Source organism: Aythya marila (genome assembly GCF_965140915.1).
Source record: "Aythya marila genome assembly, chromosome: 27".
In the NCBI taxonomy this organism is placed as follows: Eukaryota; Metazoa; Chordata; class Aves; order Anseriformes; family Anatidae; genus Aythya; species Aythya marila.
Genome location: NC_139068.1, coordinates 1,084,501 through 1,323,299, shown reverse-complemented (window position 1 = coordinate 1,323,299; position 238,799 = coordinate 1,084,501). Strand labels below are relative to the sequence as shown.

The window sequence follows — 238,799 nt, the reverse complement described above, 5'->3', positions numbered from 1 at the left end:
GGCATTGTCCTGCTTGGACAAGCAGCTCCTCTGCGACCGATCCCACCGCCTGGTCCCTCGTGTCTTGGTGTGCGACTGCCATGACATCACGGCAATCCTGATCCCACAGGGTCAGAGCTGCCTTTCCATGCCAGGCAGAGAGGCCAAAAGCACAATGGCTGGCACCTTCCTGGCCAGGAAGGGTCCTTATTTTGCCTCTGGGGTTCAAGAGGCAGCTCACTGCATCCTAGAGTGCCCTGGAAGGCCTCTAGGGCATCCTAGAGGAAATTGGAGGTCACTGGGAGGCTTTCCGGGGGAGCTAGAGGGCACTTGGTGGCCCTGATAGACCTGAGGGGGACCTAGAGGGCAGCGGAGGACCACAGGAGGCCTCCAGTGTGCTTGGGAGTGCACTAGAGAGCCCTGCAAGGCCTTCAGAAGCCACTATATTCCAGAAAGAGTCTTATTTTGCCTCTAGGGTGCAAGAGATTTCTCATATGGCACCCTGAACTGCTCTAGGCCTGCTGCTGACCCACTAAGGGACAACAGCAGGCTCATAGGACACTGTAGAATGCCCTGGAAGGCATCCTAGAGGAAAAAGGGGGTCACTGTGAGGCTGGATGCCCTATGAGCCCCCTCTTGCACCCTAGAGGCATAATAAGCACTCTTATGGGAATCTAGAGGCCCCCAGAAGCCTCGCAGGACTCTCTAGGGCACTTCTGGGCACATTGGAGGCCTCCTGTGGTCCTCCCCTGCACTCTAGATGCTGTGTAGTACTCAGTGCCCTCTAGCTCCCAAGTAAAACTTCTCAGTGACCTCCAGTTTCCTCTAGGTTGCCCTAGAGGTCTCCTAGGCCACTGTAGGATGCCCTAGGAGCAACTTCTTGAATCCAAGAGGCAAAATAAAGACTCTGCCTAAGATCTAGAAGCCTCTAGGGTGTCCTACAAGCCCACTGTTGAACCCTCGAGGCAAAGTAAGTACACATCCAGGTATCTAGTGGTCTAACACCAATTATGACACATACGTTGCCAGTTTCTCCCATCAAAAAGTGCTCCCAACAGAAGCTTTTGGGTACACCTGAACTCTGAGATCCTTTATGCAACCCCACACACAACAGGTCTCTGCACCTTCTCTCTTTCCACACAACCCTAACAGGAACGCTGAGCCCAACCCTAATTAGGACCCTAAAAAACATGCATGGCACCACTTTCTCCCATCAAAAAGTTCTCCCAACAGAAGCCTTTGAGTAGACTTGTGCTCCCTTTGGGAGCCTTTATGCAACCCTTCAGTGCCTCGAGGTGCGTGTGCATGTTAGAGCAAATGCATGGTCCTTGATTCAACATGCTCGGGAAGGCAGTGTGCTGTCTTCCCCTTCTGTTTTGCGTGCCTTTGCCATACCGTTTTTGTTACTGCACAAAGACATGCTCATTGTATTGCTTCAAGGCTTTGAGACCCTTGTATAGCTGAGGGACCTCCCAGATTAATCGCTGTGGCCAGTGCCATGGCACATCACTGCAGTATTGTTACATCACTGGTTTGGACTGAGAGCTCCCAACCTGGTTCTGTATCACATTATCGAATACCTATTTCTGCTGCATAACCTACCAGCAGGCTTGTGCTGCATTTTTTTTAAAGCTGTGTTACACTAAATGGGGAATCTCCCCTAACCACAGCTATGCTGGGGTTCAGAGCTGGGCGTCATAATTGTCCCTTCTGGCATCTAATCTGTGCATGCAGGAATGCGTAGGAAACTTTAGAGGGACGTTGCTTTTTCTTGTGAAATATTTCTAGTATTACTGATAACTGAGCATTGCATACAGATGTAGACTCTTTCAAAAACACCGCGTCAGTTTTGATTTCACACCATTTGCTCAGCACGTCACAGACTCACACCCCCTTGATGGCCGAGCTGCTTCCATGCAGTTCAGTGTTGCCTTTTTTTTTTTTTTTTAATTCACAAATACAACGTCTGGATGCCTGGATGGTGCCTGCGCGAAGCCTGCTGGTTCCCGTTCCATCCTGTTTGGGTTTCATCTGCCTTGTACAGGCCATAAACATTAGAGGGAGCTGCAGACTGCTGCATGTCCCCATGCGCAGCTGGAAGGTTGGACACTTCATGGTTGCATGGAGCCTCATCCAGGGCAGGTGGCACCAGCTGGTCCCCTGCCCACCATGCTGGCCATGCCGCAGCTAATTAGAGCTTATGTGTTTGGCACGTGATTAAATGAATGAAAAATGATTCATTTTGTGGTGGTAGCCTGAGGCTCAAATCCAGGCCAATGGAAAGAAAGCTATGACAGAAATAAGAAGGGATCATGTGGACAGCACAAAAGTGTGCTCAGGATGCTGTCACCTGGGCAGGGGTGCAGGAAGGCACCACGGGATGGGGCGAGGTGTTCGCTACTCACCAAAGCAGCAGCAATCAGCAGCGTTATTAGACAAAGAAATACAGTCAAAAATAGTGCCATCTGGGAGAATTTAACTTCCCAGAAATAAAGCTGAGAATGAACGCTCCTAAAAATGGCAAGGCACCGTTATTTCTGGATCTGATAGCCAACAGATTTCTTCACAAATCAGGCACTCAGCAAAAGGCGGTACTATTTTAGACTGGGTTTTTAGGAAGTAATTGTAATGCAACAAAAAGGCTAACCATGGTAATGATTCTTGGTGGAGGAATCAGTGAAACTCAGCTGATGCTGGAGGAAGGCTGGCCAAATATAGACCTGGAAATAGGGTCTGTCGCACAGGGGCCAGCTACGAGCAGCTGAAAGCCCATGGTAGTAGAATTGGTGGGGCTGGAGCATTCGGCGGTCAGGGATAGAGAACACCCATTGCGCCTGTACATTGTAGAGGCAAAAAACCACTTATATTTGCAATAAGCATTCCAAGCAAAAGACTGGCATAGCCAGAGAGGGCTGGCCAAACAGCTCGGTCAGACTGTGACAGGCTTTCAGGAGCACTGGAGAGGAGACCACGCGGCAAGACAAACCGCAGCGTGGGTGTTAGCAAGAGCAGCACTAAAATGAGACTTGCTAAACCCCATGCTTGAGCAATGAGTGCTTGTTTAAGCCTCTGGCCAGGTGAGCAGATGCGTCACCAGACTGGTGGTGTGCTCTGGCCATGGCAGCAGTGGCTCTCCCACATTCAGGGAGCTTAGGCTGCTCTGCACTGTCCTGCTGCCACTGAGGGCTACATGATCCATCCAGTGCACTGGGTGCTGTCGGGGAGAACTTGCATGCCCACGGCACAGCTACAAACCAGCCACTAAAATGGTACATTCTACCACAAAAAAAAAAAAAAAAAAAAAAAAAAAAAAAAAAAAACACCTCTAATTGGTTTGTTTTGTTTGCCTGTACAGGTGCGGTAATCCACTGCAAAACACACAGGAGTTCTTTCCTTCCCTGCCCTGTACTGTAAACCATTTTAAAAGCAGAAAAAGGAAAATTATTTTTTTTTTAAAGAAGTGCAAACCCTTCATTCCTCCCTCTCTGCACACTCTGGGTGGTTCTGGGGCTGGTGACCACCAAGGAGCCCATGTTCCTTACAAAAGGCTTTGTCCAAGCAGGACAAGGCGTGGGTTGTCCACCGACACCAGCACAGCCACGCTTCGTCCCCCAAAAAACACTGACACCACTTGCAGTGTGGTGAACTGACAAAACACCAACACCACTTCCAGTGACACGAGCTACTGCACCCCACAAGGCCACAGGCCCTGCCATGTCACCTGGCTGCCACCAGGACAGCCAACACTATCGCCTTTCCCCCTGCGGGATGTTTGTCACCGCAAAGCATCGCGGCCACGTTAACAGCTCCCTCCTCTCAGCATGAGGAACTATTTTGGGCCAATGCTGCAGCACCCAAGCAGCGCAGGTTATTTCAGCTCAGGGCACAGCTATTTTCAGCACTGCCCTTCCCCGCATGTGCTTTGCCCCAGTGTCCAACCACAGGGTGCTTTTTGGGGGCGGTGGAGAGGAAGGGGGACATCGTGGGGGGAACAGTTTGCCAAGGTTAATGCCCAAAGCAGAAACCTTTGCCCCCATCCACCTGGATCCACCCAGCCTCTTAGGGGACAGACCATGAAAAAAGGGAGTGTTTCTGGAGTAGAAAGCTGACAGTCTGAGGCCAGGAGAGACAACACAAGAGAGGAAGGAGAGTGATGGGGCTGGGAGAAGCATGAACAAGGTGGGAAGAGGAGGGCATAGGGCTGGATGCTGCAGAAACACCCAGGGTCACAGTGCAATGGCTCCAGAAAAACAACTCACAACTCAGCGGGATGGATGGGGCAGCCCCTGCTCATCCCCATCCAGGGGCCTTCAGCTCTGGTGCCACCCAAGCACCCCTGGGAGAGGACACACAGCCCAGCCGTGCTGGACAGATCCCCATAGCGCAGGAAGCAGATGAACCATTCATTTGTCAAGCAGCAAGCATGGATTCCTCCACAGAGACAGCAGCATCACTGAGGTTGTCCCCACAAGCCCCAGGGAGGACACCACCAGAGGGTGACACCAACCTGGTTTCCCCCTCCCACCACCCCACAGAGGAAAGGCAGGCCAGTCTGGGAACACAGCGATCACAAAACAGAGCTGGGAGAAGTGACCCAGCTCTCCGGTAGGTCTCAATGCATTTTTATTAAATTCTTACAAAACAGAATACAAAATTCTGGCATCAACAATTGTTATAAAGGAAAACTTCAATTCAGCTGTATCAGTTCACCTGGTACATACAGTAAAGTGCTTGTTTTTTGTTTTTTTATCCTTTTTAATTTTTTTTTGTTTGTTTTCATTTTTATTTTCCAGCCAGCCCCCGAGCAGAGGCTGCCCGTGTACAAACCAACAGTGCGTTAACGTGACTCTTGTCGAACCAGCTTTGGCAGTCTTCATCAATTGTAAAGCGGAGAAAGTTTCTCCTATTCCGATAAAAAAAAAAGTTAGCTTCACAGTAAAAGTTTCTAACCAGTCCTAAGTCAAGTTAGTTGGCTGAAGGGGAGGGGGCGAAGGGAGGAGGAGGGAGAGCCAAAACGCTTAAAGTTTCCAGCTTTAAAAAAAAAAGTTGGTTTCCATGACAGATGCTCTATGGGGGAGGCTTTGCACAAGCAGGGGGGGACCAAAGGGCTTTGGGGAACCAGGCAAGGAGCACAGCACAGGGAAGCATCTGCCTGGCACAAGCATCATGCCCAGCACACATGGGTGCCCCGCTGCTGCCACCAAGCACCCACAGAGCTGGAGGTGCTCCAGAGGCATCCCCCCAGGCCTAGAGGCATCAAACATCCTTACAGACCCAGAGACCCTGCCACATGCTGCAACCACGCCACCAAACCGAACCCCGAGCCAAAACGCGCCGGCAAGCCTTCAGAAGAGTGCATGTATGTAAAAATACAGGTCTTGCACGTGGGAAGAAGGGGAAATGCTGTTTGCTAACAAAAGCACGGGGGGACAAAAATTTCAGAGCCATCCCCCACCATCCCCATCCCACGATTTTTTTTTTTTTTAAAAAGACTGCAGCGTGCAGCATTAACAATAGCTTTCACAATACCAGCTCAAGGCATCGCGTACTGTACATCATTCAAGTATTTCTTAATATAAGACAACAAGGAATTATCTACAACTGATAAAACAAAATAAGCTATAAAAAGTAATGTACAATCAAGATGGATTTTTTTTTTCCTTTAAAGGAGGCCTCTCCGGAAGGGTTCCCACCTGAACAGTGGGACCGGGCAGCCGGGGGAGAGGGCGGATCAGGGGGCACGGTGGTTTTGGAGAAGGGGGCGGGCTGCTGCCCCTGGCCCACTGATGCTGCTCAGCAGAAGGGCCAGGGTGGGTGAGAAAAGCCGATCCCTGCCCCAAATGCCACCGCCACCTCGATCGTCTCCCAAGATAACTCACACACACCTCCCTGAAACAAAAAACAACACGTATTGCATAGTATTGCTGTCAGCAGTCTTAAAACAAAAAGGATAAGTTCCCCCTCACCCCCAGAGACAGCAACTGTCTTCAGCTAAAGACCCGGGAAAATCTCTTCCCTGGCTCAAAGCGAGCTCCCACAACCTTCACTGTGCACATGATGGGTCGAGGTTGCTTTTTTACAATATAAAGCTCCAAGCATTGAGTTAGAGGTGGGAGACTGCAAACAAACGGGGCATCCTCCCTTCCTGTGCTCACAGGGGAAGGGATGGGGGGGGGGGGGCCACAGGGATGGCCACTGGCTGCAGGACCTGGCTCTGACCCCACACGTGGGCTTTTCGATCCAGCATCTCCCAGACCTTCCCCTGCCTGCACCCCTGCCTTCCCACAGCAGGGTCCGAGAGAGGCCCAGACGCGCGCCGTGACCACCACTGCATGCAGCCAGTTCTCTCCAGTTGCCCTGGGGACCCCACACCATTGTCACCCTGACCCCAAACCCTCTGGCCCCACAACCCCGCGGCGACCCTTCAGTGCTGCTACCACCCCCAGGGCACCCCCTTCTGCCACCGCAGCCTCAGGGCCAGCCCGAAGCCAGGCTGGGTTATGCTGCCCTGCAGCAGGTCTCTACATAAGGGGGGTTCCTGTTCACATCCATGGAGCACCCTGTTATTCCCAAAGGGTTGTTTTCCTTTGGTTTTCCAGCTGCTCTGAAACCAGGGGTGCACAAACCCCCCCAGTGCAGGAGTACCACATCGGGGCCACTCTGAGCATCTCCCCATGCTCTGACCTTACCCCCAAGGAGCCGCTTGCCGGAGCGAGGGTGGAAAGGAAGACATTTCTCCGTGCCCTGTAGAGAAGCACAGCTAGCAGTTTAAAACCAACAATAACAATTAAAAATTAAAAATTAAAAGGATAAAGTGAGTGAATAGCTTATTCTGGAAGCTGGCTGCCAGGGGGAGAGGGAGTAGGTTTGCAAGCTGGGGTTTCAGGCAGCAGGACGGGATGGGATGCTGCTCCCACACCACCACCATCCCCTCTGGCCACCACAGTTCCCTGCACCATGCCAGCGTGTCCCCGAAAGCGCAACTGGGACAGGATGGGGCCCCCCTGCGTGCCCCCTCCCCAACATCAGGGGTAACCTGCAGCTCCAGAGGGAGCTGAGGTTAAAGTGCTGCTACTGTTGTTGGAAACGCGACCGAGGGGCTTTTGTTCACAGTATGAAATGAGCTGAAATAGTCAAAGCAGCTGCGGATAAAAAGAGTCCTTTGGTGTTGGGGCGGGGGGGGAGGGGGTGGGAAATGTCAGGGGAGAAACCAAGAGTCAAGAAACAAAAGTCCGTGTGTCTGTCAGATGTCCTTGAGTGTGCCCTGGGTGAAGCAACCTCACGCTTGATTTAATACCTTTAAAAAAAAAAAAAAAAAGATCTTAAACAAACCCTCCCAGCCCCAGCCCTACAAGATCAGCAAAACCTTGGAAACCAGCCAACAGGACGAGTCCTGATCTTGTCACCAGCTAGAAACAGTGTTGGTTTTTGGGGAGGGGGGCTAGAGAGGGGTGGGGAGAGAAGAAGAGGAGAGGCTGGGAAGGGCATGGATGCGGGGGAACGGCACAGGACTCAAGCCTGGTCGGCCACCAGGACCAGCGGGGCCACCAGGTGCTGCCCTGCGGCCACTGCCTTGACCAGGCTGCTCTTCTGCCGCCGCTTGGCCAGCTTGGACTCGGAGGGAGGCGAGAGCTGCATGGCCCATGAGGTAGCTTTGATGATGATGGGTCGCGCCTCCTCTTCCTCCTCTTCGTCCTCGTCACGCTGTGTCAGCTGGCGGTTGACAGCGATGGCCTCAGCAGCAAAGGAGGTGAGCTCTTTGGCACTGCTGTTCCTAAGGGGGAGAGCGGGGGTTTAGGGCTGCAGGTGGATGGGCTGAACCCATGTTTTGGGGTCTTTCACCCCATATGCACATGGCACTGGGCTGGACAGTGGCTGAAACCCAAATCACACATTGCAACCACTGCCCAGGGCACAAGAGCTGTGGCAGAACCCCTCAAAAAGCAGCATGAGCCTACAATTCTATGGGCATTGGTTTTAAATTAAAAGTTGATTTAAATCCAATATTAGGAAGAAATTCTTCCCCCTGAGGGTGGTGAGGCCCTGGCTGAGGCTGCCCCGAGGAGCTGTGGGTGCCCCATTCCTGGCAGTGCCCAAGGCCAGGCCGAATGGGGCTGGGGGCAGCCTGGGCTGTTGGGATCATGCCTGTGGCAGGTGTGGGACAGGGTGGGCTTCTAGGTCCCTCCCAACCCCAATCATAGTTCTGTGATTCCAGGCCCCCCCAGCACACACACACCCCCACTCACCTCTGCAGGATGATGGGGGTCGGCAGGGTGTTATCCGGGGCACACTGCAATGAGATGGAGCCGCTCAGAGCCGGGCATCCTGCAGGCCCCCCCCAGCTTTTGGGGGTGCTGCACTGAGGTGTATGTGTGTGTGTGGGGGGGAACAGGCAGCACTCACCCCCTGCACCCAAGGGTGCTCCAGGACCTGGGCCGCACTGAGCCGCTTCTTCGCATCCCTCACCAGCAGCTTGGAAATGAGGTCTTTGGCTCCAAAGGAGATGTGCGCCCAGTCCTTGTCGGGAAACTCGTACTTGCCTTCCTGGATGCTCTCAAACAGCATGTTCTGGGGGAAGGGGGCAGAAATAAAGGCAAAAAACATCCAGACAAGCTGGGGGGAGGGGGGGCTGTGGAGTGGGTTTGTGGGAGTTTGGGCGCACCTGGCAGGTGTGGCAGGCCTCGCCGCGGTCCCAGCCGCAGTCAGAACCACAGTGGCCCACAAAGGGGGGGTACCCACTGAGCATGATGTACAGGATGACGCCCAGGCTCCACAGGTCGCAGCGCTTGTCGTAGATGGAGGCCTCCTCGTTAAAGGCTTCCACCACCTCCGGGGCCATGTACTCAGCTGAGCCACACTGCGGGGATAAACATGGGGTCCCCAAATCAGGTCCCCAAATCCCCTGCGTGGGGGATGCTGCGGAACTGCCCCTCCCTCATGGGGCAGGTTGTCACCAAAGGGTCACCCCAAAAAACAAGCCCCAAGGGACACAGCCCCCTCCCAGCACCCCAGTCTCTGAGAACAATCCCGCTCCTCCTCCTCCGCCGCAGCAGGAGTTAACAGCTGATGCCAGCAGGGACGCCTCCGAGGCCCCGCGTCCCTTTTTGCTGTCCCCTCCCCGGGACTCTGGGGCTTTCCAGCGCACGTGACCGCGCCGGCCTTGTGACGAGGGCAGAGAAAAGCTGCAGGCAGCAGATAATCGCCCCGGCCGCGCCAGCAGCTGATGCCGCAGCAGAAAAACACGCGCCACCCTCCCTCCGGCACGCTGCCGCTGCGCAGCCTTAACCCTGCCGGGCCCGGGGCAGCCACACCCGCAGCGTCCCCCCCGGGGCTGAGAACGGGCAACTCGTGACACCCAGGAAATTCTGGTGCTGCCCTGGGAAGAGGGATAAGGCAGGAGTGAGAGGGGCTGGGGGAGGTGAGGGGAGCATTTGGGTGCTTTATGCCCCCCCCTCCCACCACACACACACAAACACACTGCTGCTGCATTGCATCAGCTGGGCTCTGCCGTCCCCTGCCCCGTGCCAATAAAACACCGGTGCCAAAAAAACACCGGTGACGCCCTGCATGGGGCCTCGCTGCTGTGATAAGGGCAGCAGGGCTTCCCTCACCCCAGGGCGGGCACCAGCTTTGGGGGGGGGGGGGGGGGTGTCCTCATAACACACTGCTGCCCCCCTCCAGCTTTTTAGGGTGCCCCCATTGCACCCAAGCAGCCTCCCGCAGCAGGGAGCCCCCAGTATAAGACCTAGACGAGGCGGGGGGAGGATATCACAGCAGCCTCCCCCCAGCCTCCACCCCTCCCCGCCAGCCTCCGCGGCCGCCTCCGCCAGGGCTGGCTGTTGCTAAGGCTCGCGGCAGCCCGGGCTGCGTGCCAGCCCCCCCGCGCCGTGCAGGGCCCCCCCCTTGTGAACGCATTACGCAAGCCCGGCCTCGCCTGCCAGCATCAGCCCAGCGAGAAGCGGGGAGGGGGGTGGGGGGGGGTTGAGGCCGCGGTTACCCCCCAAGATCGTGCTCCCCACATTCGGCGCGGTGTCTGGGTAATGCTGCTCCCCGCAACCCCAACAGAAAGCAAAAGGGGTGGTGAGCACAACAGCTGCTGAGAGCAGCCCCGACCCCATAATGTGGGGGCAAGGGGGGGGGGGGTGTAGAGGGCATGGCAGGGGGGCTTGGGGCACCCAGGGGTGCAGGCTCATGGCCTTACCGGGGTGAGCAGCTCAGGGGTGGAGATGGGGGAGCAGTCACCGTTCAGCTTGATGCCGCTCCCCAAGTCGAAGTCGCAGATCTTCACTGGGGACACCTGGGGGGGGCAGGCAGCTGGTGACCCCTGGGGATGGGGATGAGACACCCCCCCCGGCCACAACCCACAGCTGGCTGCTCCCTGCTCACCTGGTCTGGGCTCTCACACAGAATATTTTCGGGTTTTAAATCCCTGTGTGCTATTCCTAGGGGGAGAGGAGACAAAATGGAGTCAACGAGGGGCCAAAATCACCCCAATCCCACTGTGGGGAGGGGCTCAGGTGCAACCACAGAGAGCCCCCCCCCCCTTGTCCCTCCCCACCCCAAATCACCGCCTGTGTCATGGGGAAGGGCAGAAATTGCTGCTGGCCTCGAGTCAGCCTGACTGGAGGAACAGGTTCGGCACCACCAAACACCTCGTGATGGAGCTGGGCCTGACCCCGTGCTGTGACGGGGCGTCTCCAGGGCAGGGGGACATAGGGAGGTGCCCAAGTTCCCCCAACCCCACAAGGGTGAGGGCTGCAGGCCTGAGCTGACCTTTGTTGTGCAGAAAGTGAAGGGCGCTGGCGATATCCTGCACCACCACGCTGGCCTCCAGCTCATTGAAGTGGCGCCTCCGATGGATGTGGGTCAGGATGGAGCCTGCGGTGGGCGAGAGCAGAGTGGGGGCTCGGGGGTTGGCTCCATGTCACCTTTCCTGTGCCCCTCGGGGAGCCCCCAGCGCTGTGCTCACCTCCTCTCATTTTCTCAAACACCAAGTAAAACCTCTCCTCCTCCTCAAAGAACTCAATCAGCTCCAGGACGTTCCTGCAGGGACAGCAGGATCAGCCCACAGTGCCACCCCCGAAACAGTTGGGGTCCCCCCTGCCGCCACAAGCCCACCAACCCACTGCCAGCATCAGTCCCCCCAGGGGAGCTACGCAGGACAGGCGCCAGCGGGGAACTGCATTGCAAGTGATTGAATCCAAACAGCCGAGGACCCCCCAGCCACATTCTGGGGATTTGGGATTGGGGGGGGCTGATTTTGGGCACCACATTCAGCCCTAATTGCTCGCAGACCTCTCCCGGCCGCACGCCCCTCGGCACGGGTCCAACCTGGCCCCCCGTTGCCATGGTGAAACATTTTTCGTGGCCCTGAGATGCTCGGGGCGAGGCCAAAGGGAGGGAGGGGAGGCCAGCAGAGGCCAAGGGGAGGCCAGCAGAGGCCCGAGGCTGGCCCCGCAGTACCTGTGTCCCTGGCACTGGTAGAGCATCTCCACCTCCCGGAAGACCCTGCTGCGGATGTGGCCCAGGCGCTTCTCGATGATCTGAAATGCGGAGAGGGGGTGGGGGGGGCTCAGCGAGGGACCCCACGGACAGGGCAGAGGGCTCAGGGGGATCCCCAGGATGGGGGATGGGGGGGTGTGGGGCCGGGCTAACGGAGGCTGGGGGTGCCCGAAGGGGTTAAGGCAGCAGAACAGGCCGTTCCCGCAACGCTGCCAAGTCGCTCCCTCCCACGGGGCCGCAGCCAAGGGCCCTGCACCGCCGCCAGCCCTGGTGCGGGCAGACGAGGGCTCACATCCCTGCCACCGGCCAGGCAGAGATCCCGACACCACACACCCTCCACACTGCCTCAGTTTCCCCAGTGCATAATTACATGGGGCAGCCAAGTTCCTGCTGCATTTTGACTCTAACCCTCAAAAACTGACAGCACTTTTTGGCCACGGGGGTTTGCAGCCCCCTTGGCTTGGGGCTGCAAACTGCAGCAGCTGCTGCTCCCCCAAAACACGCTCCCCCTGAGGTCACAGCCTCTGGACCCCCCCCCCACAGGGCCTCCACCTCAGCCCCCATGGCCACAGTCCCGTGGGGAGGACACGCATGGGCCTGGAGCTCACCAGCCTTGGAGCACCATGCCCCTCCTCACTGCACATCGCAGGCCATGTTGGAAGCATTAATTTAACCCCCCCACCCACGCTGCGAGACATGGCCGCCCTAATTTAGCAGGGAGAGGAGTGCAGCGAAGGGATGGGACCATGGTCACAGGGCTGGGTGGTGGCAGGAGCTGGAACAGCAGGGGACACAGGGTGGGAAGGGAAACTGAGGCATGGGCAGAGCCAGGTACGCAGCCACGCGTTACCTTCACTGCATACTCCTTGTTGGTGATGAGGTTGACACAGGACTGGACTCTGGCATGGGCCCCTTCCCCGAGCACCTCCTCCTGTAGCTGGTACACATCTGGCAGGGGAGAGGTTGCCTCAGCTTCCAGCAGGGAGGATGGAGTCCTCAGACCTCGTGGGACATTGCTGCTGTCCCTTCTCCCGGGCCTGTCACCGGCCCTGAGAACAGCAGGAGGGACCCGATCCTGCCCAAGCACACCGCTCACCTTCGAACCTGCCAGAAAAGCTGTCGGTGGCTCTGCAGCGCTTCTTCTTCTTGTTCCTTTTCTTGGCATCAGGGATGTCAATGGGTTGACTTGAAGGCATGTCTGCACCAGAGCAAAGCCACCCGCGTCAGTCCCGCGGGGACAGCCCTGTCACCCGGCCCTCCCCAAAGCCTTCAGGGTGAGGCGAGGGGACAACATCCTGGGACGCAGCCATGCACTGCTCACCGGGACGGGACGGGCACTCGAAGTTGAAGACAGACTCCAGGTGGTTGGACTGGTCGAACTCCAGGTCGAAGGGGTTTTGTCCCTGCGGGCAATAGGAACATGAGCGAGGTCCCGGTACAGATGTGGCCTCCAACACACTCCTGGCTTCAGCACCCGCGCCACTCACCCATTCCCACAGGACCCCAGCACACGGTGCTGCTGCCCAAGGGAGAAGAAGGAGGGAAGCAGGGTCTGACCATGGCTCCCAATGGAGATGGTGCTAGGGCCACGTGCACCACACCATCCCCAAATCCGGGGCAGCCAGCATCATACCCACAGGCACCTGTAACCCACGGCACAGGACCAGACCACAGCTGACCCCCCAGCCCAAATCCTGGTGCAGGGCAGGGGAGAGGCTGCCTCCATGACCCCAAACCTACCACAGCACCCAGCCAAGATATCAGGACCCTGGTTCCCCACTGGGGCAGTGACAGCAGGGTGGCACCCAGCTGGCGAGGCGAAAAGGCAGCGGCCTCGGCGGGGTTATGAAACCTGCTCAGGCAGAGGGGGGCAGACAGCGCCTGGCTCCCAAACCCGCCCTGGTGCCAGCCCCGCGGGGAACACGACCACACTGCCAGAAAGGGCCAGCAGCAGCCTGCTGGCTCCTGCAGTGTCCTCCATGGGGGGGCCATGTGTACCCCCACACTGAAAATCCAAATCTGCAAAACGGAGCATCGCCCTGGGCAGCCAATCCCCCCTCGATGCTGTGTACCACAGCCTCAGCATCAGGGCCTCTGTGTGCACCCCCCTAGCCTTGCCAAGCGGCACCGTGGGCAGGATGAGGCCACCCGTGCCGGCTGCCGCAGCCTCGGCACACAAAGGTCTGGGGGATGGGGAGCGACCGCCGCGCACCAGCTCCATCGCACGGCCGAGGTGTCCCCCCCGCGGCCCCGGCCCCGGGGCCGGGTGGGGGTGGTGGTGAGTGAAAACCCAGCCAAAAGCCTTAAAAGCAGGATTAGGTGTCAGCTAAAATAACCCGGGCAGGTTGCAGATGATCTCCCAGCATCCCTCGAAGCGCTCACAGCCAAACTAAACAAAGGTCCCATGCAGCCCCAGCCCCGCGCCGAGACAAGAGGCAGCATTGAGAGCAGCAGGGTGGCCACAGGATCCATCCCCTCCTGCACACCCCAACCTTGACAGCGGCCAGGACGGACGCAGGGTTACTACCGGGATGGATGCGGGGGTAGGACAGTGCCTGGCCGCAGCGGTGCAAGCAGGGACGTGCGCTCCGTGCTGCCAGGATCTGGCCCTCGTGCAAGACTCTTGCACGACAGGTCCTGCCGCAGGGCCTGGTGGGTGCCACACTCCCACCTGTGTGCCCGGGGTGTCGCGGCCCCATGCCGCAGCTTGACACCCCCACTGGGCTCTGGGGCACAGAGGGGAGCGGGGACGCCTGCCCCACGCCCACCCCAGGAGCTGAGCTGCGCCCCGGCACCACAGCAGGGCAGGATCCGTCCCTCTGCGGCTTTGGGGCAGCAGTGGGACCGGGGCTTCTTCCTTCCTCCAGGTGCTTTTGGGGGCAGTGTGGGGGCGGCTCGGCCCCCCGGCAGGTGTCGGGGTGTCCCGCAGCGCACTGCAGCGAGCAGGATCCGGCCCTGCCCACCCCGGCCCCAGCATCTCGGCCCGGCCCCCCCCCGCCTTACCTTGAAGGAGCGGTGGAACCCCTGGATTTCCGACTTCTTCTGCACCATCTTGCTGCGGGGGGGGGCGGCGGGGGGCGGCGTTGCTGGTACAAAACGAGGGGACGAATAAAAACGGGGGGGGGGGGCGGGAAGGGGGAGGACGGGCAGAGCTGGAGAGGAGCCTGGGGGGTGGCTGAGACCTGCGGAGAAAGAAGGCCAAGGGGGGGGGGGGGCGGAGGGGGAGGAGAAAGGGGTCAGAAGGGTCTCACCCCCCCCGCGTCCCCCCCAGCCCCGCAGCTCCCCCCCCCGCTCACCGGCGCGGCCCCGCAGAGCCGCCGCTGCTGATGGTAGCGCAGCCCGCACCGCCGCCCGCTCCGCTCCGCTCCGCCGCCGGGGGGGGGACGCGGCGCCGCCGCCCCCGGCGCTTTTATAGCCCCGGCCCCGGCCCGCCCCCGGCCCCGCCCCCCCGGCCCGGCCCGCCCCCCCCCCGCCCGGACCCCCCCGTGCTGCACCCGCGGAGCAAAACAGCCCCCCCCCGGGCACCCCCTGCTGCACCAGGGACACCCCGCCGGCACCCCCCCTCCTGGGCACAGGGACTGAGCCCCCCCCGGGCACCCTGCGCTGCTCCCCAGGGACAGGGAACACCCCCCAGCTGCAGGAACCCCCCCCCCAGGTGCAAGGACACCCCCACAGGGGCAGGAACCCCCCCTCCTGCAGCCCAGGACGGGGGCACTGCCACGGGGGACCCCAGGGATATGGGTGCCTCCTCCCCCACAGGGCCCCCCCCTCATGCCACGAGTGGGGCCGTGCTCGGCACCAGGCCTGCATGGGGGGGGAACAGGCACAGGGTCACGGCCCCCCCCAGTCCCCACAGGCCACCGAGGCCCTCAATGGACGGGGGGCTCGCTAGTGGGGACCTCCCAACTCCACACTTGGTGGCACTACGGGAGGCCGGGGCTGCATGTGTGTCCCCGTGTATGTGTGCCCCCCCGTGTATGTGCCCCCCCCGCTTGCATGTGTGGCCCCCCCCCGCTGCGTGACGCCAGCCAGAGCTGAGAACAGACGCGCTCGTTGCGCCGAGCAGCAGCACAGGGCCCAATGGCTGCGGCACCGCGGTGCATGACTTCACCGGCCGCGCCGCGCATTGGCTGCACGCCCGCCACCGCCGCCATTGCGCACCCAAGGGGCCCCCCCCGGCCCTGCGCTGCTGCCCCCCCCAGCCCCGCAGCCCCCTGCCGTCATGCTCGCTCCCCACCCCGTTTCCTTCCTCCTCCTTCCCCTTGTCCCATTGGGGATGTTTTGCTGCAGCCCCAGTGCCACCGGTGCCGGCCTGGCTTGGGGCCACCATGGTGGGGTCACGGGGCCCCCCCCACCCTGCCGTGGGCCCAGACCCTGCAAATCAGCAAAATTCCCTGGTTTTGGCAGGCCTGGGCTGCCCTTCCCGTGTCCCACCCTCCAGCAAAGCAGATGGGGTGAAGCAGACACCCTGGATCTCAGACCACTGACCTGCTAACATGGGGTCCCCAATTAACCCAAGCTGGTGCGGGACACAAGCAGGACTCGGGGGGATATAGGGGATTTGTGGGGTTTTGCCCTCTGAGGCTTGCAGAAGGGACAGGGGATGGAGCCACCAGGTGTGCTGGCTGCTGGCACCCGTCGGGCAGCTCCGGTGCAGGCAGAGGAGCCACATGCCTCTCAAATTGCTCACGCTGCCATGTAGGTCACCCGGCTGGTAATGACAGGGTGGCAGCGCTGGCACCCACAGCCCTAGCAGGGCCACCCGCGGGTGCCTGGTGCGGTGAGGACACCCAGGAGCTTGCCCAGCCCATGGGAACCCATTGTCATGGGGGGCTGGAGCAGTGTGTGTGTGCTACGTGTGCTGCGTGTGCACGGCATGTATGCTGTGCCCTGTGTGCGCACTGTGTGCTGCATGTGCACTGTGTGTACTTGCTGCGTGTTCACTGCATGCTCTTTGCATGCTCACTGCATGCTCTGTGCATGTTTTGGTGCATGCTCTGTGTGCTTGTCACGTGGCCGTTGTGTGACCTCTGCTTGCTGCATGCTTGGTGCACACTGTGCTTATCACACACTCACTGCACGCTCACTGCATGCACCCTCCATGCTTGCCACACGCACTGCATGCTCATGGTTCACTCCCTGCATGTTCCTGGGCTCACTGCACAGTCACTGCATGCCTGCTGCATGCTTGCTGCACACTCTCTGTGTGCTGTCTCCCAGATTCTACCTGACCCAACAAAGGCCCCAACTTACTACCCCCTCTGAGGCCTAGAGCGATTTGGGGCTTTGGCTTGGGGGCATCCCTGCACCCCTGCTCCCATGGCTGCAGTGCTCACGGGGGTCCAGCAGGAGTGGTGGGGGCAACGCCAGTGCCCTTTCAAACTGGAGCTGGGGTGGAAAGAAGCAGCAGAGTTCAAGGGGCTGCTTCCTCCAGCTGTGGGCGAGATTTGCAGCCAGGCATGACGAGAGCATTGGGGCTGGGCTGCAGGGGCAGGGAGCAAGCAGCACCCATGGGCACGGGGGGCCAGAGGGGAGCAAGCAGGACCAGGGGTGCTGCTGTGTGCCCGTGCTTCCTGTGCTCCCTGCTGCAGCTTTGGTGCTGTCACCCAAGGGAGATGCATGTGTGCTGCAGGCTGGCGTGTGCAAAAGCACAGGCATGTGTGTGCAAGGGCAATGCAGGAGGTGGGCAGAGCATCGCCCTGCCTGGGTGCTTGCACACACACACACACGTGTGCAGCTGGCACATATGTGCACACACACAGGTGTGGTCTCTCCAGGTGCATCCCTGTGAGCTGCATGGCCACCCAAGGGCTCACATGCACACCAACACACGTACATGCACACTCACACACGTGTAAATGCTGCAGTGGAGAAAACCCAAATTTTGATGCATTGGAGGCCTCGGACAGGGCTTGGTGCTGCTGGGGACTGGGTGCACGCAGGCAGCAGAGCCGTGTTCTGCAATCGGCCAAGGGAAAACAGGAAAGTGAGCGGGGCCGTGCCGGAAACCGGCTATTGTTGGGAGCGAGGAGCGAAGGGAGCGTGAGTCACGGGGGAGGGATGCCGCGGCCACCCCAGCCCACTGGGCCCCATCGGCTCCACTGGGGCTGCACCTGGTCCCAGCGTGGGCAGAAGCACCAGGAACCCTGCTCCTTGTGGGGCTTCCTCCTCCCCGCGTCCCATTGCTCCGTGTTGGAAGACAAATCCATTTTCCCTGCGTTCTTGCCCTGGCGCAAGGAGGTTAGTCCAGATTTCCTCCCCTGAAAGCAGGAGGATTTTGAGCCTTGGCTGCGTTTCAAAATGAAAAATCTTGTAAAAAAAAAAAAAAAAAAGGAATTTCCTGCCGGGCAGAAATCTGGAGGTTTGACTCTGCTGTTGCTGGTTCTGCTGTGGGGCAGGCAGGGAGGGGATGGGGACACACGCATGTATCCAGCACACGCGCACAGGTACAGCCACAGCCAAGACATTTCCTGGCTGCTTCAGCTACCTGGGGACAAACCCCGCATTGGGCTTCCCGACTCCTGCTTTGCACCCACGTTTTGGGGCTGCCTCCCATGCAGGGACCCCACAGCCAGGGGCTCCCCAGCTATGGCAGAGGTTCTCCTTCCTGAAGACCCCTCACAGGCCTGGCTCCAGGCTGGCACTTGGACTTGGGGAGGGGGATGAGGAACGGAGGCCATGCCTCAGTTTTTCCAGCTGGAAGAGGTGCCACGGGGTTGAGGAGAAGCCGTAACCCACAGCCAGGCAGCACCACAGAATCACAGAATCACAGAATCACAGAATTTCTAGGTTGGAAGAGACCCCGAGGGAAGGCACAAATACCCACCAGAGAGGTTTCACCCCAAAAAGGTCTTCAAGCAGGGATGCCAGCCTGTAGGGAGCGTTCCCATCCGGCAGCGTCCCCAGCTCCATCACATTGAACTGGTCAAAACTCATGGGACACAGAGGTGCTGACTGCTGGGCTGGGTCTGGCACAAGCATCCTGTGGAAGATGGACGATCCCAGCTGGGCTGTGGTCGATCCCCAACCCCTGCGGGGACTGAAGAGGCTGGGCGCAGGTGAGGCGGTGCAGTGCAGGAGGCACCGGAGGGAACGATGCTAGGGGGGCAGGGGCATTGCGCCTTGCAGGGCTCTGGGCAGCCTCGGGGTTTTCTTACCTCTCAAAATCTTCTAAAGTCACTGGGAAAGGGAGAAACCTGCAGGAGCAGCTCTGCATGAGCCCCTGGCCCAGGAGCCTGTCACCCCTCCAGGGAGACCCAGAACTCAAAACCACAAGTGGAGGCGGGGGGGAGGGGACAACACCGTGCCTCAGCTTCCCCAACCCCGAAGGTGCAAAGGGGGATAAGCAGCGGGCAGAGGCAGCAGCTCTGGGGATGGGAAAGGAGTCCCTTGGCTCCTCTGCAGGGGTGCCCCCCAGCACCATCCTTGGTATGCAGCAACCTCTGTGATCTGCTTGGGGTGGGGGTCAGCAACGTGCTTGCCTTGCAGCTCTGCCCTGGCAATGCTCCCAGTGCAGCTAAAGCACCATGGAGCAGCAGCAAATATCCCACATTTCAACCAGGGCCTGGCCGGTGCCGTGCCTCCCCCTGGGCTTCACTGCGTCGCCAGCAGCTGCTCCCAGAGAGGGGCCGAAGCGTTTCGGAGCCTGGCAGAACACTCTGCAGCACCTTCCCTTTGTGGAGCTGCTGCTTGGGGAGGCAGCGGTGGCCAGGAATGTTTCCCTGTCCTCATCCAGTGGGGACATGGCCTCCAGCACCCACCTGGGGTTTGTCTGGACCCCATGGGTGTCCCCTGAGCACGGGTTCAGATGCATTTGAGAGAACCCCAGACCCTGCTCCCCAGGAGCTGGTTTCTGAGGGCTTGTGCAATCCCTGTCTCTTATCACCAGCTTTGGAAACCAGGGGCCAATTTGGTTAAAACTGGAGAGGAGCTAGAAAGGAGGCCCTATTGCACTCCTAAGCTGCTGTGAGGACTGGAGGAGCTCTGGCTCAGGAAGGAGAGGGCGCAGCAGGGGCGCAGGGCAGCAGCCTTGTCCTGCAGCTCCCAGGACATGCCATGATCGTTTCTTCCAGACCAGTAGGTGATCCCATGCCGAGCCAGAGTTGTGAACAATTTCCCTTCAAACACATGGCTACTGCAGACCCCTCCGCACTGTGGCCGGGCTGTGCTTGGCAAAGCAGCCCAGGGCCAGGCAGCCGTGCCTGCTGCAGCTCAGGGGCTGCTGCTGTCCGTGTTTATGGGAAGGGTCAGCCCCACTCAACCCACAAAGCCCATCCCTGCCACAGGGGAGAGCTGCAAATCTGCTCTTCTCTGGGCCCTCAAAGCATTCCCAACTCCTCTGCCTGCACCTCACCAGCACCAGGGAGACAAGTGATAAAATTACTGAGCCACCAAGGTCAAATTACTGAGCTCAGCCCTGGGCACACGCAGCCCCCATGCCTGCAGGCTCAACCCGTTTGCACTGGGGCAGCTCCCGCGCACGAAGGGGTAAACACGAGGCCCCCGCAAGGCGAGATGAAAGCAGGGGAAAAGGCGGAGGCAGCAGCTGAGAAAGGGCTGTGCAGGCTGCGGCAGCTCTGCTGACTTGTCTGGGCAACATCCTGCGCCGCTGCACGCCGACGAGGACGGGCACGGCTGCAGTGGCATCGATGGCCCCAGCCACCAGCGCTGGGGGCTCCCAGTGGGTTTGTGCCACTTGGCTGCGGGACGAGGCCTCGCTTGAGTGCAGGCACTGGGGGGCTCAGCCCCACGCTGGGTCTGGCCATGGCCCCGCTGCCCCCTCTAGTGGCACCCAGCCTGGAGGGGACGAGCACAGCACCCACACTGCTGGAAGCGAGAGCCCCCAGCCTGAACACAGAGCCCTGAGGTACGGTGACACTGCACAGACACAGCAGGACCCCGCAGCCTCCTGGGGTAGCTGTGGCACCCACACACTTGGCCCCACAAACGAGCAGGGCTCAGAGCAGCTGAGATGCAACAGGAGGAATCAAACCTTGCAGCAGAACCAGGAACTGGCACCTGGCATCTTTTAGTAGCTCTGCACTGCACTTCCCGTGGAGTCCCAACACCCCGTGTTTGTTTTGCTGATAGAAAGCCTCTGACGAACATGCAATCATGAGACATTTAGCAATCAGAGCGTGCTATGTAAATACAGCATAATTTATTGGTTTCATGTCAGAGAACTATAGTGGTATTTGTACGCGTGTCCTAACGATAGCACAAGAAACAAGAGTCATGTATATACAGAGATTCCAGGACACAAAAAAAACTTTCTAATGAAGAAGTGGTTAGTGGTAGTTTGGTCACTGTTCACAGAAACCTTTTCTCTCCCTGTAAACCCTGCTCCCCGCTCTCCCCTTGATCCTAGGTAGCCCAATCTACCTACCTCGGGGGACTGCCAGGCTCTGGCCAGGCAGCAGAGCTCTTGTGCAAGCAGGAGGCAAAGCCCCTGGCTCTGGCTGCCCATCAGACACTTTGGTTAAGAGGAGACATGTGGCAGAGCAAGGAAGCGCTGCTGAGGAAGAGAGAAGGTTTAGTACCCTAACGGAAAGCAGAAAGTGGTCCACATAGAGCCTGTAAGCAAGGCTGGAGAGCAAGCAGCCTGGTTCCTCAGTAGGGTCTGTGTACCGCGAGGAGAAAGGGAAGTGCAGGTGTTTGAGAAGCCAACTTCCCCATGCTGGTCCCAGCGCCTTCCCTCTGCTCATTCCCACCAGGCACGGGTCCACTTGTCCCAGTGCTGCCAGTGCCGATCCTGTCCCCACGGGGCGGTGCAGCAGGAGCAGCTCAGCTCAGAGCTAGTGCAAGAGGCAAGAGCAGATTCACAACAGGAGCGCTCCAGCACAGCACAGCTGCAGGATAGATCAGCAGCAGCAGCTCTGGTCTGGCCACGAAAGAAACCCAAGTCTGACTTCTTTCACAGAGAAAGAAAGGCAGGGCAGGCCTTGGGGACAGGATGCCAAGTGCAGGGTGAGCACAAAAGCAGCTCTGTCCAAAAACTGACCGCACAGCCAACGGAAGAAGTGCTGGAACCAGACAGCTCCTTGTGGTGCCCCAGTGAATCTTTGTGCACCAGCACTTCTTCCCCAATGCCCACATGTAACCTCCCTTCACATTTAGGAGGTGGAGGTCCAGAGGAACGTACCGCTTCCATCCCAGCGCCAGCTCCACGGCATGGCTCTACCTGGCGCACCTGGCTCGGCTCCTGGTGCCACTGCAGTGAGGGGGCAGAGGAGAGGCAGCACAGGCTGGCTTCTCCCTCCTCAGAGGACGAACATTCCCACCAAGTGGCCAAAAATACTTTTTTTTTTTTTTATAGAAATAACTATAAAAAAAACTAGTTTATCTAGAGCATCTTTAAAAAAATATTCCTGCAATATCACAGTTTTACATTGAAACTCATTAAAAATATATAGATTTCTTTAAGAAAACGTCTCTGTTCTCCCCTTGAATCATGTCTCCAATGCAGGAGTGGGACTCTGCGTCCTCAGAAGAGATGCCGAGGTGAGAGCAGGATGGTCTGATCTCAGTGGCACATCCGGGAGGTCATTTCCTTCTGTCAAAGGGACATGACAAGGAACCGTGAACTAAGATCCAAACTGCCAGGTGAAGGTGTGGATGAAAAAATCTCACCTTTGTTCAGCTGGAAGTACCCTTCTCAGGCACGCGGTGACACTGTCACTGAGCGCTCCAGGAGGGGCAGGGCTGTGCTCCCCCACCACTCCCAATCCCGGGGCAGGAGGGACACCTTCCACTGCCCCACAGCTCTTCAAATTCTACAGCCGTAAGCAGCTGAGCCAAATGTCACAGCTACCTCTTAGGTTTACCATGTCACACCCTCCATCCTGTAGGCTCCTTGTGGTGGTGGTGCCCTTGTTCTTCAGGATGGGCAGTAAGCACAGAGAGGGGACTTCTGCTCTTCCCTCCCCATCCTGGATGGTGAATGGGGCTGAGCTCAAACACCACGCGCAGACAAGGCAAACTGGCTGCCCAAAACACAAGGAGGTTGCTGGAGAACAAGTCATCTTCCCCCAGCTGATGCCCAAACAACCCTGCTTAGCTGCACATCCCAGCTCCCATCTTCCTGACTGCCAAACTGCGAGGCCAACCCACAGCCTCGATTCCAGCAGTGGGATTTGAGAGGGCAACCATGACACCTCCACCCCCAGCCCACTCCTTCTGCACTCACTCAGACTCACCAGTGGTTCCAGCTCCTTGGTGTCTATTAGGTTGAACTCTTTCACAAAGTAGTAAAAGTGCTTGTAGCAGGTGTTCACGTGGGCTTCCGACCCCATCTGGGTGATCCTGTCAAAGTGGTGGATGTAGACATGGACAAAGACTCGGAAGAGCCTGGAGAGAATCTTCTTCACCACCGGGAGGAAGTTCTTGGGGAAGGGAGTACCTGGGAGGGGAGACAAAGCCATGAGAAGCTTCACAGAAGTAGGAATGGGTTCCTCAGGAATAAAATAAGTTCTTCTTGATAGAACAGGTACATTTTGAGACAAAAGGGAGAGAGTTCTGTCCAAAGTAATTTCCAGTTCCCCTCTCCTTTTTCCTTTCCATTTTGGGTCAGATTTTTCAAAGCATCAATTTGTGACAGTCCTGCACACCATCAATTGCTGTGAGCAGCTGAGAGCTAAAAGCAGGGGATCACCATCAGATTCCCACCACCTGCTTCAGTCCAAGAGTTTTCTTCTACTCCTACTTGGCATGTTTACATAAACAGTGCAAAATATTACTAACTACTGAGCTCTTCTCCAGAAGCAATTTCCCCAAAGAAAGCGTCAGAGATATCCCCCTGCAGTTATCTCACAGTTTGATAGGTCTTTAGCTCTTCGGTTAAAAATTAAAGACATTTGGGTCCCCTGTAAAGGCACCAGTGGATAAGCCTGGTCTGAGTTCACTGGGATTTGTTTAGCCAGGGCCTGCAGCAAAGCAGCCTCGCCAAGTGGCCAACTCACAGTATTAAAGTTCACACAGGTCCTTTCTGGAGGAACAAGGATTAGTGAAACCCTTTCAACACCCTGCAGGAACTGGTATCAGGTAAAAGCAAAGCTGAGGACAACAACTCCACAACCCTCCTGCTGCAGGAAACTTGTCTTGCCTCCCTGAACAAAAACACCCTATTTATAGTCCCCAGAGTTTTACAAAAACAGTCCTAAATAAAGGCAACGCACCCTCCTGGGTGCCAGGAGGAACGGATGGGGAGGATTTCAGTGCTTTGGCTGCCTGAAGGACCAGCTCTTCACAGCCCTGCTTGCACACGGTTTAAGCAGTGCTTTGGCAGGGGTAGAAGAGCCCCATGGATGCAGATGCATCCCAAACAGGCCAATCGCATCCTGCCAGAGTCCCGATGGCATAAATGTGGTGGCAGGAAGGAGGGAGCTGAGAAACACCTCCTCCAGCCCTGCCTCTGCAGATGCTCTGCCTGCCCCACGGGGGGAACAAGGCTGCGCTGTGACAGGGGCCGCATGCAGGGGCAGGAAGGCAGCCCCTGGAACCCCGCTTGCATCGGGGCTCCAGCATCACCCCAGGTCCCCGAGGGCCATGTGGAGGAGCCCGGCAATTGCCCAGGGCTGCTCTGGGAAGGCAAGGAGCTGACCCTGCCGTGAAACACCCCAGGACTAGCACTGGAGCAGCGACGTCCTCCCTGCCACCGTACACGTCTCTGCTGCATCTGGTCTTTGGCCTTCCAGAAAGTGGGAGCTCTCAATGTCATCAATCATATTTACCTAATGCTTTGGATACTGAACTCACCACAAAAACAAACAAACAAACAAACAGCTTTTTTGTCCCAAAGTGAGTACATGAAACTGTATTTGGGATTGCAGATTTAGTTGTCTTTGGTCAAATTCTCCTTTCCATCACCCTGGCAATAGATAAAAACAATGCCCCTCCCTCCATGCACGTGTCAGTATCCCACCCAGCTGCAACAAACAACTGACTGCATGCCAGTAAGCACCGAGCTAGAAAGGGCAGAGTCAGCTAATGCCAGCCTGCAACAACAAAGAGGCTAATTAGGGAAACATGGCCACCATCACCAGGCCAACACAGAGCACGTGCACTGAACCCACAGCAATCAGCTCAAAAAGAGCTGTCCTTCAGGAGACCACGTCCAGCAGGAACTGCTGACGGTCATGCCAGAGACTGGCTTTTTAAGAGCAGCCTCTTATTTTTGTTCCCTTCGTTTGGCTTGGCTTTGCTTTCCTCGAGGTATCCACAACTTCAAATGAGATCTCTACAGCTCTGGGTATTTTAGCACTCAAGAAGAGGCCTGAAGTTTCTCAGGTGCTTGGAAGAGCTTATACACTGCCGGCCTCCAAGCAGCCCAAAAAGCAATAGCTGTACCACAATGGTGACCTGGGCAGCAGTGACCACAAACAGCATCTCCTGGACCAGGACCTGAGGGCTCAAAGGAGAAGGCTCTGCACTGGCCTCCCTCCCCACAGCTGCAAACAGAACCCAACTCACCAACGTTAGTGGGAAAGATGTCCTCGTTGTTGATCTGTACCTCAATCCAGTCCATCAGGAGGTTCATGTACTGGGGAGCAGACAGGGCCGTGGGCTTGCGGTACTTGTGCTCGTCCTGCCATCTGTACTCGTACTTGGGCCCCCCAGACATGACAGGGCAGGACTGCTCTGTGCAATAGTCACTGATGGTGCCGTAGATCAGGTTGATGCGGTTGAAGAAGTCCACCACGTGCACGGCCACCCAGTCGTTCTGCTCCTCTCCTGGCGGCAGCTGGACGGCCACCTTCAAGTCCAGGCCAGCGTTGAGCGAGGCTTGGGCTTTCTTGTGCAGCTCGAACCGCTGAGTCCCCGGCTCAAACTTGCGCTTGGGCCGGAAGGTTTTGTCTTTATTGAACACTTGCTTTAAAGCATGGGACATCTTTCTTCTCTTCTATTTTTTTCCAGGCCTGTAGCGATGACAGCTGCAGACACAGAGCTGCTGGGCCACTTCCTGGGGCAGGGCAGCGAGGACTCTGATCTTCACAGAAACCTCCTTCTGCTCATCTGGTCCTGATCTGCAATGCAGCACAGAAGGACAGCAATTAGGAGCAGCTCTCTCAACAGGAAACCTGGTCTAAATCCCATAGGAAGAGATCTGGGATACCATATGGGCCCTCGCCCCCGATCTGAGCAGAGCAGGGGCAGCCAGCGCCAGCTTTTCTTTTCTTTTCTCTCCTCCCCTCCCAGGAGAGTCCGGAGCAGAGGAACAGTCCGGCCATTGGGGGCGAGCTGGGCTGGGTCAGGAGCCCCCGTGAGCCTCTCTGTGTGCTCAGCATGGGGATAGGGAAGCCAGGAAGGTCCCCAGGAAAAGGGTGAGATGAGAACAAGACAGCAGAGAGGGACAGGGCCAGCGCAGGAGATCACATCAGCACAGCAAGACCCAAGTCCCACCAAAAGGAGAAGAAACTCCAGTGCCAGCTATTCAGGTGGAAAGTAGCAAAGGTTTAAGAAGGTTTAACGTTGAGTTAGGCATCACTTGAATCAGATCCTTCACCTGTGCTTTTCTCCCCCCTCTGCACGCAAACCTACTCCAAAGGTAACTTTATGACATCCTACAACAGAGCCCAGCTCTGCTGCCAGACGTATTCTAACAAAATACCAGTCTGACCAGGAGCTGCATGCGCTGTCGTAGCACTAAGGACAAGATGAAAACAGGCTGAGAGAAATGAGAAGTTGATGCAACTCAGTATCCTGAAATAGCACCAGCTTCAAAAACAGCCACAGCCTCTTCTGCAGGTGCAGAGAGCACAACTGTGCTCCTCCTTTCAGCTGAGCTCACTCCATGTTGAAGCCTGGTTGAAAGCTCCAGGACTGGGAAAGCTTGTCTTCCTCTTCCAGTCTATGAAAACGAATCGGCTCTGAGAGGCTGAGACACAAGTTAAGATCTTGAAAGGATGCTGACAAGAAACACAGCTCTGTTTATCTGTAGCTAATTATACCTCCTTTGTTCCCACATCCATTCCTTCACATAATTTGTGTCAAGCGGCTCTTTGATGGAAACTCAAGGCAGAAAATTGTACCAAAAATATTGTTTTGCATGTGTTGGACAGAGAAATAAATAAAGCAACAGAAACTCAAGCTGATGGACTATAGAATGCGGCAAATAACAGTTTCCATAATTTTCTAAGAAAACAAGCAAACAAATCCCTTCCACCAAGCAGAAAATCGCCTTAGCTGTAGCGTTGTTTGAATAGGTAAATAACGCCCCCAAACTCTGGCAAGAAAAAATTCAAATTCGAGTCAAGACTACCTTTCTGCAATCCAGCCCACCTTTAACAGACACTGCATCATGCTTATCAGCATTTCTTCTCTGGAGAGAGATTAAAGGACTTCAACCAAAGCCTTGTTCTCTTAGTTAATGACAGTAAGGAAAAAAACCCAAACCACCCCAGCTTGCCCCGTAAGAACACGCTTGCCTTTCCCTAGCCCTTCTTCTCCTGCAGGAAGGGGCTGAGCCAACTTTTCTGTACAGAGACCAAGCTCTGGCTGCGACACAGGCCGTGACCACAGCCACGACACGCACTGAGACAAACGGAAAATATTTTCCTGTGGTTCAGCAAGATTCACCCTGCGTCGAGTGAGCGTGACGGCGCCCACGCTGACGCCACAGGCTCCTTGCAAGAAGTGCTGCCGGAATGGCTGCTGCTGTGACCCTACCCAGCTACCACACCAGAGTCAAAAAAAACAAAAAAGAAGAAAACCTCCAGAAAATGCGACCTCGAGAAGCCTCTGATTGCACCGCAGACTCAGTGAGAGGAAGTAGCAAAGGGGATGAAGAGAGATGTCTGAGCAAGGAGCTCTGGTTACCCAGAGCTGTGTCACAGCCTGGCCACATCCTGCAGCTCGGTGCGGAAGCGCCGGGGCTGCAACCACCCCACCATGCCCCAAAGGCGCCGATCAGCCCGCACCAGCAATGTGGACAGCAGGTGCTGAGTTTGCAGCTACTTCCAGCAGGAAATCGGTTCCAGAGAAGCACTTGCACGCGATGATATCCTTACACTGGAGGTGGAGAAAGAAATATCCTTTAAACAAGCAGGCAGTAAAGATGGAGGAGCACTGCCTTTCATGCAGCTCTCTGGAGGACTGGCACCATCCTCAGTGTGGTACTACAACTCTGTTCCTACTTGTTTAGGAACTGTCTTAAGAATTCCAGTGGTTCCCCTGGCATCCGTGCTGGGCCCTGCAGCCACAGCCTGACCCGGGCTTGGAAAACCCATCCCTGTCTGGTGAAAGGGAGGGTGGGTTAAAACTGAATAGCAAAGCTGCAGAGTTAAAACAGCAACAACAACAAAAAACCCTGCACATGTCATGAAGCAAACAGACCATTTTAGACCATTTTCCAGAAGAAATGATCATTTGCACAGGGTGAAGAGAATTTTAATACGGCTTATTTGGTATCAAGGCAGCGTCTGCCCTACAAATACATGTAACTTCCTCTTCCTAAGAGACATCATTCTTGAGAGCTGTGGAGCTCAACACAGCAGCAATCATCTTGCAGACGATTCAGCATCTGTCTGAAGGCATTAGCAAAACTAGTAGCTAAGACTTCAAGCGATTCAGCATATTTAATTATGGTTTTTGAGTGCAAATGAACTAAACGAAGCATTTGGCACTAGAAAAAAAGGAAGAAAAGACAGACCAAAAGCATCACTGACATTGCTTGAAGATGATATCACATGTACAACACCTTCTTCCACAGGCAGGAGTCATTGCTCTGGCAGCATTAGAACACTGTCTTTATGAAGAGGAGAAAGGAAACAGTACAAACAATTAGCACATGGGACATGCAAAGCACCTGAGTGGGATTTGCAAGCTTCAAAGACGAGGAAAAAAATCCCAACACACAAACAAGCCTGCAGTACATTTTGTTTCCTCCTCTCTTCCAGCCAGCCAAGATTACGGCGGACGTCACCGGTGCAAGCGGACCTTGGCCATCCCTCCCACGAGATCAGAGCTGCTGCAAAGCCCTGTGCCGTGGCAGACTGGCGGAAGCAAAACCACCCCAGCTTCCCCGGAGGAGCGGCGCTGCCGCTGCTTGCGGGGACGGGGCTGGGCTCCCCTGGCTGCTGCAGCCGCACAGCGTGGGGTCGGAGGCCTGGCCCTCTCCTCCCTTCCCAACCCTTACCCTGCTCCTACAGCTCCAGCCCTAACGCCCATTTCTGCCGATGGTGACCCGGGGCAGCGCCCTTCGTTCCCTCTGCCATCCCTCCTCCCTGCGGCTAGCAGCGGATCGCGCAGTGCTGCCTCACTGTAAAGGCTCGGGGCAGAGGGAGCCCAGGCGTCACTTACCCGGCTCTCCTCGCTTTCACACACAGCTCAGAGCAGGCACAAAAAAAGGGAAAGAGAAGCCTGCACCGCAGCCCCTGGAGGCGGCCTCCCTCTCACGCTGGCCTCCCAGCCGTGGTGCTGCCCCCGCTGTGGCCCCGCGGGACGCTCCGCACGCGGCCCCCCACCCACAAGCAGGGTCCCACGGCGGCTCCATCGCCTCCGAGCGCGCCTCGTGCTCCCCTCCACCACTAACAGCCTGCAGAGGCGCGTCGGGAAGCTCCTACCTTCGTTTTTACCCTCCTGAAATCGCTCTGCTCGTCTCTGCGACTCCTGCGAGCGCTTGCAGGCTCCGAGGCAGAGCTTCCTCCTTTTTGAAAGAGAGAAAAGTTTTGTTTCACGCTGCTGGCGGGGAGGGGCGAGGCTCGTGGCCACTTCCCTCCCAGTGACCCCAGCTCCAGGCAGCTCACATCTTGCTGCTGAGCCCTTGAGTAAATCCCAGCGAGCAACATATTTCTCAAAATAATTAATTCCTCTAATTTCCTTTTACAGAAGCCATGCTGCTGTACCGCAAGATGACACCAAGCAGTATCGATGCTAAACACTTACACAAAATCCTGCCAAAAGTCCCTTCGGGGGCAGCTTATGTAACTGCAGCCCTTCAGTGGCGCCCCTGTACCCATTGCACCCCTCTCTGCAGCCCCCCAGAAGCATGAGGTAAGCAGGGAGCAGCGGCCCCCCACCCTCGCAGCTCACGCAGAGCTTCCAATGCAGGACACCAACTCCCGTGCCAGTTTGACAAAACAGCCACGGCACATCAGACACGTCGAACACTTCCAGGCAAGACTGAAGTTACGGGGCGTGCCAGAGCAGCGAAGCTAGCAAGGTGGCCTCAGGGACCTTAAACAAAAAAGTAAAGACGCACACGCACATGGTTTTCATAACTTCCCCCCCACGCTTTCACAAATACCTTCCCACAGCCATTCTGCTCAGTTTCTCAGTAAAAGATGATCCTGGGTTTCTATGATCAAAGGAGAGGTTTTCATACAGAGAGCAAGGATCGGACCAATTATGGCCAGCAGGGCTGGACGGGCACTAATGATGGCAAGTTTCTGTGCCTCTAAAGCAAGTCTGGCAACAAGCAAGACAGCTTACCTTCACCGGATGAGGCTTTCAGCTGCTCTTTCGAACAGTTTTACAACACACGGACCAAAAGGTATGCCCCTGTGCTTACCTTGGTCACGGGTGGGAGGGCGAAGCACGCCGAGGACTATCTGGGGCAGAACACGAGGGTTTAGGCTCACGGCAGGCACGTCCGACCATTCATAACTCCTGCGAGACGGCGCTTCCACGTAGGCCGGCTTCCTGTCTGGCACGGCAGCCTTGTGGCTGGCCGAGGCAGCTGCCAATGTTTTTCCCAACGCTAATCACCCCCCTCCACACGCTCCGTAACACTGCCCCTGACGGCGCGGAGCTGCGTGCTCCCCAGCCGAGGAGACTCGTGCTGTTATTTGGAAAAGCCAAAATGGAAACCGTGCTCCGGAGAGCTGAGCAGAGCCAGGCCAGAGCAGCGCTTCTCCTCTGCGAGGAAACTAAAGGCTGCTGCATGAGGAGAGCCAAGAAGCTGCCCTGCATGTTTCCTTTTTCTTCCCATTTTTTCTCTGCTCGCTGCTGGCAACAGAGGCCAGGAGCTGCTTGGAAGGAGAGGGAGCACAGGGCAGAGCTGGCGCAGCCACATCGATAACCCCAGCCTGGGTTGTGCACAAGCAACAAGTTCCCTCTGCTGCTCAGCAGGAAAATATCCAAATTTTCCTTCTGGAAACTGGTTTAATAGCGGCCTTTACAACACATGGGACAGGGCCACCTAGAAACGCACATTTCAGATGTTAGATTCCCAAGGCTTAGAGAAACAAAGAGCCCTCTATGCTTCACAACAAAGTCTGTTTTAAGAAAGTCCTGCTGGTCACCAGCCACCCCTATACCCTGCAGCTTAAAGCTGCTGCACAATTTGGGAACTCCGAGTAAAAATCATAGAAACGCCATCTCCCAGGTACTTCCCGGAACCAGGCTTGCTCGGGGGCAGGACGGTCTCCTTGCACAACTTAAAGCCATGCAAACGTGGAGCCGAGCAGCATTTGCAAGTAGGTAAGAAAAGGAAACAGTATAAAAAGGACAAGAAATGTTATGGTGGCTTTCATTGGTATCTTCCTTTTCCCCTTAAAGGCTATGCATTCGGTCAATTTTAACCTCCGGTCAGTTGATAAATTAAAGGGGAAATCCCTGCTCAGCCCCACACGGGTTGGAAGACCCAAGCGAAGCAAGCACTCGTGGGGCCGAGCAGCCGGAGGCACGTACCTTCAGCCGCCACACGCAGGATGCAGGAGCAGGAGGCCAGCATCAGCTGCTCAGCTCGGTGTTTGGGATGCTCCAGCCCACAAAGACACAACGGTGACAACAGGAGGTACGGCGTGGGCTTTGTGTGATGGGCTCACATCACAGGGAAATGCTCACGGAAGGAGCAGGGCCTGGAGGATGGCTTCTGGCAGGGCAGAGGGAAGGCTGCATCGCCCCGAACTTTGCCTGGGAGACGTCAGAGGCTCCAGCACCGCCTGTCCCCACCCGGCCAGCAGCCGCAGGTGGTTACAGAGCCACATGAGAAAGTCAGCTTCTAAGGTCACCCCTTCTACTTTCCCTTCCCCAACAGGGTCAGAGAGCAGATTCTGCAATTTAAAATCTTCACTTAAAAGCCTAGAAATGACCACAGCGCAACAGGAACGTCTCTTAGAGCCTGCATAATTACCGATTTGGGGCCGATTTTCCTGCCTCTTACGTGCCATCTGTATCTATTGCAATGTCAGAGGCATGGCTGTGTTGGAAGGCTTCCATGGATTGCACTTACACAGCTTCGGACAGATCACGGCTGCGTGTGGAGGCAGAGCTCATCTGCTGCTGGCTCCGCAGATGTTGCCTTGAGCCGACAAGCTGGGTCACGACTCCAGGAGACAGGTTAACTGCACAGACAAATATTTCTAGGATAAACCATACTCCGTGGGTGGCTGACGGCACACTCAGAACAGCTTTTTTCAAGGTCTGCAGGGCTGTATTTTGAAGGTGGCTCGTTCAGGAACACCTTTTGCTGTCCTTCAGCCCAGTTCTGCCCCTCAGCAGGGGACTCATAAGGGGCAGTGTGGTATTTATTGAGTCCAAGCCATGAACTACACATTTCTTCCTGCTTTCACGGGTTCTACATGGTCATCCCCACTGAGCAGGGGCATTTTTGAACCAGCAGTGGTTTCCTCTAACTTTAGGATCTGCCCAAGCGGCAGGGGTGGCTGATTTGGAGCATGAATCTTGCCTTCGGGAGGTGTCACCCACGGAAGGGGCCGGGGCATGAGCTGGCCACACGGCCAGCCTTCCCCGCGGCCAGGCCAGTCCCACGGACAAGCGCCGCTTCTCCCCACGTTAGCATGATGCTTTTAAAAGAAAGCCGTATTGTTTCCTGCTGAAAGCGGGTGCCCACGAGGCCTGCTCCTCTCCTCCACGAGGAGATATGGCAGCGGCCCAGCACACTAACGTGTCTCCAGGCAGCAAAGGCAAGGAACGAGCCCACTGATGTGGAGTTAGAGATCACCTCAAGACAAACCACATCATAAGACCTCCTGCATACAGTGAGGAGGAAAAAAAAGAAAAAAAAAAGGCCCAGACAGCAACCCCAACGTAAGCCTGCAGTTAAGATCAAGAACAATTACAGTGGCTTTCAGCTTAGTAACGGGTCTTACTCAGCTTCTGCTACCAACTGGAGCACGTATTGAATGGCTCCAGCTCATTTTCTGTTCCCCAGAAGCCAGAGCAGAGGCACACAGCCAGAGCCATCATTCACCCAAATCCAGCCCCTACCTGGGCTGGGAGCTGGGGGTCTCCTGCAGACACTGCATGGGTGCTGGTGGCAGGGAGCAGAGGGCAGGCTCCTGACCAGCCTTACGCTGCCCTGCAAGGAGGTCTGCGCTGCCACGGGGTGGGAAGGCAGCCATGCAGTCCCCAAGAGGATGGGGGCAAACACCAAGCACAGTCACTGCAGGAGAGTTGAGCCCAGCAGCACTCAAACTCCAGCTGTGTGGGGCCAGCAGCACAAGGGGACACCCATCAGCATCACCATCTTCACCTCTTCTTGGAGAGACTAAGTAACGACAAAGCGTCTACTGACTCCATCTAGACTTCTACGAGAAGTCAAAGCCACCACAGCTGGATGGATGTGCAGACTTACAAAGGTTTTCTTATGGCCTTCATCATCCTCATTCCCCCCCAGGGGGGTTATTGGACTCCCTCCCCTCTGCTCCCCGTGCACTTGGTGTTCTCAGAGCAGCAATTCACCCAGGAGCCCTCCATCATTTCATCACGAGCTGAGCAGCACTATCAGCACAGCATAGCTCCAGAGGGAGCAAGAAGCAGACCAAGAGTCGCAGATAACGCTGCCTCCGAAGGGCATCTGGAGAATGGCAAACGAACGTGCAGCCTAAGGTGCATTCTTCATTGGAAGCATTAGCTGGATATTACGCATTTCTAAAGATAATCTCCTAAACCTCCAGCAAAGCTGGTTATGGATCCACTTAGAGCTGCATTTATGGCTCAAGTATCACAAAATACCTTCCTGCCTTACAAGAAATTAAAACTCAGAAGTTGAATCTTCTCCCAGATCTGAACTCTTGTGGCCAGGACGGGTTAGGTTTTGCAATCTCTTCTCTGACCCCACATGCTTTCACTGCTGACAAGGGAAACATTCTTCCTTTGTGTACTGCGGCCATAGAGATCTCTGGCCCACGTACAGAGAAGCATTAGTTACAAAACACCGTTACGTCAACCCCCAGTCCAACCTCCACAAACAGAGCTAATCGCGCCACTTTGGTCTGGGTGGCACTTCACATCTCATCAATGGAAGGGCCGTGTTACAGCCAAACGTGGCCACGAAAGCATCTGGCAAGCAGCTCCGTGACAGAGGACAGCTAAGCCACAAAGAAGGACTTTGCTCGAGATGATGAGCATGCTTCAAGCTCGCTGAGCCCCAGCTGAAGGGACAGGAGAGCTCATTGTCCTTTTTGCCTGTGCCACAGTCAACTGTGCAACCTCAACAGGTCCCAAGAGAACCCCAGATCCTAAAAGTGAGCCAGGCACAGGGAAACTGCTCCCTGCTCAGCATCTGGGCCCAGATCCCCCGTGCAAACCAGGAGCATTAGTTTCTGCTTCCCCATCACCAACCTGGCGTGAACTCCCAGCGCTCCTCTCCTCTCTTTCTGGGAATTTAAAGAGGTTCTGAGCCTGCTCGCCCTCCTGACCAAGTCAGCTTTGCAGGGACGCGACTAAGACAGAAACTGAATCTAAGACACGGAATACAGGATCTAAGAAATGACAAGAGATAAATGCAGAGGTGAACGTGAGGCCAAAGCTCTGTAAAAGAAGCAAAGTGCAAGGACAAAGTGCTGAGGACGGCGATAAACAGGTGGCTGGGGAAACCTTGCATCTCCCAGCAAAAAAAAAAACAAACAACTGCCCTGCAACTTAGCAGAGCAATTCCAGACTGGAAAGGGTTTTAAACAAAGGGATGGAAATGAAGGATGTGTGGCCGCTCTTCGAGTCAGAAGAGACCCGACAGGAGGTTTCCCAACCACCTGCGACAGGCACTGGACAACTTCACAGCCCCCCTGCCCCCAGGGCTTCCTGTCCTGCCCTTCTCATCCCTCCTGGCGCACACACCAGATTTCTTTTAAACTGTAGACGGGGGAGATTGCGGTCGGAAATTCGGAGGAAGTTTTTCCCTCAAGAGGGCGGCACTGGAGCGGGATGCCCGGGGGGGCTGCGGCTGTCCCAGCCCTGGAGGCGGCTCCGGGCGGCCCTGCCCAGAGCAGGGGGGGTGGAACCGGCTGAGCCCCGAGCTCCTTTTCAGCCCAGGGCGCTCTAGGGATCCGTGACGGGATCCTGCGGTTCTCTGAGGCCAAGGGAGCCCAGGCGGGGCCCGGCTCCTGCGGCCCGCCCGCAGCAGGGGCGGCGGGGCCGGAGGGGGGAGGGCCGGGGGCGGCGGGGCGGCCCCTCACCAGCAGCCCCCCGAGGCCCAGGGCCGGCCGGGAGGCCACGAGGCCGCCTTCCACGCGAGAAAACAAATGAAAGAAACTCGACCCAGCTCAGATCGCCAGCGGAGGCGAAGGCCCCCCCCCCGCTTTCCCCGTCCCCCCCCCCCCAGCCCCACCCCCCCCGCACCTGTCCGGCCGCGCTCAGCCCCCCGTGGCCGCCGCTCCCCGCGCTCCTCCGCGCGCCTCGGCCCCGCTCCCGGCGGCTGCCGGGACTCCTCGCTCTTAAAGGGGCCGCCCCCCGGCGCGGCGGGGAGGGGCCGGCCAGGAGGCCGCGTCCGTTTCGTTTTCTTTCTTTTTCTTTTTTCTTTCTCTTTTCTTCTCGTTTTATGGGACGGGAACCCTCAGGCCCCCAGAGGGAGAAGCAGGGGCAAACTACTGCTGCTGTTAATGATCCCTCCAGCTTTTATTATCCTTTTTTTTTTTTTTTTTTTTTTTTTCCCTTTTTATCCTATTACCTTTTTTTTTTTTTTTTCTTTTTTTTCTTTTTTTTTTCTTTTTTAATCTACCTGTTCAAACCTGTGAGCAGAGGAACCGTTCCCTCTGTCACACCTGGAAGCTGGAAAGCGGCAGCAGCCCAGCTGCGGTTCCCAGAGGAAATTCCCAAACCCCCATCGCCCCCAAATCCCCACCCGGGCCCTGCAGCCCCAGCCCAGTCCCGCAGGGGCCGGGGTCTGACTGGGGCCAGCCCAGACTCCCCAAACCCTTAAACCCCCTCCTGCAGCCCGGGTTTGGCCCTACAAGGTTTTAGGAGCAGCCTCTCAGGGCTGTGAGGTGCTCACCTCACAGAGGGCACCTGCCCCCGACCCGCCTCAGCACCGGTGTTTGTTCGGTACCAGGACAGGGCTGTAGGGTGCTGGGAGGAAGGGTCACTCCCTGGGGAGCCTGAGGTGCCCACCCTTTGCCTCAGCTGGAGATTAATCGGCAGCCAAAGCTGAAGCAAAGCCCCCATTACCTGAGAGAAGGGCTCTGGGACCGTAACACCACTGAAGTTCACAAGGGAGCACCAAGTGCCTGGGGCTCAGCCCAATCCCTCAACACGCTGCAGAATTTAAGCAACACTATTCAGATCTTTTTCTTTATTTACTTTTCCCTCTCCCCAAAATAGGGTTAAGCCATGGCAGGTGGGAATTCCTGCTCTGGCTACGAACACGTCCAAGCCAATACTTCTTTAATGATGCTTAAACGAGCCTTGGGTGCAGCCCCTGCCCTTCCTCCTGCTCCTGGTCACAGGCTGCCACAGCTTCCTATCGCATGAAATATCCGCACTCCAGGGATTTCCTCTTGCCCCTGTGTGTACCTTGAAAGTTAACTCAAGGAACTCGAGCATCCTGTGAGGAAAACAGGTTGTTGTGGTTCCCTGCACTGTTCAGAGCCGTTTCTTCCACTTGCCTTCCCTTCGAGTAGGTGTGACAGGAGCCTCGATGCCCTGGCAGCAGAAGGGATTCTCTCTTCACCTGGGCATTCATCCCCTCTGGCCTCGCAGCCCTGCTTGGCCAGCACAGAGCCTCAGAGCATCACCTCAGCTGAGCTTTGCCAGTGCTTATCAGGGACAGCTCTGAGGTAATTCATACTTCTTTGTAATTAGCAAAAGCCGGTTATTCTTAGAAACCTTAATGGATTAAATTAGAGATGATATTGATGGAATGAGATGTTGACACAGCAAGCTAATGACATCCTGCTGCTAAACCACCTCTGAGGTGAAGCTGAGTCATGTGCAGAAAGCAGGGCGAAGCAAGCAGCACTCGCTGGCACCTGGCTCAGCCCCAGCCCTGTTTCAGCCCAGGGCTAGATCCGGACCATGAGAAAGCTCCGAGTCCCAGGTGGCTGCAGGCATGTGGTGTCACCCTCACAGGATTTCTCATATTTCTTCCAGCCTTCAGTCCCCTCCAGGGGACTGCAGTCCATGCTAGGCATCCTGCTGAGCACCTCGGTGAAATTACTTATTAAATTATTCATTAAAAAACAAGGAGTCTGGCTGCAGAGCACAGCGCATGACAAAAGCTCACCCTGTTTGGTTCTGCAGTAGAAATGCTGATTCCTGGAGTCCAGGGAAGGTTTTCCTCATTTCTTAATACAGTTCTCATCTGTGTGGTGTGACAGAAAAGCAGGCTGAGGTGTCCTTTAAACACTGGCAAGGCTCAGAAATCAGAAGCAAAATTTTATAGTACCAATATTTAAACCAATGTTCATAATTTCTAGAAGAAAAGCAGTCCATGACCTACAGCTGTCTGCCTGGACAAGATAATGTCATCCCTGAAATAACATTCACCACCTGATTGACCTGATGAATTGAAAACAGGATTCACTGTTACTTTCTCAGCCATGGATAAACTCCCTGGCAGTGCAGTCAGGGTGTAGGAGGTGGATGGGATGTTGCAAGCAAATCCCTGCCCTGCAGGGAAGAGACAACAGTTCAGTTTCTCAGCTCGGTTCAGTTTCTCAGCTCAGCAGTTTGGTCTGCCATGGCACAGCCTCCTCTTGGATTGGGTTTTCTGCACCCTTGTCACAGCAAAAGGGGAACAGAGAAGTGCAGAGCAAAGGGTTGAGCTCAGAAAATCCCCATGGCTGTCTGGTTTTCACAGAGCAGGTGCTGTGGTAAAAGGTCAGGGGAAGGGTTGGGGCTGGCCATGAGCAAAAGGGAGAGAGGAAAGCTTTTTCCCTTGATTTTAGAGGGCAGCAGTGGTGAAAGAGAAGCAAGGACAGGACGAGACTTGAGGCCTCAGCCACAGCAGCAAGATGTCGGCACAGATGACAGCAACTGGACAAGAAGATCTCCAGCCCTCCACAGGGCTGGTGCAGGATTGTACTGGAATGGAAAATGTGCAGAAGGCACAACCACCCTTGGAGGCTTCCATTCTTCCAGAACAGTCCCACTTTCCCATCTCCCTCACCCCCCTTTTTTTAGGGCCAAAAGTGGAAGAGATGTTTCTGCACTCTCATGCTTTGCTCTTAGCTCGGTTCAACTCTTGCTTGGTCAGGGACAGGTTGCTAGCAGTGATGTGGTCACAGAGGCAGCACATAGTTGAAGTTTCAAGTAAGAAGGAGAAGTAGCAGAAAACACAGCTGTCAGTTCAAAGGGAAGTTTTTACAAACATTAGAATGAAGTCAGAGTCAGGCGGTAAGTCCCTGTGAAGCCTAAAACCAAGCTGTGCTAAAAGCACAGCAGTTACCCACAGCCCAAAGCCTGCAGGTGGATGGTGGGGAGAGCTCGCTCATGCCCTGCACTTAGAGCATTGTTCTACACTTCTGCCATTTTGCAAGCAAAAACAGGGGGATCTCAGTGCTCTCTGAAATAAGGTGCAGTTCCAGATGTCCCCATTTCTGCCCCAAACTGGCAGCCCTGACCTAAAGCTCATTTCCTATCATTGTTCTTGCAGAGATGCACACAGCACCAGGCTGTGAGCAGGGCCTCCTGCAGCTCCCAGCTGGTGCAGGGCAGCTTAGAGGTCACTACAGAGTCCCTGATTCCACACTGTGTCCAACAGCCACAGGTACAAGATCGCTGCTCCTCAAGGGAGGAGCCGGGGCAGCTGCAGGCCTGGGGGCTTGGAGTGTGCCACTCTCCTTGCACTGGAAGGATGGTGCTGAGCACCGTTTCTTTTACATACTCATTCATAGTATAGTGTGAAAAAACACACTTAAATAGGGACTGATTTTCTGTATCCAGTTGCTCAATGAATGTTGACAGGATGTAAATGCAGAAAGCAGGATACAACCCTGCCTTGCTGTTTGAAGCCAGAAGTGCACAGCACCAGGTTCACTGGAAGCTCCAGCACTGGCCAGTTAAGGTCCTGCAGCTCATTAAATACTTGACATTTGTTCCAAGTGGTTCCTGTTGTTTTGTTGTTTTTCTCCATGCAGACCCTCTCATTTGCAAAGAGACTGATGTTTACTGTTGTTTTCATCCTGACAGATTTGTGCAGTTCCACAGTGCAGCATAGCAAGCAGGCAGCCTCCCTGCAGGCCAACATGGGAATAAAATACAGCGCTCACAGTGCATGCAGAAAGCAAATGACTTGGTGCTTCCTTCTGCAGCAGGAGCTTATCTCCAGGTAATAGGGCCAACAAGTTAATGCAAGCAATGGATTTTTCTCAGTGCAGAGCTGGAAGCTCCCAACAAAATGTAAAGTTTCGGCTCAGTTTAAAATACAAGAGATAAAGAACAACATCATTCCAGTTTATCACACTGGAGATCCCTTTTCTGCTAAGGCATGACATGCACTAGAGCTGTTGCTGCTGGGGGAGCAGGTATGAGCAGGTACGTGACCAGCACCTGATAGGCACATCAGGGAGATGGCTGGCAGGACTTTTCTTCACTGCTGCAAATCCCTCCCCAGCTGATAAAAAAGCAAAAACACAAAATGCACCATCCCATACAATTCTCACATCTTTCACAGCTTTCAGAGATTCCCCTTACCCACCCCAAAGACACAAACCACAAAGACTCAGAGTTGGGGTACATCCAGGTCAAATAACGCTTGCACAACCCTTTCCCTTGATAAACATACAGCACTTGCACGTTATACAACAACTTCACAGTGGATAAATATGAAAAAAATCAATTCCAGAGTTAAGTGATAGGCACAACAGCCTTTTGATAAAATGTTTTTGGGTCCATACAAACTAGAAGAGTCTTATAAAATCACTATTTACAAAGCCAAAAATTTAACTTAGTTTTGAAAGTTTATTGGATCATCTTGACACAAAATCATTACAGCAGCTTGTGGTATGTTTTCTTTCTTTTTTTTTTTTTTTTTTAAAGGGAATGTTGATAGCAAATAAATTTGTGAATGTAACACATCATACAGTTTCAAAATTCTAGAATCACTGCACAGGATTCCATAAGAGAAGATTCTACATGCTAAAGTGACAGCTTCCATCCATGAATTAAAAAAAAAAAAAACACTAATTGAGGAACATTATCCTTTAAGACAATTTTAATATGTTCAGTTTCTAATACACAAACTGGCTAACCAAGGGAGGTTGACCAATACCAAAGACTAACACTTCACCAGCAGTGAAGCCTGCTGCAAATGAATTCCTGCAGCAAACAAGTGCTGTCAGAATACAAAGCTGGTCCTAGCAATAAAACCACAGTAGAGCCTTTTCAAGGATACCCTAATATGGGAAGAGTGTAAAGAGCACAATACACACTTAAAGTACAAGACATTAACCCTAAGGATAAGAGCGACACTTTATCCTGCTCCCTACACAGGGTTTTAGTTCAGTTCCACTGGGCATTGCTGATACCTGTTGGGGTGGTGCTGGGGAAGGGCAGACAAGCCCAACTCCTCCCTGGGGGCCTTTGGGTAATAGCAACCAATACTTTTTGGCTTGTGCCTCAAAGCAAAACCGTTCAAGCACGTTCTCCTTGCTGGGTATGGAACAGCAAGCAAGTAAAAGAACTGAAAAAAAACAAAGATTTTGGAGAAGGACATCAATTAAGCGTATCTGCAAAGGACAGAACAACATCCCTTTCCAGTCAGTGATTCCATAAGATTTAGTACAGAATGGGCTTCACTCCATAGAGCCTTCCTTTCTTCCCTCAAGTAACCTCTAACAGACCTGTGCCACTCCTCACCAAGCCCTCCCCTCCTGCCACTCAGGCAGGGACAGTTCTGTTGCAGGAACCCAGCTACACTTGTGCTGCTAGATCTGTTCCCACTGCTGTGAAGGCAGGGCCAGATGATGCTACAGAGACCAATGAGAGCACAATGGTGCTGATCTCACAGCACAGAGGAAGGGAACATGGCTGTATCTGCAAACTGGAGTACGAGGGATTAAACATGGGTGTTTCTCTAACCTGATATTGGTCAACCTCACCTGGTGAGCAAAATGGTACAAAAGCAGGAACAGACCCCTATGGATTTCCAGTTTCTTGCTACACCTTAACTTTTCAGGAATGTGAAATTGAAGTGGACTTAAAACGCATCAGCAGAGACTGCTCAGAGGTGAGAGGCATGAGAGACTCCATTTGCAGGGACAGTCAACAGGAGCAGATACCAAACAGTAACACTTTCAGCCTGTTTTATGCACTCACTCTCTACTCTTTCAACTGTCACTAAAAGAAGATTAAGGCTCAAGGCAACTACTATAAACAGAAACTCAAACATCCCAGTTCCAACAGCGCTCATTTGGATTAGCTCTAGGAGGATGGGGATGTTTATATGCTGATCACAATGGATCTTGAAATAATAAAAATAAATCACATTTATGAAAAAAGGCCTTCAGGTCCAGCACCAGCCTCTGCTAGAAATATACATCAACTACAGCAGCCCTGAAGACACTCCATGGCTAAGGATCAAATCAAACTTCCCTGGCAATAAGCACAAACAACAGACTCTGTGCTACTGTCAATACAATTCTGCTTAGTCCACCATCCCATGCAGATGGCAAGGGTTACAGGATCATTGTGAACTGCTGAATAAATAGTGCCCCTCCCTCCCTCCTCCAGTCATGTCACCAGGATCTCTTTGGGCTAGAAAGGGTTAACACCACAGTTTGTAAAAAGTTTTGAAATAAAAAGGTAACATACAGCCTTAAAATGTCTAAACTGCAAACAATGGTGGAGTTAACTGAAAAGCACGTGCCCCAGGATAGTACATGCGTACGAGGGAGAAATTTAATACTTGGGTCTGCTTGTCTTTACACATTAGGTGTGTTTCTTGCAGTTGGAGTATTTTGTAAGGAATATTCAGCACTTGGACAATGTCTCTTTCATTTCATCCAACAAGTTGCTAAGCAGGGTAGAATCACTACATTTCCCATCTATGGATACAGAGTTCTCTCCCTTGGAAAGAAAAAGAAAAAAAAATCCATTAGCTCCTCTTCTAACCACAGACAATTTTCTTCCCAGCCTAACTTACACACCAGCAACAGCAAGTGGAGCCTGCACAAGAACAAAGCAGGCTTAGATGAGCAGTCAGATCAGGGAAGCCGTGTTAGTGCTGCTGCTACCCACCAGATACATGCTGGGCAACAGGAAGCCCCCTGGAGGTACAAGTTGGGTAGCAGCACAGGGAAAACTGCTGGATGGGCCAGATCAATTATATTACCCATCATGTCCATGGACATTTTAGGCAGGAGTATTTCCCTCTTTCCAGTAAGATAGAAAAGGCTAAAATTTATTCTCTCTTCAGGTCTTGTTTCAAGTGTTAGATGTACTCACCTTTTTTACCAGTAGGCAGACATGATGACCTTGGATAGAACGACTGTACATTGATGCACAAGAATCAACACGTTCCACAACTATAAAGAAAGCAGGAGTTCTCATTTAATGGGACAACTTTTTAACACAGGATTTGCTTCTCATAAAAAGGAGTTACTGCTCTGTCTGGCTTCAAGGAATACATCTTCTACGAAAGGAAGATGTCAGGGTTAAGATGATGTACGTGCCTGTCTCCTCTTGGCTCCTATCTGGGATGTTTTGCAATAGTGAGGTTAATTACTTGTCTTCCAAGCAAGCTGTAAAGGTTTTGTGGCAAAGACATTGATCAGGATGCAGATCTCTTCCCCAGAATGCTCTCAACAAGGTAGTGCCTAATGCATATGCGAGAACATGATGAAACAGCTATTTGGTTTTGCTTCACCCAGTATGTGTTTTAATTAATTTAGAAACTCTTATCAGTCCAAGCTTGAATAGCTCTCTCCCCCTCCTTAGTGAAACAAAGCATTAGGGGAAAGAGGTATGATGAAGCACTAAGATCAAATACAACCTCCAGAGAACAGCTACAGCCCTAACTATAAGCAAGCTGCTCCCATGATACCTGCCATGAGCATTGCCAAACTGGAGGAAAGCCACAGGGACCCAAGGAGAGCTCACTTTGAAAAGCACAATATGCTTTGAGGATATTAATGCGTTATAGAACTGGCAGCAACTCCTCTCCCACTTTTATTTAATCTGGTTATCAACTGCTTCTGCCACTGAGGCCATAGTGTGTTGCACTCATCAAGCACAACAGGAATTTCTGCATCCAAAAGACTCACCTGAAAAGTGATGATGAAAACAGATCTTTGCCAGTAGATGTTGGAAAGAAATGCTAATTCCATCTACTTTAATAGAACTCATGTGTAGATCTCCAGATTCTAGAAGCTTGGCAAAAGCATCACTGCAAAACAGGAAGGAAAGTAAATACTTGTGCTGCAAAGTCAAGTGAGATCTGTTATTTAGCCCCATGCAGACCTCAAGACATCTCAGGATGAAGTAGTTTAAGTACCACCAAGCTCTAGGAAAATGGGTTTAGAGCAAACATGGGAACCAGACTGCACTATGGTTGAGGCCATAAGATACTAGAGTTACTTCCACACAACCTGTCAGCCTACATCACATATAGTTCCTTCTTCAGAATCACTTGAAACAAACCACTTGACCTATTTTAACAGTCAAACATTACAAAAGATAACTGAACTGTAACCAAATCAATCACAAGCAGCCAAAGTCAGAAGCATGCTGTGTATCTCGCAGATATAGCCTGCAGCCAAAGCTCAGCTTCACATGGGCAGCAAAAGCACCGATGTTGTGAGGTGCCCCCTAAATGGCACTTACCTATAGCAAGGCGTCGTGATCAAGTATGAAGCGCAACTGAAGTGCAATTTGAAATCTAGTTTTTCATGGGTTGAACCTTCATCATTCTGCAACAGGTCAAAGGAAAGGAGATGAATGGGAGCCTCAAGGCAGCAAGAGGAGGCACCACCCCCACCTACCAAACAGGCACAGATGAGACTTTTAAGGCTCAATTCCCCTCGATATACCCTAGGGTGGGCCTGAAGGATCAGTCTGAGGATGACCATCACACTGCAATATCAGGCCACTTAGAGACGTGATTTGGGCAGGTGGGTTAATACATACGCCTACAAAAGGTAACAGTCAACTGGACAGATCTGGCTCCATTTCCAGTTGTGCCCTGCTGAATGAAATTAACTGAGCAGACTGAATTTAAGCTAACACTTCAAGATATGGTTTCACTGTTCACAATTTGCCAAAAATAAACCATCATTTTCCAGATTTTTAGGTACTAAAAATAGAACTGGTATACCTTTTTTTTTTTTTTTAAGAAATATATAAAATAGAAGTATACTCAGAAATGGCCACGGCTGTCTCCATTCACTTCCTTCAAGCTGTTCACACAGCTACTTCAAAAATAATTTTATTGAAGAAAAAATTAGAAACCCAGATGATAACCTACAGACCAGGCAGATATTTATTAAACAATGCCTTCACATAACATCACTCATGCTCTGGGTTTCCATCCTTATTAATCTCATCTAATTCTTCGTATTTTTCCTGCCTTGTGCCAGATAGCACTATCCAACTGATCTTTGGGTAGCTGATACCAGAAGAAACAGACCTGAGTTGTTTCTCTCACTAGCTGGTTATCCTCCTCTCCCCTGGCAGATGCATCACTGCAATGATTTTCTAGCTGACAATGTGGCAAATGTTTCAGGCTGCATTGCTCACACTGCCAGAAATGACTGTTTAGGACATGCTTATGCAGTATTCAGGACATTCTTCGCACAAGATGTCATGTAAAAATACTTCTCATAGAACAGAATGGGCTGGTGCAGCAGAGATGAAATGATGCCTAAGAAAAGCTCTAAAGCAGTGCTTTCCACCCAAGTCAAGCTCCCTTATGCAGTTCCAAAGGAAGCAGAAGCACAGAGTTTAAAAAGCTGCACTTACTTTGACTATAAAGGACAGTGTTCCTTTTAACTTCTGAGCCATAACAATACTCTGCAGTGTAAACACAAACTGGGCTTCATTAGAGATTCCTAGCATGAAGAAAGGAGAGGGAGAAGTCAGGTCAGAAAATGGCTTCCATATCTAAGTAATGTTTAGAATAAACTGATTGGTAGCAGATAAGCTTTATGCACTATTTTTGAACCAAGTCTGAAGTTTTCATATAGTCAGAAGACTAAGCACAATTCCTTTCGTAAATTAGCAGTGTTACAGCAATTAACTCTTGGGTATCTGAGGAGCAACACTGATGACTGGCTTTTGGTTGAGGTTACAGAGAGTTCCTGGGCAAGATGTGTCACAGTGGCATTCTATTTAAACAATCTGTAACTGGAAGACTTACAGCTTGCCAAGTAGTTTTCAGAAATAATGTTTTTGTGTTTTTCTTTTAATATACAAATCTCTATCAAGAACTGCCATAGAATCAAAAAGAAAAAAAAAAAACTTACTCCCTGCTGCTTTCCACTGGGGCAGGGGGAATCAAAACACATTCTAATGTCACTAAATCCCAGAGAACTTCTGTGAGCTGTTCCAGTACTCAAATTAATTCTTTGGGGAAGGAAATGAAATTCAAAGAAGTGAGTCATAGTGATATTTATGAAGGTATTATCCCTAATCTCAGCAACTCCTATTTCTTTAGGACTCAACTCCCTATCCAAAAAAGTAGGTACTTATAAACTTCCCACACATATGGCCTGTACCATTAAAACAGTGGATCAACAGCTTCAGTATAAAGCCAGCATGGATTCTACTAGTTCAAGAACCAGCAGGAAAGAAAGAGGCCTATAGGGTTCTTTCATCTGACATCTCATAGTAAATCCCTCATGAAGTTGGGATTCCTGCAGATGGCCATGCTGGCATGTTCAAAGTTGTACCAGCCTGCAGTCACCTGAAAAAAGGAACTTGGACAGTTGGACTCACAGTCCTATGTTACAGGTTTTGCTCTTGCTGTACAGAAGCACCTGCACTTATAGCCTTACTGTAAGATGGCTTATTCTCTTCAGTGAATTGTGTGAAAGCCCAACGAACAACCAGGCAGAAAGATAAGCCTTTCTGGAAAACAGCAAGTACCAAGAAGTTCAAACAGTACTTTCCACAGGAGGGCAGTGCAGGACCAGACATAATCCAAGAGCGTTGTACAAAGCTGCACATACCAGGGGGTAGTTGGAAGGGCACAGGTATTCCATCGTGTACCGATGATCCTTCTGGTCGGAGCATTTTAGTGTTGAGAGAGTCCAGGACATTTAGTTCCATGCTCTTAAGGAAGCTAGTGCTTTTGTTCTCAAAGATAACAGAGACAGTAACTTGACTGTCATTCTGAAGGTTTCCTTGGATATCGTACGTCTGCAAATGAAGAAAACATCACAGGGAAGATTCAGAAGCTTCACACAGCAGAGCAATTTATCACACAACAGAACACACTATCAGAATATGGCAAGCTTCGAAGAGAAGGTGACACAGTACAACTGTAGGATAAAGAAAAGCATATTGGTGATCAGCTCCACGGAACTGCTAAGTAGTGGGAAAAGATACAACTGAAAAACTTGTCATTGGAGACAACCAAAAGAATGTGGATGGAGCCTTGTTAGCTTTTGACATCCTAGGATTTAAATGGTTCTTTAATTACAGGTCTACAAAAGCTCACTATATTACCCTCAGTATTCCCTTCCCTTAGAAAACACCAAAGTAGTAATTATCTGAATATTAATGCCAAAAACTCACCATTTTAATGTATGGATTTTCAGCAAGAAGGCGGTAACTGGACATAGGCTGAAAAGAAAGAAGTCACAGTTACAATATATAGCAAAACTAATTTCATTGAAGAGAACTGATATTCTTTCCCCCAAGAAACAGTTTAGCTTCTGTCTTCTTCCCAAGGCAAGAGCTGCCAACGCATAGCTACTCACTGGTAGTGGTTCATCATCTAGTGTTCCATTCTGCACTGATTCTGTTGCTTCCTCTTCACTGTGATGCTTCTTTTTGGATTTCTTTTTATCCTTTGATTTCTCTTCTTTCTCTTTCTTGTGCTTTTTCTTCTTATGCTTAGAGGATTTCTACCAAGAATAAGAAGCTATAATAAATCCTTAAAGAAATCTCTGTATGCCCAGACATTACAACATGACCCCCTACCAACCCTGCAACTTTAACTTCCCAGTCTATGCAACCTTCCAGACAACTGCATAGTTTCCTACCACTGCAGAAACCTGAAATGGAGCCCTCATTCCTTACACCTCAATAACCATTCTGTGTTGAGTCCCAGTAAACCCTCGCTCCCAGCTTAGATACCAATGCCTTAGCCAAAAGCAGGCTGGGATTAGTGGAAGGCCAAATATTTTTTGACTGTTTGAAAGCTCAGCTTTAGAACTGCTATCTGACCCTTCCTCAGGGAAAAACCAAACCTCTTACTACGAAGCGTGTAGAACTCCTCAAGGGCATTAACATCCCACTGCACACTATTTGCAGATGAATACACTGAATAAAATGCTGTAATTCCTGTGTACTTATTTATGAGAAACAGAAGACACCAGGAGAATATAGTTAAGGGTGTCAGCCACTTAAGACTGTTTACCTTTCCTTCGTCTTCCTCCTGCTGCTCCTCCCTTTCTTCCTTTTTTACCTCTTCAGGTTCAGCCACAACAGCAGCACTCACTTCAGGCCCGCTCTGAGTAGATTATCAGAAGGATTATGACACTAATGGAACACAGTTGAAAGAGCTGAATCCCACAACAAGAGGAACCATAACAGTGACACCCATCCCCTTCCCCTCCAAAAAACTGTTACTTTGACAGTTACATTAGACTAACATGGTATAAAGGCTTTTGCTATGTTGCTGAAACCTAGAAAACATTGGAGGACAAGATACAAAAGAATTCCTCCAGGGAATCAGTCCCTTTATATTTCACGTCTCTTCCTGTAAAATCTTCCATCAAAATTAATTAGTTTCTCTTTTAGACTATGTCTCATCTCTAATAATATTGCTAGTGTCTAGTTTACACCAATAAATAAAACTACATACATTAAATATATTAAATAATATATTAATATATTAAAATCCACAAAGCCTGGCCTGCAGCTACATCTGTATTTCTATCCACTGATCTGCGCAGAGTGAGCTTTAAACTTCCCATTACAGTGTCCAAAGTGAGCAGAAAAAGTTTAATTGATTCATGGCAGTATGCTGAGGAGGTGAAAGGTATCCTTCCCTTCCTTCCTGCAGTATGACAAAATACTAATATCACAGCTCAGATGCCACTGTAAGAAATGTTTTCCTGTGACATGGTATGATGTCTACCTGTGGCTGTGTAGTGGAAACAGGTGGTGGATCAGTGGAGAGCCAGAAATCCAAGTCTTCCCCCTGAATTTCAGAAAAAAACATTATGGTGGTTTTGGTATCATTCTAAAATAAGTAAGTGTTAATACCTTAAATTTTCATTGAAATGCATCTCTCCATAATGCATCAAATATGTTGCAATATATTTAGAGCAAATAATTTAAGGAACTTAACTTCACCTTTTAAATACATTTCTAAACCTGGCCATAGCTGATAGTAACCACAAGTTACAGAGAACACTGGCTGCATCTTAAAGAAAACCTGCATTTCTGCGGAGCGGTTAGCACAGAGGATACTTCTGCATTCAGAAGAACTTGCAACCTATGTCAGGTTTTATAAATGAAGGATTAAGTACATGGGGACAGGATACAGAACGAAGGTGAGTTACAGATACTCTGCTAAAGAAACTTCCCAATTTTAAGAACAAGGAAAATATCAGGTTTTGGAAACGGCTTCCAGATTAGATCTGCAAGATCTTCTGCATATGCTACTGATTGCCGAATTCTTACTTAACTGTGTAAGTTAAAGTTATTTTTATTAACAGAAATCTTTAAATACATTCTTGCAAGGTCGTAGAACTTTATGGAGATAAAAGGTAAAAATGTTCAGCTGTTTGAACTGTCAAATGTGCCTATTCCCAAGCAACAATCAAAACACAGCAGTAGACGTGGCCCATAACAACAGTTTCTAAAAGAATAGAAGTCTCAAAGAATTACCTTTTTCTCCTCTTTTTCCTCTACTACCTTTTTCTCCTTCTCTTTCTTCTTTCCTTTGTCTCTCTCCTTTTCTCTGTGTTTCTTTTCCTTCTTTTTGGGTTTCTTACTCTTCTCTACAGGTGGAGCTTCTGAGTCTGGTGACTTCAGGGTCTCAGCATTTCTGTGTCTCTGCACTGGCAGCTTTTCACTGTCTGCTAAGGGCCTTAAAAATATAGAGAATATTATTATCCTTCTGCAAAGATAACCTGAGTTAAGGGACCCTATCTGCTGAACTTTCAAGAAAAACTTTATTTTGTTTAAAAAACAGTTGGGCCCTGAAACCTAAATCAGCACATACACATATACCTTAAGTAAAGTTTATTTATGTAACTGCAGATACTGCTCTCACAGAATAGAAGTTGACAAACACTTTCAAGGTGACTTGAGAGGCAAGCCCTTGCTAACACCTGATCACTCCAACAGTAACTGTAGTCTCGCAGGCTGAGTAACACCTACAGAAGGATACATACACATAGTATTATGCTGCATTTTTGTGAATTCAGTCTTAAAGGAAGACAAAAGATTTGAAAGCAGGTGGAAAATTAAACATGGCTCAAGCAGCCCTTGAAGGGCATATGCTGTTTTTTTTTTTTGGTGTTATCTATGAACAGACCACTCTGACTAGAAGTGACTTTTAAGCAGTAAATTGTTTAAATTTGGATGTTTATGCTATGAATTTGTACTCTACCATCACATTCAAAAAAAGTTCCATTTAACATCAGATATTTGTTTTTAAGAAGTACAACTAGTAGCTCAGATTTACACTGCATCCAAAATTCATTACTTGGAAAAAAGCAACAGGAATTTGTCCATTCTTGCCAAACATTGTCCATAAATCAATGAAAAAAGAACCAATCAGCCAACTTTTTTTTTTTTCCTAGAGCTTTTGCTTAATGTTGTTTAATATTTGAGCAGCAAACACCAGTTCAAAAAGATATCCAGTCTTATCTGTATTAATCTGTCTTAAGGCCTGATCAATTTAAAACAAAAAAGAACTTTGAAACAGACTGTAGTGGCAAGAAGGACCCCATTTGTTTGAACTGTAAGCAAATCTCATCTTTAAGCTATTTGACAACTGTACAGGACCAGGGATCACTGCTGAAAGTCATCAAGGCACAGACCTGCACAAATCTGAGGGTCAAGGATTTCAATAGCTTCATGACCCCTCAAGCATTTATGCTGTCCACTGAATCAACCAACCTGACAAAGAAAGTCAAGCACTTAGCAGTATAGTCTTACCTGGAAGGCTTCCCTGAAACCAGACTGCATGTGAGCGTGACACAGACATAGCAGTGCAAGCACAGAAAGAAAGAGAGAGGACAGAGACATGAGAAAACGTGACAGGAGAGCACAGTGACTCACATGAAATGGAGAGAGAATGGATGGAAACAATACAAAAGCCCCAGAATGCCTCCTAGAGCCTAGCATTCAGAAACTGCTCCGCTGAGATTTTTCCTATGCTGTTGAGGCTTCCCAAGCAAACACAAACTAATATCGCAAGTTAATTTTATACATTTGTCCTTTGCAGACTCAAAGGAGAACGTGACCAGGTGGTGAAAGAGTTTCTCATTAACTGCTCTTTCACTTTTTAAAAACGTTACATTCCCCCCCATTCCTTTTCTTCCCCAAGAGTGCCACGGTACCAAACTCCTACAGGTTCCTACAGAACTGCAGAGAATGGCACAGAGCTTCAAGTTGTTTAAGTATCATAAAGAGAAAGAGGCAGACAGACTACACATTCACACGTGTGCCCACAAAGCCTTCAAAGCATCATAGGAGGCATCCATGGACCATAAAACAGCAATTATATTTAGCACTGTGATTCTGTAAGACAGCAACTAAAAAAGTCTCCATTTGCAATATTTAACAGACATCTTCTAGCTACCACACAGCCCGCAGGGTATCAGGGCCTGCTGCACTATTACTGTAAGCAACTCCAGTAGCTGCATAGGAACCAGACTCTGGTCCAAGTGGCATGCAGTCCAGCAGTGGCACTACACTGAAGGTCCACAAGGCAGAGTTGCTACAAACTGGTTGTTAATGCTCAAATTATCACTACACAGTATACATGCTTGTAAAGTACATACATACAGCAGATCTGAGATGAACAGATGAATGTGGATCACATTCAATGCAAATGCACATTGAATCAGAGCTTGGTACACCCAAAAGCTCTAATTCACTTCTATCTGATTCTAGCGATACTTCCTGTGCTTTCACATTCTATTTGGTCACACAAAATGTTTTTTCACCCTTTCGAAACCTCTTTATTTGAGCATCTGAGGTTTTATCATCTATGCTTCACTGGAAACCCAAACCTGGATGGTCATCTGAGGTTACATTTAAGACATGGAGAGAAACTGAAGTCTTTCCACATTGTGGACTGTAGATAGTGTCTGTTTAGCGTCGGACTAGTCCTCCTGCATTCTGGTTAGTAATTAAGTAAATTCACATACAGAACTGTCACTTACTTATCCAGATCTATATCAAGTGCCTTATATGGATCGTTGGGATCTTTGTCATCCTCATCACTGGGCAATGCATTCTGCAGGAAAGAGAAAGACCATCCACTGAAAAAGTGAGTGAACCCCAGGCAACTTCAAAACTACACCCCTTGGTGCAGCTTTTCAGATTGCTAACCGTGGAATGGGCCAGCTTGCAGTCAGGCACAGTAAGTTATAAGAACAGTGGGTGTACTTTAATGCAACATGTAGTTATAAGATGAATTTAGAACAAAAAGCCATTCTTCACAAACTACAGGATCTGAATTGCTGCTGTTTGATTTTGATTAACATAAGTTTTAGGAACAAATACAGATTACATCACTAGCATGTGCAATTAATTACAATCAGCTGCAAACCTGCTGACTAGACAGCAAGTTAATGTCAAAGTGGAGCAGCAGAGAATAATAAATGAAGTGACTATTTGGAGAGTGCTATTTTTATAGCAGAGATGCATCTTGGCTTTAATTGCTTCAGTGGCAATTTTTGTCTTTTGTACACAAAAAGACAGTCATTTCTCCCCCTGGAAAGAACAGCTTACAACCATCTCAGTCATTTCTTAAGCAGCTTTGCAAGAAGTCAGAGCTCTAACTGCAACAACACAGACTGGCTGGCAATTCTTGGGAAAAATCTCCTCATAAGAGCACAAAGTTTATAAACTGACCTCTGGCATCTCCTCTGTGATGATATCTACATGGTGAGCTGGAGTGATATCCTCTTCACTCTCTGTGTGCAAAGAGTTATGGCGATGATGCTTTCCTCTCTTCTCCTTTTTCTGCTTTTTCTTCTTCTTGTCTTTCTCCAGTTTCTGTTTATGCCTTCGTTCTTCTTCCAGTTTCACATACTGGTCAGACATAGGCATTCCTGCAGAGGAAGACAAACTGCTTTCAATCCACATGAACACTGGTCAGTCCATGAACCTTGCTTCTTAGTGTCTTAGAATTAGGACAATCAGCACTGCCTTATGCTTCGATATCTCATACAGCCCTTCTAGCAGCAACTTTTCTGCTGCACTCCATCTCTTTCCAAAAAATAGTAGAGCAGCATTCTGCTCTGATTCTTGTTTGTCTATGTTCAATGGATTACAAAGGGGGCTAAATACGCACACTTGAACTGGGATGGGTGTTATGGATATGCTAACAATTTTTCATACTTTTGGAAAATGCTTATATCTGTACCATTAGACTCCACTTAATGTCTCCTGATCACCTTCTGTCCTTTAAAGCATTCCCACACTACAGACTTGGCTGTACAACATACTTAATCACAGAATTACTTCTACTACTACTCAGACCACAAAGTACTCTTTTCTAACAAATGTTAGTTAAGGAGAACCATTTAGGAGTCTAATCAAAGCATGCTCCTTGTACTTAAAAATAAAGTTGTTGTTACTTTTGCTTAAAAAAATATGTAATTGATTTTAAATATTAACTGCATTTACCTGGAACTTTTAAGGGGACAGAGAGGTCAATCTGGACCACAGGTATATGTTCCACACCTGGAGTGTCTTGGTATCGCTGGGAAAATGAAAATTTATGTTCTGAGCATTGCCAGATCTATATAAATAGACATTACATTACAAAACAGCAAGCAGTTTAATCCTTTAAGCAAACATTTTAAGGATAGGAATGGAATAGCTCAGTACTAAATTCTATCTGGTAGCAGGATGTATTTTAGAGCTAACTATTATAGAACATCCTGCTTCTAACTACAGAGCCTTAACCCTGCTACAGTCACAGAAAAGGCTTGTTGCAACTCTGATGAAATTTTGGTTTATGCTTTACTGACAATAAGTTGCCACTTTAAAAGAAGCTTAGAGGTCTAGGTTGAGGAAAATGGGGCAGTCCTTAGGATAGAGGGAATAAAACAGGCTCTTTCCCTGAAAAAGATGGCAAAAAAGCCACCACAACTTTTTGATCCATGAACACACGGTGTGTTTTAAGGGGAACATGTTCTGGTGTGGATGTTAACTACTAACCTTAAAGTGTTTATTCACTCTCTCCAGCGCTCTTAATGAAGTGCCTGGTAATCTGAACCCTGAATCCATCAACCACAGTTGTGACAAACTACCTGCACAGGAATTTGTGACATAAGGGCAAAGAAGAAAAGTTTCTTTGCATCTTTTAGAGTCTTGTTGCTGAAATCCAAACACCGGGCATTCCATGACAAGTTAAAAACTGTTACAAGCTTCTCTGCAATGGAAACTGTGAAAGTCACCATTTTATATATATATTTTTTTAACTGGAGGTCCACTGTAAATCCACAGAAAGCTGGCTGCTCTTGTGGTATTTAGTTATTTGCAAGTTTTTCAACACAAATAAGGCCTATAAAAATAGATGTATGCAGTCACTCCAGTTGCTACACTAGTAAGCGACCCTAACTGCAGTAGAAATGATCAGAAGTGTCTCAATGGGAAACTGCAGCTCTTGGCATTCAAAGAGACTTCACACATTTATATGAGAGACCAGCAGAAGATTTTCATTTGAACTCACTCACCTTCTGTGGGGAAGGAGAGCTTTTAATGTAAAATGGGTTGTTTGCCTGCTCTTGTTTCCGGGCTTCTCGACGCTAAAAGGAAGAGTTTAGTTAGAATGTTTGCTTACAAGCAAAGAGAACTAAGAAGCATCAGAATGCAAAACTGTGATCTCCCTTAATATTTGGAACATTCCATTGAAAGAATTTTTATATCTTCCTTCCATTTGGACAAAATAAGTAAGCCACACTTCTAGGAGCACCTGATATTGGATGTATTCTACAGTGACTACAGATACTTCTATTCAAACACGTGTTTTGTTCACATCAAATCATCAGATTTCCAGAGCTGTAGAAAGCAGTCTGCTTCTGACTACAAGGATAATCTATAACAGCAGTTACAACTGTTTTATTAACTCTGACAATATTACTACTGAACTAAGTACCAAAAAAAAAAAAAAAAAAGCATATTAACATTCACTCACTCTGGCCAGTTCTTCTTCATCTATTTCTGGCTGTCTGTGCCTGGAATGCCTTTGTTCCTCATCATGAAAAATTGTTTTGGGCTTTTCATCTTCTGACTCGCTGTCTGATGGAGGCTCATTGATCCAGGCATCAAGGTCCAAGCTGGTAAGAATTGCAATAAACACAAATAGCTTGACTAAGTACCCTCAGCATTTCAGTTTTTCTAGTTATATGCTTATCTTTAGTATTTAAGTTCAAATAAGGCACTGCAAGCAAGAAAGAATCTTACCCCTCTGGAACTGGGACTTTCTTCTGTGCTTTAGGAGCGACAGGGTTCAGCTCACCAGCAAACAGGGCTATTACTTCCTCAGCTACAGGCACTTCCTTTATTTGTAGCTTCTGAATGTATTTTATTAGTTGCAAAATACAAGAAGCCTAAGAACAAATCCAAAAGTAATTTCAGAACTAATATTTAAAAACTGACCAAAAATAAACTCCAACTAAAGTCAGCTGAAGATAACCGTAGTGACTACTGCAACAAGGGAATTAAAAGAAGCACCATACTACTTCTAGCTATATCTAATTTATTACCAATTTCAATAGACAAACCAAAATACAGCTGCTTCTCTTCATCGTAGCATATAATGCTATTTACCTGGCTTTACAAAACACTTTCCTAGAACAAAGTATATAACAGACTGGATTTTCAGAAGTGTTTTTTTTTTTTTCTTTTTTTTTTTTTTAGGTCCCCTTTCTCCCCCAAAAAAAGAGCACATCAAAAACAAAGGTTTAGGCTTAAAAGGGAATAAGCAGCGGGGCTGGGTTGAAGAGTCTGCAGTCTTTTTCCCTGCTAAGCCTGTAGGATTTATGGTTTAATGAACAAACTTGTGACATAGCACAGAAGCATATATTGCCTGCACAGATCCTCTCTTGCTCTCCATTTAGATCATGCCAGCACACAGCATTTTTTAAAACAATGAAAAAAATCTGACTGTACTGCTGAATTTATCACATCTTACTATGAAGTAACCATTTGATCACTCTTAACCTTTATCACATGCAAAAATAAAGTTTTCCACGTAAGCAAATCACTGTAAAGCCTCAAATTCTGTAGCATTTTCTAAATACTACAGTTATTGGTCTTCATCTGTCACTTTCCACCCTATGATAGTTTCTGATAAAGGCAAGGGCAAGGTGCTTTAGAACACAACTACCTTGTGTATCCACTAGGAATTAATATGTATGGCAGCTCTTTTTGGTTCAATGGGTACATCACAAAAATCACTGCAGTCATCTTGCAGCACTGTGAATTGTGATCTTGAACATGTTGTGAAGTGCGTTTTCCAAGTCTTAGATCACAATTTTAAAACTAAATTGTTTTGAATTAAGTCCTTGCAAGCAGCCTTTGGAGGTGATTTTGATCTAGAATTAGATCTGGGCTCTGACACAGAATGTCACCACTCTTACCACTCTTCTAGTTCCCTAGTTCCAAGGTGCCTTTTCACTGAGTTACAAGAAGTACAGAATACAAACATCACTCCGATAACAGTGGCTTGTATAAAATATGCATGTCCACACAAAATGAGATGTGATCCAATACAAATGAGTCTTTGTATGATAAATTCCACGATAAGTTTGTTCTCTTACCCTCTCCTGAACTTCTAGATCTGCACTCTGTACAAACTGAGGCAAACGCTCAATCATCAGCTGTGTAATTTCCTGAGCTGCTTCCTTTTCCCCAGCTTGTTCTTTCTGCTGTAGGATGGATGCATAGAGCTTCACCATGTTCTGGACGTAAACTGCCTGGATGTGGCCTGGTAGAGTTGTAACTTTAGGCCTCAGCATTGCTTCTAAAGTTTGGTTCGCTTCCTCAAGGTGTCTAAAAAGACAGTAAACATATGAAAGAAGGCAACTGAGCAACTTGAACATTTTGTCAGTCTTCATAGAGAGTTTTTCAAAAACCTCTGTTAAAGTACAAAGCATTGCAGAAAGACAAGAGAGACTACAAATACATAATCATTTGCCCTCTTCATCTTTTCCCCTTTCAAATGACAGCAGTAACATGATATAGAGGAATCTACAACTTTATCGTTTTAAAGAAGGGGGAAGGGGAGGGACTCCTTAGCTTTCACCTCTACAGTTTCAGTATTTTCTCCATTAACTAAGCATTGCACATTACGTGCAACTGCACTGACAACCTGGGACTAGCAGCCCAGGTACCTTTCTGCCATTCTGTACTTCACCACTGCATCAGTGAGGTGGTATTTCCAACCAGTTACTGAACCAAAATAAAATGTGGATGCCCCATCTCTGGAAGTGCTCAAGGCCAGATTGTGTAGGGCCCCACTTAAGCTGATCAAACGAGTGGCATCCTTACCCATGGCAGGTAGCTGGAACTAGATGTTTAAGGTGTTTTCCAACCTAAGCCATTCTGTGATACAATACCGTGGTATGTCCAATTTATCAAAATGAAGGCTAGGTAAAGCACGTGTGCACACACAACCAAGAGACGAATATATCTATTTAAGATAAAAGTTAACGTTGACACAACACTGAAGATTGTCCTACTGCTGGTACAGACCGGTTTGGGACAGAAATAATACTTATTCTCATGAAAAGCAAGCTCTGCAAAAACCTCTCAAAGGCAAAAGAGGAAGAAAAAAAAAAAACACATTTCAGTCAAACAGGCTCACTGGATATTTTCCCTATCATGTAAATAGAGTTAGACTTTAATTATTTAAGAGTTCAGTCACCGGCGGCTTAAGGTCTTGACTGCTTACATCCAAAATCATGCGTTACTGTATGAGTGGGCAGGAATACAGAGAAAAAAACAAATACTCAAAATGAAGCATCTGTTTTGAGTAGAGGAATCTCATGGCGGTGAAGGAGAAGGAAAGAAGCAATTCTTTTATTAATAATAAGGGTGCACATTCTAAGCCATCCTTCTCTCAAAAAGTAGTTTTTAATGATCTGAATCTGTGTCTGAAAGAAGCTGTTCGAAGTGTCAGACTTCCCAAATGCACTTACTCAGAGAATTCTCCACATATCCACGCAGCAGCATAAAGCACCTCACAGATTCCGTTTCTCTGGGTGTTGCTGGCTATGAGATGTGCATTGTCCAAAAGCATAGCCATTTGAGAAACTGCAAATTTACGAATAGCTTTAACTCTAATAGCTACATCTAACATCTGAGCTGCTATAAGATGCCCATGGCGTGTGCCTTCCAGTCGGGTCAGTTCCACCAAGATGCTTATGTACCTACAAAAAGGAAAAGGGAAACAATTTTATTAATGGACAATCACGCATTACCATTGCTGGCAATTTCAAATTTTGACACAAAGCCACTGACCATTCAAAGTTCGTGATATATTGGTAATTGGACTGACTACAAATATCTATGATTTTAGTCAGCAGCTCATCCCGGTACGTTGTCCCTTCTGCTTTATCCACATGAATCATCAATTTCTTCACTATCTCCATCAAGTTCTTCTTTGAAACCTGTTGAAAAGTTATCAAAGAGTTGAACCAAAAATAAGCTATTTCCTGTACTGACAAATTCTTCCAATTCCAGTAAAGCAACTGCTAACCTCTTTGATGGACCTATGTTACTGTGTTAATAAGAAATCAGAACCAAGGGCAAAGACCCCCCAAATGAAAAGCACTTTATTACAAAACTTGTAAACAGTCGTTTCACAGATCAAGTGTTCTCACCACAAAGTTTCCCCTGTAGCCTATGCACACTTTATAAACTGCTCTGCACAGCTGCAGAATGTGTGCACAAAGCTGGCTGCACACAAAAACAACCAGAATGAAATTCCACGTGTCATTAAGAAGTCATAACAAAATTGAAAGGGCAAATTTGACAGAGAAGCAGCTTAAAGCTGCCTTTTCCAAGTGCTCCAGATTCCTTCCCATTCTTTGTATAACTTATGTCAACCCCAGCTGTCGCGTGCTGCAACATGGACTGCAATGCAGAAGAGCAATGACTTATCCCAGTATGTCCACGGCCACTTTTCACCTAGAGGAAGGAACAGCGAATTCTTAGGCCTTCTGGGTGACTTCCATAGTGCCTGAACTCAAAGTCTTTCCACAGCTGGAATGTATTTAAAGCCCTCGTATACTGTACCAGATCTTTTATTTGCAAGAAGTGCCAGAAAAAGCATGGCAGTTGTTATTACAATGCTACTGAGGATAGGAAAAGAGAAAGGTATGTGTTTTGTTTTTTAAACATTAGCCTCATAAACAAGGGGTCACATGGACTAGAAGGGAAAGGAAATAGGTGCGGAAACATACCATGCCATACAATAGATCTAAAGCTCTGAGACGGATAGACTCATCTTTGTCATCCAAACATTGGAGAATGAGATCCTTGTGAGACTGAACTGACTTTGGATGTGTTTTCAGGATTTTGGACATAGCTAACAATCCCAGGTATTTCACTGTGAAAGACAAAATAAAACTTCTTTCCAAATATAGAAATACTGTTGTGTTATGCATGAGAACTTAATATTGACTGCTTTTACTTACACCAACTTTTATATGTTCAAATAACCATCTCTGACGAGGAGGACAATTTTTGAGAAAAAGCACATCGCAGATTTTCCTCCATTTTATAATCCCCCCCCCAGTTCACACAGTCATCACAGCCTTCTTTCACTTCAAGCTTTATAATTTTTAAAAATATTTAAATATATATATATTTAACATATAGAACCTATGGATTTTGAGAACTGGCATCCTAAGATGAACACAGCTTAAAAAGCACAAAGAAGATTGTTGTGTTAAGCAGAAGCCCTGTTCTCAACGAAAAAAAGGTCAGGAAAAAAGGTCAAGAAAAGCTTTTGCACAAAGAAGGTTTTTACGATGTTTTTTGTAGTCACTAAAACAGCAACCATTCCTACATTTTACTATTATGCTTTCACTACTGAATAGCCCTCACTACTCTGCTAACGGGAAGTTTATAAAAAGGGATAGGAAGTGAAGTGTTTGAGATTTTCAAGGCCGCAAGCAGTAATAATAACTCGTCTTTTCCTTATGGGTCCCTTTCAACTTGGGATATTCTATGATTCTATGATCTGTTTTTAAAAAGCTCCTTATAAGAAATGTTCAACATCAAAAATTATTTCCACATTACAAAACTAACAGTTGCTTACAACATACCAGGCACTATAATGAGTAAGCTGTTTGGAAAAAACTCATTGCTCTAAGGCTGCTGGATTTTCTCCCCAGTGACTGGTTGCTAAAAGCTTCCATGCAGACATGCAACATACTTACAGTTCTGGTCAGAATCTTCTATCAATATTCTTAACTTTTGTACACAAAGCTGGGAAAAAAAAGACCATGCTTATTACAAGCCTCAAAAGCATACATTAAACTGTTTGTAAAGTTTACTCAATACACAAGGGTGGCTAGAGCACATAAGGAAGCATTCTAAGGAAGACTTGCAGCCTCTGGTAAGATAGCCTTGTTGGATATACAGATTTCAAAACAAAAGGAACAGAGTTCTTATGATTGCATTGATACAAGATGAATAAAACAAAAACTTTAAAGGAGGGGAATTTGCATATTAAATGAAAGAAAATAACAGAATTTATATCGGAAATGCTTCAGCTTGTAGGATTCCACCCATGTGAGAGCTCTTCAGTGAGCTATTTATTGCTTTAACAAAGGAACATAATCCAATTTCTCCATAGCATCTGGTATTACACAGAAGAGTAGAACAAGTAACACCCACCAGAACCCAAACATCGTTATACCTGGATGCTAGCGCTGTGATTAGGCATCCCAGAGGATAGGGAGATCAAAACTGAAACAAACAAACAGAGGTTTTGGTTACTAGATTCTGAATAAATATAACAGAACACAAAGATCAACAGCTAGCTCAGCTCACAAGGGAAGATAAGTTTTTATTGTTTATCTTTTCGGTGAGCTAGGGAGGAAAGAAGGTTGTAGTTCTTATACTTTATGAAAAGGAATAAATATCAGGGCAGGAAAAAAATGTAAAGGCATGAGCTGTTGAAACAGCCAGGTCAAAGCTGCTTTATATTAAACGTTAACGAGAGCAAAGTGTATTTTACTGATATCACACAGCAGTCACGGCTGTAAATATGTCACCAGCTACGGCACAGACGAATTTAAATGTACACTTCCCTAATGTAATGAAATGCAGCAATGGATCCTAGAGTTTAATATATTTAAACTGGAGTTTTTCATCAAGCCAGCACGAGACTCAAGGCTAAATCAGCTCCTGCTGTTGATTACATCAGACATTTGTAAAGCACCGACATGTAACTCATGGCAGGAAAGGTGGTGGTATCTTGATAACCACTGTTGCCACCTAGCACATCCATGCCAGCACAATCCTTTACCAAACCAGTAACACAAACTGACCTTAGTGACTAATAAGTGCAATGGCATTTTACTCTCCATAATCCTGCAGAACTACATTTATGGGAAGGAGTGTGGACAGTGGCTTTTCAGGCCATGCAGGGAACTGGCAGGTGCAAGGTGCTGCTCCGATGCAGACACTCAGCTTCACATTCTCCAAATCCAAGTTTTACACTATGGTCCCTTAGCAGGCCTCCCTGAGGTGATCTTAGTGAATGAATTTCTCTTTGAACCAGATTCAGGACAAAAGGGAATGGCCTCAAATTGCACTAGGAGAGGTTCAGGTTGGAAATTAGGAGACATTCCTGTTCAGAAAGAGCAGTCAGGCATTGGAACTGTTTGCCCACATAGGTGGTGGAATCACCATTCCTGGAGATGTTTTAGCAAAGGTTGGACCTGATTCCACCTGGTTCAACTCAAACCATATAGACCATGCACCATGGTTTAGTGGGTGATATTGGTGGTAGAGAGACGGTTGGACCAGATGATCTTGGAGGTCTTTTCTAACCTTAATGGTTCTGATTTACCCTATTTTCTCTCAGGAAGACACCCTCTTATCCACAATGGAATTAGCCTCAGTGCTATTTTTTCCTCACCATTATAACTTCATCTTTCATTTCCCTGAATCAGTGAACATGAAGCAAGTGACAGGTCACCACTTCTTTGAACTGATCCAATACAGTACATTCCTGCATCATTATCCCTTGGAGAATCCAAAACTACCCATGAGACAGACTTACAGCCGAATGGTGGATATCAACAACCCTCTGCTTCCACGAAGGCAGGAATGTGCCAGGTTTCAGCTGGAATACCATGTTACCCCATTTTGCCAGTTTTTCTCCATCCCCAGTAGTGAGTTCACATCCCTTCCCCACTCAAAAATGAATGTAAACTACAGATCTATTATTTCAGTGACTTCATTCAAGGAATTGCACCAAGTCTTCTTTATTTCTCCAATTCCACAGCTTAAGAAAAAAGCCTACTATTTTTCCTCACATAAGAAAATGTCGTCAAAGTTTTTATGAGGCATTGACCATGTTCTTCATTTTATTGCTGCTGGCATATTTCAGTTCTAACAACACTTCGGAGCTTGAATATAAATAACATATAAATTATATAAAATATAATTACTCATTGTTAGTGCTTTGTTTTAGCCTTTAGCAAATAAAACATAGCTGTAATAACTTAGCCTCATCTACTGACAACAAAAGATTTGGGTTACAGTTACACAGTGAAAGAAATCACTGAAAGTTTGCCGAGTGATTTAATTTGGTTATAGAAATACATTAAGTTAAAAAACAGTCACAATTAATTGATGACAAAGTTCATCATGTTCCTTCTAGGTCACAAATTTTAGTTCTCACCTGCTATTACTGTGTTCACACATTCATATAAGAGAGACATGGCTGAGGTGCTGAAACAGAAATCAAGTATTTTAAATAGGGAATAAAACCATCACATTTTGAAGAGTTGTCAGCAATATCTTGGAGCTAGTTAACACCTTTAATTACACAGGAAACTGCCAGTATTCTGTTCCATATACCTCCAAACTAGAAGAAGTGATTCTCACTTATAAATGGGAGGGAGGTGGTACAGCTAGCTTCTGAACGTAAGGGGGAAGCTGATGCTGCAGTCCTCTCCTTGACTTCCAAAACAGAATGTAGTAGAGATGGATTAAGTCACTTCTTCTCTAAGAAGAGGCAAATAACAGTACTGTAACAGGAGGGATAAGGAAGGAAGCGGTTACTCAAAATCTCAGTCCCAGTTTCAGAGCACTGAACCAGTCTTGTCCAAGGATCGAATCAAGTCCTCTGCCCAAGGTCAAAAATTTACGATAAGAAAAGCAGATGGACAATCTCCAGGTCTCTCTCTCCAAAGAGAATGAGTCACACATGAACAGCAGACTCTTGCTCATTCCTATAAGCCAGCAATGTATTTTCAAATGTCCTATTCCACTCCAAACATAACTTCAAGAAAATCGTCGGTTGAACACTCGGTAAATACAGTGCGATTCTGAGGATTTCACTTAGAAAAACTGATTTACACAATGGAAACAAAGTGTCCCCCAGCCACACAGCAAAACTCACAAGTAACAAAGGACTGCTTCTGGAAAAGCAGGTCTGCAAAGGTCATGAGCAAACAGCTCTGGAAGCAGCAGTCACAAACTGCTCCTGTGAAGGTCACCTAGCACATGGTATCCATGACTCTGACATGCTCAGAACTGGGACAATCACTTTTGCTCTCTATGCATTTTGTGGTAGGTGGCAGGCTGGCCTTATGCATGTGTGATATGAGACCCAAGCTGACTGACAATGGAAGCCAATCAGAACAGGGTTATGTCCTCGGAAATAATGAAACGCTAGGGAAGTTGGAGAGGACACAGACAGGACTGAAGACATTCTGTCCATCTTGCTGCTTTTTCTAGTGAAGTACTGCTTCTAGTGAGTTTGTATGTATGCATCACTGTCGCAAAACTCTCCTTAGCTCTTTGGATGTAAGCCTTCTGGCCGGTCTGCTCAGAACCAGCCTTACAAGCAGCACTCTGAGGATGAAGAGAAATTGTTTGTCTGGAGCTCCCTCTCACTGCTACACATCTGTTTTAAATTCTCATTCATCCTCATGCTCTGCCACATTAAGAGAAACCGATCTTAACCTTTGGTAACTCCAACATAGTAATACACTCTTTCCATATCTGGAAATATTTATTTTATTCCTTCATCCTTTCTGAGTTTAGTTCAGAATTAGATCCAAAATAATAACACAAACCAGCTTTAACAAGGCACAAGGATATCTTCAGATTTCTTTATCTAACTGCACTTCCAAAAAAGTCAAGAGTCAAACGTGCAGAAGAACAGAAGAGGCAAATACACAGCTTTTTTTTTTTTTTTTTTAAAGCATAGGTGTTTTTTTTTTTTGTATTTGTTTAAATATATGCACCAAAGCAATCCCTGGCTTAAAATGAGTGAAATCAAAGCATGCAAGCTTCTGAGAAATTCAAGACAGCTGACACCCAAATGTCCTCATTAGGCTATTTTATCTCAGTCAAGGTTTTGTTTTTTTGTTTTTTTTTTTTGTTTTTTTTTCTAAAAGGAATAGTTCTAATATTACTACTTTGATACTGAAACCAACACATTCAAGCTCAGGAAGAAGTTCAAAAATGCATCACTAGACTTGGCTACTGACCTACCTAACACACACTTCACTAATCCTGAGTAAACAAAGTAGTATTTGTTATACATACCTGTGTATGAGGTTGGTCAGCGGCTCGATTAATTTCTTTCCCAGCCTAGGTTCTAATGGAGTAAGAGCACCAAACTATTTTAAGAAGTACAAACAAGAAACTGAATTAATAGCTGGTTTTAAGCAACATAAAAACATTATTTAAACTACATTTCATTATATTTAACTAAGCTATATTAAAGTATTTTTTACTCTAAGTTCACAAACACTAAGAGACTTCTGGTTCTTTTTTTAATTAGAATTAAAGGTAACTATACCTACAAGCAAGAAACCTATTTTCATACTTAACACAGTTTAATGAGGGTCCCAATCCTCTAAGTATAGGTAGAGAATACTTGCCAGTTTTATAATTTTAATGAGAACCCAATTATTGGTTGACGATGTCATCAACTTGAAAAAGAGTGGAGCAAGAGAAAGGTAGTTCTTGGGATTGCGTCGAGCCAGCTCACAAATAACATTTACTGCAGCAGACTGCACACCTGGGAAATAGAAGTGAGAAAAGCAGAATTCTCATAAATACTTTAATTGTAATTGAAGTTTCTGGTGCAGAACACCCAGAACAAAGGCAGTTAAACATTCAGACTTGTACATTCCAAGAGGAATGGTTCAGCCTCATTACCAGTGATGAAGTAGCGAACTAAACATAGGAATGCAAGACAAACTCAGAAAGGATATTATTTAATTTCGGCTGCTTTCTAATACATCAAACTATGTATATCTGCTTTGTGTCCACTATCAGAGAACAGGACACTGCCATCCTCCTCCCCTCCTTACTGTAGATAGCTTGTTTGAGGGACAGACAAAAATTAAAATCATTAACCTTATCTACCATATAGTTTCCAAACACTGCTTCTTTAAAATGTATTTAGACATTTTTAATTAAACCAGAAAACGAAAATCTTAAACAAGATGACTGAACAAGTTAATTCTAATTGCTCAGTCTCAAATTGATCTCAATTTGGAGTCTTCTAGTCTAGGTTTTATAGCATGTAGTAGTTTCTTCCCATAAAGCATCATAAATAGTTTCTTCCTTTGCAGGTGGTTTGGCTTGTTTCTTTGTTTTTAAGAAATATTGTCCCTGAAAGATGCATCTTACATGCCCGTAACAAATCAGTCAAGCAAACATATCTACATTTTCCTTCTACACACAGAAATCAACTGGAGTTTGTGAAACTACAATGCACATAGTCCTTGAAAAAGATATACAGCATTTTGGCATTGTGAAGGAAGACTAGTACCTTCCAGTAACACCAATTAGAAGAAAAAAGTCTACTGAATGTGACTATTTTAAGTACATCTATTGCCAACAGACAATAGCTGCAGCTTTACAGAAGTGCACAAGAAACAAAAAGCTTGAAATCACCCAAAATATTTTCAACAGTCAAGTTAAGCAACAAGCCACAGATCACTAAGCAGCTTTGTCCCATTAAAGTTTAATCCACCGATACAGTTTTAGTAACTTTAGCCTTGAAGAACGACCTAGAACACGTTTTTAATACGGTAACATCTGTCAAAACTCTCATATGGCCATCTACCTATTCAATCACTGTTTGTGCTCAGATATTTTTTCATTTTTCACTCCTCTCTACAAGCTTGAAAAGCATTTATACCTAGATGTTTTGGAGCAGAAGCAATTTACTAAAATCCACTCACCAGGATCTGGATCTTCAAGTTTTTCTTTAAGGCGAGGAAACGCAGGACGGAGGGACTCTGGGTATTTCAGGAAAACTTTGTACATGATTAACACTGCCTTCTTCCTGATATAAGGCTTCGTATGGGACATCTGTTAACGAAATAATTGGGATCAGGCTCTTAGCAAATTTACACTTCCAAAATTCTTCTCAAGGCCCTGTGTCCACACGAGTCTCTCTCAAAAGTGTTTCATAAGAGACTTGGCTACTTCAGGTTCCTAAAACTCAGCTTCTGACGGGTGAGCAAAATACCATCATTTATCACCCCAACTAACAGAAATAACCAACGCAATCCTACTGAGCCACAAAGGCTGTAAGAGGTCCCCAAAAGACTCAAAAGGGAAAAGTGTCAATTTTCATATGTAACAGTTCTAAATGTAACAGATATTTACTAGATTTGAACAATTTAACATTCTTTAATTATAGGAAAAAAACATTACTGAGTCTTATCAACTCACCAGTGTCATGATGTCATTTGCCAAGTCCCTGGCAAGATCTGGAGTAACAAAACAGGACAAGCCAGTCAGTGCAACTCCAGTATCATATTGGTTAGGGCTACTCAGATCCTAAAAAAGGAAAAAGAAGCTCAAAAATTTAAGATCACAAAGGATGTTGAGAAACTACTTTTCAGACCAATTTCATTCACTCAACAGATATGAAGCAAAGCTTCTGTTCCATGGGAACGTTTATACCAGCTATTAAGAGGAATGTCCTCCAACACCTGCTAAAATACAGCTACCATGGGGATTAATAATTGGCACGGGGAATTTAAATTATAGATGGGTGACTGCAACATCAAAGCAACTAGAAACATCATACCCTAGTGGTATTTCAGAAGTGGCAAAAAATTAAACTCAGACATGATCACAAATATATTTAAAACCCTAAAAAAAAAAAAAAAGAATTAAATACTAACACTGTTAAATCAAAACCAAGTTGTTATTGGCCTCACTGGGAACATGCACTCTTGATGAGTGCATAACACTGTCCTAGCTTAATATATTAGAGAAATGAGACTGCTTTCCTTCCAAGCTGCTGGCAGCACCATGACTTTCAGTGCATAAAGACGGAACACAGGCTACGGTGTAGAACAAATTTCGTTTGTCAAGTTTCTTTGTACTTATTTGTAGTCAATGTAGTATAGTCTGAGATGTTTTTACGATTCTGACTCCTAAAAAAAATTAATACTATCTGAGCATGTTCACTTGCAGACTACAAAACCAGACCTCATGGAATACGGAGCATTACAGGATGAATCCTTAATTGCAGTTATTGGGAAACAAATTTGAAGTGAACTGCACAGAGCATCTGCAAACAAACTGAGAATTAACAGTCTGGATTCATTCGTACAAGACCACAATAGGAGAGCTAAACACAGGCCTTCAGGATTCTGTGTCATCTGCATCTCATTTTGATACCTCTTGTAGGGGGGACAAAATTAGATTCTACTTTGAGAATAGCTAAATTACTTCTTAAGGAGCAACAAAACTTTGCAACACATTCTGGCTTTAACGTATCTGCAGTCTTTAGGAAAGATACTGGATAACATCCCACTGATCTTTTTTAAGCAAGTAAATACAGACAGCTGGCATGAGACAGCAAAAGGGAAGCCTATGGACAACTAAGCATTCCATTAATCCTTCAGATTGTATAATCAAAGCAGACTGTAAACCAAGTAAATAGAATTCTACAACTTCATATTCTTTAAAAGAAGTTGATCCTTAAAAAAGTTGTACAGTTTTCAAAACACAAATAGGGAGACGGGGCACAAAAAAATTAAGAACTGAAATCAAGAGTTTACCTTTCGGATTTGATTAGTAGTCAACATAATTACATCAGTCCCTTCATGAAAGCACTGAGAGGCAGCTAGGTAACCAATTCTCTGTGAAAAGGCAAGGAGAATAAAAGCCACTTTTAAAAAGTAAGTTTAGACAATGTTTAGATCAACAACAACTGGTGGTTCTACTGCAATTTTGGTAGAACAAAAGCTACCAGCTTTTGCTTTCAGCAAAAGCAGAACAATTAGACAAGAGGTTTGCATAACAGGGTTCTCTATTTTTTCCTGACATAAACCCTTTTTAATAATCTCAGACAAGTAATCTTTAGATGTAATACATCTACCTTACGGGTATTAAAATTATCTTTATCTCCCTGCACTTTGTTAGAATGTACAGGTTCAGTGGCCAAGATGATGTAGAAAATAGGACAGTCAGTAGGAGAAACGGGGAATATTTATTTTGTCCTTGTTGTACCAAAACTCCTTAACTCCTGACTTTCAGGTATGAAAGCCCAATCTGGAAGCCATTCTTTACAAAGTAATGTTCCATCCTATTTATTTGGTGAAAAAGAATAAGCACAAACAAAACCTTACAGAGGAAAAAAACACATCCACCCACACAGAACCGTGCACTTTTTTCCACAGAAGATTTAACAGCTGTTGTCAAATACCCAATAGAAAAAGCCTATAGTAGCAGGTCAAGTATTATATACTAGAAAATAAACAGTCTACGTCCTTTCCATACTGAAGAAATCAAACGATCATGTGCCAATATATTAAATACAATAATGAAACAGCTTGGTTAGTACAGGAGTAATTACACCTAAAACTCACTTTAAATGTAAACTTCGATGCACTCATGACTTCAATAATATTGAAAGCAGCCCAACTGATGTCGTAGCCCAGCATCTGTAACTGTAAGCAGAGAAGGCTAGATTACTAACTTCTAAAATACAAGACTCAAAAAATAAGTCAGAAAATTAAACATAGAACAGGAGTCCAAAAATAATACTACAAGACACCTCAAGATTATGACCCACTGTTATGTTCTATGCCACCTGGAATAAGCTGAAGACATCCAGAAGTTCCACTAGAATCAAGTTTTAAACTCTGCCTTAATTCCAGGTACTACATAGCAGTTTTATATGCATCACTGTGGACAGTTTTTCTCCCTCTTAAAAAAATAAATCACTCTTTAACAGTTTTCCTGTTTACTGCAAAGGACTGCACAAAGAAAAACTGCTCATGTAACTACCTAAGAAACAATCCAGATGAGAACTACTTTTTTTAATTGGATTAGTTTTAAACCAGATTAGCTTCCTGATCTAGCTCAATAAAATTGCACAAATACTAGTGCCAGCACAACGAATGGAATGGGAACACACAGACTCTGATGTCAGAGATACGTACGGGAGCATTTTTACCCGCAGCCTGCACTGCAAACAGTTAAAGCTAGCTGTGGAACCAGTCTAAGAATAAGCAGGCTAGATCCTAGTCAACAAGGACGAAAAAATTAAAAGATGCAATCGCACTGTATCCCCACAAGGCACTTACATATGTAAGTTTGCAGACTGCATTTGATTTCACTGCAATGTTATCCTGCTTTAGCTCCTGCTTGATCTCATCGATGCACTGGGAGATGTATTTTGCCTGAGGGAAACAAAAAAACATGCACGCTCATTTACCATGGAACATTCACTTCTGTAGATTTCCAACACATTAACGGGAAGAAGGCAGCAGAACTCATCATTTGCAAGAACCAAATCCATCTTGCATGCAACATTTAGGTAAGCACTTTACTCTGAAGGAACTGCTCATTAACAAGAATGTAATGCTTTATTACAAAACTGAAAGTACACTAAGTTGTTTCTTCACTGTATTTCCTGTCTTCTGCCTCCAACCCCACTGTTCAGCCTAGAGCTTTAGGATCAAAGACTTGCAGCCAAAAGCTGGTCAATGGAGATCGTGTGCCTAGTGGTAAGAACAAACACTTGAGTTTCACCTCTCCTAGAACATGTATTAGACCCTTACCTCAATGGAAAGCCAGAGATTACTGAGTCATTACGCCTAGAAATAATCACATAAAAGACTAAGTAGCCCACAAATTTAAGTTGTTTGATGAAAAGATGAGTCCTCTCTTCTTTTGGGCGTGCTGGATGCATACAGCACTGCAGATGTGCACTCAGAACAGTCCTCACACCTGAAGGAGCAGAGCACAAGTCTTTCACTAGGTAAAAGTACTTCTGGCTGGCACTTGCCATTCACTCCAGAATTGGCAAAGATGCCTACCCTCCCCAGCACAGGAATTAGCTAACTGATTTTGCTATTTACACATTTTGAAAAGCAACACCTAGTTATTTGTATGATTTTCTCAGTAATTCAGAGCCAAATGTCACAATGTTTACATTTAACTATTTGGCCCTTAGCTTCTTTCCAAACAATCACATCTGTGCTGGTGGGAGGGATATGGCAAATGCATGATCTAAAAATATCTGTACAGATTTTACTTCATAAGTAGGCTTAACTCTGGGATTCTTTCAGTTCACAATTAATTATGATTTAAGTACTGAACGCATCTGCTACAGAAGTCATGAAAACTTAAAAGCAGGGACATAATCTCTCCTTAAAAAGCCACACATACAGCAGTGCATTTATCATTCAATATAAATAAGTCAATTTCCGGAAGAACCGGGTCAGAAAACAATTACCTAGTTTCAAAGCAGAACTCTGCCTCCATACCATTACCTTCCACCAAAAAGATATTTTCCACACAGAAATCTATTAGTCTGCCTTTAACTAACACTTCTCTTTACATTAAATTTTATTATCCCAACTGTTCTTTGGCATTCTACAATGTCCTATAGCAATACTCATGCTTAATGTCATGAAATTTTGAAGCAGAGAACGTTATTTTTAATCAACAGTGGGTGGCAACAAAAGAACCATACAAGGTCTGTAGTGCAATGAGATGCTGCAACGATCCAGGTGAGGAAAAGTAGCAACTGAATTTTAACACTAGGACTTCAAGCTCCATGCAGCAGCCATCTAATGGCAATCCATACTGCTCCAATTTAGAGTGTAGTGATACCAAAGTTAGAATCCACCATCAGGATGCACAGTGAGCACACAATTCAGTGCAGGAACAGTTCCATTGGGTTAACAGCCTTAATGTAAACAGAGTAATTTGTCTGGCCTCTCTCTCAAATCTTGCACTTACACAAGGATAAAAGGCAATGCCTTTGTGGCAATGCTAAGCTCTGATGGAAATGTGTTATTCCGAGAGATTTCTACTAGAAGTCTTTGTTGACCTCCCTGGAGTTCTCATTTGTCCCACTCCTGCAGCCTATGGAGGTCCCTCAAACAGCAGCCCTGCCCTCCATGCAACCCCACAGGCCTGATTAAAGAAAGTAAGCAAGCAAATGAATTTACATAGGAATAAGTTAAACTCATTGAAGTGCCTGTATTTGGGATAGAAATAATATCTTTGTATCAGAAGTCTTCATTTTAAGGGAAGGCAGGCCAAACGCCCCTTTCCTCTACTGGTATTCCTCTGTCCTCCTGAATAGGAGTGGATCTCACCTGCCGCGAAAGGATAGCACTGCCTGCAAATGCTTGACTATATGGAGTCCAGGAGACTTCTCCTAGAAAATAGAAGATTTGGGATTCTAAACAGTCATGACGGTGATCCGAGTCCAGACAACTCCCATGGAAGAGTTTAAAAATCACAGAATCACACAGAATCACAGAATTTTCTAGGTTGGAAGAGACCTCAAGATCATCGAGTCCAACCTCTGACCTAACGCTAACAGTCCCCACTAAACCATTTCCCTAAGCTCTACATCTAAACGTCTTTTGAAGACTTCCAGGGATGGTGACTCCACTACTTCCCTGGGCAGCCTGTTCCAGTGCCTCACAACCCTTTCAGTGAAGAAGTTCTTCCTAACATCTAACCTAAAACTCCCCTGGCTCAACTTAAGCCCATTCCCCCTCGTCCTGTCACCAGGCACGTGGGAGAACAGGCCAACCCCCACCTCGCTACAGCCTCCCTTGAGGTACCTATAGAGAGCGATAAGGTCGCCCCTGAGCCTCCTCTTCTCCAGGCTGAACAAGCCCAGCTCCCTCAGCCGCTCCTCGTAGGACTTGTTCTCCAGGCCCCTCACCAGCTTCGTCGCCCTTCTCTGCACCTGCTCAAGCACCTCGATGTCCTTCTTGTAGCGAGGGGCCCAAAACTGAACACAGTACTCGAGGTGCGGCCTCACCAGAGCTGAGTACAGGGGGACGATCACCTCCCTAGCCCTGCTGGTCACACTGTTCCTGATACAAGCCAGGATGCCGTTGGCCTTCTTGGCCACCTGAATTCACGTTTAAGCTGAAAAACTTCTTATGTAGGAAATATGTATTTGACCTGAGATGCTGAAAGAACGACTCACACAACATGCAACAAATCTCCTAACACATTGTGCTGCTAGGGGAGCATAAAATATTCAAGGTTCAGTGCACCAGAGCAGTGTCACAGAATCCTGCGCACGTATCTTGTTGCCATGGCCTGGGCAGCGGGGCCAGTCCCTGCTTTCATGCAGAGTACTGCACTGCCCACACCCAGAAAGCATCACTGTCATTTCTCACAGCTCCTACCCAAACCTGCTTAAACATTAGCCTCGGTTTCCTAAAATCCTCTCAGGAGTTGAATCCAAACCAGTGCATGACCAGAAGGGGGACAAAATAGCACAGAAGTTAAATACTGTACAACTCCAGCACAGCCAAATGCAGGCTCCTGAGTCTCCAGGCACACCCAGCAGCTTCAGCAACCTGCAGGCAAACCCTTGCCAGTAATCTAGTCTAACAGAACGAGCAAATTCCTTAAAGGAGGACAGAAAAGCGTATTGGAGAACTCAATCATATTGGAAACTAAAACAAGGCCTTCTGAAGAGCAGAAAAGTCCTTCCAAAATAAACGTACACCAAATCCTAAAAGACCACAAGGAATGAAAGCCTATATATAGAACGCTTTAAAGGCTCAGGGGTATTAACTTTTTGTTAATCTCTTTCGAGTAGCACTGCATTAATGAGCAATATGAAGAAAACCACTCTGTTTAGTCTCCTGTTTAGATCTGAAACCCAACAAACAGCTCCCATCCCAAATTCCCTGCCCCATCTAACTAAACACAAAGCAAATAAGCGTGTGTGTGTGTGTGTGCGTGCGCATGCAGCTCTTTAGAGCTTCTCCTGGCTCTCCGGCCAGCAGCACCCTGACCTTGCGAAGCACCAGCCCAGCGTTGCTCCACCAAAGCAGCGCCACACCGCATGAGGTCCCCTGGCCCCACACAGCCTTTGAGCCGTGCAATTCAGCCAAAGCAGACAGTGAAAGGGAGGAGGACCACGCGATGCAATGAAAAAAAGTGTTTGGACATCTGTAGGCATCGTGGACACCAAGCAAGGCCTAAATATTTGCAAGAAAAAAAAATAATTTAAGTACTGAAATAGACCAAAATTGGGTTAGTTTTCCCAGCACTGACTCACTGATAGTTTTTTGCATAAAGCTTTCGAGTATAGCAGTTCTCTAGTGTGGTAAAACAAATATTTCCCAAGGATGTTATTGGTTCAGTTTTTCCTTAAACACTTTTCAGATTCCATGAAGAAAGGAAAGCAAAAGGAAACACTTCAGAGTTCATTTCTGCTCACAGTACTGAATCAATACGCAGTGATTCAATACCCAGTATCAGTACACATCTTAACTACTGACCCTGTCAGTCATACATGAAGCCTTCCTGGGATGCTACTCAATTGCTCGTACGCTTTGGCTGCTTGGCTGAGGAGCACTTTTAAGTCCCAATATTTATAGACCTTGAGCCATTCCCAGCCAGACTGCATTGAGCAAACAAGGCGATCACAAGGAAGCCTCTCACTCCGGCTGGAGGTAAGAACAAGCAGAGCCAGTGAGTGAAAGAACATCAGCAGGGCGATGGCAGCCCTGCCAAGGCCGCGACTCCACAGTCAAAAGCTGAAGAGCATACGGTAACACGGGGAAAATGCCAGAGCAGCCACTCCGGGGCTTGCTTTTTCTTGTATCCTTCAGGAGGAGGAAAGTTACAGAATCACTCGGAGCAGTACAGCTAAAACCCAAGAAAAGCCTGCGGATATAAAGAGCAATCCCTCAACAAAGCTGTGTGCACAGCATGAAATCGTAATGCCTTACTGTATTCCTCCAAGCTGATGGGGCAAGCACTTCATACCCACTGACAAAATATGCAACATCATTTAATATAAGCCCAAATTCTTTAACGAATCCTTGACCTCAATCAGAAAATACATGCATTTAAGCCAGCATGAGTGGCTACAGCGAGAATGAAGGTACCAAAAATCAAAAACAATCCCTCAGACAGAGGGAGGGAAGGAAGGAAAAGTGGGTCATGGTAAGAAGCCAAAACATCAGTTTATAGGATTCTTTTTATTTCCCAAGCCATGTTTTTTGAATTAAGTTTGAAAAACGTTCAAACTGTGTTCCAAGCTCTGCTCAAGACAAAACTTGGTCTTTGCTGATGATTTCAGAGATGTTCGCAAAAGATTAATTTTTCTTTTCTATCAATACACAAACAAGGCTGGGAAATCGCTCCTCCAACAGAGCAATCACATTCCTAGGAAGCGTGATGCTCTGTGCTGCACTTCCATCAGCATTCAAACTTAGTATTTTACAGGAGATGAGAAGACAGTAGTGGTTAGATAAATGTCACTGTAATAACTTCACATTAAAACCAATTGTGAATTATATGCATTTCCAATAGTCTTGAAGAAGATGGACTCTTATCTGAACCACTGCATCAATCTCTGAAATCAAAAGGAAGCAAACTGCTTCTCACCCCTTAGGGTTACAGCTCAGCAAACAGAAGGCAGTGAATCCTTCAAGTCCTTAACAGGACCAGTCTCAACCCACTAGATCTGCTGCAGCTGATTTGGGGCTCATGCCTGGCGCTTATTCCAACAGCGACAGGCTTTCGACCCAGACCAACAGCAGGCGTCAAAGATCGGCAGTCCCTGTTTGTACCACATCTTCAGGGTTAAATACAGTGTTTGAGAAAGGGATGATTAACAGTCTACACCAGAGGCACTGAGATATGAAATGAACGCATTACTACCATCGTAAAACAACATTTGGAATAAGACAATATTAAAGAAGTACAGAGCATGACACTTGTGTTGAGCACAGTAGCGCTTATCAGTTCTTTGTAACATTGAGACATGCTTGACATTAAACCCCATGAAATTACACTGAGCACAAGCACGTGATGATCTCACATGAGCTGTGCTATGACCACCGCGCCAACTTCCAGGGAACCAGTAACAGCTGCCTGCCCCCACCTCTTGGTGGTTGTTTTGTAGAAGACCTTAATAAAGTACTACCTGCAGGATGCGAGCCACATGACATGACCATGGTGCTTCACATACAAGGCAGTTACACCACAGACACCTCATGGAGGCAAAGCAACTTTCTAATTTGTTTATGCTTCAAGCAGAAGAGCCTGTTATGAGCACAGCACAGATCATCTGCCACCTCCTAACTTTGGAAGAAGGCTGAAAGAAACATATTGTTTGCCATCAAAACCCCCAAAAGCCCTTCATGTCAACAAACCCCAGTAACTGACTACAGTACCTGAAACACCAGCATCATACCTCAACAGCTCAACATAAATCAACTGAAGTAACAGCTGGTTTTTTAAGCTCTTGGCTAGTTTTGCCTTCACTTGAACACAACATTAGAGATAAGCATAATAGTTGTTAACTTCTATCATAGATAAATAAAATTACTATAATATTTAAATACAGTAGAAGTAACAGGATCCCTCCTAAAGACTGCTTCATGGATGGCAAGAAACAATTCCCAGTCACATGCTCCCACACATTATCTTACAACTAACTTCCCTAAAGCCAAATCCCAGGTAAAGTAGGCAAAGAATATAAGCTACAACTGGGAAGTTGCACAGCATTCATTTAAGCAGGTTTGCAGCAACCAAAGTAAAATGATGCAAAAGGTGTTCAGATGCAATACGGAGTTCAGAAAACACGGAAAGGCATTGGAAAAGCCAAGCTTATCTTTCGCTGAACTGTTACAACATGTTGCCACGTGTTTGAACAGGACTTACTTATCTTGCCTTTACTACTCAGCTCTCCAGGGATTTATTCACTCATCCTGTAGGTGGTCTCATGATCCTAGACCAGGGTATTGTCCCCATCAATGATAAATACAGTTGACTTCAAGGCCAACCTTTGACATTTCATTTTGCAGTCATCTTCTCCTACAGTATTTATTGAAAACGTGGTGCATTATCCACTATTCCTTTGTCTGGTACAACTGCTAGCAAGACAGCAAGGCTCCTTGGCCAGAAGACACTTATGGAGGAATGCAAAAATCAATTTACATACACATACAGGTATATGGTTGGTTGAAATCATACACACCAACTGAAATTTGGCATGGTGCATCCATCTACCCTGATATAATTTACAAGTCAGTAAAAAACACTGAAATATTGTTACAAAAATTCAGCTAGTTTATAAAATAAGCAAGTACACCACTTGCTCAGCATGTCAACCTGTTGGAGTTGCTCAGTACTTGCTCTCCAAAGAGCAGCCCTGCAGCGCCACAGGGCGCTGTACAAACACACACCATCTTCCAAACAGGTCAGCAGAGGCCAGGGATGAGACGTGGCAGAACAATCAGCTGGGGAGCTGCAGCTGAGCACCCAATGCGACCCCCAGCCAGACGCAGGCCTAGGCTGGTGCAGGCACCCCAGGGCGACGCTGCCTGGGTCACGGAGCACTGCAGATCGGTCGTGTTTGCTCTTGACTAGCCCCTTTTTGGCTGTTTGGCCACAGACAATTGCAATGTTTTATACAAAGAAACACCTACCTGGGGAGCTGCAGCACAGACATTAGCCATCTTGAAGCATTTCCCCACCTGGTCTGTGCCAACAATTAAGTCAGTATTAGATAGCGAGACCTAAACAGTCCAACATATATCAGTAAGTAATGCGTCTTCAGTAAGACTTCAGAGATGTCCCTTAATATAAAGGTCTCCAGTCTGATCACGGTATTTGTTAATTTAACTGCACAGCAATTAAAAAACCCTCAGGGGCCATATCTGAGCAGACAGCTTTGAAGACCACAGAGAGGTGACAGCCAGAGATGCTTATCCCTGAGAACACAATAGGTACTTGACCTTTTATTTCCACACTACAATGCGAAGAGCTAGACAAGTACCTTTACAGTATATTTTCCAACTTCTTAGTCAGTCCCAGGCATATTTCTGTGCAGAATTTCAGGCTTCGGTGAAGGTAAGCTCTATTACAAGGATGTATTGTTGTACGCATACAAAAAAGTCACTTGCTAAGGAACTAAAGTATCTATTGTTTTCAAGAGTTGGCTGACTGGAATTAGTCTAGAGGGGAACATCAACAATAGAAAGATGCTTAATAATACATTAACATAATATATAAATGCAACACCAAAAATATTTCAAAGAGGTAACATTGATTTGTGGCATGAGAAGTTCTCAGGTATGGAAGAATAAGAAGGACAATGAAGAAAAAGATGGTCTGTAGCCATTACTCATTTCTTAAGTTCATAACAAACATCTGGTTAATTCAAGAAAACTTTTTCACATGCTTCTTGTTGTATAATCATACCACTTGCTCAAAATGAGCTTACATTCCTCGAGGCAGTCACACACTGCAATAGGTGGAAGCCCAAATTCGCTATGAAAACCCAGCCCACCTGAAGAAAGGTTCATCATACCCACATCTGTGCCTAATTCCCATTGCAAACATTTTCACAGATGAACCTCTCAGCAAAAGCTAACAGGTTGGACCATCTAGGCTATCCAATAAATTATAAAAAGAAACAGCTAATACAAAATGCAACATTCAACTACACAGCCTACAAACTCAGTTCAATCAGTGCACGAGGACGTAAGTCCGTGTGTTCCCAACATCCTTCCATAACCAGTGACACCTTCAAGGGGGCTTGTAAATATTGTCAGCTATTTTGAATGTATGCTTCTTGTTAAAAAACGCTCAACTGCCTATACTACTACTAACCACGTTATTTGCAGAATCTTTTAGCTTAATCAAAAATCTTTTTACTTCCTGCCACCTGGATTTAAGCAGACTCCCTTTTCAATTACGAAACATATTTTTCAGGATCAGTTGTGTTTTATTTTAAGCAAGCTAAGGAACACAAATGCTTCTTTATAACTAGTCCCATGACTTGGTCTTTCTGATGCACATTGTTTAAAGCTTCCCTTGCTGCTCTTTATATCCCACCAGAAATGGGACACGTCATCAAACAGCACTTCTAGATGAAAAATCTAAAGTTACTCTTTGCACCAAAACTATTCACTAACCACACTGCAGAGGAAGAGGTTTTTCACTAACTTCTGTTATTTCCTCTAACATGGTCAGTGTCTGTAGAAGGACCCATTTTCTGCATTCAACACCTGGACAAAGATGGCTGCATCAGAAAGCATCAAACAAACAACCCTGTAAAGACAACCACAGCACAGAAATATAGTTAGCTTGTAATTTTATTTTTCTAGATGTTCTTCCCCTGGCCCTACAAGGGGTACAGTATGTCCCCAGATACCAGAAAACCTTTTTTTTTTTTTTTTCCCTGCACCTGCCTAGGCAGAACTTTTATTTACATGTGTGAGAAAGCAATTTGTCCAGAGCACTTCAAACCCTCAGAAGAGAGCCAGCTACAAAAGAATCCAGACAGGCAACAACGCTCTTAGCCCCACTCATGCCACAGACAATTAAATCATATTTAACACCAGAGAAAGCATGAAGCTAATGAAAGGCAGCACTAATGCAAAGCCTAAGCTGCTCTCTGCTTGTAATCACCCAGGACAAAGCCCACATCTTGGCTGTTACTCCGAGGCTCCACGCCGGACCCCTCACTGTCCACGATGCAGAAGGTCCAGCAGGACACTTACCCTGCTCCTTGCCACCTCTGGAGGCCACCACCAGCCTGCTTCCTTACTGCTTGGTGTGAGGCCCTTATCCAGTCTTCTGTGTATTGCTCCTATTTCTGATTGTCGTTTCCCAGCAATTCACACACACCACCAAGAATTAACAATGGCAACACTAGATCCACTCAAAAGTGGGTGGAATAATGAGCTCCCTTTGAAGATACAAACACACATATGATGAGCAGTAAGTGATCAAGCATCAGCGACTGAAAGAGCTGTCTGTCATCAATGAGCTGCACACTGCCTATTATTTGCTACGAAAACCCAGCCCACCTGAAGAAAGTTTCATCATACCTACATTTGTGCCTACTTCCCACTATAAAGCTTCCCTGTATTTTCAGTCTTGGGCACCCACAAAATTTTCAGCATTCCTCAAAATTCCTGCCACGATCCACCCCCCCCTCTCCTTTACTATTAGGTATCAATAAAGGGACCAGATGCCAAGCTGCAGAAGACCACTGCATTAGATGATCTCCAGCCTTGCTGGTGACACAGTATGCCCAGAAGACTTGGGATTTTACAGGATTCCTCAAAACCCCTTACACCATGATTTCATGTGAAAGCATGTCAGAGAAGTAACTGGAATTGTGCAGTCAAGCACAGCAGCACTTGATTTTAACAGGAAAGGTTTTTTTAAGCAACTCAAGCCTGTTTTCCTCAGGTAACAGTCCCTAGGAAGTGAGAACACAGTGGCAGCTCTGTAAGGCTAGTATTTGATCCGTTAGACACGTATTTCACAGTACATCACACAGAACACTCAATGTGTCCCTCATTTATCATTACAGATCAACCAGAATTAAGTTTTAGTTTTTCCAGCCAGAAATACTGGTCACCCTGTCTCTCCCCAGGCTGCTTCTGCAACATCATGTATGACAGTACTTACATGCGAACCAGCGATGTGACAGCACCAAGCATTACCCAGGGAAGAGCACAAGGTTTTTAATGTGCTTTTTCCTTAACTATCAACTACCAAAAATTTAAAGTGCTAATCCTTCACACAAGCAGCAGCTTCACTGACAGAAATGAGAGTGATTTTCTTTAGTTAGGAGAGAAGTGCACAGAAATTTTGTGCAAGACTTTAAGCCCTTTCCCCTCCTTAAGTGTCCTCCAGTAAATCAAACGCACTCGAAACACAAAGGGCTATGGTCTGAACAGGACAAGGCACCACTCATTTAACAGCCCCATTTCAGCTATTTTATCATCTCAGTTTTATAAAGGAGCCTCTCGCTATAGCATCTGACAGTACTTTCCTCGTTTGGGAACAAAGACGTTCTTCACCCCTAATACAAAACACTGTGCATGATCCAAAGAGCATCTAAGGATTACCTCTGCCTTGTATTTCAGGTTCAGGAGAACATCCCTAAACAGAAATCATTTCCCAGTCTGGAACATCTAGAAAAAAATCTATTATACTTTTAACATCCTGTGGCACAAGCCACTCCCCGTTAGCCTGCTGTGCAGCACATACATAAAAAGTATGCACAAAGTGGAAGAAGTTATTCCACAGGGGACAAAACCCTGTCAGAACAGATCAAAGATTCACTGCTTTCACTATCAGGATTCATTTTCCAAACGAAAGAGAAAGGTATTAGAAGCAAAGGCCAGGGGAGAATGGCACAGGACATCACGTCTTCCTTGCAGACTTAGCACTAGGGAAGAGCACACGGATTAAAGCATCTGTGTCCAGTAAACACGACACGCTGAACTAGGAGGAGATCTAAAGCAGTTACACTGCCTCTTCACACTGCGTGTACTACCCAGTAGGATAATGCAACTCCAAATTTCCCCAAGACTGGAAAATGAACAGAACATCTGCACTAAGAAGTGTCTGCATGAACTGAAGGACAATCTTCCCCATCTGTGAGGATGGTAATCCCATCCTCACAGAACACCACCACTTCAGTCCCAGTGTTTTAAATTCAAAATAAACGGGTCAGCTTTATCTAAAGATTGGAAACTAAAATTAAAATGGCCTCTCACAGGTAATTAAGCACTTTGCAGCAAAGATGTGAGCTGAAGTGCCAGTCAGCCTCCACTGCTCTCTCAATTCCTCTGCTGTGCTGAAGAGAACACTTAAAAATTATTGTCGAGGAGTTTGTGGCACTCCATCAACTTCACAACTAGGCTTGGGGTACAGCCCTAAGGCCCAGCAAGACAAGAGGCCATACTACCATCAGGCAAGAATGCAGCACGCTGGGTGAAAAGCTGCATTCGCAAAACCCACAGCTCCCACAGCCAGCCCTGGGTGACAACCGCTCGGCACGCCCTGCGCTACAAACACACCCCTGAGGCGGCAGCGAAACGCTAGATCCAACAGCTTGGGACGGCACCTGCAGAGGAATTGGAATCTGTCACATTTAAGAACAAAACACTTTTGCTTCTGCAAAGAGCTTAATTAAATCAGAAGTCAAAGCAATAATCATACCTCCAGTTCTTTAGTGTCACTTTATTAACAACCTCTGTGCACCCTTTTCGGAGATCTTTCATAGAGTAATTCTTGCTGAGCTGAGATCCATCAGCTACTGGGCTGTCTGAAACACTTGGTCGTACTCAGGAATTTGTGTCTCTTGAGCTTAGACAATTATCTGGAGACACACACAAGTCATTCAAACAACTACATTCAATATTTGAGCAATACTCAGTAGATAAAATCAACAATAGAAGCATTGTGGGAAAGGAAGATCTTTTTGCAACTACTTCCTCTAAAATATTATACTGATCTTGCAACGTCACCTGAAAATCAGAAGACCGTTCCCTGAGAAGCACCGAATCAGTGCCCAGCATTTTAGTTACAGTTCACAGTCCTCTTCAAGAGCTTAAAAAAAAAAAAAAAAAAAAAAAAGAACAACCCTGTGCAGTTTGCAGCCACCTTATGTAATTAAGCAAGATCTTTGAAGGATTCCAAAGCAGATCGTGTTACAGAAGACTCACACTTCATCAGGGAAATGGCTACTGTTCAGCTGAACACATCCTGAAGATCCGTTTTTCATTTCTGCTGTGCACATGAGGAATAAAAGAGGAACTATCCCTACAGATACCCATTTCACAATGTCAATAAATATTTCCAACTGAAGAGCTGCCATTGTTTAAAATACTACCATGCTACGATCCAACCCCTGCAACCGCCACCAGCCTCTTAGGGAAGGAGGCAATGCATTTGCTTTGACCTCGGTGAATCCTAGAGAGAGCACGCAAGACTGTAACAACACATACACAGAGCCCTATGAAATTGTCCAAGTATTTTTTCCTAACTTCAAAGAACAGAGGAAATCAAAGCCAATACACTATTTTTTGTCATAGGCTAAGCAGGAACTCAGTCTGGCTTGTGACGCACAGTAACTTGTTAATTCTGACCGCAGAACAGTGGTTGTGCTCTTTACCCTCTGAATACATACAGAATCCTGGAAAAGGAGCTATTTGTCATGAAATTATCTTAGAAATTAAACAGTACATTTAATCTTCCTCAAAAAGGGCTAGAGCCACAAAGACCTGGACCTGCATCAGGGGAAACCTCAGAGCTCTGGCAGTTGAAGAAATGTTCTGGCCTATGCACAAACGAATAAAGTATGTTTACTAAAAGCAAGACATCATACAAACTGGGCTTAAGCATGCTGAGGTGAAGTGCTCTATGCATTCAGTTTACCTGTTCCAGCTTTAAGCATAACACTTTAAGTGTCCACATAAACATTCTGTTCCCCTTCCTCCACAGCTTGCCACATTTGCAGGGCACCACACGCTTCTTAGAGCCCAGAGATCAAATCTATAGTAAAATAAAAATGTAAGCTTCCCACACATCACTAGTGAACAAGGCCTCATCCTGCACTCAATGACCAGCTTAAAAGCCATCAGCAAATGGTTTAGGAAGTGGTTTTTCACACTTCAGTCCAACAATGCCTGTAATTAAGAAATTACTAGGAATCCTGATTAAATTAGCTTAAACATTTGATTTAGTAATACCAGTGCAATTCTTTTTCAGATACCTTTCATAGCCGATACCATTCGGATATCCCGCTTTAAGGAAGGGATATGGTAACATACAAATATTTTAACGTGTCACTAACTCCACAGCAAATCACTTATATTCCAAAAATATAACCGTTAGGCTGTAAGAAAGCTAAAGCCATGACTACTTAGTTAAAGATTAACATAAATGCCACCCTTAGTGTCCGTTACATCCCAATTAACATGCAACGCTTCAAATTCAATGTGGGAAGCCTCCTATAATGTGTTCTTGATGACTAATTACGCCACCTATACTAATTTCCTGATCACGTGCCTCTAATACAAGAGGGAATAACAGGCCAACACATCCAGCTGCTTTCTGCCTACGACAGCTTTGAAACGAGGAACAGGCATTTTAGCTGTAAGGCGTGCAGCATCGGGAACCTGACAGCTGAGCTGTGACTGCGCTCGGCCTCCCTGCCCACGGTGACAAACGCCACACACACATCGCTGCCCCGTGTGCGGCAACGCGCAGGAGCCGCTCCACCATGCACGGCACTCACCGCCCCGCCGCGATCACACGGGACGTGGAAAGCAGCGCCCAGCAGGCCTCTGCCTCGTCCTCCTCCCCGGCCCATCGCCTCCCTTTCGCTTCCCTCTCCCCCCGCCTCCCCGTTCTGCCACCACCCAGCGCCGCCCTTCCTAGTTTTGATTCCTGCTCGCTCCTTCCCCAGAGCAGCGGCTCCTTCCCGGGGCGCCGTAGGCCTCTGGGCCTCACGGAGCCCGGGCTGCAGGCAGCGGGCTGGAGGCAGCGGGCTGCGGGCCGCCTCCTTCCCCCCTCACCCCGCGGCGGAGCGGACCCCGCCGGGAGGCACGGCACAGCCGGGGGCGGCGCGGGGGACGAGGCGGTGCCACCCCGCGGGGCAGCCGGCGGCCCCTCGCTCACCTCGTCCTCCTTGTGGTTGCGGATGCCCCGCACCAGGTCCTGCAGGTTCTTGTCGAACATGCGGTCGATGCTGCCCTTCACCATCTTCAGCGCCATGGTGGCGGCGGCGGGGCCTGCGCTCGGGGCTGAGGGGCCGGGCCCAGCCGGGGGCGCCGCCGCGGCTCCTGCACAAGCCGGGTGAGAGCAGCGGGCCCGAGCCGCTCACATGCCAGGCAGGGAGGCCGGGGGGGGAGCGGAGCGCGAGCGGCGCTGGCCCCGTACGAGGCGGGCGGGCGAGCGGCGGGGGCGGCCCCAGCAGCCGCGAGCCCCCAGCTCCGGGCTGCGCTCGGCCTCCGAGCGCCTGACAAAATGGCGGCCGGTCAGCTGAGGGCTCGGCCCCGCCCCCGCTAGGCCCCGCCCATCTCTGCTAGATCACGCCCCCGTACGCCCCGGCCACGCCCCCCGCGCCTGTCCGCGCGTCCTCGAGCCACAGCCGCGGCGCTGCTGCCGCTCGCCCCGCCCCTTCCCCGCGTGACCACGCCCCCAGGTCCCACGTGGCGGGGGGGGCGGGGGGAGCGGCTGCAGCGCCGCGGCCGTGGCTCGAGGACGCGCGCGGCTGCGGTGCCTCCCGGCCCAGCCCGCCGGGCGCACAGCCCATAATGACCCATTTCGGCCCTGTCCCCTGTGAGGAAGGAGCTCCACGGCCTGGTGCCACCACCACCGCCCTGCCCTGGGTGGCAGCGTGCTGTCACTAACGCTCGTGGCTCCTTCTGCAGCCTCTGCTCCGCGAGTGATTCGTGCCAGTGCAGTCAGAGGCACCCCAGGTGGTGAGAGCGCCCAGCCAGGGGGATGTGGTGCCCGGTGGGTCACCCGCCCATGTGTGCCGGGGCACCCTTCCCACGGGCAGCCCAGGCCCGGCTTGCCTTGTGCCCACGTGCCAGGCACCTGCCTGGTCACTGTATGCGTGGCTTCCCAGACGGTGACATTTCTTGCCGAGGGTGGGTCGTGCTGTGGGGATGGAGAGAGAAAAGAAAACGTGGAGCGCTTCCAGCCCACCAGCACCTGCAGAAGGGGTTGGAAGGACAGCGAATGGGAAGGAGACCTGCTCAGGCCTCCGAGCCGCATTATGCCTGGGGAAGGACAGTGGTTTCTGTTTGCTTTTCTCCTTTGTTGTCTGCCTCCTGGTTCTGACTTACAGCTGTCTTTTGTTGGCCCCAGCAGAACGGAGCCCATGGGTTTGGTCTTGTTTTATTCAGGAATAGCTACAGATGTGAGCCCCTACCTTTGGGTCTCCCAGCTTAAGGAACAAAGACCTCGGGGCATGGCTGGGACACAGGGAACTGGCAGAACGTGGGGATGGGGAAGGGGCTTTGTACCGGGTGTTCCCAGTGCTGAGTGGGGACCTTGGGGCCTGCTTTTAACACGCTTTTCAGAAATAAGCCAAAAGGACACAACCTCCTCTGCTTTCTCCTGCTTAAGCAGGATGCTGGGGACAAGCCTGGGGGGAAAGCCCAGCACAGAGAGACCTGGGCACAGAGCACCATCTCCCCACGCTGACGCCCTAAGGGGTTTTCTGCCTGCTCCAGATGCTGCCAAGCAGCCTAAGTCAGTTCACCCTTAAAAATTTGGGGCAGTAATAAATTTTCCACACTCCAAACCACGAAGGGCTTGCAATTACAAGCAGCCTTAACGTGTGTCTCTAACCCTAAGCGTGGCTACCGGTAATATTTAAAGCCTTTAAAATTCCCAGCTCATCGCCACCGCTGGCATCTGCAGCTCTGAGCTCCCTCCTTGAACAAACACCGCCACCTCCTGGTTTTGGCTGTAATTTCGCAGCGGCTTTGCCGGTGAGGGAACCTCCCGGCCGCGGGCAGACGCCGCACCAAGGGGAAGAGCCGAGGCCGGTGTCGCACCGCTGAGGGGGACAGGGCCCTGAGGGCGGTCCCGAAGCCCCCAAGCAACGGCCCGGGGCCAGCGGTGCCGCTCTGCCCGCCTTGGGGCCGCCGCCGGCCCCGCTCCCCTCAGCCCTAAGGCTCGCCCGGCGCCGCCTCCATTTTGGCCCCGCTCCCGCCCGCGCAGCCGCCCGCAAGATGGCGCCGGCGGCGCGGGAGAGTGGCGGAGCTGAGGGGGGCGGCCGGAGCTGGGAGCCCCGGGCCGGGCGAGGCGGGCGGCAGGGCTCCGCCGGGGCCAGCGCCGCTCCCAGCCGCTGCAGGTCCCAAGCTGGGCAGCGAGAATCGTGCGGTCGCCTCAGGGCTCGCAAGGAGCCCTGCGTGCAGCGGGTCGGTGCGGCCGTGCTTCGTCCTCCGTGTCCTCTTGCACGAGTCCCAGGGGTGGCGTGGACGCCGCGGCGCCGGATTCAAACTCCAGTAGCGCCTAAAAAAATGAGGAAATTGGAGCTGTTTTGCCCTGGCAGAGCTCTGATGGAAAACCCCTGAGTGGGGCTGGGGATCTGGGGCCGTGCCGCTCAGTGTCCCCACTGCCGGGGGCGTCGGGGCTGTGCGTGCCGTAGCGCCCCAAACCAGTGGCAGCCCCCAGCTTGTGGCTGCCCGCTGCCCTCCGGAGCACGGAAACCCCTCTGGGGCTTCAAACCGAGTCCAGCCACCTTTGGGCTTTCCCCAGCCGGCCGCTATCCGCCTTGCTCCTGGGTGCTGCCGTGCGGTGACTCACTGGCACGTGGGCGGCCGTCGCCCTTTGCCCTACGGCCCTCTCCCAGCGTGGAGGCGCAGCGCCCACGGGGTTCTGTGGGTGCCGGGGTGAGGTTTCCGTTCTCCCCCTCCTCCCGGCCCCCAGCCCAAGCTGGCAGCGAGCCCGTGACGGAGCAGGATTGCGGAGCTGCTGGGCAGCCGCCAAGGCCTTCCTCCCGGGAGCAGCAGAAAGGGAAAAGCTTGACGTGGTTGCTGCTGCTTGAGGGAACAGGGACGGGGGAGCCTTTGGGGGGGAACACATTTGGAGATGGGGTCACAGCAGGGAGGGGCAGCTGGGAGGGATGGGCTTGGCGAAGCTGCCCCAGTGCCCTCATGGGACTTGGTGTTTGCTGTGTGGAGAGCTGGAAAGGGATCGTGTCCCATTAGCCACAGTGTCACCCCCCTGTGCTGGCTCCCCCCGGACACCCATGTAAGCCCTGCACACACTGAGCACCTCCTTGGGCCAAGAAGGGCAGAGACAGACTGGATTTTGAGGGGAAGGGGATGAGAATACCCGCATTTCAGCTGGCCCAGGGAACAGGGTGGTGGAAGTGAAAGTCCTGGGGATGCTCATGACTGCAAAAGGCATCATCCCACCTGGATGTGCCGCCAGCACCAGCGCGACTGTGGCACCTTTTGCCTGCCCTGGTCCCCATTGTGCCCACAAGGCACTGATGCTGCTTGTGCATCCACCGGGGAAACTGTTGCCTCATTTTGTTGTTGTGGCAACTGCAGCCGAAGCATCCCCAGTGCGGCTTTGCCCAGGGAGCTGCTGGGACAGATGGAAAGGACAGATGCTGCTCCTTCATGTGGAAGGGAAGTCCTCAGAGCAATGCAGGGTTGACCCTTGGTGATTAAAACAGGGCTTGGAAAATTGCATGTGGCCCATTTTGCAAGGAGGGGAAGGGAAGCTTGGCGCAGCAGGGTTTGTGTTCATGTTGTCTAGCGTCCTGCCTGTTTCACAAGGCTGTTGAAAGACCAACAGGGGACTGGGATGTGCGATTGCAGCTAGAGTTAAAGAGCTTGACTGCTCTGTGACGCACGCTGTGCAACGGGAGCCATTTGCAGAGCCAGGGTTTTATTGGTCCTACTATGAAACGGTGAACAGAGCTCGGCCACGCTCCAGATTTCAGGGGAGAGAAGGAAAACCAGAAGCACTGCAAGCAGCACCAGGGACTGCATCAGGGGGAGCTGGAGTTACAGATGTGGGTAGCTGCAGCAAGGGGATGCTCTCGCAGGGTTGGCATCACAGCAAAGAACCAAGGCCAGCCCCAGGGCTGCACCCACCAGCATCCAGCCTGTGGGTAAACCACACAGGAATATTTAATCCGATGGGAACAGAGTAGCCTGCATTAGCCTGTTGTGTGATCTAACTTGTTATTGTCGACTAAATTGGGTCAATACTCTAGATGAGATGCTGCTGAAAACCCAAGTTTCTGGATGAGCTGATGTGCAGCGATAGTGGTGAACATCTCCGGCCTCCCTGAACCCCTGCGCCCACCAGCTCCCACCTGCTGTGCACACACGCACGGATCTGGGGAGGCTCCAGGACCTGATCCCACAGTCCTGACCCAAGGAACAGTGAGAGTATGGGAATTAAGTCAGGAAAAGAGGCTTTGTATGTGGCTCATGCAGGGCATGCTCTGTGCATTGCTTGTGCAACACGTCCTTGGAGCATTGATGCCCTCCCTGTGCGCCCAGTGGCTGCATGGAAACCTCCCTTCCCCACGCCCCAGAAGCGTGGGCACATGCATGCAAGGAGCTGCAGTGTGCTTCCTGGTTCCTCCCCAAGTCCAACCTGTTCTACCTATTCACAGAAAAACAAAACAAAACAAAACAAAACAAAAAAACAGGCAGGTCTGGATTGCTCTAGCATGGAGCAAAGAGATGCACCCAGTGGGAGATGCAGCAGAGCCAGCAAAGTCAGGGAGGAGGGAGACAAGCTCCTCTTCCCTGGCACATCTCCTTTTGCAGCAGCAAAATCCAGCAGCTTCCCATTTCAGGGCTGAGCCTGCAAAGCTGGAGCAGGCAATGCTGCAGGTCGGCACCTGATTCCCCTGAAGGTCCGTAGCTAGCACCAGCCTTGCAGAAGTTCCCCACTCCTCTCCACCTGCCAGAGGGATGGGCCCACGCCAGCCCCCCCGCGGCACCCCTTACCTTGGAGCCTGCTTGGGCCACACAAGGACTTTGGCTGCAAACTGATTAAAGACCGACCTAACGAACTCAAAGAGAATTCTTTAAATGAAGCCTGCTGTGCCTTGGAGAACTCCTGCCATGTCTATTTATTTAAATTTAATGGAATTTTTGTGGTAAGCTAATTAAATATGAATTGATTATTTAAGAAGCAGTCAGAGCAGTTTAAGCACTGCTGACTTGATGATTTTAATGTTTTCTTTAGAAAAACGTTCCTAGTTATGTAGCTTTGTGCACGTACGGACATTTAAGGGGAAGAAGCGGGTGCAAAGAGCGAAGCTTGGAGCCATCCATGGTGGTTTCTGGCTGAGGCAGCCACTGCCACATGGGGAGTGGAGCGCGTCCTGTCCCCGCTGCACACCAGACTCCAGAAATGCCCACGGGCTTCAGCAAAAAGGCAGCGACCTGCCGAGAAACACGGGTGTCAAACGCCTCACCACAGAGCCTGGTGGGCAATGCCCAGCAGAGGCACGCATGGTGGCAGCCCCTGCCTGCCCCATGCTGGACACACTGGGGCCGTGGTGATGCCAGTTGTTTGCCCAAATCGCTGACAGCTCTGTGTCCCGATGGGGGAGTGGGACCCCGGGTGCCTTTGCAGGTGTCCCAGCCAGAGGAGAGCTCAGGTCGGGGTATGGGAACAGCGCCACAAAAGGAGCAGCCTCAGGAGCAGCTTCTCCTGGTTTCCTCTGGACCTTGTGCGTTTTTCTCCATTTTTTCAGCCATTTTGTGAATGAAGCTTGCCTGCCCAGCACGAGTGGCCCTGCCACGAGTGCGCTGCACCAAGCAGGGGTGCACAAAGCGGCTCCACATCCAGCACCCCGAGACTCCCTGTTCGCCCGTCGGGATGCACTGGAGATGAACCGGCAGGGGTTCATCAGCAGCCAGGAGACAGACAGCAAAAGCCTCCTGCCACTGGGTGTTTCCCACCCTCTGGAAGCCTCGGGTGGCCCCAGCGAGGTCCCCTCTGCAGCATTTTGGCAGCCCAGCAGCTCTGTCGGAGCAGACATCGCCTGTCCCCTGACCCAGAGGACATTGGCAGCCCTGGCGCCCTCACCCATGTGCATTGTGAAGCCCCGTACAATGTCACCTGTGTGTGAAGCCTTGCACGGTGGCTTCCTGGTGCCATGCAGAGCTCACGCTGTCACCTACCTGCAGCCTCCAGCAGCCACACGGCACTCGGGCTGTGCCATCATGCCTGGTGTGCCAGCCTCACATGGCCACCTGAGTGCAGCGTGCCAGCCCTGCACGGCCACCCAGCCACACGCCTTCCCGTCAGTGTGACACGCTGGCCTTGCAGTGTCACCTCTGTGTGACGAGCGGACCTTGCACCCACACAGCTGTGCCTTGTACGGCCCCCCCTGCATTGCCACCACGGCCTGGCAGTGTCACGCCGTGCCAGCCTCGCACTGTCCCCCCGCAGTGTGCCACCGCGTGACAGCGCTTGCACTGTCACCCTGCGTGCCACTGCAGCTCCTCGGTGTCACCCTGTGCCAGCCTGGCACCGGAACCCCCCTTCCCTCCCCCAGTGCCACTGCAGCCCGGCTGTGCCGCCCCGTGCCAGCCTGGCACTGTCCCCAGGTGCCACCGCAGCCCGTGCCGTGCCGCCCCGCCACCGTGCCCCCCGTGCGTGTCCCCCGGTGCCCCCCTTTGCCCTGTCCCCCCCCCCCCCGCTCGTGCACGCCGCGCGCACTCGCGAAGCCGGGAGGGGAGGGGAGGGGGGCGAGCGGCGCGGGGGCGCGCACGGCGGGGCGGAGCGGGCGGGGGCGCGCGGCGGGGAGGGCAGCTGAGGACAGGGGGAGGGAGCGCGGCCGCCCCCGCCCCCGAGCCTGGCGCGTCGGTGGGGCCCGGCCCGGCCCGGCCCCGGCGCCTCATTGTGCTCCGCTTCACGCCGGCCCAAGATGGCGGCGGCGCCGGAGAGCCCCGCGAGCCGCCGCCGACAATAGAGGGAGGCGAGGGGAGCGGCGCCCCCCCCGCCCTCCTGCGCCCCCCCCCCCCCCCTTTCCCCGGCCGCCGCCGCCGCCGCCGCCCCTCGCTCCCGCCCCCGGCCGGGCCCGGCCGCCACACCCCGGCCGGCCCCCCTAGCATGGTGCGGGGCCGCCGCCCGCTCCTCCGGCTGCCGACATGGGCGAGAGGCTGGAGCTGCGGCTCAAGTCGCCGGTGGGAGCCGAGCCCGCCGTCTACCCCTGGCCGCTGCCCGTCTACGTGAGTACGGCCCGGCCGCGCACCTGCCCGCGCCCTGTCAGCGCCCGCCGCCCCTCGCCCCTTTCCCCCGTTTCCCCCTGGGTCCCCCCCGGCCCGCGGCGGCCCCGGCCCGGCCCCGGCCCCCGGCTCGGGCGCAGCGCCTCGGGCGGCGGGCGAGGAGCGGCCCGGGGGCTGCCGCGGCTCCCCGGGCAGTCAAATTCCCCGTTTGTGCCTATAATTGGCTGCCCGCACTGCAGGGCGGGGAGGAGGAGGGCTGCTTAATGAAAACTTTTCGGCTTTTGCCCCAGCTCGGCTCGTGGAAGCGGGTAACAGCGGGAGCCGCTCCGAGCGGGGCCAAACTGCCGGGGTTCGGCGGTTTTGGTGGGGTCGGGGGGCCCGGGAGGAGCCCGGCGAGGGGCTTCGTGCCCGGCTTCCCTCACGCCAGCACCTGTCCTCGCAGCCCGGCTCCCGGTGCGGTTTGTCGGTTGATGGCAGCTGCGACCCACACGCTTTCAAATAAAATGTCACTCGGCCCCGCGTGGCTACGTGAGCGGCGCTCTGCCCAACTTGCCCGGCTCCTTCCTGCCCCTTCCGAGTCTCTTCCGAGATGTGTGACCTTGATAGCAATGTCCGTGCCCGGTCTGAACACCTCATGAGAGGCGAAAGGCTGGGGATGGTGTTTTTCTTCTGTCCCTAGCGCTTGTGTCGATCCTTGAACAGTATTTCACCTCAAGCGTTTGTCTCGGCATTGGGGACGGTTTTGTAAAAGGAGAAACCCCTGTGCGTGTAGATAGCTCCTCTGCTTGGCCTGCGTGCTGTTGATTATTCCTTGTGTTTCAGGGCTTGCTCTTGTATGTGTGCTGCTTTGCAGGGAGAACATGCTGGGACGCAGAGGCTGGGGCAGTTGATGCCGCCGATACCGCTCGCCTGGCAATCGCAACATGCTTGTGTGTGAATGATTAGAAATGTATTGCTTGTGGCAGGGGAGATGGCTGTGCCTTCCTATCTGCCGCTGCCTTTCGGTGCTGTTGCTGTATCTGTGGTTTCCAAAACATCCTCCATGTATGCTGGCGTGCTATTTTCATCGGCTGCTCCCGGAGCTGGAGCCTCCAGCACACGCTGGTTAATGCAGCCTTTCCTGTTTGGGCAGCTCTGTCATTCGTGTGTGTGCGCGGGCGCGCGCTCTGCTTAAATTGTCAGAAACTGAAAGCATAATGCTGACCGGTTCGGTCTTCGTGCTGCCAAATATTAACTTGCGGTTCTAGGCTGTCTGATTGAAGTGTAGGTTAAAGATTACATAGGTTAGGGATTAATCTGGAAGGAAGGAGCGGTTTTGTGTGTATCTGCAGAACTTGATACGTTTTTCTTAAAAACAAAAATCCTCCAACCCTGCTCCCCCCACCGTGTGAATTTTGGTGCTGTTTTCCGCATGGGAAACAAGGGTTTAGTTAATTTAGGAAAACTTGAGCAGCAGGTTCTGAAGATGGCAGTGTGCATAGATTTGCTTTCCCAGTTAATCAGAAATGTGGTGGGCAGGGTGCTTATCCCCATGTGCTATCTGCGTATGTTAAGAAATGCCGCAAAACCCGAACATCCTGCCGTTAAACCGGCCTCTTGGCACTGCAGATTTTTCCACGGTAATTCAGAAGTGGATGGTTCATCTGGAGCCAATCAATGTTCTGTCCTGCAGTTTTGTTGAAAAGATCGTGCTGCATGTTATGGGAGTGTACGCTTGTGTGCGTGGGTACGCATGCATACACACACGCACGCCGCTCACGGCTCTGGCCTTTGCGGCAGCAGATGAACTCTGGAGCTTTGGAAATAAATCCTGCTCTTTGTGCATGGCAGCGTTTGGCCTGCTAACATTGTACTCTGCTGAACTGCAGACTTTCTTTCCCTCGCTGGCTCAGCCTTCAGTTGGCAGCAGGGTGTATGTACCGTTGTGGTTTTAGAGCTCGGCTCCGTTTGACGTAAGCAGAACATTTCTTAGTTTCACCACTCTTTCTGCTGCAGGCTTCCTAGGAAGCAAGGTGGGATACCTGGGGAGGAACAGAAATGCCTCCGGTTGTTCTGGTTAGCAGCTTTCTTGCTGCTTCCTGATGTGAGATGCGTTTCCCAAAGAGAGTTGGGGGAAAAAGGGGAAGGGGAAGCTCGTGGCCCCCGCTGATTACTTGGGGTGAAGGCACAGGGGTGGCAGGGATCGTCCTCCCCGAGATCAGGTTTTGGGAGGTGGCTGAGACCTGCAGCCTGACGAGCACCGCGGTGTGATGTAACCCCCCCCATTAAGTCACTTGGCTATTTTTGTGTGCTTACCACGTCTGAAAGGAGCGGCGTTAGTATTGCTCTGTGTGCAGGGCTAAGGGTCCAGTCCCTTGTATCAATGGGTGCCTGGATTGATAAACGCCTGTTTATTTAAGGACTGCTGCTTATTTCGTGCCCATTAGGAAAAGTGGGATCTCTTCAGACTGCTGAGCTTGCACAATAGCTCAGCTGACAAACTGAGGCTTGTTGGGATGCTAAAAGAGCCGAGGAGGGTGATGTGAAACACGTATTTCCCTACAAGTCTAATTAGGGCCGTGGGAGGAGAGAGCACTGGCGTTGCAGATACAGCCTCCCACTGGCTTACATACAAAACTGAAAGTATGACTCTTTCCCCCGCCTTCTGCTTTTCTCAAAGGAAAGGCCATGGTTTCCTAATGAATACATGGTGAGCAGTTCTGTCCATAGCACACTGTGATGAGTAAGTTGAATAGTGCATGGTGAGTAATCTCTCCTTATGACTCACAAAATATTTTCTGATGTTGACCTCTGTTTTTATGAGTGCCCTGCTTAATCAGAGCTGAAGTGAGTTTATTCTTTTGTATGCGGTTTAACTCCTTGACTCCCACATACCTGCCCCATTTGTTGCTTGCTTTAGGTTGTCAAAGACCAGTGATACTGTGTTTAAAAACAAACAAACAAAACAACAACAACAAAACCCAATGGTTTTGGTAGCATAAGAGGTACAGGCCTGGGTAAAGGAAGTTCCTTATTTGCCCAGCTGGGTGATTGAGTGGAATTAATGGATCTAGGTGGTCTTAAATAGGCTAATGCTGGCTGAGGGTGGCATTTGTAGGCAGCTTCGAGCATGGATATGCACAACGTGGTACTTGCTGCCTAGAGGTAGATCTGATGGATACAAGGGGTGAAATCCCCTTGTCATTCAAAGACTTGCAGATGGTTAGGTTTATTCCAGCGAACTATCCTTAAACTCATTCATTCTCCTGTATTTGTCTCTGATTTTTACTCTAGTTACATCCAAGCATTCCTTAGATTTGAATGGGGAGCTTTCCCATACTGTGGTGGGCTCTGCCTGATCTGTGAGGAGTCTGCAGTTGTCATCTCCCCTGCACAAGCGGCCCTGCCCTAGAACTCAGCCTGTCGTGCATAGGGGAGAAAAAAAGGCGTGTTTTTAGAAAAAATCTGTCTCAGTGCCACAATCTGATCTGGCACAGTCCTGCTCATACTATCCATGGCACCAGCCAGGGGTTACTTGAATGTGGAGCTGAGCAACAGGAGGCTTGGGAGCTGCTGAAGCTGTTTTTTGTCACCCAAATTGTCGTTAAACTGCACCCTAACATGGCATACAGGTTTGTGGGTATGAGCAAGCGCTTGCACCGGTAAGAGGGCAGTATCTTATTGATCTCCTCTCCTCCATGCTGGCGCTGGGCTGGTTTGTGGCATGGTGCAGGAAGCCCTGGTGGGGCGCAGCTGGGTGACACGGGGGGAGTTGGTTCCCTGGTGGTACTGAGCCTTCGTCCTGATGGCTGCAGATGTCTTGTGCCCTGTCCTGCTAAAAAAAACAGCCTACAAATCCTTGTCTATCTTGGGAGTCATGTCTGCCTGTCTTGCCTGGATCTTTTCATCTCCAGGCCTTCCCATTGTTCCGCTGAATAGCGTTCCCCAAAAGCTAACCGCTCACCTCCCTGTGTGCTCGCAGGGGGCTGTGCTGTGGTGCCTGGGAGCCCCCCTGGTGGCCCAGGCCCCCTCTGTATGCTGGTGTTGCACCCAGGGTGTCTCTGACTGCTTTGGTTCCCGTCTCCCAGCCTGGAAGTCCTGGGGCCTCGGCTCTGTCCCAGGAGGGGATGGTCCCACCTGTGCCACCATCAAAGGCTTTTGAGGGTGAGGTGCCTCCACTGTCAGCCCCTGAAGCTTGTGCCTTCACATTCGCAACTGTGAGGACAAGCCTGGCTTGAACAATTCATTGGTTAGTCTGCGTTCCTCCTCTTTGCTGCTGATTTTTGGCTGTAAAGGCACAAAAAATTACTGCTGGCTGCTTTGGTGTTGTCAGCCTCTGGCCGTGGGAGGGGCGTGTGTGTGCCCAGTGCTGTGGAGTAATGGGATACAAGCGTGGTGCTGATGGGTGGTGTTTGCACAGGTGGCAGGGCACATGGTGCTTTTCCTGTGTGGATTTTATCCTTGCTTTACCACCCTCCCCGCAGCCCCCCCACCTGGCTGGGGAGACAGCTGCTGTCATCCTGTCACCAAAGTGCTGTGCGTTAAAAGCCCAAGGGCAGCCTGTGACAATGGAAATCACTGCCCAGCTGGGAGCACACCTTTAAAATTAAAGATCAACCGTAGAGATGAACAACAAACCTTGCTTACAAATACTTGAATTTAATGTCTTCCTTCTTTTTTTTCCCCTCGTTGTGTCACTCAGCTTGAGTGGCAGTCGTTTTTCTGACAGCTGGCTTTGACTTCTCAGGAGCTGAAGCAGGCGTGGGAGAAGCTGAAGCCGGGAGTGGGAATGGTGCTTTGGCTGGGGGGACCACGGAAGGGTCCTGGGGGTCCACTGTCCCCAGCACTGTCCCCCTGTCGCCAACCCTGTCCACAGCCCTATCCTCTTGCTGCTTCCCTGCCCAGTCCTGTACTCCATTGGGACGAGCTGATGGTGAGCAGTTTCCCTTTGCATCACTTGGTGCTGGAGGCAGGGGGGGCACAACGGGGCCATGTCTCGGCACGGTGCCAGGTCTCCGGTGCTGTGCGGGGCGGTGCTGTGAGCTGGAGGGCTGAAAATAGCTGGGCTGGAAAAAAAATATATTAAAAAAAAAAAAAAAAGTTCCAGCGTTTTCCTGGCAGCCCCCTCCACCCTTGCTCCGTGCTGTGAGTCACGCTGCCTCTCGGCTGGGCTGGGGGCGGCCGTCGGGCTGCCTCTGCCCACGGAGCCTCCCCGCGCCCTGAGTAATCACCCAGAAATTCGGTGGCGGCGGCAGCAGGGGTTAGGGGATTTTCTCTGATTTCACAGATGCTGTTGATGCAGCTTGTTGGGAAGTGTTTGTGGGGATGACTCATTAATTAAAGAAACTTCTCTAGTGAAGAAAAGGTTTGAAAACTTTAGCAGACTTCCTATTTCTCAAACCCTCGTGCCGTCCCCAGTCCTCAAAGAATTTGGAGTGGCGGGAGTGAGCGGTAGAAAGCTGGCAAATAGTTGACTCAGTCATTTCAAAAGCGCTTGGGTTTCTCAGCTACCCAGTGAATAAGCAGAAGCAAATGACAGAGCTGGCAAGGCTATTTCATTTTTCGGTACTTTGCTCTTGAGAGCCCAGCAGCATGCCGCGAGGTGGCCTCGCTGATGGGAGGACCTCAGGCACGCGGGTGTTGCTGAACAGCAGCTGCCTTCTGGGCTCTGCCCCGCCAAGTGCAAGTTGCCAGGAGTGACGCCCGGTGCTCGTTTGGTTTTCCCTCTGGCTTTTGTTCAAGGCTCTGACCCGTTGGGTGCAATACAAAATCACGAGTTGGGTTGACAAATGCTTTTCTCCTAATGTTGCTGTATATAAAGTAAAAATCGTTCCCTTGCCTCTCATCCTGAAACCGTGGTACTCCTTATGTCTCATATAACTCAGTTATCTGAAAGGTAACTGTTGAAAGATGGAGTAGCTGTTCAGGGTGGTGCTTTTCTTTGCAGCAGATGAGTGAGGATTCATGTCCCTGTCCCGGCCAGGGCTCCAGCTCTGGCAATTCAAATTTTATCTGCCTAAAACGCACCCATCAGTTATGGTCAGATGCGGTACTGAAAGCTTTCAGTGTGCCAAGGGAAATCCATGCCACCACATGCAACTCCAACTCTTGTCCTTCATGGCAGCCTAAATATATATGGAGATGATTATCCTTTCAAGCCTCAGCTATGTGAGTGAATTGTGTTTCTCTTGGGAGCTTAGGCAAAATATCTTACCTCTTGGTATGCAAGATTTATGGGAAATTTAATCACCCTTCTCCCCAGACATCCATATGTCTACTTTTGTACTCTTCTTTCTTCCTATTTTAGCTCTTTCTTACTGCCTCTCTCTCCTTTATTTTTGTGGCTGCTTTGAGTTAACCTTTGACTGGCTGATTAAAGCTTTTCACTGTAACGATCGAGACAAGGACCCCCCCTGCACCCAGTGTATTATCACGGATTGATAATCCAGAAGTATCTCAATGTCTTTAAAATACTGCTGCTTAATTTATTTTCTGCTTCTAACAGAAGGATCCACAGAAGCAAGAAAAGTTCATATTAGGTGTCTGAATGCATTAGGACCGTGATATATTTACTCTTGTAGTGATTATTAAAGATATGACAAAACTTCCTCTGAAGAGGGGATCAAGTAATAAAATTGAATGTGCGATGCTTGCCACGTGCTTCTATAGATACCACATTCAGTAGGTACTATTTTTAGAGCATAGGAAGAAGGTGAGTATGTTTTACAGCAGGAAATGATGGCTTCACAGATATGAACGGATCTATGAATGATGAAAAAGTTTCTGTGCTGAGTATTTTGGTTTGTTTATCTAAGAAGTGAATGAGAGTTTCCGAAAAGTCTTCACTGAAAGATTTGCTTGGTGCCCTGTGAAAAATCTAAGGATTTTTATACTGAGGAGCTAAATGAAGTGTTGGAAAGTTTATCAGGAAAAAAAAATCAAGAAAACCTTCAGAAAATTCTGAATAAGTTCGTGTATAAAGATAAAAGGAGAGGGGGCTAATACTGTTACTTTAATTGAAAACGTTTCAGATACTTTTGGTGTGAAGGGCAGCTCTCTGAGTTTTTGGCGTTACTATGTCATTTACTTTTTAAACCTCAAAAATGGTAGTAGCTACTTATAGAATCCAGAAGGATTTGGGCATTAAAACTAGTTTTTTCATTTCTCTTTTGCTGCAGCTGGCTTGCTGTGGTGGTGCAGGTGAGCCCTTCTGGCCTGCGGGTCCGCAGGCAGCCCCTGGAGCTGGGGGCTGGAGCCACCGCTTGTCGCGCTTGGTCTTTCTGGTTATGTGAAGAAACAGAAATCTGCAACAGAAGATGAAAATACTGCAAAATTGTGGGGTTTAAACTATTTACAAGTCTTTAAAATTGAAGCTTTAAAGAATCGTTGGCACTTGGAAATTCATGTGCTGTTCCAAATCTGTGCTGGGTGTAGCTTGTGTCATTGCTCCACAAGTTGAAGCTTACTGGGGAGAAACCGTAACTATTTGTATTCTTCTTTTGTACCTCCCAATACATCTTTAGGAACTCAGTGGGCTTCAGAAGGAGTGCAAGGCTTTATCGCTAACTTACATTGTAGTATTGAAGCCTGGTAAGTAGGGGTAGAATTCCCGAGCTGTCCCAGATTGGAATATCTTTATGGGATATGACGTGGTTGTTCAAGGCATCCTTGTCCTGCCAGTGGCCTGAAAGATGCTTCTTTTTGGCCTGCCACTTTTCCTTGCAGGAGACGGGGATCAGCAAAACATCACGTTGCTGGTCCAGCGAGGCTGTGCCCTGAGCTTCCTCCCAGCCTTGCCTGCCTCCACTGCAGAGGTTGAAAGTCAGCGGGATCGAGGAAGATGATAGCAGCTTTTCTGCTCTTCCTCCTTGCTCATCCAAGGAGGGGGATTGCCTTTGTCACGGCTTGGGGGTCTCCTTTGGTGCCTCAGTTGCCAGTCCTTCCAGGGGGGTACGTCAGAAGGGATGGTTGCTGGTGGGGAGAAGCAGGAAGGTCCCAAAGCCTTGATCCCTCTCTTGGGGCTTCTGTGCTATCTTAATTAAAGGTGATTAATGGGGAAAAAATGGGTAGGGAAGCTGTAGTTTTTAAAGATAGTATTCAAAACAGGGGAAGAGAGTCTGCTTGGAGCTGGAAAAGTTCAGGCACTTAATGCAGCTCTGGGGCTGGGTATTAATTTCTACCAGCAATAACTCTGCTTAGATTTTACGTGCAGGTTTAAGTTCCTGGCAGTGTGGATGTGTATGGCTGTTTTCCTTTCCGCTCCATCCACCTCTCCGGTTACTGCTGGATAGGATTGTTATTTCTTCATTAACGAGGGCTCTGGCCACAGGGAAGCTCAGCACTGGTGCTTCTGCGAGTTGCAGCAGCTGTTGCCAGCTCTGTCCGCTTGCTGTTGTGACCAGGCTGCCCTCGCCCTTACAGCGGTGTGTTTGCACGCTGCTGCGGTGAACTGGCCTGGTTGGAAGGGAGCTCAGCCAAAACACTAAAAAGGTTCATTTTCAGCTTTGCCCTTCCCTGACTTTGAGGCATGCATGTGCTGGCAGTGCTGCCCAAGAGCAGGAGCTGGCTTTTGGAGAGGTAATGGTGAGGTGCGTGGGCTTAAGGTGTTCTTGAAATGTTGGCGGGGCCTTCTTTGTTGTTGACTTGAGTGGAAGTCCAGCAGCCTGCTCTCTCCCAGAATAAGCAAACAGAGTCCTCTGCACGTACACGTGGTGCTGTTCTGCTGCTGGAAGAACTGAGGCTTCAGCATGCTCCCTCCAGCTGTCGTATTGTGGGAACAGTCTGACTGCAGTTACCAAAAGGGCAGCAGTCTGTGCCAGTGCAAGGTGCTGCTTTACCAAAATAGTTGCATTCCCTTGTGTGCTCCGATATAAATGTCTTGGAATTTTTAACTAATTTATATTCTTTCATAATAGAGCTGCTATTGGCAATGTCTGGCTTGTGACGCCTGAAGCCAGCGGGTCATCCTGGTGTAACAGTCCCACGTGGATGTTGCCACGGACGCTTCTGCAGAGCGATTGCATGTTAATGTATTTATACAGCCCCTCCTACACACTTTCACGGGAAGGATTCCCTCTTGCATTTGTGCAGTGTCTGTAGCAACAGTTGTAATTGCTATGTTGAAAGGCAAAACGGTTTTATTGTGGTTTAGGTAGCTGCAGTGAAAGTCAAGTGTGAGTGCCTGGTAGCATCCAGACCCACAGCTGTAAATACTGGATCACTGGTACTCATGGTCTATAATGATTACCCAGATGAGTTTGGATTTTCTTATCTAATCCCTTTTTCCTTCATTAACTTGGTAGTTTCGGTATATACTGGAGCTTGGCCCTTAAGGAGGCCATAATGCACTCCATGGTTTCCGTGGTGTTTTCTGTTTAGTTTTGTTAGACAATAAACTTACTAACTGCTGAAGCTGCAGCAAACTTGGCTGCTCTCTTGCTGTGTGGGAGATGGGTTTCAAAATGCAGTTGTGGTTGCTCTTGCTTCCCTTGCTGCTTCTCTGAGGCTGGGAGGAGAACAGATGCAACCTGTTAGCAGCAGGAGGTATCTTTCTGTACATACTGATGTGCGTGTATTTTTGTGAATGTCCTTAAATTTCCTTGATATAAGGGAACAACAGTAATTGGATGCTTCAGAAAAGACTTCTGATCCTCATATCCCTTGGCAAGAAGATTTGTTCTTCAGATTTTGCTGTGGAAACTGGATGACAGTATCTTGCTTTGGGATAAAATCTGATAATATAAAAAAATAGTCTATGTATACAGCGTGGAATATTGCATTGACCATACTTTCCCTTTTCCTTACTCCAAGTTTAACTGGTGTTTTAGCATGAAGCAAGACCTAAAAATGCAAAGTGGTTCAAGGCACTGACTGGATTTCAGAGCTTGCTGTTCATAGCAGCTGGAAGCGCTTTGGTTTTGGCTTTTCACAGACCCCTGTTGGCTGTGGATGTGCTGTGAACGTTGAAGCTGTGCTGGTGAGCCTCCGTAGAGGGCGTAAATAAAGGTAAGCCCTGGAGGAGAAGCACCTTCTGCTGAAGGCACGACGCTTTTGAGAGGGTGTCCAGGTGCCACGCAGAGCAGCACCACAGCAGCTCGCTTGGCCTTCCTCAGCCGTTGTTGGCACCTAAACCCATCCTCTGCGGATGGAGGGAACCCAGGGCCATTAGAGGCGCTTGTCCTGCTAGTCTTCTGCAAGATTGATTGGCTTTTCCTAATCTGTCTTTTTGATCTCTGCTAACCATCTTGTCTCCAGCTGTAACATCCTCTCCTTCAGATTTATGGACCACTGCTGCTACAGGCACCCAAGCTGTATTTTAAACCCTGAGGCTAGTGAGACTGACCTCCCGCATCATGCAGGTTAAATAAGATTGTCTTCGGTGGTAGGTCAGAATTCGGTGATCCAAGTGACTTCTGCTGAAAACATGAGCGGATTCAGCAGTGGTGGAAGTGTGGGAAGTAGGACAGGATCTAATCATTAAAAAGTACACAAATCTTGCTCTTAATGCATTTTTAACTCCTTGTGTCAGATTTTGGTGTTTGAGTCATTTGGATTCATCTGGTGGGCAGTGAAGAGCTCACAGGAGATCTCTTTCCCCTGCTTTGTGAATGCTTGACCACAACTTGCTTGCACGCTTCTGAAGAGCTACTTTGGCCACCCAGCCTGTTTTAGGAGGAGGAAGTGTGGTCTAGTGAGTCAGACACTGAACCAGTTCTGCAAAGGTGAGAATTGCTTTTGCTGCAGGACAGTTCAGTCTTGGGCAGTCACTATGCACAGAATGTTCCTATCTGTGAAACGCAGATAAGGAATCTTCAAACCCTTTGTATGGTGCTTGGAGATCTACTGATAGAAAGGCACAGGCTTTTTTTTTTTTTTTTTTTTTTTCTTCTAATTTCCCCAACGCCACACCCAGGATTTCAAACCATTTGTTCTCCCAGGTTTGGGCTGTTTGCTGCCTTTAGTGTGCAGTGCTGTGTAGGCTGATCAGATCTCGCTAGGCTCACGTTTCACATGTGGGGAAAATGAAGTGCAGAGTAACAGTGCTTACCCACCAGGCCCCACAGGATAAGCATAGTTTCATATGCAGGACCTAAATATAGAAAAATGTGAATTTGGAAGGGCACTAGGATATTGTTCCTTGCTTCAGGCAATGTCAGCTGTCTGATGTAATTGAACACGTTCTGTGTGTTTGAGAAATAAATGTGTAGTCTTTAAATCTGTTGCTTTAGGTTAGGGATTCGGGTTAGAGCTGGAGGAGTTGCACTGTGAGATAACCAGTCCTCTACAAATGCACCTGAGAGACTAGGTTACAGAATTACATCAAAATAATGTCTGAGATCTCCTAAGGGATGAAGTTTACTTGAAAAATAATGTGACCAAAACAGCCACACCTTGTGCAAGAGTGGGTAGTGCTTTGTGTTCCTTGTGACCTTCCTTCATAGCAGTGAGCTTGCGTTCTGGCAAAAATAAATGGTTATTTTCACTCCTGCTTGCTCTCGTGGTGTTTAGCAAAAACTACTTTTTTTATGAAAAAGTTGGTGCTTCGCAGAACAAAGTTATCTATAACTGAAATGTGTCTGCCACTGCTCGTATGATGCGTAGTGTGATTGTTCTCTTTGTAGATGTTACATTAATAGTTGTGATAATTACTGAAAACTTAAAAGCTGTAGTCATACTGATGAGGTTTTTTAACTAGGGTTAAAAGTGTGTGATTATAGAAAATAGTGGTTACATGAAAATACTACTTGTCAAGAGCTTTTGGACACTCCTATTTGTTCTTTTAAAAACACCTGCAGTGCTTCTCATCTGCAAGATAGAAAATGTCTTTAGTAGCAAGAGGGCTGGCTGACTTCTGCATTGAAGCCTGCAGAAGCTTTCCTATATATTTTTTTTTTTTTCCTGTGATCAAGAGAGCTGAGCCTAAGCTACAGGAAAGAGTCCTCACTAGGAAAAATCAGGATGGGTAACTCTTAGGGAAGAGGTAAACAGAAGGATCAAGCTCTTCAATAATAACACTAGTAATAAATATATATAATTAAAAAATTGCTCCATGGCCTTATCTCTGTGTGCCAAAGGGCAGACTGGCTCGTGCAGGAGCAGGAACGTGTGCTGGCAGGGCATCTGGACACTGATGTGCTCCAAGTCACAGTAGTGGATGTGGTTCTGGCCTTGGCCCTCAGACTCCTGACGTTAGAGTTGTAGGAACGTGGATGGGGAAATCTGGCCCAGTTGTGCTCCCTGAAACTTTCCTCTGCCATTTTCCATACAAAACTGTGTTCTTGCAAGTGATTTTTGAAAAAGCGTCTGCTTTCTTTCCATCATTTTTCCTGTGAAATGTCTTGGCAAAAACTTGAATTTTATCTGGGAGATCATATTTCAGTTTTAGATCAAACGTTTAACTTGAAGACAAGAACCCTGTATTATAAATTTCAGTTAGAGAGAGTTGGCTGTAATAACTACCAGTGTGTGTTTGTTTTTGTTTTTCACTTGTTATGAGTAGCTTTGAGTATTCTCAGTTCCTGTAGTCTGCAACTTTTTTAATGTGCCCAGGCCACATTAAAGTGTGGAATTCTTCTGTCGTGAAACAGCTTCTGCTCGCGTGGCCCAGGAGGTTCTGGGGGCCTCTCGATCTGCATGAGGAGGCTGGCGGAGGGCTTGGGGCCGAGGCGCAGGATGACCAGGCCTCCTCTTGGCCTCAGCACCAAGGCATCCTCCTGTGACCGCCCACAGAGCAGGTAGGCTTGTTTCTTGAGGCTCGTCCAGAAGGCTTCTGCACAGTGTTTTCTGTGATTGATGGCCGGTCTGTCTGTAGGAGGCTCTTTACCAGCAAGTTTCGCTGACAAAGCATTGGGAGAGCAGATAGGGTGTGAGGCTGTGCTCTCACAGGCAATGTTGTACGGTTGTGGGCTACTGCTGCCTGAAAAAGGAAGGGGATTGAAAAAATTGAATTGGTGTCCGAGTTGCGCAGGCTTCTGTCCGCCTCCAAATGTGTGGTGTTGGCTGCTGGCCGCCGCCTGTCCTGCCTGGTGCCGGCTTCATGGTCCTCCCAATGTGGTTGTGGAAAGAGCAGCTTAAAACTGCTGCACCAATCACAGTTGTGTGTCCAGCCAAAAGCAGCCCATCTGCTTGTAAGGGGCTAGGCAACTGCCAGTGCTGAACCCAGGGAGGCTGCAGCTTTGCTTTGGTGAGTTTTCCATTCAGAAGCTCCATGAGCTGCTGAAGGCTCTGTCAGTGTCACGAACGCAGCTGGGATGAGTGGGGCTGGCTAACGTCTGTTCTTGTTAAATTTTACAACTGTAGCATTGAAACAGAGCTACAAGTGGTCCCTAAAGAAAGGGAAGCTGATTGGTATTTCCTTTAGATCTATTTTTTTCCCTCCTTTGCTCCTCTCTTTTCCATGGCCTTTTATGCTTTGAAGAAACGCTAGATCATCTTTGATTTCATTTGCAAGACTTGCAAGAGACCTTAGGAGCTTGTCTACCTGTACAAAGCATATTGGAGAGAACAGTAAACGTGGTGAGTGTTGCAACACAAGAAGTTTAGCTGCAGTGAACGTGGAGCTTTTTTGAACTTGGTTGCTGCTAGATAAAGAGACAAACCGAGCTCTGAAAGGCCCCTTCTGGCAGGAGTTTCCACATGGAGGCATGGGGTTGCATGAATAAAACCACTTGCTTGAATTGGGTGGTCTGTAGCTGTCGACACGCATTGTGGTATTTATATATTTTTCACTTTTAACCCAAGACAAAGGAATCTGTTAAATAAGCAGTTTTGGATATTTGTTGGGGCATTGTCATGAAGACCTATAGGACAAAGGGTTTCTAATTGTGCTCTGCTAGCACTGAAAGTGTGAAGAATGTAACTTCTTCAGAGAAAAAGGTTATGCCCCTCTAAGTGTGAATTCACTTTTCCGGTATAATGTACTTATGTTGATAAACCGTATTCTTACTATCCAGGAACACAGCTTACTGGAAGAGCTAGATCAGCCCAGGGGGTTTACAGCATGATAATTCTGCGTGTAGTGAAAGGTGAAAATTTACAGGGGATGTTTATGGATGAGCTGGCTGTCTTGGGTTATTTTCGTACTTCGCAGATAACAAATAAAAAGACAGGCGAGCCCTCCTCCTGTGTATGCCTTTTCTTCTTCGTGCCTTTTCTTTCTTCATGTGCAATGAGAGTCGGGAGCGGATTCTTGTTCAACCTCCCTGTTTCCTAAGCCAAGGCTTGCCAGTAGAATTATTTCCTGATGCTCCAAGCTGGTTCCTTGTTTATTGGTGCCGCTGGTTTGGGCTAAATGTCCTGACTGCTCTTATATTGGCAGCCTCTCCTTTCTGATAGCGCAACAGGAGCATTTCATTTTTCTCATGTGACCCCTTGATGAATGGAGTTAATTTTTGCTGTTCTGAAAATCAAAGCTTTTCCTTGTAAAATATTACTTTGTACCTTCACCATAACACACTTAAGAAATGCTTGCCTTGATTTCTGCCCCTCTCAGTCATGAGATTCTTTTTATCTGGGTATTTATAGGGATGTGTGTGAGTTTCTGGAAAGAGAACTCTTCCAGGTCTGATTGGTCTTGAGCATATGAACTGGTTACATAAGGGGGAATTCTGTTCCCTCATGCATATGTGAAAGCTGCAATGCTGATGGGAAAAGCTTCTATGTGACTTACAGCATGTGACTTGAAGAAGTAGAAATAATCCCCAGCCTTCAGGTCATCTGTCCATTAGTGTTTCTCTTCTTCCACTGCCTCCCTCCCCTGCCTCAGTCCTTTGCTTTGTGTTACTTGGCCCTGCACTTTGCTATAGCATTTCCCATGGTAATTCTATAGAAATTACACTTCTGCAGCAGAAGATGAGGGACAAGGGATTTATTTGAGAGCGCTAGCCTATATGTTTTTAACTCTGAAATGTCCTTAGATACTGGGCTCCTAATTAAAAGATCAAAGCCACTTTGAGAAACAAATGTCTAAATGTAACCCAAACTGTGCAGATGGACTCTGCTAACCACGTCTTCACATGATGGATACAACAATATATATAGGAACACCTGTAACTTCCCCCAAATAGACTTTTTTTTTTTTTTTTGTAGCATGGTGCATATAGATGCAGCTACAAGGGCTTTATGGGTGTGTGCTTGGAATGGCTTGTTAAACGCGCTTGTGCTCCTGAGTAAACTCCCAAATTAATATCAACAAACATCTGTGCCTCACAGTCTAGTGTATACTTGTAGTGCGCAAGTTTTAATGTGTTGTGTGGGTGGTTTTTGTTTTTCAGTTGATAAAGAGGTCTGTGTGTTCAGGTCTCTCTTCTTTGTGCTGTGAGATTTTTACACTGATACCGCTCCTACTGCTCATTTGATGCTTTATTTTAGAAAGCCATTCTCTTTGCATTCATCTGACTGTCCGTCTGGAGATGTGAGGGTGTACCAGCTACTAGGTCGATGAAATCAGCTGTTCGTTGTGCAGCTTGCAGTCATGTACCTTCTGCATACCAATAAAATTGTCAATGGTATCAGATACGCAGTTCCTGATTTCAGGCAATGACAAAGAAAGAAGTAGAATGATAGATCCTTCATATTAAGTGTATGCTAGTTCATAGAGGCTTGAAAAAAATATTTCCTTAAGCCTTATTTTTTTCTTAGAGGTCTAATTTTGATTAGTTTAATGGTGTGGGTGTCAATCAAAGACTCCTTCCTTGGTACACATGTCTTCTGTGTACTGAAAAAGACTGATTCCTGTAATCTTCTGAAGAACAGCACATTTAATGTCTTTTTAAAAACATCTGTTTTTCCTCTTATTTCAGGACAAACACCATGATGCTGCTCATGAAATTATTGAGACAATTCGGTAAGTGTTCAATGCAGACATTGCTGGAACCCTTTCTTGTGTGTTTCTGTGTCTTGGTGGATGGACATCTTGGGATATGAAGGAGGGCAGCAGTCAGAACTACATCTTAGCTTTAAATTATTTTCTGAGCTGAATTGATGTTTCTGCAACAAAAATCTCTAGCTTTTTCCTGTCAAACTTTAACTTTGTTTTAACTTGCTAAGTTCCATTTTCTTTTGAACAGGATTAAAAATAAATAGTGATACTTAACGTTTGGTGCTGCTTATAGCAAAGGTTGCAATGCTTTGAGGCAACTCTGCTTCGGTAACCAGTGAAGGCAGTTTGTGTTCAACCTTTAGACGAGAAAAGTTAAAACAAACAAAAAAACATTTTTGGCATGTGTTGAAAGTTGTGGTCCTGTTGAAGAATCAACAGCATATCCTTTTCCTCACCCTCTCCCTTTTCTCCTTGTTGTTGTAATGGTGCAGCATCCCTTTGGGATTGATGTCCCTGTTAGCATTCCTCTTGACTGCTGGTAGAGTTGGACCAATATTGGGGAAAAATGGGAGGCTAAAGGTGAAAGTTAAACACACATTGTAAGAAGTCTGAGTGTTTCCAAACAGTGTTAGGGTCAATACAACCTGTGGCTATGATATGGCTTGCTGTTGTTTCAGCAGGATTAGGAAGTGACTTGCTGTAAAGCTACCTTTTTGATACTGACACAAACACCCCAAACATCTGAGGTCAGTATTAGACTTCAGATTGTTTAAAAACTGCTTGCGTTAACTGTTTTAGAGCTTCACTGTACAGACTATCTGGGTTGGAGGGCTGTTTCCTGCAGTAGGTTCTCATGGCTGGATAGTGCAGGTAGAGACAATGCAAAGAGCAGCGTCTCTGAGCCACCTGAGCTTGGAATCTGCTCAGTCCCAGATGGCCCAGGAAGCTGCTCCCAGCATGAGTGGGAGAGCTAAGTAGCAGTGTTGATAATACCACTTACATAGATGAAATCAAAATATTTTACCATGGGCTGTGGTAGGAGGGAATGTGTAGTGGCTATGCTGGAGGCTAGAGCTGAGACTTTGTTATTTTTAAAAGAAATCTTTTTCTGACTGTAAAAGCTTGGCATGAGATGCCCTGCCACTGCTACTCCCAGTTCACTTGTGCTGGTGCTGAGAAGCTGCTGCTGAAAATGGTTACCAATCATCTGTGCTGGTGTTTTCAGTGCTATGCTACCTGAAAGCAAGAGGAAAGTTGCATTAGAAAGCAGTTTGGTCAAAGAAATGTTTCACAACTTTGTTTCAAACCTGATTGCAGTGAAAGCAGGCTTTCATACTGCCTTTGTCTGCCTTGTGCAAAGTAACCACAATGTGGTTATGTAAGTCTGATGTAGAAGAACGTCAAGAAGTATTTCTGTCTTCAAGATATAGAGGTAAGCAGCTGTTGGCTGCCCATTTGCCTAATTTAAGAGGAAAAAAAACACAAAGATTAAAGTTATAAAATGTTCAGGGGGATAAGGTATTCACCAGAAGAGAGTCAGCCACGGTTGTGAAACTTTTATTTTTAATTGGATATACCTATTTATATAATAAGAGTGAATCAGCCAGAAGGAACCAGACCTCTTCGATCTCTTGTCATTTTTCACCACTTCAAAATTGAACCATGCATCAAGGTACATAAAGAAGAAACTGCCACTCCTGTTGGAATTCATCCTGTGCCTTTCTCGGAGGTTTCTTGATGGTGATGATAGTGCTTTCCTGTTTTGGTGTTTTTGGAAGAAAGTGTGCCCAAAGCCTATGTGGCTTTGAAGTTGTCTTTGAAAAGAATTAATCTTACTATTTTTCAAGAGTGAAGATCTCCTGTGAGATACCATTGTCAGATGCCCTGTAAGAGGGTGCAAGCTTTCCATTACCAATGACAACAACATATGGGGCTTTAATTCAGCATGAAAAAGGGGTCTTTTATTAAAATTGCTCTTGAAAATCTGTTTCAGGTTGGGTCATCTGAAGTGTAAAAGCAGATTAGAGCGCTACACAGAGGAGAATATCCTTGCAATGAATGGCTGGCAGTGTTGTTCTGGGGTGCTGTAGGAAATGTCTTATCCACATTCAGCTTGGTCAAGCTTGTTATAGTATCCGTTTTGTTAAAAATCCTTTCAAAATCCTGCACTTCTGCATTACATTTTATGTTAGATTAGCATCATATATGGCTTTGAATATTTTTAGATAAATTGAATATGTTTATCACCTGATTTTGAAGCCATTTCAATAGCTTCATACTACTGCCAACGTCTATGGGCACCTTACTGTTTATTAAACACAAAGATGAACTATTGCAGCTTTCCAATTAGCATTTTGTGATTTCTGCCTTACTCCTGGTAATATTGTGAGCTTTCATGTCTGCTGCAGCATTCTCTTGTAATACATAGCAATGCCTGTTTAGAATTGAGACAGACTGCCTTGCTATAAGTAATTGTATATGTTGTTTTTATTCTATTTCTTTTCTTCCAGGTGGGTCTGTGAAGAAATCCCAGATCTCAAGCTTGCTATGGAAAACTATGTTTTAATTGACTATGACACAAAAAGGTGAGAGGAATACTTTTTCCCACCAGGAGGACAGGCCAGCACGGTTCATAGTGAATCAGTTTGTAACTAGTTATTCTTAGACACTACGAACCAAAGTTTTCTTTTAGAACTGGCTTCAGATTCTGCAGAGTTATTTTTGGTAGGAAATGTGTAACAGAAATATTGGCAAAGGCTGTTGGATTAAGGACATAATTGGAAACTCCACACAGCAGAAAGTTGAGCTCTGGTGTGTACGTTGGAATTACTCACTCTGAAACAATGATCGGTATCTGTGCGGTTGGACTGCATCCAGTGTTAGGAATCTGAATGGCACTGAGGTTTTTACTTTTGTAGTAACTAAGAATTCCTGTTTAGAAAGTTGCATGCCAGAACTGTCTGTCAGCACTGTGTCCTTCGCCTGCCATGCCTGTGGGAGGTTAACCTTCCCGTTCCTCCTTTGCTTAGCACGCAGTGCAAGTAGGACGCTGTTTGGGTGGAGGGATAAATTAAAAGGCAAAGAATTCATACTGCTCTTTTAGGCAGCTAGAAGTAATTTTAGGATGGTTGTGGCTGCATGTGAAGGCCTATTCCACACACAGCTGGAAATGAATGTATAGTACGTGGCATTCACCTTGAGGCTGGGAGAGGCAGACCCTGGCCCTGCGTTGTCTCTGGAGAAGTCTGAGGTTCTGTGCAGTGACTTTTTTGTTCTGAGACTGGACAAAAAGATGACCCTCAAGCTGTAGCTTGCAAAAACAACCTTAATTGCTGTCATGGGAAAGACTGAATATGTTCAAGTCCACAGCATGGCTAAACTTAGAATGAGAATTGCAGGTGAAAATCCATCCTTTTCTAAGTTATCACTGGCTATTGTCCTGAGCCCCATGCAGGTACTTTTATCACAATCTGCTTAAGGTATTGTTTCCTCCTCTCGGCATTTCATTTCAACTCTTTCACTGCAAGATGTTTTAGTCCCTCTCTTCTTCCTGGTGAATTCAGAAGGAGAAATCAGGATCCAGCATCCCTTGTCATTAAATGCATTACTTATGCACAGAGACTGCAGTGCTATAACTTAAAATCATAGAATCACGGAATCATTGAGGTTGGAGAACACCTCTTAAGATCGTCCAGTCCAACCCTTAACCTAGTACTGCCAAGTCCACCACTAAACCACGCTGCTAAGTTCTACATCTCCATGTTTCTTGAAGACCTCCAGGGATGGTGGCTCAACCACTTCCCTGGGCAGCCTGTTCCAGTGCTGCACAACCCTTTCAGTAAAGACATTTCCCCTAATATCCAACCTAAGCCTTCCTTGGCGCAACTTGAGGCCATTTCTCCTTGTCTTATCATTTGGTGCTTGGGAGAAGAGCCCAATCCACACTTTGCTAACTTCTGTGATTCTGGTGGCCTGGCTGGGCATGTCTAACTGGGTGGTGTCTGTGTTGCCAGCAGTGATACCGAATAAAAGAAACAACCCATCTATTCCCACAAGTCACACCTCGCTTATCTTTCTGCAACTTTTCAAGGAAGTCATAAACTTGTAATTTCAGTAATGATTTTAATTTATTTTGTTTTCTTGAAAAAATTGTCAGGAAAAATTACTTTTAGCAGATGGACTGACAAATGGATGTGAACAGAAAGTGGTGGATGATAGGAATGCATGTACCGTGTGGACAAACTCATTTCATACTCCTGCCTTGCCTTAAGACTGAATTAAAGGTGTGCAGCTGAAAGGTTGAAGTGGAAGTCAGCAGTGCTCCTCAGTGGGGTGTCTTAGTCAGTGCAGCAATAACATGGGGCTCATGAGAGGCTGAAGGGCCACCTTCTTTTCCTGTCCCCTGGTTTTCCCTCTTCTTGATTTGGGGATGGCCGTGATTTAAATATCTTGCACTGTAACTCCTTGTGTTTTTTCCCCTGTTGCTTTGTGGGATCTGCTTATGTAATGGCTGATGTTCCTAGCAGTATCTTTTTTTCCCTGAAATGATTTTTTTAATCCTCTCAGCTTCTGTTATTAATGCATCTGGCTGAACCGACTGTAATCCTGACCAACCCACAAAGCAATCACTGTGCTTTTCTGATGGGTGTGCTGGTTCTGTCTGTTTTCAGGCACAAAGTTAGTTTCTGCTTGCCCCAGGACTGATTATCATGGAGAGCTGGTGGAGCAAAGGAGAACAATTTACAAATGTCTTACATTTCTGTGCATCTGAGGACATGAAAAGAAAGTAATGGACTATGAGATTAGAAAACTTTCTGATAAATCATAGTTTAAGTTAAATTATTTTCCTGTTCACTAAGGGAACTAATATTATATTAATGTTCAGTTTCCAAAATTTAAGTGCCTTTTTTCTTCCACTACACAAATAGGTTGTATTCTATTGCAGAACTTGTTGCTTATACATGTATATCATGTACTGCTGGTCAACTGGGATTTTTTTTGAAGGAAACTGTGCAATGACCTAAGGCTGTGTAAGTAATTATATGCACTGCAAGAAACAAACCATAAATAGCCACCTACTTAGTTTCTATAAAGACAGAAAGGCTAAAGGTTGTACCTTCAAACCTGCCTTTTAAAGTTCCATATCTAACTGACCCCACATTCTTTCTCCCCTGTAGCTTTGAAAGCATGCAGAGGCTTTGTGACAAGTACAACCGAGCCATTGACAGCATTCATCAGTTGGTATGTATTTACCTTTGTTATGCCACGATGTTTATCTTGCTGGTTTGAATTCACATACAGTAAATATCTGAAAGGTGTGACCAATTTAGGGCCAGATCATGTCTCAGTCTATTTGCATCACTGGTACTTCATTACTTCCATTTTCTGGGGGGAGTTAATAAATCTTACATTAAACCTTGCTTTCTTGATCACAATAGGGCAGTCAAAGAGCTAGTATTGGAAGGCATTTCTTACTGGAAGAAAAAGCATAGTAACATTTTCCCCCAAACTGTAGATTTGTAAACTATCATGTTTTGTGCACACATTTAGCTCCATTGTTTTGGCACTTTGAAATAGCTGAGTTACCTTTGGTGGTGGGGTGTGTGGGGGGAAGGTTTCTGTGTATTTAGCTTGTAAATGTTTCACAAGGATTTATCATATAGATTTACTTTTGCTTGTGGAAATCTGTGGCTTATGGGTACTTAAGTAATCCATATGAACCCTCCTGTGTATTGTGGCAGTGATCCATGGCTTAGGAATTTCCTTGCTTACCATTCAGTTCAGCTGCTCTGTTCTTCAGGATCACTCCGATGGGGAAAACTAGAATGTATTCTGTGTTCAGACAAATTTAACAAGGTGTTTTTTTTTTCCCTATTCCTTTAAAAGGCTGAATTGGAGGAAGTAAAACATGAGTAATGAGTTAATGTTAGTATTTTATTTAATTTTGAAAATAAGGCTGTTTTTTTCCCTCTCAAATGTGTTTGTATGAATTACTTGAAAAATACAAGGCAGTAAGACTTTTTCTGCCAGGTGTTCCTTCACTTTATGGGCATTCAGCTCCCTAAAAACTTCTCGTTTGGATTTAGGCTTCTTTGTTCATATGTTGTTTAATTGTTAAAAATTAATTTTCTTCTTTCCATCTGAATTTCAAATACAGGAATATATAGGCAGGATTCTGGAGTTGTCCTTTTTGTTTATTTTCCCTTATCAAAATGAAAGGTAAATATTTTTTAAACTAAAAACTTTGTTTAGGAGGGAGTGTTCTCTTTTTGAAGAAAAAAGAAAGCTTGATTGCCATCTCTTTCCTGCCACTCCCTGTTTGTGTACATATGATCCCTCCCATCCTACAATTCCTGATAAAAAACAAAACTGCTCTTACGTTGACAGTACAGTTAACATCAGCGACTGTACTATTCAGTGGTGATCAGTAAATAAAAAAGGGGTGAACAAACTTGCACTCCTACTCCATATATGCTCAGAATTAAGCTTTCCATTGTCTGTTGATTTTTACATCCCTTCAATTTTCTTTTTACCACATATTTCTATCAGGCATATTTTAAATTACCTGTTAGTTGAGGTGAGACAACCAATCGCGATCGTGTATTTTTTTAGTGTCATTCACTGTTTTTGTATTTACAGAGCATCTTGGACCAAGTGAGAGAGGGGATGGGAGGGAATTTCTCTCATTTCTGTGTTACACAAACGCAGCCTTGTTCTGGTAATGTTCTGTTGTCCTCACGTTGGGTTCATGTCTTCTTGCTTTCTATGTGTAGTGGAAGGGAACCACCCAACCGATGAAGCTGAACACACGTCCCTCCAACGGACTCCTCCGTCACATCCTGCAGCAAGTGTATAACCACTCGGTGACTGATCCTGAGAAACTCAACAACTATGAGCCCTTTTCCCCAGAGGTTTATGGAGAAACTTCCTTTGACTTAGTGGCCCAAATGATAGATGAAATTAAAATGACTGAGGATGATTTGTTTGTTGACCTGGGCAGTGGTGAGTGACCAATAACTTAAGGTTTTTTTTTCCTTCTTTTTGCTCACTGTTGTTTCCTTTCTTATGAGCAGAGGAAAAAAAAGGCGAAACCTCACATTTGGAAAGTAAACCAGGACTAAGGATTGCATTATAGAATAAGCACCTTTCCTAGTTAATCCCCAGTGATGCTTCTGCTTTTCATGACAGGATTAAGTAGACCAAGCAGACATCCCAGACGTTCTTCCCTGTGGTGAAATGTCAGCCTACAAATGCAATAAACCCTTATTACAAAAAACTCTTGGTGTCTGTTGCTGTTGGTGAATACACTTACAAAGAAGAAACAATATTAAAAATGATGCTTTAAAAGATAATAACAGCAGTTTAATTTTTAAGGATTCATCCATTTTCTGTGAATTCAGTTTATGCCATTCGTATATGAAAACATGATTTCCTGACTTCTCCCATGACAGCATGAAACACTTGGCATGTAATCTGAAAATTAACCATTTTTTTCCCCTCTGGTTTACTTTTCAGTGTGTCAATAAAGGCTTTATGGTTAGTTTTAACTGCTGCATTGTGAGACCCCCCACAAAATCTGTCGAGTAACCTGCAACTGCATTTTGTTGTTTAGGTTAGAGTTTTAAAGGGAGATGTTTTTATCTGGTAAAGAAACCAGATACAACTCAAATGCATGTGGAACAGATATTATGAGCAAGGAGATGATGTTCTTATTGTTGCTAAAATCTGGTTTAGAGCAGGAAAGTAGTAATAAGAATTTCCCCTTTTACTGGATTGGTTGTGAAGTTTTAAATGAAGTTATGTTTTGGTTTTGTTTTTGGTATGATGCAGGGCTTCTGGGGAAAATATTTAAAAAATGTATTTAATTTGTTAAAAACAAATCTAATTTAGATTTAAACACAAGCACGACTACCATCCTTCTCCCCACAACTTAGTATGTCTCCAGTCAGGGCTATCAGGGAAGGGTCGCCCCAACCCCTTCCTCCCTCTGTGGAATTTATATATTAGATTTCCTGGTTCGATGGCTTATGTTCAAACGAGACATTTAGAAAGGTATCAGATCTGATAAACTATTTTCCATCTGGAAGAAAAAAAAATGTTGCCTTAGATACTTGCAATTGTTTGTTCAGGAAGGTTAAAGAAGATGATATCTGAAACCTTGCAGTTCTGCTGATCATGTAACAAGATGAAGTGTGTGATCAAGGTCAAATGCTGGATATTTGTACCTAGTACCATCAGAATTGAAGTCAGGTATTTATTGCTAACCTTCTCCCCACTTTAATCTTGGAGGCTGATCAACAGTGTAAAAATTCAAGGTATAGGGAGTCACATATTAAAGATATGGTTTAAATTCAGAAGTCTTCGACTTCCAATGTTTGGAGCACTGAACAATTGAAAACAGCATCGTTCCTGAGGTTATACTGAAGGGAGTAAACTTTTGTAAATTGTAAACAATGAAGTACTGAGTGTAGTGTAAATATGAACATTGTCATAGCATATTATTAATAGTAATAATGTTAATGTCCTTCCAGTAGTTATATGCATACAGCAGTGGTTAAACAGCAGGGCTAGACTCCAGGCTGCTGTGGCCATTTTTGTTGTCTTTGTGATGCCAGAAGCTTGTGGAAGTGGGAGGAATTTATGCAGGTATGCATCATCGTTAGGCAAATGGAGGTCACAATACAGTTAAATTCTGGTTTAAAAAAAAAAAAGTAGTTAAAAACCAAAAACAAAACAAAAAAGATTAGTAACTTGTTATGCTGTATTGTGATTTCTGTCAGTACAGTGTGTTCTTGATCTTCCCTTTAGTCTTTGTCCTCCTTGCTCTTTGGAAATAAGAAACAGGGAAATGTTTATTCTTCCGATCATGTTCTGCCCATACCCTGCAGAAATTTGTACATCTGTATTTGCATGTGTATAAAATCTGCATGTGTATGCAAAATGGGAATTAGGAAGGGAATAAAAAAGTGAAACAACAAAAAACCCTGTCAGCACTAGAGTTCTCATTGTGCCAGACAGCATTATAGTGGTAATGGTTTAAAGGCAGGAGTTCCACCCCTTCAATTACCAGTGCCGCTTCCTGCCGGCAGCCAATGAAATGGAAAACAGCAATATGTTTTCTGTGTAAATGGGCTATCCTCTTAGATTCACTCTTGTTTCCCATGTGGTCATCCATGGAATGATTAAGTGCACTGGTGAGACAAGAACGCATTTTGTGTTAGTCATAGACAAAATGTGATGCATCAATGTACTATTGATGAATGTTGGATGTTTTCAGAATATTTTAAGTGAGCACTTTAACAAATGGAATGGTGTTGCTCTAGTGTGTGCAAAATGTGGATCTCACTTGTACAGGCAGATTTTTTTCCCTTTTTCCTTTTTAACCTAAGCTGGGGTAGAGGAGGGGAAATGCATTCAACGAAGGTGTAGAAATGGCAGCTAATTACTGCTGGTAGCGTGCCTGATGCAAGTAGATTTTGGGAAGGAAGTTCATGCATTTTTAAGTATTATGGAGTTGTGCCAGTGTAGTGTGGTTGCTTCTGAAATTTTGAGTGTTGAACCCTATCATGTTTTATGAAGTAGTATTCTAAACTAGCCCATATAATAATAAGCTCTATGTGTCCTCAGAATTTGTGTTGCATTTCACAGTGAAAGCTAATAACAGTATTGCTAAACAAACATTTTAGTTAGTCTTCAAATTAATAGCTTAGGTATGTGACCAACAAGTATTTGTTTTGGGTTGAGGTAGGGTTTGTCTAACTGTTCAATTAATTAAATAGTGAAATACAATTAAAAAATCTGTAGATTCAATTATAAAGTTTGTGGACAAAAATTGTAAATCCAGCTATTCATAAGCCTGTGTGAAATTCTAGAAGTGAGCCTCTATATTTAATAGAAGAAGCCATCAGTGTTTATCAGTATAAGCAAGACTGTAAATGTTGTCTTACACTATTATAAAAGTGCTAAAGGTACTGAAGAATGTAAATGTCAAAACTGTAATGCCAGTTTTTCTTTTTTTTTTCTATAAGTTCTAAAAGTTAAATTGCAGCACACACTTTCTAGCCAAGATGTAAATTCCTTTTACTGAAAAGTGGGTTCTCAGTACATAACATGTCTTGTAGGAAAATGGGACTTAATTTCAGTAATGTACATTGGTTTGAGTCTGCTTTAAATTTGAGGAATAGATGCTGGGAGCTGAGGCTGTACTCTGAAGCCTTGTCCAATAGAATGCCTGCATTTTTCAACTTGTCCTTTGCTCTAAAAGCCCTTATTGTCTCCCTTTGCAGTGGTTTTCTACTGAAACATATTCTCAGGTTTGTTTTTTCTCTTCTGCAGGTGTGGGTCAGGTGGTGCTTCAAGTAGCTGCAGCCACAAACTGCAAACATCACTATGGTGTGGAGAAAGCTGATATTCCAGCCAAATATGCTGAGGTGAGTTGCTTGAAGTGAGTTGCACGTATGTGTCTTTGTGAAGGCTACCTTACTAGTTCAGAATTACTGCTAACTGCTGGGAGTTCACAGGAAGAAAAAGCAGAGCGTCAGTCCTAGATGCTCTTGCTTCTCAGGTCATGAAGACCTGGAGCACAGTGTGCTTGGGGAAAGAGGAGTGGGCATGGTCATTTCCTAGCAGTGCTTGCTGAGTGCACAGGAGGAGTATTAGCATGTTCTTGAAGTGATTTCAGGACCAGGAGATGAAGCTGTTTAATAGTAATGGCGCAGGACCAATTCACAAGGAAATGTGGTGTAGGCTTCACCGAAGCACCCGCAGTCCTCTGTAAGAAATGGCTTTAACACAAGGCTTTCAGAAACAATATCGTTAAGCAAATCTGGGAATGAATTGAGTGAACAAATGATCCTTAAAGTTTTTAAAAGCTATCTTTCTGCTTATGTCAGTGCTGTCCCTTTCTGGTATTGCACAGATGAAGTTCAGCTTGGTTATTGAACTGTTGTAGGCTAACTGATGAGGCTTGTGTTGGGTGTCTGGATAATAACCGCTTTGTAGGCACCCAGATGAAGTCTTACAAGAAGACGGTAATATTTAGTCAGGCAGGCAGTTTTCTTTACGCTTCTTTAATTCTGTGCCAATGGGGATGCACAAAGGTAATCAATTCCAAGGCAGACCTGGAAGCCAAATGAGCTACAAGCAAACAATAAAGTTTAGTCATGCCTTACCATAAGAAGTTTATTTTCTTCAGTAGACTCAACAGCAACTTAAGCCCTCCATGTTGTTAAAAATAAGCTGGCTGAGTCTTTACAAGCTAGAAAATTATACCTTATGAAGGGAAAAAAAAAAATCCTTGATCTATGTTTTCACTGGTGAGCACAAAAACGTATAAACAGCAGTGAAGAGGATCAAACAATGATCTAAAAATCCATTTTGCTTCCCCTGCTATGACCCAATGGAAATCTCCAACTGGAGTACTCCTTACAGTTCTTCTGCACAAGCCTCTGGTTACTTACAGAAAGTAATTTGCAAGGCCTGAAGTCCTATCTGTGTTTAATAGTAAGCTTAGTTTAAAGGTGAGTGTTACAGAGGGAAAGTCAAATTCTCATTTGCACTTATACCCCTTCATATCGCTGTGCAAACATAAGGCCTTAGTGACAGTGGTTAGCGCACAAAAAAAAACACCAACACAAATTAAATATTAGTATTAACTAGTGGCTTACCTTCTCTTTCAGAAGTGCACCAGTATTTCATATTTTGCTGGATGAACAAAATGTACAGCATTAATCTTCTGGTTACAGGTGATGACCTGTCAGATTTAGCAACTAAAGAACTGCTGCCTGCGTGCAGCTAATCTGCCTTGTGCTGTGTCTAGTGGACCAGTCTTTCCAGCTCTGACAAACATTTGTGAAAGAGATTGAATTAAGTTTCTAGTTAAGATTGGCTGTGGCAACACATCTCTGGCTGCTATAATAATGACTGCAGATGGCTTTGAAAAGCTTCAGCGAAAGAGGAAGTGTCTTATGGGTTTGCTTTAGTGAAGTTTTAATTGAAAAGAAAGTTCATAATAAGTTCATACAGTGTATGAAAAATTATTGTGAGTTGCCCTATTAAGCTTTGGGGTGCTTTTGAAGCAAAGAATTTTAAAATGTGTCTGTTACACACACTGGACATTGACCCGCTGATAGAGGTCTCCACAGCTCTGAGAACTCCTGTTCACTCCTCTTTTTATCTCCTTTCAATGCTACCTCCAAATTTGGGCCTTTCATTTGTGGAGTTAAATTCCTGAAAGTACATGAGATTTGCTGAGTCTTGCAAGACACGGGAATGTCATTTTTAAATGTATTGTCTAGGTTTAGCTGGATCCTCACTGCCACTATAAAGAAGTCACCTGTGCTGCTTTTTGTCAGCTTACACGGTGGGGACAAGGTTTTGTACACATGGAGATGTTTATTTGTAAGGCACCGTGCCATCTTGATGGTGCCAATGGAAAACCAGCGCCAGCTCTCCGGCTGGGCAGTGTAGCCTTCCATCCTCTGCAACTCTAATCTGTTTACATGTAGCTGGAAGCACTCCTTGTTGTTCTGGCAAGTGCAGCTCTCCTTCTATTTGCTGGTGCAGTTGCCCTGCGTGCCACTTTCTGCTTCCTCATTCACCCCAGCAGACCTATCTTTATCCCATTTGCTCCCTTGCTATCTGTGCTTAGACGGATGTGCATTCACTGCCTCCTCTGTGTGGGATTACGTGCCACCACACAGTAGCTACTTAAGGTTGTGCCATTTTTGGTGGTGAGCAGTGTCAACTCAGATTGCCTTGCTTAAAATGTGTAATGCTGCTGAAAAGGGTGGGGAAAAGAAGAAAATGGCAGCTTGGACTTGACACTGTTGCCAATATTTTTCTTATGGAAAAGAAACTGCAATAAATATCTGTCTGTCTATCCTTTGAGTATTAATGGAAAAAAAAAAAGGCGAAGGGGTTAGTGAGCACTGTCAGAGCTGCATCTCTGTTTGCTGCAATGAAACATAATGAGATGTCCTAATTGTTGGCTTTGTTTTTCCTCCCTCTTCTAGACGATGGACAGAGAGTTCAGAAAGTGGATGAAATGGTATGGGAAAAAACATGCAGAATACACAGTGAGTGAAATTCAACTGAAAAACTTTGTGCTTCATGCTGATGTATGGAATTTACAAAGTCCTCTGCAGCCCTTCATCAGCCAAGCAGCAGTATGAGTCAGGTCTGCTCCCTGGCTTTTGTCTTGGTCCTGAGGACAGTGTTCTCTGAGACATCCTCCCAGGACCCTCTCTCTGTCTCACTTGTCATTTGGTATGGTGTTACTGGGAGTACTTTCAGGGCTTTCCATAAGTTCTTGGAAGATTTATTCTTTCAAAACTTTGTTGTTCATGATGTGAGGCTGCCATGTGTCTTCTCTGTATTAAAACCTTTTACTTTTTTTTCCTCCTTTTTTTTTTTTTTTCTCCCTAATGATGTGGGTCTTCTTCTGGGTAGACTGTTGGAAATGTCATCCCCCTGCTTGGGTTTCTGGAATCTTCTGCAAGGAACAAAAGCTGAAGCTTTGGTTCATAGGCAGGTGAAGATGTGGTCAGCTGGGACAGGAGATGGAGGGGGTGGCAGGAGGTTAAAATTCTGGATATCAGCAGAAAACTCCATGCCCAACTAACAGGGCAGATGATTTGTAGCTGGAGATAGGGGGTGAGTTTGTGGTCTTAGGAACGATGGCAAGCGGTCAGCTCTGACTTGGAAAGGATTGGGATGAGGTGCTTTGAGGGTGGAAATAGAGCAGGAGTAAACTGGTCATCATATCTGTCTATCTTGGGCTGGGGACAAATGCTGTAACAGCTTTCCACTTCCTCTGAATAATACTTAATCATTGTGGATGTGTTTTTCACTCTGGAATTACACTTATAAGCTTGTGTAGAACCATACACTGTTTTGTGCTGTTCCTTCCCTTTTTCCTTTTCTCTCTCTTCCTGTCATTAAAAAATTGCTCTCTAGCCAATCACTTGCCTGTGAGGACATGTACATAGTCATAGTGCAATAGTGACCAACTAGGAGTTCTGAAAATACTTGTGTATATGCTTCTCCTGCTGCTTCCCTATGTTCAGGAAAAAGGTTGGATGGATCAGGGCTGTTCCCTCATCACTCAGAGACATTGGGGCACTCCTTCCTGCTCAGAAGTTGCTGCTAGCAATGTGTACTGCAGTTGAGGTGCATTCCCGTGTTTGAGAAACAGCTTCTCCATTTTCCTTTGTGCAGAGCCATTATTGCTGTGTATTCCGGTAATGGAACGGTTTCAACCACATGACTTTCAGAGCTCCAGCAGTGTGTGATCAAGTGGCAGGTTGTTGATGAGTGAGCCTTTATTTCACAGTCTTCTGTGGCTCTGCTGGGATCGTGAGCCCTTTTTAAAGGGCTTGTCGTGTGATGAAGGATGCTGCAACCCTCCCCTTGGGAAAGAGGCTGGTGAAGGTGACAGTGCCATCTGCCTCAGTGAGCTTTCTTCCAGAAATGCCTTCACTGTGTAGCATGAGCTTCTTCAGAAGGATGCTGGGCTTGCTGTGGGACTAGTTTGTAGCAGGATTGATATCAGGCTGCTAACTCTTTCCTGCTGTGGAAACACAGTGAATGCTTTACTTTTCATGAAGTGGCCATATGGCATTTTTCCATTGTGTCACCCAGCTGGCATTACATGAAAGGAACTGTTACTGAAGACACTCTGCTTATGAGCTGTGTAATTTAAAGAATAGGAGAAGAACTTGGACTAAAATATTGAAAGCATATTGATTGCCTTAGGCAGCAAGCATTTCCATATTGTGCATTCCAAGTGACAGAATCTGGTACTATATGGAAACAAAGCCATTTATTTTTTGTTAGGTTCTTTGACTCTTATAACTCTTTTCTGAAAAATGTTTAGAATAAAATTTCTCTTTCCAGAAAAGCAGACTGCATACTCAAAGTGTTGGATTCTTGCAGCACTTTCTGACTTAATGAAGTTTGGTTTCCTATCACTTTGTCATAGTGATGCTTAAAGACAGATTTTGTCAAACATCTCAGGTTTACGTTTGCGTTTTCTTGCCAAACAGTATGTTTTTTTGATCAGTTCTTAGGCAGCATCTTCTTTAGGAGACTATTATTAAACAAAGAACAAACTTGTGTCATAATGCAGATAAAAGACAATAGGAGGTGTGGAATTAGAAGCCGGGTATCTTGATTTTTCCAGAAAGCAACTTCATCTGCTAAATGTTTAGTGGCGTCCCAAAATTCCAAATGTAGGAGACAGAATAAACACAGATTGAAATAGTCTGTGATCAGCAACGTTTAACTCATTTAACTTGTGGATTCTACTCTAGTGTTTTAGGTAGTCATAAACATATATATATATATATATATATATATATATATATATATATATATATATATATATATATATATATATAAAAGAGAGAGAGAGGAATACAGCTTGGAGGAGGAAAGCTTGGCAGAAGTTCAATGGGAAGAAGCCTCAGATCCCACCTGCTGCTTTGTCTGAATAATGTGGATGGTGATTTTGACTTCATGCATGTAACAGCTGTCTTGCTGTAAAAGTAAAAATTGTGGTACATAAGGTAGCAATAAATCCTGGACTTGGGCCTATAGCTTTTTTTTTTTTTTTAACAGCCAAAAGTCTAGATTATTTTAGGTTTCTAATGCAAATAGATTTTTTATTTCTCTCTGAAAAGTGATCTGTTGATTGTCTTCAACAAGAAGACAACAAGTGTTGTCTTCTAACTAACATTGTTTTGGTGAGGCTATGGTTTGTTGCCCTTTATCAGATCTACAACCATTGCATTCGCTTCCTTGTTTTCCCTCCTGGAATATGCTTGTTTGGAATTTGAGTTTGGACACGTGAAGTCTGATGTGCAAGATCCAGTGATGATATTTAAAATAAATCCTGATTGTCAGTCTATATCTCCATTGTGTTTTGTCCACAGTGGTAAACGTATGGTAGAAAAAAGTCTCTTCTGAGTCTTTCTACGTGCAATATGCAGATCTGTTGAGTTAAATAAATAAATAAATACGTTTTGCATCATCACTTTCAGATGATAATTGCATGTTAAACTTGGCTACTGCCAAAGTGTCCTGAGGCGCGTTGGCTCCTGCTGAGCTACAGCTGCTATTAATAGGTTATCACTGCAGCTTTAGAGTGTGAATATCCATTCTGGGCAGGAGGCATGGGGGAAAGATTGCTCATCATACATTGACTTGGGAAGTCTCCTGATCTCCAGTGTAGGTAATCATAGCTCATAATCCTGTTAGTAAATGGACTGAATTTCATTTTAAATGACAGGCTGTTCAGTCTCATTAACTAACTGGGGAAAAAATAATTGGAGTAACTTTCTGCTAGGATTCTTTCTTTCTTCATTCAGTGTAAATGTTTCAACTTGCTATAAATATTTGCATCCTTGTGCTATTGTTTAGTTTCAGTTGCTCCTCTGCTTTCCTGATGTCTGATTCTTGATCAGTTAGGAATAATATTCTTTGCTAGTCTCTTCTGTCATATTCGGAGGGAATTCGTACTTTCGTGCATTATGCTGGTGTCCCACTTCAATACATCTCACTGTGTTTCAACTCCCCTTATCTTCTCGTTTCTTTTCCCATGGTACTGAGAAGTTTCCAAGATTAGCTTCACCCCATTCTTTTCAAGAAAACTGTTGTGTGAAGGAAACCGGAGGTTTTTCAAAGGTCATTAGGCCTAGATAATTAGAGAGTCTGTCTTGGGGAATTTTTGCACATGTGCAGTCATCAAATTAAAAAACGGTAGTGCAATTAAGAGACAGATGGGTTTTCATGGTTTCTAACTGTAAATATCCTCACGTGGATCCAAAATCAGAGCCATCTCCAGCTATCTGGGGCACAATGCTGATTGCTGCGTAGCCAAGAGTGTTCTTCCCAGGGTACCCTTGAAGTAAGTCTTCAATCTGTGTCCTTTAGTGCCCGCTGCACTGCTTTGCTGCTTATCAGAGCAGCTCAGGGCAAGTGAAGCTGGTGGTAGCTGCAGTCACACAGTGGACTCATCCTTCTGCTGAAGACAAGGACTTGTTTTGGTTTTGTTTACCGTGGGTTGTTACAACAGATTGCCTTCCCTTGTTTCACAAGAGTTTGTGTTAGTAGAAGATCATCTACTACACTTCAAAATAAGCATAGAAAAACCTGCGTCAGCATTGCTAAAGCCTGGGATTTGGTTAGACTAGTACCTCTGAGACCATCTGAGAGAAAACCCCAGAAGCTCCTAATGCTGAAGATTCTCTGTGATTCAGCCCTGTGGATAAGAGTTAACGTTTGCTGTGTGAAAGTGAGTAGAAGCTTGGCATCAGCAGACCTGCAAACTTCTCTCTGGTTGCAAACTTCTCTCTGGTTGAGTTCAGGGTGCCCCGTCCTGCTTGGAAGTCTCTGTTCTGAGCAAAAGCAGAGTGATTTGTGCAGGAGTAGCATTGTCTCTTCTTGCCTGATACCAGCTGCTGGTTTCTGGGGATAAGTCACATCACCTGGACTTAAAAAATTCTGCTGCTTAGCAGTGAGTTGCAGCTAAGGAGAAGGCAAGATAACTGGTTGTCCCAGATGCTTCTGAATGCCCTATTTCAGTGGGAAACTTGATGTTTTGGTATTTGAAAAGCCCTCCAAACGTCCCCTGTGGCTTTGAAATGATGCCACATTTTGGAGGTTTGGATTCATGCCTCCAGTTATTTTTGAAAAGAACAGGAAACTAAAAATAACCATGTGTACTTTTCCAGGCAGAATTGACTGCTTTTTGTGAGCCAAGTGTTTGCACGGAGGCTGCTGGAATGAGGCGTTCTGTGTGTGAATTTATGGCTTTGTGTAGCCAGTCGGAGCGTTACCGGAGAGACTCCTGGCCTGGTGCTGGGTGAGAATGAAGCCCTCCTCCGTGGAAGAAGGGCTTGACCTCCATAAACTGCTGCTCTGCTACACGGAGAACACGAGCCCGCTGGAGCGTGCCTCCCGGCGCGCTGCCCTGCCAGTCATCTTTGAGTTACGGGAATCAGACACCGTTGAACGTCTTTCTGCAGTCTCTGTAGAGCAAATTTACCCATTTGAAAAACCTGAATATAAACCTGTTTCGGCTTCTAAATTTAGAAAGAATGCAGGCTGGCAGCTCTCTGAAGCGGATTTCAGTGAGCTAATTATCCTTTTAGATAAAGCACATCTCCTGCATTGTCTAATCAGATGAAAATATCTGCATTACAGATGGTCCCTTCCATTCATTATTCACTAAGGAGATTAAGTTTCTCAGAGAGAGGACGAACATGATGGGGGTGGGGACTTCGGTGCGAAGAGATTGAGTGCATCCCTGTTGCTGTCTGTGCTGTGTCACATGGATGTGCCAGCCAGCCTCTACAGGACCGTAATGGACCTGGCCATTCTTCTACCAGCGTAGCGAGTGCTGCGCTTGGTCAGGAGTGAGTTAGCTGAAATTTCCTTGCCAGTTCCTGTTTCACTCCTAAAATTTTTGTAAGCCGCAGAGTTGAAAGGGATTTTGGGGGGGAATTTTTGTTGGGTTTCCTATACCAGTTTATACTAAGGGGCTTGGTTTCTTCCTTTTAGGCCATCATTTGTTGATCATTGCCTCCCAAGGACAGTAGGTAAAGAAACTGGTTGTCAGGAGTACTGAGTCAGATAGCTCTTGTACTTTGTTTTGAATATAGTAGACCACTGACCCAGGAATCACTGTCTTGCTTCCAGAGGGGAAAAATAACCAATTTTCTCCCAACCACAATTGACCATCTGGTTATTTCTGTACTCCAGTATTTTTTCCTGGTGAGGTTTTTCCCTCAACTATTGGCTAAGTGTGAGCTAGGGTAGCATTACAATACAAAAATAGATGGGTTTAAACAGGGCTGTGGTTCATTTGAATTTTAACATCTCTGTATTTTGCAAAAGTGGAGGGGCAAAGCAGCTTCCAGATGTGTTCTATCAAGGTGAAGTGTGGAGATTTTGGTTACAACTGTTCCCTTCCAAACCATGTAGGTAAGAGAAATGTATAGTGTAATTGGATCCAAATAAAGTATTGCAACCACCTAGGTTAGATTTCAAGACCTTTATATGAAGCTTAGTATTTCAAAATAGTTTCGTGTTACTCTGGTTCTTTGTTCCCTTGCTAGACTGTGGCTTTATAATCGCACCTCGTTATTTCTAAAGTGCTTTTCTTTCTCCTCTTAGTGTGTGAAAATCTTGTGTAGACATTAGAAACTGACTGTTTCATGGAAGACAGCAATGTAGAAGCTGGCTTGTAAAAAAAAAAAAAAAAAAATTGTTAAAAAGTATAGTTACCTTGCATGTGGGTTTGCTACTGTCTTGGTTGCTCAACAAGGAAGTTATTTACTATGAGAACAGATAAGATTCTAAGACAATTATCCATTAAAAACAATCTAGAGATGGTGTTAATTTACGAGTAGGGCATAGGAGCCCCAGAAGTAATGTTTTGGTATATTAGGTGAGAAAAATAATACTCTTTAGAACTGTTCTGAGGTTGCAGTGAGTTTTTGCCTGAGATTTTGAAAAAGTCTAGCAGCACTTTACTTTTACTGCTTGTAGTAGGTTGGATCTCTGAGTTAAGTCTCCAGCATGTGCTTTGCTTTCACTGTAGTGGGGATAGTAGAAAATGTGTTTCCCCCTCAAGCAGATGTGATGATGCAGGTAGCCAGGTAGCAGGGAGCTCAGGCTCTTTGCAGAGTTCTTGATCTCTTCCCTAGAACCCTTGACGTGCACTTCTGTTGGCCCTCTGGTACAGTGTGTAGCAGCAGGGCACTGGGGCTTTTTTTCCCTCCTCTTTCCCTCTTGAGAAGCAGACCCAGTTCTGTTGGCAGTGATGGCTTTCTCCTTCACAGTGGGTCTGACAGGTTTGCCTCCATTTGTCATTGTTTCTGTGGCTCTGAGTCAGATTGCTCTGCTGGGGAGGGAAAGCAGTGGCAAAAGACAGCAGGCTCTGGCGCTTCATTCACCTGGGTCCCCTGGCTTAGCTGGCAAGGCTTGGAAGCAGCTCGAGTGAGCCTGCATTGCAGTGCAGGCACTTCTGTGTGAGATGCCAGATTTTATTCCAGTTTAGCGATAAGCAAAATGTTCACTTCTTTCCATACAAAGGAGTATGTGCAGAGAAATGATGCTAAGCAGTCACTGTCGTTGCTTTGGTGTTCGTGAGGTTGTAATACAAGCCATCGTCTTACTTGCCCCTTCAAAGTATGTCCCAGTCATTAATTATGTAGCTGCATATTACTTTCTCTCTCCCTCTTATCTTCCTCCCCCAACCTCCATTCTGCCTTACTCGTGGCACAGGAGAGCAGCTTGTCCCATCAGATTCCTCTTGTTTCAAAAGTATAACCACAAAAACGTTAACATGCAGAAAACCCACGTAGCTGTGGGTATTAACCTGGGACTTGATGTGGTTCCATCAGCGAGGTGTTGTGTACGTCACTGAAGTGATAACGATAGTTCTTTTCAAATACTGCCTTTACATTATCTGACTTCCAACTTGAATGTGTCGGAAGCATTTGAGGTGTATGCTGAGCACCCCTGATGAGCCAGGTGCTCACATGCCAGTTGCAGCAAGAGCCTGATGCTGCTGTCCGTGTTCCCGGCCTCGGCTTCGGGTTCATCTTGCTCCTGATCTGTGGGGATTGGAGATGGTGTTGGCTGGCCATTGCTAGCACGGGGCTTAGCTGCCTTCTCCATGTGAAGCATGGCGCTCGTGAGGCATCGCTGGTGCCTGGGGACCCTTCCCCAGTGGAGGGTGGGAGTGGAGAGCAGGCCATGGGAACTTTGTCCCCTGGCGCCTCCGCTGGGCTTCCTGAGGCCTTGCTTGCAGCAGTGCTGCTGGGCTAATGCAGTGTGCGTGCTTGGCCAAAAAGGGATGTGTAGCAGAAAGGAACAATGTTAACTCTCGTGTGTGTGGTTTTTGTGTTTCTGTCTTTTTTTTTTTTTAAGCTGGAAAGAGGTGACTTCCTCTCAGAAGAATGGAGAGAGAGAATTGCAAACACAAGGTACAGTACAGCAATTGAATGCTGCTTTATGAACTAAATATTTGGGAGTCTGGATAATGGAAATTGGGAGGCTGGCCAGCTTTTTATATAGAATTTCCATAGCAAATACCAAAAGCCTATCTGCCAACTCCTATACTGGCCTCTTTGGATACCGTTTTCTGACTTGAAGAATGGATTTAAATGTATGTCCCATGATATTACATACATGGGTGTATCCAAGATAAATTCTGGTTATACAGAGAAGAATAGACCCCTGCTTGTTTTGCGTACCCTTCAAGTTTGATTTTAGAATTCTGGCAAAATACTAGTTATTTTGGCTGTTGGTACACACAGCTAGGTTTACTTTCCATAAAAAAAAACAACAAAAGCCATGTGTGTCTGTTCCAGCTTAAATTGGGAATTCATTGAAGCTGATTGTCTTGAATATTTATTCCTGTGAAGATACATGTATGTATGGAGGGTTAAACTCCATAAAGTAAAGAAAAGGGAATTTTTAAAGGCTTTATATTCTTTTTCAACATTATGGACAGAAAGAAGTCTTGTTTTAACGTGACCTTCCAGGCCATCCTGTTATGTGGGGGTATGGAAGGCAGTTGTCAGCTCTCTGAAAGTCTTCAGGGTTGTGGCAATCTAGGGATTGCTTCCAAGACACTGCTTTAAGAGTGCTCCATCAAGAAGGCGTCTGCCAGACTGACTTTTGCATTATTATGTACCTCCATTAAACTTCTGGAGCTGCCTTTTAATTTGTGGACAGACTTTGTCCCAGCCTTGCAGCACAGTGTGGTTTTCCTTTGTTGTTCGCTACTCCAAATGCATGCTCCTCTGGTCTCTGTGCTACTTTCCCTGGAAAAAAAATAATCTTTTTTCCTTTATGTTTAGCTGAAGTGTAGGGAACTGCTAGTAGATGTTTATTTTGTCTGGTATGCAGCTAAATGTATGCATATTGATCCTCAGCCACGTTGCTGTCTGATACAGAAATTCAAGAAGTAGCTTTTTGCTCACAAACGTTAGGTGTTTGCATTTGTCCCGAGAGTGCCAACTGTTCAGCATCTGCTCTCTAGTGAGGCTGCAGACTGTCTGATGCATTCAGACTGGAGCCGTCCCATCTTGGTGAGCTGAGGACTGCCCTTCCCGTGAGCCAGTGGCTGGGCTCTGGAGGAAAGGATGCCCAGCTCCGCACTGCTGTGAGTGTTCAGTATTCCAGTAAATAACTGCTTGGGACTCAGCAGTGTGTGCTGAAAAGAGGGCTGAAATCAAGGTGGACTGGGGCCTCCTGTGGTTCTGTCATGTGAGCACACAACATCGTGCCAGAATGAACATTAAGAAATATATCTGGAAAACTTTTTCCCTTCCTTTCCTGAATGTTTTCTAGTCACATTAATATGCTTGGCTGTTCTGCAAGGCCTCTTTTTTGGCATGTGGTGGGAAGGAGGAGGAAGAAACCCCTGTAAGCCTTGACTTGCCAGGCAGGGTTTCCCAAATTTCCAGGAGCAAGGAGTAGCAAGAGATATATATGTACTGGACATACGTATATTTGAATATATACTTTTTTTTTTTATCTGCAGTTTTTAGTAACTTTGGCTGCTGCTCTTAAACTCATTGTCCTTGGTGAGCATGTTTCATGTGTGGAGGCTCTAAGAGGGGAGGGTTTCAAACAGATCTCTTGCAAATAAATCAATTCTTCATGCTGGAACAACGTGGCAGCATGGCCTTCACAGCATATGCATGCAGGGTGCTCATGGCTTCTGGGGGATGCTGAGGACCCTTACCGCAGGCTGGTAGGGAGCAGGTATCAGGGACATTTAGATCAAAGCCAGACTATGTGGCTCTCAAAAATAAGGTGTTTTTTTAATTTTTCTTTTTTCTTTTTGAATCTGTGATGTGTTCTGCTTCTTTCCCAAATGCTGTTTGTATGATTCTACCTATGTTCAGGTGTCTGTGTTTCCATGTGAGTGATGTTTTCAGGAACACACACACACGCACATTGGATTTCTTAACCCAGACACAAAGGTGCAACTCTTCTGTTGGGGCTTAGGGTGAAGTGCTGGGTTTAGGACGGGGAAATTTGTGCTGGGAAATGTAAACCTCCCCTTTGCTTTATGGGAGAATTTAGAGCTAGAAGAGAAGCTGTGATGTTTTAGTGTGATATTTTAAATGCATATGAGTAAGTAATAAGATTAAATGTATTTGTTGTGCTGGAGGATTGTTTTCTATGTGTGGTGAATGTGTTGGTAGTTGTTGTGTTGATGTTTGCTCTCACCATGGGAGAGGAGTGAAAATATTTTGCACATTGTTTCTGTGTTGAAACTTGCTGATGTAATTAATAAGCTTGTGGTGCAAAAGCCAGCTGTATGCTGAGAGGAACTGTCAGAGCAGGCTGCCTTTATGTTTTTTTAAAAATGTAATTATTTGGGCAGTATTTGTGGATGTTGAGGTTTAGGTACTGTTTTGTGTAATGATGCCAGGAGAAAACACTTTGTTAGATGGAAGTAGCTGTATAGTCAGGGACATGCAGTGTGTTTTGGTTTCACAAGTGCCTGTAAATGCTGTAAGTGCCAGTGGCTTATAGCAGGCGGTGAGAGATAGTTGTGCATGTATGCTTGGATGCCATGTGCCTGTTCCTGTTTATTAACTACACCATTGTCTTGCAGTGTTATTTTTGTGAATAATTTTGCCTTTGGTCCTGAGGTGGATCACCAACTGAAGGAGCGATTTGCGAACATGAAGGAAGGTAACAAATCGAACTTCAAACCTTTTTCCCTTGGTTTCCTGCTGCTGTGGGAGCTGGTGGCAGTAACAGCTTAGTTATGGCCATCGGGAGCCAGGTTGGTGGTTTCCTTCTGTGCCGTATGGATGAACGTCTGCACTGTGATGGTGATTTTTTGGGCTTTTTATGTCCTATCTTCATATGAATCACCAATCTGTGTGACTCCCTGAAGGTGGCTCTGCACATGAAGACCTTTTCCAGTGCTCTGTGTGGCAGGAGGAGCGACTGGTCCTTGCTCATCTATTGTGGGGACCAGTAAAGTTCCTGGCTGTGGGGCTCCTGTGTTCAGACACTTGGCACCAGTGGTGGGTAGAGGACACCCAGCCATGGAGACTGCAAAGCCACACAGGCTTGGCTTTGTGCATCCAGTTTCCATAATTGCATACTGAATTCAATTACTGGATTCTCCTATTTAAAATTGTCACACTTAGTACTGGGTATTAACTAATTACTATTAAAATGGGGACACTGTCACTGGTGATGTCTTGTGTGCTTCTTGAGAAGTTGCCTTGCAGGCACCAGTGACCGGGGATGTCCAGTAATGCCACTGCAGCCCTTAATGCCTGAGGTAGTTTAGTGTCTTTTTCTTTTCTCTTAACCACTTGGATGAGTAACAAATGTATTTGGTTATGGCAGAAGTTGCAAAAACAAATATTTCTTAAAAAAATAAAAACGTGGAATGAACGAAGAAGCTGTGGCTTCCCATAGGACAACTTTGTGCGGAAGTAAATAATGTGACTTCTGGGCTCTGATGCAAACCATAAAACCCTGAAACCTAATGTCTTATTTAACTTTAGTGACTTTTAAATTTTTGTTAGTAGTGGCTTGGGAGAAGTGGCAAGGTGGGGAACATTCAAGATCTCTTCACAAAACTTAGAAACCTGAATCTTCTTCCTGGTTCTGTTTCAGCACATGCTCAGTCTGGTACATTTGAATAAAACAAAAACAAAAAACAAAAACAAACAAACAAACAAACAAAAGTGTTCAGTCTTAGGTTTTACAGACCGTAACTGGAATAAGATACCATTGTTCCTAACTGAATATTCTGTAGAGTGCCACTGAGAAATAATGTGTTCCTTTTTTAAAGTGTTTTTAAGATCCATCGCTTCTAAGTGACATGGCTACCTAGCAGGACTATCATACTGACTTCTCTAGATGCTGTCAGTATGAGCTTTAAGTAACATTTTTTTTGGTAATGATACAGTAGTGATAGTTTCAGTAGAGCTGGTCTTTAGGACTCTATATTAAGTTATATTTAAAAACTGGTCATTTTTAAAAAACAGTAGAAACTGACTTTGCTTTTTTTTTTTTTTCTTTTTATAGGTGGGAGAATTGTGTCCTCAAAACCTTTTGCACCTCTAAATTTTAGAATTAACAGTCGAAACTTGAGCGGTAGGAATGCCCTTTTTTATTGTTCACTACAACTATGCCATATTTGTTACCTGCACACGTGGGTTTTTGTTGCTTTTTAAAGAGTTAAGTAAGTAGAAAAATACTGTATATTATCATAGCACATGTGCCAAAGCGAAATGTCTTTTAAGAAGAGCTCTATTTTATGAGGTTCATCCTGATAGCTTTAGGTGTCTCTCACATTGGTGTTTCCCCTCTTCCTGGGCTTTCGTAGTTGTCTTTTATAGCTGAAGAGAAATAAGGTGTTTCAAGGGTGTGATTCATTTCTTCATTAAGTACAAAGAGCTACAGTGACTAGCTTGCATGCAAGTTCCTTGTATCATAGCTGTCTAAATTTGGACAGGTAAATCCCACCAGTTGTGATTTAAAACTCTTAGATGCTGAACTGCTCAACTTTGGAATGCCTCATCCTCTGCTCTGTGAACTGGTCAAACAGACCCATCCCATAAAAGCCCGGTTGCTGTGTCTGTTTTGCTGCCAACAGAGTTTGTTTTTTCTTTCCTTCTGGTCATAGTAGACTTGATATTTGCCAATGCTATCCTCTGCAAGTATGTGAACTGCAATTTAATGAGGTTCTGAGATTACCAACACTCTGTATTGTTGGTTTTGCTTCTGACTTTTTTCAGTTTTTACTGTTGAAAGTTTTGCAAGCAGTAGAATGATCCAAGCCAGGTTTTACGTGCATTTACTGTGTCCAGAGCACAACATTTTCTAGATTTCAAAAACACTTTATTCCCCTCCTTGTACAAACACGGCCAGTAACGTACAGAGTTACAACTCTCAAGTTCTCTTTTCTGGTTTTGGCCTGATGCTTATGGTAAACTGCTTTTCAAGAACAGTAATTTGAAGACTGTCATTAAGACATTTAACTGAAATAGTGCCATTGTGAGTTATTTTTACTGAGCTTGAGTTGTTGTGAATGTCCTGAGCATCGGGCACCCAAAAGTGCCATTTTATTTCTCTTTGATAATCTTTTCTGTGGCATCTGGTTGTTTGGAACCTTACTAACCATTTGATCCTTGCTTGCCAATCTTTTGTAGATATGTACATGAAAATAAAACACAGCTGATGTGTGCTGCTGGAGGTCCTCAAACCTCCAGAGAGCTGAGATCCACCTGCCATTTTGCTAATAAGGCAAAGAGCACCTAAGCGAAGTCTGCTTCCTCTTTTATAGCACACTAGAACTAGATGAAATAGGAGAAGGTACTTTGGTGGTTTCCCTTAGGAGATCTGCCTATGTAAATAATTTTTTTTTCTTTGGCTTATCAAGCCTTTTCTGGCTTCTGACCGTCTTATCTCCCTCTTTTCTAGGTTTGGCAGACTGCAGTTATTAAAAGAGTAGTGAGGAGACTAAGTGGCCAATATACAACACCCTCCCCCCCCCCCCCCCCCCCCCCCGATAAACAGCCTGATTATGACTGTCAGTTGGGCCAGCTCCTTACTCTGTTTCAACCTTCATGAATGCTGAAGTTTTATATACTGTTACTTAATGCTTGATGTGAACATTGATACCAAAATTATATAGAAAGAGCTAATTAAGGTTTGTGTGTGTCAGATTGCTTAGCAAAAGAATAGGTAATAGCTTCTGCTAATAGGAAGCTCTTACAAGGATTCAAGAAAAAAAAAATCTGAAAAGAAATTACCGTTGTCTGTCCCAAACAATGGGGGAAAATAATGAAAATCAGTTTTAGATCCTAATCCCATTCTGTGACTATACTTTATTTGGGAAATACCAATATCAAACGAATTTGCGTGGGCTGCTCTAGGCCTGGGGCTTGTTCCAGTCTTAATGGATTGTTGTAAATGATGCTTCCAGGGAAATGTCATCCACTTAGAGCTTGTGGCATAAAATGTGCATATCCATCACACGCAGAGAAGGTGATTCACTCTGCTGTGCTACCTTCATGCTGCTGCCTTAGAAGGCTTTCTGTAATACTTTAATTCAGCTTGTCTTTTTTTTTTTTTTGTGCCTGAGTATGTCTCATGTTTTCATCTGATATATGAATAATTAAATAAATTTAAATATATAGTGGAAATGATAACCCTTTTGAAAGGAGTCAACCTTTTTTATCAATATACCAATTTTGTCTTAGTTGTATCACCTGGAAAAAGAAATAGAAATGTGGGAAGAGTTGGACAAACAAAAGCAAGTATTAAAATGTGGTTAAAATAGCAACTGATGTTGCTGAATCCTAAACCTTGCTTTTTGACTCCTCTGGGTAATTATTTTCCCTTTAATTAGAAATGTGCCATAATTTCTTGTACAGTCATGCCACTTTAGTGTTCAGTGGTTATGGAAATACTTAGGCACATCCCATACCTATTAATTCTAGGGAACAAAACAAATACAGGCAAGAAAGCAAATTTAAAACATATTTGTCTTCAATCCAAATTTAGTGCAGTTACAGTTTACATGGGTTGGATCTAACAAGATTCTGAACTGGTCCTATCTAATTAAATCCTGCCTGTTATAACAGATGAAAATAGACACGGGAATGTCGCGTTTTTTAAGAAGTTGCACTAGCGCATCGTTTTTACTCTAGAATGGCTATTCCTGAGCAAATAAAAATTAGATCAACAAGAGAACAAGGAACTGCTTTTTAAACTCACTGCAGCACTTTCTTTTAGGCCATTGCTTTCTGTATGTGAAGCTTAGAGTTTTGTTGTGAGCATGCTTTTACCATTGCATGGCTACTTTCAGCTGGATAGAACTAAGTGGCAAACAGAGCAAGCTCAGGCTCCCTAACTTGACTTTCTTCCTTTAGATATTGGCACTATAATGAGAGTTGTGGAGCTATCACCACTGAAAGGGTCTGTGTCATGGACCGGGAAACCAGTTTCTTACTACCTGCATACTATTGACCGAACCATAGTGAGTATAACTACTGACCAGTTGATCTCTGGCTGCTTCACCTGCTCTGGAATCAGCAAGGAAACTTCAGGCAGTCCTATGGCAGTCTGTTAATTACTTGAAGGTGTATAAATTTACAAGTATAATTCTTTCTCGTGTTCCAGGATAGCAGCTGTGCGTAGTGGTGGTCTTGCACTATAGCTTACACATTAAGCGAAGACTCTGGGGGTCTTTAACTCATCATTTTCCTTTGTGGTGTACAGACTGCCATAGTAATAATGCTCAGTTTTAATTGATCTTTCAGTTGATGTAGAACCAACCAAAGCTCAGTAACAATGCTGATGCATTCGCTGTTTGTTTTTATCTTTTCAGTTATAGAAAGCAAAACCAACCCTATAGAAACAAACTTTTGTGGAAAAATACTTTATTCCTATGCTGAGTTTTTTGTGTGCAATACGATACAGTATTTTTTTTCAGTCTGCTTTAGTTCAATAGTGCTTTTGTTAAAGAATATACTAGAGTGCTGATAAATATTTTAGTGGAGTACAGGAGTGAAGTAGCTTCATTGAAAATAGCCTTCTGCTGAGTGGAGATACATTACACAAAGCTTTAAACCAAGAGTAGGCTGTGGTGCAGACGATAAAACCTTGTTGAGGCTTGGATTATGTCCTGCCACACAATGTGTTTGTCTCTAAAAAGAATGAATATAAATGGCTTCTTGATGTAGCTTAGCAGAAGAAAAACAGTTAATTTCTGCATTTGTCTTAAATTATTTTATTCTTATGTATTTTTCTGTCGCGACTTACAGAATGACTATCTTTGTATTTGCAGCTTGAAAACTATTTTTCTAGTCTCAAAAATCCAAAACTCAGGGTAAGTTTCAGATATTTTTTGTACAAAATTCAAAATAATGGGGCAGCCAATCTGAGGACCTTAGTCACTTGTTAAATGTATGGAATTGATAGCAAATTGAGTTTTCTTGATACATAAGGAACATGTGCATGGAGCTAATTGAAGCAAAGCATCATATGCCATCAAGCACTAATACAATAATGTTTAAGAGCTTTATAATAGGTAATTAACGGGCCAACCTCATGGTGTTTTTCCCTTGCCTTGGAGACCTTTAAAGAGCTATTTGTTCATTGAAGAACTGAAGTTTAAGAGGGAAAGGGTAATTTGAATCTGTCCCAGTGTTCAACTGCATGAAAATGAAGCTGAAGTGCACTCTGAGCTTCAACTTTTGGGACTTGCTATTTGAGATGTGAAATGCGTTGTCAGTTGCTGCAGTCTGTACTATCACGTGTGGAATTAAAATGCCAGAGGATTTTTAAGACTGGGCTTTATCCATGTGAAATAACTGGTGCTGGTATTCTAAGTAATGGAAAGAAGCAAGGACATGCAATTCAAAACTTTAGGAGAAGATTAGTCTTAAAACTGACCAGTGGTACCTTAAATACAGAATGGCATCCGTGTACTTTTGAACTACCCTGCTTTAAATGGTGAAGCTGTTTAAGTCTGCCATTCATGCAATCTGGTTGATAAATTTCTCAAACTGAAGAGGTGTTGGAGTTGTCCGAATTTTTGTGTAAGTTTAACCTCACGTGGAAGGTACAAGACGGGCTTTTAGTGAGCTGTTTGAAATATCCTGGCCTTAGTGACTAGTAGAAAATTAAGCTTCAAAATTGCTTTTATGCTGTATTCCATGGACTTGGTTAAAGTTGAATTAGATGATGATTAATGGCTTTGCCATTAAAAAACTTATATGACTTGGAAAGTGATACATGAAATATTGGGGGTATAGGTAAAGATATTGTAATATTTAAAATTTGTGTTATTAAAAAAAACCTTGAAACACTAGTGTATGATCTTGGGGGTAGACTTAGGAGGTGGGGCAGAATAAGGGAAGATGTTTGGGCTTAATATCCTTTCCTTTGTGGCCACATGTTTGAAACCCATTATAGTAGGTAATGCAATGCAAAAGGATGACTTGCACTTAACTTCCTTTTCCGACTGACTGTAGCCTGGAGCAGGGTGAGTGTTTTTCCCCAGCTGGTAACAAAGTTGTTTTTCTTTATTTTTTTTTTTTTTAAATTTGGCTTTGTATGATATGAATACTTACACCTAGCTCTCTTAGAAGACTAAGTCAGGAAATGCAGGGATCTGTATTAGTGCAAAATATAAGAACAAATTTTTAAATTGTGTAAAATATTTGTTCAGGAGGAACAAGAGGCAGCTAGACGTCGTCAACAACGAGAAAATAAGAGCAACACAACTACTCCAACGAAGGTTCAAGAAAATAAGGTGACTGTCCAGCATTTTTTGTAGAGTAAATACGTTTTCTCTTGAGCTTTAAATGAATTCATAATCTGTCAGGAAAAGCCTGATTCTGTGGGAAGACTGTTTGTTGCGAGTATATAAACTGGTATTGCTGTTGCTGTGGACAAAAATATGATTGAGTGACACTTGGGAATTGCACCAATAATTCTGGAAAAAAAGTATTGCAAGATGAACAGAAGAGTTGGTTGACCACCCTCGCATTGGCTTGCAGAGCTTTCCCTGAGTCATAAACCCTTGAATGGAATTCAGAGTGTGCTGAGTCTCTTGCAAAGACTTCCTTTCTCCTTCAGTTGCATGGCACTATTAGAGATGCAGCAACTGCTCATGCACAAAAACATAAAGTGTTGAATGTACTTTGACTTTTTAATTAAATTTAGTTGAAGAATATAGTCAATAGAGAAGGTATAATCAGCTTTTCTTAGACAACAGACCTCTTTCTCCGTAATGAGTAGGTTCAGAAGGGAATTAGCACAACTTGGGTGCTGGGGACAGCTCTAATCCCAAGCTAGTCTATTTCATTGTCAAGTTATTTAACCACAATGCATTGGTTTACTTTAATAACTTTGTTTAATAGTTTTATAAGTGCACGCTTAAAGTAAAGGCTGCATATGTAGGTAGAAAAGACTAAAGTGCTTTTGGCTTTTAAAAAATCTCTTAGGATTCTGGTGCTGAAGAAGAAAAAGCTGGGGCAAATTCTGTTAAAAAGCCATCTCCCTCGAAAGCACGGAAGAAAAAGCTAAGTAAAAAAGGAAGGAAAATGGCAGGCAGGAAACGAGGACGTCCCAAGAAAATGAACACTGCAAATACAGAGCGCAAGACTAAGAAGAACCAAACTGCACTAGAACTTCTGCATGCTCAAACTGTTTCACAGACATCTTCATCCTCTCCTCAGGGTGAGTTCAAAGCAGGCGTTAGGAGAAGCCCTTCCCTGCCATGTGAGTACAGATAAGGATCTGAGGCTCTGAATGAAAGCAGGGAGGTCATTCTTGCTTTAGTGCTGGGTTTAGTTTGGTTTTGTGCCATAACTTCTTCCTTACCACCAAAGCAAAATGCTCCTGGAGGGGGGTGGTGTGCCTCTGTGAGGTGATGGTGATTGAAACTGTCTGTAGCTATTTGACCAGGAGCTGGAGCTGTGCTGTGGTTGACAGCTTGTCTTTGTTTGTCTTTGTGGCTCCTCTTCTAAAGATAAGCTGTAGATGCCCGTCCAAACATTTTAAGTAACATGCCTTTGAATAATAAAGCCTTCTGTGCCCTTGCCAGAAACAATGAAAGGTTATCTTTTTGTCTCTCTTCAGATGCATACAAGTCACCTCATAGTCCGTATTACCAACTACCTCCTAAAGTGCAACGGCATTCATCTAACCAGCTACTGGTGACACCTACCCCCCCTGCACTACAAAAGCTGCTAGGTATGGCTGTAATATTGTCACAGTGTTCGTGATGGGGATTTTTCCTTTGACATTTCTAAGCATATGCTAAATTGAATGGCTGTTAATAGACAGCCACTGTGGAAAGCTGCATATTGGGGGCCAACTTGCTGCTGAAGTTGATGTCTTGGTCTGTGTTTTTGATGTTATTTAGCTCTCATTTGGCACAAATGGGAAGAAATGGATTTAGCAGGAATCCAAAATAACTTTAAATGGAAATGGCTAGTCCAGAAATAACTTCATTTTAAATTAAACCATTCTTTTATTCTTAAGCGATACAGTCTTGGACAACAACACTCCATTCTCCCTGTGAAACTTACAGCAAAGTCAAACAGTAATGAGATTGTCAGAGTGTTTTTTTTTTTTGGGGGGGGGTCACAAAGGTGATTTAAAGAAAACCTTGGGTGTTGTTCCCCCTTGATCCTTTCTACTGTAATATTTCCTTCTGTTGTACAGGCCTAAGGCATTTGTGATGTCCTTAACTTCTGCTCTCTTCCTGCACTGTGTTGTGGTTGTGAGTGACTTATTGTAGAGAAAGAGAGAAAAGGAGTGAGTTGGGTGTTTCCTGGGGAGCGGTGAGGGGAATTACACTTGTCTGGAGGAAACTTTGCTGCAACAGTCTGTATAATGTCTGTTGCATGTTCTGGTTGCCTGTGATTGCAGCAGACCAGACTTAGTCATGTGGTTGGCTTCATGATGAAAGGACCCCAGGAGGGCTGGGGAGAAAGAAGGTGTTGCATAATAGGAGTAAAAGGAGTGTGAGGGTGAGGAGCAAGTAATCCCTGGAGAGAGAATGAATGTGGGCATGAGCTTGTCATCTCTGTGGGGGCAGGAGGAATACAGCAAGCCCCGTCTAAGGATGCTGGGAGAATGAGTGCTGTGAGCTCAGTGCCCCTTTCGGCTGTTACAGCTAGTCTTGTATTGCTTTTACTGACAGTGCATTAAAAACTGTTCAACTCCTCTTTCATTGTGCAAGCGCAGCATTAGCACCCGTCATCTTCCTCATTTTAGAATGCAGCGTCATGACTTTCACTGGATTACCTATTAAAGATAGCTAATGGATCCAAGAGTTCGGCTTGCACCAGAAGACTTTTTCAGCATGCTTTAAATTGATCCTTAATGGCTTGGTTTGCCTGAGAATCCAAACAAAAAGGAAGTGAGAGCAAGGGTGGGAGGTCAAGGGAGCAAGCAGTCTTTTGGAGCATTGCACTTTCTCTCACTTGAAATATATCATCTCCTTGTTTCTTTTGCAGACTCTTTTAAGATCCAGTACATGCAGTTCATGGCATACATGAAAACTCCTCAGTATAAAGCAAGTCTGCAACAGTTACTGGAGCAGGAAAAGGTAGGTGTCTTTTGTCGTTTCTAAACAAAATTGCCAGCCAACCAGATACCTTAGTTGTGGGGGGAAAAAAGGTGGAGATTGGAATTGTGTGCACTTGAACACCGGTACTGCACCAGGCCAATTATAGAGACTCTACCAAAGTAATAATTAGACTGAATGATTGTATGTGGGGATTTTATTGCTAACTTGGTCAGTCTTGACATGCTTGAATTTCCTATCTGCAGACTGGGAAAATGTACCATCTCTCTTCCCTATGGTGCCCCCCAACCTGAGAGGGCTCACTTCAGTGTTTCTGTTTCTTCTATTTTGACGTGAAGCTGTGTGCATAAATGCAGGAAGCTGGTGTCTTGAACCCTCTCCTTTTCTCCTACTTGGGATTGGCAGCTGCTTTTCTTCTCTAAATGTCTCATGGGTCACAGGAGAAAGAGGTGGTGGTCAACTTTTCCAGCAGTATGCACTGCCTGAATACTCCTGCCCTCCCCTTAGATGAGCTTCCCTGCGTAGATGCATCCTGTGATTTGCCAGTAGAACTGCCCCGAGATAATTAAATTGTGCTTAATCTAGCTGAAGGTTGTAGCAGCTCTGTGTAAGGGCTGCTTTAAAAAAAAAAAAAAGGGGGGGGGGGAGGGCAGATGAGGGGGAGAAGAACCACAAACTAATTCTCTGAAGTTAAATTTTCTTGGTTTTGACAGCTTTGTCTTTTCCCACTGTAGGAAAGCCTAAAACAAAATCTGAATACTCTAGCATCAAGATGGTTCATTAGACTTGCAACAGATTGAAGTATGGGATTAAAAAATCTGTTGTATAAATGACTTAAGGGTGCTTCAGTCCATTTATCAGTGTTGATAGTCTTAATACACTAAGATTACATGGGTGGACAAAGTGTAAATTTACAAAAATGTGAGTTGAAGTACACGGAAAGGCAAAGGAAATACTGCAGCTGTGAAGTGTGTGGTGTTTTTCTTTGCTGTGGAGCCATCTCTCCAGCAGAGGGAGGAGATTTACTGCTTAAACACCTTTTCTTCTTGTATTGCCTTACCTCAGTTTTAATTGCTTTATAAATTAGTCCCAATGAAAGAGACTATGCTTGCTACTTATGTGGAGGAACATTTCCCCATAGAGCTCAACTATAACCTTTAATATCTGGTCAATTCCTGCTTTTGGTAGCTCCCATGGAAGATTTCCTTGCCTGTGAGGGCTTTCTGAAAGTGCCAGCATAAAGCTGATTTATTTTGTGGGATTTCCCGTAACGGGAACTCTTTTTTCAGATGAGAGAGCTTAACTTGTGCTACCTCATTCGTTACTAAGAATGGGCTGATGCTGGTGTGCTGTTCATGCAGCCTTTTTTTCTTATGGTTGTTCCCATTTGTTTTCATAGTCAAACAGCACTTTGAAATTCCTTTTTTTTTTTTTTCCCTGAAATAACATTTTTTACTACTGTGTTTGTTGTCAGAAAAGTCGGCATAAATTTGATGTAGCTTCTTGCACAGAAAGTAGAATGAAGAACGATGGTGCACAAATATTGTGCTGTATGCTGGAAGCATAATTTGAGTGTGGAAAAGCAATCACCTCATAGTGGTGTCTGACAGCTGTTTCATACCTTGACATTGAAATGAGAAATTCAGTGTGAAAAGATTTTTTTTTAATGGAGTGTTATACTGAGCAAGGCTAGTTAAACTGCACAAAAGCAGAAGCAGAACTCTTCTGGATGAGGTGCTGTTGTATATGCTATTTAATAACTCCCTCTAATGTGAGGTGTTTTTTAAGTACAATAAAAACGTTTAGATAATACAGTTTTAAAATAAACAAGATGCTGTGAGCTGCTAGTTCACTTGGAGTGCCCTTAGATGGAGCTGTCAGCTCTTCCACTGCTTGTAAAGGATGAATGAAATGGCTGATGTTGAAAGCATAAACCACTTCTTCAGCATCAACTGTGACAGGCAGTTTAGCTTTGCAGTGACTCAACTGTTTTCCCAAGTCATGGGCGTGAATAGCAATATGAGCTGTGTGGCAGGGCCACTGTGTTTTTCACATGTACTGGACCTGCCAGCACTGCAGCTTCACTTCATTAACGGACTGCTTGGAAGATCAAGGCATTTATTTTGCTCTTGTTCTCAACTTTTTCTGGGGTGACAGCTCAGTTTCTTCATGGTTCCTGTTTGATTTCAGCAGAAAAAGTTGGAGAAAAGTGTCATCTCCAGAACTTTTTATTCTCCCTTCACTCATCTTCCAGTTTGGAACTGAAAAAAATGATAGTCCAGTTCTTGCACTTTGCTGCCTGCATGGTGCGTGACCATGAAACAAGTAAGCAAGTATCTAGTTAAGGAATGTAATGGGCAGGAAATGTTCTGCCATTGGAAGGGCTGGGTGGCCTGCCGAAGTAATTTTGGCATTGGAAGAAGTACAAGTGGCTTGGCTTATTTATGACTTTCCTCCCACGTCCCTCACAGTGTATTTTCATTTACTGAGTGCCTTCCATGAGACATGGGTATTGTGTAAGAAAATTCTCAGTCGGGGCTCTGGAGATTCAGGTTCTGTTCCCATTTTAGTAACAGGTATCATACAGATAATCTTTTCCAGTTCCATTTCTGCTCTGTAGGATGTAATTATTACTACTTCTTTACAATGTACTAGGAGGATAAAAATGAATTTAAGACTGTCCAGATTATATCTTACCATATAGCAAAAGAAACTACCCCAAATCTCTTTTCAACCTACTGAGCTTCACCAAAGTGTTCAATACTAATAAAAACAGTGTCATAGAAGTCTGAGAGCTGGATTTTTTCATAGGTTTCTACTCTGAGCTCAGTCACACCCAACTTGCTGTACAAACTAGATGTAAACATCTTAACAAGAGGGATTGTGCTGCAGTTGATGCTAAATATATATTGTCTCTTCCCCCTTCCAGGAGAAGAATGCACAGCTACTGGGGACAGCACAGCAGTTATTCACCCACTGCCAGGCACAGAAAGAGGAAATTAAACGTCTTTTTCAACAGAAACTTGATGAGGTAGCTACCCTGGTCTGCTGGAAGTGTGTGCTTGTTCGTCATCTGCAAGCAAATGCTTTTGATTAAAAATGAGCATGTCTAGAGTAGTCTCAAAGTAGTCTCCTTTTTGCAGTAGATCATGTTAAATCACACAGAATCTTTCAATATTTGATTAGGTTTCATTTTCATTGTTGAAATTGTTGTGTGATACTGTATCCAAGAGAAGGGGGTGACAGATCACAGCACTGTGGTATTTTATTAAAGGATACACCCACAGCTAGTTGAACAAACTCTGCCTTACAAATACAAGTTTGGACTCATAGAAGGAAACATGGTAGCTCTACAGTTGTTCTGGCTGGCAAGAGCAACTTCTGTATCTCTTAATGATGATGAAGTGCTTTGGAGAATGTCGGGGGGCTTTCTGGAAGCTGCAGAAGTTCTGCAGTCTTTCTTTTGAATGTGACAGTTGTCTGGAATTAGTGTGTCAAGACCTTACTGAATGATCTCTTTCCCTTTTACCCTCCATGTTGTAGTTGGGAGTTAAGGCGCTGACATACAATGACCTGATTCAGGCTCAGAAGGAAATCTCTGCTCACAATCAGCAACTGAAAGAACAGACGAAACAGCTGGAGAAGGATAACAGCGAACTCAGGAACCAGAGCTTACAGCTGGTGCGTACAATGCTTGTATTTGAGTAGCATAGTGATGCTCCCATCCGTGTAAGGAGGACAGATCATGAGCTGAGGGCTGCCCCCGTCTCTAGGTATCTTAATGAATAATAATAATTAAAAAACAAAAAAACAACACTCCAGCTGCTATAGCTTCTCTGAAACTGAGAAGAATTTCTGGAAAAGAATGCAGGTGGTACTTCTTGGAAACCTTTTTTTAATCATAACCAGATGCTGAGGTAGCAGTTTGCTGGCCTCATCTGTGTCCCTTAAACAGCTGCACAGCTGTATGTGGGCTTGTCACTTTATCTGGATCTCTGGCAAAAAAAAGTGTGTACAGCACTTGCTTTGTAGTACCCATAACTTCTGTTTTTAATCTCAGTAACTCAAACTGTAAAGTTAGGCAAGGGAATGGAAGTTGTTAGTGAGGCTGGGTGCTAACAGTATATTAAGAAGGAACCAGGCCACCTCCTCCCCCATTAGACAGGGACTACAGGACCCTTTTGTGGTGGTATTTTGCTTAAGCTGAGAGGATAAGAAGTTGCTTGCAGATATCCAGATGAAAGGTGCATGCCTTTCACTGTGTACCTTGAGTGGTGTGAAAAGTTGAAAGTTGTCTTTTGATCTGTTTATCTCATGTCTTTGCAGCTTAAAGCACGCTGTGAAGAACTTAAGCTGGATTGGTCAACATTGTCACTGGAGAACTTGCTGAAAGAGAAGCAGGCGCTGAAGAATCAGATTTCTGAGAAACAAAAGCACTGTTTGGAACTGCAGGTACAGAGCAAGAAACAACTTTAGAGTCACCAACACAAGGTAGCTCCTGGACAAGGGGCCATTTCAGAGTACTTGACTAAATAGGATACTAAGGGATAAGCTAGGTGTTTTTTTTTTTTTCTGGAGATCAATCTGTTTGTTGGGGGAGGGGAGTGTCTGTTAGTAAGCTTGAAGAATATGAACGTAGATGACTTTTAAGGAAAGCATATTCTATGACCTGATTCCCTGGTAATGCTGTGGAAGAAGGAATCATGATTTATCATTACACATTATTTAAAAAGCATGACTGGCTTTAAAAAAAAAAGTCTTGCTCGTTAACATAATATGTGGCTTCATGGTAATGTCGCCTTTGTGCTCTGAAGTCTCAGTTCAGGAATCAGATCCCACAGAATGACACCACAATGAAAAAGAAATGAAACTTCTGTGACTGAAGAACTTTTCCTTCCTTGTGAAGTTAGTTCTAAAGCTAATCCAGCCTTTTTACTGGATGCCTAGGCAGGGATTGACCTTTTCCATCAATGACTGACAATATTGAGTTACTCCGTATTCTGTATAGACATTGAGGATATTTTACATTTGATTCCAAAATGAAAAAGGTGTTTTCTAAGCATGTGAGCCATTCCTCTTGCCTTCACGTTGTGGTCTCAGACTTGTAATAGCACGTTGAAATTTGTTCCTCAAATTGTGGGTCACTTGTTTTTTATTCCCAGAAATGGGGTCAGTTGTTCTGATAAGCATATCGAGGCAAAACTCCATAATGTAATAGAATTGTTAAGTGTGGTCTTTAATCATTGTCCTCCTCTTCATTTAAAGATCAGCATTGTGGAACTTGAGAAAAGTCAAAGACAGCAGGAGCTAATGCAGCTGAAATCATACACGCCGTCTGATGAGTCATTGTCAGTACAGCTACGCAATAAAAACCATTTGAGCCGTGATCCTGAGGCTGATCACAACAGGTTCCAACTGGAGCTTGAATGCTCTAAATTTCCTATGCCCCCCATCAATGGCATGAGCCCTGAACTGTCCATGAATGGCCATGCTACTCCCTATGAAATCCATAACACTTTTAGCAGGCCGTCCTCGAAGCAGAACACCCCTCAGTACACGACTTCTCACCTGGACCAAGAAATAGTACCTTGTACCCCAAACCACAGCAGCAGACAGAAAGCAGACAAGATGACGAGCTTGTCCTTACCTGATTATACCAGGTTTTCCCCAGCTAAAATAGCACTAAGGAGACACTTGAATCAAGACCATGCAGTCAACGGAAAAGCAACAACTAATGAGATACAGAGGTGAGCATGATCATTTCCTAGGTTGTGAATGGATGGGTTTGTTTATTTTAATAAGTGTTTTATTTGTATTGTGGAAAAATGTTTTTAAAAGTCGAGTTTTAAGTACTTAAAAGTTTTGTCTCAGCAAAACCTGCAGTGCTAGCTGATCAGGTAAATAAAGTGGTATGGTATCTGGAGTTTGGTATGGGAATTCCTGGCAAAACAAAAGTATTTAGATTTGTATTCTAATGATCCTACATCTCTGTTCACAGAGCTGACCACGTCAAAGAGAATGGCCTTACGTATCCAAGCCCTGGTATTTCAAATGGCATAAAGCTGAGTCCTCAGGAAACTCGGCCCTCTTCCCCAGCGGCCTTACCAATTGCAGGCGAGAAGGTAAAAGATTTGCTTTTGCTTGAATTCAGACTTTACACCTTGTAGAACAAAAAGTTGGCCAGACTAGGAGAAGCAGATGTGCTTGGTCAACTTGGCATGGAAAATAATATAAATTACAGTAGGTGTGGTGCAATAAAAAAGAGGAACTGGCTAGAGGAAGAGAGAATAGGGTGCTCGTGAAAGGCATGCTTACCTTTGAGTCACTGGTTTGCATGTGAACTGTGCCAGTAATGCAGTAGGACTTCTTTTTGACCTGGTGTGAGTGTACTTTGACTTGAAAACTAAACTTCTTTTGTATTAAAAAAAAAAAAAAAAAAAAAAATTGTCCACATTGGTTCTGCCATGAATCCTATTGGTGCTCATTTCAGAGCAAGCAGGTGCCCTCCCACAGGAGGTTACCATGGAAAAATTTCTGGCTACTCCATCTTCTGTGTACAGAGGACCTCAAGATACAAACTCTGTTAGATGAGTGTTTTTCACAGAGCTGTAACAAAGACACTAGGAAATGAGCTCACCTCAGATATCTTTTTTCTTATGCTTAGGGGCAGTAGGAGCTTTAATTTATGTATTTCTGTGCCGTTGGATGTTGCTGTCCCAGTAGACTGATGTTGGTAACAAAGCTGCTCCATGCATGCCCTGTTTTTGCTATATAGTTGTCACTCTGAATCATGTAATTCTCAACATGAGGAAAAAAAAAAAAGACAAAATCTAAATGAGCAAGTTACCGTTAGTTTAGGATGTCTTTTCAGTAATAGTTTGCAGTTGAGAACATTACTTTCTCTTTTGCATTTACAGGGTTTAAGAGAGAGAACCTCTGTGAGTAATGGAGAAACTATCACCAGCCTACCTATCAGTATTCCTCTCAGCACAGTGCAGCCCAATAAACTCCCTGTTAGTATCCCTCTGGCCAGCGTAGTCCTACCTAGCCGTGTTGAGAAGGTGGTGAGTAAGGGATCATCAACACTTTCCATGCCTAACTAAAATCACATTGAGCAGTAATGGGGTGCTGTACACCAGAATCCATAGTGGGCTGCTAACCTTGAATGTCTAGTGCTTCGGGGAAGGCTGCTGTTGGGATGCATCCTCTTGTGTCTTAGTCGTGCTCTAGATTTTTGCTCCTGTGTCTGTGGTGGTGTTTCAGCCAGGAAGGAAAATAAAGTGCATGCCTCTAGAGGTCATAGGCTGAATGTTTGGCTTGGTGGAAAAGGTGCAGCATCTGAGAGTTTATGGCGCTGGGAGCCAAGGATCCCATATGTCAACTTGTTCTTAGCCCTTGTCTTGTTGCATTACACTGGGAACCAAATTCTGCCTCAGCTTGGTCATTGATAAATTGTTGATCTTTGTGTGCTAACTGTGTGGGATGAACCTGAACAGTACCTTTATGTTGTAATTGCTACTGTGAGAGTGACTGCTCTGTAGCTGACTTCTCAGGTATTCAGTAGAGAACCTTTGGGGCTATCTCTCTGAAATCCTGATAAGCTCATTCTACTTTCAGTGGCAGAGAAGTTTCAAAATGACTGGTCTGGTTTCTCACAAACGTTTGTCATTGTTTATTCAGCCTATCATTTCACAAACGTTGTGCCTGCTTTCAGGAAAACACCACCCTCAGACATTGTACCAAAGAACATAGTCTAATGTGTTTCATGTTCAGTTTGGGGTAGTTTGGAGCTTTGTGTGTATAGGCTTGGGGACGTGATACAAACATTTGTTTTCTTTCTGCCTGTAAACAGTGGGCTGAGGCATTTGCTCTCTGATCACAGTGCAGTTGTGCATCTAAACCTTCTGGAACAATGAGTCTGTTCTCTAACTGGATGGTATCAGGCGTGTGCTAGATAACTATCACAGTGTAATCACTACTCAGTTTTGTCCCCTATGCTGATCTATGTTTTTTTTTTGAAAACGAGATAAATCTAAGACATTTAGGAAGTAGAACCTCTAATCTCTAATCTACTAATGCGTGTGATTTTTATTTTTTTTGTTCTAACTAGTGACTTTTGAGTATACTTCTTGTACTAATATGCCTCTTTCTGTCCCCACAGAGAAGCACACCTAGCCCAGTTCATCAGAACAGAGACTCATCAACACTTGAAAAGCAAATTGGTGCTAGTTCTCATAATGGTGTAAGCAGTGCTGCTGGAAACAAGCCACTGGCTTTGGCTACCTCAGGTAACGGCCTCATCTATGTGAAGGTGTGCTGTCTCATCTTGACAGCGTCCACAAATGCATGTGTCTGAGTTTTTTCTGAGCGCTTCTCAGGTCATTCAGAAGAGTAGAGTGCTACGTAAATGTGTGTTTTGTAATGAGAGCAAAGAATCAGAGGTGGTGATGTTCTGAGACTGTCAAAACTGTGCCTACAGCCTGGATACATTTTAGTACAGAGTATTAGTTTGACGTGTTTTTATCTGAACTGCAGCACCTTGCTGTTTAAGTAAGTAGTTGGTTTTGTAAACTCTCCTAAGTGGATTAAGATCTCTACAGTGTTGCAAACCAGCAAAGTGCTTACCATACTATGAACTGACCTGGCTTTAAAAATTTTATTTTGAAGGATGGTGGAGTTTTGTTTCGTTTTGTTTTTAATAGCAGAATTAATTTCTTTAAGCAAGTCACAATGGTGTCTTATGAGCATTTGTAAAGGCACAAGTATCTGGGTAGGAAGAAATGTCAATAAGGGAGAGAATAGGGGTACCTTTAAGTACAGACATTGCTTCTGAACTCATTCATCTGTTGAAATTGTGGCTTTTAGCTGTTCAGAATATAGGAATGTTGTGGACTGGGAAAAGTAGGTTCTGGTATACAGAAGCTGTTCTACAGCTGATCCCTCATCAGAGTGCATTTGTTCTTAATGTTTGTCACCTTGAGGGGCTTCTGTTGTTTCTAGCATCTGTTTTGCAAAGAAGGGCTTGGCTGCAATTTTCTATAAAACAAAAGAAATGTTTAAAAATAATAATTTTTTAAAAAAGTAAAATAGTACTGTATTCCCTTCCACCCCTTTCATTTAGGCAGCCCGGAGGCAAGGCCTTACGAGAGCACTAAACCCATTTATGATATGCCATGACAAATACTTAATTCCCTTTCCAAGCTTCTTCCCACGTGGCATTCTTCTGCCACAATTTCTTTGAAGATCCCCTGTCGCTTCCTAAGCCACAGCCTTTTCTCTAATTTTGAGTAGGAGATGGGCTGTATAGATGACAGTCCCTTCTTTTTTTGAAGAAGAAATGGACTGAAATTGCTGATCTTATTTCCTTGATGATAGGAAGGAGTTGAGAGTAGAGGAGCCCTGATTTCAGAAGGTGTAGAAATTCAAAAGAAACTTTGACATGAGTTCCGTTTAAACACCATATAACACATGAATTTTCCTGAATTGGGAAAAAGAGTAGTGAAAATAATTAACATCTAACTGGAACCATCAGCACACAGAGCCATCTCAACTGCACAATGTAAAAAGCAGCTGCGCAGTTTCCCATGTAGTACACGGCTGCTGGCTGATCGAACATGGGTAGAGCTGAATCTACTCCCAGCCATCCCAGAAATCTAGCACTGTGAACTATCACTCAGCAGAAGCAATGATGTATACTTTCCCTTTCAACAGGTTTTTCTTACTCTTCTGGCTCCGTGGCAGTCAATGGAAATCTTACAAACAGCCCAGCCCATCTTAACCATAGTGTTGATCAGGCAGCTCTGGACGACTCTGGGAGTCTGTTTAACTCAGTAGGGTCTCGGAGTTCCACTCCACAACATCCTTTGCTAATGATGCAGTCAAGGAACTCTGGGCAAAACTCCCCTGCTCACCAGCACTCAACAAGCCCCAGGTTAAATGGCACCTCCCAGAGCCTGGTAGGGGTATTGCAATATGCAGATGCTCAGAAGATGTTTGCCGAAGGAACAAAGGGGGATCTTCAGTCTGATGCAGCGTTTTCAGATCCTGAGAACGAGGCCAAGAGAAGAATCATCTTTACAATCTCTCCTAATACAGGACATGTAAAACAATCCCCTTCCAACAAGCACAGTCCTCTGCCCGCGAGCGCTCGGCTGGACTGCGGCCAAGCACACGCGCAGGATGGGAAGAAGCGAGGCCGGCGGAAGAGATCCTCTACTGGGAATCTCAGCGGGAACTCCGGGGTCTCCCCTAAACGTAAATCCTTACCCACTATGTCTGGACTCTTTACTCAACCATCAGGTTCACCACTGAATATCAACTCCATGGTAAGGGCAAAAGAGAAGGGCCTGGGAAATCTCTTTGAATTAGAAATAAGCTTCCACTGCTTTATTATTTAGCATACCCTCAGGTTGTCACAGTGCTAGTAGCTAAAATTGGAGTGTAGACCCTTTGTGGAAATGGCTCATCTGGGAGACAAGAGAATTGCTGAAAGCTGGTGAACTGTTTTAGAATAGGTAGAACATCTCAGAGTTCTTTCTGTCAGAGCATTAAAAAATAAAAATAATTTATTCTCTTACGACAAAGTTTGTTTTCTCAATGAAGTTGATTTTTTTTAGTCTGTAGATTAAATATTTTGAATGTAGTTTAAGCTAAGATTGACTAAATAGTTTGAGTGCCAGAAGCGTATGGCATTCTCACATTAATAAGCCAGCTATACAAGTTGTGTTCATGTGATCCTGCCGTGGTAGTTTGAAAAGAAATGTGATTGTCCCATGTCTTCATTTCTGTGTTAAAACATAAAATCAAATAATGAGAGTATTTTTCCAAGTTACATTAAAGCTTTCATCCAGGGCGCTCTAGTGCAAGATGCTGGAGTATAACAATGGCAGTGCTAAACAAGCAGCTGTTGGCCTATCCTAAAGCTGAGCAAGTTAAGCCTGCTCTTGATATCCTTAACAAGATGCCTTGTTTCTAAAGGGATACTCTCATCCATAACTGCTTTCTTTCCTTCTTGCCCAGGTCAATAACATTAACCAGCCTTTAGAAATAACAGCCATTTCCTCTCCTGAAAACTCCCTGAAGAACTCTCCTGTTCCTTACCAGGACAATGACCAGCCCCCGGTATTGAAAAAGGAAAAGCCCCTCATTCAGACCAACGGCGTTCATTACTCTCCCCTAACATCAGATGAAGAGCAGGGATCTGAAGATGAGCACAATAGCACCAGGTGAATATGCAGGCACCGGTTTCAGGATGAGATTTCTTGGGAAGCCAATAAAGGTGCAATAAACAGGAGAGGTGTGTTAAGCTGTCTTTGTTCCCTTTGCTTGGAGACTGATTCCATTATGCCAAGCCTCTTGTGAGACTGAAATTGTGAATAGGGAAGGTTTTTTGGCAGCAGTACTTGAATGTGGGAATCTATTCTTCTTGCTGTGTTTGCAAGGCTGACAGAGTCTGGCCTCTGAAAGAGTTATTGTAGAAACTTTCTTTTTACTGTGTTGCTTGCAGGAGTATTGAGGCCAAGTGTGTAATTTTAAACTAAGAATCCATCTCCCTCTCGCTCCCAGTTTCAGTTTGATTCAAAATTTTTCGCTTCCTACCCCAAACTGATAAGGCGTTACTCTGAAAATGGAGTACTCGCCATTCTTTGCTGACCTGTGAGGTACAATAATTTTGTTCTTGCTCGAGGTGCTGGAAAAACAACCACTATAGAAATGGGAGCAACAGCCAACATCTTGTTGTGAAGGAGCAATAATGAAGTTCTCTGAACATGCACTAATTTTGGCAAAGAGCACAAATTCTGTAATAGCTTCTAGTTAGTTCTTGGTGGATTATTCTAGTGCTTTTAAGTTCCTTTAGTAACATGCAGTTTTCTAGGTGACTTGGCTTTATATACTTTAGTCCACTGTTAAGAAATGAACCTGAGGGAGATATTTAAGGGTAAATGTGCAACAAAAATTGCAGTGAGTGCTATAACCTTTTTATTTTCCCCACTAGAATTGAGAGGAAAATTGCAACAATATCATTGGAAAGCAAATCTCCACAGAAGACTGTTGAAAATGGTAAGTGTATGGAATGTTAATTAGTTGTTTTAATGGTTGGGCTTGGGAATGGGTGTCTGCCGCTGACTGACATTGTTATCAATAGCAGGCCTTTCTGTGCTGTTGAGTAGAGTGCAGTTCTGCCAGGGCTTTGCATCGTAGTAATTAAGACAGGTGGCTGATAATTACAGATCTTGGGTCAGTCTTTTTTGGTCGTCGTAGGTCAGGAAAGATTTGACCAGTTTTTCCACTAAGTCAGGGTTTGGGGAGGGATCTGTAGTGCAAAGGCGGAGGAAGGAGTAGATCAGCATTCTCAAACTTTTTCAGAGCATTAAGCTAAATTTGAAGGATTTTTAGGTGATTTGTCAAGTATTTCTGCCTTTGGATCAGAAAGAAAATTAAAGACTGATAAAAAATATGGGTGTTGAAGGAAAAAAAAAAAAAAAAACTGTTCTTACTGAGCAGATTCAGTGAAAGCTGCTTTTTGATATTTTAAACCTTTCTTTCTAGGTGGCAGCTTACCTGGGAGGAAACAAGCACAAACCAACGAGAACATGAACAGCAGTAAATGGAAATCTACTTTTTCACCAATATCTGACATCAACCTAACCAAAACTACAGACAGTCCCTTGCAGTCGGTTTCATCCCTGAGCCAGAATTCGTTGTTTGCCTTCAGGCCGTCCTCTGAGGACAGCCTCGCCATTGATGCCAAGATCACAGCACATGCGAGGAAAAGCATTGCCATGCCCTCGTCTGGGGCAGACGGGCTCAGCCCTAGTACAAACTCCACCAATGGATTTACATACAATGGTGGACTGTCAACTGACATTGGTTTACACAGCTTTATCGATGGTGCTTCTCTTCCGCACAAGGCTTCAGATGTGACGACTTCCAACTGCTCCCTGGGTTTTCAGTCGCAGCGAAGCAAAGATGTGGGGATATTGGAAACAAATCCGTTTTTGAACAAGAGGCAACTTGAAGGCCTCAGTGGCACGAAAGGAGAAGACTTAAATCGGTCAGGGGCCAAAAGCAAAGAGATAAGCGAAATAAGCATTCGTACTGGGGGTTCTTCAGAAAAAAACTCTTTGCAGCATAACGGAAAGGTCAGCAAAGGAAGGGACCGAGATGTGGAGTTTAAAAACGGCCACAACCTTTTCATTTCTGCTGCTGTTTCGTCTGGTGGCCTTCTGAATGGTAAAAGCCTTTCTACTGCTGTTTCTTCAGCAGGCAACCCAGCATCTTCTGTGCAGACGCACCATCCTTTCCTAAACACTTTGACCACTGGATCACAGTTTCCCCTTGGCCCCATGGCCTTGCAAGCAAACCTCAACTCGGTGACAAATTCCTCAGTATTGCAGTCCTTATTTAATTCGATGCCAGCTGCTGCCAGTCTGGTCCACGTGTCATCAGCTGCAACCAGACTGACTAATTCTCACACTATGGGGAACTTCTCTCCTGGGGTTACAGGTGGAACAGTTGGAGGTAGGCAGAACTCTTTCTCTGGTATAAGACAGGGCCTAAAGGAAAGTCTGACACTGCCTCTCCAGGGGTGAGACCCTTTCACTTCTGCAGGATGTGGAGCAAATCTCTCCCACATAACCCATCTCTCTTCTCTCCCGGAAATGCTAGGATGAGTTCATTTCCCCACAGTGAAATCCTATGAGCTTTGTCTGCTAGATGATCTTGTTGTATCACCTTAATGAAAGAATACACCCAGACTTTGTGATTTCATAATGTATGCTTGTTCAGATGTTGCTGTGTTGGAACCAACTTAGGGTCCACCTGCAGGTAAAAGATTTAACTTGTTGTGTTACCAAGCTAAGGATCTATAACTTGTCAACTTGAGTAAAGGTTGTGATTAGGCCTTGAATGGATTTAGTATGATCCAGGAAGAGCAAAACATCACTGTCTCTTCAGAGGAAACGGTGTTGGGAATTGCGTAGCATTCTGGCTCTTGAACGGACACGAAGAGCATTTCTTTGCCTGGAAGGGCAATGCCATATGCAGCTTGCGCTTCTGGGATTCTGCACAGGCTTGGCTTCTGTGGTCCAAACTGGAGACAAGCTGGCAGGACTAGAAGATAGTCTGAACCTGCCATTACTAAATGTCAAAGGCAGTTTTTCTTACCTGTCCATAATCATTCAGGCACCATGTCGGGAAATCCTAACTCTCACATCTCTTAGCATGTAGATTTGCTGGAAATGCAATCTCCCCTCTGCTGCCCTGTAAGTGGGAAAGCAGGAGGGTGGGGAGGGAAGAGCAGCAGTTTGAGTCTACAGATAAACAACTCTAGAGACCACGTAATCTCATCAAAAGTCTGCCTGTGTGATATAGAACTGACAGTTCTTGGGTCTGACTGTTTGTCCTCGTGGCATTTAGAGGTTGGCAGTAGGAAAGGTAAGTGAAACCTTTTGTACCTCCTGGCCTGCACCATTATCTCTCATTGCTTGCTGCCTTCTCATGCTGCATATTTTTGTATGGGGCCATAACTACTATAATTTTGCTTTTTTTTGGTTTTTGTTTCTCTTGTCACTTGCGACTGTACAAAGCCCATCTGTTGAAGCTGAGTTTTTCTCTCCTGTTTGCAGGTATTTTTAACCATGCGGTGCCTTCTGCCTCCTCTCCTCATCAATTTGGAGCCAGTTTCAGCAGCAGTGCTGTCTCTAGCAGCACAGTGCTAAGCTTAAACCCTCTGCAGGCTGTTGCCAGCACGTCATCCTCATCCTTCCCACCCCCCTCCTCTAATTTAGTAACATCTAGTGAGAATAGATCTGCTCAGCACCTCAACAGAGCGCCAGTGCAATCTGTTTTCCATTCCCCCCCACCCCCTCCTAATGTTTCCTTGCCCCCACCTCCTCCATTACTTGCTTCTAACCCTGAGCCTGCGCTTCTGCAGAACCTGCCATCTCTCCCACCTGGCGATGCTTTTTTGCCATCCTCTTCTGCTGCTTCTGTCCAATCTGCTAATGCTTCTTTGTCTATTAAGCTAGCCTCTCTCCAGCACAAAACCTCCCGCCCCTCCTTTACAGTCCATCACCCGCCTCTGCCCCGCTTGGCGCTGGCACAGTCCGCGCCCATGATCACGCAGTCCAACGCAGCTGGCACGTCCGCTATGTGGGTTACACTTGGCATGCAGTCTCCTTATGCTTCGCACCTTTCTGGGGTTAAGCCACGATAAAGAGCTTGCTTAGCTAACAGTTCTTATTTTGTAAGGTAAGGCTAGAGGGAAAAACAAACAAACAAAAAAAAACAATCAGGAGTTTTGTGCAAGATGCTGAATGATGTTTCTTCCTTTTCAGAGACAGGGTGGGGATGGGCTCCGTGAAACAAACCTCTAAAATGTAGGAAGTAATTAATGTGATGTCAGAGGGTGAAGAGTCTCAATGCTCTCTGTTCTGGGAGTCAGGATTTCTCGACAAGGAGTGCTCGCGGTGGTAACTCTGGTCTGTCTCATCTGATGTTAGGATTATGTTCAGGTTGGGATCACTTCTTGAAAATGTTTACTTCTAAAGATCAGTTGTCAGGAGGAAGTTCTATTTTTAAGTAAGGTTTTTATACAGTTATTGGCAGTGGTTGTTGCCGACTTTGATTCCCCCTTTTCCTCTTCTTGCCTTCCAACACAGACTGTTGCTTCTTCTACAAGTCCGTGTTCACATAGTGTTAGGATGCGTGCTGCTGCTGCTTTGTGACTCTGGCAACGTGGTGGTCTTGTTTTCATTGTCAGTCAATAACAGCTGCTCTCAGTCATAAAGTTAAAAAAAATCTCCAGGTTACAAGCTGCAGCTTTGTCTTGGAGTGCAAATGCACTGGTCTTGCACTGCAATGTGCCACCTGCATCACTGGAAAACACAATCACAGGTAGCAAAGCGTTATAATCTGAATTAGAATAAACCAAGAAGGCCTTGTTATCCGCACACTGCAGCGTTATTGGACTTGACTGCTAGGGCTAAAAGTAACAGTCTCCATCAGATGCTGTATTTATGCTCATGTGGCAATCACTTACTTTCTGTGTAGATGTGAATGAGACGATAGGGAATATGCAGGGTTCACTGCAGTCCATGCTTCATAAGGGCTGGGGCTGCAAAAGAGAGGAGGGTTTCTGGAGACTGTGCGTTTTTACTGAAGCAGTATTTAAATGCCTTTAGAGCAACTCCAGAATAAAGTGTACCACCACAGAGTTGGGTACTGTTGTTATGAAAATACTCTGTGGCATCATGATGTAACAAGCTCGTGACCGCAAAGTTAAATCAGTATGTTAGGGCCCAGAGCTCGCTCCATGCTTTTCTTGTAGGTCTTTGATGTTGTTGCTGTTCACTGATACCAAAGCTACGTAAAATCTATGGTTGGATACTCTTTGCTGCTTATAAAACATATGCCTCAATTACAATATACCTGAGAGATTCTTTTGACTGTGCATTGTTTATAGTGTCTTCATCATGTAATTGCTTCACAGACATGAATTTAGTCTCATTAGGCTTTTGTGAGGCAGGTAAGTATCTCCTCCGTCCTTCTATATGATGAGTGAGGGCGAGGAGGAGTTCAGTGATGTCCCTGTGTGCCTGCAGGGTGACAGGATGATGGGGTCACAGGGTGGGCTTGGAAGACCCTGGTTAGAAACAAGCTCGGGACCAAGGCTAAGGAGGATTAGGTGCCGGGCTTTGTACACCTGAATGACTTGGGAGAGCGGTGTGGAAGTCTGCTGAAGCAGATGCCTTACCTGGAGTGGTGGTCATGCTGGGTTGGACTCCATGCCATCGTATGTGGTGGGTCCTGCCACAGCAAGTCTCCTAGCAAAATAGGCAAGGCACAAAAGTGAAGTTCAGTGCAAGGCAGCTGGATGTCTAAAGCTGGACTGTGGAGCAAAGGGGCAGAAGTAATGCTCCTAGGAGATGGTTTGTGAGACAAATGTATCATAGTTGGGGTCCTGCTCCGTGTGAAATATTTGAGCATTTTCATTGACCTTAATCTGAACATGTGTGCTCAAAGTCCTTCCAGAACTGAGGCTGAAATCTGGAACGGGACTAAAATAATCTGCTTTGTTTCTCCTAACATTTCTCCCCCAAGGTAGTAACAAATGCAAAGCGGATTAGTGTGTTCTAAAAAAGGTGAAGTCCTGAGTGGGAGAACAAACGCTTTTTTTCCTCACTTGTTGAGGTCAGTCACACAAGGACAGAGTTCAACATGGTTGAATGTTGGAAGCCTGTCTGTCTGGTTGTGGTTGGGTCAAGACAAGAACTGTGCCTTCTTCACTGGCTGACGAGGTCTTGGAGCAGTGTAGAAATGATTGACGCATCTAACTGTAGATTTTGTCACTTATTTAGATGAGTCTCTTCCTCTCCTCCTGTTGTGCAGGTAACTAGGATTTCTACCTCAACCCAATGTGACCTATGCAAGGACAACGTGGACCAACTTCACTCGGCTTCCACTGAAAGGTGCTCACCTGGCCTGTGCAGGGGTTTCTACTCTCTTACTACTGGACAAAACAAAAACCTAAAAAGACCTAAACAACAGAGAAAATATTTACTGTGAATCTGAGTAAAAAAGAAAAAAGGAAGAAAAAAAAAGGCAAAATAAATGCCTAAGGCTCCAGTTTATATTGTTGATAGTTTAGGTAAAGTATTTATCTTTTTTTAAAGCAAAAACAGTTTTGATTTATTTTATTCCACCTAGAGTCATAAATACAATTTAGGATTAAATTCTCTAAATAATTAAGGACTGGCACACCAGCAGAGATGTAAAGAGCCTCCTCTCGGTGCTATTTCATCCGTCAGAACTGTGCCTCTAGTTTGAATCCTTGGTGCTGAATTTGGAGGGTTGACCAATGCCAAACCCAGTTCTCAGAAAGGTCTGCATTTTATTTATTCAACTTACTCTGTTCATATACCAAAATCCACTTGGTTTACAGCAGTGTGAGCTACAGAGAAACGGCAGTCTTTGATCTGGTGTTTTGCTCTAATGTGAACTGAGCCAGGCGCTCTGTTAACTGGGTGGTTTTTAATTGTGTTCATTACAAACGAGAACTCACTACTCCCCTCTGGAGTGGCAGCTAGATCACCTGGGACAGCCCAGGTGAGCTCAGCCAAGGCAGGCACAGTTTGAACAGAAGAAATTCAAGTCCTGCCCCATTCAAACTACTTCACTGGGCCATTTGCAGTTGCTGGTGGCACTCAAGTCACTGTGAATTTTGGTAGCTAGTCTGGTAACTTGTTTTGGGATGTCATTGGCATATGAACAGGGTGCATAATCACTGGTATTGGTCAGGCCCTTTTTAATAACATTGGGAAGACTGAACATAGTGCTTCTGTACTGGTGCAGGTAGCAGATTATCTCAGCTTGTTTTTGTTCCAAGTACAATGTATTTTGTTAGTAGAGTTTTGATACTTGATTCAGAAATGGCTTAGATGTGTACATTTACTGACTAAGTGCATTTTGCTTTTGTATATCTTTGCTTTAAGTAGATCTAAATGGTAGTTCACAAAAACACCACAATCTAGCTTACCATGCTGCCACACTATCAAACTGGTGCATTTAATTGTATTGTGACTTGGTGTTCTATGTACAGAAAGTGCCGCTCTGAGCAGCGGCTGTATTTTATAGAGATGTGATGAAAATTTATAAATTTCATATACTTTATTTCATTTATTTTTAGACTGTACAGTGCACAGTGAACTTGTAAAAACTTATTTATTCAAGTGCACAAAATGAGGAGAAATACAATCCATTATATAGACATCACCCCGGTCTGTAGTTCAGACTGGACCAAGCACCAATAAAGGAAACTACAGTAACAGAAGGGGAATTGCAACAGCAAAATGACTAGAAGAAAAATACGTTTAGGCATTGGGAAACACCTGCCCAGGTGCTCTGGGGGCAGCATTGATCGCTCTGCCTGAAAGGCATTTGCTACCCTTAAATCCCTTCTAGGTCCCTGGTGCTCCTTAATGAGTCTCCAGCCTCCAGCAACTGGGCATTTGTCTTAGACTTGAGCCTGCCTCAGCAGGCAGCTGATGGAGGGTCCCGGGGTCACAAAAAGCTGGGCTGGGTGCATTGCCTTCCAACTTATGCCTCTGCATGTGAAGGAGGTGAGGTAGCTCGGTCCTTGCATGCTCTCCTGCTGTCTGATCTGTGAATGCCGTGCTGGCCATGCTCAAGGGAGCAGTGGGAAGAGGTGATAGAGCAGCTCCTGCCCTCTGCAAATTTCAGTTAGACCCTTTTCTCTGTACCTCATCCCTGGCAATCTTAGTAGAGATTTAGTTCAAGCGTGGTTCTTTTGTTGTTTCTTATGTGTGTCTTCCCTAGGCAGCCTTTGTGCACAGAAACTATTGAGCTGATTTTGTTGCCTTACTCATTGGAAAGGGAAGGGGTCGGTAGCCCTGGAAATGAGGGGCGTTTTGGAACTGTTTTCTGCTTCGCATGTGGAAGAGGACTTGACAGTGGTGCGCCCTGCTGTGTTATTAGCTGCAAGATGAGAACCTGGAAAAGCGCAAGAAAGCTCAGAGGGTGATGGCTGAGAAACATCCAGTAGCTTCTAGTAGAAGCTGTATAGAGTTAATGTCCTGGAATCCAGGAAGACAGTGTAACCCAGATGTTTTGCAGCTGGGAGTTTGGCAGCTTTAGCTTCATCCAGATCCTTGGCTAATTGAAAGCTGCAAAGCTGCCTTAGCATCCTCCCGGCAAATAGCAAGGTGCTCCGGTCTTGGAAGGTGGGTTGTGCATGAGCAATTGCTGGAGGGGCAGTAGCCTTAATTACCCCTCCTCCATTTTTATCCCAGATGTGAGAGATGAGGAAATAGAAGAAGAAGCTTTAAACCCATCTGCTTTTTGTCAGATCCTTTTCCAAAAATGGACCAACCCAGTGTTCCTTAGACCTCTTATCCCTCCCCACTTTCATCTCAATCCAGCGAAGACATCCAGCAAGAGAACTCATTCTGTACAGGGAGGCTTCACATCAGTTCAGAGATGCCTGCTTGGAGGAGGAGCTGGCTCATGGTGGTCTGCCCACCCGGTGTGCTTTCTAACCCTGGACAGCTGCTTGGTGCACGCATCGCCCAGCTGGCTCCTGACACTCTCCTGCAGCTGAAGAGGGTTGGCCAGGTGCTTGCTGTAGGAATGATGTGCTTTGCATTCACAGTGTTTCAGAAATTAGTGCCTGGGAGCAAACAGAGCAAAGGCTAAGAACAGAGTTTGTCATCCGCTCTCCTGTGCATGTTGGGGAAAAGCGAAATCCCCCTTTCCATCAGTGTTGCTCCCCACAGTGGGTTGCCCTTTGGTCTGTGTTAGATGTGCTGGGTGCTCTGGCTCTAGATGGCCCGCTGTGCTCTGTGGCAGGGCTTGTTCGCAAGCACTCGTTAGAAATCATCAGCATGAGCCTGCTCACTCCCATCACCTGGGAAGGATGAAACCAGAGGGGCACAGCCCACCCTGGACAGACCCAGGCACAAAGACTGGATGGCCAAGCATCTGCTGCAGCCTCCAGGGGCCTGTGGAGGCCAGGCCTTCTTCTGCCTCGGGTTCGTCTTGGTGCTGGTGTACTCCATGACCTGACACTTCCATCTCAGCAGCCTGTGCTGCAGGAGCTCAGAGCTGCCCTGGCTTTGCCAGCATCTTCCACCCGCACCTGGTGCTGCTGGCACTGTCACCTCACCATGCGCTGCATGGTTGTAGTGAGTTTTCCTCGTGTCCCAGTCTGGTCTAAGTCTTCATCATAATCCTTGCTAGGGTGTGCTTCCAGGAGAGTGTTGGATAAGCTACAGTGTGTTTGGAGAAGTGCGAGACAATGGAGGTTTTGGGCTGATGCCTTAATGCTGCTTTATTTGGGAGAAGTCACTGAGGTTGCTATGGGATTTGTCTTCTCCACTCCCTGATCTCTTGCTGCTTGGCCATAACCTTGAGCAAGTTCAAATTGTTTGTCTTCTGTCTGCAAAATGGGGAGAGCATTTACCTGCTTGCAGGACTGCTGGAGAAATAGCTCTTTGAGATGTTGGGATCTGATCCATATGGCTACGAGAATGAGACCCTTGTGACCCTGATGTGTGAGTGCTGTGCCAGAGACGTGAAACCTGTTTTCAATAATTGGATATACTTCTGAGTCATCAAAGCCAAGCAGCCAGTTCCAGAAAGGAATTCCTTCTGTGTTACCACTTCCTGCCCAGGTCCAGCCGTTTTTATGGCTGTCACAAATGTTCCTTCTCCTCCACACTGCTGCTGCCAGTGAGGGACTCAATCAGGAAGTCAAAATACATCTTGTGGCACATAATGTTGCCAAAAAAAAAAAAAAAAAGAAAAAGAAATATCCTGATCTTTGTGCTGAGTGAAATATGTGCCCCACTGCTAAATGTCAGGCTTGGAGAACAACCCTCACGTGTTCTTCCTACAGTGATTTGTTACCTCTGGCTCCTGCTTGCTGGTTCCAGCCCACTGAGACCCACCGTGCTGTGAGGCTGGGGGGGCTCCAAGAGCATTAAACCTAAACTCAAGTCTTCGCTGCACGTTTAGTCACTGAGCAACAATTCTTCCATTAGCCAGGGGTGTGTGAGGCACCTGCTGTCAGATTTCTCAGCTTTTCCTGTAGCTGAGGGAAAAGGTGGGAAAACATTGGATGTGGAGCCTTGGGTTGCTGGAACCAAGCTTGTGGGCAGGATCACGGGGGAGTTGAGCTGTCCCTGCATCGCCTCTTGTTTGGGTGCAGACAGGGCCATTCCCGTTAGCAGGGTGTGGATCGGTCTGGTCAAACTGATGGGATTTAGCTCCTCTTAGTTCAGGTTGCAAATGCAGTGGGAGAGAGGTGAAGGGAAACGTGCTTTTAGGGGAAGCTGCCAACACCAGGGAGCACATCGTGTCCTAGATGCTCATTACACTCGGAGGCAGACGTTAGAGCAGTGTCTCTAGCTGGTTTCTTTGATAGCAGGAACTCAGGGCTCCTTGGCCAGACAAACTCAGAAATCTCTTGTGCTTCCATCTTGTATCCTTCTTCCTAGTGGCCAGAGCTGTCTTGTCTTGTAGCATGCAGTTTGTGCTCACCACTGTTGGCTGCGCTTGGATGAGCTCTGAGCATGGGCTCGGCCTGGGTCCTGCCTGTGGCTGGAGGGGGGCAGGCGTGGTGGGGAGGAAGGCAAGTGTGTGAGGTCTGCAATCGCAGCTCCGGGTGCTGAAGTGCTGCGGGCAGCTTGTGGTGCCTGCTTGTGAGGGTCTCAGTGAGGCGCTGCTGTGAATTGGGAGGTTGCAGACCCCCAGGACTTGTCACTGCTTGGCCCGAACGTCACCCAACTCGAAGTATTGAGTAGCTTTTCTTCTTTGTTATTATTCCCTAATCAAGCTTGAGCAAGTGACTTTCATTTGAAATCTGCTGCACAGATGGCGTTCAGGCTCTTCCCTTGCATCTCTGGCTCAAATGCTTCAAACCGGAGCGTTGTTTTGGGGCTGCGTGGGGTGGCTGCATGGCTGTGCCTGTGCTCAGCCCCTGCCTGCGTTTGCCCTGCTGGGGGCAAGCTTCTCCTTCAGGGGGATGTTTGCTGCTGTAACTGCAGACATCTGACCAGAGGCCTCTGGGGTGGTTGCTTTGCTGCAGAAAGCAAATAGGAGGGGAGCGAGCTGGGTGTGAGCCAGATCTGCCTCGCCGGCTGTTAACTGCAGTGCTGATAAAAACCAGAAGCAGCAGGGTTGCACCAACGTTTGTGAGATGCTGCTGTGCTCAACGGTGGCTTTGCTCCTGGTGGGGATCAGGGCCCGTCTCGTCCCAACCTTTCCTAGCACCCTTCCTGCAGAGGAACCTGGGATCTGGGCATCCCCCGTTGGGGAGGTCTTGTACTCCAGAGTAACGAGGCCATGGCAGGGCCATGGGGCTGCCTCTGGGGGCCTGAGTGGTTTGATTCTTCTGGGATTGTGTATTTAGAAGGCAGCATCTGCTCCCCAACACGTTATATTCCTACTTGGAAGAGTGCCCTTGTGTGACAGTGGATGTGGGGCTGGCATCCACCCCTGGACAGGCGTAGCTTCATCCACGTGTTGTTTGTTTGTTTTGTGGGATGTGGAGTTGCTGTGGTTAGTTTGAGGGCCAGCACGAGCTTTGATCTTGTCGAGTTGGTGCAGGGGGCCCACCTCCTTGTGACTCCCATGGCTACATCCACAGGCCTGGCCCGGCAGTGCTGGGACCCTCGAGAAGCTCCCGCAGCAGGGGCTTGCTGCCACGAGTCCTTCCCAAATGCACCATAGCTGTGGAATGGGCTCCTCATGTCTCAGAGGCCTTGCACCCTAGAGTTCCCATAGTCAAGGTTTTGCCACATTGCTGGAGGAGGAGGCTGCCAGCCCTGCAGCTTGGCCCTGAGCTGCCCGCCTGCTTTGGGCTCCCCTATGGCCCGCGTTGGTCCCGATCCCCTCCGAGCACCAGTGGGGACGTGCCAGGGCTGCTGGTGCTGATAGTTACGGCTTGGTAGTTTGTCCCAGTACTGATGCAAGGTTGATTGAGTGTGACCCGTTTGCTTTTTGTGTTGAAATCAGCCTTTTTAATACAGGGTATGGAAACCTAAAGATTCTTGACAAGTATTTTTTCTCAGAAGGAGTTGTCCCAATTCACCAGGTGGTTTTATTGAGAAGTTCTGCTTTTATTGTTTTGCCTGAGCCAAAAGCATTAGGAGGACTAAGCTTTGGGAGCTCCCAATGATGATTTCTTCAGTTAAGAAATGGACATTGTACAGTGGACTGCAAACCAACAACAATGTGTTTCAAAAATCATGATGTTTGGGGAGAAGAAACTAGACAGTGTTTTTGTGAACTATCTTTGCAGCACTGAGGAAAAATCACAAGAATTGGATTTTTTTTGAAGCACAGATGTCTAGTAAGTGTACAAGTATTTGAAGTTTTATGGCTGTTAAGGTTTTTCCTCTATTTGCTCCAACATTTCCATAGCTTGCATATCAGGTTTTCATTGAAAGATGGATTACCAGTTTTTAAAATTTTATTGTGCCATATTTTATTTATCCTTATGCATTATAAATATATAAATACCTATTTAGACTGAATATCACAGTAAAAGATGCTATTATTGTGAACTTCAGGGTTTAAACCCAAAGTAAAAAATTTGGAAATAATCCTCCACTGTATTTGCTGTTTGTGATCATCTTTCTGCAGATGTTTCTTAAGTTCTTAGAGTTCAAAAATGAAATAACTTCCTAAAATTCAAGGTTTTACAGTACTAACCCTGAAGTTCTCAAGTTTGTGATTTATTATTTTTAAGGTACATCTGGTTGCTTTTCTGGTGCAGTCAAATCATTCTTTAGAAAGGTCTTGTTTCTGGAGTTAATGAGGGAAAAAGGTGGAATGGGTTGATCCATCCTGCTTGGCTTTTTTAACCTATTAATCTTTTAAGTGATCAATCTCAAATTAAAAAATTATTTCTTAGGTCTCTGTTCTACTTAAACTTTTTAGGAGTGGGAGCCTGCCCTCGCTGAGTGGGACTTTGATGGGGAAAGCGGTAGATTATGAGGTTGCTGTTGCTCAGGAATTGATTAGTAAACTTTTAACTACTAATAAAAATCCATTTTTCAATGGATTTTTTAAAAAAAACCATTTTCTTAGAACAGTGATATGGGATGTTTCCTAGTGAATAGGAACTAGTTTATATAATTTAGCCTATTAAACTGAATTATTTAAAATTCAAACTTCCCCTAATTTATCTTTTTTTTTTATACCAGTAAGTTGTCCTGTCATTCCTTTCATTCTTCCATAGAACTAGTGTGAATTCTTCTGGTGTGTATATATGTATGTATAATATATATATTTCCATCCTGCCTTTCTAATTTTCCACAATGTAAGAGTTAGTTTTTTCTCCCCTCCCTTCACTTAATTAATTTCTTGTGTCTTTACCTTGATTTGTAATTGAAACAATGCTTTGAAGTTTTGTCTTTATATTAAAGTGTATGTATTTTAATACACCGTTACTGTTGTGGAGTTTCACTGCTTCAGCAGGACAGATGTCAGCAAGAGATGGCAGTCGGTGCTTGTCAGCGGAAGCGAAGCACCGTGTCCTGGGCTGTGGCTCTGGGCAGGGGTCAGGGCAGTCAGACCCCTGCTCCTCCCAAACTGAGCAACACACTCAGCTCTGTCGAAGTCGAGGACAGTTAAGCTCACGGGATTTAACATACCAGTAATATTCCTAGTAGCAAAACCATCCTAGTGAAATTCCCTTTTCATCTTTTCATCTGGTTATTTCACCAACATAATGGAACTGAAATTAGGTTGGCAATGGATTTTAAACTTTGGAAGTGATGGCCATAAAACTGGCTCAGCTAATTTTCTGTAGGATTTTTAACATGAGATGAAGACCCTGATTCCCCTAACACAGTCTGTGCAATATGGATGCTGCTTAAATGTAATGGTCTAGATGAGTTTTTAAGATGTCGAAAACAGGTTGCAGCAATTGCCTGAGAAAGCTCATCCTTTTTGTATGTTTGTCTCTGAAGCTACTGCAGAGGGGCTGGCTCTGTTAGCAGAAGGCATGTAAAAACCATATTGTTGGAGACATTAGCAGCTGACCTGGGAGCAGGCACCCTCACTGCCAACCAGCAATACTGTACCGTTTCTTGGGATGGGCCTGCAGGCACTGTCATCCTGCTGATCTTTCATCCAGGATTGCTGCTGCTTCTGCCGCCTGCATCTCAGCAGTGATGGTGCCAGGGTTTTGAGCCCCTGCTCCTGGGAAAGAGCCCTGCACCTGCAGCCAGGCTGTGTAGAAAGCCCAGGAGCTTGCTGTAGTCACCTGCCTTAGCATGGGCTCAGGTTCCTTGCTACAGCTCTGACTGCCATAATGATTAAAACAAGTTTTTATTGGAAATGTTCATTGTACAACAGATAAACAGCTTCAGTACACTGTCAAGGAGCCTGTACCCAATGAACAGTGGAGCAGGCCCCTGGAATACAAAAAGCATAGTGAACAGATTATGAAAAATGAACAGTTGTCTATAAATCAAGAGCAGCGGATGCGGATCTCTAAAGTGTCTGGAAGTACCATCTTCCCTTACTCCTGACATCTATCCCAGTGTCCTAGCACTACTCTAACCATTGATCTAGCTAATTAAGTTACAGGGCCTGCGCAGGCCCATGCAGCTCTTCACAGCATTTGTCTTACATTCACTTAGGAAATGTCATTGTTGCCTCTTAAATAAGTGTTGGGATTATCACTTGTGCACCCAACTGTTCCCCAGAACATCTAAATAAAATGCCCATTTTTATGTACAGTGAAGATGGTGGGTGTCAAATCTACCTTCTGCAAGGTGCATGGAGAAGAAACTAGTGATAGTCTGGGAAGGCACAAGGTAGAGAAGTGTTAGCTACTGAGGGTGGCAGGCAGGAACAGTGAACCTCACAATAGCACTGGAATTGTTTGCTAAAAATGACTGAATGTTGGCAGAATTCCCAGCTTTTGTTTATATGACTGTTAATTTTGCATATCGAAGCATTCACTAATGCCGAACCTGGGGGGAAAATGAGCTCGGAAACCTCTCTTGCCTGCAGCCTGGGTCACTCCTGGTGACCTGAGGCTGAATCCAGAGAGCTATGGTACCTCCTCTGCTCTGCTCAGCCAGAGCTGCAGAGGGGACTCCAGGCTGCAGTGCAGCTCCGGCGTGTACATTGGCTTGTAGCAAGTGACCAGATGGACGAGGCTTTGCTATCACAGTAAGTAAGGCTGCTGTGTACCCCACCAGTGTGCCCCTGCGCTGTGGTAAAGCAGAGTAGGCTCATGAGGATGAAAATGCACTTCGAAGTCATCTGAGGACACTAATTCCCTAAAGCACAAGCTTGTTCCTGCTCTTAATCCCTCACTGCTGCTTCCATGAGAGTTGCCATCTGTCTTCAAACCTGCCCTGTTTTCTGCTTCTACCCTGTATGCCCTCAGCTTACTGAACAAGACAGCTGCCCACTGCATATTTTTGGTAATTGCTGGAGTTAGCACCTGGAACCAGTGCAGGGAAAGGGGATATCTGGGAAGGGAAAGGAAAAACCTTGGGCTTGAGGTTAAAAATAAAGCATCAGTGACATCTGCCGCTCTCCTGGTACCCAGCAGCTTGAGGTAAAGAGGGAAGGCCAGGCTACTAAAGCTTTTAGTATTGGCTTTTGTGTCTGCATTAATTCCCAAAGAAAGCCAAAACTTCCTACCAAACCTCACTCAGAGCACAGGCTGCTTGCTCCCTACCTCATTTACCACGTACTGTTTAATTGCAGAGAACTTTCCTGCTAGCCAGGTGGAAAAGAATGCCAAAACCTGCACACCCGTTGTGCTGTGCTAATGGAAACCTCTTGCTGCATTTACCTGCCCCAGGGGTGAGTAAAGTTCCTTCTGTCATCAGCCATCTGAAAATGCTTGCTGGGACTTTCCATAGGGCCTTTTGTGGGACTGTCCAGTGGAGCTGCTGCAGGAGCCACCTCGTAGAGTGGAGTGTGAAGAAAGAGGGGTCTTGAAGCTCTGGGCACGTGTGGCAAACACCTTCTGGCCTTCACCTCTGGCTGCAGTTTTCATTTTTGCAGTCACAGTGCTGGCTGCAAGTGCAGAGCCATGAGGAGAGATGTTCCTTACTGCTAAAGGGATCTTCATTACAGGAGTCCCTGCAGCAGCAGCCCTTGCTCCCTGGCAGCTTGCTGTGACCCTGGCAGGTGCAGTTGTTTGGATCTTTCCCTGTAGCAGCTCACAAAGGGGTGAAAAGCTGCAGCAGAGTGTCAGGGAAGGGAGTGCTAATGTACAGCTGTCCTACACTCCCTGGGCTTACCTTCTGCATACCCTGAAGCTCAAACATGCAGCCAAAGTGCATGTAGCAGTTCCTGTCTTTACAAGTCTCTCCAGCTGCCTTTCCTCTTTGGGAAGCTGAGAAATGGCACAGCTTAGCCCAGCCCCCAGTACTGCAGAGGGAGACAGGATCATAACAGATATTTCTCAGCCCTGTTTTTGCTCCCTTGTGCTTTACAGCTTTGTTCTCCACCTCATTTGTGAGAGCACTCTAACTGTCTGTGCCATGGGCTTCATCAGTCCTCTAGAAATTAGTACCACCTGGCTAGAGAAAGGACAAAAAGAACACAACCCCAAAAGGCAGGTGCTAGTGCCTGCAAACACTGCTGCCTTGACACAGGGGGTGGGTGCCCCTTCCCCATTAGCTGTTGCTGTTCCTGGGCTGCTCCCTGTGTAACTAGAAGGCTTCTCCCTCCCTGCTCAACTGAAATGGCTTTGCAGCGAGCAGAAGGAGGATAGCAGGGTTAACCCTGCAAGCACAGAAATGCAATCAGCTGGAGCATCCTGTTATGGTAAAATGATGAACAACTCCTGATGGCTCCTTTGGAGACTGCGGGAAGATCCTGAGCCAGAAAAGCTGAGTAGCTCCCTGCAGGAGAGGGACAGGGAGGAGGCTAGAGAGGGCTCAGAGTCTGCTCCAGAAGCTCCTGGTGAGAGAGACATGAGCCCTTGCTGGAGGAAGCCAAGTGCTCAAGCTCTCTGTTCAGTCCCTGCCCCCTCTGCTCCTGCTTGGAGCCACGGTGGTTTTACTCCCACCGCTGCAGCAGCAGCCAGCCCAAGGTCACAGTCTGCACTGAGAAGTTAGACTCTGCCTGCCTGCATGGCTGGGGCAGAGCAGGAGAGGTGGGATTGTGCAATGAATTATCTTAAAAAAAAAATCATAAAAAAATATGTGGCTAATAAATTAAAAAGTCAGTTGGTCACCACCGAATGGAAGGGTTGCTGTTCCTCCTGGGGGAGCTTGGGTTTGACTCTGCAGGGAGAGCCTGTGGCCAGAGCCAGTTCAGCCCAAGTGTGGGGTTTATTGCTTGCGTGTTGCCAGCTGGAAGCGGGCTTCCTCAGAGATCCCGTACTGCTCCAGGGGGTCCTGCAGCAAGAGCACAGGAAGGCAGCAGTCAGACACAGACAAGATGGGAGGTGAGCAGGACCCTCCTTTTGCCAGGCTGCAGTCTGGCAGGCAGCAGGGCTAGGTGCCAATTCCAGCTACGTGCTGGATTTACCCCAGTCTGCTGTCTGTAAGCAGTCACAGTCCATGGAGAGGATGCAGCAGATAACCAAGGTTCACAGACTGTATTCAGTCTGCTCTGGCACAGGAGCATGCGGGTGAGTCACAGCTACCCGTTACCTCCAGAAGGGATGGTCCAGGTATCCTGGCAGAGGTGCGAGCAGTGTCTCAACTGATGGACACTCTTGATTTTGCCAGGGCTGCTCCTCCAGAACTGGAGGAGTCAGGGTTAGCCCAGGCCCAGCCTGTCTGGCTGCAGACCCCAGGCTGCTCTGTGCTGCTTGTAACACACCGCGCTCAGGAACAGTCTCACGCACACCCACCAGCTGGACGCAGGCTGCTTGGCAGAGGAAGATTCTCAGGTGGCTGGGCCTGACTGCCTGCTGAGCCCACGGCTTCAAGACCTGACTTAATATGGCTCTGTCATACACGCTGCAGCCACCAGCCTCGTGTAGGACAGCTGGCACCAAGGCCAGGGGTCACCAAACCCTGCTCCTTGGACTGGAGAGGGTTACCACCTGAAAAGCCAACCTCAGGGGACTCACCTTCCCTGTCATTTTCTGGATCTCATTCCGGTAGAAAATCAAGCTTCTCCTCATGAACTCATAGCTGTAAGAAAGGAACAGACCATGCAATGGGTTGGACAGAAAAGGACGTGGGGAACTTTCGGGTGCTATTTAGAGCTGAAAGGAAGCTTGCCTGGGAGGAGAGAACTGCTTTCCGCCCTGGGTTCACCACAAACTAGTCCCAGGAAACAAACAGCACAGGGCTGCAACGTACAAACAGCACAGTGCAGACCTTGCTCTATTGGCTCAGCCTACCTGGCTCGCTTGAGTGCCTCAATCCACTCCTGACACTGTTCTTCGCTGTCACATTCAAAGCAGTACTTCCTCTCTGGCTCCTCAATGAAACCTGCCACGGATAAGGAAAAGACATAAGGAAGGTCCTGGCAGAGCTGCCTGCACTCCAATGTCTCCCTCCCCAGCAACCACCAGACTCTGCCAGGCTGCAGTTAGTACCTTTGTTCAACAAAGATGATCTGTGAACAAGCTAGTGAGACAGGCATCTGTTCCCTCTTATCTTACCCTGGATGGTTTGGGATCACGTTCTTTCCCTGTTTGCAAAGAACAATGACCCAGCCAAGCTTGCCTCTACACACTTGAAATCCAGCTTGGGAAGCAGTCTGCTGTTAGAAAGGCACTGGGAAAAGCACACAAGGTGCTAAACCTACCCCTCAACTGCCCCAGTCCCTCCACTGCTGGGCTCCTTATACCTAAACACCTTTCCCCATATGATTATGGTAAGGCAGCATGGGAGCGATGGTGGCCAGAGGTGCCTCATACAGCTCAGAAGCCCTTCATACTGCTCTTGACTGGAAGAGGTGCTTCCAAAAGTAACACCAGTTCTGGAGGCACTTCTCTGCTGCGCTTCCCAGGTGGCCCCGAACAGCTGCCTACAGCAAATGTAAGCTTAGAGCAGCCAAAGACTTCAGAGAGGAAAAAGCAGCTTCTCAGAGTGACAGCTCAGACTGGACAAATATGACCAGACTCAGGACTAAAACACCCTGAGTCCTTGCAAGCAGTCACCGGAGATGCAGTAATCGAAGTAGAAAATGGCCTGGAGGAAGTGATTTTGATATATGTAGAGGGCAGCCATCTGAGGAATCAAATCACACTCAGAGAAGATACTGACCTGTCTTTGCTTGAGGCTTTTGGGAATTTGGTGCTGTGCACAGTGGAAAGCAGTTCCCTGTGCAATTCCAATTCTTCACCAAGACAGAATCAGGACATCTAATTAATTACACTGTCCCCAGAGCTCTGCTCTTTAGTACACAGTTCACAGAGATCTAGGCTGCTGCTGAGAAATAACTGGGTCAGGCTGCACCAAACCCCTCAGGGCTGCCGTGCAGGGACACAACCTGATACCAAGGGCAATCAGTTTCAACACCTTTCTCAGGAATCATCAGTCACCAGGGTTCCTGACAAACTTAAAGCCCCAGAAATTCAGAGTGGGACACTCACTGGTATGCTCAGGCTGCTTGGGTGCCAGAACACCATCTCTCCCAGCTGAAAGAGGAGGCGAGACTCTGCACAGAAAAGCAGCTGTGCCTGACAGCCAGGCCAAAAGATATGGGGATGGCCTTGGAGAAACATCCTGTTATTTTTGCCACATACCTCTTTCACAATGATTAGTTGTTGGATGAAAGGCTGCTTATAAAGGATGACACACCGCAAGCCAGCTGGAGCCGCAGCTATCGCCACAAGGACAAACAGCGTGGCGGGAGGACTGGTGCTAGATTAGCCCAACAGATGGTTTATCTAAGGCTCACTTTTTTTGATAAAATGCAATAGCACAGAAGCAGCAATCTGTCAATACCAAGCCTTCCTAGAGAGGGATTTCTACAAGCACTAAGCCATGGTCAGTCTGTTTTTACTGCTTCTCTCCTCACAAGCAGCTGTGCAAATCACAGACCATTTCAGCCAGCACTGAAATGCCATGGTCCTGGAGCACGGCAGCTCCACAGAAACAACTGGCAACTGAGGAGGAGGGGGCTGAGGAACACTAACCCTGGTGCCAACAGAGAAAGAGGCAAAAGCAGGAACAAAGCAGCCAAGCATCTCCTTTTTCAAAGCACAGCTTGCCATAAGGGGGACACGAAGGGAGCGCGAGCATAGAACTCACTGATCGAGAAGACGTTCTCCTCTTCTTTAGTGATCCTGCAGTGCTCCAGCAGCAGAGCTCCAATGGGCTGGAAAAGACCCAGAAAGGGGGTTCAACACATGCTGCCAATCAGCACCATAGGAGCCCTATCAGCAGTGTTCTGAATCCAGAGTTCTCCCAGTGTTTTTTAAATGAGCTTTATAAGCTGATGGTACTTTTAAGGTAATTCAGGCTAACTGAATGAACGTTCAGTGTTCTTTTTGTCTGCTGATACACTTTGCTGTACCAGTCTTCCCCATAGCACTCTGTGCACGTTAGATAGAGGTTAAAGACTTGCTAAGCTTCACTCTGGGCTTAAGTATTTATTTCTGTTTTTCATTTAGCATCCAAAGACACTGATTAAGTTTACTTCCTTGCACAATAAATCAAGCAAAGATGAACTATTTGCAATGACACACAGAAAGGCTAACATTGCACTTTGTAAGGGCAGGCTCGAAGCTTTGCAGGAGGTTAAGAACAGCGTGTCGATGAACTAGAACAGCTCAGGGCAAACAGACAAATGGGAAGTACGGTTTGCTAGCTAGTGCACACTGAGCAAGGACACAAGAACCAACGGGTGATACAAGCCATAAACAAAAGCAATCCACAAGTGAATTCTCTTGTCCAAACTAAACAAAATACGAGAGGCAAATAAGGCAGCAACCAAGATACTCAAAAATCTGTTTTAGTATGTATTTCTGTCACAACAGCTTTATATTTGCACTGACCACAGACCTGTGGAACTATTTTTGATGTGTTCAGTAACATCTCCCTCACACTAAAACACGAGTGCTTATAAGCAATAACCCTCAGGACAGCAAGCAGCCGAGTGCTGCAGGGCAGCACCCTCGGGGTCTCGAACCACATGAACAGGGAGTCGCAGCTGAATCTCCACGGGACAGCAACTGCTCAGCTTTTGACCCTACCCAGAGAATTACGATTGCAGCTCCAGTGAAGTAACAAAGAGCGACCGCAATTCAGTAGAAAAGAGTGTTTCTTAAAAGAGGAGTTTTTCAGGCTGAAATATTCATTGTGGCCTAAGTCTAAAAACGCAACTAAAAGCTTTCCACTTCCTTGTGTCAGCAGGCACACAGCACCTTTCTTCATACCCAATCAAATGATTACTTTCAGATTGATTTTCCAATGAGAGAATCTTTAGCAACATTTACTGAGGAATGCACTAAAAACTACTGGATCTCAGTAGTGGCAAAGCCAGAAACAGAACCTAAGCCCATCCCTCTCGTTCTCTCTTTTTTTTTTTTCACCTAACCAAGGCCTCTGCATGTCAGAAGTAACAACACCAACAGAGTATAGCCATGACAATTTCCCATTAAAAGCGAGCATCGCTTGCAAGAAAAATTCCTGGTGTCGCAAATAAATAATGCTAGTTCTTTTTCCAGGAGAGCAATATAAGCTCTCCTCACAGTTTCACATGATAAAGCACAGGCCTACAAATAAACGTTACAGAGTCCATCTCTGGCAGTCGAGGGGCAATGGTTACGTTTGAAAGACTCGTTCCAAGCTCCCATATGAGCCATCTGGGCGTGGTGTAGCTGGCAGTGCTCCTCACCCCTACAAGCTTTCACTGTGTCGCTGGGATAGGAAGCGAGGGTGCCACATCCTGGTGTTGGCAGCCTGCTGTTGTACTGTTTCACAAAGCACGCACCATCAGTTCACAGAAAAAGAAAGTGTGTGTGAAGAAAAGAGGCTCCGTACCTCCGCTTCATCTGTCCGGAAGTAGAAGAGAAAGTTGACAACGAGCTTCACGAGGCGTTTCTTTAGCACTGCAAAGGGAAACAAGAGCGTTGAGGTGGCGAGCCCGCAGCACAAGGCAGAGGGAAGCACCTGTGACCTCTGCAACGTGCCGGTTCCCCACACTGAAGGGGAAGCTCCCTTGGGGTTTGGACTCCTGCTGTGTTTTACCAGGCACGCTTGGGGTGTCAGAAGAACAGGGGCATTCATCTCCCTGCTGCCCTCACAGCTACTCGCCCCCAAACCCTCCCTCTGCTCCTGCCTGCAGCCAGCATCCTTCTCCTGTCTCCTCTACTTGTCCCTGTCCCCAGCTTCACCGCAGCCCCAGCGCCTCCCCTCCTGCTTCCCACTCCTCCCAGTCTGCTCCCAGTGCTGCCTCCCAGTCCCCCCAGCTCCCAAATCCTGCTCCTGCCGTACTACCGGCACCCCCAGCTCTGCCGGTCCAGATTTCCCAGTGCCCCACTTCTCACCCCAGTATCACCCAATCCTGCCCGACACCTACCTCAGGACCCTACCTCAGCCTCCCCAGCCCTGCCCACGCAGTCCCAACTTCCCCACTCTGTTCCCCCCGACTCCTACCCCAGGCCCCCCCATCCAGCCCCCCCAACCCTACCCCAACACCCCCAGCGCCATTCCCCACTCTCATCCCAGCCCCACTCCAACACCTTCAGTCCCCCCCTCAGCCCCATCCCAGCATCTCCAGTGCCACCTCCCAGTACCCCCCCAGCGCCCCCAGCCCCATTCCAGTGTCCCCCCCAGCCCCCTCCCCCCCCCCCCCAGCGCACCCGGCCCCGCCTCATTCCCCCGCCCCTCCAGCCGCGCCGCGGCCCCTCACCGCTTCCTTTCTTGGGCACCCGCATCAGGACCTCGGCCGCCTTCTCCGCGGGCTGCCGGGCCAGGCTCAGCAGCTCCCGCTCGTTGTAGCGCATGGCGAGGGCCCCGCGGCCCCCGGCCGCGCCCGGACCCGCACCCGGACCCGGAAGCGCCGCGCCGGAAGCCGGAAGTCGTGTGGCGGAGGGAGGGAGGGAGCAGCGCGCGTGCGCGGCGCGGGAGCGGGGGGCGCGCGCCGGTACGGGGGGGGAGGGGAGGGGGGGGTCTGAGCCTCGCTGAGGGGATGGGGGGGGGGTGGGGGAGGGGTGAACCTCTGAGGGGGGCACTGAGCCTCGGTGGGCCCAGAGAGACGTTTTGGGGAGGAATTCATCGATCCTCCCAGAGCCGAGGGGGGCTGGGGGGGGGGTGTCTGTGGGGGCTTGTCCGGGTTTTTGGGGGTTTTGCAGCTGCTCAGCTCGGGGCTTGGCGGCACGAGGCCTGCGGGGCCCGGGGCTGTGTCACCCGGCGCGTGTCCTGAGGCCTTGCTGCTGGGTCTGGGGATGGAGCCCGGCTGAGGGGAAGCATGAGTTGTCACTCACTTGGCTTTCTTTCATTTTTCCAGACTCATTCTTTCTCCTGAAGTAGCTGAAGCAAAGAAGTCCCCATCATGGATTTCCAGCACCGTCCCGGAGGTAAAACTGGAAGCGGAGGCGTCGCCTCTGCCTCAGAAAGCAACAGAGACCGCAGGGAGAGGCTTCGGCAGCTGGCTTTGGAAACCATTGACATCAACAAGGTGAGCCTCGGCCTCTGCGCGCTCGGGAAGGGGAGGGCGTGCTGTGCCAGCCCCACAAGCTACGTGTGGATCAGTTCAGGGCTTCACATCAGTGAAGTGGCTTGGAGGGCAAGAGGTTCGGTGGGGAGCTGTGGATTGGAGCAAATACTTCTGTTTCTGTTAATGTGGGATTTAAACAAGAAACATTTGTGGAAGGGCTAACCAGAGAGAAGCCAGCACTCACGTATTCAGGTAGCTGTTGTCATGTTATTTCAGTCTGCTCAGGACTGGTTTGTGTTTTGTTGTTCCTTGACTGCAGTTGGGAGTGCTGTTACCAATAAAAAAACTGCTATTGTCTCTCTCTGTTTTCATAGTCCTAAAGTAGTGGTGTGCTAATAATTTAAACCTGTGAACTCAGTTCTTCCAGTGCAGGAGAAGTTCTGTTTTACATATTTTATTATTCTGTTGTTCTGGCATGTATCTTGCTTGTAACTTTTTAATAATTCTCTTCCTAGGACCCCTATTTTATGAAAAATCACTTGGGTTCTTATGAATGCAAGCTTTGTCTGACTCTACATAACAATGAGGTGAGTTGAACAGCTGCCTGTTTTGATCTCCACAGCAACAGATATTTTAGAATAATGCTGGCTTCAAGTGCTAGAACCGGGGATGTGCTTGATGACTGATTGCTGAAGAGTTGATGGGTGGGTAGTGGCTTGTGTGTGTTCAGCATGACAGTTTCTGACAGTTCAGCAGTTCTGAGCAATCTGCAATTTTTGAGTAAGATTTCTCTATGCTAGGGATTAAAATATCCTTGTCAACGTGAAATGTAGCTTCTCATCCATGTCAAGTATCTTTTGGTTCAGGAGCAGTCCTGTCTTTATTTAACTTTCTTCTGTCTTTTTTTTTTTAGGGAAGCTACTTAGCACATACCCAGGGGAAGAAGCATCAGACCAATTTGTAAGTTAATCCCCATTGTAGCTTTGTTCTCCATTACCTAGGCACATTGAAATCATGATTATGAACACTTGTAAATCTTGAACTTGGTAGCACGTTGGGCTTGAATATTCTTTGACTGTTTGTTTCCTAGTGAAGAGTTTTGGTTTAGATGACTAGTTTGTGGAGTTCTTTCCCTTTTTTACTTCAAGAAGTTGTCTCGGCTCCATCTGGAGATTGGCACAAAGGTCATCCAAGGTTGGATAAGATAATTGAGATGACAGCTTTTGGTCAGGGGAAGGCATAGATAAAACTGACCTGCAGTGATGCACATGGAAGAGGAACAGTTTCACCAATATGCTTTCTGTAAAGTACTAAAATATTCCGTGGCATGGGATTCACACTGCTTTCTAGCCTATCCTTCAGAAACAAGTGCTACTAACCTTTTAATTTTGCGAATTTCAAATGAATTCAGGGCCCGTCGAGCTGCCAAGGAAGCTAAGGAAGCTCCTGCCCAGCCTGCACCAGAAAAAGTCAAAGTGGAAGTGAAGAAATTTGTGAAAATTGGACGACCGGGTTATAAAGGTACATCAGTAATGCCTGTCACAGCAGATACCTAATGCCTGCTGGAGCTTACTTGAAGTGCAGTGCTATGGATATGAATTATTAACTAGTCTTTTTAGTAGATCTGTCCATAAATAAGATATGGGCTTGTCTCATGATGTCCTTTATTGTTTAAATTACCCATGAAACATCTCTTTATTGCTGACAGTCGAGTGAGAACCATTTTAATAATAGATTGGTATGTCTAAGTCTTCAGCTATTATAATACTTGTGCAGGAAATGAAGGCACTGCTTCCGACTCTGTTCTCCATTTGTTGTGCTGTACCATCTTTCACTAATGCTCACAAGTCACTTATTGGATGTATAGCTCAGGTCTTTTCTCTGAACTCCCCATTGTTTTGTTTTGGCCTTCAGTATGAAACTCAGCTGCTTTATCTCCCAGCTTTGTCTGCAGTGCACAGTGTGTCAGTGTCTTTGCCCCACAGCAACTGAATTTCAGTAGAGACCCACAGTAACTTTGGTTAAAGACATTGTGGCGATTTATTTGATAAATGGGAAACAAAATCTCATAATATTTGTTGTTTGGAGCCTTGTGTCTTTCCTAGGGCAGAAATAATATTGTTCTGACCCTTTTCTGTTACATGCTGAGCTTTCTTATTTTCTTTACAGTCACCAAACAGAGAGATCCAGAAACAGGCCAGCAAAGCCTGCTCTTCCAGGTAAGGTCACTGCTAAATTTTTTTTTTTTCTCTGGGTTACCCAGGTAAAACACTGGTAAATGAGCAGTTCTTCTCAGGACAATAAATAAAAAATAAAATAAAATAAAATCTTTACCTAGCTAGTTTTCTGCTGATGATTGTGTCAAGTAAATGGAAGAATCCATGATCGTAGTTGTCCAGATGTTTCTTTTGGTAGCGCTAAGTTGGGTGGGTGGTTTTTTGTTTGTATGTTTTTTGTTTGTTTTGGAGCTTCTCTCTAGACTTCTTTTATAGTTGAGGATTTTGTTCTGTATGATGTGGTGGTGAAAAGGGAATATTCTCCTAAGTGCTGCAGTAACATCCCAACAGATTGATTATCCAGAGATTGCAGAAAGCATCATGCCTCGTCATCGGTTCATGTCCGCGTATGAACAAAGGATTGAGCCTCCTGATAGACGCTGGCAGTACCTTCTGATGGCAGCCGAGCCCTACGAAACCATAGCTTTCAAGGTAAGATTTGGGATTGACTGATTATAGAGTTCCCTTCCCACATTTTCCAAGACATTAATTCCCTGTGATTGTCGTTATAGACTTGTACTGTTCTGGCCTTTGGGGGGTTAATGGAGTGGAAAGGAGGGTCAAGAAGACGTGGCTGGAAGTTGTTAAACTCTGCTGAGAATTAGTGGAGGACTCTGGCATGAAAACTCGGTTCTGTGTTGAGCTCTGGGGAGCTGTTGAATTCTTGGTGTCTGGCACAGGAAGGAGCCTTCTGGGCTTCGCTTCTCATCCTTTGTGCAGATGTTAAGGGAGGTTTTATTGCCAGCATACTTATCCTTGACCGATAGGGAAGTAACTTAATTCTTTCCTGCCCCCATCTCTATCTAATAACATCCGAGATGAGCACATCTCACAAGGCCTGGAATAGCTGTGCTTATCTTGCAGGCTCTAAAGCTAAAAAGGACCACTGAGCTAATCTGGTGGTGCTAATAATAGCTCCTTATTCTTTTTTGTTGCAGGTGCCAAGCAGAGAAATCGACAAAGCAGAAGGAAAGTTTTGGACGCACTGGAACAGGGAAACCAAACAGGTAGCTGGAGCATTGCAGCATCTTTCTTGAGGGTTGAAGAGGGAAAGGAGGGCTGAGCAGCCTGTGGGGACAGGCAGTGCAGGGAGAGCACACATCAGTTATGTCCATTTTGGCTTTGATGCTAAAGTCTTCACTCGTTCAGTGCAACTATGTAGTGATTCCTCCTGACAGAAGGATCTTCCTGTGTTCTTTGTGAAAGTTTAATCAGAGAGGCAGAATCTTCTGAGTGAAACTTGCTGTCAGCAGCAGCAGAACAGTGCATAAATACACAACACTGCGTCCTCCATGTGGGCTGCTCGGTGCAGGCTTCCCGCGCAGTTGTCTGTGATGGTATGGACATGCTCACTAGCTATTGTGTGGGAGGACAGGGGATGAGTGCACGCTGGGGGATCCTGACCCCATCACATAAAGCTGAGCACTTGGAACAAGTTTTGTAGGAGTTCAGGTACCGGGCAGGTTTGGTGCAAGTCCATGAACGTTAAGTAGAAAGCCAGCCGTGATCGGTGACACTTACAGTTCAGGAGAGAACTGCACTTTGCTCCTGGAGGCCATGCGTGTGGGCAGAGCAGCTGTTGTGTGATGGCGCAGTGTTGTCTTGACCGTTAATTGTTCCCTTCTCTTTGTTTTTCTCCCTCTCCCTTCCCCTCCCCAGTTCTTCCTTCAATTCCACTTCAAAATGGAGAAGCCGCCAGCTCCTCCGAACCTCCCTCCAGGCCCTCCGACCGTGAAGCGGCCTCCTCCGCCTCCGCTGATGAACGGCTTGCCCCCACGGCCACCTCTGCCGGACTCCATGCCACCTCCTCCTCCGGGAGGCATGACTCTGCCTCCTATGCCTCCCTCTGGACCGGTGCCACCACCTCCAGTGCCACCTCAGTTGCCACCAGCACCTGGTGTTCCTCCCCCTGCTCCTCTGCCCCCCATGATGAGACCTCCTCTCCCCACGGAGGGGCCAGGCACTATCCCTCCTCCACCTCCCTCCAACTGAAGCCCCTCTGGGACTTGGTCCCGCTGGACTCCTCTGCCTCATACCTTTTTATATGCAGGTTACAATTGAGTCAGATAAACTTTTGTTTTGTATGCCTGTGATTTTGAGTAAATCCTGTAGGTTCATTAAAAGATTTTCAATTTTCCGTTCTCTATGTCTTCCCGTGTATTGGTTAAAAATGTTGCTGTGTGTTCAGTTTCTTTAGCCCTTAAATGTATAAAATGTTCCCAGTCTGGTTATATTTTGGAAGTTATCCAAGAGGAGACAAAGGGCTGGAAATCTCTAGGCACCTCGCCTTCAGTCAGCTACTTCTGATTGAAGTAGTTGCATCGACCTTAGCTCAGCTGTGCTAGCTTAACACATTTCCCCACCATAGACTGCTTGATGTGTATCATAAATTACTGCCAGTTAATCAGTTGCTATTCAACTGAAGTCCTTTATGAAGCAGTTCATCTGGTGATTGGGAGACTTGTCATAGACACACTTAAAGGGTTTTATTACTGCGTTGCCAGTAATCCCGTTGGTGGGCAGAATGGAGGGCCAGCAAAATTTTCAACATGCAATTTTTCATCTTCCTGCTGAATTGCAGTTACAAGCAGAAGAGCGTTGCTCATGCTGAGTCCAGAAACATTTCTCCTCCAGGCACTGGAGCACTACAGTAGCTCAGGTGTTGCCAGCTAGAACCACAGAAAAATGTCTCCTAAGGAAATCAGTTTGGACTGCTTTTCAGGGGTCCTTGAGAAGCCCTAGACAAGGTTTCGTTGATGATTTTAAAAAAGACAATCATCCTTCCCCAAAGCGCAGTTGTCTAGCTCCTGCTTGTTAGACTGTTTATGCCAAATGGGGGTTCACAAACAAAGCATTGGTGCTCTTGTGTTTGACAATGGTAAAGGATTTCTGGGAATGTTTAGTCAGAAGAAATTACCAAAACTGCAGTTACATTAAGTCCAGGTTTGTTATTGTATTTCACTAGATGCTGTTTGTATCATTATGAAGCACCTGCTGTCATTAAATATTTTTTTTATTGTGCATGTCCTCCCACTAGCAGATTAGTTTTGGCAAGCTTTTAGTTCCTTTGTGGTTTTATTTATACTACATGTTTCCTTCAAGCAATCATTTGGTTCAGATTAAAAACAGAAAATGCTCTAAGCTTTCTTCTCTCTGTCCTTTGCAGGATTCCCTTCCCCAGACGGGCGTTCCAGCAGGCGGGTGACAGCAGGGCCTCGGCGGGTGCAGGGTGAGAGCACCAGGCTTGTGTTGGCTCTGTCGGTGCCTGTCTCTTTCCACAGGCTGCCCGGGGAGGCTGAGCTCGTGTCCTGCACCGGCTGTGTGCCTGATGGGTGGAAGGAGGCCGGGTGTTCGCCTCTTCTGCTGGCCAGATGCAGATCCTACTGTGTGCCCTGCAGACGTGAGAGCCAGGCAGAGCGTGTCCAGCTCCCACCTGCTTTATTGCAGCGCCGGGAGCACTTTTTCTCAATCTGAGCTGGCCCAGTGCCTGGGACGACTTGTGTGAGCCTTCTCTCTGCCATGTTCCTGTCCTTTGTCTCTGCTCCCATAGAAGAGAGGTCTGTGCTCGCAAGGCCTTTGGTCTGTTGCCCTTTGTCCCTGTCTGGCTCAGGCGTGCAGTCGGTCAGGGTCAGCCCACTCATGACGTGCTGGAGCAATATCCCGAGCTTCAAACTGCAGAAGTCCTGAGAGCCCAGAGGAAGGTCTGACTGTGTTGGGAATGTTTTGCAGGTACATTGAGGCTGAGGAGATAACCTCTGGGAGGGCGGTTTATTTGGAGTGTGTTAGGTAGGTGGTATTAGTAATTCCAAGTGAGCACTGGTATCAAACAGAAGTCTTTATAACACAGGCATTATGAGACTTTCCAAGACCTGATCTATTAAAGCCTGCAGTATTAAAATTCATTGGGCTGCTGCTGCACCCTGTGAGATTCTCCCTCACACGTCCTGGGAGCTTTGAGATGCAACCCAGAGCTCAGATATGTTAAGAGCCTCTGCAAGGCGGCCCATACACCATGGTACAGGAGGTACCAGCCAAGGGGGAGGCTTTCCAGCAAAGAGGGAGCTTTCTATACATTTACTTAGTTTCTTCCCATTATCTGTCTTTATCCCCCTCCTCCAAGTCTAGCCAATTCTTGCCTCCTGGTGTTTCACTGCCAACAGGAGTAGTATGTGCCAGTCCCCATGCAGATTCAAGTCTAGACTTCTACCCTCCTTTAAAAAACATCTGAAGTCAAGGACGTGCATCCCTACAAGTAGGAGAAACAGCTTTAATTTATTATTTTTTTTTTTTACAATTTCAATACTGGATGCAAACCCAAAAATAGAACAGAAAAGTTTCTTTGAAATATCCCTCCCTCCTTTCCAGCGTGACAGTATTCGAGTTTCTCAAGGGAGGTGTGTTGTGCATTGTCAACTCAAGGCCATCAGCTTTTAAAAGGGAGATGCCGTCCTCCCCTTCCGCACAAATGTTTTGGGAGATGCGTTTGAGCAGCTCAAACAACTGCATTTGGCATAGCTGAAGCAGGAACATGAAGCCTGCTCTTGGGGTACTTCTGCCGTGCCTGGCGCTGTTGCTCCCCTCTGCAGCGCTGCCAAGAAAAGGGAGCCCAGGGGAAAGGGTCTCCCCTGCTGGCACACTGGAGCTGAGCCTCTCGGAGGAGCTGGGACTTGAAGCAGAAGAGAGAAAAAGAGAAAATGCAAGCGTGCAGGCCAGAGCGGGACCCAGCTCATTGGTGAGATCGAAGAGGACCTCTGCTACTCGCCTCTTCTCCAAGACAGAGCCAGGAGCAGGGTGCCTGCAGGCGATGCCTGCGGATGGGGGCATCGGCTGGGCTGGCTCCAGCCTCCACCCCTGGCCTCTGGGGGGGCTGGAGGGCCCGGTCTGCAGGATGAAGATGGACCAGGACCAGGACGGGGTCCCGCCGAGCCACCTGGAAGTCATGGGTGTTCTCACCCACTATGAAAGTGGCTTCATCAAGCTGCTGAGGCAGCGCACTGGCTGGGACCGGAGCGACCTCACAACCTTCGGGCTGTGCCCATCAGAGGACACGGGTGCTGCGCTCCGGCCCCTGCAGCGTGTCCAGGAGCACCTGGCGGAGCCGGGGCAGGACCGGTTCCTCATCCTGCGCCTGGAGGAAGGTAAGTGCCAAACCCGGGCTGGGACAGTGCTCAGGTAGGCAAATGCTACTTCTGGGCCTAAGTCAGAGATGCCAATGAAGAATTAAATTTGCAGGGCTGGATATGCCTTAAAATTAGTTAAGCAGTAAAATAGGATGTCTTCCCATATTCTATTTAAGAAGCTGTATCTTTCATAGAGATGACAGCTTGTATGCAACGATGAGTCCTCGCTTGTGACTGATGCCCCAGTGCCACAGCATTGGTGGCTTCTGTACTGCTCGTGATCATTTTGGTTGTAGGAGTGTTCCTCTCTTTCTGTCTCGATCACTGGGATTCAGACCCAGTACCAATTCTGTCTGACAGGGAAAAGAGAAGAGACAGACAAGTAGACCTGAGTGGTCCTTGGAGGGTCCACAGCAAGGGGGCCTTGCTGCTTTCAGTCATCTAAAGCAAAAGCAATTTGCAGCATCCTTCCACCCTCCAGCTCCTGTTCCTGGTGCTCCGAGTGCCCTGCAGGAGCAGTGCCTGGCCCCAAAGCCCCTTCCTCGCCCGCTCCCCGCCCAGTGCACTGCATGCCCACAGGTTGTTTCACCCCCTTTTTGTTTTCCTTTGCAGTGAAGTGGGAAGCCCAGGCAAGGCTATGGTTTAAGCTGGCTTTCCAGGCGGAGGTGGGACGGTCACTGGGTGAGCTGCAGTTTGCCCTGCTGCTCTTCTACCCGGGCAGCCGAGCAGGGAGAGGTGCTGGGAGCCATGAGGAGCTGCTGGCCGCGGGCACAGGGCTGGCGCAGGAGCAGGTGGGTGGCCGTGCCGAGCCCCACGGGGCCTGGTGCCAGGAGGGAAGGTGGGAGAGGGGGTGTCTTGGCTCTGCTGCTCCCCATCCCTTCCCTGCACTTTCCCCATCCCCTCCCAGCGCTTTCCCCATTCCTTCCCAGCACATTTTCCATCCCATCTCACCATCTGTCTTCCCTTCCCTTCCCTTCCCTTCCCTTCCCTTCCCTTCCCTTCCCTTCCCTTCCCTTCCCTTCCCTTCCCTTCCCTTCCCTTCCCTTCCCTTCCCTTCCCTTCCCTTCCCTTCCCTTCCCTTCCCTTCCCTTCCCTTCCCTTCCCTTCCCTTCCCTTCCCTTCCCTTCCCTTCCCTTCCCTTCCCTTCCCTTCCCTTCCCTTCCCTTCCCTTCCCTTCCCTTCCCTTCCCTTCCCTTCCCTTCCCTTCCCTTCCCTTCCCTTCCCTTCCCTTCCCCTGGGGCTGACGGGGCCGAGCCGTGCCTGAAGATGGTGCTGTTACCCTGTCCCCAAGCTGCTGGCGGGGACAAAGGGAAAGCACCTTGGGGTGCACAGCGGCCCCCCATGCACGGCTCCCTCCCCTCCCAGCACTCTCCAGCCTGGCTGGTTTTAGGGCCAGCAAATCCTCCAGTGTGAGGTGAGCCCACCCAGTGCTGCTTCCCTGGATGCTCTCTGGGCTGTCTTAGTGTCCATACCTTGCCCCTGGGCATCCAGAAAGCAGGGATCATAACGGGGTCTTGTGTTAGTGCTGCCCCCCCGCCATGCCTCCCCCAGGTTCTCAGGGGCTCCTGTGACTTCTGCCTCCCTGCAGAGCCTCTGCCTCACTAGGGACACCCAATACCTGGTCCTTGGAGCCTCGGTAGCATCCGTGACCCACACCAGCGAGGAGCTCAGCTTCCAGGTGACCCTGGCCATCAGACATCGCGGTGATGGAGGTGGGGACTGTGGCAGCAGGGGACAGCGGTGCTGATGGCCCCTGTGCCCTGGCTGGGCACTGGGGACCTGGCTGCTGCACTGTCCCCACCTACAGGTGCCCTGCTGCCCCCCACGGAGACCCAGCAGCTCCTCTTCGGCTCGGATGACAAATGCTTCACCAGGATGACACCCGTGCTGCTCCTGCTGGTGAAGTCCTGGCGGGGGCACGATGCTTTGGCCTCTTCCTCCTACCTCTCCGCTGATGGAGTGGTGGACGTGGCTCCATACCCACAGCTCAGGTCTGTGCCTTTCATCACAGCCACAGAAAAACACGGGGTGGGAAGGGGGGGGGTAGGGGAAAAGCCCCTCTGTCCCACCCGTGGGGATCAAGGCTGGGAAAATGCGGGGCACACCTGGGTGGGGCAGAGGTGCTGTGGCCCAGCCCATCACCCCCAAGGGTGCAAGGGGCCCCTGTGACCCTCTCTGTGCTCTCTTAGCAGCCCACCCCAGCATGAGACCATGGAACTGCTACCCTCCACTGCCCCCAGCCAGGCCAACACCTCATCCCTGGCCCCCGGGGATAGCGGGCAGTTCCTGGGCATGCTGACCCGCTTCATCCGCCGGGTGCTGAGCCCCTCCAGTGAGCCGCCCACTCAGCCCAGCTCCCACCACTGGCTGGACTTCCAGATGATGGAGACACTCCCTCACCAGCTGCTCAACCTGTCTGAGACAGCAGCGCTGGAGCGGCTGGTGCAGTCGGAGGAGCCTTCGGTGCTGCTTTTCCCCCAGGAGGGCAGTGCCGGGCTGGAGCAGCATTTCGGGGACTGGCAGCCAGAGGGGACCGTGCTGCAGCTGCTGATGGGCAAGCTGCAGGCAGTGATCCAGGAGCTGAGGGACATCCCGGCGTTCCAAGCCAACATGGGGCTTTTCCAGCACCTCCTGAGCTTCTGCTACTACCTGCCAGGGCCAGGCACGGGCAGCGCGGGTGAGCGGCCGCCTGGCTCTGGGAAGCTGCACACACTGCTGCTGCTGAAGGCGCTGCAGACGGTGCGGGTGCACTGGCAGGAGCGGAGGAAAGTCCTGCGACAAAACCGCAGCGCCCGGCATCAGGCCCACTGCCGGCTGCAGGAGTTGACCATCGACCTGCACGACCGCAAGTTCATCGTCATGCCCACCGTGTACACAGCCAACAACTGCGAGGGTCCCTGCAAGCTGCCCCTCTCCACACGTGTCCCCAGCTACTACTCGCACACGGTGCTGCTGCTGGGCATGCAGGAGCGGGGCTCGCCCCTGCAGCGTGCTCCCTGCTGCGTGCCCGTCCGCTACTCGGACCAGCTCATCATCAGCGTGTCTAGCCAGGGGCTGGAGGTGCGCAAGTTCCCCAACATGGTGGCAGAGGAGTGCGGCTGTCGGTAGAGGCTCCTGCCCATAGCCCTGGAGCGCCCCTGCAGCTTTGCTTCTCGCTGAGACGTGAGCACTCCTCCGCATGTCTTTTCCCATTGGTTTGCCTTGCTAGCGTTGTTCTGGTTCTGGGTTTGCAGCCGTGCTGCTCCCTGGAGGGCTGCCAGCCTCCTGGTGCTTCCCTGCTCCATCTGCAGAGGCTGGGGATGTCCGAGGTGCCCAGAGGCTCAGACTGCAGTCTGGTTCTGACCCTCAGTGGGGTTTGGGCTGGGTACGGGACGTGCAGGGCATCAGAGGGAAGTTTGTTCTAGTTGGGGCCACATCTATTTATCCACTGCTGCTGTGGCTACTGCCTCTCAGCCTCCCTGCAGCCTCCCCTGGCTGTTCTGAGCCAGCCCATGCCCACCACTGACCCGCATCCCTCCCTGTGCTCTCAGGGGTAAAACAAGCAGCAACCCCCCTGTTCCCACCAGCTTCAGCTCTGCCTTTCCCCGGGGACCCATCTCCAGACTTGGCAAAAGCCACGGTGTGGGAGTCCCTGCTGGGTGACCCCGGCATCGTGCCCCTGCTGTCACCGCTGCCTGGGGCACGGCAGAGGGAGGGGAAAGCTCTGGGGGGGGGACGATCCCATTACATGTCCTGCCCTTAGCGGGTGCAAACTGCAGCTGCCCACTGGCAGCACGTCCCCTTCCCGGCGGCTGCCCAAGCACCTGCTGCATGCCCCCACTGGTGGCAGTGCAGAGGGCCCGGCCCCCCTGGGTCATCTTGCAGCTGAGCCCGGTGCTCTGTGGGATGCACTGGGGGGCTGCTGTGGGGCCCGAGTCCCCCAAAAAGCAGAGCTTGGGCTCGCCCCCAGCACAGGGGATGGCTCTGGTTTGCAGTGTCCCTGCACTAACCAGGGGCTGGTGGGTGCCTCCTGACACCAGTGGGGACCTGGGCTTGCCCCTGACAGCTGGGATGGGGAGGCCCAGCCCCAGTGCTGTTTTTTCTCCCTTTCCTTTTGAAAAAACACAAGCATATCCAGGGCTGTGATTTTTTTTTCTCTCTCTTTTTTTTTTTTTAACATTCAATTTAATACCTTATTAAAAATGAAAATAGTTTATCTTAACCTCTGTTGGTTTAGCAAATACTCAAACCCACTGTGGTTTGGGGCTGTGAACGTCTCCTGTAGTTGCTACAGCGCTGCAAGATATTGCACTTGTGCTTTGTTCCTAAAAGCGACTCTGGGAAGGCAGGTTCAAGGGGAGCCCCAGCGATGGCACTGCCAGTGGGGTTTTGCTCTGGGCAAGCTTCGTGTCTCCATGCGGTGGCGGCGGGGCCGGGTTCTGTTCCTTGTTGTCCCTTCAAGGCTGGCAGCAGCCTGGCTTCTTTAACCCGGAACACACTTCTCTCTTTGATTTGCTTTCAATAAAACCAGTAACTGAATTCAAGAGCTAAGTGGTCTGGAGACACCCTCTGTTTGCTGGGCTGTGCTGTGCCCACGCCGCAGGTGCCGCAGTTGCAGCGCAGAGCATGGGTGAGCTGCAGGAGCGCTGTCTGTTGGGGATGGAGCAAGGCACAAAGCCCAGGTGGAGAGGAGCTCGTTTCCCTGCTCCCTTTCAGGTTGCCTTTGTGCAGCTCATCCAAGGGGGCCCAAAGTCCTCACAAAGGCTCATGCTTGGCCAGGTGGCATGGGCGGGTGGCACAGCAGGACCCTGATGTCCCCAAACTGTGCTCTGACCGCACCAGCTCCTGGCTCCTCTCCAGCCACAGCAGGGCTGTGGCCGCAGGGGCTCGGCAGATAGACAGAGTCCATGCATCCACAGCCCTTGCCAGGGGTGGTGGCAAGATTGGGCCCTCCCAAGGCAGTGCCGCCGAGCCCCTCTTGTCCCGGCCTCAGTCACGCCGCCTGCCCTCCCGGGGCCTGGCTGTGCCGTCCTTCCCTGCCTGCTCCCAGGGCTTCTTGCCCCTCTGCTCGCCCCGCAGCTGCCGCCAGTCTCGCCGGGTGCTCTCCTGGTGCTCGGCCCTGCCGGGGCGGCTCTTGCCTCCGTCCCTCCGGGGCTCATCCCGCTCCCGCCGGCTCTCCTTCCCCTCCCGGCCCCGCTTCTTGTGTGGCTGCTGCTCCGGCTCCTTGGGCGCCCTGGGGGCTCTGATGGGCTTGTCCTCAGGGGTCCTCTCCTTGGGGCGCGGATCCTGCCGGCCGCTCCTCTCTGCCGGGGCTGCGCGGCTGTCCTTTGCCTTCTCCTCCTTCTTCTCCGGGGCTCGGGGCTTTTCCCGTCCCTTCCTCACCTCCACCTTGGCTGGCGGCTCTTCAGGTTCCTCTGTGGGCTCTTCCTCCTCATCCTTCGGCTCTGAGCGGCCAAACCACTTCTTGAAGATCCAGGGCTCAGCCTGGGGGATGGAGGTGTCACACAGCCCAACCCTTGTGCCTGGGACCCCTCCTCAGCCCTCCCACAAGTGCTCCTCCACACTGGAGGAGCATCCCACCCCGGGATGCTGTTGCCCCCGCCTCAGCCCCATACCAGGTTGCTGTCAGCATCGTTGCTGTTGTCATCATCACCGTCATCATCGCTGTTGTCATCCTCCATGCTGCTTTCAGGCTGGATGGGCTGGGGAGCCTCCACTTCTGGGGCCTCCTCCTTGGTGATGGTGACCTCTGGGGATGGAGAGGGATGAGCTGGCGTGCGAGGCCCCCAGCACCCACCCCTCTGTGCCCGCCCAGCTCTGAACCCACCAGGGATGGGAGGTGCTGGAGGCTCCTGCCTGCTGCTGCTGACACCGTCCCTTGAGCATGGTGGTGCTGGAGGAGAGGAGGGAAGAGAGGGCAGAAGAATGGAGGTGATGAAGGTAGGGTTTGGCCACCCTGGCACTGGGGGACCCTGTGCCTGGGACCAGTCCCCATCTCACCTTGGAGCACCTGGAAGCTGACGCTGAGCAGGGCGACGATGGAGGCCACCAGGATGCACTTGTTGAGGGTGAGCCCTTCCCAGATGAGCGGCTCCTCCGCGGGGTCCAGGCTGTGGGGCTCCACCTTTGTCTTCACAGGGAGGCTCTTGGGGACTGGGGAGCCCAAAGGGAACCAGGGTTACTGGGGGGGTAGGGAGGCACCAAAGGGCTCCATGCTGGGACAAAAGGGCCCATAGCCCCCCCCGCACCCCCTCCCACCCCAGCCCTGCCCTGCCCCAGACAGCACTGGGGGAGGTCATACTGTAGAAGGGATGTGGGGGAAGAAGGTCTTGGGGTGTCAGCCAGAGATGTTTGGACTGTGTGCAGCACCCCAGGGCTCCAGCAGGGATGAGCCCTCTGTGTGCTCCTGGTTCTGCTGCTCTCCCCCTGGCCGTAGATCCCAGAAGGACAGGGAGCGGGGGTGGGATGTGGCAGGTGGAGGGGAAGCCCCATGCCATGCTGTGCCACCCCACCCCACCCCATCCCAACCAGTTCCTGGGGGTTTTGGCAAGCAGATCTGGTCCTATCACCGCCCTGTGGCCAGACAGTGCAAGGGGTGCAGGACAGGGTGGCTGTTTTGGGGTAGATGAGGCTTTTCCATGCACACCTACCTGCAGGCACTGTGGTGCCTTTTGCTCCCACCTTCTCCACACGCTTCTTCTCCGCTGCTCTCTTGTCCGCGCTGAGCACTGCCGGCTCGGGCATGCTCGGCTCGGGTGTGTCCGGATCCTGCTCACGGACACCCGGCCGGGTCCCCACCTCCTCTAGGCCCTGCACAGAGGGGAGGGAGTGTGGGTGTGTGAGCATCGCGGCGCAGCATGGCTGGGTGGAACAGGGGCTCGGCTGCACCCCTCCTCCCAGATAAGGGGCACTGGATGCAGGGGGGATGCCAGGGTGGGCAGACGGAGCCTGGTCTCCTGTGGTTTCTCAGCTGGCAGGCAGAGCCCTGGTGTTTAACAGGGCTGGGCGGCTGCTGATGCAGACGCTGACCAGGCTCGTCACTGGCTCTTCCAGGAGCTACTGCCTGATGCCTGTGTTTGTATCAGAAAGCACGTTGGGATTTTTTTTTTTTTTTTTTAATCTGCTAAGATTGATGCAGCCACTAGCTGGCCCCATGCTGCAGGCAGGCTCTGGGGTGCGGCTCGTGTGTTGGGCTGCCTTTGAGCAAGCCCAGCCCTGGGTGTCCCCGCTCGTGGGAGCTGCCAGGATGGGACCCCGCTGTGGGCACATTGCAAAGGGCTCTGGGCTTGGTCCTGGGGCACAGTTTGGTGGCTCAGCTGCCTCCTGGCCTGTGTCAGTGGCGCTGGATTCATGCCACGAGTGAGAGTTACCCGCCAGCACAGCTCAGTGACAGCAACAGCTGAACGTGCCAGGCTGTGGCCCCCAGGGACGGACGTGGGGTGAACCCCACAGAGCCCCCCCCCAGACCCTATTCCCGGCTGAATGTTGTGTTGGGAGGCAGCCCTCTGCCTCTGTCAGGACCTGGAAACCTCACCTGGGGCTGCACCTGAGCATGGCTGAAACCACAGGCACCAGGGCAGGATGCAGTCCCCTGCCCACTGCCACCACCAGTCCCCTGCTCTGCCAACATGAAACTGGAGCCCCTGCGGGGAGACACACTCCTGTGTCAGGCGAGTTGGTTTGCACAGTGCCACAGGTCATACACCCCAGCCCTAACCAGGCACAGGGTCCAGGCTCCTCGTCCCCGGGTCAGGGGCTGTTTTCACACCTCCACCGGTGCAGTGGAGAACAAAGCTGTGTCTGTGCTGTCCTCCTTTCCCCTCCACCCCCAGGACCCATCCCCATGACCCCTCATGAGCCCCTATCCCAGCTCTTTCCTGGAAGGGAAGGATCCAAACCCATTGGGTTGCAAGGTAGAAGCCATGTATGCTTGGGGCCCAACCCAGCCCTGCAGCGAGCTTAAGTACTGAAATCCCCACAGCCTCTATCACCAGCTCATGCAAGAGGGACCTCAGACACTGCATCCCCTGCCCCAGTGACAGACCCACCTTCACCAGCACACTCACATGGGAATCTCCTGCTCTCCCTGCTGCTGCTCACCGGCACCTGGCAGAGACAAGCAGAGCACAGCCTGTTAGGGGTGAGGGGGGGACATGTGGGGTGCTGTGGAGTGGAGCAAGCCCAGGTTTGGCACCCCAGAACCATGCGGTGTTTCCCATGGTCACGGCATGGCCACAGCCTCTCCTGCCATTTCAGAAGATGGGCAGAAGCCACTGGCATCACGGCAGCAGCTTGAGAGGCTGTGGTGTAAGAGTGGGGTGAAAACGGTACCCAGCGGATGGGGTTTGGAGCTGCTGAGGCCCCAGGTGTCACCTTCCCGCATGTCCTGGGCAAGCTGAAGCTGAGAGGGGACGGTGACCTCCCTGCCACAGCACACGTGGGGACAAACAGCCCAAGGAGCACAAGAACACCCTGAAAACACCATCCCAAGGCTGTGGGCTCAGGTCTCCCAGCATCAGTGAGCTTAGCACCTGCTCATCTGGGATCTGCACATCCCATCTGCACAAGCCCTCACCAGGAGGAGGAATTTCTGCCCCATCTGCACCAGATTTAGTTTATTTTTCCCCAGTGGAACAATGAATGCTGAGAAAAAAATACCAATTCCCAGGCTACAATCCAAAACATGACATTGGAAGCAAAACAAACAGCTACAAGGAAACCTTTTGGCTGGGGAACAATGGCCTGAAGGAGCTTTGCATTCAACACGAAACCAAACCAAGTCTTTGGTTTTCATTTTAGCTACCCCAGCAATGACAACCTGGTCATATCTCCCCTGGGATGTGGAGCAGCTACCACAAGGACTCGGATTTTGGGGGTCCCTCCCCACCCTCCTGGCTGTCCTCGCTTCTCCATGGTGAGGTGACAGCCAGGCAGTCCCTGGGGTGGTGGGATGGGCTGCTCACCCATGGGAGCAGCTTTCATGGGTGTTTCCCTGTCAGGCCATCTCCACAGCCGATGCACCAAGCACACACGACTGCCCAGCACGGCTGCATGGCAGGGACAGGCACCGAGGCAAGGGCTGGCCACCCACGGCAGGGATGGTCACAAAAGCATGTAGCCTTGGCCACTAATGAAAACCAGCTCTGTTTTGCTGTCTGTGGGACTTTTCCTGAACCAGCCCAGGTTGCGGGAGCCTGAGGCTGCCTCCACTGCTGACTCACATCAAAGAAACTGCCAGAAATAGCCCCTTGCCTGCCCTCCCTTCCCTGTGCACGCTCACACGGCCACATCGGGACAGGCTCCATGGCCCCCAGCGTGCCAATTGCTGCTGCAGCACCACATTCCCCTGTGCTGTGCCACGAACTGCTCCCCAGTTTGATTAAAAGGGTGAAAATCAACACAAAACCATACCTCGGGCTTGAGTGCTGCCACCTTGCCTTCGCCTGCGGGCTGGCGTGGACTGGCCAGGGTAATATACAGCAACAGCTGCCGGCCACGCCGAGCAAAATAGCACCCAATCACCGGGAGCTGCAGCACCCGAGCTCCCACCCCAGAAAAGGCAGCGCGGCACCAGGCTGCCCCCGAAATTGGGGCTGCTGCAGGGGTACAGCCCCGTGAGGCGGTCAGGATGTGGCTCTGCTCCCCATGAGCATCCTGGCAGTGGGGTGGTGAAGGGATGAAGTATTTCTGGTTTTTGGGAGTTGGAGAGGAAAACCAGCCTCTGGGGTTGTGTTTCTGCAGGCAGGTGCAGCCTCAGGAAGGAGCCTGTCCTGTCCCCGGCCAGGTGGCACAGCCTGGCACATCCCGGCCGTGTCCTGCTTCAGGGACATCTCTTACAGTCTGACAGCGTTAGGTCTGACAACTTGAAGCTGTGACATGTCGCTTTTGCAGTGCTGACATTTGCCTTTAGCGCAGGTTTGATATTTCATCCATTGCAGGATCCAAGGGAGGGATAAAGCAGGCACTGGCATCCCAGAAGGGACTTTGCTTTCCTACAGAGCCGCGGGCAGTGGGAGCTAAAGGCAGCTGATCACCAAAAATGGCCACTCACTGCCCCTGGGCTCTGCAGCCAGTTTCAAGTAGTGCTGTTTCCTATTATCAGCATTAAAAACAAGTTACAGAGCTTTTTTTCCCCCTAACATCACTTCAGCTTGATGCAGCCTTATTTTCCTGACACCTCGATGATGGATGGCACTGGCTGGCCTGTGTCCAAGCTTGGAGGGCTCCCAGAGTTTTACAAACAGATCCCAGGGCATTGGGGCATGGAGGGAACATGCATAGTGCCAGGGCCTCACAGCCCAGCACAAAAGCTCACCTTCCTCATCCTCCAGCAGGGAACCTCCTGAGCCCTGAGCAGGATCCCAGGCATCCTCCTGCTCACCTGCATCTCACAGGCTGCCTGAGCCCCTCGCACCTTTGGCCAGCAAGACACCAGGCTGCAGTCCCGCTTTAGGACCACACAGCAAAGGAGCTTGAGAGCAGCCGTCTGCTTTCCAGGGCAGGGATTTCCCCTCTTTGGCAGAGGCAGGACTGAGCATGCAGTGAACCCTGCTGCGGTATAAATAACATGCTGCAGAAGCTGAGCCCAGATGGAGAAAGAGCTGGAGCTGTAAACAAAGCCCTCCTCGCTGCGCCAGGGCTGCAGGCTCGCGTGCCAAGGGTATTTTTCTCAGTTTTATTCCCACTCCAATAAGGTCAGGGCAGTTAGCTGGCAAGGCACGCTTTATAGGGACATAATGAAAGCAGAACATCATCAACAAGCCAAATAAAAATCCCTTGTGCTCCCAGTTAACCCTGTTTCATTCCATGCTCTCAGGTCCGGCACCTTGCTTGCATCTCCTGCCGGAGAGCTCATGCCCCCTGGGAAGGCAAGGAGCTGAGTGCACAGTGATTACAGACAGAGCCCAAGCAAAGCTTCTTCCCACTTGTCCTCATGTGGGGCCATGGGATGGAAACTCTCCCATGCTTCTGGGGACCTCTCAGCATTTCCTGAGGTGGGAAGGGACCAGGATCAATTTTGTCCCTGCGTGTTTGGCTCTGAGCAGTTCTCTGCTGAGCTGCAAAGCCTTCATCTCCATTTCAGGAGCTAACCCAGGCAGATGGAGGAAGGAGAATCCCAGAGGCAAAATCTTTCCTAATCCCTTGGCCTCTCCCAGATCCTGGCCTCTCTCTTGTCCTGAGACTGAAAAAAGTGTCTCTCCCCTGTGGCTTCAGGGCTGGCACCCAAGCGCCAGGATTCATGGTCCATCAGGACCCAGCTGTGCTCCAGCATCCCTGCGCTTCTATGGCAACACTCCCTTATCCTCCCACTGGGACATAATCTTCTTTCTCCCCATCTTTAATAACTTGCAGTTAAAAGGCAGTTGTAAAGACATGGAGTTAGTCACTGCTTATTTTCAGCACAGGTTCATTCTGCTGGTGGATTTTCCTGCCCTCCACACAGCTCAGCTTCTCTCCCAAGCCCTGGCTGCTGCAGCATCCCCAGCCTGGCCCTGTCTCCTGCACCCACAGAGGGGAGGAGATGCTCCAGCTGGGCACAAGCTGGGTTTTCCACTGTCCTACTTCATAGCCTGGGCACACTGCAGGTCCTTCCCCCACTGGCTGCATGCTGGATTTCATCTCTGGCTGCACCAGACCCATACGGCTGGATTCCCACAGCCTGGCAATCCGTAATGTTCCTCCAGCCCTCGGAGCACGCAGCCTCCAGCCCCTCACACAAGCAGGGTTGGGCTCTTGACCTGGTTTTAAGGACAGGAATTTCAACTGTGTCTGCTAAGCTGGTGCTCAGCCTGGTCCATGAGTCCAGCCAGCTCCATGCCAACATTGCCCCAGCACCATCACCGTGTGCAGCCACGGTGCAGAGCGATGCCAGGGAGTGTTGCGCAGCCAATGGCACCAAACAAACTGCAGGAGATGCATGTAGTACTCAGGCCAGGCGTTGCATGAACTCGCCACAGGTACTTGGCATCTCAGAGTTCTCCACCCTTCCATTAGATGTGGCTGGGCTCAGAAGTGGTCGGAGAGGTGCTGGCAGATGGAGGGGAGGATCACAGAAGCACAGTTTCTCGGGGAAATCAGGTGAAAGAGCATCCTGATCCCTCATACCATCAAAAACCTACAGGCACAGGTGTCCCCATGGCAACCTGGCTACATCCCAGTGCTGACAACAACATGCTGTTGACCTAAAATTCCTCTTTCGGTTGGATGCAGCACACATCAGCTCTTGCCATCCTGAAGGCTTGTGCAACGTCTGTGAGCTGAAACCCAGCCACTGCCACCCAGCCCTGAGGTAGCAGCCAGCAGAGTCAGCCAAGGAAATTACATGTATTTCTCTGGGTGATTGCGGGAACCACAGACCTTTACGAGCACTGTCGTTATTAGGGAGCACTCTGGAAGTTACAGGAAGCGAAGAGACATTTTCTCTCTGCCAGCTGTACTTCTGTCAAATCACTGATCTCTCATCATAGAAGATTTGAGATCCATTGCACTGAGCAATCTCCTTGTGGTGGTGCAGTTAATTGAAAGCCTAGAGCGTTTGGGAAGCTGGATGTTCCTGTGGCTCTGTGCCATCAGGCATTACTGTGAGGTTGGGTAACGCTTCCTGACACAGAGGCATCCAGAGAGAAATGGAGCATCCTTTACCCATGGCTGGTACCTGAATGGGCTCCGCCATCCTGGTGATGCCCTCCCTGGCTGCTCTTGGGTCACAGTCTGGGTCTTCTTGGCAGACAGCTGACAGAAAGTCCTGCAAGGACCCAGAGCTGGGCTCTGCCCCCTAGTTTTGGTATTGCAGTGATTTGGCCAGCCGGGGCCCTGTCTGCTCTCTTGGGGTGAGGCTTTGCTGATGTCGGGGAACAGGATGAGGAGAGGATGAAGCACTGTGGAATGGGCGCTGCCCTGGGCCTGCTTTGCTAAGTCACAGCTTGCAGCGTCTTTGAGGCCTCCTCCTACCCACATCTTCTGGCTGTGGGCAGCGAGCCAGAAACTGGGGGGGCTTCATGTGGAAGTGGCCAGGATACAGCACGTGGGGTCTTGTAGCATGATGCTGCAGGCTGAGCACCAGCTGACCCACCTGTGGGCATGCAGATCCAGCCAAGGACAGCACAGGTGACCACATCGACCAGAGAAACCCTCTCCGTGGCATGTCTGTCCTTCCAGCACCAAGCTACAGCCAGCCTCTCACCCAGGGACAAAGTGGTGCTGTGCGGTGCCCAGCAGCAGCAGCCTGGGAGCCTTCAGGTCTCAGTCCTCGTGGTGATGGCTGGATCAGGGGACAGACCCTGCTGGCAGCAAGGTGTCACGGGTTGCCTTCATCTGCTTTGTCCACTGGGATAGGAAGGAAGAGCCCGGCCATTGACTGGTCCGGCGGAACGGGGACGGTCGCTGGGGCCAACGCTCACCCTGCTGCCGGTGGTGTGCTCTCAAACGAACCAAGTTCACTTGGTCTCTGCTCCAAGCCGAAGGACAAGCAGTGCCCACAGCGACTGTGTGGCATGGGGGCCCTGACGCACCGCAGCAGCTCACAGCGAGCCTGTGATCGTGCCCAAAGCCCTGGAAAGCATTGATTCCTCAGCATACTGTGTGATCTATACATACCCAGAGCAGCTCTGCATTAAAACCAGTCTGATCACACTCTAATCCACGTGTGACCTAAATACCCTGATTTACGAATCCCAGAGGTTTTCACTCTCTTTGCCTGGCAGAACAAGCAGCATTCAGGTCAGCTGGAACAGAAGATGCTGGATCCCATTAAATGCTACTTTTAGTCTCAGCTGCTTTCAGTAATTGTTCCATTATATGTTTTCTCACAGCCCAGTGCTGCTTAGGGCTAATCATTATTCTCTTTTAAGACTTAAAGCCATTAGTACCTCTGAGAAGAACACAAGCAAGTGGCTGTGTTTGAACACGGTATCTCAAACAAACAGTCCTTAGAACCGTACTGCTGGGGGATAGGGAAAGGTCCCACAGGAGGCCTCATCCTGCCAGTGGTCCCACCTTCCTGCAGGGTGAGGAGGGTCGTACAGGGACAACTACACCCCAAAGGGCAGCAGAGTGTGCTGCAGTGACAGCAGAAATCGCAGGAACTTCCTAACCAGCAGCAGACATTGGCTGAATGTTTCCCAGCACCTCCTGCCCTACAGCTCCCCATTTCTCTATTATCAGGCAACAAATTCCCAAGTTAAAATTCATCACACTGCAGGAACCACATGTAAAACCTACACACCAGGGTTGCCTGTGCTCTCCTGTCTCAGTATTTATTTCTTTGTTTCTCAGTGATAGTAAATGAAAGCTCAAAGGTTCAGTATCTGCTTTCTTAAAAAAGAATTTCCCCCTTGATATCACCAGGGCTGTCCACTTGGGTGTTTTCTGGCTCTGTAAGGAGTTTTCTGGGACCCTCATGGGTGCATTTATCACCTCGCTGAGGTTGGGAAACTTTGATGATGGCTTTCCTTCTCCAAAGTTCAGCCGGATTCTGTATTACTCTGTTAATTATGAGCAAAGCAGAGAAGGTTGGGACATCAGGACAAGCTTTCTGAGAGCAGTTCCCTTCTGCTCTTGTCTTTCACTCTCCTCACTTGTACAAAGCAATGCCAATGAAATATGTTCTGTAATAGAAACAAGCAAGAACCAAACCAGCTGGGTCTTAAAATAGCATTAAACTCCCTTTCCCAAAGCTGCATTCTTAATTATTCAGCTTTCTCTCCTTTTTGCCCAGCACCATTAGAATAATTTGTCCGGTGCAGGCAATGCCACTGCAGCAAGGCAAACAAATAACTGTTTGCATCATGCCCTGCTTGGAGCACTGTACGGATCACACCCTCCTAGGTTGAATTAAAAAACATCACATCTCAGAACTGAATGTTTTCTAGTCTTTTTCCATAATACCCCTGCTGACCCTTTGTTTCTAAACCATGTCCTGTTTAAACAGCCCAGACAGAGATTTGTATTTAAACTGAGGTCTGAGCCTACCAGCCGAGCAAGGAATAGTATTGTCCCCACAGCACCAACTCTGAAGCCTCCCCACAGCATTGCTCTGCTTTGTCACCCACATGGGGATGTCCTGCTCACAGCTTACCACTGGCACCTACTGCCTGCAGCAGCTTTGGGGTCGAAACCTTGGTTTGCAGGCCAGGAGGATTCCTGCTGGTGTAAGTCCAAGGCAGCTTCTCTGAGTCAGTGGGGCCGTGCTAAGTTTACAAAGAAATCATGGAGCTGTATTTCAGGATCAAAAAGGCACATCTTTCTGACTGATGTTTGTTCACAACTCCTTGCTATCACCAGAAGAAGGCAAAAATCCTGGCAAAGCAAGGCTGCAATTGCAAACTTGCCATGGTTAATGCAAGCTTGAGAAGAATTATTTTTGTGAATTGATAGAGCAGAAGATGCAAGAGTGAAACTTCAGTGAAGGCAGCCTCTGTCCCATATGGCTAGCTGTCTCTGAAGGGACCTGGACAAGCACCTCCAGCCAAGTACTGTTGAGTGAAGTGATCAGTCAGTTAGAAGCACTGCACTGGCTTCTGTGCTGATTCTCACCCACACAGCACGGTGGTGTGATTAGAAAGGTTTACTCAGACTGACCCTTCTCCTTTCTCCCCTGGAGAAGCCAAATGACCTCATTGTCACTCCTGTTTCAGCAGCCTGTGCTTTATTTTGAGGCCTTTACTCTGGAGGGCAGGAACAGAGCTCAGCCTGGACCGAGCTGGTTCCTGTGATTGCCTGCCCCGCTGGCCTAGTTCTTCTGGCCAGAAAGGCACCGAGTGCCATGTGGCGCCCCAGGATGGGGCAGGCAGGAGCAGAGGCACGCAGGGCATGGCAGCGCACCGGAATCTGCCTAGGTACACAGCCAGTGAGGATGTGAGTCAGGAGCCTGCGGGCTGTGGTAGTAACAGCTATTTAAAGTGGTGATGGAGCAATTAAAGAACAGCAACACAATCATGTGAGTGGGCAGAACAGCAGGAGATGAGCTCCCGCACAGCCCCATCGTAGCAGCGAGGTGCTCGGCATCCCCTTGGCCAGGGACTCCTCAAATCAGCCCACTGGAGATGCCATGCCCGTTGTTGCACCTCCCAACCAAAGGAGCGGGGACCTGGATCCTGCTGCAGGCTCCATTCCAGGAAGAAAACCCAAGGCACAGCAGCCAGGAGGGGGGTTTGGGCAGGGGCAGGACCTTGAGGTCCCAAGCCAAGGAGAACGGCTACATCAAGCCTGGATGATCCCCAGCTGGATGATCCCCAGCAGCACTTCCAAACAGTTCCCGGTCCTGGTCCCACTCAGCCCAGCTCTAGATGGAGAGCAGTGTGCAAGAGCCAGAGGCCCCGTGCAACCAGGGCAGGTGGAATTTGCCTCCTTTCCAGGGCAGTCGCTTTCTTTTGAAACGTGGCTGCCCTCGAGTGGTGTCTCAGGGCCACAAATGAAGCCCGTTAGAGGATGCGCACTTGCAACACAGCTGCAGGACAGAAATGCAAAAACTGCTGTCCCCTGCTCCATCACTTCTGTCCCTGCTCCTCGCTCCTGCATGCCCAGCCTGCTGGGAGGCTTGAAAGCACAAGTAGCTGAGTCTTTTTGCTGTTTTTTTTGTTGTTGTTGTTGTTGTTGTTGTTGTTGTTGTTGTTGTTGTTGTTGTTGTTGTCATTTTTATTGTTCTAGTGAAATACAAACAGCAGCCTGAAAGAATTTCTTCCTCAAAACCCGAGTTAGTTCCCAAATTAGCCAGTTGAAATGGCAAGGGTTTTCTTTCCGTAGGAAGTGCCACAGGAGCACGGGGCATCAGTGGTCCCCGTCTCTGAGCACTGCATTTGCCAGCCTCGAGCCTCTGCATCTTGGGAAGGTTGAGCTCAGTGGAGCTCAGCCTCCAGGGCAGCTTCAGGTCTCTACCACCATGAGACTGATGTCTCACTCTAGAAATTCAGGGATTTTAACAGTAAAAGTGAGATGAGCACGCAGCACTTTCCCTTTGATCACCTCTGTTCCTCCAGAGAGTGGGATGAGCACCTCCCCAGGCCCACCCACGGTCTCTTACAGCACAAGAAGCCACCTGAAAGCCAAGTGACAATGCATGCCTCCACCGGGCTGCTGATCCTTTCTGCCTCTGCACCCACATAAAATGGTGCTGGGTGCTACAGGAAAGCTGAACAGGGAACTGCAGCTCCCACCCTTAATACATGCAGCAGTTGTCCCCTGCTGGGGCACAAACTGCTCCCAAACCGTTCCATTGCCACTGCTGGACTGTTTTACAGACAGCAGGACAAGAAACAGATGGGGTAGCCCAGCACGTACTAAGCAAAAGAATGAAAGAGTTTGCCTTCAGAAGCAGTCAGCCCATGCCAAAACACTGCTCGGTGTGTTTTGTACTCAGGTGAATGAGCTCATCGGAGAAAAATCAAAGGCAGCAAACCACTTTTGCAGGTGAATGAGCAACACAGCCAGGCTGGGAATTACAGGACAAGACGAGGCAGATTGCAGTGCGGGGCAGAGCCTGGTTTGGCCGCAGGGAAGTGAGCAGTCCTGTGCTGCCCCGTGGGAATTTCTTTTAATGTCACGCTGGGGTGGAGTGCTGGTGAGTAACTGCTCCACGGCAGGTCCAAGAAGTGAATAATTTTCCAAGAATAAAAAATAAAAGCCTAGGTACTCTGTGGAAGGGCACCCTATAAATAGGACTAACAAGTGGGAATAGCAGATGGGAAGTTTCTTGTCCCCATCCCCACCACTTCTGTGTGCCCCTCTCTGGTCCCCCAGTCCCAGTTTCTGTGCATGAGCTGGTTGGAAGGCAAAATCCCACTGTGTCTGCTGGTGCAGGTCCTGGGTACAGGACTCTGCTGACTGCCCAGACATGTACCTGCTCAACCACACCTCCCTCTGGCACCTGAGCACCCTGGTGACATCTGTGCCACCTTCCAGTTTCAGCAGCTCTTGGTCAGTACTTTCTACAGGTATTAGAAAGAGGAGTGGGGTGACAGGGTAATCACCTACGCTTGTTTTTTTTTTGTTTTTTTTTTTTGTTTTTTAAATAAAGCGGTACTCCCCCCAGGAACCCATATGCAATAGGCTATAAATGAGCCAGCACCACAAAGAGGTCTTAGAGCCACTGTGGATGTAACTGCAAATGTCAGCTCAGGGATTATAACAGCCAAAAGGCATCCTAGGGAATTGCTGAAAATGGTGCATAGATGTTGCTAGAAAAACCCATGATGTGCTTGCAAAAATCCCCCGTGAACCCACACCTTGAATGCTGCCAGCAGTGCTGGCCACCTAGTGTCAGAAAAGATGCAGATATGTGTCAAAAAGAGCCGGGTTGGGTTCAGGAGCAGACCGGGCGTACAGCAGAACTTCCACACAAGGAAAGGCTGAACAGAGTGAAACAGCAGAGAAAAACAACTTGAGAGATCTGCGAAAGCATGAATGGTGCAGAAAAGAGTGAAAGGGAGTGGCTACTCTCTAATTCACGAAGCACAAAAGCTGGAGCCTGGATGTAAGGAGCAATAGGTCAAAAACCAGCAAAAGGAGAGCTTCCGCATGGATACATGGTAGAAGCTTGGATCTCATCGTCAGGGGACCTGGTAGGGGCTCAGGAAAAAAACACTTTGGAAAGGGGTTAAAGGAGGTTACTGGAGGACTGGTCCAGGGGGGCTGCAAGACAAGAACCTGGGCAGGTCCCACTGGTGGCTGAGCCTGGGTGCTTGTCCAGCACTGCTGGGCACTCAGCAGGCACTGCGGGTCATGCGCGAGGTGAGAAGCAGGGCCCAAACCTGCACATCAAAACAGATTTCCCATAAATTACCATGCTACGACTTTTCATAAAAGGCTAGCAGCACGAGGTACAATTCATGAGGAACCTGTAATGTTTAATTAAAGGGGAGAAACTGATCCTGCTGTGAAACACTTCCAGATCCCATGCCAAGCTCATCATTGACTTAATTTACGGGACGTAAACAGGCCAGAAAATGGCATAAGCGGTAAAGTCACGTAACTTTTGCCAATTTGGGATTCCACAGCTGTGCAAAGGGAGGGTGACTGACAAATGAAATGAGATGAAGGCAAGAACACAGTGAACTTCCTAACAGGCAGTGCAGGACGGGAAGACCACCTATGCTCTGCTACAGCTGCTCTTCTTGCTTCTCCCTGCTTTCTGCCTCCAGACATGAAGGTCACCCATCTTACACACCCGTGAAATCCCTCGTTGGCTTGAATTACACGTGTTCCAACCCTAGATGTCAAACAGCCAAGGCTGCTGTACCAGTGACACGGACATAAATTCCAGTAGACCTCCAGTGAAAGCGATAGCATTACCTGCACTGCCCTGCGCCCCCTGCAGCCCCCTGTCAGGGGACGGCTCCTGCCTGCCCCCAGGGCTCTGTGCTTGCCACTCGGTGTGGCTGTGCCCATGATGAGATGCAGCGTGTGCCCAAAAAGGGATTCTCAGCATTATTCATACGGAAAAAATGCTGTGGGATTGCTTCCCTTCGTGTAACTAACCGGTCCCATGACCTCAGTTTCATGATTCTTAATTTCTGAGTGAAATAATTTCCAATACCAAGAAGGGAGAGGCTGGCAGGCTTGTGGGGAAGGCACTAGCTGAGCAATTGCTTGCAAAAGGGACCAGCCTGGGCGTCACACCTTGGCTCCAGCCCTGGCTCTCAATGCCACCCGAAGTCTTTTGAGCAGCCACGAGCCTGGCTGGGAATGGAGAGCTCAGAGCCACCGAGACCTGCTGCTGGAGGCACCCTCAGCAGCGCAATTGCCAGTCCCTAAATAGAGCTGCTCTCCTTTTACATGGAAAAGAGGGATGCAAGGAATTCAAAACCACGAAAGGAGAAGAGGGCACTGCAGAGCTACTCAGGTTCAGCTGCAGTTTCACAAACGCTTTAAATATCGCTCCCTGCTGTCCTGTCCGGGGCTGGGCAGTGCAGAGGAAGCTGAAACAGCCTAACATCTTGCGGAAAAAGTGGTGAAAAAATAGGGGACAACAACAGGAGATGCTCCCTGGTTGTACAGGAAGATGCCTCCAGCTCCCCTCCTTTCCTCCATGGATTAGAATTTTGCAACGGGCCTGAATTTGGGTCCTGGAGACCAGAAGGAGTTGCCACAGCATTCTGGTAGCTCATGTCACACCCTGAGGTTTCCCACAGACCCTCCCACCCCAAACAGCTGGGGTGAACACCAGCCTGCCTCCGCGGCACAAAGGCTCCCACCAGGTTCCCAGGTGCACAAGTAAGCTTCCAGAGCAGAAGAAAGCAAATAGAAAGGCAAAAATATATATACAAAAAAATATAAATAAATAAATAATAATAAAAAGCCCAACCCAGGACTTTTGGGTGCAAAAAGGGCTGCAGATGCCAGGAACACCTTTGGAAGGAGAATGTTTGCAGGTAAGCACCAGCTCACACTGCCAGCGAGAGGGGAGCTACCTGCCAGGATGGGAGCAGTCCTGCAGCAGGATGGGGCTGAAGCACAGGAAGTCACACATGGAGGCGCAGCTGCTCACTGCTGGGACCAAGCACGTGCCCAGGAACAGCCCCATGGCCCCGCTGGGCTTCAGTTTCCCTTCCTGTGAACAGGAGTAATAATATTTGCCATGCTTCTAACATTGCAGAAAGATAAACTCACTCAGCTTGTAGAGGATCTTAAAGGAGTTTAGTACTTGGCATTTCTGTTGCAAAGTTTATTCACTACATTCACCATCCCCAACTCCTCCGTGATATCTGCTAGAGCTTTTTTTCAGTTCTGCTTTCTGTGTCCAAACAACAGATTTTTTTTTTTGTTCCTCCTCTCCAGACATGACTCGCTGCTTGCCACATCCTCCAGTCAGAAATCACCCCTGACACCTGGCCCCCAATTTCCATGTGTTTAGCTCAGTCCCTTTCACAACAGGTTGCCAATGCTGCTCCTCCTTCCTTTCCTCCTCTGGGTGCTGAGTGCTTGTGGCCAGCAGTGGCAGAGATGGCTCAGACAAACTGCGTCCCCATCCCCTGGTGCTAGGGCAAACCCAGCAGAGAGGCTAATCCCAGCAGGTTTCTGCTCAGAAACCTCCCACCTCTGTCCTGGTAGAGCAGAGTAGGGCTTGCAGCAGCACAGCTCTGTGTGTACTTGCAGTAACACTGTTCTGTGCATGCTTGCAATGATGCTTTCTGTGCATGCTCACAGTATTGCTGCTCTTTGTGTGTGCTTGCAGTGTTGCTGCTCTGTCAATGCTCGCAGTATTGCTGCTCTGTGCACGCTTGCAGTGATGCACACTTACAGCAGCACTGCTCTGTGCATGCTCGCAGCGATGCTGCTCTGTGCACGCCTGCAGCTTCCTCTGAAGACAACAGCAGCCAATCGGTGACATGGTGCGGGGCAGAAATGCTTTCTGCTTGGAGACAGAAAAGCAAAGACACAACTGAGTGCAGCTGGCAGGGCCAGGGTGCACCCTGCAGCACCAGGGGCCCCCGGGGAAGGCAGTGGAGAGGGCCTGCAGGGAGCGAGGAAAGGCACTGGCTGGGCTGTGCAGAGAGAAGGGAAAGCAGCCTGCTTGGCCCTTGCTTGTAGTCAAAGCCTCCCAGCACTGGGATTTGTTTTTTTCTTACACGTGAGGACTTTGCAGTTGAGACATAAAGAAAATGAGAGTGGGAATGAGAGGTAGTGAGAGGTAGAGAAGAAAGCTGGGCAGAGCTGGGACCAGAGGGAGGGTGTAAATAGGCAAGGGAGGAGGAAAAGAAGCAAGAATGTGGGTGGACAGACAAGTGAGAAACTCAGAGAAAAAGGCAGGCTATGAAAAGCATAGAGAGGTGAAGAAAGGTATGAAAGAGGTGGAGAAAGGTATGAAAAAGCATAGGGAGGTGAAAAAGGGAAGCTGGAGCATTGCAGAAAAGCAGCTGCAAGGGGAGCAGGCAGGAGGACCCTTCGGCAGCCCTGAGAGCAGGCAGGGAGCAAGCGGCCCCTGGGCTCGCAAGGTGGGCTCGTGGGTGGAGGTGGCAAATTGTCACAGGGGGGCAGAGAGCTCCCCAAGCCAGCGCACAGTTCATATTGATGCACCTGAGTAAAGGACCCCAGCGTGGCCACTCCTCAAAACCCTACTACAGGCAGGTGTAGAAGGATTTGCAAACTGAAATCAAATGTATCTATCAAACACCAATTTTAGAGAATTCGCCTTAGTTAGCTATGATGCCATAAAGCACTCCGAGAGAACGCTACTGGTGAGCACGTCCCCCGTACCCAGGTTTCCCTCTCCTGTGAGTGCAGGTGCAGAGAGGTGCCCTGGTCATGGAGCTGCTCCATGTCCCTGGTGTCCCTGCTGTCCCTTCTGTCCCTGCTGTCCCCAGTGCCCCTGGTGCCCCTGCCCTGCCCTGTCCTGGTGGCGGGGAGCTGAGGGCTGGCAGCAGTAGGCAATGCCCCGGGGGCAGCAGGACCCGTGCCCACCGCCACCACCTCTCCCCTCTGTTCCCACTTGTGCCAGATGGGATGGGGACAGAGCGCTGGGGGCTGGGGTAGCATTGCTGGGGTGGTGGGGGCTCCTTTTGTACTGTTCTTCTCACCGTGACATTTCAATGGCTGGCCCCCAAACATTTTCTGACTGCTGTGTGTTTTCCCAGTGACTCAAAGGCAAGAATCTTTCTGAATAAATCATTTAGAGGCAGGAAAGAAAAAAAAAAAAAAAAGGAACAGCTCTGACCCCACACGTACACACACTCCCCTCCTCCTACAAGCGTGTTTTGGAGCTGCTCAAGCAAAGGGAAGAGTGAGCAGGAGTAATTTTCCATGGATGCAGGGAACAATTGAGCCCCGCGTGGTTTTCATCGTTAAAACGCTTCCCTCCAGCAGTTTCTGCTCCTCCATGCCAGACAAAGGCGATGTGCATGCAGAGACCGGTTCAGCCTTGCTCCACCCTGCGGTGTCGAGGTGCAGGGTGCCGGGGAGGAGGCACGGGGGGGACACAGATGTGGTGATGTGGGCTCACTCCAGCCTCGCTCCCTCGGCACGTTGGGGATACCTGAGTCAGCTGGGGTGGCTCAGGCACAACGACACGATGGTTTGGTCTGAGGGATGAGCTCTTGTGGTGCTGGGGAGGGACATGAGGGCAGTGCTGGTGTTGTGTTGGTGTTGAGTGGCTGCAGGAAGACAGAGAGAGGCCTCGGCATCCTCAGCGTTGCACAGGCTGCAACCAAAAGAGCTCTGAAATGTCCATCTCCAGGAGCTGAGGGACAGGAGGGAGCAAGGCTCAGGCTGGCAGGTCTCTGCTCTTACACATCAAGCCCCGGCATTGTTTCTGAGCCCCATTTGGTGCCTTATTCCTGCTTTTTTCTGAAGTGATGCTGACTACACCCACTGTCCTGGGAACGTGCTGCTCACGGGGAGCACATGGGGCTGAAGGGCAGCAGCACCCACTGCGTACAAACCATGTCAAGGTTACCTTTAGCTCTGGGTGAGAAGAAAGATGGAAAGCAACTGGTTTTCACCAAAAAATATTTTCTTCGTTCCTCATCAAAGATTGGCATATGGCAGCTAGGCAGACTCAGGCCCAGACTGGTGGGAGATCTCTAAGCAACATTTTTGTGGTGCAGAGTAAGATTTTGCCAGCCTCCTCCCAGCCAGCCAGGTACTACTGAGCTGGTGGCTCAGCCCAGAGCTGTTTTACAGCCCTTCGCCAGACCACTGAAGAGGGCTTTCAGCAGAACATCAAAGACAAGGCTCAGAGAATCACAGGAGCTGGTGCTGCAGCTCCAGCAGCCCTACGCAGCGGCAAAAGCCCCAACACCTTGGTTCCCTTAGGACCCCCCAGGTGTGCATGCCAAGCTTTTTGCTCCTTGCTCTATGTGCTTTTTCACTTCCTATTGCAACAGCCAGCAAATGCATTTATGAACAGCTGGGTTTTGTCTAGGAGCTGATGGCACTTAGCATGGCTGTGGATTGATGCTTTACAACCGTAGCTTGTGCAGCAAAGATTTGGGGTAGCTGAGATGCTTCATTGACAATAAGCAAAACAAAGCAAAAGGAAGCTATTACAGAAGATGATCTTGGTTTGCTTTGCCAAAAACAACAACAACAAAACAGCCCACGAAGGCCTGAGGGGTATGATTGCTACACATAAAAGCACCTGTGAGAGGGCTGAGATGCTTATTTAAGCATAAGGACAAGGTTGGCATGAAACCAATTGGGTAAAAACTGGCTGCAAATAAATGCAAGTGGGATTAAGAAGGTGTTTCCCAACTCTTAGAGTGCTCAGTTTGTGGAATAGCCTTGCAGGGGATGCATTGGAGGCTGAGAGGGTGGAGCACTGCACCTTTTTGAAGGGGATCCCAGGTCTACATGTGGACAGCAGGTCCAGGTTTGTCTCTCCTGGCCCTAGAAAGACATTCCATGCCTCAGTCTGGGAAACTGGGAGGCTGAAACTTGCACCTCGGGGAAATCCCAGTGCTCAGCATCCCCTTAAAGCCATGCCAAGAGCTCCTGAAATCTTCCCAGACGAAAAATAGAAGCAACTACATAAGATGACTTCCCTTGGATTGTGTGTGCCTTTTAACTGCTAAAGTACTACAATGAGAAGGGATCTTGGAGAGCTACAACAATAGCTTATTTTGAAGGAAAATTAAGACCAGCTTGTTTATCCTAATCTTGCAGCTTCCTCCAAACAAATGTGTCACAGCTGTTATACCTGGAGGTCATGGAAAAAGGGTCTCAGCAGAACGGCTGTGAGAAGCGGTTGAGGCAAAGAGTGAGAATGTATCCTCCAGCAGGTCGGCATGCTGGGGTGCCAGCAGGCTGAACTGGGATACTGAGGGCTTAATCAGGCCTTTTGTAGTATGAAATTTGCATTGCTTTGCATGCAAGGCTCAGGAAAGTAGCTGCTGCCCCAAATACTTATTTTTTTTTGCCTCACTGACTGATCAAACTTGATTTAGTACGTGGGTCAGATATAAATTCCCTTCTAGTTAAAATTCAAAGAGTTAAAAAAGTTATAGGGAGACAGGCGGTGGTGATGCAAGTAACCAGACTCTTGTTGTCATCACCCTGGTGCTGCTGGACAAAGGCAGAAACTGTACCACCGGCAGGCAGAGCTGCTCAGAGGTGCAAGGCAGTGGCGATGTCAATCTACATAACCATGAGAACATTAAAATCAAAAAATACAGTTTTGCATAAATTGATGTTTTGTATCTGTCTCCACAATATTTCATGGGAAAAAGCATCCAGTTACCACAAGGAAGCATATTTCTAAACCCATTTAAAATCTTAAAACCGCAATACATAAACCTAACAATACCAAGCAGCAAGACATCAGGAAGCCATTGAAAGAAAAGCCCAGTGTAATATAAAAGAGAACTAAACATGACTATCGCTGCCAAAGAATAATCTCCTTTAAATATTTTTAAAGGCAGCAAAGAGGATTATCGATGAGGTTTGAGACAAGATAAGGACAGATAATTTAGGTTCCAGAGAACATTTTGCCTATTCTGAAGGTACTTTGAGGTCAACTGACTTTTGAAAATGACCTAAATAAAAAAAAAAAAATGGAACAACAAAAGCCCAGTCCATTTTCTGAACGATTTGAGGTTGGAGGGGCTTTGCCTCTGTATGGCCTGAGGTTGTTCCTTTCTCTGTGCCTCAGCTTCCCCATCCACAGTGACACAACAACGCAAGTTACAACCTCCGAAGGGAGCCTGAGGGCTGCTTAGAGGTAATGCTGACAACTTAAATACGTACATCACAAATTCTGTTTTTGCTGTCTCAGTACATATGGTCAAGGGGTGGCGCAGGATCTGCTGGAGGCACGCTCTGGTCTGTGCCAGGCCAGTTTTTGTGTGCATGCTGCACCCGTGGAGCCACGATGTGACGCAGCAGAACTGCGGGGCTGTTGCACTGTGTGCGCTGCTCTGGCAGCTGTGGAACTGCCCTGCTGGCCCTCGCTGCTCTCTGTCACGTCCCAGTCCTTGAAGAACAGCGCTGATTACATTTTCCTCCCTAATGAGCTCAATGAGTCTGAGGATGGGCTGAGAGTGCCCCAGAGGATGGTGTTCAGGCCACAGCCTGAGCTTGAGGAGACGTCTGCACAAAGTACAGACATTGCATGGAAACACCACGGGAGCAAGGAACTGGGCGCTAAGGAAGCTGCCTGCTGCATGACTGAAATCCAGAGATGTACCAGAAGGGCAGGGAACCACCACAGTCTGCATGCCATTTAAAAGGACGTACACAGGAGCCAGACCAAAATTATCCCACTGACGCAAGGAAGGATGGAGAGAAACATTCCCATGGAGGCTAGGCATCCATAGGACCAAAAGCCACAGCCTCAGGAGCTAAAACACCCCAAAACCAAATTTCAGAAACAGTTCTCAACTCCACACAGCTTGTTTTCTGTAAGCACAGCTGCTCCCTTTCCTTGCATGCACTTCTGAAGCAGGAGGTTTTCAGATTGTCTTCTGAAGTACTTGGTAAAAGTCATGGTAAGCAGGAAATCAGCCTAAATTGGGTCATTAGTCCAACCAGAATGGTAATTTTCAGGTTTCTTGCCTTCCTTATGCCACTGATTTATCTTCAAGCACCTTGGTTTTATTGGGAGTTACAAACACATGCTCAGCAATAGGTGTAAGAGTGCTTTGGCAGAGGAAAGGACAGCCATGTTCTGGAGCTTTCCTGCATGTGCCTGGCTCATTCTCAGCTGTTTGGCTGCCCTGCTTCTGTAGCAGGAAGCTCCCTGGGCTCAGGTGGCAAATCCATGTATGATTGCACGAGTATGGAGCTCCTGAAGGTGAGGTTATCTGGGAAGCTGGGTGCCGGGCATCGCGACACTCCCCGCACCGCATCCCGCCTTCTAGCCAGGGACGCATTGAACCCTGCAGAACTCAGCTTCCTCCAGAAGTTAATGTCAAGCAGGAGGCAGTGTAAGTTAATTTGTACATAGGGCGGCTTCATAAATAAAAACCTTTAAAGAAAACTGGAAAATTGTGGTACCAAAATAGAGGTGCCTTCACTTGAAAGCCTCTGCTCTGACACCCAAGTGCAATGACAGCCTGGGGACTCGGTACGGCGGTTGCACTGTACGGGCTCTACCTGCATGGGCAATGTCTTGCCAAGCTGTCACCTTCCACAGGCTTAAACTCAGGAGTGTTTTTTTTTTTTTGGTTTTGTTTTTGAATAAAAACCATAAATAAACAACCTGAGCTGCTAGCAGCCTGCTAAGCTGGCTGGCAGTCGGCTACAGCTCCACCCTGGCTCGGAAGGATCACTGGCTATCTCTGTATGCACCGTGAGTAAATATTGGTTCAAACACAGAGAGCTCATGGGCTAAAGCACAAGGCTGCATGAAGCTCAAATAACTATGCTGGCAGAAGCGCTGGTGGCCAGGACTGGCCCTCGCTGTCCCCTCCTGTATCACCCAGGGGCGGTGCTGGCTGTTAGCACTGCTCCAGCTGCTAGTACTGCTCCAGAGAGCTCTGGCCAGCCTTGTGCTTAGCACAAAGTCCCCTGGGATTTTACCTGAAATAAAGCAGCACACAGCACACATATACAGCTGGAAGAAAGCCTGTGTTGCCAATTCTGCTGGTCGGAGGCTATTCTCAGGCTTGTTCTCAGCTGCAGCAAAGGGGTGAAGTGATTTCCCTCACGAGCAACTCACAAAAGGACGGGCATGGCACATAACTCATTGCAGGCTAAATAACCTTCCCTGCCCTCGGGGCTTGTTCATTTTATTTATGGGAAAATATGCTCGTTAATACTCTTATCACAGGGACGATCTAATCGGGGGGTGGGGGGGATACTCTCCTTTGAATATATCCATTTTAATGAGCTGTTGGCAAAATGTTTAGGCAGGCAAAACTGACTCTGAACGCATTTCTAACAGAGCAGATTCTGCACAGGTCTTAACGTTCATCCTGCTGGCATCTGTTTGTTTTGATAACATTTCCAAACGAAATTATGAATTACAAAAGCCAAGCTGTACTGTGCACTTCCTCGTCCCTAAGGTTAACTGATCCAAGCACAACAAGAACTGAAGGAAAATAAGCAACCCTGTCCAGCTCACCCGCCCACCCTCGCGACACGGAGGGTGTAGAAATAGCCCCTCCTGAAAAGAAACACCAGAACTGCTCTGAAAGAGAAAAGGGAAGCTACACCACAAATAAATAAATAAATAAATGAAATTTAAAAACAAGTAAATAAATTCAGTACACAAAGGCTCCAGCAAACAGCTCGGCAAGTGGGTCAGCAGGGAAAGAAAACACTTGTGGAAGAATTCCACAAAGCCTCTGCACACCAAAATGCAGACTGCGTATGATCGCACAGAGGCTTGTTTTCTCAGGACCAGCTCTGCAAGGTGCTGTGCCCCCTGTTCTGCCCCTGCTAGCAGGATTGAAAGCGCTCGATCTGATCCCCAAATTAAACTCCCCTCTGTAGGTCTGCATACTTTGCAGGAATCTGAACCTTGTCACCGCTCATTTAACACAGGAACGGAGAGGGCAACCCCTGGGAGCTACATCTGGCCCGAAGTAAGTGAAACAGAAAATGGATCGTGGAATGGAGGATGTTGCAATGGTTTGCACTTCATTGTTTTGCAACTACCTCTGAATTCCTCATGACTGTTTGCTCATAATTGGCAGCAGCACCCGGAGAAAAATCAATACAAAAATCAAGCATTTTTTTCTGAAATTACAGAACCGTAACAACAAATTGCTCAGGCGCATGCTTCTTTCCCCGACAATGTTAGGGTGCCGTCCCCTGACGGTCTCCCGTGTCTCCGGCTGCTGGCTGGCGCTGCCCACGTTTCCTGTTCTCACTTCAAGCTGCTCCTCTCACCCCCGCATCATTTTTATAAGGAAACCAAACTGCAGCGCCTCAAAAGCCTGCTCCTGCAAACTTAGAGAAGACAACTCGGCACTTATTAGTGACCAGCACTATGTTGGTTTACACCCCTAAAAACGATACTGAAATTTTAAAGCATTTTAAGCATCTGTTACCTCATCTGCATTCAATATATAGTCCTCTTCATACCAGCTGTTTTTAAGTGAAAAAGCAGAGTTCCAAAGTTTCTTTGGTAAGAAGCACAGACATTTGTTGGCCCAACGTACTAGCAACTGCTTTCTTCTTGTTTAATATCTCACAAGGATCTTGGAAAATAAATTCTTCCCTGTGCTGTTAAACACTGAAGAATTCCAGCCTTACTTTGCAGTGGCACACAGAATTTCCTTCAAGCACAAGGGGGTCTGAAGAAAACCTGACCTTCAAATCACACCGTTCTTGCAGGGAAGTCAGTGAAAATGAGGAGAGTTTTCCAGCTACAAAAAGTGTTCTAATTACATGACCCACAAAGATCAGAATAGATTCTAACTCACCAAAGAGCATTGTTAGTGGGGGAGCATTTAAAATTAGGTAACTGACAGTTAACTATTACCTGTAAGACTATGAATCCGGAGTTTGAAGGAAGGAGACAGACAGACCTAGGAGCCCTACTTTAGAAGACTTAGGTCTTACCCAAGTTTAGAAATAACACTGTTCAGTGTTTTGATAAAGACCTCATAAACTTGTGCTGAGCTTTGTCTCCATACAGAACAGACCAAACTGAACATTTAAATTATCCTGGGAGAAGAAGCAGCTAAATTACAGGGTGGAGAAGTCATCACAATCACTTCTGTGAAAACACGTCATGACAGACATCTCTGTATCATCTTTTGTTCTGTTTTGGTGCTTGGCTGCATCTCTAGATAACTCTTAAAACTGTTAGAACAATGAGCGTCTTACTGGAACGGAAAGAGAGAGAATAGGCAAGCAGAACAACTTGCTTTTATAGTCTGGGTTACTTGATTTATTGAAATAGTTTTTACTACTTTTATGGAGATACTAAGTATGCAATGCTATGTAAGGACTGTCCATGCTTTAAAAGAGAGCTTGTGTTTTTCTTTCTGTTGTACTTGCCTAGTCAGCAAATCAGAGGCAGATTAATTCCCATGATGCTGCTAAATGTCATAAACATCTCCTCTTTCCACATCCAAGAAGAGCTATGACAGCATGATGCAGCTAAGCAGGAAATATACTGGGCTTTCTGCTACATGTCCATTACCAATCTTTTCCACTCATCTTCACTGGAGCTTTGTTGCTGCTCTAGCACATGCAAGCGGGCACTGCTGCAGTGCAGCCCGGGCAGCCCACTCCCCAGTAGCACCCTCAGTGGCAGAAAAAAACACAGAAACAGTAATGGTTGCAGTCTTCTTATTTAGTCTTGTTTTAATCACCTAATCAACAGCAGAACAGCTTATCTTCCCTTTTCTAAATAAAAGAAGTGATACAGCTACAGTATCAACTTGCAGGATTTCAGGATGTCCAAGTCTTAAGAGTGTTTTGGATCCTGCACATCTTCCTAAGCACTAGTTTTGTGTCATCTCATCACAAACTCGTGCAAACCAGAGAGCAGACAATGAAGAGGTAAGACATGCCATTACTGGTCCTGTCCATTTCTTCCTTGAGCATCTGTTTAGATCAGCTACCAACCCTGACTTTGATTTTACTTACTCCTGTGCTATCATAAACTCTGCTTTCAGTCTAACACTCTTCAGAATGTAAAAACTATAAAAAATTGACAAAAATCACTAACTGGTGATTCTGATTAATGTTTGGGATGTCTCTTGTTAAAAGAGACTGAAAGACTTGCTGAAACGAGGTAAAAAGAAAAGCAAATGAAGTTCTGGAAAATAAAACTATTTTGTTTTCCTCAACCTGAAACTATTCAAACTTAGGTTCCTGATCTGGAGTTTGGCTGTGTTGCTTCTTCTGTACTTTCTCTGTTAACAGGTCTGGTTATTTAGTAACTCAAATTGCACAAGATCTTTTCCCAGCTGATTTTATACAGCCTAATTACTATGACCTGTTTGTGTAAGAGAACTTCTGGGACTCGCTGCACGTTCTCCTCTGAGGAGTTCAGTAAGCAGTTCAGGAGAGAGCTGCTGGAAGCTTAATGGCACAGGCTCTCTGCTGCTTGTCAGCTTCGGGAACTATGCTGGTCCTTTGAAATGTGTCACGGAGACATGGTCGTTGGGGGCCAGTGGAATGAGCAGGTCTTTGATAGCGTGTTTGTGGACACCAGCACAGGACTTGGGATGAACTAGAGCCTCAGGACTTTGATGGAGGAGAATGGCTACTTGCAATTGTCCCTGTTGCCTCTGTGTTGAAAGCTACTGTGCCACAGCAGATGTGGGTGTATATGAATGGAAGCCCACATGTCAGCTGTTAGGGTTCACTGCCTGGTTATTAGATAAAACCAGGGACTGAGTGTTGGCCAAAGATGCCAAACAAAATGCAGCTGGAGCAATTAGGACACAGACACACAGTTACTTCTGCATATTCTGCTATGGTAGGATAATCATGGCAAAACAGTGGTAAAAAACAGCTGGAGATGGCAACATCTCAAAGTGCCTCAGCTGTTAATCCTGACATTCTGAGTCAGTCTTCTCTGTGAGGATTTATGAATCATTGTCACTGCTAAACTGGAAGAGGCAGGCTATCTCAGCAAAACTGCAGCTGGAACTAATCCCACACAATATTTAATGCACAAAAAGAAACAGGTTGATTGGGCTTTTTGCAGACTACAGAACAGCACAGTGTTATCCAGGTCACTCAACTGTAAAATGGAGTGATGGCCCACTGAGATGACAGGTATCCAATGAGCAAAGCTGTTTCCAGTGCCACAGTAAAGCAGCTGCAAAGATGATGTCCTTTGACACAGTGCCATTATCAGGAATTACAGCTGGATTACCACATAAATAATAAATGTCATTATTAGAAATAATGAAACCTAAAACAAAATGCTAAGCCTGTCCTTCCATCGACAAATATATCTCCCCCTCCCTCCCCACCCACCCCACCCCCCAGGAAACTTTTCTAAAACAACACACAAAACATGAATTGCCAAATCTTCTCTGATGTGCTTCATTTGGTCCAAATATTCCTGAGTTGCAGCTATCCCATTGTTTCAAGTTGGTCTCTGGGTAATGCATTAAATGGCAATCAGCTTCCCATCCATAAATCAACAGCCACACGTAGAGAGTATGATGAAAACACCAACATCGCATTTATTTTGTGTTCTGGGAGCTAAGTGCAGACACCTGCAGCAGGAAAAGGCTTTTTCTCTTGTAACTCTTACTTACCACGACTCCCAGACTAGTCACTGGCTGCTGGCCAGGCTAGGCTTGTCATCTAAGCTGCAGGAGAACAGACAATGTTTTTGTTTGGCAATACACTTTGTTCCATCACAGTAAATCAGAGCAGTTTCAGGACACAGAAGGAGGGTGGGGATTTAGACACTTATTCTTGTTCAAAGTGGAACCAATCAATGGTTTATCCATGTGCTCAGAGCTCCTGGATGGGAACATTTTAAAGCAAATGAATATAAACAACACAATAAAAATATTATATATGTATATTCAGATGCAGCTACAGTACCTGAAGGCAATAAACAGGCTTGTTGTAGCCCGGGTTGAACAAAAAAAAAGAATACAGACATCTACATTTTTATACAAAACCATGATTTTATTTTTTTTTAACATTACAATGTATCTTCAGTATTCTTCTTTGGCTCTATAAAAATCTTTTTTTCCATTTCATTTACAAGGCATACCTGCCCACAAACTCAATTCAGCATCATGTAAACCTTTATTTTAGCTTTCTTTCCATGTAGGACAGTAACATCCACCACTTAGGATGTGCCCTGACTTGCACGATGTGCTTCTGACTTGGTTTTTAGAAAGGGGCTGGTATCAGCTCGTAAGCAATAGGCTGAAATGTTCAGAACTGACTGAGTCAAAGATTGGACCAAGGAATTCTCATGTATTTACTTTTCGTACATATTTGACTGCTGCTTTCTTTTCAATTTAAGAAGGCGTTTACACCTGTATTGTCCAGAAGAGAACTGGGTTGTCTGAAACACTCAGCCTTTCCTCCAGACCTTGCTCTTGCAGTGGGGTGCAAAGACCCAGCTATGCCTTGAAGCCTCGGGTTCCCAAAGCTCTTGCAGGAGATCAGAAGCGCTGTGCAAGTTATCAGGGGAGCGTTACAGATTGCTCGTCACGGGGCTCAGGCAGCAGGTTAGCGTCTGCTGTGTAAATAACCAGCCTTTATTTGCTTCCTCATTGAAGGTACAGCACGAGGCTTTTTTCTGTTCAGGTTGCTAAGAGTCATTACCCAGACATCTTTACAATTATACACCGCACAGCGGCCAGAATAAAACACAAACTGAAGGCAAACGCGATGTTGTGATTCTAGCATCAACCAAGGACAGGTGCACCAAAAAGAGGTCACACTGGGACTCCCCGCCCTGTACTTTGGTGACTGGTTAATTTTTTATTTTTATTTTTTAACGTTTCTCTCAGCATCCAGCCCGTAGGACTACAGGGAATGGCCTCAAGTTGCATCAGGGGAGGCTGAGGTTGGAAATTAGGAGGCATTTCTTCTCAGAAAGAGCAGTCAGGCATTGGACGGGTTGCCCAGGGAGGTGGTGGAGTCACCGTCCCTGGGGGCGTTCAAGAAGTTGGATGTGGTGCCTGGGGACATGGTTTCGTGGGCGACAGTGGTGGGAGGCGAATTTTAATCTTGGAAGTCTTTTCGAACCCTAATCATTCTATTAACCGGATGATGCCCATGCAGGGCAAGCCTGAGGGCGGGGGACCCATCCCCTTAGACGACCTGCCGAGGCCCCAGCTCTACCGGGCGCTGAGGGGACCCTCAGGGGCGCCGCCTCCGCGCCTCCCCCCTCCCCCCCCCGCGCATGCGCCACGCGCGGCCCGGCCCCTCCCTTTCCCCGCAGTTTACCTCAGCCAGGCGGAGGCGCCGGACGCGGGACTCGAACCGGCGGCCCTGCGATCGGCGAGGGCTGCGGCACGGGGCCGAAGCCGCCCAGCCCGCCCCGCCCCGCCCCGCCAGATCCCGCCCACCCGCGGGGGCCCAGCCAATCGCAGCTCTCCGTGACTCCCAGTCTCGTCGCCTTTCTAACAAGCGCTGAACTCCTCGCGCTGCCGGCCAATAGCGGAAGAGCTCGATGTCCCGCCCTCGCACTCCCTTCAGCCAATGGGAAACAAGGCTTTCTGAGTGACAGTTGGGCTGTTCCCGCACGGGAGCTCTCTCCGGTTGGGGGCGTGGCCTGATCTGGGGGGGCGGTACCATGTGGGGGCGCGGCCGTACAGAGGGTATATAAGGACCCACCGCGGCCGGGGGGCCATTTTGTCTAGCAGCGCCTGGAGAGCGGCCGGCGGGAGGCAGCGGAGGGTTTCGGGGTTCGGACCAGAGCGGCCGGATGGTGAAATCCTCCCTGCAGCGGATACTCAACAGTCACTGCTTCGCTAGAGAGAAGGAGGGGAATAAAAGCACCATTATGCCCGCCGTGCTGAGCCTCAGTACCGGACAGAGCAGGTGAGGGGCTGGGGCCTCGCTCAGCCTTCGCACCGCAGGGCGTTCGCCGCCGCCTCCTCCTTTCCCCCCCCCCCGGGGCTCTGGTTTTCTTCCTCCTTCTCCCCCCCCCCTCCCCCGGACCGGGGGCAGGGCTGCTCCGTGGTGGGGGCGGGCTCTGCGGCCTGGCCTCCTCCCCCGCAAAAGAAGGGGGGGGGGGGGGCGGGAGGGGAAAAAAAAAAAAAAAAAAACGAAAAAAATGTTGTTTTTTTTTTTTAATCTTCAGACGTTTAAGGCGACGCCGTGAGGTCGGTTACGCCCCTAGCCGTGCCAGGGGACACGTCCTAGGCCCCCCACACGTACAGCCGGGCCCGGGCAGGCGCCCCCCGAGCCCCCTCCCGGTGCCACGTTAGCGGCAGGCCCCGGCCCCTCGAGGGGCTGCTCCGCCGTGCCCCCCCCCTCCCCGGCGGGATAAGGGGGGAAAAGGCTCCTGAAGACAAAAGGCACGGCCCTCAGGGGGAGAAGAGGCAGAATTAGGCAGAGAGGGGAAAGGGCTGGAAGCTGTTAGCCCCTTATGTAAGTGTAGATATTATTGAGAAGTAATCGAGGTGCTAAGCCCAGAGTAGAACGTCAGACTGTTACGAGAGCTCTTAATTTAAAAGCCAACAGAAGAATTAAGCAATCCTAACAGATGCTGGGGAGAAAAGATCTGGAGTGGGGTGACCGGGCTACAGTGATGGAAGCTTAGGATGTTGGTCTGCCCTGAATAAAGAGAGCGATGAACAGACCTGGTGTGTGCATTGTGAGACCAGCCCTAGAATGCTGCAGAAGCCGATTTTATACTTAACTGCAGGTTAAAGAACTATGTTTTTTTCTTTTTTTTTGCAAGGGGAGTAAGATTACCCAAACATCACTAAAATATATTCTCACTTCTGAACTACAGACAGCCTTTATTATATAGTGCTTTTCATTGGGTGAAAGGTGAAATTATAAAGGATTGCTACCGCACAGCACTGAACAAGATGTTCAAAGGCTTATTTGTAAGGCTAATTAGGAATACGTAGATCTGCAATCATTTTGAAATAAAATAAGTAATGCTAGTATTAAAATCGTTTCAGAGAGCCTAAAATAATGGATTGAACACATTTAATTGAGATTGAGCACATTATAATTTTTAGTTTAATAACTTTATAGCTGCTGTGCTTACTAATGCTTTCTGGCATTTAATATTTGACTTACATGACCATTCATTCCCTTTCTAATACAGATTATTCATCACAGATTCTAAGCTCATTAAAAATTAAACTCGTATGAACTGTGCAAAATGGTGGATTATTTTGTACATGTTTATTCCGATTTGCAAATGGCTGCTGGCACTCACAGACAGGACGATTGTGAAAATTTCCCTAAGGGCCTCGATTGCTGCATCTGCTGAGATGACGCAACTCAAGAGTGAGCCTGCAGGGTGAAGGATGGTGCAGAGGGAGGGGCCAGGCGGCACAGCGATTGCTGTTCCTACAGTAGAAGGCTTATTCACAGCCAGGCAGGCTTAGAGATGGGATGAAACAGCACACATAGAAGAAATGTTTCATATCTGAAGATAACATTCTTCACCTTAAACACTGAATGTTGCTAAGCAATGTATAATTGCGCCAGAAGTCAGTCGGTAGGAAGACTTGTAGATTTCCAAATCATCAGATGTGGTCTTTAAGTTGAAACTCAAGAGCTTGCTTCTGAGCTTTGCCTGATAGTAGCATTTGAGATAGTGTCCTCTGTGAGGCTGTTTAATGTAATTTTCTGACCTCCAGCTTAAGAGAGCTGATGCAAAGATCTAATGTAATTAAGGCTGTATATCACAAGGAAAAACGATTTCCAGGGTGGGGAAGAAAATGGGATTTTGTATGGTAGTGAAATGGTTCCTTTCTTGAGATCAGATCAAACATACATCTGCCACAATACAGAAATTTACCTCATACCAAGTTAAGAGTATTTTCATCTCCAGGCTAGTATTTCATTCAGTATAGTACAGTAGTAGCTTTCTGGTGCCTGTGGATCTGGGCTTTACGTGATGTTCTCGTGCTTGGCCTGTATGTTCTTTTGTCTTGCTACTTGGCTAGGTTGCAGTGGGAGGAGTTCCCTCAGTCTACAAACCTGTGCCATCTAATCAGTGTAAAACCTAGAATTCTCAGGGCTCTAACACTGCTGCTTACCTTACCTAAACACTGTTTACCTTTAACTGTGATTCTTTTCTAGTTCCAGGGTTCCCTTCAATTGCTGTAGTAACCTGGGTCCGGGGCCTCGGTGGTGCTCCTGATGTCCCTCACCCACCCCTGAAGATCCCAGGTGGGCGAGGGAATAGTCAGAGGGATCACAATCTTTCAGCTAATTTATTTTATTCGGTGAGTAATGTTAAGCTTGCTCTGGTAGGTGGGAAGCTTTTCTTGTCCCAGCACTCTTAGTCGGAGTTAACTCTTCTCCAAAATGAACTGGAAGTAATGTTGCGTGTATTACTGCTACAGGATAATCGGCTGAATGTAACAGAAGAACTAACATCTAATAACAGGACAAGAATTCTGAATGTCCAGTCAAGGCTTACAGATGCCAAACACATTAGTTGGAGAGCAGTGCTGAACAACAACAACCTCTATATAGAAATTCCCAGTGGTGCTCTGCCTGAAGGGAGCAAGGACAGGTGGGTAGAATAAAATGTAACTTGAGTTTGATTTGTCTTGAAGATCTGGCATTGTACTGTTGATATTCTCTTCAGTCTGCTCGTGGTGCTTGATGCTCTCTTGTAAGAGACTACGACTAAGAGATCCTGATCTGAGAGCGTCATCTGCTTGTTCTGTTAGGCAAAATAAAATCAAGGACAAAGATATGATTTCAAACTGCATTCCTGGTAGCAGTGGCTGCTTTTATCCACTGAAAATAGCATTCTGGTTCTAAGTCCGTCACTACAGTTCTCCCTTCAGCTGCAACAAAAAAAACACATTTTTTGGTGTAATTAAGATTTAAATTTGTGTCTCAAGTTATAGCTATGGCTTGGGGGTTTCTCACTGGTGTGAGTCTGCAACCCATGCCTACTACTTGTGCTTGTAATGTGTGCAGATGGGTTCATGGGCCCTTGCTACCCACCTCTGATGAAGTGCTTGCTCATGTGCATTGAATGTCTTGCATTTGTTTTGTAGTTTTGCAGTTCTTCTGGAGTTTGCTGAAGAACAGCTTCGAGTTGATCATGTGTTCATTTGTTTCCACAAGAACAGAGATGATAGAGGTAGGTGTTAGCACTGTCACTAGAGATGTTAATGCAATATTTGAAGTTGGTTTTGGTGGAAACTTTTAACTGTTGCTTGATACCAAGAGAATTAAATGTTTTCTTTTTTTTTTTTTTTCTCTAGCTGCATTGCTCCGTACTTTCAGCTTTTTGGGCTTTGAGATTGTGAGACCAGGGCATCCCCTTGTCCCCAAGAGACCAGATGCTTGCTTCATGGCCTACACGTTTGAGAGAGACTCATCAGAAGAAGAATAGATTGCAATGTTTGCCTTTTAGAGCTTTCTTGTTGTCTATAAAGATGATTCTGTAGAAATTTTGTCAACATCTATTACAGTACATATAACTTTGTATGAGATGTTGTGACCAACTGCTCTGGTGGTGAGATGTTGAAAATTTCAGACTCCACATCTTTTTCTGGATTTGTGCGCATGTTGTGGTTGTGCAAATAAATGCTCCCTCCAAATTAGCAGTATATTTCTTGAAGTTTAATATTGTGTTTGTGATACTGAAGTATTTGCTTTAATTCTAAATAAAAGTTTATATTTTACTTTTTATTGCTGGTTTAAGATGTTTAAGACTTGCACTCTGAAGAGTTGGCTCTGGAACTCTCCCAGCCATTAAAGTTGCAGGTATGGAAGGGCTTGGGTTACTTGTCGCTTGATTGGAGCTCAAGGCTATGATCTGTCAGGACTTGCAGTCCTGGAAGAGCCTGCTTTTAGTGAAAGAACTAGTAGGTTATCCATTTCTACTGGTCATTGTGAACAATGATGGAGTAGCAGTATTAAACACCAGCCAGGCTGGCAGCAAAGTCTTCTGGCTTTTTTTTTTTTTTTTTTTTTTTTTTAATTGGTTGGAAACAGAAGTTGTGAGGTACTAAGAGGCCAACTCTTGTTCTTACCCCTGCCATCAGAGTGGTTCCAAAGAGTGTTTATCAATACCATAATAGGTGCTTTATATATATAAATATATGTAAATCCCTGCTGTATCGATGTTTCATAGGATAGATAATTCAGGGTTTGTGTTGGTTAGAGTGAAATGAGCAAAATGAGCAGTTGAAATGCTAAGAAGCACAATGTATGCATGCTATGAGGTTCAAGCAGCTTTGAGAACCAAATAATGCAGTTTTAGCATCTGAAATCTGTTAGTGGTAGTGGTGGGGTCCTGTGCTGGCACTCACTGCCTTATTGGCTGTGATCTAGAAAGGCTTGTGGCACTTGCATAGCTAAATGTTGTCACTGAAGCTAAGGCAGCCTCCAGAAGGGGCCTGTAAATCAGGTGAAACATTGGGGTTGAAGTACAAGGAGAAGGGAGTTGAGCAGTACATGTTGGGGGGGGCCACAGCCACCTGGACAATGTCTGTGATACTGAACAGAAGGGAAAAATGTGGGCGTATGCAGTGCTAGATTTACCAGAGGTTGCAGTGTAGCTGTCACCTACAGTGGTAGGTCTCCAGAGGGCTGTGTTTTAAAGCATGTTTCAGTTTTTTTTTAGTTTACATTTGCAGCTGCATATGCTTGTTTAGTGCTATTAAGTCCCATCAAACTTTGTCTATAAAGCTTATAGCACTGAATCCCTGGGGTCGATTGAGTGCTGGCCCCAAGGTTATTTTACCAGGTTTCAAGCACCCCATTGTTCATGCTGTTGAGTCAGTGTAAGCTCAAGCACATGATCCTCATTTGTTCCAGCCTGTGCTCTGCTACCAGGTCTGTGTCCCCAGAGCTTGGCTTTAGGATCCAACTCACCTATGTTCTGAAATGTGTAAATGCACCCTGGGCGGCTGCTTTGTGGGGGTGATCCTTAGGCAGCTGTTCTGGGCCGGGGAATACAGGCATTGCGTGAGTATGTCAATCTGCTGCTACTGCTACAATTCTCTCCAAGCAGTGGTGAACGAGTCCCATGGTGGTAACTGCCCCTGCTGCAGCACAAAGGGGCCTGCGGGTGTGGTGCTGTGATCCCAGAGAACCTGATAAGTGATGGTCTGATTAATTGGCTTCAGGCACTTACCAAGCCTTTTGCTAACATCTGGACCCTTCACACTCCCAGCACTGTCACTCTCTGCTCCTTGGGTCCTGGTATACCTGCATGACAGCGGTTCCTGATAGACCCGGGCTCCTGGCTGCTGTGTAGCTAGCTGAATGCAAGCAGACCCCTTCCTACTGTCACTTGTTTATGGTCTTATTGTCATGTGCATTTTTTATTTTTTATTTTTGGAAAGCTGTGAACTTGCCAGAAGCTGGCTAGGAGGAGGGGGGCATGAGGTGGGTGGGAGAGGGTGTTCCTGCCTTTTCCCAATAAGCCGGCAAAAGCCTCAAGTTCCTAAGAGGATTCTCGTAAGAAACTTTTTGTCTCACCTGTTGTGGCAGTGATGCTCCTGCCTGCCTTCTGGGGGGATGAGCAAGTGTGGAGCCCGCACAGTTCTGCCTCCAAAGCTGTGGACCCACGCAGGCTTTGCTGGCTGCAGTGCTCCAAGCTGCCCCAGCAGAAGGGGTGATGGTCACCAATAGTGATTATCAGCTGGAAACCAGAGCTGGGGGTGCAGGTGGTGCTTGGAGCTGCTGTTGTGGCAGTGACACAGGATCTGGCCATCCTGGCCCCTGGGACACCAGGGGCTGGGTTAGGCCTGCAGGAGTATATATGTGTGTGTGTGTGTATATATTTTCTTATTATTGCTATTATTATTTTCCCCCCAGGGTGAGGTGCCCAAGCAGGCCCTGCTGCTGAGCTGCTGCTACTGCCAGGGCTTTTACTGCCATCTTGTAGCCATGCATGATACTACAGGAGCAGCAGTGGGGATGCAGGGCAATGCCTCCTGCGCGGTTCTGGCCCCAAAGCTCCTACTGGGAGACTCTGGTTTTGTGAACCAGCCGTGCTTGGGTACCGAGCAGATTTGTGTGGCCAGGGAGATTTTTCAACCCTGATCCTTCCTGTCTGTGGTCTGTAGGACCTGGTCGCCCTTGGTCCTACCTCCCTTGTAGCTCTGTTTGGGAGATGCTCGAGGCAGGGATGGTCCCCACCGTGTGCAGAGCCTCACACAAAGGGGCTGTGAGCTCAGCTGGGTGCCAGCCCTGCTGCAGTCCAAGCAATGAGGCTGATGTGGGATGCAGCCCTGGGCTGTGAGGCTGGGGATGGAGCATGTTTCTGCCATGCCAGACTGGAAGAAAGCAGCGCCCTGGGAAAGCAGCACGTTGTTGGGGCAGGGCAGGAGGCAGAAACCCACTGGCTGGGAGCATTTTTCTCTGTGGTTCTGTCTCCAGGCTCACAGCTCCTGTTTACCAAGTTTTTTTCAAGTCTGGGGACTGCCAAGAAGGATCCTTCCCAGACTCAGCTGTGCCACTGGCTCTAGTGACTGCCCAGTGTGTCACTATCTCCATCGATGGGACACCAGACCTGCCTCTGTGGGGAAGCCCCCAGGGCCCATCTCACTGTGTGCACAGCCCACAGCAGCTGTTCTGTATGCCGTCGGGTGATAGCTGTGAGTGGATTAATAATTACTTAGTTAATAATTATATCAACTACCCAAGTGGGGTCTCGTGTGACACTCGACCAACTATGCAGACAGCCATGCTCACGTGGTTTGGAAGGTGCTGATCCTGCACAGTGCTGAGCAGCCACTGCCTGCATGATGTGTCCTTAAGATGTGTCCCCCCATGTGCCGTGGGACAGGCATGTGCATCTGGTTATGGGTCTCTTTACAGGGGAAATGTATTTATTGCAAGCTGCACTCAGTTTAGTCACCACGTGAGTCAGATCTTGCTCACACGCAAGTCCCATTCCAGGAGTGGGACCATGGGGGGCACACTTGGCTCAGGGCTCAGCCAAGGGGGTGCCAAGGGGTCTGGGGCTGTGTGCGATGGGCTCGTGTCCCCAGCATGCTAACTCCACTTTGCCAGCACCCTGTTGCAGCCAGATGTTTGGAGATTGTCTACGACCCTGGGCTCAAGTTTCTGCCTTACCCACACAGGCTTTGCCCCATCCCATACACCTTGAGATTTCATGGCACGGATCACAGCACAGTGATCACCATACGGGGCATCCAGGTGCTGGTTCCTGGCTCTTAACAGACCCTAAACAGAGGCTGAGACAGACCCATGGGCATCTCACACTTCTCCATAGATGCAACGGCCCTGCCTTGGTGCAGCCAGACTGACGATCCAGTCTGGCCCCTGTGTGCAGTAGCCACAAACCCACCCACTGTCTGCTGCTCTAAGTCATCTGTGGAGTGGTGAAGTTCAGCTTTGTGATCCTCTCTGGATGGATTGTCAGGGTGTAAGAAAGCACATAAAAGGCCAGTATTTAATAGGCTCAGCTCTGGGTTTTATTGAAGCTGTGGTTGCTTTATTTCCCCCTTTGAGACGACATTGGTATTTGTGACTATGATACAATCTATTCCTAAAAAGGGCAAGGCTGTGTGATGCATTGTGTTTCTTCTCCCGTAATGGTATCTTAAAGCAAGCAGTAATGTATGGCTTTGTATTGTTATTTAAAACAGTAGCAGTAGCAGTACAGGAGTTTTTTTTTTTTTTTTTTTTTTTTTTTTTTTTTTTTTTTTTTTTCCCTGCGTGTGTGTGTGAAAAATCTAAGCTCCATTAACCTTACTCAGGATAATCAACCACTGAGCTGAGCTGGTGCTTTGTCCTGTGGCTTCCATCCAGCTGTCTTTCTGCGATGCTCCAATAACCTGGACTCAAACCATTGAACAAAAATCAGTGAAAGGAGTAAAAGTACATCCTGCATCCTGGGAGCCAAGGTACCATGGTGGGAGTTTGGTCCCTGCTTACTTGGGACCATTGTTCATGTGGTGTGCAGGATCAGTTTCAGATTTGGAAACAGTTTTTGCAGCCAGGATCAGCCTTGGTTAGGAGCTGAGAGCTGGTGGATTTGTCCAGACCTCTATGGGCTCCTATGGGAGCCTTTTGGGCACGCTTGTCTTTAGGGCATGTAGAGAACCTGGGTAACCTGGTAGAGCATATGCTCCGTGACCTCTGCAAAGTACTGGCAGCACAGCCACTCCTCCAGGCCAAGGCTCCCCCCGGCCCCAGCCCCCTTCTCAGCAAACTTCAGCAGCAGCAGTGCCCTCTTCATCTCCACCCAGTTCCGGAGCAGAACCAGCGTTTTCTTGCTCTTGGCAAAGAGCTCCTGGCGAGGCCCCCAGAGCAGGACCTGCAGGATGCCCCTGGCCTGCTCGATGGAGACCCTTTTGAAGGGGTCTTGGTGGAGAAGCAGCAAGGCTAAACGCTTGAGTCCTGTGGAGTAGATAGACAGGGAGGGGATTTCAGGAAGCTGATTTCTTCTCAGGTCCAAGGCATTTTCCAAAGAGATATCCACATGCAAGATCTTATAGATCAGCATGCCTATATTCAGCTCATCTGCCATTGGGGTGAGGGGAGCAGCAGAACCCTCTGTCCAGTTCTGCTCTTGGCTGGTGGAACAAGGTCTTCTCTTGTCTTTAAGCTTGAACAAGTTGCTGATGATCAACCTTGGAAGGGACAGCCCCATGGAGGCCTCCTTGTCCTGCTGGCTCCCAAGGGGACGCGGGCACTGCACCAACAGCAGGTTCTCGGGGCAGATGTCACCCTGCCCCAGATTCTGTGCCCTGAGGTGCTCCAGCCCCATGCACACCTGCAAGAGGAGGAGGCATGCCAGGCGCTCATAGTGCCCGGGGCTGCTCCTGTGCAGTGCCCAGGAGCCCTCCACAAACCCTGCCAGGGTCTGGTAGGGCACGTCTGGGGATAGGAGGACCTGCAAGACTCGGGGGATGGCAGGAGTGGCTGGCTCCTCTCCAGAAGGGGACAGCCCCTGCTTACTGGGGTGGCCCGGGAGCAACAGCTCCCCAGGGATGTGTTCGGTGAAACGTCCGATCAGGCGCTGGATGCTGCAGTGTGCACCGAGGAAGCTCTCCATGCCCAGACTGCAGCAGCCTGGCTTGAGGACCTGTGAGGAGCGAAAGAGCAGAGACAGCTGTGCCAGGACAGAGCTTGGGTCCTGGGCCAGGCCACCACTTGGGTTGGGGCCACAAGTCCCAGTCTTACCCATGCATGGTGCTGGGCTCACCTGCACCCTCTGGTGCCTACCAAACAGCTTGAAGCAAGAATGGGGCATACAGAGGGGGGTGTCAGTCCTGTCTGAGCTGCAAGGCTGCTTTGTTGGGTCTCATCCTGCACTACCAGGGAGCCAGCCCCATTCCCTGCCCACTGACCCCTCAAGGCCTCATGCCAGGGCACTTGCCCCAGTGATCCCTTCCTCCTTGTACCTTGGACCTTTGGTACCTTGAACCCACGGGAGCCCTCAGCAGCAGCGTCAGCAGCACCAGCTCATTTAGCAAATGAATAAGTTGTCACCAAAGGGGAACCTCCCAGCTAATGTGAGCCACCCCAGGGTCACACTTGCCTGCAGCCCCCTCCTGCTGCCCAAACTCCCCGCTTACCTTGGCTGCAAGCACCAGCTGGTCTTGCCTAAAAGCAAATCCCACGCGGAAATACCAGGCATCGCCACTCTGGCAGCACGGCTCCCGCTCCAGGATGCTGAGTGCTGCCCAGCCCTTCCCTGCCAGCTCTACCCCCAGCCACTCCGGGGGTCCCACCAGCCCCTCCTGGGCTTGGGCCACCAGTCGGGTCAAGCTGGCCACCTGGCAACCCACCAGGGCTGTGCACAGCCCGTCCCATCCATTCAGGCCCCGCAGCAGCCGGCCCAGCTCTGCATCTCCTGTCCCAAAGGTCAGCTCCTCTGGGCTGGGTGTCAGGGCTTCTCCCGGGATGCTCCAGGGCTCCCCCAGGCTCTGGGACTTGGCCAGGGGCTTCTTGGGTGCCCGGGGGGGCCCGGAGCTGGGACCCCCCTCCCTGTGTGGCAGCAGGTTGCTGCCAAACCATGGTGTGGTGTCACCGTGGCGGGGCCGTGAAGGACCCTGCTCCGGGAGGGACTCTGCTCGTTGCAGCTGCTTTTTTGGCAAGGGAGGAGGCAGGGGGTCATGGCTGGGCTGGGGGGGGACTCTCCTGGCTCCATCCCCTCGGCTGGCCTTGGTGGGGATGAGGTGGGCGCGCAGCTCTCCTGGGGAGGGAGGAACAGGGAGCTGTTATTCACACCACTGCACCTCTCCAACCTCAAAGCCATGCACAGAGGGGGGAATGGCTGTTGGGGGTGTGGGGGGGTAGGGGGTGGAACAGCATAGTTCTGTCCTGGGGGGTTGCCTGGTTATCACTCACCCACGTTGCTGTAGATAAGGGCTGAGGCGGGGGTCTGAGGCAGGTGTTCCCCTGAGGTGTCTGGCATGGTGGTGGGCGGTGCGGGGCCCCCCAGGTCCAGGCTGGCACAGCGGGTGTGCACTTGGCCCCCCGCCTGCGCCACGGCCCTGCACAGAGCTGGGAGTCAGCGCTTGCCCCCCCTCCACCCCCCAGGGACTTCCGCTCCTCTCACTACTAGCTCTGGGGAAGAAGAAAGAAAAAGGAGAAGCAGCAGCTGGGGTGGACGTGGCTGTGAGGTTTGGGGGTAAAAGGCGGGGAGTTTGGTCTCCCAGTGACTCCAGCCCCTGCACTGGGGGTGCTCCTGTGGGGCGGAGGCTGCGTGGGTTTTTGCGTGTGCTGGTGCATGGCTACAGCCATCATTTCATATCTGCCCTGGTGTCCCTTGTTGGTGGCCATGAGGTGGATGCAATGATGATGGAAAGGTGTGGGGTGAGGGCAGGAAAAGCTTTTGTTGCCCCACCTGCCTGAGCAGAGACAGGGCTCAGGGGATCCAGAGGTCTGTGCATGAGGAGGGATGTGCAGTGAGCCTGCGAGCACTGAGCAGGGACGTAGAGCAGTGGGAAGGAGCCAGCCATGGGGTTTCACTTCTCCATCCTAGCCTCTGACCCTGCTGTTATGAGCGGTACTGAAACCGTGTTGGCTTTCTTGAAACCCACCATTTTCTGCTGGCGGCATCCCTGTACAGCTTCAAGCTTTGGCACAGATCTCCCCCCCCCCCCCAATGCATTACTACCCTGCTGCACCCATGGGTCTTGCAGTGGTGCAAAACCTCAGGCTGGGGCATTCTTGCTGGGTGCAGCTGGGAAGTGTAATTCTGGGACATGTTTGCAGAGTAGTTTGTTGTTACCTCTGATATTTTCTCGGCAGCGGTGGGGGTCTGGTGGGCTCCATCTCCGTCTCCCGGCACTGCTGGGGCCTCCTTGTGTTCAGCAGATGTACTGGCACCCCATTCTGGGATCCCCAGTGCTGGCCATGGTCTCTACTTGCAGGAAGATGTACTTTCAAAACACATTCCTCAGTGTCTAGCAAGCTTAAAGTAAGTCCAAGGCTCAGTGTCACTTCTGAGCCATCCTTGTGTCACCCTGGGGTGCTCTGGTAGCACTGATTGCACCACTGTCAGCTGGGAGTGCTGTGACCTGCTGCACGTTGTTGCAATGTGTTTGCTTCACCCCTGCTGCTTGCGCACACTTCACACTCCTCTTCCTGGGTGCTTTCTGGATGGCAGCAGTGCTGCAGGGATGGATTTCTGCTGTAAAACCTTCCAAAACCCTTTTAAAGTCCCTTCTCTCCAATGGCTTTACACTAGATGTACCAGAGTGGTGGAAATATTTATTTATTTATTTATTCTTTTTGTCTGGGACTTCCTGGAGCTGTTACAAATCAGGAAATTCCCCCTCTGGTATCTGTCACCCCTAGGACAAGGTTGCTCTTTTAACACTCTAAAAAATGAAATGTGGGCTGTCTTGAATTGTCTCCCAGCTTTAGGCAAACCATGGGAATTTTGCCTGAGAGCCCCAAGGCTGGAGGATGAGCAGGCTTCAGGAGATGTGGCTTTATACACAGAAAAGGCAACATCATCTGTATTTTTGAAGCTTGAGCTGGGACAAGACAGATGTCCACAGGAATGGTGGTGGGACAGGCTGGTTTTGGGGCTTAACTGGTGCTTAGCTGGTGCCTGAGGCACAGATAGCCCACTGATGGGGCTTTTTGTGGTGCATTTTACAATTCGCATTTCCTAGGCAGCACCAAGAAACCCGCCGGGTTTGTGTCTGTTTGCCTGTAGTGCTCACCAAGCACAGGCCATATATTAGAACTGATAAAGCATGTGCTGGGGCTGAGCTGTATTTTAATCCTGATTCAGGAGGATGTGCAAGAATTTGGGAGGTGACAGCAAGTGCTGGTTGCAATGCTCTCCCTGCTGGATGCAGTGGGCTCAGCTCCTGCTTGCACTGCAGAGCAGGAAGCTTGGCTTTGTACGCTCCCCTGCTCCACCCAGGGCTATAGTGTTGTAAAAATAAGAATAGAAATGGTGAGCATTTAAGATTCATCAGTATTCTGGGCTTATTGATGGTGTTTGGCAATGGGGTCAGCACCTTTCCCTCATCTTGGTAAATCATTTATGTTAATGACTGTACAACAAACCATTCTAAACAACTGTAAATCTACTAGGAACATCAATTTTTCTCCTTAATAAATAATGTTACATTCAAGATAAACCAGGGACCATTAGGAATAAAAAGCACAGCATTAGTGTCATGAATGTTCCCCTACAAAGCTAGGGAAAAGGCATCAGTCAGTAAAACCCTGCAGTGGGCAAGAAGAGACTTTGGATGTTTGGACCTGTGACTTCAGGTAAACACCTCCAAACTGTTACTGGGAAAGCAAGGGGATGGTCACTGGTATTTTGGGTGAAAGGGAAATTGGGCTGTAAATGGGTCTAGCATTAAACCACATTGCAAAATTAAGTCTCCAATTGTCAGCTCTGTGCCAACATGTCGATTCCAACCACAAACGGCAAATTAAAGATGGTAAAACACACCAGCAGCTGCTAAACGTGGTGGGTGTATCTCCCCGCTAAACAGAAAAAAAGTCACACAAAGATATTTTCTCCCCAAATCGCTCAATTCTAGCAATTGCTAGAAAATAGCAATTGCAGGGCACTGCCTGAGATGGGGAGAGATTTCCTCATGGAGCACCTCAGGAAGCTGATTTTCAGGGCAGCAGGAGGGGTTTAGGCACTGTTGGCTGACAAAATTTGCTGACCACCTTCTGCCAAAGTTGCCGAGCACTCAGCAGCTTTTTGTGCCAGCAGGGCTGGCAGAGGTCACTGCCACAAAGCCCTTTGTGCCCCCACACTCTGCAGCTGGGGGGCCTGGGGAGCTGAGGCAGGGAACTTCTACTTAGCTGAAGCCTTTCTAATTTATAAGGAAATTGGTTTCTCATCCCAGCGGGAATAAGATCTTTAAATGCACCTGCTGGAAAATTGCTTCTTTATTCCTAATTGCCTTTATTTTTTTGGTATTTTTTTTTGGTTGTTATCCTTAATACCTGGCTGCTGCAGGGATTTTTCAGGCCCATCTCTGGTTGGGTTTCTCTTGTCTGGGGTCAGAGCTGGTTTCTCAGCAGCCTTGGTCATGGAGACTCCATCACCCCTACAGCTGCTGCAGGAACCATGGGGCTCAGCTCTAGGTCCCCTGAGCACCCAGACTCTTCAGCACAGCAACTCTGACAGTGAGCCTGCCGTACTCTCTGGAAACATGCATTTATTATTATTTTTTTTTTTTTCCATGCAGGAAGTAAAAGAAAACCCCCAATTTCCTCTTTTACACCCCAGTGTGCTCCTGCCCTGCCCAGCTGCAGAGGCCAAGGGGCATTTTCCAACTGGGACCACTGCTGCTTTGTTGCTGGTTGCACCCTGGGAGCATCCCTAAATCCCCACAGGGTGCAGGGATTTGGGGTACGGGGGGAAGGAGCCATCCAGGGCTGGCTCTTCCAGCAGATGGAGGCATTGTTTTGCTTCACCACCCCACAGGCACCCAGTGCCTATCCCAGTGACCATCCCAGTCCCACACTGAGGGGAGCCAGGGCTGTGGGGTGACCAAAGGAAGGACAGCCACCGAGCCTGGGAGCAGGGTAATGGGGTGTTTCTGGATGTTTAGTAGTGCCTTCACATTCCACTGCTGGGAACACAAGGACAGGTCTATACCTGGGCAAGGGCAGAGATGCCAGCATGTCCCCCGGGGCCGATGGGATGGGGAAGGGAACCCCACATACTCCTTAGAAGCAGAAATTTTCCCAATTCCCCCCAGTGCTGCTGGCTCCAGCTCCTTAGCCCTGCCACAGCACCCACCTGTGTCTTGGTTTCCCCAGCCAGCGAACTGTGGTGCATACCCTGGTGCTTGGATTTCAGCCTCGTCGGAGGCATTTGTTGAAAATTCAAAGCTATGCTGTTAGGGTATGCTGATATTTCCACGCTGCCCCTGGGGATGCCAGTGGTGCTTGGGGCTGCAAGCTGAGCAGGGGACTGTGCAGCAGAGGGAGTGGAGCTGTGAGACGTGTGTGTGTGTGTGTGTGTGTGTGTGTGTGTGTACGCATGAGCGTACACGTGTGTCTGTGGAGCCCTTTAATCCGCCCCCCCCCCCAGTTCTATGCAAGCAGGAGGGTGGGTGCAAGGCTTTGCACCCATCGGCTTCAGGGCATACTTATAAACACTCAATTAATAATTAATAACAGATTAATAGCAGTGGCAGCTTGTTAACACATGCACATTAATCATTTATTAGTTATTAATATGAACTTTAGTACCCTCTGAAAGTTGTTTTAGCATCGTTTATTAGGGGTTTTACAGGGCTGGCAGTGGTGCTCACAGGTGATCAACAGGAAAGCCCAACGCCCCCCACTCCTGACCCCACCAGGGTCCTCACCCACTGCCCTAATCCCTTTGGCTCCATGTTTGCAGCTTTGCCCTGACCTCCATCCCTTAGCAAGTGCCCAGTCTGAGCAGACAGGTGTCCCCAATTGAGCTCCAGGTGCTTGGGGTCTGCCCGAGCCCTTCTGCCTTGCTGGAGGCTGTGGCATGGATCCTGCACACAGTACAGAAGGGACCAACTGTGCAGGTAGCTGTCTTACTGGAGGCACATGGGGAAGAAAAGGCAAAAAACAAAGCAAACAAACAAACAAACAAAAATCACAAAATCCTAGTTTTGTGTTCTTCTTTTCCTTTTTTTCCCCTGCAAATAAATTTCACGTGCTCATGACATAGAAAACTGTGCAGGTATGCACTGCCAGAACCTTCCTTTGCAAACGGTGGGAGGTTTTTGGAGATTTTGCAAGCCTTTGTGCCTGACCCCTCCCACACACCCCCAAGGTAAAATAAATAAATAAATACATAAATAAACAAATCAGACAGAGCAGGTGACGTGGGTGGGACCCCTGACACGACACAGCATGCACAGTGCGGGGAGCGTGGGGGCACCTGGCCATGCGACCTGTGGTGAGGATGATGGGGAGTGATGGGTGTCTCCCCAACCCTGTGATCCCCCCAGTGTGGGCAGGGGAAGGCACGGGAGCAGCCTGGGTCTGGTTTGAACGTGGTTGGGTGCTGTTTGGATGCTGTGGTCATTGGCTCCGCCACCCCCTTCCCTCTGGGGACAATCTGGGGGCCGAGGAGGCCAAATGTGTGCTGTGCCCATGGCACATCCCAGCAGGATGGGGTGCAGTTGAGATTGGGTGCGGGGATGACAGACTGAAGCTGTGGGGCCATAGCCCTGTCCCCTCCAGTCCCTGGCCCTGTGGGAGCTTGTGCCCAAAATTCATCCCCAAAAGGCCTGGGGGTGCCATAAGCCCTGCCTGGGCACACTGCTGGCTGCCCAGAGAGAGGGGACATGCAGGAATGGGGACAGGGATGGCCCCTTTTTGAACACAGGGAGGAGGAAGGGGGCACAGCCCTTCCTGCAGCCCCCCCAAGGAGCTGGGGCTTCTGCTACTCTACTTAAAAGGTACTTGAAAATAGGTGAAAAAGATAAAACCACCTGAAAGCTGCAACCTGCGCCCCAAGCATGGAGATGAGCTGGGGGAGTGGTGGTGGGCTCTACAGGGTCCCATCCAGGCTCTCTCTCCAGCTGCTCCTTCTTGCACCCAAAAAAATACATCCTGAGGTACAGCAGAGGTGGAAGAGCCAGTGGGGCAAGGGACATGAAGCTGGGACTGTCCCTGTGGCAGCAAGCAGGGCGCAGAGCTCCTGTCCTGTAGAATTCAACTTTGCAAGCTAAAGAAGATGCCCTGCCTGCACCCAAAGCTGCCTTTTGTACCTGTATGAGGACATTCCACCATCAGCCCTGCAGCTGCCAATGCGACAACCCTGGATCAGGAGCAGAAATGTGGGCACCACCTTGTACCCCAGCCCTGGGAGCCCTGGAGCAGGACCCCAGCCCTCACCCCCATCCTGCTGCCTGGTGTCACCATCCCTGCTCCCCGCCAGGTTGCCAGAGCTCGGTCCCAGCCTCACATCCCCATCAAGGCCATGGCTGGAGAGCGGCTTGGATGCATACAAAGTGGGGCCTGGCCTTGCTGTGCGACTGCTCATTGTAATTTGAATGCCTGTGGCCTCATTATTTTTTTCCCCATTTGTTTCCTGCTCACACCCCCCACTGCCTGGCGTGGGGTAGGAGGGACGGGTGATCATTATTGCTTGTGCAGGAGCATACCCAGCACCCATTTTTGCAGCTGCCCCTTGCTGAAGCTGCCCAGGTGAAGGTCCCGTGGCATGGCCATGTCCTGGGGTCTGGCTGTGCCAGCGGGGGGGCTGAGGGGGGGGGCCAGGAACACCCTGGTATGGCACCCCAGTCCTGCGTCGCACCGGAAGACTTTTCTTTTGGAAATTCATTTTAAAAAATTGTTGGAGGAAAAAAAAAAAAAAAAAAACAAAAAAGAGAGAACAACCATAAACAACACCAAGAAAGTTTTCCAGAGAGTCTTAAAAAAAAATAAAAAGGGAAAAGGGAAAAAAAAAGGAAGCTTTTTTTTTTTCTTTTTTTTTTTCCCAGGCCGAAATGCTGCTGATTCCATCAAGAAATGCATAGTTGGTAGCAAAAACATCAGCTACATCGGGAGCTGGGATGGCCCCTGGGCAACTTGTACCCTGTGGGGTCACTGTGGGGCTGGGACCATGTGGGTCCTTGATCCCAGACTCTGGGTACATGTGGTGCTGGCCCTGCTGATACCCCCAAGCAGCAAGGACATCACCGGTGCCCCCGCACCCCCGGCTCCATCGTGCTGTACCCATGCCCAGGACTGGGCAGCAGACAACATTTCTCCTCCAAAGAGGCTCAGATCATCTTCATGTTGAACTTCCTGGCTCCTCCTTGGCCCGTGGTGGTTGTGGGACCATCCACCTTCCGAAAGGAGTACTCCACTGAGAAGTTGTTCTTGTGCTGCCCCCGGCCCCGGCTCCACACAAAGAGGAGCAGGAAGCAGAAGAGGACCACGCCAAGGAAAGTGATGCAGCCCATGGCTGTGGAGACCAGGATGGTCTTGAGATCCAGCGTAAACTTCAAGAAGACCTGGGTGTCGTTGTGGTAGGTGTCGTTGAATTCGCTGAGGTACAAAGTCCGGTTGGCGTACGGGGAGCCATCGGCTGGGTGCCCCTTGACCGTCAGGGTGGCAAAGTAGGTGTCGTTGCCCCCTGCATTGCTGGCAATGCAGATGTAGGTACCGCTGTCCTGCACCTGGGCAAAGCGGATCTCCAGGGTGCCCCCTGGCAGCACGGTTGCCCGCCCTGTGCTGCGCGTGGTGATCATGCGGTGCTGGGGGGACACCCAGACAATGGAGGGGTCCGGCTCCCCGTCCGCCCGGCACAGGAAGGACACAGACTGGCCTTCGCGGGCTGTGACATGCTGCAGCTTTCGATCCCTGATCTTGGGCTTCTGGCAGGTGAAGTACTCAAAGAGCACAGAGTCGGGGAAGTCACGCAGGGCGTTGCCCTGGATTTCAGGTGGTGTGGAGCACATGGGCTGCTGCCCGTCGAAGTTGAGCGTCTTCCGTCGCTGCAGGATCCAGAGGAGGCGGCAGTCGCAGGCCAGGGGGTTCCTGTCCACCCGCAGTGTCTCCAGTGTGTTGACGGAGTGGAAGGTGCTCTCCTCCAGCGTGGAGAGAAAGTTGCTGGAAAGGTTGAGCAGCCGGATTTGTCGCAGGCCAGAGAAGGCCTGCGGCTCCACAGACACCAAGAGAGCGCCCACAATGTGGAGCTCCTGGAGCCGGATGAGGTCTTTAAAGGAACCCTTCAGCACAGTGCTAATGGGGTTGTAGGACAGGTTCAGGTACCGGAGGTACACCAGGTTCCTCAAGGCAGCAGTGGGCACGGCTGTGATGTTGGTGTAGGTGATAGAGAGTGAGGTGAGGTTCAGGCCCTGGAAGCTGGTGGGGGAGACATCTTCCAGCAGCGGCCAGTTATCGATCTCCAGCTGCAGGAGGTTGTAGAGCTTCTTGAAGTTTTGGTCCTCCAGTGTGGAGATGCTGAGGTGCCGGAGCCGCAGCACCTCCAGGTTCTGGAGGTAGGAGAGCGACTCGGCTGAGATGGAGGTCAGGTTGCACTTCTCGATGGTCAGCTGCTCCAGGCCAAGCAGCCCTGAGAAGGCTCGCTGGGAGATGTACACCAAGTCGTTATCACCCACTTCCAGGCTCTTCAGGTTTCGCAAGTCCTGGAACATGTAGTCCAGCAGGATGACAAGCTTGTTCTCGCTGATGTCCAGCAGGGTGAGGTTGGTCAGCTTGGTGAAGACTCCTGGGGGAATGAGCTTGAGCTGGTTCCCCCGCAGCCGCAAGGTCTGCAGGTTGAACAGGTTGCTGAAGGCGCCTGGCTCCACATTGGTGATGACGTTCTCGCTGAAGTCCAGCTCCTCCAGCAAGGGGTATGGGGAGAGGTCCCCTGGGTTCAGACAGCGGATGCGGTTCTTGTTGAGCTCCAGGATCTTGGTCTCAGTAGGGATGCCCTCGGGGATGGCAGTGAGCCGCTTGCGGTGACACACCACTGACTTGATCTGCGGGGCGCACTCGCAGCGGGCAGGGCAGGCTGCCACCCGTGGGGAGCTTTGGAGGACCAGGTGGAGGATCAGGACCAGGAGCCAACATGTCATGGTGTAGAGCATGGTCTTACGGGCTCTCTACCATTCTCCCATGCACCTGGAAGGGAAAGAGAGACGTGATGCAAGTCCTATCAAGATCATCAGTCTGTGGGCTACAACTAAAAAATGCCTCCATTGGAGCACCCCAAACCATGGTCCATGGCCCTGACAAGGTCCCAGTCCCACAGGAAACCTCATGGACCTCTGCTTGTGGCCTGGGGACTATGCCTTATGCAAACACGGGCATGAAGCAAAGGTGGGACACCACGTCCTCCTTGCTCCCTGTGGTGGCAGCGGAGGGTTCTTGCCTGGGGTCCTGCCCTGCCATGGCCATTTGGCCTCAGTCCCACTGGATGGAGGATGCTTGGAGCCTCATGCAGGAGCTGGTCCTCCTGTCCCTGTCCCCCTGCTCTGTTCTCCAGAGTGGGCTGGGGGAGGCTGCATGCTGCGGGCTGAATCTTGGCAGATGACGGATTACCGCTGACCTGCTGCTTGCGATGCACCGGCTGCAGCTCAGCCGCTGCTGCCCTCCTTTCAGAGGGATTAGGACCTCATCACCCATTCCCTTTTCACTGCTTTTCCCTTCCCTGCTCTCTTTTCCCTCCTTTGCCCCAAATCTGCCAGAGACACATCCCAGCATTGATGCAAAGCTCATCAGCCATCTCTCCTGAACCAAGCACTGTCATTAACCTAATTAAACAGCAGGGCTGCTCGGTTGAAGTGCTGTAGGCTGGTTCTGGGCTGCTACATGATCCAGCCTCAGGGTGCGCAGGGGGCTTCCCAACCCTCCTTATGCCCACAGCATGGGGAAGGATGCTATCTCCGTGGATAATTTCCAGCTCTGATCCTATTATACAATCTGAGCAATTCGCCAGCAATAAACCCATTACTCAGTGCAATTTAGGAGCCACAGGAGATTATCTTTTAAAGACTTCTTTTTGCATGTCTTAATTTTGTCACACTTCCCTGTCTCTCCAAGCCAGTAGGGAAAGCATCACCATCATCCTCACAGCCGCAGGTGGCTAGGAGGGGATTAATGCGGGGCTAGGTGATGCCGAGCAGGGTTCCCTTGTGGGGTGGGATTGCAGAGCAACCTGTCTCTGCTGCTGTCCCCATATCCCAGCCATGCATTCCTGCAGCTTTTGGGAGGCATGCGGAGCTGGTGCCATGACCATGCGCTCACGCCTTGACTTCATCCTTTCGGTCCAAGTGGCTCTGCTCCTCCCCAACCCTTGTACCTGCACAGGTGCTCACTCCCTGCCCTTGCTGGGCTGTGTGGGAAGGATGCACCCAGACACAACCTGCAGGAAAAGTCACTATCATTTATTAATAGCTTGTTACTGCGATACTGCTGCGTTCTCTGGGGCTTGCCTGGCCTCTGGGGGGTGAGGCCAATTAAGACTCAACTCAAAGGCCTAGATAGAGGCTCCTCTTTGCATTTAATTTGTTTTTAAAAATAACACACCTGCTGCTCACCAGACTGGGGAATGGAGCCAGGGAAGCCCAGGCTCAGCACAGTGCAGGCACAGCTGCAGGGCAGGGACGGAGAGGCTGGGCAGAGGCTGGGGAGGTAGCAAGGCTACTACTAGCCATCGAGAGCACTTGCTCCTCAGCACCCAGGTCTCTCCTTCTCTGAATAAAGACCAGAAAAGAAGCAGGGCTTGACATTTCTAGGTTTCCCTGCTTTGATATCACACAAGTACAAACACTTCAGCCAAAGCAACGTCTTGTTTTACTCTCGCACCTACTTTCAGAATTCAAAATGGTCCTCCTGGGGCTGCCCTCAGAAACTGCTGCTTGAGGCCAGGCATGCGATATTCTCTGCTGGGCTCTGGGAGGGCAGCAGCACCCAGCAGCACCCAGGGGAGTCACCAGTCCTATGTCTAGCAGCACCCACAGTGCGGTCACTGCAGAATCTCCGTGCGGGATGGGTGCATGTGGGAGTGCTGGGGCCAGTGGGCACATTGGGCAGGCTTGTCCGCCAAAACACTGATGCTGCAGAGAAGAATGACTGTGTTGGGACTGTGCTGTGTCCTTAAGCACATGCCCAGGAGGCCCCGCGTGATTTCCTGGTGCTGGAGGCTGGAGAATCTGTGCACGTGCAGGGGAAAAGCTGTGATGTGATGGGAGCCTGGAGCCCCAGAGTGAGCCTCCTGCTGTCCCGCAGCTTCAGCATGGTGCCTGCAGACTCTCCCTGCTGCCAGCTTCAGTCCCTCCTCATGGACCTCAAGCCTTATGCTCTGACCATCCCCCATCCTTCCACCAGTCCCCTTGCTCCCAGAGGGGCCCTCTGTCCAATCTGAGCTGCAGAAACTGTGCAGCTGATGCTGGGGAGCGCAGGAAGGGAAATCAGAGCTGAGATATGAAGAGCCAGAAAACTTGGGGGTCATGGGAGGCCAGTGGTCTCCCTGCACATTGTTCTGATGAGGCTCTAGTGATCAGGCAATTAGCAAAGCAAGAATGAGAATAATCCAGCTGAAACAGACAGGAGGAGAGAGCTGGGTATAGAAAGCAAGAAAATCAATCACCAGACCCAATGGAGAATTACCTAATGGAGTTATTCCTAATCCCATCAGAGTCTGGCTGGGAAACCAACTCTCCCGGCTCTGTGCTCTGGCGCACACGGGCAGTTTTTCTAGGTCACTTCATTTCCAGGCGCTGCTCACCTGCCCAGCATAAAGCCAGCTGCTTCATCACTTGTGGTGGGCACCAGGGCCCCATCCTGCCTGTGCCAGCCCCGTCCTGAGCAGCTGCAGCTGAAGGAGCCAGTAAACATCCTGGAGCTGGGCTGGGGACAATGGGAAGAGCTTGGTGGTGCCCAGCTCATGGGATTGGGATCCACCAGAGGCTGTTCAGACATCAGATCTTTTTGACAACATGCAGAAATAGGGCGAGAAAGCATGGGAGGAGAGATGTCTGAGAGAAGACCTGCTCCTTGTGAGTCACTGCAGAAAATACCCCAAAGCACAGCTTAAAGGGGCCATTGGAAAACCACAAGACCCTTATTTAGATGGGAGTGATTTTGGTGACTGGCAGCTGCTGCATCTTATGGCTCCCCCCCTGCTCAATGGCCTCAAGTCTCAGGGCTGGCCAAGGCAATGCTGGAGCAGCCAGGCTGCCCAAGCCTCCAGCAGGGCCAGGATTTACCCTTTCTGCCCAGCAAACCCATGGCTGACCTCTTCCTGGAGCTGCCTTCCCCCTGTGCTCCCACCCAAGTCCTCCACAGCCACAGGACTTGCTGCTTCCCTCCCACATGGAAACTCCCAGCCCTCATAACTGCTGCGAGGACCCAGAACCGAGGATTCCCAAATGAGCTGTGATGCCAAGGAGACAACCCGAAAGAAGCCATCGCTTATTTTTAGAGACAACCTTATGATCGTCAAGCATGTGGCTTAAGCAATACTCTGCAGGCAGCCACAGATTGGCCACAATCTGCTCTTCTTCTTGATAGACATCATGTCTGAATCTCTATCTCCACAAGATGCTCCCCAGAGAGAAGACATTCAGAGACGACCACAACGTACAACGTTTCCAAAAGGTCACTGCTGCGGGTAGTGGAGAACGGAGCGCAGCAGCCACGCAGCAGTGTGGGGCCCAGCGGAGGTGGTTGGTATGCTCCCAGCATCTTCATTTCTATCCCGAGGTGGGTGTCTCCGGCTGCAGGCAGTGACAGTGGTGGCCCTGGAAGTGACCCCAGGGTTATTTTTGGAGGATGTCCAGCACATTTTTGCTGTGTAATGAGAAGTTGGCATTTGCAGAAGCCTTTTACCATCTCAGGTGATAGGAA

The 238,799-nt window shown here is 48.2% G+C and overlaps 11 protein-coding genes across 28 annotated transcripts in view; 4 read left to right on the top strand and 7 right to left on the bottom strand.

The window, feature by feature from the left end:
• Nucleotides 1-4,585: 4,585 nt before the first annotated feature.
• Nucleotides 4,586-14,846, bottom strand: MKNK2 (MAPK interacting serine/threonine kinase 2). Of its 4 annotated transcripts, none has more exons than XR_014319121.1 (15): nt 14,778-14,838; nt 14,485-14,663; nt 12,803-12,884; nt 12,578-12,679; nt 12,332-12,429; nt 11,443-11,522; nt 10,949-11,022; nt 10,753-10,857; nt 10,366-10,421; nt 10,181-10,276; nt 8,642-8,836; nt 8,383-8,547; nt 8,226-8,269; nt 5,673-7,753; nt 4,586-4,882 (listed from the first exon to the last, which is right to left on the bottom strand). XR_014319121.1 is itself a non-coding variant. In XM_082780143.1 (14 exons), exons 2-14 carry the CDS (start codon nt 14,530-14,532, stop codon nt 7,492-7,494), a joined length of 1,407 nt encoding a protein of 468 aa, XP_082636269.1. In that variant the 5' UTR covers nt 14,533-14,663; nt 14,778-14,838; the 3' UTR covers nt 4,586-7,491. The 4 variants fall into 4 exon arrangements, 2 of the variants coding, with proteins under 2 accessions (XP_082636269.1, XP_082636270.1); XR_014319122.1 differs by having other exon boundaries at nt 4,586-5,868; nt 6,669-7,753; XM_082780143.1 differs by having other exon boundaries at nt 4,586-7,753.
• Nucleotides 14,847-20,619: 5,773 nt separating this feature from the next.
• Nucleotides 20,620-35,115, bottom strand: MOB3A (MOB kinase activator 3A). Of its 6 annotated transcripts, none has more exons than XM_082780020.1 (5): nt 35,002-35,019; nt 29,040-29,122; nt 24,949-25,502; nt 22,677-22,879; nt 22,040-22,463 (listed from the first exon to the last, which is right to left on the bottom strand). In XM_082780020.1, exons 3-5 carry the CDS (start codon nt 25,364-25,366, stop codon nt 22,254-22,256), a joined length of 831 nt encoding a protein of 276 aa, XP_082636146.1. In that variant the 5' UTR covers nt 25,367-25,502; nt 29,040-29,122; nt 35,002-35,019; the 3' UTR covers nt 22,040-22,253. The 6 variants fall into 6 exon arrangements, with proteins under 6 accessions (XP_082636150.1, XP_082636146.1, XP_082636147.1 ...); XM_082780021.1 differs by lacking the exon at nt 35,002-35,019 and adding an exon at nt 29,987-30,371; XM_082780024.1 differs by lacking the exons at nt 22,040-22,463; nt 29,040-29,122 and adding an exon at nt 20,620-22,033 and having other exon boundaries at nt 35,002-35,115.
• Nucleotides 35,116-39,538: 4,423 nt separating this feature from the next.
• On the bottom strand, nt 39,539-83,468 carry AP3D1 (adaptor related protein complex 3 subunit delta 1). Of its 2 annotated transcripts, XM_082780141.1 has the most exons (32): nt 83,134-83,468; nt 68,781-68,876; nt 68,061-68,141; nt 67,251-67,331; nt 65,908-66,015; nt 65,412-65,541; nt 64,098-64,237; nt 63,760-63,833; nt 61,883-61,932; nt 59,888-59,937; nt 59,406-59,454; nt 58,425-58,570; nt 57,481-57,629; nt 57,159-57,389; nt 55,779-56,010; nt 54,421-54,566; nt 54,152-54,293; nt 53,691-53,762; nt 52,636-52,711; nt 51,859-52,058; nt 51,165-51,238; nt 48,655-48,856; nt 47,900-47,962; nt 47,177-47,269; nt 46,515-46,661; nt 46,330-46,377; nt 45,762-45,951; nt 44,554-44,642; nt 43,420-43,505; nt 42,861-42,982; nt 42,043-42,122; nt 39,539-41,664 (listed from the first exon to the last, which is right to left on the bottom strand). In XM_082780141.1, the coding sequence occupies exons 1-32, from the start codon at nt 83,227-83,229 to the stop codon at nt 41,569-41,571; spliced, it is 3,639 nt and encodes a 1,212-aa protein (XP_082636267.1). In that variant the 5' UTR covers nt 83,230-83,468; the 3' UTR covers nt 39,539-41,568. The 2 variants fall into 2 exon arrangements, with proteins under 2 accessions (XP_082636267.1, XP_082636268.1); XM_082780142.1 differs by lacking the exons at nt 68,061-68,141; nt 68,781-68,876; nt 83,134-83,468 and having other exon boundaries at nt 65,908-65,945.
• Nucleotides 83,469-89,998: 6,530 nt separating this feature from the next.
• DOT1L (DOT1 like histone lysine methyltransferase) lies at nt 89,999-164,319 on the top strand. 5 transcript variants are annotated; one of them, XM_082779930.1, is made up of 29 exons: nt 89,999-90,191; nt 105,968-106,011; nt 108,498-108,572; nt 111,165-111,228; nt 112,761-112,989; nt 116,323-116,417; nt 119,001-119,063; nt 126,925-126,980; nt 129,632-129,711; nt 131,071-131,139; nt 133,923-134,029; nt 134,840-134,881; nt 136,226-136,309; nt 137,004-137,238; nt 137,641-137,754; nt 139,026-139,117; nt 142,026-142,127; nt 142,640-142,777; nt 143,423-143,548; nt 144,362-144,843; nt 145,095-145,218; nt 146,014-146,160; nt 147,258-147,384; nt 148,808-149,421; nt 150,116-150,321; nt 151,092-151,156; nt 151,646-152,617; nt 153,724-154,348; nt 156,488-164,319. In XM_082779930.1, exons 1-28 carry the CDS (start codon nt 90,111-90,113, stop codon nt 154,311-154,313), a joined length of 5,223 nt encoding a protein of 1,740 aa, XP_082636056.1. In that variant the 5' UTR covers nt 89,999-90,110; the 3' UTR covers nt 154,314-154,348; nt 156,488-164,319. The 5 variants fall into 5 exon arrangements, 4 of the variants coding, with proteins under 4 accessions (XP_082636056.1, XP_082636058.1, XP_082636057.1 ...); XR_014319100.1 differs by lacking the exon at nt 153,724-154,348 and having other exon boundaries at nt 151,646-153,532; XM_082779932.1 differs by lacking the exon at nt 153,724-154,348.
• A 3,387-nt stretch (nt 164,320-167,706) lies between these two features.
• PLEKHJ1 (pleckstrin homology domain containing J1) lies at nt 167,707-173,577 on the bottom strand. Its single transcript, XM_082779934.1, has 6 exons — nt 173,423-173,577; nt 172,552-172,619; nt 170,818-170,884; nt 168,957-169,047; nt 168,681-168,744; nt 167,707-167,997 (listed from the first exon to the last, which is right to left on the bottom strand). The coding sequence occupies exons 1-6, from the start codon at nt 173,514-173,516 to the stop codon at nt 167,932-167,934; spliced, it is 450 nt and encodes a 149-aa protein (XP_082636060.1). The 5' UTR covers nt 173,517-173,577; the 3' UTR covers nt 167,707-167,931.
• A 42-nt stretch (nt 173,578-173,619) lies between these two features.
• On the top strand, nt 173,620-179,481 carry SF3A2 (splicing factor 3a subunit 2). Its single transcript, XM_082779933.1, has 9 exons — nt 173,620-173,656; nt 174,020-174,190; nt 174,685-174,756; nt 175,083-175,129; nt 175,581-175,690; nt 176,339-176,388; nt 176,737-176,877; nt 177,384-177,452; nt 178,105-179,481. Exons 2-9 carry the CDS (start codon nt 174,065-174,067, stop codon nt 178,435-178,437), a joined length of 948 nt encoding a protein of 315 aa, XP_082636059.1. The 5' UTR covers nt 173,620-173,656; nt 174,020-174,064; the 3' UTR covers nt 178,438-179,481.
• A 1,492-nt stretch (nt 179,482-180,973) lies between these two features.
• On the top strand, nt 180,974-184,800 carry AMH (anti-Mullerian hormone; the record flags this gene model as incomplete). The annotated part of the gene is made up of 5 exons (XM_082779792.1): nt 180,974-181,583; nt 182,178-182,356; nt 183,154-183,277; nt 183,373-183,556; nt 183,758-184,800. The coding sequence occupies 5 exons, from the start codon at nt 180,974-180,976 to the stop codon at nt 184,671-184,673; spliced, it is 2,013 nt and encodes a 670-aa protein (XP_082635918.1). The 3' UTR covers nt 184,674-184,800.
• A 526-nt stretch (nt 184,801-185,326) lies between these two features.
• On the bottom strand, nt 185,327-210,553 carry JSRP1 (junctional sarcoplasmic reticulum protein 1). The gene is made up of 7 exons (XM_082779731.1): nt 210,467-210,553; nt 189,611-189,650; nt 188,195-188,354; nt 187,545-187,697; nt 187,372-187,437; nt 187,160-187,293; nt 185,327-187,028 (listed from the first exon to the last, which is right to left on the bottom strand). The coding sequence occupies exons 3-7, from the start codon at nt 188,286-188,288 to the stop codon at nt 186,534-186,536; spliced, it is 942 nt and encodes a 313-aa protein (XP_082635857.1). The 5' UTR covers nt 188,289-188,354; nt 189,611-189,650; nt 210,467-210,553; the 3' UTR covers nt 185,327-186,533.
• Nucleotides 210,554-215,716: 5,163 nt separating this feature from the next.
• Nucleotides 215,717-219,707, top strand: OAZ1 (ornithine decarboxylase antizyme 1). The gene is given in 6 exon segments (XM_082779839.1): nt 215,717-215,903; nt 218,133-218,190; nt 218,192-218,278; nt 218,399-218,571; nt 219,068-219,153; nt 219,278-219,707. Coding segments are annotated over 6 exon segments (651 nt in total). The 5' UTR covers nt 215,717-215,787; the 3' UTR covers nt 219,409-219,707.
• Nucleotides 219,708-223,456: 3,749 nt separating this feature from the next.
• PEAK3 (PEAK family member 3) lies at nt 223,457-227,556 on the bottom strand. 3 transcript variants are annotated; one of them, XM_082779729.1, is made up of 5 exons: nt 227,239-227,556; nt 226,353-226,498; nt 225,578-226,197; nt 224,893-225,084; nt 223,457-224,772 (listed from the first exon to the last, which is right to left on the bottom strand). In XM_082779729.1, exons 1-5 carry the CDS (start codon nt 227,280-227,282, stop codon nt 224,083-224,085), a joined length of 1,692 nt encoding a protein of 563 aa, XP_082635855.1. In that variant the 5' UTR covers nt 227,283-227,556; the 3' UTR covers nt 223,457-224,082. The 3 variants fall into 3 exon arrangements, with proteins under 3 accessions (XP_082635855.1, XP_082635854.1, XP_082635856.1); XM_082779728.1 differs by having other exon boundaries at nt 223,457-225,084; XM_082779730.1 differs by lacking the exon at nt 224,893-225,084.
• Nucleotides 227,557-232,736: 5,180 nt separating this feature from the next.
• LINGO3 (leucine rich repeat and Ig domain containing 3) overlaps nt 232,737-238,799 on the bottom strand; it is a 17,634-nt gene continuing 11,571 nt past the window's right edge. For 2 of the 3 annotated variants that reach the window (XM_082780151.1, XM_082780152.1), the window contains exon 2: nt 232,737-235,070. In XM_082780151.1, the coding sequence (XP_082636277.1) occupies nt 233,219-235,036 (1,818 nt within the window). In that variant the 5' untranslated portion in view covers nt 235,037-235,070 and the 3' untranslated portion in view covers nt 232,737-233,218. Of the gene's footprint in view, nt 235,071-238,381; nt 238,392-238,799 lie in introns of those variants that run through there. The other variant, XM_082780153.1, reaches the window with a different exon arrangement.

Bases quoted from the DNA above. Each gene is read 5' to 3' on its own strand.
- MKNK2 (XM_082780143.1), bottom strand. From the start codon at position 14,532: ATGGTGCAGAAGAAGTCGGAAATCCAGGGGTTCCACCGCTCCTTCAAG. The intron at 12,885-14,484 runs GTAAGGCGGGGG...TATTGCCCGCAG, and splicing joins GGTTCCACCGCTCCTTCAAG to GGACAAAACCCCTTCGACCT. The intron at 8,837-10,180 runs GTAAGGCCATGA...TTATCCCCGCAG, and splicing joins CCCCTGAGCTGCTCACCCCG to TGTGGCTCAGCTGAGTACAT.
- MOB3A (XM_082780019.1), bottom strand. From the start codon at position 25,366: ATGTCCCATGCTTTAAAGCAAGTGTTCAATAAAGACAAAACCTTCCGG. The intron at 22,880-24,948 runs GTGAGTTGGGTT...CTCCCCTCCCAG, and splicing joins CATCTTTCCCACTAACGTTG to GTACTCCCTTCCCCAAGAAC. The intron at 22,464-22,676 runs GTGAGTCTGAGT...TGTTTTGGGCAG, and splicing joins CCAAGGAGCTGGAACCACTG to CCAGTTTGCCTTGTCTGCGC.
- AP3D1 (XM_082780141.1), bottom strand. From the start codon at position 83,229: ATGGCGCTGAAGATGGTGAAGGGCAGCATCGACCGCATGTTCGACAAG. The intron at 67,332-68,060 runs GTGAGTTTTAGG...GCCTTTTCACAG, and splicing joins CATCGAAGTTTACATTTAAA to AGAATTGGTTACCTAGCTGC. The intron at 64,238-65,411 runs GTGAGTGGATTT...TCTATTTCCCAG, and splicing joins ACTTGAAGATCCAGATCCTG to GTGTGCAGTCTGCTGCAGTA.
- DOT1L (XM_082779930.1), top strand. From the start codon at position 90,111: ATGGGCGAGAGGCTGGAGCTGCGGCTCAAGTCGCCGGTGGGAGCCGAG. The intron at 108,573-111,164 runs GTGAGAGGAATA...TCTCCCCTGTAG, and splicing joins ATTGACTATGACACAAAAAG to CTTTGAAAGCATGCAGAGGC. The intron at 111,229-112,760 runs GTATGTATTTAC...TTCTATGTGTAG, and splicing joins TTGACAGCATTCATCAGTTG to TGGAAGGGAACCACCCAACC.
- PLEKHJ1 (XM_082779934.1), bottom strand. From the start codon at position 173,516: ATGCGCTACAACGAGCGGGAGCTGCTGAGCCTGGCCCGGCAGCCCGCG. The intron at 172,620-173,422 runs GTGAGGGGCCGC...TTCCCTTTGCAG, and splicing joins GGTGCCCAAGAAAGGAAGCG to TGCTAAAGAAACGCCTCGTG. The intron at 169,048-170,817 runs GTGAGTTCTATG...TATCCGTGGCAG, and splicing joins GGAGAACGTCTTCTCGATCA to GTTTCATTGAGGAGCCAGAG.
- SF3A2 (XM_082779933.1), top strand. From the start codon at position 174,065: ATGGATTTCCAGCACCGTCCCGGAGGTAAAACTGGAAGCGGAGGCGTC. The intron at 174,191-174,684 runs GTGAGCCTCGGC...TTCTCTTCCTAG, and splicing joins AAACCATTGACATCAACAAG to GACCCCTATTTTATGAAAAA. The intron at 175,130-175,580 runs GTAAGTTAATCC...AAATGAATTCAG, and splicing joins AAGAAGCATCAGACCAATTT to GGCCCGTCGAGCTGCCAAGG.
- JSRP1 (XM_082779731.1), bottom strand. From the start codon at position 188,288: ATGCCCGAGCCGGCAGTGCTCAGCGCGGACAAGAGAGCAGCGGAGAAG. The intron at 187,698-188,194 runs GTAGGTGTGCAT...TGGGCTCCCCAG, and splicing joins AGGCACCACAGTGCCTGCAG to TCCCCAAGAGCCTCCCTGTG. The intron at 187,438-187,544 runs GTGAGATGGGGA...CCTCTCCTCCAG, and splicing joins CAGCTTCCAGGTGCTCCAAG to CACCACCATGCTCAAGGGAC.
- PEAK3 (XM_082779728.1), bottom strand. From the start codon at position 227,282: ATGGAGCCCACCAGACCCCCACCGCTGCCGAGAAAATATCAGAG. The intron at 226,499-227,238 runs GTAACAACAAAC...AGCTCTGTGCAG, and splicing joins CTGCCGAGAAAATATCAGAG to GGCCGTGGCGCAGGCGGGGG. The intron at 226,198-226,352 runs GTGAGTGATAAC...CTCCCTCCCCAG, and splicing joins CCTTATCTACAGCAACGTGG to GAGAGCTGCGCGCCCACCTC.